Source organism: Ziziphus jujuba, chromosome 7, assembly GCF_031755915.1.
Source record: "Ziziphus jujuba cultivar Dongzao chromosome 7, ASM3175591v1".
In the NCBI taxonomy this organism is placed as follows: Eukaryota; Viridiplantae; Streptophyta; class Magnoliopsida; order Rosales; family Rhamnaceae; genus Ziziphus; species Ziziphus jujuba.
In genome coordinates this window covers 9,102,175-9,340,173 of record NC_083385.1, presented here as the reverse complement: position 1 = coordinate 9,340,173, position 237,999 = coordinate 9,102,175, and the positions used below count along the sequence as shown (strand labels likewise).

General features: G+C 34.8%; 40 protein-coding genes, 1 non-coding gene and 1 pseudogene across 61 annotated transcripts; 21 read left to right on the top strand and 21 right to left on the bottom strand.

Moving 5' to 3' along the window:
• The first annotated feature begins 11,378 nt into the window (after nt 1–11,378).
• LOC107424434 (26S proteasome non-ATPase regulatory subunit 4 homolog) lies at nt 11,379–14,933 on the top strand. Of its 2 annotated transcripts, none has more exons than XR_001582027.4 (10): nt 11,379–11,540; nt 11,681–11,794; nt 12,254–12,359; nt 12,674–12,788; nt 12,880–13,089; nt 13,187–13,499; nt 13,728–13,851; nt 14,129–14,236; nt 14,342–14,410; nt 14,680–14,933. XR_001582027.4 is itself a non-coding variant. In XM_016034242.4 (10 exons), the coding sequence occupies exons 1-10, from the start codon at nt 11,529–11,531 to the stop codon at nt 14,731–14,733; spliced, it is 1,221 nt and encodes a 406-aa protein (XP_015889728.2). In that variant the 5' UTR covers nt 11,379–11,528; the 3' UTR covers nt 14,734–14,933. The 2 variants fall into 2 exon arrangements, 1 of the variants encoding a protein (XP_015889728.2); XM_016034242.4 differs by having other exon boundaries at nt 14,129–14,232.
• A 1,557-nt stretch (nt 14,934–16,490) lies between these two features.
• LOC107424421 (alpha-mannosidase-like) lies at nt 16,491–23,394 on the top strand (annotated as a pseudogene).
• A 1,453-nt stretch (nt 23,395–24,847) lies between these two features.
• On the top strand, nt 24,848–32,845 carry LOC107424470 (alpha-mannosidase). Its single transcript, XM_016034287.4, has 29 exons — nt 24,848–25,657; nt 25,789–25,872; nt 26,141–26,229; nt 26,342–26,516; nt 26,701–26,820; nt 26,908–26,991; nt 27,084–27,155; nt 27,253–27,366; nt 27,492–27,592; nt 27,692–27,785; nt 28,030–28,197; nt 28,307–28,399; nt 28,569–28,634; nt 28,717–28,773; nt 28,862–29,081; nt 29,232–29,368; nt 29,694–29,759; nt 29,854–29,913; nt 30,034–30,105; nt 30,365–30,412; nt 30,510–30,629; nt 30,883–30,948; nt 31,071–31,183; nt 31,284–31,368; nt 31,600–31,710; nt 31,788–31,883; nt 31,954–32,001; nt 32,380–32,448; nt 32,562–32,845. Exons 1-29 carry the CDS (start codon nt 25,412–25,414, stop codon nt 32,748–32,750), a joined length of 3,063 nt encoding a protein of 1,020 aa, XP_015889773.2. The 5' UTR covers nt 24,848–25,411; the 3' UTR covers nt 32,751–32,845.
• A 349-nt stretch (nt 32,846–33,194) lies between these two features.
• On the top strand, nt 33,195–36,713 carry LOC107424438 (protein EARLY-RESPONSIVE TO DEHYDRATION 7, chloroplastic). The gene is made up of 4 exons (XM_016034248.4): nt 33,195–34,440; nt 34,803–34,969; nt 35,807–35,891; nt 36,290–36,713. The coding sequence occupies exons 1-4, from the start codon at nt 33,494–33,496 to the stop codon at nt 36,477–36,479; spliced, it is 1,389 nt and encodes a 462-aa protein (XP_015889734.2). The 5' UTR covers nt 33,195–33,493; the 3' UTR covers nt 36,480–36,713.
• A 3,479-nt stretch (nt 36,714–40,192) lies between these two features.
• On the top strand, nt 40,193–46,670 carry LOC107424418 (histidine kinase 1). Of its 2 annotated transcripts, none has more exons than XM_016034223.4 (13): nt 40,193–40,678; nt 41,204–41,446; nt 41,536–42,336; nt 42,541–42,788; nt 42,949–43,108; nt 43,468–43,594; nt 43,682–43,771; nt 43,852–44,046; nt 44,154–44,223; nt 44,326–44,368; nt 44,531–44,671; nt 44,838–46,022; nt 46,137–46,670. In XM_016034223.4, the coding sequence occupies exons 1-13, from the start codon at nt 40,427–40,429 to the stop codon at nt 46,377–46,379; spliced, it is 3,798 nt and encodes a 1,265-aa protein (XP_015889709.3). In that variant the 5' UTR covers nt 40,193–40,426; the 3' UTR covers nt 46,380–46,670. The 2 variants fall into 2 exon arrangements, with proteins under 2 accessions (XP_015889709.3, XP_015889710.3); XM_016034224.4 differs by having other exon boundaries at nt 40,199–40,678; nt 41,539–42,336.
• Nucleotides 46,671–47,234: 564 nt separating this feature from the next.
• Nucleotides 47,235–49,639, top strand: LOC107424431 (proteasome subunit alpha type-7). Its single transcript, XM_016034239.4, has 3 exons — nt 47,235–47,558; nt 48,432–48,846; nt 49,256–49,639. Exons 1-3 carry the CDS (start codon nt 47,386–47,388, stop codon nt 49,415–49,417), a joined length of 750 nt encoding a protein of 249 aa, XP_015889725.2. The 5' UTR covers nt 47,235–47,385; the 3' UTR covers nt 49,418–49,639.
• Nucleotides 49,640–50,256: 617 nt separating this feature from the next.
• On the bottom strand, nt 50,257–50,330 carry TRNAI-AAU (transfer RNA isoleucine (anticodon AAU)). Its single transcript has one exon. It is a non-coding gene; the product is annotated as a tRNA-Ile (tRNA).
• Nucleotides 50,312–52,492, top strand: LOC107405608 (uncharacterized). The gene is made up of 3 exons (XM_048479387.2): nt 50,312–50,452; nt 51,766–51,879; nt 52,120–52,492. Exons 1-3 carry the CDS (start codon nt 50,435–50,437, stop codon nt 52,246–52,248), a joined length of 261 nt encoding a protein of 86 aa, XP_048335344.1. The 5' UTR covers nt 50,312–50,434; the 3' UTR covers nt 52,249–52,492.
• Nucleotides 52,493–53,354: 862 nt separating this feature from the next.
• LOC107424450 (protein POLLENLESS 3-LIKE 2) lies at nt 53,355–55,650 on the top strand. The gene is made up of 4 exons (XM_016034262.4): nt 53,355–53,713; nt 53,819–54,031; nt 54,149–54,304; nt 54,391–55,650. The coding sequence occupies exons 1-4, from the start codon at nt 53,546–53,548 to the stop codon at nt 55,363–55,365; spliced, it is 1,512 nt and encodes a 503-aa protein (XP_015889748.3). The 5' UTR covers nt 53,355–53,545; the 3' UTR covers nt 55,366–55,650.
• LOC107424422 (L-ascorbate peroxidase 3-like) lies at nt 55,622–58,255 on the bottom strand. Of its 2 annotated transcripts, none has more exons than XM_048479364.2 (9): nt 57,901–58,250; nt 57,600–57,724; nt 57,429–57,478; nt 57,060–57,125; nt 56,882–56,930; nt 56,527–56,609; nt 56,324–56,403; nt 56,118–56,220; nt 55,622–56,029 (listed from the first exon to the last, which is right to left on the bottom strand). In XM_048479364.2, the coding sequence occupies exons 1-9, from the start codon at nt 58,011–58,013 to the stop codon at nt 55,835–55,837; spliced, it is 864 nt and encodes a 287-aa protein (XP_048335321.2). In that variant the 5' UTR covers nt 58,014–58,250; the 3' UTR covers nt 55,622–55,834. The 2 variants fall into 2 exon arrangements, with proteins under 2 accessions (XP_048335321.2, XP_060675058.1); XM_060819075.1 differs by having other exon boundaries at nt 55,834–56,007; nt 57,901–58,255.
• Nucleotides 58,256–58,637: 382 nt separating this feature from the next.
• On the bottom strand, nt 58,638–61,841 carry LOC107405610 (L-ascorbate peroxidase 3-like). The gene is made up of 9 exons (XM_016012679.4): nt 61,491–61,841; nt 60,939–61,063; nt 60,524–60,573; nt 60,084–60,149; nt 59,960–60,008; nt 59,587–59,669; nt 59,416–59,495; nt 59,212–59,314; nt 58,638–59,045 (listed from the first exon to the last, which is right to left on the bottom strand). The coding sequence occupies exons 1-9, from the start codon at nt 61,601–61,603 to the stop codon at nt 58,851–58,853; spliced, it is 864 nt and encodes a 287-aa protein (XP_015868165.3). The 5' UTR covers nt 61,604–61,841; the 3' UTR covers nt 58,638–58,850.
• Nucleotides 61,842–63,962: 2,121 nt separating this feature from the next.
• On the top strand, nt 63,963–68,075 carry LOC107406901 (protein ALTERED PHOSPHATE STARVATION RESPONSE 1). Its single transcript, XM_016014121.4, has 4 exons — nt 63,963–65,131; nt 65,329–65,540; nt 65,812–66,035; nt 66,980–68,075. The coding sequence occupies exons 1-4, from the start codon at nt 64,441–64,443 to the stop codon at nt 67,758–67,760; spliced, it is 1,908 nt and encodes a 635-aa protein (XP_015869607.3). The 5' UTR covers nt 63,963–64,440; the 3' UTR covers nt 67,761–68,075.
• Nucleotides 68,076–68,532: 457 nt separating this feature from the next.
• Nucleotides 68,533–70,956, bottom strand: LOC112490193 (L10-interacting MYB domain-containing protein-like). Of its 2 annotated transcripts, XM_025069731.3 has the most exons (4): nt 70,649–70,956; nt 69,351–69,707; nt 68,916–69,270; nt 68,533–68,834 (listed from the first exon to the last, which is right to left on the bottom strand). In XM_025069731.3, exons 2-4 carry the CDS (start codon nt 69,705–69,707, stop codon nt 68,725–68,727), a joined length of 822 nt encoding a protein of 273 aa, XP_024925499.3. In that variant the 5' UTR covers nt 70,649–70,956; the 3' UTR covers nt 68,533–68,724. The 2 variants fall into 2 exon arrangements, with proteins under 2 accessions (XP_024925499.3, XP_024925497.3); XM_025069729.3 differs by having other exon boundaries at nt 68,533–69,270; nt 70,649–70,954.
• A 419-nt stretch (nt 70,957–71,375) lies between these two features.
• Nucleotides 71,376–76,544, bottom strand: LOC107407170 (cell cycle checkpoint protein RAD17). Of its 2 annotated transcripts, none has more exons than XM_025069727.3 (12): nt 75,973–76,544; nt 75,511–75,568; nt 75,199–75,284; nt 75,071–75,118; nt 74,451–74,507; nt 73,960–74,062; nt 73,144–73,454; nt 72,693–73,056; nt 72,429–72,554; nt 72,059–72,257; nt 71,911–71,971; nt 71,376–71,769 (listed from the first exon to the last, which is right to left on the bottom strand). In XM_025069727.3, the coding sequence occupies exons 1-12, from the start codon at nt 76,162–76,164 to the stop codon at nt 71,548–71,550; spliced, it is 1,827 nt and encodes a 608-aa protein (XP_024925495.3). In that variant the 5' UTR covers nt 76,165–76,544; the 3' UTR covers nt 71,376–71,547. The 2 variants fall into 2 exon arrangements, with proteins under 2 accessions (XP_024925495.3, XP_024925496.3); XM_025069728.3 differs by having other exon boundaries at nt 72,693–73,047; nt 75,973–76,543.
• A 224-nt stretch (nt 76,545–76,768) lies between these two features.
• Nucleotides 76,769–79,463, top strand: LOC107424467 (3-dehydroquinate synthase, chloroplastic). Its single transcript, XM_016034283.3, has 8 exons — nt 76,769–77,293; nt 77,560–77,710; nt 77,800–77,967; nt 78,060–78,286; nt 78,442–78,565; nt 78,751–78,813; nt 78,904–79,047; nt 79,130–79,463. Exons 1-8 carry the CDS (start codon nt 76,929–76,931, stop codon nt 79,259–79,261), a joined length of 1,374 nt encoding a protein of 457 aa, XP_015889769.1. The 5' UTR covers nt 76,769–76,928; the 3' UTR covers nt 79,262–79,463.
• A 211-nt stretch (nt 79,464–79,674) lies between these two features.
• Nucleotides 79,675–86,177, bottom strand: LOC107405613 (beta-galactosidase 13). The gene is made up of 20 exons (XM_016012685.4): nt 85,226–86,177; nt 84,668–85,089; nt 84,288–84,383; nt 84,074–84,186; nt 83,921–83,987; nt 83,731–83,823; nt 83,457–83,600; nt 83,231–83,325; nt 82,999–83,104; nt 82,816–82,900; nt 82,519–82,637; nt 82,215–82,379; nt 81,922–82,103; nt 81,679–81,788; nt 81,417–81,526; nt 81,174–81,281; nt 80,837–80,941; nt 80,585–80,730; nt 80,124–80,469; nt 79,675–80,021 (listed from the first exon to the last, which is right to left on the bottom strand). Exons 2-20 carry the CDS (start codon nt 84,857–84,859, stop codon nt 79,896–79,898), a joined length of 2,508 nt encoding a protein of 835 aa, XP_015868171.2. The 5' UTR covers nt 84,860–85,089; nt 85,226–86,177; the 3' UTR covers nt 79,675–79,895.
• Nucleotides 86,178–86,312: 135 nt separating this feature from the next.
• On the top strand, nt 86,313–89,431 carry LOC107424469 (rac-like GTP-binding protein RHO1). Of its 4 annotated transcripts, none has more exons than XM_016034286.4 (9): nt 86,313–86,453; nt 86,743–86,800; nt 86,889–86,993; nt 87,977–88,064; nt 88,152–88,261; nt 88,400–88,463; nt 88,751–88,815; nt 88,905–88,970; nt 89,066–89,431. In XM_016034286.4, exons 3-9 carry the CDS (start codon nt 86,895–86,897, stop codon nt 89,165–89,167), a joined length of 594 nt encoding a protein of 197 aa, XP_015889772.1. In that variant the 5' UTR covers nt 86,313–86,453; nt 86,743–86,800; nt 86,889–86,894; the 3' UTR covers nt 89,168–89,431. The 4 variants fall into 4 exon arrangements, with proteins under 4 accessions (XP_015889772.1, XP_015889771.1, XP_024932097.1 ...); XM_016034285.4 differs by having other exon boundaries at nt 86,880–86,993; XM_025076329.3 differs by lacking the exon at nt 86,313–86,453 and having other exon boundaries at nt 86,489–86,800; nt 86,880–86,993.
• An 828-nt stretch (nt 89,432–90,259) lies between these two features.
• LOC107424474 (vacuolar protein sorting-associated protein 35A) lies at nt 90,260–97,458 on the bottom strand. The gene is made up of 21 exons (XM_016034293.4): nt 97,220–97,458; nt 96,970–97,066; nt 96,702–96,825; nt 96,086–96,271; nt 95,834–95,921; nt 95,585–95,641; nt 95,387–95,476; nt 95,158–95,280; nt 94,701–94,835; nt 93,943–94,059; nt 93,514–93,753; nt 93,369–93,434; nt 93,086–93,175; nt 92,550–92,639; nt 92,320–92,409; nt 91,964–92,032; nt 91,777–91,857; nt 91,520–91,627; nt 91,287–91,390; nt 90,875–90,988; nt 90,260–90,761 (listed from the first exon to the last, which is right to left on the bottom strand). The coding sequence occupies exons 1-21, from the start codon at nt 97,310–97,312 to the stop codon at nt 90,551–90,553; spliced, it is 2,373 nt and encodes a 790-aa protein (XP_015889779.3). The 5' UTR covers nt 97,313–97,458; the 3' UTR covers nt 90,260–90,550.
• A 636-nt stretch (nt 97,459–98,094) lies between these two features.
• On the bottom strand, nt 98,095–99,112 carry LOC107424458 (heavy metal-associated isoprenylated plant protein 27). Its single transcript, XM_016034271.4, has 2 exons — nt 98,792–99,112; nt 98,095–98,662 (listed from the first exon to the last, which is right to left on the bottom strand). The coding sequence occupies exons 1-2, from the start codon at nt 98,870–98,872 to the stop codon at nt 98,276–98,278; spliced, it is 468 nt and encodes a 155-aa protein (XP_015889757.2). The 5' UTR covers nt 98,873–99,112; the 3' UTR covers nt 98,095–98,275.
• Nucleotides 99,113–103,667: 4,555 nt separating this feature from the next.
• On the top strand, nt 103,668–107,021 carry LOC107424449 (GDSL esterase/lipase EXL3-like). The gene is made up of 5 exons (XM_016034261.4): nt 103,668–104,089; nt 105,119–105,249; nt 105,379–105,612; nt 106,353–106,608; nt 106,694–107,021. The coding sequence occupies exons 1-5, from the start codon at nt 103,774–103,776 to the stop codon at nt 106,873–106,875; spliced, it is 1,119 nt and encodes a 372-aa protein (XP_015889747.3). The 5' UTR covers nt 103,668–103,773; the 3' UTR covers nt 106,876–107,021.
• Nucleotides 107,022–108,970: 1,949 nt separating this feature from the next.
• On the top strand, nt 108,971–112,437 carry LOC107424424 (GDSL esterase/lipase EXL3-like). Its single transcript, XM_048479734.2, has 5 exons — nt 108,971–109,408; nt 109,655–109,785; nt 109,945–110,178; nt 111,355–111,610; nt 112,062–112,437. The coding sequence occupies exons 1-5, from the start codon at nt 109,135–109,137 to the stop codon at nt 112,253–112,255; spliced, it is 1,089 nt and encodes a 362-aa protein (XP_048335691.2). The 5' UTR covers nt 108,971–109,134; the 3' UTR covers nt 112,256–112,437.
• A 3,216-nt stretch (nt 112,438–115,653) lies between these two features.
• LOC125423732 (putative pentatricopeptide repeat-containing protein At4g17915) lies at nt 115,654–116,702 on the bottom strand. The gene is made up of 3 exons (XM_048478861.2): nt 116,446–116,702; nt 116,230–116,361; nt 115,654–116,125 (listed from the first exon to the last, which is right to left on the bottom strand). The coding sequence occupies exons 1-3, from the start codon at nt 116,700–116,702 to the stop codon at nt 115,654–115,656; spliced, it is 861 nt and encodes a 286-aa protein (XP_048334818.2).
• A 12,174-nt stretch (nt 116,703–128,876) lies between these two features.
• Nucleotides 128,877–132,530, bottom strand: LOC107424453 (F-box protein At4g35930). Its single transcript, XM_016034265.4, has 6 exons — nt 131,969–132,530; nt 131,698–131,745; nt 131,114–131,554; nt 129,618–129,692; nt 129,430–129,539; nt 128,877–129,350 (listed from the first exon to the last, which is right to left on the bottom strand). The coding sequence occupies exons 3-6, from the start codon at nt 131,456–131,458 to the stop codon at nt 129,089–129,091; spliced, it is 792 nt and encodes a 263-aa protein (XP_015889751.1). The 5' UTR covers nt 131,459–131,554; nt 131,698–131,745; nt 131,969–132,530; the 3' UTR covers nt 128,877–129,088.
• A 6,282-nt stretch (nt 132,531–138,812) lies between these two features.
• Nucleotides 138,813–144,612, top strand: LOC107424435 (protein MID1-COMPLEMENTING ACTIVITY 1). Of its 2 annotated transcripts, none has more exons than XM_016034244.4 (8): nt 138,813–139,226; nt 139,671–140,381; nt 141,223–141,641; nt 141,978–142,087; nt 142,714–142,785; nt 143,614–143,720; nt 144,075–144,168; nt 144,266–144,612. In XM_016034244.4, the coding sequence occupies exons 2-8, from the start codon at nt 139,971–139,973 to the stop codon at nt 144,316–144,318; spliced, it is 1,266 nt and encodes a 421-aa protein (XP_015889730.1). In that variant the 5' UTR covers nt 138,813–139,226; nt 139,671–139,970; the 3' UTR covers nt 144,319–144,612. The 2 variants fall into 2 exon arrangements, with proteins under 2 accessions (XP_015889730.1, XP_015889731.1); XM_016034245.4 differs by having other exon boundaries at nt 138,814–139,226; nt 142,023–142,087.
• A 7,338-nt stretch (nt 144,613–151,950) lies between these two features.
• LOC107424461 (SKP1-like protein 1A) lies at nt 151,951–153,335 on the top strand. Its single transcript, XM_016034274.4, has 2 exons — nt 151,951–152,349; nt 152,980–153,335. The coding sequence occupies exons 1-2, from the start codon at nt 152,056–152,058 to the stop codon at nt 153,151–153,153; spliced, it is 468 nt and encodes a 155-aa protein (XP_015889760.3). The 5' UTR covers nt 151,951–152,055; the 3' UTR covers nt 153,154–153,335.
• Nucleotides 153,336–153,674: 339 nt separating this feature from the next.
• LOC107424460 (pentatricopeptide repeat-containing protein At3g51320) lies at nt 153,675–155,873 on the bottom strand. The gene has a single exon (XM_016034273.4). The coding sequence runs from the start codon at nt 155,867–155,869 to the stop codon at nt 154,121–154,123; it is 1,749 nt and encodes a 582-aa protein (XP_015889759.3). The 5' UTR covers nt 155,870–155,873; the 3' UTR covers nt 153,675–154,120.
• A 208-nt stretch (nt 155,874–156,081) lies between these two features.
• Nucleotides 156,082–157,773, top strand: LOC107424463 (uncharacterized). Of its 5 annotated transcripts, none has more exons than XM_016034276.4 (4): nt 156,082–156,318; nt 156,424–156,478; nt 156,915–157,040; nt 157,595–157,773. In XM_016034276.4, exons 1-3 carry the CDS (start codon nt 156,095–156,097, stop codon nt 157,011–157,013), a joined length of 378 nt encoding a protein of 125 aa, XP_015889762.4. In that variant the 5' UTR covers nt 156,082–156,094; the 3' UTR covers nt 157,014–157,040; nt 157,595–157,773. The 5 variants fall into 5 exon arrangements, with proteins under 5 accessions (XP_015889762.4, XP_015889763.4, XP_048335370.2 ...); XM_016034277.4 differs by having other exon boundaries at nt 157,565–157,773; XM_048479413.2 differs by having other exon boundaries at nt 157,528–157,773.
• Nucleotides 157,774–160,267: 2,494 nt separating this feature from the next.
• On the bottom strand, nt 160,268–162,744 carry LOC107424454 (protein FD). Of its 2 annotated transcripts, none has more exons than XM_048479411.2 (3): nt 161,847–162,744; nt 161,627–161,704; nt 160,268–161,532 (listed from the first exon to the last, which is right to left on the bottom strand). In XM_048479411.2, exons 1-3 carry the CDS (start codon nt 162,512–162,514, stop codon nt 161,454–161,456), a joined length of 825 nt encoding a protein of 274 aa, XP_048335368.1. In that variant the 5' UTR covers nt 162,515–162,744; the 3' UTR covers nt 160,268–161,453. The 2 variants fall into 2 exon arrangements, with proteins under 2 accessions (XP_048335368.1, XP_048335367.2); XM_048479410.2 differs by having other exon boundaries at nt 160,268–161,525; nt 161,847–162,742.
• A 4,990-nt stretch (nt 162,745–167,734) lies between these two features.
• LOC107424468 (la-related protein 1C) lies at nt 167,735–172,888 on the bottom strand. Its single transcript, XM_016034284.4, has 6 exons — nt 171,953–172,888; nt 170,885–171,383; nt 170,672–170,816; nt 170,457–170,547; nt 168,951–169,022; nt 167,735–168,815 (listed from the first exon to the last, which is right to left on the bottom strand). Exons 1-6 carry the CDS (start codon nt 172,511–172,513, stop codon nt 168,606–168,608), a joined length of 1,578 nt encoding a protein of 525 aa, XP_015889770.2. The 5' UTR covers nt 172,514–172,888; the 3' UTR covers nt 167,735–168,605.
• Nucleotides 172,889–175,052: 2,164 nt separating this feature from the next.
• On the top strand, nt 175,053–176,858 carry LOC107424436 (aquaporin PIP2-7). Its single transcript, XM_016034246.4, has 4 exons — nt 175,053–175,664; nt 175,768–176,063; nt 176,169–176,309; nt 176,439–176,858. Exons 1-4 carry the CDS (start codon nt 175,373–175,375, stop codon nt 176,553–176,555), a joined length of 846 nt encoding a protein of 281 aa, XP_015889732.2. The 5' UTR covers nt 175,053–175,372; the 3' UTR covers nt 176,556–176,858.
• A 1,353-nt stretch (nt 176,859–178,211) lies between these two features.
• On the bottom strand, nt 178,212–180,858 carry LOC107424443 (uncharacterized). The gene is made up of 5 exons (XM_016034253.4): nt 180,585–180,858; nt 179,811–179,926; nt 179,205–179,262; nt 178,998–179,075; nt 178,212–178,696 (listed from the first exon to the last, which is right to left on the bottom strand). Exons 1-5 carry the CDS (start codon nt 180,778–180,780, stop codon nt 178,503–178,505), a joined length of 642 nt encoding a protein of 213 aa, XP_015889739.1. The 5' UTR covers nt 180,781–180,858; the 3' UTR covers nt 178,212–178,502.
• A 361-nt stretch (nt 180,859–181,219) lies between these two features.
• On the top strand, nt 181,220–183,238 carry LOC107424440 (uncharacterized). 3 transcript variants are annotated; one of them, XM_016034251.4, is made up of 7 exons: nt 181,220–181,418; nt 181,505–181,609; nt 181,790–181,876; nt 182,076–182,126; nt 182,334–182,427; nt 182,510–182,594; nt 182,721–182,985. In XM_016034251.4, exons 1-7 carry the CDS (start codon nt 181,305–181,307, stop codon nt 182,752–182,754), a joined length of 570 nt encoding a protein of 189 aa, XP_015889737.3. In that variant the 5' UTR covers nt 181,220–181,304; the 3' UTR covers nt 182,755–182,985. The 3 variants fall into 3 exon arrangements, with proteins under 3 accessions (XP_015889737.3, XP_048335053.2, XP_015889736.3); XM_048479096.2 differs by having other exon boundaries at nt 182,709–182,863; XM_016034250.4 differs by having other exon boundaries at nt 181,221–181,418; nt 182,729–183,238.
• A 315-nt stretch (nt 183,239–183,553) lies between these two features.
• LOC107424439 (peroxidase 64) lies at nt 183,554–184,989 on the bottom strand. The gene is made up of 3 exons (XM_016034249.4): nt 184,712–184,989; nt 184,427–184,615; nt 183,554–184,287 (listed from the first exon to the last, which is right to left on the bottom strand). Exons 1-3 carry the CDS (start codon nt 184,916–184,918, stop codon nt 183,730–183,732), a joined length of 954 nt encoding a protein of 317 aa, XP_015889735.1. The 5' UTR covers nt 184,919–184,989; the 3' UTR covers nt 183,554–183,729.
• A 1,569-nt stretch (nt 184,990–186,558) lies between these two features.
• On the top strand, nt 186,559–190,793 carry LOC107424428 (pre-rRNA-processing protein ESF1). Its single transcript, XM_016034233.4, has 7 exons — nt 186,559–187,233; nt 187,375–187,449; nt 187,646–187,869; nt 188,096–188,258; nt 188,464–188,592; nt 189,171–189,886; nt 190,172–190,793. Exons 1-7 carry the CDS (start codon nt 186,682–186,684, stop codon nt 190,485–190,487), a joined length of 2,175 nt encoding a protein of 724 aa, XP_015889719.3. The 5' UTR covers nt 186,559–186,681; the 3' UTR covers nt 190,488–190,793.
• A 431-nt stretch (nt 190,794–191,224) lies between these two features.
• Nucleotides 191,225–195,068, bottom strand: LOC107424433 (aspartyl protease family protein 1). Of its 2 annotated transcripts, XM_016034241.4 has the most exons (10): nt 194,612–195,063; nt 194,360–194,498; nt 193,518–193,750; nt 193,132–193,356; nt 192,877–193,012; nt 192,689–192,762; nt 192,490–192,589; nt 192,359–192,416; nt 191,745–191,816; nt 191,225–191,630 (listed from the first exon to the last, which is right to left on the bottom strand). In XM_016034241.4, the coding sequence occupies exons 1-10, from the start codon at nt 194,926–194,928 to the stop codon at nt 191,413–191,415; spliced, it is 1,572 nt and encodes a 523-aa protein (XP_015889727.2). In that variant the 5' UTR covers nt 194,929–195,063; the 3' UTR covers nt 191,225–191,412. The 2 variants fall into 2 exon arrangements, with proteins under 2 accessions (XP_015889727.2, XP_048334943.1); XM_048478986.2 differs by lacking the exons at nt 192,689–192,762; nt 192,877–193,012 and having other exon boundaries at nt 194,612–195,068.
• Nucleotides 195,069–198,073: 3,005 nt separating this feature from the next.
• Nucleotides 198,074–202,053, bottom strand: LOC107424430 (aspartyl protease family protein 1). 2 transcript variants are annotated; one of them, XM_016034237.4, is made up of 10 exons: nt 201,517–202,052; nt 201,222–201,357; nt 200,367–200,602; nt 200,011–200,235; nt 199,756–199,891; nt 199,555–199,628; nt 199,379–199,478; nt 199,236–199,293; nt 198,856–198,927; nt 198,074–198,766 (listed from the first exon to the last, which is right to left on the bottom strand). In XM_016034237.4, the coding sequence occupies exons 1-10, from the start codon at nt 201,816–201,818 to the stop codon at nt 198,552–198,554; spliced, it is 1,554 nt and encodes a 517-aa protein (XP_015889723.3). In that variant the 5' UTR covers nt 201,819–202,052; the 3' UTR covers nt 198,074–198,551. The 2 variants fall into 2 exon arrangements, with proteins under 2 accessions (XP_015889723.3, XP_015889724.3); XM_016034238.4 differs by having other exon boundaries at nt 198,646–198,785; nt 201,517–202,053.
• A 669-nt stretch (nt 202,054–202,722) lies between these two features.
• On the bottom strand, nt 202,723–204,505 carry LOC107424456 (uncharacterized). The gene is made up of 3 exons (XM_016034269.4): nt 203,460–204,505; nt 203,278–203,329; nt 202,723–203,156 (listed from the first exon to the last, which is right to left on the bottom strand). Exons 1-3 carry the CDS (start codon nt 203,618–203,620, stop codon nt 202,965–202,967), a joined length of 405 nt encoding a protein of 134 aa, XP_015889755.1. The 5' UTR covers nt 203,621–204,505; the 3' UTR covers nt 202,723–202,964.
• Nucleotides 204,506–204,642: 137 nt separating this feature from the next.
• Nucleotides 204,643–207,625, bottom strand: LOC107424465 (CSC1-like protein At4g35870). Its single transcript, XM_016034281.4, has one exon. It carries the CDS (start codon nt 207,278–207,280, stop codon nt 204,824–204,826), a length of 2,457 nt encoding a protein of 818 aa, XP_015889767.3. The 5' UTR covers nt 207,281–207,625; the 3' UTR covers nt 204,643–204,823.
• Nucleotides 207,626–214,285: 6,660 nt separating this feature from the next.
• LOC107424472 (probable protein phosphatase 2C 46) lies at nt 214,286–217,842 on the top strand. 2 transcript variants are annotated; one of them, XM_016034289.4, is made up of 5 exons: nt 214,286–214,636; nt 215,061–215,471; nt 215,687–216,054; nt 217,007–217,243; nt 217,339–217,842. In XM_016034289.4, the coding sequence occupies exons 2-5, from the start codon at nt 215,153–215,155 to the stop codon at nt 217,606–217,608; spliced, it is 1,194 nt and encodes a 397-aa protein (XP_015889775.2). In that variant the 5' UTR covers nt 214,286–214,636; nt 215,061–215,152; the 3' UTR covers nt 217,609–217,842. The 2 variants fall into 2 exon arrangements, with proteins under 2 accessions (XP_015889775.2, XP_015889774.2); XM_016034288.4 differs by having other exon boundaries at nt 215,041–215,471.
• A 1,608-nt stretch (nt 217,843–219,450) lies between these two features.
• On the top strand, nt 219,451–223,305 carry LOC107424473 (protein ALTERED PHOSPHATE STARVATION RESPONSE 1). Of its 2 annotated transcripts, none has more exons than XM_016034292.4 (4): nt 219,451–221,059; nt 221,328–221,560; nt 221,969–222,192; nt 222,289–223,305. In XM_016034292.4, exons 1-4 carry the CDS (start codon nt 220,096–220,098, stop codon nt 223,106–223,108), a joined length of 2,241 nt encoding a protein of 746 aa, XP_015889778.3. In that variant the 5' UTR covers nt 219,451–220,095; the 3' UTR covers nt 223,109–223,305. The 2 variants fall into 2 exon arrangements, with proteins under 2 accessions (XP_015889778.3, XP_015889776.3); XM_016034290.4 differs by having other exon boundaries at nt 219,452–221,059; nt 221,316–221,560.
• A 155-nt stretch (nt 223,306–223,460) lies between these two features.
• LOC107424457 (probable serine/threonine-protein kinase PBL10) lies at nt 223,461–225,942 on the bottom strand. The gene is made up of 6 exons (XM_016034270.4): nt 225,546–225,942; nt 225,126–225,332; nt 224,932–225,000; nt 224,754–224,822; nt 224,264–224,649; nt 223,461–224,144 (listed from the first exon to the last, which is right to left on the bottom strand). The coding sequence occupies exons 1-6, from the start codon at nt 225,766–225,768 to the stop codon at nt 223,671–223,673; spliced, it is 1,428 nt and encodes a 475-aa protein (XP_015889756.3). The 5' UTR covers nt 225,769–225,942; the 3' UTR covers nt 223,461–223,670.
• A 3,704-nt stretch (nt 225,943–229,646) lies between these two features.
• LOC107424444 (NEP1-interacting protein 1) lies at nt 229,647–231,666 on the bottom strand. The gene is made up of 5 exons (XM_016034254.4): nt 231,326–231,666; nt 230,587–230,765; nt 230,402–230,485; nt 230,126–230,293; nt 229,647–230,004 (listed from the first exon to the last, which is right to left on the bottom strand). The coding sequence occupies exons 1-5, from the start codon at nt 231,477–231,479 to the stop codon at nt 229,882–229,884; spliced, it is 708 nt and encodes a 235-aa protein (XP_015889740.3). The 5' UTR covers nt 231,480–231,666; the 3' UTR covers nt 229,647–229,881.
• Nucleotides 231,667–237,999: the final 6,333 nt, after the last annotated feature.

The window sequence follows — 237,999 nt, the reverse complement described above, 5'->3', positions numbered from 1 at the left end:
TTTTATTTTTTTTCATTTTTGTGTAGTTTAAAAGTGGTTTAAGAAATATATATATTTTCCATGTTCTGGTTACCGAAACTATACAACAAGACCTTCATTACCGCTCCCCAAATCAGTACAAATTTTTCTTTTTGGTTTGATGAAAGTCAGTTCGAAATTATTATTATTATTATTATTTTGGTAAATTAACCATTCAAAAGGAAAGTTAGATATTGATAAGAATCAAGAAGGAAGAAGGAAACACTCACGTGAGTTGCATTAAGGAAATAGCGAGATCGTTTACGGCAGCTGACGGCACCAGAGAAGAGTTACCGCTCTTGAAACACTTTGCGTTGAAGAAGTAGAGGGATCGTTTACGATTGCTGACGGCGCCAGAAAATAATTACCAGTCCATATGGTGTCTGCTCAGTGCGTCAGAGATTGTATATCTGATTATTTATTTTCACTACGAAAGAAAAACAACGTTAAAATATTTTCCAAGAAAAAAAAAAAGGCTCAAAGCAAGAAAAATTAATTATAATAAACGCAAAAGCTAAATCATCGAGGAAATATATATATTTAAAAAAAAAAAAAAAAGAAACAAAATAACTTCTCCATGGAGACCAAGGAGGAGCATAAATATTTATGTAATATATAAACACGTGTCACATACCGTACAACTGTAATATGGATCGGCAATTAAGTTATTCTGCAGAGTTCCTTACAGCTTTAAAGAAAGTGCAGATACGCGTGACTTTGCCAGGGTGAATAAAAATTAAGAGCTTCTCTTCTCTCCGTTGGTGGATATTTTCTTCTTCGGTCTGGCATTTTGGGGCTTTAATAATTATTTATGGTTCTCTGAAAATCTGAGCAAGTGGTTTTGGGTCATTGTCCTTTTGAGATTTAGAATCTCTATCTTTTAAGCATGAATCAGAAATTGAAGTTCCTGCAAGGCGGCTTCCATGGCAGTGAAGCAGAGGTCGTTTTCTACTTTTCTTCAGAGAACTAATTGTTTTTTGGGCTGGGAATCATTGGCGTTGAGACTACAGATGAGGAATATGAATCGCACAATGCGGTAGAAACTAGAGAGAGTAGTTTGCCAAAAGGGAATGGGGTTAGTTGGAAAAGGATTGCGGACTGGGAAAGAGAAGTAAGTGATAGTAGATCAAAAGTGTGGTAAACTATAAGATCGATATATGTTTGCGCTAGCTGGATTCAATTGGCAAAAGTAGGGATTGCAGCCTCTTATATGTAATATTCAATCAAACTGGTGTATATGTATTCCCAATTTCTCATACATCCTAAAATTTACTTTCATTTTTCAGATTGTGGTTTTCATGTTTTTTTCTTTCTTTCTTTTTTTTTTTTTTTGGGTGAATTCAGATTGTGGGTTGATCTATGTCCGGGTTTAGAAGTTAATGAAGTAAATGTGTTTATAAAAGTTTTCTTTTTGGTGAATGAATGCATCTATAAGGAAATTCTCACTTTTTTTTTTCTTTGTTCTTTTTTCTTTTCTTCATCCTTGATTTATAATCGATAGCTGGGCATTGACTTTGACCTTTAACATTTACAATGTAGAGACTGGGTGTGCATTTCAACTGAAAAACAAAAGAATCACTTAACCAAAACATGAAAGTAAATGATGATGAAGGACGCGCTGATGGAACAATCCAATTCAATCTAGTTGGGGATCCATTATAGGAAGCACAAAAGTTGGTTCTTTGGGCATTTCAATTATGACTTTTTTGGATTCGGCAAATAGAAATAGCATGTCATAATGGGACTTGCAGGTGGCAAATGGCTGATACGTAAAACTTGTAAAAGAAGGCCTTTGGTACATATTTGAAAGACTGGCCTCATAACTGTAAAAGACTACGATTTTAAAGGTTTGTGAAGTGGTCTAATTCTCAATTTTTTACATGTGTGATCTGCACCAAATTATTCTAGTAGTCTGGGGATGTTGCTTTTGTTAGAGTTGGGCCTAGGCCCACAAGTGTGAATGATTTGGGTTTTTGGTTGTTGAATTTTCTTATAATAATTTTTATTTAAATTAAATAATACTTTTTTGATAATAGTAGGAGAGAGTTTTACGGGAGAATAACTCTTTGGTGAGAGTTTGAAGGTTGCACGTACTGCAACGTTCTTTTCAATTTTTTTTTTTGGAAGGATATACAGAAAAAAAAAAAAAGATGTGGTAAAGTGAAGGTACACAGAGAGTTCGAAGAGAAAAGCTTCAGAGATGCTGAATCTGAAAGCTTTTGCAGCCGTTGTATCCTGGGAAACATTCGCTATAAAACTCCTGTACCGGTGGGCGTAAAACATCTTAAGGACACTGTGGTATCACACAGGCCTTGATCAACTTTTCTAGAAGGTAGATCAATTTCAAAGACCTACAGGTTCTAAAATGCTTTATTTATTTTGTATTTATTTTTATTTATTTTGTATTAAATTGTCCACATGTATTTACATATATTCATCTATGATATTTTCCTAACAATCTTAAGACGTTTTAATAATTTTTATATATGTAAATATAATGTGGAAATTTAAGTTGTTTATTATGTTATTGTTTGCTGTGTATATATTGCATTTTTATGCTTATATATATATATATATATTGATTAAATATTTTCATGTGTGTTTCACTGTTGCAACAAGAGAAAAAAAAAATTATTAAACCCGTGCGTATAAAAATTTATGGGTAATTATTAATTTTTTGTTTTTGATAAAAAATCTTTCCAAAATTGAATTGCCCATAAATTTTTAAACCTTTTGGTGTATTTTTGGTAATTTGTTTGGCCACTGGAAGAGTGGAAAAGAGAAGGAAAATTGTTGCTGGGTCGTATGACTCGTTTACCAGAGAAATCGAGTCAAAACGACCAAATTGAAGGTTGAAGAAGAAAAGAAATAGGGTCTGGGCTGTATCTGAAAGGCTGGGCCGGTTTTTCTAATTTTATTGGGTCAGGCCTAGTTCTAAAGCCCAGACTAGGTTAGAACAGGCTACTGTTTAACCCAGGACCCAGGCCCGATTGAGATCAAGGCCCAAGAGAACGGGTCCAATGGCAAATGGGCTTGCCACGTGTAGCCATAGCAATGAGCCACGTGCCGCCCAACGGGTGGAACACGTGTCGACCTGACACAGATGACATGTGTCTCCTTCTCGGACGGCTACGTTTCATGCTCTGGACAGTCCACGTGTCGACCTGCTACAGGTGACACGTGTCTGTCTCTAGTATCGACACGTGTCATAAATAGATGCCAACAAGGTCGCCACGTGGCATATCTCGCTACGTCAGCGGTCTGATGACGTGGCGTGGTGCCACATCAACACTGTGATTATGTGGCGGTTACCACGTCAGCGGCATGATGACATGGCAGTGTGCCACGTTAGCCCTGGTTGCCACGTGGCAACAGCAATGCAGCCGTTGATGCCACGTCAGCATGGCAACACGTGGCATGAACAGTACCTATGAATAGTATTTTTGGGTGTATACAGTAATTTTTTGTGGTGTATTCAGAAACCCTAAAAATCACTTTTTTGTGTGTTTTCCTTATGGAAATTGCTTATAATTAGTTTGTTATAATTAGTTTGTTAATATAGAAAATAACAACTAATTGATTTCTGTTTTGTGATATTACAGAAATGGCAAGTGGAGACAACAGGACTGTCCCTACTCAGACTTCTGGAATTCAGATGCCTCCTTCTGCTAGTCATGCAGAGAAACCTGAGAAGTTTAATGGAGCAAACTTCAAAAGATGGCATCAGAAGATGCTATTTTATTTGACCACTCTGGGACTTGCGTGGTACTTGACTGAATATGCGCCACCCAGTAATGAAGAGAGTGATAAGGAGACTCTCATGGCGGTGAATGCATGGAATAATTCTAATTACTTATGTCGGAATTATGTCTTGAATGGCCTGTCTGATGGCCTGTATAGTGTATACTGTGGCACGAAATCAGCAAAGGAGCTGTGGGAAACACTGGATCGAAAGTATAAGACCGAGAATGCGGGTTCAGGAAAGTTTATTACAGGCCGATTCTTGGATTACATGATGGTGGATGCAGAGCCAATAATGAATCAAGTACATGAGTTGTAAGTGCTGATTCAGGAAATACTTGCTGAAGGGATGATAATGAATGAAGCATTGCAAGTGGCTTGCATGATTAAGAAACTACCTCCGAGTTGGAGTGACTTCAAGAATTATCTGAAGCACAAGAAAAATGAGATGGATATGGAGGCTCTTATTAGCAAGCTTCGCATAGAAGATGACAACAGGAAGTCTGATAAGAGAACTTCGAAGGCCGTGTTGAAGGCTAATGTTGTGGAGCATGGTCAGGGCTCCAAGAATAAGAAGCAAATTGGAAAAGCTTCTAAGCTGGGGCCAAAAGGAGGAATCTCCAAGAAGGCCAAATTTCAAGGCAGGTGCTTCAACTGTGACAAGATGGGTCACAGAGCTACTGAATGTAGGCTGCCAAAAAGAAAGAAGAACCAGGCACAAGTGATGGAGGACATCACTAAAGAGGTTGACGACATTGACCTAAGTGCTGTGATATCTGAGGTGAACTTGGTGGGATCTAATCTTAGAGAGTGGTGGATAGATACTGGTGCGACCCGCCACGTGTGTTCGGATAGGAGTATGTTCACTTCCTTCGAACCAAAGAAGAATGGGGAGAAGCTGTTTATGGGTAACTCTGCTACCTCAGAAATCCAAGATGAGGGCAAAGTAATCCTGAAGATGACGTAGGAAAAAGAGCTGACTCTGAATAATGTATTGTAAATTCCAGATATTCGCAAGAATCTGGTATCTGGATCGCTGCTGAGCAAACATGATTTTCATTTAGTGTTTGAGTCAGATAAGGTTATTTTGTCTAAATTTGGGATGTTTGTGGGAAAGGACTATGTAGTCAATGGTTTATTTAAACTAAATGTAATGATTGTAAAGCCTAAAGAAATGAATAAAGCTAGTAGTTCTTCTGTTTACTTGCTTGAGTCTTCCATTTTATGGCATGGTAGACTAGGACATGTTAATTTTAATGCTCTGCGGAGATTAATTAACTTAAATCATATTCCCACATTTAAAATTGATTCCAATCATAAGTGTGAAACTTGTGTGGAAGCAGAATTAACAAGGTCATCATATCAAACAATTGATAGAAATAATGAACCTTTAGATTTAATACATAGTGATATATGTGATTTAAAATTCGCACCGACTAGAGGTGGTAATAAGTATTTTATCACCTTTATTGATGATAGCACGAAATACTGCTATGTATATTTGCTTAAAAGCAAGGATGAGGCTATAGAGAAATTTATTCTCTATAAAATGGAAGTTGAGAATCAACTCAACAGGAAAGTTAAAGTGATCAGAAGTGATTGTGGTGGAGAGTATGTAACTCCTTTCGGAGAGTATTGTGCTCAACATGGCATAATACATGAAGTTACTCCACCATATTCGCCACAATCAAATGGTGTGGCTGAACGGAAAAATAGAACCTTGAAAGAAATGATGAATGCAATGTTGATAAGTTCTGGAGTATCTCAGAACTTGTGGGGGGAAGCCATTTTGTCTGCAAATGACCTTTTAAATAAGGTGTCTCGGAAAGATAAGGTAAAGACACCCTATGAAGTATGGAAGGGAAGACAACCCTCCTACAAATATTTACGAGTGTGGGGGTGTCTAGCTAAAGTAGTTGTACCTACACCTAAGAAGGTGAAGATAGGTCCCAAAACTGTTGATTGCATCTTCATAGGATATGCACAGAATAGTAGTGCATATCGGTTTCTTGTGTATAGGTCAAAAATTTCTGATATACACAAGAACACAATAATGGAATCGAGAAATGCATCATTTTTCGAACACATTTTTCCATATAAAGTGAAAGAAGGACCGAGTATGTTTAAACGGACTTATGATACTATGGATGATGATAATAATGATAGTGATCAAGAACAAGAAACTGAGGTTGAGCTTAGACGTAGCAAGAGAGTAAGAACGGAAAATTCCTACGATCCGGATTTTCTTACTTATATGCTAGAAAGTGAACCTCAAAGCTTCCAAGAGGCCATAAATTCTCCTGAAGGGAATTTATGGAAAGAAGCGGTTAAAAGTGAAATTGATTCCATCCTGCAGAATCACACTTGGGAGTTGGTAGATCTTCCTCCAGGTTGTAAACCTTTGGGTTACAAATAGATTTTTAAAAGGAAGATGAAAGCAGATGGAATAATAGATAAATACAAGGTAAGGCTTGTAATTAAGGGATACAAGCAAAAAGAAGGCCTTGATTATTTTGACACTTATTCTCCAGTCACGAGGATAAATTCCATAAGGATGGTACTGGCAATCGCAGCATGGCGGGATCTTACAGTACATCAAATGGATGTGAAAACAGACTTTTTGAATGGAGATCTAGAGGAAGAGATCTACATGGAGCAACCTGAGGGTTTTACTGCTCCAGGACAAGAAAGGAAAGTCTGTAGATTGATAAAGTCCTTATATGGACTTAAATAAGCTCCAAAGCAATGTCATCAAAAATTTGATAATGCCATGCTAAAAGATGGGTTCAAAATAAATGAATGTGATAAGTGTATCTATGTAAAAGATATAGAGAATGGATATGTTATTCTATGTTTGTATGTAGATGACATACTCATAGTAGGTAGTGACGACAATATGGTCCGAACTACAAAAGCCATGTTAAATTCTAAATTTGACATGAAAGATATGGGGCTTGCAGATGTGATTTTAGGTATGAAAATCACGAAAACTTCGAATAGAATCATTCTTAGTCAAACTCATTATGTAGATAAAATACTGGCTAAGTTTAGTAATAATGATACTAGTATAGCCAGAACACCCATAGATATGAGTTTACACTTATCCAAAAATAAAGGAGAAGGGGTATCTCAAGTAGAATATGCTAGGGTGATTGGAAGTCTGATGTACTTGATGAGTTGTACCAGACCAGACTTAGCCTACCCAATAAGTAGACTAAGTAGATACATGAGTAATCTAAATGAAGATCATTGGAAAAGGATCGTTAGAGTACTAAGATATCTACGATATACTCGTAAATACGGACTGCACTATACAAGATATCCTGCTGTATTAGAAGGATACAGTGATGCAAATTGGATATCAGATATAAAGGATTCAAAATCCACTAGTGGCTATGTATTCACATTAGCAGGTGCAGCTGTGACATGGAAGTTCTCGAAACAAACTATGATAGCTCGATCCACTATGGAATCCGAGTTTATTGCTCTAGATAAATGTGGTGAAGAGGCAGAATGGCTACGCCAATTTTTAGAAGACATTCCGAGGTGGCCTAAACCTGTGCCAGCAATAAGTTTACATTGTGATAGTCAATTTGCGATTGGCAGGGCACAGAATATTATATATAATGGAAAGTCTAGACATATTCGTCGTAGACACAATTCCATTAGACAATTAATCTCAACTAGAGTTATCTCAATAGACTATGTAAAGTCAAAAGACAACATTTTGGATCCGCTAACCAAAGGGTTAAATAGTGAACTAGTTGAGAAGTCATCGAGGGGAATGGGATTGAAGCCCGTGAATAAAATCAATACGATGGAAACCCAACCTAGTTGACTAGAGATCCCAAGATCTAGGTTCAATGGGACAACTCAATTGTAAAGACTAGTATGGATCACTGTGGGGGGTTAATCTTCTGCCCATTTCTATGATGAAACAGTGATAAAAAGAGGTTAAGCATAAAAGTATGCTTTTAATGATTCCTATAAGTGTGTGTTTAGTAATCTATGCATAGGTATGCTGATTATATAAGAAATAGGAATCATCTATGTGAGAGAGAAGAGTGGCCGCTTCAAAGGAGAATTGTTTAGGGCACAATTCTTTAGAAACTCTCGCAGAATCAGGGAGGTGTTCAGGGCCAAAATGAACACAACAGTGAGAACTAAAGTGTATCAGGAAGGAATCATGTGTGGGCTATGTTGTCACTTACACAAAAGACGAAATGGTTCAAAGATATCGCTTCTACCATAAGTCAGTAAAGAAAATGTAGTCTCTCAAGGGAAGGTTCAAAGGGTAACATCTACCTATCCTATGTAGGTTCCGACTGTAAAGCTTTACCACTAGAGTCATGTTTGTATTTTTAAATCAAATCATTCATGTGGGGGATTGTTAGAGTTGGTCCTAGGCCCACAAGTGTGAATGATTTGGATTTTCGGTTGTTGAGTTTTGTTATAATAATTTTTATTTAAATCAAATAATATTTTTTTGATAATAGTGGGAGAGAGTTTTACAGGAGACTAACTCCTTGGTGAGAGTTTGAAGGTTGCACGTACTGCAACGTTCTTTTCAATTTTTCTTTTGGAAGGATATACAGAAAAAAAAAAAAAAAAAGGTGTGGTAAAGTGAAGGTACACAGAGAGTTCGAAGAGAAAAGCTTCAAAGGTGCTGAATCTGAAAACTTTTGCAGCCGTTGTATCCTGGGAGACGTTCGCTACAAAACTCCTGCACCGGTGGGCGTAAAACGTTTTAAGGACACTGTGGTATCACACAGGCCTCGGTCAACATTTCTAGAAAGTAGATCAATTTCAAAAACCTACAGGTTTTAAAATGCTTTATTTATTTTGTATTTATTTTTATTTATTTTGTATTAAATTGTCCACTTGTATTTACATACATTCATCTATGATATTTTCCTAACAGCTTTTACAATGAGGATGTGGTACAATCTTTATGCGTGATACCCTTTAATATCTGCTCTTATCTTGCAAATATTACCTAAATCGTATGCATATACTCTACGGAATGAATTTGAAGCATATACTCAATTTTACCACCATGTGTAGATCTTGGACCGGATAATATAATTTGTTGTGCACTATTGCTTGGGGTTGGAGCTTCAAGTGTTCTTTTGCTGGGTAGTGATGGGTGGGGGTTAAAGCTAATGGAATGGATAGACTACTAGTTTCTCCATTTTCTGACAAAGTTATAAATCGTAATATGTGCAATGATTTTATCTTATTTCTTCCTTACTTCATGTTTTGGTCAGTACTAGTTATCTTCACTTCTCTCTGCTTTTTCGAGGAACTTCTTTCTGCTGGAGGTTCTAATGCACCAAGAACAGGTACTTATTAATGCTTCTCAAACCCCATATGCACTCTGGAATCTAAAAGATTGGCTTTTACCTTAACGGTAAAAGTAATATTTTATTTGCTTAGTTACATTTTTGCTGTATGAGTAATTAGCACTTCTGATCTTGTATGCAGGGGCCACTGGTAGAATAACTCCCAAAGCGGGTCAATTCACTCTTTTGATCTCATATGCAGGGGAGCCAATTTCTCTTTGTACTTTTTGTTTAAAAAATTTTTTGCTTTCTATTTTCTATAGTTATTATTATTTTCATGTTACATTTTTCCCTTATGGCTTTCTTTTCCTTTTATCTAATTGTATGTCTCTTTCTATTTCCTTTTTGTTTGAACAATTCTTGAATATTATTAGCACTTATACAGGAGAGATACTGCAGCAGCGGCAATAATTGAATCTCAAGTATGCAGACATATGTTTCCCATATCATTTTTTTTTTTAAGTATCGTGACTTTGACATATGGATATTGGCTTGGAAGTTTTGGTTAAGAAAAGCTTTCTTATTAAAAATTTGTATGTCATTCCTATTGTTTGACTTTGCATGGATATGCGTACCAATCATCATGTAGAATGAATCTGTAATCTTGTAATATTTTATCAGTAGTTCCCTATGCTTATCCATTTCTTTGGTGTTTAGATTAGCAAGCAAAGAATCGGTTTTCTCATTTTCGTAGTGTTAAGTATTTGTATATAAATTTGAAGCCTTTAATTCAGGAAGCAGAAGGGACAGATGCGAACTTGTAGTAGATGAATTTTTTAAGAACTTTGTTTTACCTGTAGACTGACCATCCTCAATCTCTCCACAGTTTTTAGAGCTATAGCGTATTACGCTAAGCCAATAGCATATTAAGATCCCAATAATTCTGTTTAGTTTCTGTTTGTTCTTAACTTATTTATCCTTATTTAGTTATAATTCTTAAAGAGAAAATTGCTGTTGATGACACTTTCTGATGTAATATCAGGTTTGGGCAGCAGCCTATCAAAGTACACTGGGCATGTATTATATTTATTGCAGGGCATGTATGTGGCAGACCTAAGCAGCCAATGAACCTGCCTGAGAAGTGTGCTGCTAGTAAGAGTAGAACTCCCTTTTATGCCTAGCTGTCATCAATATTGTTCTGCTCTTGCCTTTTGGAGAATTTCTAAATATTATACTTTTTTTTTTTTAATATACTTCTGATATTCAATATTTTTTGAATATCTTATGGGAATGTTGGGATTTACATTTTGAATATTTCAACAATATTCTTCTTTGTACTAGCTGCTTATTGTATTACCGAAAAAAGCTGCTTATCTTAAATCATTTATTGTACTTATTAATCAAGTTATTAAAATTATCGATATAATATATAATTAATAAAAATTAACTTTTAAAAAAAGAAAAATATTCAAAATAAAAAATAATAAACAAAGGGGGAAAAAAAAAAAAAAAAGGAATGAAGGAAAGGAAAGAAACAGAAAGAGGGAACTTGGAGAGGGGAGATTAGGAGAATATGTTGTGTCATTTGTAAGCCAGTGGCAACAAAATATTGTGACTAATGGATTTTCAAAAGTGGGAATATTAAATTATTAGCACACATGTAATTGTGATGCTTATTCATGATGTTTTTATTGTGACAATTTGTTTCCAGTGGGAAATTCGAGAGCTTTTATGTTTCATTGACGATCGCTGATAGTGTTCCAAAAGTAACGTTAATGCTACTAATTGATCGTAAAATACTTTAAAGTAGGCTATGCATTATAAATTATTTCAGTTAAAGCTCAACTGTTATAATTTTGGTTTTAAGCTGGGCGTAATTTTTTCAGTTTTAATTTTTGATTTTCATGTCAGACGTGCATAGTTATTTGTATACCATAATTTATGTATATTTTCAATCTTACTTTTTAATTTTTAAATTTAATTATATTTTTGAATTATTTTTTATTTCAAATTTTATAGTTTTTACTAAAGCTTAATTTATTTTTGATCCATATTGAAATGAAAATTAAATTTAAAAACCGAATAAAGTAAGGAACAAGAATTAACCAATATTCGAATCCACAATTCCTAATGTACATATATAAAATAATAATAATAAAATAAAATAAAAATGGAATAAAGCTATTTATCAAAATAATCGTACATTACCCTTTTTTTTTTTTTTTTGAACATTAATCGCACATTACTTGAGTTTTACGAAATGAAAATTGCTATACTAAGTGCAACGTGGCACCAGATCATTGGATTTGGTATTGCACTAAAGCTATTGAGGATGCACCAGAACTATCTCTTCTTATTGGTAGGAGCCCCTGCGCAAGTAAACTAAACCAGAAACCTCAGCTCTCTCTCTCTCTCTCTCTCTCCCGCTTTCCTTGTATTTCTTTCTTTCTTTCTTTCTGGATCCTTCTGTGTTTTCGATCTTCAACCATGGTTCTCGAGGTACTATCCGAATTTCCATTTACTAATCGTCCAATGAAGATTCCGAATTTCCATTTACTACCTATTCTTTTTTTTTTTTTTTTTTTCTAAATCTTAGGGTTTTATTTTTCGGCTAATATGGATTCGCTTTTTATTTGCAGGCTACAATGATCTGTGTTGATAATTCAGAATGGATGCGAAATGGTGATTATTCGCCCTCTAGATTTCAAGCTCAGGCCGATGCTGTTAATCTTATTTGTGGAGCTAAGACACAGGTCCGATATCTTAATCTTTTACTTTACTATTTTTTTTCTTTCCCTTGGCTGATTGAACTTAGGGCAAACCTCTTCGACTGTATAGCGAAATTTCATTAATTAAAGGATATGGCTAGCGAAGTGAATTAATTACCAGTACCATCAAGAATCTCTCAATAATAAATTCTAATCATAAACAAAATTAATAATAGTAACACCCAAATGAAAATTTCGCTAATTAAAAGATATAGCTATCAAAGTGAATTACCAATACCATCAAGAATCTCTTAATAATAAATTCTAAGCATAACAAAATTTAATAATAGCAACACCCAAATGAATTCTCAATTGTATATATATAATATAATAAAAAGATGCCAACTAAATCATCCAAATTAATGAATGATTGAAAAAGAATAGGTTGAGTTTCGTTCTCTTATTGAGATATTTGGGAATGAGTGGATTTGGTTTCATCTGCAGTCTAATCCGGAGAATACAGTTGGAGTTCTGACAATGGCTGGGAAAGGTGTCCGTGTTTTGGTCACTCCTACCAGTGATCTTGGAAAGATCCTGGCATGTATGCATGGTTAGTTCTTCTTCTTGTTATGATTATTAGGTTTTATTTCTACTTTTCTTACAGTTGCATCACATAGCTTAGACATGCCGGTAAACACTGGTTCATTTGTATAGTGGTTATCTTTTTAAAGTTAGAGAAATCTTTTCCAAGTTAGAAGCTGAAGTAACATCTTGATAAGTCCATATAGCATAGGGCTCGATTTTCTGTCCTTATATTTTTCACTGCTTGGGGATTCTGTATATGGTTTTCGGTTATCATAATGTTTTTTTTTATTATATTTATATTTTTATGACCCTCAAATATTTTTTTAAAAAATGTTTTAGGTTTAGAAATTGGTGGTGACATGAACCTGGCAGCTGGTATCCAGGTGGCTCAGTTGGCTCTCAAGCATCGCCAAAATAAGAAGCAGCAACAAAGAATTATTGTCTTTGTTGGAAGGTACTTGATGTTGGAGACCATGTGTCTTTCTTTTTGTTATATTTATTTCCCATCCTTAAAAAATTCATTGTTTCACATTTTGGATTTCCAGTCCAATTAAACATGATAAGAAGGCGCTGGAGATGATTGGAAGGAAGTTGAAAAAGAACAGTGTAGCACTTGATATTGTTGACTTTGGCGAAGAAGATGATGGTAAACCTGAGAAGCTAGAGGCACTTCTTGCTGCCGTGAACAATAATGACACCAGCCACATTGTCCATGTTCCACCTGGTCCAAGTGCTCTTTCTGATGTACTCATAAGGTTGATGGTTATGTTTTTCTTCCACAGCTTCAATTTGATGTTTAAAGTATTGCGATTTTATTACTTAAGAGTAAAATGTTTTTGTCTTCTGTGGCAGTACACCTGTCTTCACTGGGGATGGGGAAGGTGGAAGTGGTTTTGCTGCAGCAGCCGCAGCAGCTGCAGCTGGTGGTGTCTCTGGCTTTGATTTTGGTGTAGATCCCAACCTCGATCCTGAGCTGGCCCTTGCTCTCAGGGTTTCCATGGAAGAGGAGAGGGCCAGACAGGAAGCAGCTGCTAAAAAGGCTGCCGAGGAGGCTTCTAAACAGGAAAAAGGAGGGGAACAGGCATCCAGCTCACAGGATGCAACTATGACTGAGCGTGCCACTGTTGCAACTTCTGAAGCTGAAAATAAGACGAATGATTCAGCGGTAGTTTCTTTTGTCCTTTCAAGCAGTAATGTTGCTAGCTTTTATGTTTGTTCGAGCACTTGATTTATTAGTAAAACTCTTACACTTTTGGTAATAAGATTTCTTGTATAATTGATACTTTTGTTAAACTTTTCCTGTTGATATTGTGACTGAACTATTTGCTCTCTTGATATGTTCTTTAATTTATCTTTTATGTTTACATGTTAGCTGACCTTAAATTTGTTACAGGATGATGATAATGCACTGCTACAGCAGGCTCTTGCTATGTCAATGGATCAACCTGCCTCCGGCCATGATGCGCGAGACACAGATATGTCAGATGCAGCTGGAGATGATCCAGAATTGGCTCTAGGTGAGTCAATGTTCAGTTGTATCACCCTTTTTTCTTTTTCCCCTGTCATGTTTCATAGGGATGGTGAATTACGTTAATCATTATGTTATATCTAAAGCAAGAATTCAATTCATCTTATTTCATAATAATATTGTACTTCAAATTGTCTGTTCTTATTTATTGTGCTAAATTTTCTCTGATTTAATCATTCTACGAAAGGAAATATTTAGATGCTGTCCAAATGCAAGTGATTGTTTTTATCTGCATATTGCCCTAAATTTTACTCTGGTGCGTGCAGCACTTCAATTGTCTGTACAAGAAGGTAATAAAGACCCAACAAGCCAGACTGATATGAGTAAACTGCTGGCTGATCAGAATTTTGTGTCTAACATACTTGCCTCGGTATGTAAGTCCCAAAATGTAATTTATTGTTTTTTATTTTCTCTCTTTTCAGCAGAGTAAATGAAACAATAAGTAATTTCCTTGAGCTTATATTCAAATGCTTTTGCAGCTTCCAGGGGTTGATCCAAATGATCCTTCAGTTAAAGATTTGCTTGCTTCCATGCAAAGCCAGTCAGAGGTGCATTTTTTGAAACTTCTAGTAGAATAGGATAAACATAAAGCTCAATAAAATTGGTCATAGGTCTTATATACTAGAGTTCTTTTGTTTGATTTCGCTTGTTAACTTTGTGGAATAGTGGGTGGTGTCATGTATTTAAATCGGTATGGGGGGCTTGAAATACATATAATTTGTCTTCATAAGATGTGTATAATTTTGTAATGACATTAATTCATGTTGTTGACTATAGTCTGCATTGGTTTCTAATTACCTCATTTACGATTTTTTAGCCTGAACAGAAGAAGAAGGATGATGACAATGCACCTAACGAGGACGGGAAGTGAACTTGAATCTAGAGTTGTTTTAGAAGTCAAAAAGCTCTCCATTGTTTGCACCGTTATTTGTGTTGGAAAGGGCTATCAGTCGAGCAAAGTGTGCAACATTGAAATGTAACTCTACATTGTTTCAACATTAATACATCTTTACCTTACTGAGAATTATGCATTTGATTCTATTTTTATTTTATTTTATTTTATTTTATTTATCCCTTATTGTTTTTAAAATGGGCTATAAAATGAATGCTTAGTTCTCTTGTTCGTTATGAATTTTTTTCATATGGTACTTTTCTATGGTAAGGATTATGCATCTAATTTACCGATTCACCACGTTGTGCTTAAAAGTTGCTAATATTTTCGTGAATCTGCAGTATTTAATGTTGGCATCTATGATTCTATCCTTCTATCCAAGTCCATAGATACGACCAACTTATGTATATATTTTTTAATTCTCTTAGAAAAGGAAAGCCTTTAACTTGGGAGGCCTTTTACTTAATGTTCACGTGCGGTTTCTAACATAATGGCCCAAGTCAAGTCTACGGCGTATCGCTACCCGACTTAAGCAATCGAATAAAAGCCTAAGCTATCCTTAAAACTGTTTTGAAGCAGCAGATTTGTCCTCACGGTCTGGTTGTTGGTATACCAGTTTTTGATTTTTTTTGTTTTTTGGTAGTAATTTTCAGTATACCAGTTGGTAAATGAAAACTCCATGCATTCTGATTCCTTGCGGATAGAGGCTGTGTACGTGCTAAGGTACATGGTACGAGCAATAATTACAATATTCCATGTATCAGTGGCAGAGCTTTTAAAGTTGGGTTCATTTGCTCACTATGAGAATAAGGTAACTGAGAAAATTTTTATCCCAAAAAAAAAATAGGTAATTTAGAAAATTCAATATTATAATGGACGAGCATAATATATATTTATATATATTCTTTCTCTTTCTTTTCTGACTAAACGTCGACATGATTCTATTCTAGTTTTTCGATATGCATTTTTTCAACGATGGTGGTTAATTAACACTAAGAAGAAGTGAGAAAACTTATAGGTGATGTATATGACAATAATTTATTTTAAATAACGGAACACATGCCGTTTATTTTGTGACATCTATATGTTTTTAAAATTTTTGGCCATGTGTGATAATTAATTGTTAGAGATTTACGTGATAAATGAATAACTGGGTGGCAACATTTTCTTCTAACACGTTCCACGATATTCATAAAACATTTCTTCCATATTTTATGAGAATTCATTATCTTATTATTAATAAAATAAAACAAACTAAATCTAATGCCTTGGACTCTTAATAAGTACATCATAATTTACATAACTAAGAAAAATCCATTATCTTGGACTCTAAATGTGTTACAAATTAGAAACATTTAAGTACATCGCCCTAGAACAGGAATGACAAAGATAAAGTGAGAGGGTACAAGGAGTCAATGACAGTATTATAAGGCCAAAAAGGATAGTTTTAGGCATGGTTTTCATCAAAATCAGTCTTGTCTACTTTTCTGTTCGGTAAAGAATCTTTTACTTTAACGTTTTTGGGAAAGGTGAAATGAATACAATTATACAAACACCCCCACGCAATTATTACCAAAAAAGGCAAAAACACCACCCCCTCCACCAAACATTGAACGAAAAAAGAAAATAAGACCCACCCCCTAAACATTGAACCAAAAAAGAGAAAAACATATTTACCCCAAAAAAAAAAAAAAAAAAAAGAAAAGAAAAAAGAAAGATAGAAAAACACCCCCACTAAACATTGACCCAAAAAAAAAAAAAAAAAAAATCCACTGAACTATCTCTCATTTTTCATGTTTACCAAACCCACTGGATTTTTCCAACGATGGTGGCTGACACAAAGTGAGAAAACTCAAGAACAAGTGAGAAAGCTTGTCGATGATGTCCAATTGGAATTCATGTAGGGATCATGTGCAACCAAATTTTAAATAGTATAATCTGTATATGATTGCACCAGCCATATATACATATAGATATTTTCATTTGTGAGCTTTTGACTGCAGAAATGGTGGCTGGTGCATGCATGACGAAGCAACATGCCATTATGTGGACATGATTGACCAAACAACTTTAGGTCATCGTGCCATAAAAGGGCAGTTCAATAAGGTTCCACGTGCTGGTTGGCAAATTGATCCATTTGGACACTCTGCTGTGCAAGCTTACCTCCTTGGAGCTGAGGTACTAACTTGAGTTTTCACTATTACTTTTCTTTCTTTGCTTTTGTCAATCTTTGATAACATTGACTTTTCATTTACAATATCATTATGAACAGTATACATTTTTAGTTTTACAATTTGGTTCCCTCAATCCACTTGTGTAATTCTGTGTTAAAGGCTGACACATTTCTTTCTTGCTATTTTATTCCAGCTTGGGTTTGATTCTGTACATTTTGCACGGATTGATTATCAGGACAGAGCAAAGCTCAGGGGAGATAAATCACTTGAAGTTATATGGCGTGGTTGCAAGACTTTTGGTTCTGCATCTCAGGTTTCAAATTGTAATTCCTGGTATGACAGTTTCTCTTTAAAGATGACATTCTGTGCCACCATCATACACTATGTGGACCCTTTTTGCAGATTTTTACCAATGCCTTTCCTGTTGACTGTAGTCCTCCAGAAGGTTTCCATTTTGAAGTGTTTGATGACTTCGTTCCAGCCAGGTTCAATGTTCAACAGGAATTACTTTTTTGGCAAAATCATTTTATGTTCTTGCTGAGTGTATTAATAATCTTTTCATTGACAAAATTGTGGGATAATCCTCTTCTTTTTGACTATAATGTTGAAGAACGGGTCAATGATTTTATTAAGGCTGCTCTGACACAAGTAAATCCTTATCTCCCATGATTTTTATTACATTGTCTCTACGGGCAAATGTTACCAGTACAAACCACATCATGTGGACAATGGGTGATGATTTAAATTATCAATATGCTGAGTCGTGGTTTAAACAAATGGACAAATTGATTCACTATGTTAATAAGGTAGATTGAACTCAAAAAATCTTTTTTTATTTTCTTTGCTTCAATTAGAGGAGCCTTAATCATGTCCAACTTCAAAACAGAATGTATGTATTCTTCTCAGGATGGTCGAGTCAATGCCTTGTATTCTACGCCATCTTTATACACTGATGCTAAACATGCAGCAAATGAGACATGGCCACTGAAAACTAATGATTACTTTCCGTGAGCATCACTTGTTTTCTTTTTCCCCATTTTGTTGCTTAAGAAGGTACCGTTGAATAAAATCTAACGTCTACATGCTTTTGTGATGATTGCTGACAGGTATGCAGATGATGCAAATGCTTACTGGACTGGATTTTTCACCAGTCGCCCAGGTCTGAAGCGCTATGTTCGGCTGTTGAGTGGATATTATGTGGCATGCGATTAGAATTGCTCTGTTCTGTTGTATATATTATACTGAGTAAAGATGAGATGGAAAGAAGACCTTTTTTTTTTTTTTTTATTTCCTTTCTTTCCTTTGGTAAGACAAAGGAAGAAATTTTTATGAGCAAGTAGGTAGAATATTACTGATTTAGAAATTATATTGGCTTCTTTCCATCATCAAGTGGGTAGTTATTATGGACATTAATAGAATTCTAACCAGATAACAATTTTTTTTGGGTGCAAAAAATAGGCAGCACGACAACTTGAATTCCTGGTTGGGAAAAGATCCACTGGTCCCACCACATATCGGCTGGGGGATGCTCTAGGGACTGCACAGCACCATGATGCTGTCAGTGGTACTTCTAGACAACATACAACAAATGACTATGCAAAACGCCTGGCAAATCGGTGCCTCTGAGGTACGTTGCTAGTATGACTTTTAAGTTTGTTGCTTACTGAGTTTTGTGTCTGTCTGATAGCAAATTACTTCTTCAGAAATCTAATATAGTTTAATGACTTTTTATAGGCAGAAGTTGTGGTTAATTCTGCTTTGTCATGCCTGACTAAAAAGGATACATCAGGATCTCAATGTCAGGTGCAAGACTCAGCATTTAGACAGGTGATACTCAATGCGGTTCTTTTGTGTTCCATCATTTTAGGATTTTTTTTTTTTTTATCCAAATATTTTCCTAAATTTCAACCATCTTCAATCAGTAATAATAAAGTTGCATTTTCTTGTCTAATGCTGCTAATTTTGCTTCCTCTTCATTTTGCCCTCCTCCTCTCTTTTTGAACAGTGTCAATTACTTAATATCAGTTTCTGCCTACCAACAGAGGAAAATATTCCACAAGGGAAAAGCTTGGTAAGATTTCATTTCTTTCTTTATATTGTTGTGAATAGTATGTCGAATTTCTTGTTCATTCTTTTCTACTGGTTATCTACAGGTTGTAGTGGCTTATAACCCTCTTGGATGGAATCGTACTGACATCATCAGGATATCGGTTCTATATGATCTATGTCACAATCTCCTCCAGGTTAGCGATGCCAATCTTGTTGTTAAAGATTCTTCAGGTAATCCCATTGAGGCACAATATGTACGTCTGGATAATGTTACAATTAACTTGAGAAATTTCTATACAGAAGTCCACATGGGACAGTCACCAGAAGAAGTCCCTAGTATTGGCTTCACTTTCAAGTGTCTGTGCCACCACTTGGTTGGAACACATACTTCATTTCTCAGGGAGCTGGAAAAGGTAGATACTTACTTGCTTTTCTCCTTCAATAATTGAATTTACCTTTACTTGTTTTAATGCTCTACCTTTGAATGTCCTTCTATGCACCAAAATTTAGTTACCATGATGCCCAGTTTAATATTTCCTCCAAATTGTTTCAGTGAATCGAAGGTTTCGTTATCTCCCCAAGAAGGACAATCAACAGAATAAGACCATTGAAATTGGACCTGGAAATCTGAAGTTGTCCTTTTCTTCTACTTCAGGACAGCTGAAAAGAATTTTTAACTCTTAAAACAAGGGTAAATTGTTTCACATCAGTTGGACTGTATCTGCAAAATTATCTTTAAAGCAGTGGTTTTACTATAAATGCAGGCAACTGATCCAGTGATAAACTATTTTTGACATTTATGTTAAAGTTTTAGTTAAAGATATCTGGGAGGTGAATTAAAAATAATTTTCTTTCCAGACAAACCAACCGCTAATCCTTTTTTTAGAGATTGTTTCACTGAAATAAGAGGAAAAAGAAACAATATTGTTAAACTGAAATGAAGAATTAAAGCTTTTTCTTGCTTGTCTCCCATCTTATTTATCAAGAATAGTCCGAGGACGTGATAACCTTTACTTGATTATTGAATATTAACAGGTTGATGTACCCATACAGCAAAGCTATCTATGGTATGGAGATGATAAAGATGGACAGGTATCTACGCACCTCTGCTGCTACATTTTGAGTACTGAAAAACTAAGTTCTTTGTCATTACAATGCCTTTCTGTGCTTCAAATGATCTTTCTTGCAGCCTTCTGGTGCATATATTTTCCGGCCTAATGGCACTACTCCAACTTTTGTTTCAAGATCAGTAAGCCTTTCCTTACATATTTAAATGTCCTTGATGAATTTTTAAACCTCTCATAACATTTTGTTGTTCTTCTTCCATGTCTCTTCATGAAGCTGACTAAATTTCTACATATCTATAGGTGCCACTGAAGGTAGTTCGTGGATCACTGCTTGATGAGGTTCACCAACAGTTTGGTCCTTGGATCTATCAGGTGATTGACATATTTTTGAGCATAATATAGTAAAGGCATATCTTAATATGGAAGATGTTGAACAGAATTCTTTAAAAATGATAAAATTAATTGACAGAGAAACAAGTTTTGGACCACTGCATATAATTATTTATTATATAAGTGGAAGGTCTTGAAGTATAAAAGAACCCAACATGGATAGTTATTAATGTTTACCTTTTTGTTTATATCATAATCCATCTTTGGTTGGCTAATCTCTAGTTTATGTTCTTGTATTAGGTTAGTAGACTTTACAAAGACAAAGAGCATGCTGAAGTCGAATTTACTGTGAGTGATACAACCTGGCTCATTTTTTTTTTTTTTTTTTTAATCAAGGAAACAATTTACCGAACTCAAATTGAGTAGTTGTGTTCTGACAAAATTTTTATTTTGAAGATTGGTCCGATTCCCACAGATGAGTGTTGGAAAAGAGGTTATCACACGACTGACAACAAATTTGGCCACCGACAAGGTGTTTTACACTGATTCCAATGGAAGAGATTTTCTGAAACGGGTAGGTTTTTCATAACAAATTTCATTAAATGTATATATATATATATATATAACTCTAAACTCAATGAGAAAATGCTATTTGTTTTAGTTTCAACCATGTATTGTTTTGAAAAGAGATTGATTCTCTGTTATACAGATTATGCAAGAAAATACTACTTCAAATCTATTTGCATGAGAATCGTACACCTCACTGAACTAAAATGTTTGGCTTTCCATTTCATGGATTCAAAGATCCTAGTTTATGGTGGTGCAATATTGAAATCTACCGTTATGGCTTGCAGGTTCGGAACTACAGAGAAGACTGGAACCTTAATGTTACTCAACCTGTAGCAGGAAACTATTATCCAGTAATATAGTGTTGCATTACTTAAAATGATTGAGAAATTACTGATTTAATTCAATGCTGTAACAATGGTTTTAGTCACTTCTAGAAATTAATTGTTTGATTACTTGCTTGTCCTTTTCTTTTCCAGCTTAATCTTGGAATTTTCACTGCGGAAAAGAAATTTGAACTCCTAGTCCTGGTTGATCGTGCTAGTGGAGGAGCTAGCAATAAAGATGGAGAGCTAGAGCTAATGCTTCATAGGTTCACTTTTCATATAGTTGAATTTTCAGCATTCATGTCAAATATTTGATTTCTTATGCGGGTGGCATGTGTAAAATATTTGCCCTTTTTGATGCTCCAGGCGCTTGCTTTTAGATGACTTTCGAGGAGTGGCAGAAGCCCTTAATGAAACTGTTTGAGCTAGTGGTTCATGTGAAGGACTAACTGTATGACTTTACATAACAAAAAAGAAATTTCTCTTCAAATAATGTAACTTTTCGCCCTATACATGTAGACTTTTGATGAAATGTTTTCTTCAAAGGCTAATCAGTCTTGCAGGTTCTGAATTGAGTTAAGATGTGATGCCTTGTTTTAATATAAAGTGCTTCGTCTACATGTTAATGTCACTTTTGTATCTTACTTTTATAATCTATGTTCAGATTCGAGGCAATTACCATGTGAGCATCAACCAGCTGGGTGCTGGGGCACGCTGGCGCCGTACAACTGGCCAAGAGATATATTCACCACTTGGTCTAGCTTTTTGGCATGAAGTATGCATGTCTTTGATCATAAATACATATTAATGTTGGTTTTTCTAGTGCTTAATTTGATAATATAATTTTATCATTCAGATATTGGAGGATTGGACAGCATCTCGTTTGACAAAAGCATCTACAATTGATCCAAATTACAGCTTGCCTCTCAATGTTGCTTTGATTACTCTTCAGGTTACTTTGTTAAGCCACTATATGGTAAATTTAGTGTTTACTCTCTATATATCTGTCTCCCATCCTTGTTTTTTGCAGGAGTTGGATGATGGAAGTGTGCTTCTCCGTCTGGCACATCTATACGAGGTAAGAATAGTGTGTGAGTTCTCTTCTTTATATTTATATTCAAATGAGCTTAATTTATATATGACACTACGCGGTTAACAAATCAATTTGTTGACAATCCGCTTAATTATATGGACGTTAAAGAGTTAAAAATGCTAATTATTTGGAAATAAAAATGTAGTTGAGCTGCAACTTTTCCAATATATATGAGAAGGTTGAGGATGAGAAGAATTGCTAACAAAGACACTCAGTTGAATGTTGAAATTTTTGGTTTCCTCTATTTACCACAAATTCTCTGACAACTAAGTTGATAAAGTAATATTTATTTCCACATAGTTAATATAGTTTACGTACCCTTATTCATTAGTCTGAATGTAATAGGCGGGTGAAGATCCTGAATATTCAACGTTGAGTAAAGTGGAACTGAAGAAGCTATTTACTGGGAAAACGGTATGTGTTTAAATTTTAAGGCCATTACAGCTTCTGTATAAATTATATTTATGTTTGTTAGATTAGAAACGGCTTCTTCGTATAATGCTTTTATATTGAAATCTCAGATAAAGGAGGTAACTGAAATGCGCTTGTCAGCAAACCAAGAGAAGTCAAAGATAAAGCGTTTGACACGGAAAGTAGAGGGCGACAATAGAACCTGAACCTGTTGGAGGCGGCCTTGTTAATAATTCAACTCTTGTAGTAGAGCTTGGTCCTTTGGAAATACGCACTTTCTTACTGAAATTTTAGCCAGTTTTATCCATAACTTTCATAGGAGTTAATAAAATATTTTTATGAATAACCATATGGATCCAGTCAAATACTTTGACTGGGATTTTTTGTTTAAAATTGTTTTTCCGGGCTTAATTTATTTTATATTATGCGAACTTGCGTACTATATAATGTCAGAAAGACATTTCTCTCTCCATATTTGTATTACTCAATTTCTTTCTGTTCCAAACAACTTTCACAGCCCATTTAAGTAGATAAAATAAACAGAACAAAAATATAGTTGGAGCGAAAGCAAAGACCTTGGCATTCTCATTAATTGTATGTGAGTAGTTTGGTAGGACTTTTTGATTCGGTACTGAACTGTATGTGATAAATAAGATAAATAGTTTATAAATTAATGAATATATATATTTCTCTATCTCTCTTTTTGTCTATTCAGTTTATCTGCTACGTTTTTGTTTTTATGTGGATTGCATGATTTTGCACAATTGACTGATGGGTGTTTGATTTCATTTCCCAATTATAAATTTTCAACATTTTACTTTTATTATTATTATTTTTATCCCCTCAAAATATATAATTAAAAAAAAAAATTTGGCTGTGTTGGACTGGCGCTGCATTTAATAGCTGTTTCCAACCGCCGTATTTTATTTTTTTATTTGTGCGGAGAGGGTCTAAATGATAAAGCCTGCAAGAGTTAAAGATTGCCGTGGGATTATGGAATCATCATTTAAAAAAAACTTGTCTTTTTGACAAAATAATTCTTGTCTTCTTATAAATGATGTGGTTAAGACTCTGGCAACTTAAAAAGCGCATAATAAAGAAAGTCAACAAAATAATATTTCCAGGGAAGAAAATGGAAAAGCATCTAAGGAAAAAAGTGGAAAATCCAGCAAGAAACTATAGCACGTGGACAAATCTGGGAAAAAATCGTCCTAACAAAGAATTAATTAAATTCTTTTTGCGGGCTCTACAACTTTATCCTATTATTCACCTTTTTTAACCTTTATCGACTTTGTTCTAACACATTAAACCATATTCATCAAAATATTCCATATTTTACGTTTCAATATCATTGATTGTCTTACTAAAAATAAAATTAACAAAATCCAATGTCTTGGACTCTTAATAAACGAATGATCGTTTATATGGTAACAAAGAGAAAATCCAATACCATGTACTCTTAATAAATGTATTACAAATTACACATTTTTAAGTAGATCACCCCAGGCCACGAAGAAAGAGACAGAGACAATGACAAAGGTAAGGATAGAAAGTGTACAATGACAGTAGTAAAACGGAGGGCTTCAAGCATGGTTTTCATCAAATCAGTCTTCGTCTACTTTCTGTTGGGTAAAGAATCTTGTAATCTAACTTTTTTTTTTCCTTATTATTATTATTATTATTTTTGGAAAGGGGAAACGAATACAATTATACGTACTCCTCCAACCGTCTCTCGTCGTCCATGCACACTAAAATTCCACAGATAAGACAATTTTTTTTTTTCTCTTTAATTGTTTTAATAATTTTTTTTTTCTTTGTTTTAAGTGTGCAATGGTAGCTGTGAAGGTAAGAAAACCCAATTATTGACTCATTACGCAGTTAAAAAAATAAAAATAAAAATAAACCAAAACTTTTTTCACTCTAAACATACAGTATTACAGCCTGTCTATATTATTTCCACTTTAGTGGTCCAAATGCAGTCAGCGTCATACCCAACAAATCCAAATAAAAGCCGAAAAGACTATCCTTTTATCATCTGAAGCAGCACATATTTTCCTCAATTTCAGTGACTAAAACTCAAACCACAATCCCACGTGATATCATCGACACAGTGACTAGAGAAAAATCCGAAGCACTGTCCCTCACGCCGACACCGACACCCGTTTTTCTCGCCGTTAGATCAGCCTCTCCTTATCTAGAAACGCACATCGAAAGGTCAGTAAGTCGAGCTCAAGTAGACGCGGCTGTATCTGAATTACCCCAGCTTTCCTACCTCCTTTGGAATTTTCATTAATTAAAAACCAGCTCTGGCTCTCAGATAACGCCGTTCAAAATTTTCACATGCGAATTTTAGGTGCGTTGAAAAGTCTTAGAATGAAGACAGCGAAACAACAACCTGTGCAGACATTGGACTGCCAACCCTCAATAAATACCATGATCTGTTGCTTTTGGGTTCGGCCGGCTAGCCACTGGCTGAGGAGAAAACGAGGCTTGGTTTTGTCCCTTTCCGACAAAGAAAGGAAAAAAAAGAAAAAAAGAATATGGAAAACGTAGATTTGCTCTCGATTGTTGGTATTATAAGAATCGACCAGTACAAAAGTTCCAAACGTTGCATAGGCATTTGAGTGTTTGGAAAGGAATATGTTTAGAGGTTTTGGAATGGGAAACTTGGGTGGTCTAGCCTCCTCTGATATACCGCTTGTGCTTGTTTTTGTTGTGCTTTATTTGTCTAATGGAGTAGTTAATGGAGCTTATATGAAGTACGACACTGGGAGTGGTGTCGTTGAAGGCAAATTGAATGTTCATTTGGTTGCGCATTCTCATGACGACGTCGGTTGGTTGAAGACGATTGATCAATACTATGTTGGATCAAACAACAGCATTCAGGTACTTTACAATATTCTACTTTACTACCAGTAAATATACTAATTGATTTCGATTTGAAAAAGCTAAGGTTGACTTTTCTTAATTAGTTGGTTAGTTTGATTTCGATTTTTATTTTTTATTTTTTGGTGCAGGGTGCTTGTGTTGAAAATGTGCTGGACTCAGTTGTGGAATCGTTGCTTCGTGATCCCAATAGGAAGTTTGTATTTGCTGAGATGGTAATTAAACCAAATGGAATTGTTAAATTGTCTGTATTTTGATTTTGTTCATAAGGCCTAAAACAGAAAAAAAGTTACTGTTTGATCAATTTGTTTGCACGCAAATTTTACTTGCTTTGGATGTATAACTAAAATATTTGCGATTTTATGAGATAAGAAAGATCAAAAGTTAAATTCAAGAATAAAATGGGCATACATATATATATATATATACACATTGTTATATTATTTTTCTTTCTTTTCTAACTACACTTGATATGAGTGACAGGCATTTTTCCAACGATGGTGGCTAACACAGAGTGAGGAAATTCAAGAACAAGTGAGAAAACTTGTAGATGATGGCCGATTGGAATTCATGTAGGGATCATATGCAACCAATTTTAAAAAGTATAATCTATATATGTTTGCATCAATCATATATATATATATATAGATATAGATATACTCATTTGTGAGCTTTTGAGTGCAGAAATGGTGGCTGGTGCATGCATGACGAAGCAACATGCCACTATGTAGACATGATTGACCAAACGACTTTAGGTCATCGTGCCATAAAAGAGCAGTTCAATAAGGTTCCTCGTGCTGGTTGGCAAATTGATCCATTTGGACACTCTGCTGTGCAAGCTTACCTCCTTGGGGCTGAGGTACCAACTTCTTGAGTCAGCTGACTATTCTTTTCTATGCTTTTGTCAATCATTGGTAACAATGAGTTGACTTCTCATTTTCGATATCATGAGGATTGTTTTTAGTTTTACAATATTGGTTTCAACTGTGTAATTCTGTGCTAAAAGCTGACACATTTTCCATCTTGCAATTTTTTTTTTGCAGCTAGGGTTTGAATCTGTACATTTTGCACGGATTGATTATCAGGACAGAGCAAAGCGCAAGGAAGATAAATCACTTGAAGTTATATGGCGTGGTTCCAAGACTTTTGGTTCTTCATCTCAGGTTTTGAATTGTAATTCCTGGAATGACAGTTTCTCTTTAAAGATGACATCCTGTGCCACCATCATATAATATGGACCCTTTTTGCAGATTTTTACCAATGCCTTTCCTGTTCACTACAGTCCTCCAAAAGGTTTCCATTTTGAAGTGTCTGAAGATTTTGTCCCAGTCCAGGTTCAATGTTCAACAGGAATCACTATTTTTGCGAAGGCATTTGATGTTCTTGCTAAGTATATCATATAATCTTTTCAATGTCCAAAATGCAGGATAACCCTCTTCTTTTTGACTATAATGTTGAAGTACGGGTCAATGATTTTATTAAGGCTGCTCTTACACAAGTAAGTTCTTATCTCCCCTGACTTTAATTACATTGTTTTACTCTTTAAAAATAGATCTCAGGTATGTGATATGTGCTTGAGTTATGTTTCTCTCCAGGCAAACGTGACCAGGACAAACCACATCATGTGGACGATGGGTGATGATTTCCAATATCAATATGCTGAGTCATGGTTTAAACAAATGGACAAATTGATTCACTATGTTAAGAAGGTAGAATGAACTCCAAAAATCATTTTTTTTTTCTTTTTTATTTCCCTTGTTTTATTTATAGGAGCTTTAATTGGTGTTCCATTTCAAAACAGAATGTATGTGTTAAGCTTTGTTAAACTTCTCAGGATGGTCGAGTCAATGCCTTGTATTCTACGCCATCTTTATACACCGATGCTAAACATGCAGCAAATGAGACATGGCCACTGAAAACCGATGATTACTTTCCGTGAGCATCAATTGTTTTCTTTTTCCCCATTTTGTTGATAAACCAGATATTGTTGACTAAAATCTAATGCTTACATGCTTTTGTGATGATTGCTGACAGGTATGCAGATGGTGCAAATGCTTACTGGACCGGATTTTTCACTAGTCGCCCAGGTTTGAAGGGCTATGTTCGGAAGTTGAGTGGATATTATGTGGTATGTGTTTAGAAATGTTCTCCTGTTGAAATTATACCAAGTAAAAATGAGATAGAAAAAAGCCTTTTTTTTCTTTTTTTTCTTTGGATAAGACAAGGAAGAAATTTTATGAGCAAGTAGGTAGTTTACCTGTTTAGAAGTTATATTGGCTTCTTTCCATCGTCAAGTAGGTATTATAAGCATTACTAGAATTTAAGCAGATAACGATTTTTTTTTTTTTTTTTTTTTGGGGGGGAAAAAATAGGCAGCAAGACAACTTGAATTCCTCGTTGGGAAAAGATCCACTGGTCCCACCACATATGGGCTGGGAGATGCTTTGGGGATTGCACAGCACCATGATGCTGTCACTGGTACAGCTAAACAGCATACAACAAATGACTATGCAAAGCGCCTGGCAATCGGTGCCTCTGAGGTACGCAGCTAGTGTGACTATTAAGTTTGTTCCCTACTGAGTTTTCTGCTTGTCTCAGTGCTAAATTTGTCCTCAGAAATCTAATATAGTTTGATGACACTTATCGTAGGCAGAAATTATGGTAAATTCTGCTTTGTCATGCCTGACTAAGAAGAATACATCAGGATCTCAATGTGAGCTGAAAGACTCAGTATTTAGACAGGTGATCCTCATTGTGGTTCCTTTGTGTTCCATCATTTTAGGATTTTTACATCAAAGTCTTTTCGTCAATTAGACCATCTTCAATTAAGAATAATAAACTTGCATATTCTTGTCTAATGCTTGCTATTTTTTGCTTCCTTTTCTTTTTGTCCTCCTCCTCTATTAAACAGTGTCAATTACTTAATATCAGTTTCTGCCCACCAACGGAGGAAGATATTCCACAAGGGAAAAGCTTGGTAAGCTTTCAAGTCTTTATGTATTTTGTTGTGAATAGTATGTTGACTTTCTTGTTCATTCTTATCTATTGGTTATTTACAGGTTGTAGTGGTTTATAACCCTCTTGGATGGAATCGTACTGACATTGTCAAGATACCGGTGAGTATGTTATTTCATTTTCTCAGATATCTTTTTCCTTATATATGCAGCCTATACAATATGATCTAAGTCAATCTCCGGCCTCCAGGTTACTGATGCCAATCTTATTGTTGAAGATTCTTTGGGCAATTCCATTGAGGCACAATATGCAAGTCTGGACAATGTTACAATAAACTTGAGAAATTACTATACAGAAGCCTACTTGGGCCAGTCACCAAAAGAAGTCCCTAAGTATTGGCTTCACTTTCAAGTATCTGTGCCACCACTTGGTTGGAACACATACTTCATTTCTAAGGCAGCTGGAAAAGGTAGATATTTACTTGCTTTTCTCCTTCTGAGTCTTACAATTATTGAATTTATCTATACTTATTTTAATGCTCTACCTTTGAATGTCCTTATATGCATCAAAATTTAGTTTCAATGAAGCCCAGTTTCATAGTTGCTCCAAATTGTTTCAGGGAATAATAGAAGGTATGGCTATTTCTCTGAGGACAATCCACAGAATGACACCATTGAAATTGGACCCGGAAATCTGAAATTGTCCTATTCTTCCACTTCAGGACAACTGAAACGGATTTATAACTCTAAAACGGGGGTAAGTTGTTTCAAATCTGTTGGACATTAGCTACAAAATATCTTCTAAAGCAATGATTTTACTATAAATGCAGGCAAGTGGTCCAGTGACACATTATTTTTGACATTTGTATTAAAATTTTAATTAAAGATATCTAGGAGGTGAATTATAAATAATTTTCTTTCTAGAAACACCAATCACTAATTAATTTTTAGAGACTGTTTAACTAAAATGAGAGGAAAAGGAAAGATAAAGGATAAAGTTTTTCTTTCTTGTCTTCCTATCTTAATTATCAAGAATATTCCAAGGCTGAAATAACCTTTATTTGATTATTGAATATTAACAGGTTGATGTACCTATACAGCAAAGCTATCTGTGGTATGGTTCAAGCGATGGTGGTGAGGATGGACAGGTATACATGCAACTCTGCTGCTACATTTTGATTACCGCAAAACGGAGTACTTAGTTACAATGCCTTTCTGCACTTGAAATGATCTTTGTTGCAGGCTTCTGGTGCATATATTTTCCGGCCTAACGGCGCTCTTCCAACTGTTGTTTCGAGATCAGTAAGCGTTTCCTTTTTACATATTTTAATGTCTTTGATGAATTTTTAACTTCTCATTACATATTTTTGTTCTGCTGCCATATCTCTTCACTAAGCTGACTAAATTTCTAAATATCTATAGGTGCCATTGAAGGTCATTCGTGGATCACTGCTTGATGAGGTTCACCAACAGTTCAGTCCGTGGATCTATCAGGTACTCAACATATTTGTGAGCATCATATGTAAAGGCATATCTTAATGTGGAAGATGTTGAACAGAGTTTTTTAAAAATGATAAAATTAAATAACAACGAAACAAAATTATAGGACTACTGCGTATTCTTGTTTATTTTATGACTGGAAGGTCTTGAAGTATAAAAGAACCCTACATGAGTAGTTGTTAATATTTACCTTTTGGTTTATATCATATTCCATCTTTGGTTTGCTAATCTTTAGTCTATGTTTTTTTGTTAGGTTACTAGACTCTACAAAGACAAAGAGCATGCTGAAGTTGAATTTACTGTGAGTGATATTGCCTGTCACTTTTGTTCTAATCAAGGAAACTGTTTTCTAAAACTAAAATTGAGTAGTTGTATTTCTGACAATTTTTATTTGGAAGATTGGTCCAATTCCGACAAATGATAGTGTTGGAAAAGAGGTCATCACACAACTGACAGCAAATTTGGCCACTGACAAGGTGTTCTACACTGATTCCAATGGAAGAGATTTTCTGAAACGGGTAAGTTTCTCATAACAAACTTTCAGTAATCGTTTTATATATATATATATATATATATGAGAAAACATTCTATTAGTTTTACTTTCAACCATATAGTTTCAAACAGGCAGTGATGCTCTGATATACAAATGATGCAAGAAAATATTACTTCAAATCTATTTGTATGAGAATCATACACCTTACTGAACTAAAAAGTGTTGCCTTCCTAGTTTATGGTGGTGCAATATTGAAATCTAGTGTTACGGTCTTGCAGGTTCGAAACTACAGAGAAGACTGGAACCTGACTGTTACTCAACCTGAAGCAGGAAACTATTATCCAGTAATTTTTCAAACTGTAGCCAAATGAACCATATATAGCATTGCATTACCTAAAAGTGATTGAGAATATACTTCTAGAATTTAATTGTTTGATTACCTGGTTGTCCTTTTTTTTTTCCCCAGCTTAATCTTGGAATTTTCACTGCGGATAAGAAATCTGAACTCTCGGTCCTGGTTGATCGTGCTACTGGAGGAGCTAGCATTAAAGATGGAGAACTAGAGCTAATGCTTCACAGGTTCAATTTTCGTACAATCCAATTTTCAGCATTCAGTTCAAATATTTGATTTCTTTCTTATGTGGGCGTGTGTAAACTATTTCCCTTTTTGATGTGCCAGGCGTTTGCTTGTTGATGATTCTCGAGGAGTGGGAGAAGCCCTTGATGAATCTGTTTGTGTCAACGGTACATGTGAAGGACTAACGGTATGACTTACATAACAATATATATATATATATATATTTTTTTTTTTATCTTCAAGTGATACACTTTTCTTTCCCCAATACATGTAGACAATGGGTGGAATGCTTTCTTAATGATAGTCAGTCTTACAGGTTCTGCATTGAGTCAAGATACAATTTCTTGTCTTAACTTAAAATGCTTCATCTATACATGTTAATGTCCATTCTGTATCTTACTTTATAAACTATGTCCAGGTTCGAGGAAATTACTATGTGAGCATCAACCAGCTGGGGGCTGGGGCACGCTGGCGCCGAACAACTGGCCAAGAGATATATTCACCGCTTGTTTTAGCTTTCTCACATGAAGTATGTCTTTGACCAATCATACATATTAATGTGGCTTGTTCTAATACTTAATCTGATAATATAATTTGATCACTCAGAAATTGGAGGATTGGACAGCATCTCGTTCGACAAAAGCATCTACCATTGATCCAAATTACAGCTTGCCTCCCAATGTTGCTGTTATTACTCTTCAGGTGACATTCTATATGGTAAATTCAGTGCTCCATACCCTCTATATGTCTCTCTCACCCTTGTTTTTTGCAGGACTTGGATGATGGAAGTGTGCTCCTCCGACTGGCACATCTATACGAGGTAAGAAGATGGTGTGTGTATAGTGCTCCTCTTTATATTTGTATTCAAATGGACTTAATTTCTATATCAAACTAAACAATCAATAAAACACTTTTTGAAAATCTGGTTAATTATATGGATGTTAGAAAATTAGAAAAGCTACTTATTTGGAAATAAAAAAGTAACATGAGCTCAATTTTTCCAATATATATGAGAAAGTTAAGCACTGTAATAAGAATTGCTAACTAAGACACTCTATTCAATGTTGAATTTCTCAAACTAGAATTTGGTTTCCTATGTTTAACACATATTCTCTGATATGATAAAAGTATTATAATTTTTTACACATAGCTAAATATAGTTTGCATACGCTTATTCATTGGTCTGTGAATACAATAGGCGGGTGAAGATCCTGAATATTCAACATTGAGTCAAGTGGAACTGAAGAAGCTGTTTACTGGCAAAACGGTATGTGGAATTGAAGGACATTGGAGCTTCTGTATGGATTAGATTTATGTTAATTTTTTAAAAAATATAATAGAAACTGTTTCTTCATATGATCTTTTATATTGAAATCTCAGATAAAGGAGGTAACCGAAATGAGCTTGTCAGCAAACCAAGAGAAGTCAGAGATAAAGCGTTTGACATGGAAAGTAGAAGGTGACAATGGAGTAGAACCTGAACCAGTTAGAGGTGGCCCTGTTAATAATTCAACTCTTGTAGTAGAGCTTGGTCCTATGGAGATACGCACTTTCTTACTGAAATTTTAGTCAATAATTGTATGTAAACTTCTAATAAGAGTCTCTAAAGACTCAATAAAACATTTTAATAATAAATATGATCCAATCAAATAATTTGACTGCAACTTTGTCTCTTTTTTTTTTTTAATATATATTTCGTGAACTTGCACAGAATACGAGGTTAGAAAGACATTTCTATCTCCATATTTCTATTATATTATATTACTCTATTTATGTTTCAAACAACTTTTACTCAATTTTTGTTCCAAACAACTTTCACAACCCCCACTTGGGTAGATATAAGTGTTAACTATATAAACGAAACAAAAATACAGTTTGAGCAAACAGCAAAAACATTGGTGTATATATATATATATATATATTCGGACTGAACAATGGTAAATAATATATATATATAAACCATGATAAATAAGATAAATATTTCAATAAATTAATATTATCCTCTTTTTTCTTGAATTTGGATTTTCCTCAAAAATCGGTTTCACCGGTATTAGCGCGGGAAGGTCCCGAGACAGTTAGACGGGCATTTTTAAAAATAACTGTCATCTAGCTTCCGGTAATCCCACGCCAAACTTGCAGTCTCGCCACGTCACCATCTCCGAGAAGTTGAAACCCCCAGCCGCCAAATGCCTTCTTCTCCTTCATTTCTAAGGAACCCTAATCGCCATTATTACTCTCTCTCTCTCTCTCTCTCTCTTTCTCTCTCTCTCTCTTATTTCTCTCTCTACAACAGCGACAAAAAGTAAATTAAAATGGCTTCCCAAAACCCTGCTGGTAACAGAAGATCCATGTACCCGGATGTGATCCAGACCAACCCTGATGCTCCAACAGTCGGCCTCTCAAACCCTAACCCCTCATCGTCCTCCTCCTCCAATCTCTATCCTTCCATCGACATGAAAGACCTTGTCGAGAATCTATTCCCTGAAAGCCCTCCTGAAGCTGAATCCTATTTCGCCTCTGCTCCTCCAGAAGCCACCGAGGAGATCATCATCAGAATCCCTGGCGCCATTCTCAACCTCATCGATAAGCATTACAGCGTCGAGCTCGCCTCCGGCGATTTCACCATTGTACGTCTCCGTCAGGGCGACAATGTCGTTGCTATTCTCGCTCGCGTCGCCGATGAGATCCAATGGCCGCTTGCTAAGGACGAAGCCGCAGTGAAACTCGACAACTCGCATTACTTCTTCTCCCTCCGTACACCGAAGGAACGCGGTCCGGAATCGGATTCGAGCGATGATGAAGAACAAGAGGGGCAAAGTGGGAGCGGAAATGATTCAGATAATTTGCTGAATTACGGGTTGACGATCGCATCGAAAGGGCAAGAGGGTTTGGTAAAAGAGTTGGATGGGATATTGCAGGCGTATAGCAGCTATTCCGTACACAAGGTGACGGAGAAGGCATTGCAAGCGTCAATGGCGCTGCAAACGTCGCCGGCCGATTTGAAATCGGAGAAGAAGAAAGAGATGATGGAAGAGCGAAGTGCGGCATACTGGACCACTTTGGCTCCCAATGTAGAGGATTACAGCGGCACCGCAGCCAAATTGATCGCTGCGGGTTCAGGGCAGCTGATCAGGGGGATTTTGTGGTGTGGCGATGTGACAGTGGAGCGGTTGAGATGGGGCAATGAGGTTATGAAAAAGAGATTGAATCCACAATCGAATGCGGAGATCAGTCCCGAAACCTTGAAGAGGATTAAAAGGTACAGATGGCCTGGAAGTCTGTTCTCTCAGTTTCTTTAGTACTCATTTCTCATCTTTAAAGTATCAGCATTTAAGTAGTTTGATTTGTATCCGTTTTTCTTTTTATTCTGATGCATTAATGATCAATTCCGTTATGTATATGAATCAAAATGTACACGAAGTTATGAATGATTAATTTTGTACGACCATCTTTGAATGTTTTACTTGTATCTAGCAAATATGTAGCTGCAAGTGATACCCAGACATGTTTTACTGTTGCAGTTAATTTGTCTACTTAGTTATCTGTTATCTTTTTGTTTCTATGTAGATTGCATGATTATGTACAATTGCATTACATATTCTAGCTTGACAATTTGTGCAGGGTTAAGAGGGTAACCAAAATGACAGAGAAAGTAGCAACTGGTGTCCTTTCTGGGGTGGTAAAAGTAACTGGATTTTTTACAGGTTCAGTGGCAAATTCGAAAGTGGGAAAGAAGTTTTTTGGCCGTCTGCCTGGGGAAATTGTACTTGCATCCCTTGATGGATTTAGTAAGTTGATCATCTCAAGCCCTTGAATTTTCTATCCTCATTTAATTAACAAATAAATGTTATGTTTAAAGTTGCATTGAATGTGCCTATCCATCTTACTTCTTTAATGTTGTCTGCTTTGAAGGTAAGATACTAGTAAAATAATTGTACGGTATAGAATATTCATGGTGAAAAATAGATTTTTGGAGGAAGTCAAAATATACGTGGCAGTTCAGTTTAATTGGGAGGTGAGATAAGATTTTGATAAAGTTGATTACAGTAAGGTGCATTGACAATTAACTTCGTTTGCTCTCTCGTAACCTATTTAGTTGAATTTTTCGTGTTGATCATTTTAGGAAAGGGTGAGATTTATTTCAATCTCCTTACGACTCAGGCCAAGATATTTTGCCTAAAAAGCAAAAAATCATATTATTATTTGGATGCTTTGATATGTTGTTTCTCTGTTCCAAAATGCACATAAGTTAGATTCTGTCTATGATTTTATGCATATTAGCGAAATGCTTTCTACATCATGACTAATGCAGATTGAAATCCAATAATGCATCTCCGATGATTTTTTTTCTATATTAATTTTCAATGTCCCGAATTTAGTTTCAGGCTTTCAGTCTTTGGTAATTTCTAGTACTCGTATGGCCTAGATAGTAGAACATGAGTTTTGCTGTGGTACTTGGTGATTAAACACGTCTACTTAGATCTTTTAAAAATAATTTAGTTAGCATTCTTCCCTACATAATGTTCTTAAGAGTGTGCTCTACATGTATATGTTTCTATGCCCATTGAATAGTTTTTTATGGTTTGTTTTATTGTTATGTTCATATTTTATTTTTTTGTGAATAGGCAAGGTCTGCGACGCCGTTGAAGTAGCTGGGAAAAATGTCATGTCAACATCATCCAATGTGACGACTGAACTAGTCTCTCATAGGTAAAGCTGCACCAGCATCAAGAAGCAAGTGTAAAATAACAATGGAAGTAACCCTTGTCTTTTGTTGGTTCTGGGCTAGGGAAGAACTTCAACCAGGACAGTGAATAAATTTTAGGCTAAGCGCATATAGAATTACATTGAAGAAGTAAAATGAACACATAAACTAACATAGAGATATGGTCTGGGAATAATCGACAGTAATGATACAATCAAATGGCAAGCAATTAAATTTTGGGCGTGCTTGTATCCATGCTGTGGAAATGTTGGCAACTATATAATTCATAGCTTCTGCCCAACCTATATTTGTCTTTGTCTTAAATGTAGTGTTAGAACAAACTAGTGGTATGTTGCACATTTCCTTTCTAAAAGAGTGAATTTGGAGGATGTTTATCCTGCAGGTATGGGGAAGAAGCTGGCAAGGCAACGAATGAAGGCCTTGGTGCTGCTGGACATGCTATAGGGACAGCATGGGCTGCGTTTAAGATTCGTAAGGCACTCAATCCAAAAAGTGTTCTTAAACCTACTACCTTAGCCAAATCTGCTGCTAAAGCTGCAGCTGCTGAGATGAAAGCTAAAAATTCCAAGTAATTTATGAAAGGAATTAAAACAACAGGTGGGATCTGAGCCTCATCCACCTTACTTTTCTCCAAAAGTTATATGTAAAATTAAACCCATTTTCCTATCTTTTTTTGGTCAAACCCATTTTCCTCTCTTGAAAAGGAAACTGTAAGCTCTCTCTTCCTGTTATATCTAGGTGGAAATTTTACATTTGTGTATGTGTATTCTTGTATTTATGTAAAATAGGTCCATTTATTTCTTTGATCCCTGCAATTGCTAATATGTGCTTCATACTTTTATATACAAGTTTGTTTCTAATCTCTGAAATAGTACCCATTTTCCTCAACGGGTTTATAAAAAGTGATGAACATGAAATAATAGCCTATAAACATTTAATAATTCCTTGCAGATAGTTAATCTTTTTCTCCTGTGACATTAGATAAACATCATTCTCTTCCTTATGAGATTTTTATCACCTATATTGCCATTGCTTTTTAGGTAGGATTGTGTTAGATATATATATATATATATATAGATATATTAGTAAATGGTATGATTATATGTTTCGTAGCATAAGGAACACCAACTTTTGTCACTGCATGTTTTGAAAATAGACCATCACCGAACAATTAGAGCTTTATTCCTTCTGCTTGTACCGACCACAAAAATATCCATTCCAGGCCATCAAATGGCAACTCTGGCTGCTCCAATATGGCTTAGCCATGGCTTTGACTGGAGCCCACTTTCCTCTCAAGCTTTGTTCATCGTTTGGTTGACATTATTTTTTGGGTACTGGGTCCCCCTTTATCAAAGGCCATGTCAGTGGCCGATAAATTAAATAAACCCATTAGTGGAAACGGTGGGCCCAAGAGCTCCCAAAGTTTGCCATGCGTTCATCACTTTTGTCTTTTATCATGCGTCACCTTATCATACCATAACATGCCATACATACATGCATGATACAAATACATATATATATACACGTACAATACCCCTTATGGTTAAAATATTAACAATTATGCATTTTTCTGTGTACATTATTGGAGCACCAAGAGGAGAGATACAAATGTGATGTGTTGGTTCCGTTAATTCTAAGCCACATGCTTTTCATTGTCATTTGGGGGACCTTTTCGATTCCAATAACGAATCAACTGCTCCTCTAGTGTAATCTTACTAATGATCAAATTCTTCATGCCTGTAGACTCTTCTTTATTATTCATCAAATATGTGTATAATATATATATATATATATATTGATATAATAAGGGAATTAGATAGATTACGAGAAACAGTCGTTTATTATAAAAAAAATTATTTATTATAAAAATTATACAGATGATTATAAATGTTAATTTTTACTATTTGATTATTTGGTGGTTGTGGATATATTTTTTTTTTATTTATAATTTTTCATTATAAGTTTTTTATTATATCATTTATATATACACACACACCCATATAGACTATTCCTTTTTGTAAAGCTATTGCCTTGTTGATTCTTTGTCTGATTCCGTAACGAGTTTTCTGCACGATTGCGTACTTTTGTTTTTATTTTTATTTTTTTCACTGTGATGAATTTTTAACTAAATTCAGAGATTCTTGTAATCCATTTAGATCAAATTTTGTCCTGTAACTGGCATCAATAATCGTACCGAAGATTTTCCTTGTTCTTCTCAAATCAGAAAAAGTTAGGTAATTGGCATGCATAAATGTGTCTAAGATATTTTTTTCTACTAAACCCTAGGAAATAGACCGCTTTAAGCCTTTAGAAAAGAAAAGAGAATCTCCTAACCCAAAACCCCTTTTTCCCAAACAAATTGATAAACAAATAAACAAAAAGATTCTGACCAAAGTTTCTCAAATTTCTGGTTACCGAATTTTACATTAAAAAATTATCTTCCTGCTGGATGCCAATAGATTGATCAGCTAGTAACAATTTGGTCATCCACCTAACCAATCATCGTTCTTTCTTTACTTTGCTTGCTGGAAATCAACAACGTGAAACAAATTTAAAGAAACTAAAAAATGTGAAAAACCATCAAACTCCAAGTTGGAAGAAAGAAAGAGGCAGTGCCACTACCTACTTCCTAAGTGATAAGAAAGAAAAAATAGGATGGTGGTTATACAGATATGTTATCCTATAGACAAGGCAAATAGAAGTGGAACGGAGACAAAGTGCTATTGGCACCAAAGCCTTTTGTAAACACTTTAAAAGGTAAATAAAAACCATAAACCTTTAAATTCCTAGTACAAATATAGTGGTTGTTACATAAGCCTCTGGTTTTGGGAAGATGGATTAGTGAGGTGGATCACAAATAGTTTGTTCTAGAGGATGGATTTTGCGTCAAGCAAAGATAGTGCACGCTCATACTTTAGTGTTTTAAAGCCCTCCACTTTACAATTAATCTTTATCATCAATGGGTGGTTATCACCTAGCTACCCCCACTAGCCCCAATCATAAAATTTCCGACATTTAACAATTCTACTTAGCCCTCTTCTTTGCTTTTTCATCCTCATCTATATATGTGCCTTTTTACTTCAATATCTTTTACTCTTTTTTTTATTATTATTTTTATTTTTTGGTGTGTGCGCGTGTGTGTGTGTGTGTGTTCGGGATTAGGATTTAGGATGTTGGTGTTTTGACTGTGTGGAAAATTCTATGGACTAGATTCCATATAAATATGAGTGGCTAATTTGACAAATGCTTTCTTGCATGCCAACCAGCCACATGCATATATGTATAATTTTCCGTCACATAGCCAGCCTACAATAAGCTTCCATTATCATGTTGGAAGCCTGAATTTGAAAAAAATTATTGTCTCATATTTCTTATACTTTTACTGTTTCATTAAATAAATCGTCTTCTATAAAACTTCATTAACAATTGGGTTTTGGAACATCGGTGATTCATACTTAAAAAACAATTGGCTTTTGTCCTTGCCACATAGTCTTTTTTGTTTTCTTTATCCTTGGTTTTGGTTAATTACTTTGCTTTAGCTTAGGGCTTTGCCTTTGACTCTTGAAGCACGGTGGCAAACAGGTTCAAATCCATATCATTTTCCACCCAGCCGACACGTGTAAGCGAAGGAAGATCATAACATGGTAACACCACCGAAAGAAGCTTCTAAAAAATCTCAAAATGGGATGCTTCAGAAAATGGTCACTATTGTCTCATAATTGTGGACTAACTGAACTATTCCTGACCCTCAAGAAGTTTCAATCACTTAGAAAATAAACGTGTTGCACAAATTGATGGGAAGTATAAGATTGTGTTGTGCCCTTCACAAATTTGCTTTTCCTCTGCGGATCAAGTCTGTTCTTTTGTTTTTTTGTGCATGTAGTTGACTGGACTCCACAAACTATATGGTTCCTCATGATCTTATCATCTAGACCAAATTGCAAAATCTGGAAGACTAAGGGCTAAAAGATTCTTAAAGAGATTAAATCACATATAGGTTAGAATAATATTTCTAGCACATAAAGAATTCTTTTGAAGCAGTGAAAAGTGAGACTTTTTTAAATCTTCACTGATCCACTGCATGGTATCGCATGTTATACAGGCCAAAAATTCTTTTAAATCTTCACTGATCCACTGCATGGTATAGCATGTTATACAGGTCAAAAATTGACTGTAGAGAAAGGTTAAGAAGGTTTTACTTTTATGATGGGCCTGAAAATATTTTCAACCAAGGTCAGAAATGACTTCAACGGTCGAATTTGGTTTAGTGGAAAATGGAAAAGGTGGGAGATGTGTCAACGATGCTGTGGGTAAGGAATAAAACACCACAGCCACTTACTGAAATTGCAAGCAGATGTACCTCTTGCCCCCAAAAAGTGGGAAATGACACAAGAACCAATATATATTATAAACACCCTACTCTTTCTCTCTCTTTCTTTCCATATCTCTCTCTCTCTCTGAGACACATACATATACAACAAGTTCTTGGTGATGCATACTTTATAGTTTCAGAATAATTATGGCAGAAAAGGTAGAGGAAACTCCTTCTGAAAGTTCTGAATGTTCTCAAACTCGGAGCACACCAATGGCTACTCCTTTAAGAAAGGTGTTTGACAGAATTTCTGGTTTTGCTACCTCTTGGAGAAGGAACACAGCTCCCCACGGCAGGAGAATTTTTCATAGGGATGTTGAACGTGAAGAGTTCCAGTATGCAAATACTTATTGCCTATCTTCATACTACAGCGTTTTTGTAGCTCGGCTCGCCATCATGGTTGGTTAAATTTTTCATTTTTAATTAATCTCAGTTTTGTTAGAAGTTCTATTATAAATATTGTTCAGAAGTTCGTTCAACTTATTTATATAAGATTCAGCATATTCATATTATAGTTGATAGTAATCTAGAGTAGGACATGGAAAGGAGAAAAGTTCGAGATTGAATAAACCCAGCAGTCTAGTTTCAAAACAAAAATCTTTTAGAGGTTCTTAAGCTTAACTGGTCCGAGTTGACTGAAATTATAAGGTCACCATTTGTCCTAGCTGCATGAGATACCAATGATTCTATATTTGTCCTTGACCTTTCCAAATATTTCTAAACCTTCATCAGTCCCTTGTTTACATTTTGTCAGAGGAGGATTTGTTAGTTTCTCCTTTTGACTTCATGATAAGGAATTTATTCCTCTTAGTTATTCAAAGGGGTTTGCTATCAAGTAAAATCAGTTTCCATGTGTACTATCTCCCAGAAAGTCACAATCCTATTTGATTTTGTTAACAGTCTTATATAATTGGTCTTATGCAGGTCATGCTAGCAATTTTAATTGGGCTGCTAACCATTCTGACATGGCATTTTACAAGGATCTATACTGCTAAATCCCTTAACAGCTTGGCATATGACCTTCGATACGAACTTCTTCAACGTCCCATTTTAAGGATGTGGAACATCTTGAATTCAACTTCTGAAATAACAACAGCTCAGGTTAAGCTTTCGGAGTATGTTATCAGAAGGTACAACAAGCCCACAACTCAAGCAGAACAAGTTGAGGTTGGTTCTTAAGTCTTCTTTTTTTTTTTTTTCACCAAACCATGTCATTGTTTGCAAGTACTTTTTCTTCATTAACTTTCTACTCTTAGCAGCTTTATCAATCAATGAAAGATGTAACATGGGCACTCTTTGCTAGTCGGAAAGCTCTCAATGCAATTACTATCAATTACAGAAATGGTTTTGTCCAGGCATTTCATAGAGATCACAGGAGTAACAATACATTCTATATTTACTCTGATATTGTGAACTATTCAATCAGTGCCACTGGGAGTTATGATACTAATCTACTGTCATCACAACAAGGGTGGAATGACCAGAACATACATGGCAACATCTCTGCAATTTGGTATCGTGAACCGCTAGATCCGATCAGCGGTGAGAAAATAGGAAAAGCAACTAAAATCCCACCGGACGATCTAATAAACATTGCAGGCCTTTCAGAAGTACCAGATGGGGTAGCTACATGGCATGTGGCGGTGAGCAAATCCATGGATTCACCTTTGCTTTCGGCTGCACTGCCGGTTATGGATGCTTCCAATAAAAGTATAGTAGCTGTAGTGGGTGTCACAACAGCGCTATATAGTGTAGGCCAGCTGATGAAAGAACTTGTGGAGTTTCATAGTGGGCATATCTATTTGACCTCTCGTGCAGGTTACTTGCTTGCTACTTCCACAAATGCTCCTCTCTTAATAAATACATCAAAAGGACCTGAGCTTATGATGGCTAATAATTCTGAGGATCGTATAATAAGGATGGGAGCTGAGTGGTTGCAGAAAACCTATGGCAATAATTTTCCTCCTATTCATGAGGTTCATGTTGAGAAGGCCAAGCTAGGTCACCAGCAATACTACATCGACTCGTTTTTTCTAGATTTAAAGAGGCTTCCTCTGGTAATATTTGATCTGTTCAGTCTTTCCACTGTATTTCACTTTTACTTTCTATGTTTACTGCAACTTGTATGGTAGGCCTCAGATTCCACAATTATTTTGAACAAGGACAGAGAATTCATTGAATGATAAAAATTTAATCGAAAAGGAAATCCTACTTTACTTTCCTTCCATGTAAGAAACTAAAATGAGTTACATGCTATGCAGGTGGGTGTGATCATCATTCCAAGAAAATATATAATGGGGAAGGTAGATGAGAGAGCCTTCAAAACATTGATCATACTGATATCTGCATCCTTATGTATCTTAGTGATCGGATGTATTTGCATTTTCATTCTGACAAATGGAGTATCGAAGGAAATGAAACTAAGAGCAGAGCTCATAAGTCATCTTGATGCAAGAAGAAGGGCAGAGGCATCTAGCAACTACAAAAGCCAATTTCTGGCAAATATGAGGTGGGCATTTAAACTTGTTTTCTCATGATTTGAAAGAAACTGTATCTTTTTTGCATGCTATGCAACTTTTTAGGTCAGATTTTTATCTTAGACTTAAAATAATGGCTCGGTCACTATCCCAAACTGTGCTAACCAAATGGATGACTTTGTGGCCCCGCAGTCATGAATTAAGGACACCGATGGCTGCAGTCATAGGGTTGCTGGACATTCTTATATGTGATGACTGCCTCACAAATGAACAGTATGCTACAGTCACCCAGATTAGAAAATGCTCAACAGCTCTACTTCGACTCCTCAACAACATATTGGATCTGAGCAAGGTAAGCTATACAGAAAAGCTGATGATGTTTCATCAGCTTTTCCTTACCCATGAACAAAATATGATTGCCTTCTGCTGTCATGAAACACAAGATGTTAATAAAGTAACAAATTGCCATTATACCATTGGTATATGAGACCAGACGGTAAGAAAGAAATTAAACCAGCAATACATAACTGTATCTTGATCGGATAACCTGTTGCTTTCTTCTGATCTTTATTCAAGAAAAAGGCGTACATGAATTCATCAATATTTGTTTGCTCCTTCTGTGAAAAAATATTGTGAAATTTTCAATAAAAAGTCTCTTGGTGCCTACAATTTATTCCGTAGACTGAAGTTCTGACCAAAAATATTGTATAGGTTGAATCTGGAAAGCTGGTGTTAGAAGAAACTGAATTTGACTTGGGAAGAGAGCTTGAGGGGCTTGTTGATATGTTCTCTGTGCAGTGCATCAACCACAATGTGGAGACTGTCTTAGATCTCTCAGGTATAACATTAATTTCCACATGGGGAGCTAATTAATTTCATTTTATTTTTGTTTATGAACTTTGATGCCAATCAATATAAATTTCAGATGATATGCCAAAATTAGTCCGAGGAGACTCTGCAAGAGTTGTTCAAGTATTTGCAAATCTAATCAGCAATTCGATCAAGTTCACAACATGTAAGTTATACTCTTGTATTGCTGATTTTGATAATAAAGTTATATATGTTTCATAACTAATTGTTGCAAATCTTTTTCAGCTGGTCATATTATAATTAGAGGATGGTCTCAGAACATGAACACATTTAGCAATACTGAGAAGTTCACTCTTGATCAAAAGAAATCATGGTGTGCACATAAGATGAAGTTGAGACATCAAGGAAACCATACACAGAAGACCCCTAAGAAAGATAACAAAATGATTCTTTGGTTTGAAGTTGATGATACAGGCTGTGGTATGAATCTTGAGACAGTCTAAAAGCATAAGAAGAAATCCATTCTTTTTCTCATAAAACTTCTTTTCAGGATAACTAAATATCCTTTTCTTCCTCTTATATTGCAGGGATTGATCCAAGCAAATGGGAGTCAGTATTCGAAAGCTTTGAGCAAGCAGATCCCTCAACAACTAGAACGTACATAATTTAAACCTCTTTCAGTCCACAGTTGAGTGATGAATTTGTCAATTGGAAATTCCCAACTAATAGATAGAGCTCTCTCTGTGTTTCTATTTTCAGGCATGGTGGGACTGGTCTTGGACTCTGTATTGTGCGAACTCTGGTGAGTTTAATTCTATTCAACTATGTAAAATCATCACTCATGACAAAACAAATAAAAATGGAACTAGAAATTCATATTGGTGAGGAGAAGGAGAAGGGAGAGACTGGTTGAAATATTTCCTGCTTCATTTCCTTCAATTTATGTTTATACTGGTGATGACAGGTTCATAAGATGGGTGGAGAAATCAAGGTTGTAAAGAAGACTGGACCGGGAACTCTTATGCAACTATATATGGTTCTAAATACGCCAGTCGGTAGCACAGAACATCATTGCCAAGTAGATTTTGCAAAGCATGGTGTAGTGGTAAGCAAAATTTCTTTTTCTTAACTAGTTTCATAATTTTAGTTGAGATAAAAAAAAAATCTATACTCGGATGAGCTTGTTCTGCCGTTATTCACAAATGAAATAACCATTATATATGTATGACACCATCAAAAGGAGTGCTAATGGTTTAAAAATGCGAATACAGGTGCTGCTTGCACTGCATGGCAACATGGGAAGATTGATTATGTCACAGTGGTTGCGGAAAAATGGTGTCCTCACTTTGCAAGCATCTGAATGGAATGAACTGACACAAATTCTTCGCCAACTATTTCAAGCCAGAAACTCAGCCCCAAACAAAGGCTTTGACTTGCAGTATGTAAGTGAACCTTTGAGAACTGAGTTACAAAACATAAATGAAATGAGGAACCCATCTTTTGTCATGGTTGTGGACGTCGGACTACTTGACTTGAGCACTGATATATGGAAGGAACAGCTAAACTTCCTTGACAAATACTCTGGGAAGGCAAAGTTTGCTTGGATGCTAAACCATGATACCTCCAATGCTGTAAAAATGGAGCTCCGCAGAAAAGGCCATGCATTGATGGTTAATAAACCGCTATACAAGGCAAAGATGATCCATATTCTGGAGGCTGTCATAAAAGAGAGAAATCTCGAACTGCAGAGGAGAAGTTTGAATGCGAGAAGTACAGCAAAAGAAGGTGATTTGCATGAATGCCTTGAAATCGATTCCTCTCAGTTTGACACTGCCAGCTCTGATGATTCTGATATGGCTGAAATTAGTAGCTCTAAATCAACAAGTGCATCTCCACATGGAGAAAAACAAAGTGAAAGTTTGGCAAATCCTTGTTCTTCCAAATACCGGACAGTGAACAACTGCTTAGTTGAATTGGTTCAACAATTTCCAAAAGAAAATAAGTTGAGGGAAAAGGATACACAAGAGATTGTGCCTAACATACATAACACGGAAGATAAGGAATCTGAGCTGCACTATACCAGAGAAATATCCATTTCGACAGAACCAGAATCCAAAAATCCCGGATATGAAGAACAACATACGAGCAGCTGTTCTAAAGAGCAAGGAAGATTATATTCAAGTAAAGCTGTGAATGCACAGAAATCTCTCGAGGGCCTACGGATACTCCTCGCAGAAGATACGCCAGTCCTTCAGAGAGTTGCAACCATAATGCTGGAGAAAATGGGGGCTACAGTAACCGCTGTTGGTGATGGATTGCAAGCAGTAGACGCTCTGAATTGCCTGTTTAACTCAGAAGAGAGCCGAGAAGAGTTGTATGAGAAAGATGCATATTCCAGTTCACAGAAAGAAAATTGGGACCGACCTTCATTTGACTTGATCCTGATGGATTGTCAGGTAAGTAGTCGAGGAGAAAAAGAAATTGTTTACATTAAACATGTTTACTAGTATGCCATTTTTCATAAGGATTTTTAGTTCACAGTGGTAAAGTTGTATATTTTTTCTTCCCAGATGCCAAAAATGGATGGTTATGAGGCAACAAAAGCAATAAGGAAATCAGAAGAAGGAAGCGGTTTACACATTCCCATTGTGGCGTTAACAGCTCATGCAATGTCATCGGACGAAGCCAAATGCTTGGAGGTGGGCATGGATGCTTATCTAACAAAGCCGATTGATTACAAGCTCATGGTCTCCACCATTCTTTCACTCACTAAAACAACACAGCAACAACAACAACAACAACCAACAGCCTAACTCTTGACGTTTTGCAAAATTAAGGCTACTAAATAAAATAATTGCCTTAAGCGGCCATCAGACCTAATATTTATACGAATAATTATATTATCTTATATATATTATATAGTAATCCTAGTTTTTGGAGAGTGCAACTTTTTTGTTTTTTACCTTTTTTTTTTTTTTTTAAATACGGAGAGTACAACTTAATGTGTACATTTTCGTATCCAATTTTCCTGTAAATTTTGTAAATCAAAGGTTGACATGCCCCACTAAATAAAAGCAGAATCAGAATATCTACTTGCTCCTAAATTTGCTGACTTTGCTGTTTGTTTCACGAAACTTATTTAATCTATATATATATCATAGTTTAGATTAGAAAAATAATGTCCATCTATATTGGACAATCACATGCAAATTGGGAGCACTATATTGCTTTATCAATCCGTATGAATAAGAGTAGTCCAATTCGACGGTCCAATTTGTAAGATCTGTAAGTTAATAAGACATTTCAATTGGGTATCCTGGTGATATATGATGGTGGGTATTATATTTTTATTCTTAAAAAAAAAAAAATTAAAAAGCAAAAAATCGATGTGAGTTAATCCAAAGCAAAAACAATTACCGCATTGAGTTATAAACAATTATATGTTAAAATTTGGGAATATGTTCAAAGAAAAAAAATAATAATTCGTTAAAACCAATAATTATTATGTTCTCAAAAAATGGCAACAATATGAAGTGACTACAGTAACTAGGTGTTATCGACGCGGCATTATTTCATTCGTTATTTGGAGAAATTACCCAAAAGCCCTGCTTCACCAGATCCAAATTCCCCCCCGTCAAAAAGTCATAATTTTAATTTTTATTATATTTTGGCAAAGGAAAGACAGAGTTGGCTTGGGGGACAATTAAACTCCCAAAAAGAAACATACAAATCGAAAGAGTTGAGTTTGAGCAGCGACCGGCACGAAAGACAGACTACACACACAGATCAAAGGAGAAAGAGTAAGAGAAAAGCTCAAAGATGGCAAGGTACGACAGGGCTATAACGGTATTTTCACCGGACGGCCATCTCTTCCAAGTCGAATACGCGTTAGAAGCCGTGCGGAAGGGTAACGCCGCCGTCGGCGTCCGCGGCACGGACACCATCGTCCTCGGCGTCGAGAAGAAGTCCGCCACCAAGCTTCAAGACTCCAGGTACTCTCTTTCTCTTCCTCAACAAAATCTAATGTGTTTTCTTTCTTCGATTAATCTAGGAGGACGGAGAATTGGAAGTTCGGCTTAGGGTTTTGTGTGACCTTGATTTTTTGCTCTAGATTTTTGTTTCACTGTATTTGCATATTGATATCTGTTTGATTTGATTTCGTGGCCTTCAAATTTTTTCCTTAGTTGTTTTCTGATATAGCTCTTGTTTGTGTGTCTGATTTATAGTAAAGTTCACTCCTATTGGCACGCTACTGAGAAATGTGCGTCTAGGTTTAGTTACTTTTGATGCATAATTGGGCCCAACGTATTTTAGGATCTTTTTGCTATTGAAAAAGAAGCCTGGTAGAGAGTTCCTAATGGAGTTGTCTGCTTTGGGATCTTGCTTTTCCATTAGAATTTATGTGGTGCAAGTTGGCCTCTTGATGAGTGATCTTTTGTAAATAGAAACTGAGAGGTGACAATCTTTGAAGATTGGGTGTCATGACAAACAAGTTGTATGAGGCACATCTGAGATGCTACTCTAAAAATTAAACAAAAAATACTTCTTAACGGATTTCAAATTTTTGGAGTGCCCATATCTACGAAATATTAGTTATCCTAATCAAAAGTTCCATTTCAAAATCTATTTTTGTTTTGTTCGAGTGCTTGCGTGTACGCGCACATGATTGGGGTCTTTTTCTATTTTGGAGGAAGGGTAAATTGTATCTTCTGTCCATGGAGAACCGTCATTGAGCAATATCATCTGTTAAAATTAACTTTTCTAGGATGCATTCTGGGTTATAAATTTGCTTATGCTGCCTATTATGTTTCGTGCATTTTCTCATAGTTGTCCTGTGTTGACTTTTCTGTATTTTTTTTGTGCAGAACGGTAAGGAAGATTGTGAACCTGGACGATCACATTGCATTAGCTTGTGCTGGGCTCAAAGCAGATGCTCGCGTCTTGATAAACAAGGCCAGGATTGAATGTCAAAGCCATAGGCTGACAGTTGAGGATCCAGTAACTGTCGAGTATATAACACGCTATATTGCTGGCCTTCAGCAAAAGTACACACAAAGTGGTGGTGTTAGACCATTTGGCCTTTCAACTTTGATTATTGGCTTTGATCCATACACAAATGCACCTGCACTATATCAGACAGATCCTTCTGGAACATTTTCAGCATGGAAAGCTAATGCAACTGGGAGAAACTCTAATTCAATAAGGGAGTTTCTGGAGAAGAACTACAAAGAGACTTCTGGACAAGAAACCATAAAGCTTGCAATTCGTGCTTTACTTGAGGTACGGCATTTTTTTTTTCATGTTCTTCTGTTTGTTGCTTATGTTCTTTTATAATATTCTATGAACTTGTTATGGTATAACATTAGAATGCTACAACTGCTAACTTTTAAGAACTAAAACTTAATAATTTTGCATGAATACCTGAGGAATGAACAACTATATATATCTGTTGTTTTAGCTGGAAGTGCTTGCTGAAAAAACAACGATATAGCTCAGGCTAAATACTGAAGTGACCTCTGGCATCAAATTTTAGATGTTTATTTGTGAGGAATATGTTCTTACTAGGGATGAGTATGCATTGGCCTTATGGTAATGCTGTCCCAATGCTGGTACACTGTTCTGCATCTTTTGATATCATATTCTCTGAAAAGCATATTTGACTTTTCAATGGGGTATATTTTAATTTTAGGTTGTAGAGAGTGGGGGCAAGAACATAGAAGTTGCTGCAATGACAAAGGAGCATGGCCTGCGACAGCTTGAAGAAGCTGAAATCGATGCTATTGTTGCTGAGATTGAAGCAGAGAAAGCTGCTGCTGAAGCTGCGAAGAAGGCCCCTCCAAAGGAGACATAATCCTGTTTCCTACTATCGTTTGCTAGTTTATTTTTCTTGTACTTGTTACCTTCTTCTTGCGTTCTTTCAGAGTCTTAATTTGCACAATCTGTGGCTTAAAATGATAATTACCTTCGGCATTTTGTGTGCTATTTGGGAATACTATAGTTATGAGCTTTGACACTCAGTAGTCATTATTCAGCTTGTGTCTGCATATGGGTATGAAATGATTTTATTTGGAAAGTTCCTGATTGCTAGAAGCTTTCACAATAATCTCTAATTTTTTTGAACTATTCGTTTAGAAAATTTGATCGGTCTGTTTGACTGAGCCCTCTTGAAATTGATGCTTCACCTATTCTTCTTGAACATAGATGGGGTGTAAATTTTACATCATCTTTTTTTATGGCAACATGTATATAGAATCGAAACTAAAATTGATGATTTAGTGCTTGAGAAGCATTTCCATTAACTAATAAAAGTTATATTGAGACGTGCTAGAAATTCAAATTGAATTTACTAGAATATCATTTGAAGAGTAAAAGGACAAACGAAGTTCAAAAAATAAAACGATTAAAATATAAATTGAGATTTTATCATACCATATTGAACACTGGAAAACAATATTTGAAAGTCTAGACAAATATCTAACCTATAGAAAATGTTAAAACGATGGTTTAGATATGAAGATTTGCAAATATAATTAATGTTTTTAAAAACTTTTAGTGCTTGAGAAGCATTTCCATTAAGTAATATATTGAGAGGTTTCAGAAATTCAGATTTAATTTACTAGAATATTTTTCTAGAAATAAAAGGACAAACGGAAGTTAAAAACAAAAAAATAAAATAATAGAAATACAAATTGGCCCATGCAGGTCTCGAACCTGCGACCTTCGCGTTATTAGCACGACGCTCTAACCAACTGAGCTAATAGGCCACGTGCAATCGTGTTCTCTTTTCCTATGTCAGCATCTTACGAGTATTTTTTGGTCATTTAAAGGTTCTAATTCCCAATTTGAGAAGTAGAACGCGGTTTCAGTCATGAAGGAAGATTACGAGGTGCGTCATCTGAAACCCTAAATGTCTTCTTTTTTTTTTTTTTTTTTTGGCTTTTCGTTTTCTCTTTTTTAAGTTGGTATTTCTTATAAAAAATTCGTCTTTGTGTTAGCAACTAATTCCACCTCCCAAGCATAAGCCTTTTGTTGCTGATTTACTTTAATTTTGAACCCAGTAATCTAATCTTTGCCATACCTCCTGATTATGTAGCTTAGGATTGGAAATTATGAATTCAATTATGCAATTCAACCAAGTTATCATCTTTTTTGGGCAATTCAGTTATGGCGCTGTACTTCACCGTTTGATTTTACTTGTTAATTGTTTTCCTTTCTCTCCCTGTCTCTCTCTTTTAATTGGGTGTTTTCTGTAGATTTAAAAAAAAAAAAAATAGTTATATTTCATTGAAGGTTTTCAAGTTTCCGGCTGTTTCCTAGATTTATAGTTTTCGTGGATTACAAAGTTGTAGGAACGTTATCTGTGGTTTTTGTGTCGAATTCTGAATGGAATTTTTACCTTTGCTTCCCTGGTTGGGGAATTAAGGGTTCGTTTTATTTTTATTTTATTTATTTATTTTTTTGAAGGTTTGTTTGATTCTTTGAATGAACGAGGTATATGAAATTATATGTATGCTTATACATGGTTTCTTTATTACTATTTTTTTTTTTTTTTTTTTTTTTTTTTTTTGTTTTTACCTCATTCTTCTGGAAACCAAACACGTAGTGCACTCTGTAGTCATGAATGATATGAGATTATTATTTTTCTCCAATATGCTTAAAAGGAATTAGATTTTAACAGTCATGTTTAGCAGTATAAGGATATCAAAAATTTTTGGGCATAGAATCCAAAAGTCATTTTTTTTTGGGTACTCTGTATGATTTTGGGAATTGTGTATCATGTGGATGTCTAGCTAATATCCAGTATATCTCATTTTGCTTTCTTCTATTGTTTTTTGCTTCTAACTGTCACCATTGCACTAATTGGCTAGAAAACAATTTTTTTGTGGGGGTGGGGTGGGGTGTGGTGTGTGGTGGGGGTGTATAATGCAGTGATATCATAGAGCGTTTGAGTCTCTGTCACCTTGCATATCTCTTCTCCTTTGCCAGTTGGAATAGGGACTTTCGCAATAATGAACCTCTGGTATCTTAACAAGTTTGAACAACTTAAATACGGTGGTGGGCTTCAGAAATAAGAAAAAAGTGCAATTTTGGTTTCATGTGGTTTTCTATTTACATGGTTATTGGTGCTAAGAATCTAATGAGCTGCATTTTCAACTGTTGAGATAGTTAAGCCCCTCACGGTTGGCTTTCATTTTTCAGATCGAAGAGAAAAAGCAAGCTGCTGCTGATGTACTGTTTCAGTACTCGAAATTTGTAATGGCATGCATTGGAAATCAAGTTCGACCCTGTGACTTGAGGTTGCATCTAATGAAGGTAAAGTAGGAGATTTTGATTTTGGATGTATGTGCTTTTTACAAATATTTTTTTTTTTTTTTTTCTTTTTTTTGGGTAGAATTCTTTCAAATATATTATGTTAATGAATATGGGTTCCTATGTCATATATAGTTCATTTGATTTCTTTCCAAGTCCATAATAGAGTTTGTGACTCTTGGCCGTATATTGCCATGTTTTTGATATTTTCTTGTGGATGTTTGTTGTTTTGATTTTTTTCAGGAGATTTCGGGATTGCCAACTTCACTGAAAAAGGAATCCCAGACAGTAGCGTCTCCTGATGCAATGGGTGAATCATCAAGCTCCGGTACAGCTAGACTTGATAAAGCAGACAGTTTCCGGGCACTATAGTTTGTATCATTGGCAGAAAGAAAAAATGAGGCATTAAATAGTATTTCTATATAAGTAAAAATAGTGTATTGTTTACAATTTTTTTTTTTTTTTTTTTTTGGGCTTTGCCTTTATAGTGTATTGGATGTATTGGCTTGACTAAGGTAGCAAGGTCCTTGTTTCTTTTTACACTTTCTTTAAATGTGTGTCAATTGTCGTCATTTATTTATTTAGATATGAAGGAAAGTCACCACTTTTTCTTTTATGAACAAATGAATAATGCAATGTTTGAAGCATTTGATCAGTTGAAATTGAACAAAAATTCTAAAGAACTTTTATAGTTTGCAGAAGAAATGGCTCTGAAAGATAAGAAATGAAGAAAACAACAGTCCTAGGAAGGAAAACAAAACTACAATTGACATTGAAATATTTGAAGTTGGGCAAATTGTATGACACAAAATTTGTTTGCCCATTGAAGCCAATATGAATAAGAGTTGAAATACTAGTTACGAATAAGCGTAAACACGGTATACCTTTTTAATATCCCAACTCTGTCAAAGCTAACATGAAGGCTTGTTTTAAAAACCCACATATTTTTGTTTTGTTTGACCCCTATATAATCCAACACAATTATGTTGTTTTTTTTCTTTTTTTTTTTTAAACATAATTTTGATCTTTTATTTTTGTTCAGGCTCTCACTTTGGTTGAAGTTTGCAATTTATTTCATAAAACTTTAAAAAAAGAAAAAAAAAATCAAAGTGACTTTATAAATGGTATTTTTATTAGAAAAAGAAAAGCCTTTGATGATTCACCCAAAATATATATATATATATAAAATAAAAAAAAACATTTAAAGGTATTTTTATTTAAAAAAAATCCCTGGGAGAAGAAAATATGTCTCTTTTTTCCGCCTTAATTTGTTTTTCTAGACTTCCTTAAATTTTGGGGTTTTAGTTCATTTTGTCAAAATTCAGGGGAAATAAGCAAAACTCTAGACACGTGCAGATACGCAAATCTCATATTTTTCGGTACGTTTAGAAGACTCCCAACGGCTAGTTCGTAGAACGGTAACTTCTAACGGTCGAAAATTCAAATATCTTTTATTCTCCTATTGCGCTTCTAAAATCCAAGCCGCTCTTCATTCCTCTTCTGTCCCCTTTCATCACTCTCTCTCATCTCTTTCCACTCTTTCTTCTTCATCGTCTTGGGTTCTAATTCTCTCTCGGGGACTTCGTTTCCATATATATATATATATATATATATTTATCTTCTTCATCCAAAAGCTTCGCTCGCTGCAAATACACAAAATCCCCAAAGGATGTTGCAAGATATGTGGAACGCCCCGCCTGGTTTTAGACCCACCAAATCGGCTCCTACTTCACCAGCCAAGCCTCTCGGAGTTTCAAGAACTCGCTCCGAGTCCTTCCATGTCACCCACAAAGTCCCAGTAGGCGATACTCCTTATGTCAGAGCCAAGAATGTCCAGGCAAGCTTTCTGGGTCTTTTCAATTCTGGTTGAGGAAATTACTAGTTTTTTGCTTTGATTTTGTTCTCATTTCCGGGTTATCTTTTAAAATTTCTTTTTGATCAGTTGGTGGATAAGGATCCAGAGAAGGCGGTTCCTTTGTTCTGGGCTGCCATTAATGCTGGGGATAGAGTGGATAGTGCTCTCAAGGACATGGCCATCGTGATGAAGCAACAGAATCGGGCTGAAGAAGCCATTGAAGCCATTAAATCGCTAAGACATCGGTGTTCAGATCAAGCCCAAGAATCACTTGATAACATTCTTTTGGATCTTTACAAGGTAATTTCATTCAAAGCTTATATCTAGCGATTTAGGCTTCAACATTTTATTTTTCAAATTTAAATCTTTTGTTCTTATTTGGCTAATTAATCATTCTGGGTAAAATTTTTCCTACAGAGATGTGGTAGATTAGATGACCAGATAGCACTTTTGAGGCACAAATTGTACTTAATTCAACAAGGCCTGGCTTTCAATGGAAAGCGAACCAAGACTGCCAGATCCCAGGGAAAGAAATTCCAGGTCTCTGTGGAGCAAGAAGCGACTAGATTACTGGTAAGAAAAATTCAGTTTGCTTCAGAAAAATTCAGAGTATTTTAAATTCTGATTACTGAGAAGTTCAATTCTATATTTGATTACAGGGAAACTTGGGGTGGGCATTGATGCAGCAGAACAACTACATCGAAGCCGAAGATGCGTATCGGCGGGCACTAACCATCGCACCAGACAATAACAAGATGTGCAATCTTGGTATCTGTTTGATGAAACAAGGAAGAATCACCGAGGCCAAAGAGAATCTGCGCCGTGTTAAACCCGCAGTTGCTGACGGACCAAGAGGCACAGATTCTCATCTCAAAGCCTACGAAAGAGCACAGCAGATGCTCAAGGACCTTGAATCCGAATTGCTGAATAAGGGAGGGGACAGAGTGGAACAAAGCAGGCTTTTCGATGCCTTCCTAGGCTCTTCATCCATTTGGCAACCTCAGCCCTGCAAGGACCATGCCAGTTTCCCTCCAACAGAATCAACAAAAACCACCCAACAACAAGATGATTTTGCAGACGAGAATATCAATTCCAATTTATTAGTGGCAAACCAGATGGTTGTTGTTCCTCAGCAGAAGAGTGTTGTGAAGCAAGTTCCTCCACTTGCGGCAAACTCACTGAACATTGCTGCTCAGCCATTTTACTCAACAAAATACATGAAAGATCCAGTGGCACAAGCCCCACCAGGGAATCAATTCCCGGAGACCCTTAAGAGAACAAGGTCCGGAAATGAAGCGAGTTCGATGAGACTAATCGATGTGGGAGAGAAGACGGCGACGGCGACGGCGACGGCGATGGTGATGGCAAAGCCTGTTGTGGGATCAGGAAATCCAGAGAATAGTAAGGCCAGAAGGCTTTCTTTTGTGAGTGAAGAAACAGGGGACAACAACAAGAAGCTCACAGATTTGTTGCCTGATAACAAGGACTTTGAAGATGCAATAATTGCTGCTGTTCTTGGTTCATCAGCAAATGAAATCAAGAACAACAACACCTCAGGAATCATTCAGGGGAAGATTGAAAAGAGGCTCAAGGTTTTCCAAGATATTACTCTCTCACTCAGTCCAAGGGCCTGACTCTAATTATTCTTTTATTGCTTTTTTATTTTTTTTAACTAATTTAATTTCAACAAGTTCTGTAGCTTTTGTTAGGGTGGGGAGATAAACTTGTTCTCCTCTGAGTCTGCTTCTCTAAAGAGCATTAAGTGTATTCAATTAATTGTAGAAGTTCCTACGTGTAGAGATGTAGTAGCAGAACCGGCTTAATTTAATTTTCTTTATGACCTATTAGGCCAGAAAGAGAAAAAGAAAAAAAAAAAATTAGGCCCCTGAATAAAATAAAATTAATTAATGTATTTTATATTTTGTCTAGTTTATTTACATTTTCATAAATAAATAAATATATACATATATATATATATATATATATATATATATATATATATAACAAATGAAGAATGCAATATTTGAATTATCCCAACTGTTGGATTATTTAGTTACATTGTTTCAGTAAAGACTTTTGACTTATTTGTTTGAAATTTTGAATTTAAACATGGGGAGCCCTAGTATCCCAAATGTAATCTGATCCTATGGATAAAGCTGTGACAAGTAAGGCAAAACCAATGGCAATGACAACTCCTCTTAGTGTAGTCCTCTTTGAAGCAGAGGAAGGTGGTGTGAAGCCTAATTCTGATAGCTTCTTGTGTGATGCTGCATAATCTGTGAAAAATACATCTTCATCCTGCCATAATAATAATGCAAAGCAAAAATGGTTTTAAGTAAATTCAATTCCTCCAATTTAATTTCCAAAACTGGTTTGGCAATTCTACCTTTGCATATTGTTCAACATAGATTCGGAACTTAGGATCCTCAATTAGAGCTTTGTCAGTAGGAAGTTTCAACAGTCCCTTTGTTTCCCCTTTCAACAGTTCCCTATTCACAATAACTATATTGTCAATTGTTATACATATAATTAAGTTGTTTTTCTTTTTAAATAGTTAACTCTGAAGCAGTGATGAATTTTCTAATTTCTCACTTGAAATACGAGTTGTCGAACTTCAAAGGCTCTTTTGTCCATGGACCATCGAAGCCTGATCTATCCTTATGTGCCCTTCCCTATAGAATTAAAACGATAAATATAATATATATATATATATATATATTAATATTATATGTCGGATACAATAGTATATAACTTAATCCAATTTTAATATTTGAAGGGGGGAAAAATAATGTAACCAATGTATGGCCTCCAGACAGCGCCACAATGTCCCTGTCAGATAGTCCCATGCGATAGAATACATTCCTTAAATGTGATGGACCTGAGCAAAACAAATTAAAAGCATATAAATTTGTCATTACTAAATCTCTATATGTATATTCTCCTCCACTCTTGAAGTTACGTGGGTTTGCACCTTATAACTTTACATTCACAGTGAATTAATTCACTTTTTCCGACAAGGTGTTATGGTCAGGTAGCTTTTCATTCACTCTTTTTTGTCTAGGCATATATATACATATATCATATATATATACTCAATTACAAAGGAAGATTTTATATAAATCAGCTATTAGAAAACCAATTGTGAGATACCTTGTTCAGCATCTGGAAGACGTCCTTCATCTGGAGATGCATCTGAATCCTGGTGGAGAGACCAATAGATTTATTAAGAGGGCAATAAATTAATAATTAATTAAATTATTTCTAAAGGGATTTAATAAAGCATATATATATATATATATATATATATATATATATATATATATTATACCTTTCTACCTGGAACAAAGTCAATAGATGGACCCCCAGTGACCTCGACTGCCACAATTCCAGCGAGCTGAAAATTACAAATTTTGAAATTGAGTCAGCCGCTGTATATTTAAATTAAAAATATTAATTTCCAATCTGATTTTATATTAAATATTAATAAAAAATACTTCTAATTCATTTTGGCATTTTGCTTAAATATATATATATATATATATATATATGAGAATAAAGATTTTTTAAGGCTGAAGCTTATCTATCTATACATTTCATTTATTAGGTGAAGAAGATGCTATTAATGAAATTAGCATTTAACTGACTAATGAAAAGAACATATAATATTTTTGAAAAAAAATAAAAAAAAAATAATTACCTGGTAAAGGTCTGCGTACGTAATTTTTGGATGTTTAGCTTTCACTTCTTCTGAAAATACATAAAGCGATAAAATACCTATCAATTTTTAACTCAGAATCTACAATCATTTTATTATGTCTTCATTTGATTAATATTAGTGGTATAACCAGACTGAGTAACAAAAGCTCACCACATAAATCAACAGCGATTTTCAAACCATTGTTTGCGCTTTGATTTAACTCTTCTACGTTCCTGATGGAGCCATTTGGCCCTCCTGTTTTTGCTTTAGCATCGTATGTTCCAGCATCATGCCACCTGCCGCATGGCGCAATGTTATATAAATTTAATTAAAGTTTACGTTAATTTGGTTATGTACTCATGTTGCCATGCTTAAAATTTTCATTTTCCTTTGTTTTCCCGAATTTTCTAGGCACCCAAACAAACAAGCAAAAACAAAGAATGAAAAAGTTAGAAGGGTTAGATTGTTTTACGCTAGGCGAAGCATGATAGGAGCACATTGCTTGCTGGAGATGAGAGCACGGAGGTCGCGGCGAGCCTTTTCGATTTCCTTTAGGTACTCTGCGTCCACTACTGGTGCCGCCATGAAAGCAGGTTAACCGACCAGAAATTATTTGTTCTCAAGAAAGAATAGCAATGCATTGAATGGAGTAAAAATGTTTTGCTGGGATTTATAATTGCAAGGGAAAATTTAAAAAGAAGAGAATCAGAACAAAAGAAGGATTGCAGTAAAGTTTTTCGCAAGCCTACCCATGAAGAAAAGGAATCTTACTTTTATGTTGAATGGAACAAAGGCTTCTTGCTAGAATATTGTTTTATATCTCCTGTCGAAATTGGCTCTTAAGAAGGAATAGATATATTTTTTGGGCAATAAAGAAGGAATGGTGTTGGGTTTTTTTGAAGTTTTTATTTTTTTATTTTTAATTATTTTTAAGGGTGGGATGGGACGATGCCAAGGTCACTGCCAGAAAGCCATTTGGGCTGTCCAAGGAACATTAAGTACTGTTTTTCACATAAATGATTTTACCTTTTCACGTAAAAATGCTTTACGATACGCGTATTTTCATAGAAACCATTTCCATTCAAATATTTTGAAACTAAAACCAAAAACCCATCAAGGCCCAAAATTGTCATGGGCCACAGAAATCCAGTACTAGAGGCCTAGAGCTGAATTCAGGCTAGCCACAGATTTGAGAATTCTGCACATGTATTTTTATAACAATATGGCTGCACCTGCATTTATTCCGAATTAATGGATGGAGGCCTTAAATGTATCTTTTTATGTCCTCGTACAATCCGTAACATCAAGAATTTTAAAGCAATCTACTGCAAATTCCGACATATTTGTTCGGTTGGTGGGAATATGTTTCTATCATGAATAATATCTAATTAATATGCTATTGCTAATCAAGAAACGTCCTATTCAGTTGGCTTTTCTGCGACCTTCATAGATGTAGCTCAGTATCACCACAGCCGCAGCAACAGCAACTCCCACTGCACTTTGTGCCAATATTATCCCAGATTTTGTGACATCCTTGACACGAGAAGGTGGAGTGAAGCCCAGCTCCGATAGTTTTTTGTGCGAAACCGCATAGTCATTAAAGAAAGCATCCTCATCCTGCATTAATTAGATATAATTAGAGATAAAGAAAAATGACAAACAAAAGCTCTCAAGTAATAATTATGTCTTATCAATTATATATGTACAACAAGAGCATGTCATGGAAGAAGGGTCATGTCTTAGTTTCAATTATTGTCAACAAATATCTACAAACTTGAATCACCTTGGCATATAGCTCTACATAGTTTCTGAACACGGGATCCTCCAATAAAGCTATGTCCGTCGGAAGTTTCAACAGTCCCTCTGATTCTCCTTCTAGTAATTCCCTGATTACAGCATTAGAATGATGAATATGTTTGTATTTATTCTAATCAAACTCAAAACTTAGGAATCTCATGATATATCTGAGTTTCAAATGATTTCGTACACGAAGTATGAATTGTCGAATTTCAAAGGCTCCCGTGTCCAAGGGCCATCAAAGCCTGATCTTTCAGGATGTGCCTTTCCCTAAAGATTAAAAAAAAGGACTGAATTATATACATATGTGTTATACCATGAATACAGCATATTTCACATATGTGCAGGTCTGAAGAAATACCAAAGTGTGGCCACCCGACAATGCCACAATATCTTTGTCAGACAAACCCATACGGTAAAAGATGTCTTTTAGATGAGATACCCCTGCACGAAAATTGAAGAAATTTAAGCATTTACATAAAACTAAGAAATTGAGAATAGACAACTTGGAATTATGACATTTGCGCATCGTTTATCGTTGACGACTGAGGAAGTGGATAAATAAAATAGTGGCATGCTGTAGATGATGACTCATAAAAGGGTTACAAAGATTGATCAGGTGGTCCTTTTAGAGATTATCGTTGTGTAGATTCATAACTTGATTATATCCACTACAAAATAATATAAATTAACAGTCTGTTGAAACAACTATAAGTCGGTTAACATTGATAAACCTTGTTTAGCATCCGGAAGACGTCCTTCTTCAGGAGATTCCACTGAATCCTGATTCAAATATATTAGAAGTTACCAAAAGGGAACCATTGTTTTGAACTTAATTACAAACTCATATTAATATACCTTTCTTCCGGGAACAAACTCAATGGTCGGGCCTCCAGTTACCTCAACTGCAACAACTCCAGCAAGCTAAAAGTACCAAAAAAAAAAAAAAAAAAAAGGAAAAAAGAAAAAGAAAAAATGCAAGTAAATGAATGAGTAATCTGACTTTGACATATCAACTCATCTAATATTTGAGCATATAATAAGGTTGCGGACCAATTGATTCTCCCCGACTATGGAAATATGCTTTTAATTGTAAAATTCAATGTTATGAAATGCATTTTGCATCATGTTGCTTTCAATCCATCAGGCATCAGCATATTTAAATGCTACACAAGATCAATTAATAAAGAGATTTATCCATCTTTTTATGTCAATGACTTGCATGTCAATCAACACCATAGATAAAAGCTAGCTAGAGATAAAGTAAGGGAGTTATATCTATATCTAACTGTCATCACCTGGAACAAGTCAGCATATGTAATATTTGGATGCTTGGCCTTCACTTCCTCTGATATCATAACACAACCAAAAACATTTAGAAAAAATCAATGATTATTAATTGCACCATGGTGACTAAGTGACAAAGTAATTTATAGGAAAAAAGAACCAACAAAAACAATTAAATTTTCAAATCAAATCACATGGATTGAAATACTTGGCCATGAAGGACGCAAGACATATATGTAATTAAAAATTCTTATAGCTCCTTAGATCCCAGTTACAAGACTAAACCCCCAAAAAATCTAACAATTAATTTTATCACATATTATAGCAACTTTGTATAGCCCTTTTACTCTAAAAACAATTTCCAGAAAAAAAAAAATGAATAAAAAAATTGGTTAAGGTAAAGATTTACAATAAAATTAGGCTCACCGCAAAAACTAAGCGCAATTCTCAAACCGTTATTTGCACTATGGTTCAACTCTTCCTCATTCCTGATGGAGCCATCAGGGCCTCCTGTCTTTGTCTTAGCATCATAAGTTCCAGCATCGTGCCACCTGCCAAATTAATTTTTGCCAATTCTTGAAGAACACTTCACCACGAATATGAAACAAATAACAGAGACATAAACAAAACCTCCAGTGTTCATACATGTTTACGTTGAATTCTTAGATATAGCCTATGCTAACTACTAATCTAAACAATTAACTACAAAATAACAAGATTTATACATTCAAAATTAAATCAAGCAAATCAGCAAACTGTTAACTCAATCTAATAGAGAAAAATAAAATTCATAGACTAAATTAAAGCATGAGCTATAGCTCTTTTTGAAAAAAAAAAAAAAAAATTAGATAAACAAAGCGAGACAAAATATCAAAATCAAAATTTCATTTTCTTATCTAAATTTGCTGAGCTTTCTCAATAACCAAACGCGTTGAAAAATGAAAACAAATTCCAAGAAAAGGAAAAACAAGAACTTACGCCAAACGAAGCATGATAGGAGCGCAATTCCTGCTTGAGATAAGCGCACGAAGTTCTCGACGGGCTTTCTCTATCTCCTTCAAGTAAACTGAGTCGACAACCGGTCCTGCCATGTTAGCAAACTCGAACTTTCTCAGTAAAGAAAAACGAAGAAGCTAGCAACAAAGTTAAGCAATAGACTGAAATTTTGCTCCGATTATATATATATATATATATATAAGAGGCTTATGATAAAGAATCCAGGCGAAGGGAAATTTTGGAGGTTTTGGTTTTATGCTATTGAACAAGGAAACGTTTCTCTTGCAGTGAACAGACGGGAACAGAAGCTTGACCGGTTTTCTATTTCCAAGGTATTATAGTTTTATTTATTTATTTTGACATTATATCCATTTTTTGAATACGGGTGTTCATGGAGCTACCTCGATACAGCGCGTGGAATTCACTCTGTTAGAGGATGATGATAAGGTCCTTCAATCGAAGCTACTATTGGAACGTGATTAGGAATGCTTTGAGAGCGAGTGTGATAAGAAGCTTCCTTATCTTTCTTGGGCTTCGGACCTTCTATTTGTTCATAATTCATTGAACGGATTTAACGAACTGCATTCGTCATCCAAGAATTATCGTTAGACCTGGCCCGCAGTTTAATGGGCTAGTAGGCCCCAATGATGGTTTCAATAGCCCAATCAATTTCAAATGGGCCAGCGGACCCCAAGACATTAACCATTAAGAAGATTGTACGGAATGGTATGCGGTAATGAAGAAGGTGCATTAGTTTTATCTCATAGGCAGAGAAAGTTATTTGAGGCAAGGAAATTTTTTTTTTTTAATCCTTTATTTAAAAAATGTATATCAATTAAACAATAATCATAAAGATTTTGATACCATCTCATATAACTGTTGATTATTTTTATTTTACAGTTGTTTTTAATCTATTATCTATTATAAAAAATTGTTTTGGGTGTTAACCATTTGTTTGTTGGTAGACAGACACGTGTTCTATGTGCCAAAAAAACATAAAAAAAGCAAATTACAAATTTTATTAATTGGGAATTTTGAGGCATAAATTATGAGAATACTTCAATACATAATGTGTGCAAATGAATAATAACAAAACTGGGGATTTAAGTTAAAGTAAGAAACTGCAAGAGGCATGCAAAAAGGTTTCGTTAGGCATGTGGGTTCAGCTCCATAGTTTGCCACACCACCTTCAGACCCTCTTAAGACAGACAAATTTGAATAGAAAATTGTACCATTGCATATATATATATAATATATATTTTTTTTTCTTTTTTAATGTGTCAGCCTCTAGTCTACGTATGAGCTCAGAAGATGAAAGCTTGGTGAAATTAACGTACGTACCTATCAATTAGGTGTTTCTGTCAGAGTTGGAACGATAGCTTCTTCAACTTCAAGTTGATAGATTTGAAGCTTTATAGGAATACAACCATTTTTTGTTCCTTTCATTTTGGCTCTTTTTTTTTTTTTCTTTTTATATATATATATATATTTATATATATAATGCACGAGCAAAATAAGCTGAATCAATCATCAAATATCTCTTACTTTTTTTTTTTTTTTTTTGGCTGAATGACCAAATATCTCTTACTTATTTCATACTCTTGCACACTATTCATTTTTATCCATTAAAAAAGGCAAGCAAAAATAGAATAAAAATCTCATTAATTTTCTATCTATAACACGTTAAGTTTTTAGTCTTAAAAGTACGAAATTAAGTGGTAAGTAGGTAGGATCTTCATTTTTATTTGATATGACGGGGCACTGTGACTGTCATATTTCTTGAGTTAAGGACTGTGATATAGTTGCAGAGAAGGTGGACCAAAATTTTCATTTTAGATATTTAAGGTATCAACCTGGTATTCTCTCTGGTTTCCAACATGTGACATATCATAAACTATATCTCTTACGTTTGAATATCTAGATTGGCCCAATGAAATTATGGGAATAGAATATACTATATACTAATTTTATTGTTTTTTTTTTAACGCTGTATGTATAATGTATGTCCCATATAAAAAATTAATACTAAAAAAATTCAAACACACATGTATTCACTGCTTTACAGCCTCACGGTTCCCGAAGATAAGCAAAGCAATTAGGGATATTAATTATGTTAAACAATGCAAACACCGTTTTTGTTTTGATTTTGCCTCGTAACTGGTTGAGCAATTAATTTTATAACCAATTCTATATAAAAGCTTCACATTCCCCATTTGCCCTTTATTTTCTTTTTCTTTTGTAATTTCCAAACCATAACAAGAAAATGTCCGTTGAAATCTTGAACTAGTATGAAGTTGGAAAATAAGAAATGCATGTAGTTTCAAAAATGTCCATATGTCCCCACCAATGTGGATTTTGGATGCGTGGAAAAGGAAAAATATCCGAGGGTATTTTTGTCATTAAATGTTTTAAAATATAAACAATACTGAAACAGTGGCTCTCTGCCCAAAGCTCATTGTCTCTGCCACATCTCAAACCTCTCCTTTGTTGCTCCACCACCACATTCACAGAAAGAGAAAGAGAGAGAGAGAGAGAATTGAGATCGAAGAAGGAAAATCTTATTATTATTATTATTTTTTTACCAACCCCGAAGATTTTACGAGGAGAACGTGGCGGAAACAGTGTAATTGAACCCGGTAAACAGTTACAGAGCCAAAAAGAAGCTGCTTTGTTGTGTTAAAATCTGTATTGGCAGTGTAACTTTTAGACCCACCAACATGGAAGACCCGCCATTGATGAAAGCTTCGAAATCTGCTTAAAGCAACAGTTCTTTTACCAAAGCAAACCCAAAACAGAGAAAGAAATAAAGAAAAAAGAAAAAAAAAAAAAAACAGATCTTTCGATTTTCAAAAGCATTTTCTCTGCTTTTGGCTTGCAAAATCAAGACGCACCGCTGGTGATCAAACTGTGAGAGAGAGAGAGAGAGAGCAAGATGGGTTGCTGTTACTCTAGGATTGAGAGAGAAGAGACAGTGTCTAGGTGCAAATCAAGACAGAGATACATGAAACAGCTTGTGAAGGCAAGGCAAGCTTTATCTGCAGCTCACAGCATGTACCTGCATTCGCTTCGAAGTACTGGCTCTGCTCTGCTTCAATTCGCTAATGCCGAAACCAATCTCCATCACCACCACCACCACAAACACCATCTCCCGCCGGTCCTCCCCTCTCCGGCGCCGCAAACCCCGCCGCCTCCTCCACCTCCTCCGGCCCCATTGAGCCCCAGCTCCGACACGTGGACTTCGGTCACGGCCTCCTCCCCTGCTCTTCCGCCTCCGCCGCCGCCGCCTCCGTCGTCTTCCGCTTGGGATTTCTGGGACCCATTTGTGCCTTCTTCTTCCAGGTCGGTGACGGAGGAGGAATGGGAGGCCACCACCACCGCATCGGAGGCCGTGGTCACCGTCACCGGTGCGGCCAGTACGGCAGCACCACCTTCGGTGGTCAGTGGATTTTCCAAGGAAAGTTCGAGCGAGCTTGCTATGGTGGTTTCGAGGAACAGTAGCAAAGATCTGGTTGAGATTATCAAGGAGCTTCATGAGTATTTGCTCAAGGCTGCTGATGCTGGTGCTCAGATGTCTTCGCTCTTGGAAGTTCCGAGTGTTGGTTTTTCTTGTCAGAGTAAAGGGGGTAACATTTTCTTTTGCTTCTTTCTAATTTTCATCTTTTTTGTATTTGTTACCATCTCTGTTTGGTTTCAGAGAAATACTTATTGATAAAATTCTTATTTTTTATGAAATTAAGGCATCTACATTTTTTTTTATGGATCATGTAATGTATTAAAGACTGAGATTTTTCATTTTTTTTTTTTTAAAATTTTATTTCAGATAAAGTTTACAACCATGGATGGAGTTCGAGTCCATCTGCTCTGTGGACATGGGGATCGAGTAGCCCCAAGTTGAACGGATATGGAAAAATGGGGGATGAATTGGTCAAAAGTAATTTAGGGAGTGGGGTTGGAAATATTATCAATAGCAGCCATTGTTCCACTGTGGAGAGGCTTTATGCTTGGGAAAAGAAATTGTATGAGGAAGTGAAGGTAAAGGTTTTTCCAAATTCCATAGCTTCTTTTATAGACAGTCTCTCTTTTGTGGGTCTCTCATTCTCTTTTTGGGGCTTCTGTTTTAGTTTTTGCAATCTCAAAAGAAAACTAGAAATATTCTATTCAATACTATATATATATATATATATATTTGTTTTTCCAAATTTTCACTTGGGTAATTTTTCTCTGGTCCTTGGACTGAGAACAATGCATAAGCTTTGGAAGTTTAAACATCAATTTATAACTTATTTTTGGGTTTGGTTCTTAGGCTGCTGAGACCATAAAGGTAGAGCATGAGAAAAAAGTGACAACTTTGAAGAAGCTACAGATGAAGAGGGCGGACTATATGAAAACTGAGAAAACAAAGAAAGAAGTGGAAAAATGTGAGTCACAAATGATGGTTGCTTCGCAAGCCATTGAAACAACATCTATGGAAATCATCAAACTGAGGGAGACCGAGCTATACCCTCAGCTTGTTGAGCTTGTTAAAGGGTTAGTGCTTCTTCTTCTTCTTTTTCTTTTTTTTTTTCTTTTTTTTTTTTTTTTCTGGGGGGTTTTAATCTTGTGCCATGTATAACGCTTTTCTGTGCAAAAGTAGCGCATGCAGCCAACAGCTTGTGGACCTTCTTTTAACATGAATTTCTTATAACACTTCCAAGTACAGGAACCAAGGAGCACCAAAAGTGGATAAACTATTATTATACTTTTGATAACTTTCAATCACTTTTATGATCTGAAACTAGAGGAAAAAGACATAATTAGGTACTAAACAGTACGTTTCAACTCTATAGTATGGGTTTTAAGCCAAAAAAAACCTCCGTCGAATGGGTAAAACCATTTCAAACGCTTCACCCACCATTAAGGATAGCTCTTCTTTATGATTAATGGCCATATATATGTATGTATGTGTGTATCATATATGCACATACGGTTTTATTAGACTGAAGTCAACTCAATATTTGGAGTCAGAAGATACGTCGGTGCGAAGCAGAAATTTGCTTTTGGCCACTTTATCTCTTTGTCTGTTTTTTATTCCCCTTATTTACATTTCTTGCTAAGATGTGTACGGCTATATGACAGGGTCAAATAAAATCCTTTGACCCCGGGAAACTTGGTTCTCTTGCTGTCTTCTTTGGTATTTTGAGTGTCATCGGAGGGACAGTTGCCTTGCTATGATTACAAGATGATGCTAAGACAAGAACTAAAAAATAGATAGTTGAATTTGTAATATTCTTGATTTCATCATTTATTTTCACTTTCAGAGGGGAGACTACATTAAAAAATTATCGTCACTCTCAAATCAAGATTAAGAGTCATCAAATAAGTTTGACTTTTAAGAGGCATATTGACTATTTACAATCAATGTTTGACTTACTTTTTTTTTTTTTTTTTGGTTGTAAGGTGGATCGTTCTAATGCTTTTCTTATGGTTTACAGATTGATGTGTATGTGGAGAAGCATGTATGAGTGCCACCAGGTTCAGAAGCATATTGTTCAGCAACTCAAATACCTCAACATTATCCCATCTGCCGAACCTACTTCCGAGATTCACAGGCAATCAACTCTTCAGCTTGAGCTTGAAGTCCAACAATGGCACATGTCCTTCTGCAATTTAGTTAAGGCCCAACGTGACTATATCCAGTCCCTCACTGGCTGGCTCCATCTTAGCCTATTCCAATTTAGCAGAAACCCACTATCAAGAACTGGTCAAGAATCAAAGATTTACTCGCTATGTGAAGAATGGAAGCTCACAGTTGATCGTATTCCAGATAAAGTAGCATCTGATGGAATCAAGAGCTTCTTGACTGTGATACATGCCATTGTTGTTCAACAAGCTGATGAAAATAAACAGAAGAAGAAGTCAGAATCGGTATTTAAAGATCTTGAGAAGAAAGTGGTGTTGCTTAGATCACTCGAATGCAAGTATGGTCCATATTCGATGCCTGATTCCTCTGGATCATCAGGAAAGAACCCGGTTGCAGAGAAGAGAGTGAAAGTGGAAATTCTGAGAGCAAAAGCAGAGGAGGAGAAAACGAAGCATGAAAAATCAGTGTGTGTGACAAGAGCAAAGACACTAAATAACTTGCAGATGGGGTTGCCTCATGTTTTCGAGGCCATGGTTGGATTTTCTAGTGTGTGTATGCATGCTTACGAGGCGGTATACAACCAATCAAAAGGTGCTGATCAGGAGCATGATGTGAAAAGGATACTACCTTGAGAAAAAAGAAATTTAGGTGTTTTAGGAAGAAACAAGTTGTTTTCTTTTTGTGTATAGACATGTGGATTGTTGCCAGCAAGATTTTCACCTCTTCAGCATCATTTTGACACAATTTTAAGATGCAAAACAGACTGAGGGATGCGGCCTCTGGCAAATTGTGTTACTAATGGAAGTTTACTTGGAAATGGCGCAATTGGTTTGGTACAAAGTGTTACAGAGTAGTTTGAAATATGATTCAGAGCTTGGAACTTCGAGTTATTTTTCATAACTTGTTTGGTTTTGTCATAGGAAAATATGTGAATTCTCTTTTAACCATGTTTGAATGCTTGTTCTATCTTCGTCTCTTCATTTTTCTTCATTGTTTTTTCAGGGAAGTGGTTGGAGAAGTGGGGGTAGAGAGGATTTAGTAGACTATCCTATTTCTATCAACTTCATCAATGTTAAAAACCGCAATTATTCGAAGCTAATGAAACTAAATTCATGTTCTCCCAAAAGATGGTTTGTCATCCACAAAGCTTCGCGGATCCAATAATCTAGTTTTTAAAATTGTGATTTTCCCTTCGGAAAGAGGGCTAAGAGGACTTTATTTATTTAGTTGTTTAGTTTTTTATGAAGAGGCTGTAAAAATCACATATTGCGTATTTTAAAAACTTTGCCGGCGTTCACTGTACGGACTTCTTGGGTAGCAGCCTTTTCTCACCAAAAACCCTGAAACATACACAATGCCCAACATAGAACTCGATATTCGGCAAACTAGAAGTTACTGGACATATGCCCAACATAAACTATGCCACTTGATATTCACAATAAGTCAATTAGAAGTTGAATTACGACTGTGCTACTGGACATATTACAAGTCAATATGTACCCACCATAACTACACTACTAGATATTCACAAGTCAATATGTACTGCCATGATGCCATCCTCACAGAGACAAAAGAAAGTAACATTTCCTCATCTACCTAAGGTCTTTGATGTGCCATACACTTGCCACGCAACCAATTCAAGCGCTTCTCAACTTTGAGGGACAGGAAAGTCTCTCTTGAAATGGGTTTGCTGAACAGATCAAGAGCTGCAAAATAGAGTTGCTGATCAACACCTAGCATGTCATCCAATTCTTTGATGCATTTAGTAATAGAATATCTGGCATTACATTGCTGTATAGCAGCTGTTCGTAGCTTTGATGCAGCTGCCATCTCCAATATAGCTCCGGCAATGACATCATCAATTCCTTTGCGCCCTCTTTTACGGATACCAGTTATACTAGGTGTGGTAGGCTGACTTATGCCTTGATCATCCACATTTTCAACTTCTTCAGAATCTGATGAGGACTCTTGGGGCAAGCACAAGGGTTTTGGCTGTGGTGGACTAGGGTTTGAAGGAGACCCTCTTTCGAGTTCAGCTGATGGTTCATGTTTCCCATTTGCTAGTGGTTCTGAAAATATAATGCACAGCTCTTTGTAAATTGGGCAGCCCGTGGATTTTAAAGTCTCCGCATCAGGTTGTCCCTGCTTAGAGAAGATTCTCCCACATAAAGCAGCTGTAGAATTTTGTTGTACAAGATGCAACAGATGATGAAGGAACATACCCTGGCATATTCAGTCCATGCATCATCACTGGCTATAAGAGTTCCTGTGGATTCATCCCAAGTGAAGTCACTTTGATCAAGAAGTGACTTTACGGTAATATATTGCCTCCTCAAGACTGCATAACGGTTCTTCAATTGCTCCTTGTCCCATTTCAGACCGCTTTTCTTGTAGAATTCATCACACATATACTTCCATGCTTTTTTACCAAATGAATTGTTCTGTCTGTTCCCTATGTGAACTTGGTCAACCATCAAGTCTGCAAGTATTTTTGTAAGCGATGCTGTCCATCTAGCCCTGGTCTGTTGCTCCTGATGCTGAGGTGGTTGTCTCCTAGACCGAGTAACTCGGTTTTCCATCTACAATTACACAGAGCCTATGTAAAGAAAAAATATATATATTCAAATGAAATAACATTCACAAAGACCAGTTGTTGTTTATTCTGATAACTGCTAAAAACTTAACATCATGAAGTCATTCAAAGGGTGGAAGTCTATATTCCATAATAGGTTCAAAGTTCAAGCTTTATATAAGCCAAACTAAAAAGAAAAAGGTGAAACTTATAAATTAATGACATATCTTATGATTTTTCAAGTAGCCCGCTATTACTTTAACCAAACCCGCCACAACTTGTACAAAATTACATCAACAATGACCACGAGAATGTTCAAATATCAACTATATCACCGTGAGAATGTTAAAACATCATATCAAAGGCTAATGTTTCCTGTCTCGATGTCCAACACAAATATGGAATTGACACAAGCCATTAGTAAAATTCATAACCTAGTTAAAAGCACATTTCCTTTTTCTCACTCATTTTTGGGGTTAGATTATGGTATGTCTGAATTCTGCTTACGTGTTAAATCTTCAAAGTTCAAAGGGATAAATTTGTACAAAGCTCCTAATAAGTTGCTGGGAAAAAACCTTGAAACCACATAAATTCATGACTTACCAAGTATTTGCCATAAGATTTTTTTACAACTCCTAAATCCACAGTAAATAAACAGCATGCTGAGTAATAATAGTAGAGAGTAGGAAAAAATACCCACAAAAACTTCGGAAAAAATGACTTCCTTAGGTGGGTGTAGCTTCATTTATTCTTTCACAATATATAAAAGAATTGGCCACACATAAAAGAGGTGAAAACCCAAAAAAATTCTCCACAGAGACAAAAATAAGGCTGATCCAAACTCTATTTTTAACGAAAAATTTGCTTCCAAAATTATTCATAACCCCCAAGTTGAATTCTGCATAAATTTATGAAGAAGAAGCAGAGACACAGAGAAATCGGATTTACCTCTTAGAACCCCCAACTCTTTGTCGAAGATTGGACCTTTCAGACTTCTGAGCTCGCTATTTGCTTATAGAATACACCAACCAAATATTGAAAGATAAAACAAAAGCAAATGACCATTTACATTATGCAACCGCTCATTCCTGCAATTTTAAGTTTACGAAAGAGCTCAGCTAGGGTCCAAACGACGAAAATGAAGGAACTTTCATGTCTATCATTTTTGGTAGAGGAGGTGTCCGTAGACATTAACAGTCCCACTATTTACCTTTTAGTATTTTTATTTTTTTCCTACCCTTTTTTTTTTTTGCGCTGCAACTATTCTGTGTTCTCCAACATATTTTATTTTAGTTTATTTAAATTGCTATTTGCGGTTAAACTGCTAGTACACTGCCTCACCAGGAAAACAATATGTTGTCACTAGTATTTTAATCTTTTATTCCAGAATTAATAATAATTTTTTTATTCACCTAATAGATATATTAAACAATATTTAAAAATAGATAAGATATTTTACTCTTTTTATTTTAGTTTTCATTGTCCTTTTCTTTTCAGATACCTGTTTTTCTTTTTTCTTTTTTTTTTAAAAAAAATTTGTAATAATAATAATAATAATAATAATTTCTAAAGAAAAATAGACTCCCGCAGTCTAACCATAACAAAGCCTTTTTTTTTTTTTTTTTTTTTCTGACATACATTGAATTAAGGAATTGAGAAATTGCTAACACGGATATTGATCGAAGACTTTATGAAACAAAGCCCTGGGAATTCTATCACACCACTTCTTCAAAGGCTATAACGATGGAAATAAACTATTTTGCATATTTTACAAAGAAAAAAATTATATATACTTTACAGAAGAGGAAGGTCAATCTAACGCCGAAGTGCTTCTAAGTACTCACTATTCACCAATCTTCTATTTCGTCATCTGAGAAGCTTTCCTGCTCATCCAAATTCATCATGTCAATAATTTCCTCTTCTTTCCCGTTTCCTTCGCAAGTTTCACGACCACCAGCTGCCCCGAATCCAAGCCATTTGATGAGAGGAGTGTAATCAATAGCTATAGCTGTCGCATCTGATGAACTTAATCCTTTAGATAAATCATATCTCCGTTTCACCATCTCTTTCTGCAGTAACACAGAACAACACACAGCACAACACAGAAAGAGTCACACAAGAAGCTTGAAAAGGTTAAAAAAAAAATAAAAAATAAAAAATAAAAAAAAGGAGGATGTCCACAGAATGTGAAATGGGCATTTTAGATATACCTTATTGCTCAGCGATGATTGCTCAATCTGCCAAAGCTTTGGTCGCCTAATAGCATGCCACCTGCAGACTCCGAAGAATTGCTGATTCAACTCAAAAGTTCTGTAGTTTGTTGCCTTTAAGGTAGGATTAGTGAAGCATAGAGCGTACCTGGGAGGCAATGGATGAAAATTTCCAAATAGCACCCCACGAACTGCAACTGAAGCGGCAGCTGATTGTAGAACATTCTCTACCTCATTATGTCTAGCAAGCATTCCACGAAAAGTAGCAAGAAGCAAGTCAGCATCACCTAAATATGAAGCCACAGTCCACGCATCATTGATTGCCTCATCGCTCAGGAAATCTTGAACTGCACAAAATTATGCAAGAGTTGGAAAGCAGAAGCATTTGGTATGAAGGAATCTAACAGTACCAGAAGTAGCTAACATTTCACCCCCTAGGTGTTGTTTGTGCATGTAAGAGAGAGAAAGCAACTGCAACTATTGTTCTAGATGTGACAATTTGAAGGTTAAAGAGTCACCATTTTCATGAAGAAAATCAGCAATTGGCCTAGCTTGTCCGTGAGCTTGACAGAGAATCTTTTCTGGAGCTTCCATTTTTAATGGTAATCTAGACAATTCCTTGCGTACAAAAAATTCATCTCCATCTACAAGATGGGAACACCAACTCAGATTTGAAGATCTTGTGTTGCATGTTATACAGCAGTATAAGTCCAAACCACGAAGCAGAAATAATTGAAATACAATAGAACTCAAGGTTGCATACTACTTCCATCATAACCTACCTAATTCCATGGTATTTTCAATCTCTCTTTTGTTATGCAGAAACTTTCCCAGGGCATGAAATAGAGAAAGTGTCTCATCTCTTCCAAAGTGTAAAGAAATTCCAGAGTCCACAATATTGACCTCATCAGGCTTCCCGTTAAAGAGTGTCGGAAAAGGACTGGATAAAGATAATGAACGCATGAGACTTGGCTTCAGGCAGAAGAACTGTAAAGATGTAATTGCCTGTCTGATGTCACCTCCACTAGATTTTGCTATGAGATCAATCTGTTCAGCAGGCACATTATGCTGCTCTTGTCTGCATATCTTAGATAGTATCTTCTTAATAGAATTATGCGTAATAGGATTGAAAGCAACCTGGGGATTCTAAATTAGTATGAATGAGCATTTAGGGATAACAAATATTTTATAATAAAGAAATAGAATCCGGTAATATTTCTTCAAGAAAATAACCTTACAAGCCCCAGCACTTTCAAGAGACAACTGGAGTTCCTCCAAATATAAATTTGTGTGGTCTGCAGAATCAGCTTCGCCATAATTTGTGAATAATATAGCAGTAGGTATTTGAGTTGAACGAACAAGAATATATAAACAATTTTTAAGTCTTCCCAATGCAACTCTACCATTTGTTACAGGAAGATCATCAATTAAGAGTATCATTGATGATTTTGCATCTTTGTCAATGAACGCTGGAATCATTCCATATTTACTTACTCTCTCAACAAAATTTTCAAACTCATCCAACTTTGACCTGTAGTGTATCCCTGACAGTAGATCAAAATGTGCAAGAAATAGGACGATCAGCATTATACTATGTCAAACTTCAAACAATCCATAGACATATAATAATCCTAAATTTAAAGTATAATTTGTCCCTTATATCAAGTTTAAGTTTTATTTGCAAAAATATCTATCAGACAGAGGTTTCAACATATGTGTTGTTCGGATTAAATGCGTGTGATCAAAACTAAGCAGCATTCATTTATTTAACTTTATCACTTAAAGATTCCTCTCTCTCTCTCTCTCTCTCTAGATATATATATATATATATATATACATCCTACTTCCTCCTCTTCTTCAAATGCTCAGCAAAGTAACAGTTATTGATTGCAACAGTGGCTGGCTATTGTTCGAAGAATCCCTAAGAACTAAAAATGTCTCCAATCTGCCCCAAGAAATCAGTCCAATCTTAGCCTAAAAAAATAATAATAATAAATAAATAAAAGAATTCTGTCCAAGTTATCATTCAAACAAATTTCCTTGAAATACCTGTAGTTGAATTGTGTAGATGTTCTTGCCAAAGTATAGGCGTAGGAGTGTTCCATTCACTCAATGTAGCTCCAAGACGAGATGCTATTACATGAATAGTTGCCTACAAGATGAGAAGAGACAAAGTTGAATGTCCACTGGGTAACCTTAAAGTTTGAGTTAAGCATTAACATTACTAAACTGTAAATTGAGTCTAACATAACTATCAATAAATCCCCCTGTCTTCCATAAATTGTTATATTAGCAAACTTCAATCAAGAAGCGAATTGCAAAAAATGCAGTTATAACAGAGAAAAAACCAAGCAAGCCATAAGCCCATTTATCAACTTCTTATACAAGTTTGCTTCAGTCTATAATTTATCTTTGGTTTTTGAAGAAGATGAGACAAAACATGGGCTTGACCGTTTGAGAAACTATTAAGTTAATCAACCTTGGTCCATACCAGAAACAGCATACGAGCATTGATAGACAATAAAAACATGATCACATACAGATTTTCCAACTCCAGCTGGCCCAGTGACAACAAGTACATGACTGCTAAATTTATCCTGCAAATTTTCAAAAATAAAAAGATGAGCTCTGCAAGAATGAATTTTAAGAACAAACAAAAGGGAGACCAAATCACTCCTGGATCAGTTTATTTAACATGGTGCTTCACAAAGTATACCACAATAGTTATGAATCTACTAGATTTCAGGTAAGAGATTGAAAATTAATCAAGGGTAAGAAATATTTACATTTTTTCTCAATCAGGGAACAAGTGATTACAAGAGTGCAAAAATTAAATGTTTTGCTTGGCATTGTTAGTTGGAAAAAGTTATATGATAGATTGTTATGGAATTTGAAACAAAGTTATATGCATCTAAGTACTGACTTTAGGCTTTTATCACTTTGTAACATATATATAAGTGAGAACTCCGGCACAAATAATCTCTGATCAAAAGACAAGTGATCTTCAGGTTAATATAATTCTCTACTTTATGAAATCAGATACGTGGCAAGTTGGCTTCTGAAGCAGATAAACGGATTTTGAGAACACAAACTCTTCTCGTACTTTAAAGAGTAATGAAGTCAAAGAAACACATAAAAGCTTTCATAGCTTTGCAAATACCTTTGAAGATTTCAATCTTTCTTCAAACCATAATTTAACTTCTTCAACCTGCATTTTCAACCACAAAATAAAATGATAAATATGTGGACCCATTTGGATATTGGCTGTGCTAAACCAATTTATTTAACCTTCTTTTTGTTAACAGCAAGCTCATCTAGGAAACGAGGTTTGTATTTATCCACCCATAATTCTTTCTTGTTGCTTCTTCCAGAACCTGATTCACATTTCCAATTTCATTCAGCTCCATGATGCCAAAGATACTAACGAGACCAGATAAAAATATTTATTTTTTTAATTTTTTTAACTGCCAGTAAATCGATTAATGCTCAAAGGAAACAGTAAACAAACTCCAAACCAAGAAATTGAGCCTAAAACAATTGAAAGCAATTTATGCAGTAGATTGAAAAATGTAAACACGGAAACTGAAACTAGGGGCATACCGGTGGCTAACTTGCACCCGCTAAGCCCTTCATCAAGATCCTCGCAAAAGAATCTGATCTGCGTTAAAATTAAATTGAATATGAATTAGCAGGGAAAAGAAAAATACAGGCAATGTGAGAAGCAAAATTTATTAAATTTGAACCTATTCAAATTTTCCATCACAAATGAACATCAGAGAAAGAAATAACCTATTCAAAACTTTTCAAAGAATATTCAGATTTTAAGGTTCAATTTAAATTTTTTTTTAAAAAAAAAAAAAAAAAAAAAAACCCAACCTCCAGCAGACGAAGCCAAAAACGACCAGTCTGCCCGGGCTTTTAATTTTTCTCCGAACCAAAAACACATTCGAAATTAAATTCGTATTCATTCACTCTATTAGTATTATCGTTCATACAACAAAGTGATTTAATTACCTTCAACATCGACATAAAGAAAGCTAGAACAAGAAATACTCAAATTACCTCGTCCCAGTTACAGGATTCTTTAGACAAGCTCGATGTGGAACCTGGCCCGCGTGCCTTCTTCGATCGTTTAGGGTTTGCACGAGGAACCGTCGAGCTCGATTTCGACTTTGAATATCTATGATTCGAGCTCAAGGAGCGCTCACCTTCGTCGTCCGATGACAAAACAACCAAAGTGTTCCTCTTCCCCATCAAGACTCACACTCTAAAAGAAAAACCCTAATTTTCTAGGGCCTTGAAGTTACAGGCCGAGTTCGAAAGCAGTCCAGCATAGTTTGAGATAAATGGTTGAAAACCTTGCGCAACAACTAGGTGTTTCGAACTCTTCCAGAAATGGCGCGTCTCAGAGTATTCAATGCAACAGCGAGAACAGAGATTGAAATGATAAATAAATCAGAATCTATTGAAATGGAGATTTTCAGTGGGCTGGAGAGTTTTATATATAAAACCGATGAAGATTTCGCGGGTTCGAAAATTCGCGGGATTTCGCTTTTGTTAAAACGAGAGAGTGGCGAAGCGTAGGAGAGAAGCTAGCGACGAGAGAAATTTTGGCGTGCGTATGCAGAGGTTTGCAGTCGCTTTTTTGAACCGTTGAATCTTTAATCTGGGCCAGCAGCATTATGGATGCCAAAAGCCCATTAAGTAATCTGAATCTGAATCTGAATCTGGGCCTAAGGTCCAATTTAGCATAACCCGGATAAAAACGTCGTCGTTTGCTTAACCTCGATTTTGGAACCACATATTGCTTTAGTCCTTTAAAGCGAACCCACTGGCGGTCCGTTATGTGGCGTCGTTTGCCACTTACCAACCCCACCTAACCACCAAGCCTCGGCCTCTTGCCGCTTCTTCTTTCTTCATCTTCAACAAACACGCATTATGTTATTCTACCTCACCAACCATTTTATACTCCTCTCTGTCTCTCCACCGGACTCTGACCCGAGTCCAAGCCCATTACCATGGCTTCCACGACGAACCCTCTCTATGCTTCTCTCTCCGCCAAACCTTCCCTCCCCAAACCCAATAACAACAGCTCGTCGGACTTGTTTGTTAGGGTCCAGAACGTTAACGCCGTCTCTCTCCGGTCTTCTTTTGTTTCTCGTACCACTGCTGTTGAGTTGATTGGTGGAGGGAATTCGGTGTTGAGCGCCACCCGAATGGGCTCCAGGTCGATGATATGTGCGAGCTCGGCGCAGGTGGTGGATCAATCTCCAAGTAAAACGGATTCTAAAGTTCCTACCATTGTGGAGGTGGATTTGGGTAGCCGCAGCTATCCGATTTATATTGGATCCGGTCTTCTTGATCAACCCGAGCTTCTTCAAAGGTTTCTACTATTTTTCAATTATGCTTTTAAAGTTTCCCTCTTTTTTGTTTTTTTTGTTTTTCCGATTGACTCTGATTAAGAGCTGTCCACAAGCACAATTGTTTGATGGGCTAACGTAGATTGTGAAAGATACTTGCTTTGGTATTCTCAGCTATCAATGATAATGCCTTATTGCATAAGTGAACTTTTTTTTTTTTCCCCCTTGTTGTTGGGGTGTACTATATTCTTGGATTGTGTGGTTCTTATTCTTCGTTGCTCGTTCGTAGGCATGTCCATGGAAAGAGGGTTCTCGTAGTGACTAATAACACAATCGCACCATTATACTTGGATAAAGTTGTTGATGCTTTGACAAGAGGAAACCCAAATGTTTCAGTCGATAGTGTGATTTTACCAGATGGAGAGAAGTATAAGGATATGGTAGGTATCTAAAGGTTTGGCTTAACGTTTGTCTTTGAGGTGGTACTGCTGGAGTTATATTACGAGTAACCATGTGCTTGGATTGATAGGACACCCTTATGAAAGTATTTGATAAGGCTATTGAGTCGCGTCTAGACCGGCGATCTACATTTGTTGCCCTTGGAGGTGGTGTAATTGGTGACATGTGTGGCTATGCTGCTGCGTCTTTCCTTCGTGGAGTAAACTTTATTCAGATTCCGACAACTGTCATGGCGCAGGTTTGTCACTGTTCAAAATTTCTTGCATCTTTTTACTTTTATATCATACACTTAGTATCCTTTTTTTTCTCTTGTTTTTGTTTGCATTTCAGGTGGATTCTTCTGTTGGGGGAAAGACTGGGATAAACCACCGCCTTGGGAAAAACTTGATTGGTGCATTTTATCAACCTCAATGTGTCCTTATAGACACAGATACGTTAAACACATTGCCAGACAGGGAATTGGCATCAGGGCTTGCTGAGGTCATAAAGTATGGGCTCATTAGGGATGCAGAGTTTTTTGAGTGGCAGGAGAAGAACCTGAAGTCATTATTGGCAAGGTATAAATGAGAACCAAATGATTTTCAGATCCTGCACGTTGATATGTTGCATGTTCTTCATGATTTATGAAACATTTCAAAATTGAAAAAGCTATTTTGAGTAATGAAACCTATAAGTATCTCATGCATTAGTATATTTGGATGGTCCATTGCAGGGATCCAAGTGCACTGGCTTATGCTATTAAGCGCTCATGTGAAAACAAGGCTGAGGTTGTGTCCTTGGACGAGAAGGAAAGTGGATTGAGGGCAACACTGAATCTTGGTCATACCTTTGGTCATGTAAGTAATATATCTCTGCAGTTTGGTATATTGTTTTTATTGTCCATAACTTGGACTTTGCAATTTGCCATATATATTGCATATACAATGCAGGTTAGATTTCATTGTTCCTCACAATAAATTCAGCTTATATATTTAACTTTTAATGATTAAATCCTTACTATGATGGTGGCATATCATTTCAGGCAATAGAAACTGGGTTTGGTTATGGGCAGTGGCTCCATGGAGAGGCTGTTGCAGCGGGCATGGTAACCATCATTGCCTTTGCATTTTTCTCTCCTCTTACTGCACTCTTAATGTGAGAACTATGTTAAAGGAACTTAAGTGTCAAAATTCAGGTTATGGCGGTTGACCTGTCATATCGCCTTGGCTGGATCGATGATTCAATTGTGAAGCGAGTTCATCAGATTCTACGAGAAGCTAAGTTACCTACAGCCCCTCCTGAAACCATGACTGTGGAGATGTTCAAGTCTGTTATGGCGGTGAGAGAGTTAGGCTGCCTTGTTATTAAAGCTTATTTGCTTGTTTGCCTCCCAATGCATCTAAATTCTTTTGCCATGACAGGTTGATAAGAAAGTAGCTGATGGACTTCTGAGGCTCATCCTTCTGAAAGGTCCTCTGGGTAATTGTGTTTTTACCGGTGAGTATGATAAAAAAGCCCTGGATGAAACACTCCATGCATTTTGTAAGTCCTGATCCAATTTCTTACTAAATTATACCAGATATGTGCGACTTTTATACCTGTATAACGTATTAATTTTCCAAGCCAGCATTTTTTTTTCTCATGTATTGTATGCCTTCTTTCTTAGTTTCTTATATTTATCTTATAGGCAAGAGCCTTTATCAAGTTGTAATCTGGAATTATGGCATGATAAATAAATCCCTGTTTGAGCGATCATATCTGTTTCTATCTATCACCCTGTTTTCGTTTTTTTAGTGTAATTCTCACGCAGATAATGTAAATGTGTTGTTGGGTTTAAAAACATTGTAATACTATTCATCCTGTCCAATCTGCATCCAAGATGCCCTACCTATATGCATGAAGGGGACACAATCAGCAGGGACCTGTAAATAATTGAAGATGGACTTGTTGAAATTTGACAGACAGATGAAAGAACTTTCCATTTTATTCCTATTACGAAATGTTAATATTGCTTCAGAAAGAAAAACAAAAACAAAGACAAAAAATTTTCCCTGTATGCTTAAATGGCTTATGAGGCCGGACCAACTTCTGGGGAACTTTGGCTCTATTCTACATGTTAAAGTAACTACAGTAATTTTTACAGTCCCTCGTTCAAATCCAAAAAAGAACTATTAAGATTCTTTTATTCTAATTCGAATTCCCACATTGGACCTGAATAGCTAGAGTTTTGAAGATGCCTGGACAAATATCACCGTCCTTATTGAAGATCTTCTCATCCATTGGCACAGCGCACCTTGTCTTCCCCACGCAATACTGTTCAAACAAAACAATCAATTGACATCAAAACACAGTGAATCCAACACATAAGAGTATCTATTATCTAAATTTTAGAGAGAGAGAGAGAGAGAGAGAGACCGTTTGGACGAGTTTCTGGCTGAAGGGTGAAGAGCAATTTCCGCGACTAAAATGTCCACAAAAACCAGAAGGATTGCCATAGCTTGCAAACTGAACCTGAACAATCCGTTTGTTGGCCGGGCACCTTAAGAAGGCTCTTGGTTTAGCATCACCTGCAATGTTTTGAATTTTACCGTCTTCTCTCTTCCATGAATTCACATTTGGTGGGTGGTTTTCCGTTATGAAGCTGCAGATTGTATCCCTATTTGCAGTTAAGATCTCAATACCATCTGGGTTTCCTCCTATTTCCTCCAATAAAACCACAAGGTTTGCTGTTGGCTTCAAGAAGGCTCTTGGGATATGGTATCTGATGAGAAAAATGGGCAATTGAAAATTTATCAATTCCATTATTACCACCAAATCATATGTTTATGGTGAGACCAAGTATATATATTAAAAATGGTTCAAAATCTTATACTTACTGTGATTGGGAAGGCACTCCAAGAGGAGAAAGATAAGATGACCAGTAACGACCAATACTTTTCCCATTGATCCAAGCCATGCCTTTGGACATTGTTCGCAGATCTATAGCAACTGGGTCATCTCCTTCAGGAGCATCAAAATAAGCCTGGAATAAAATGTCTGTATCCATTAATAAACTTGAGCAAATATTTCCTGCCTACAAATTTAGTTTTTTAAAATTTGGGAAGCAAATATTTGTTTCAATACAGCACCTTGTACCATGTAAGTGGGGGCCCTAGTCCCTTAGCTTTGAACCATTCTACCCTGTGAGAACCACCCTGATTGAACACATGGAGTTTCTCACCATCCAATCCTACCTGCAGATTGTCCATGATAAGTTTCTAATATGGAAAGTACTAGCATTTTCTGCAGTAATGCCCTTAAATTCTTCCCAATTTTACATTTAAGTCCGTAAATTATATTTCTTTTGCATCATAACTTCTGGATTTTACGAACAATATAATCATAGTTCCCCAGCCAATCGAACCTAGTCCAGCTTTTCACATGCAAAAAATAAAAATAAAAATAAAAATCCTGAAATAATAGTACCTTATGCCACCATCCATTTTTTGACATATCAACGGTTCCACTGTTGAGGCCTTTGATTGTCACTGTTTGAACTCCGGCAAACCTGCGCTCCAGATAGGTTCCACTGTCCTATTATTGGTAAATGGGGCAAGTGAGAAATATGGCATAAAGTCTTGTCCCTATGCTACCATATAAATATAATGAAATGCCACTAAAATATATATTAATTAAAAAACAATTGGAATATTTGAGCTCATTAGTTACTGGAAATCCAACTGTTGCACCCAGAAGGGAGAGCTGGTTGAGTCCTGTCTTCAAGTTAATCGGTTTCACAAACATAAAGGCTTTTTCTGTTTTGCTTCCATGTGCTGATCCTGCAAACCAGTTCCTAAATCAGTAAAAGTAATAAATGCCATATATTATGAGATAGCTTCACCAGAATCCTTTTTTGGACCATGACTAGAAGTTTCAAAATTTTTGCTTCACCATATGTTTACAAAGAGCTAGAGTTAAGAAGAAGCACTACCCACATACTGTCCATTGACGAAGGCATGCATCAAATGACCAAGATTTGTAACTTGAAGCACTGGCAGAACGTCCTTCCTGAAGGGTAAATCAAAGGGACCCAACTCGAAGCTGATAATTAAAACACACCATATATGTTTATTTGAACAGAACAACAAAGTTGCATGGTACCACAAATTCAATTCATAAAAAAGGAATAGTAGCATAGATTTACTTCATAAAAAGGAACTTAGGGCTTGGTTACCTTGTGGTATACCATAAATAGTCTGTTGTATCTTTCGTTGTGCCCATGAGTTCTAATGGGATCTCTGATTTGAGAGTAGCGTTGTCAGGACCGGGAATAGCCTCTTGAGACATTTCCCATTGTAAGTTGTTGTTAGCTATCATTGATTTCACGTAGTTTCTTGAACTATGTTGTGCAACAACCTGATTTTTTCCCATAATTAAGCAATTATTTTTTTATATTTTCATTTGTCTTCCAATGATGAACTTTGTAGCCACATTAATTAACGTTAATAATTAGATGTGGGATCTTACTGTTTGAGTATTATAGACAACAGTCTTGCAATCCGGCAGGATACTTATTGAATGTTGGGGAAGGTAATATTTGGTATCCCTGAATGTGATTATTTCAGGTACAGTATTGTTGTTGCACAAGAATGCAGCGCAAATATTTGTTCCTTGTTTTTCGTAGATTCTTGCCTGCAAGAAGATAACACCTTAGATTTCCTTATAGACATTAACTTTCATTTCTGTTTTGAGCATAAGAATAGATGGTATAGCTATATGACAATTTAAAAGTAACCTTTTTTTCATTATATTTTATATTCTGGTGACTCACCTCTAAACCTTCCCCAAACGTTTCGACAGAGGGATTTCCCTTAAACAGTGCTTTCTTACACAATTTCAAAGCAGCATGCAAATCTCGTAGGTGACCCCATTTTGGTTCCTTAAGCAAACCTGAAAAGAGATCCAAAACAACTCCAATGAAAAATATGACATTTTGGTAGCTCTTGCATTAGGTTTTATAGATAAAAGGAAGTTTTTGCTTCTAATATCTACTAATTTTACTCTAAAAATAGTATATTGATTTCAAAGGACATAAATTCTATATGAATAAAGATTTAACGAGCCTAACCATATTCATCAAGAGGAGCTTCATCGTAGTATCGAGTTGTAACAAACGAGGAAGTTGTTCTACCGAAATTGGTCCCTCCATAATACTATTGACACAGAAATAAGAATAATGTTGCACCTTTTATCAGGAAACGGAGAAATATTAATGCTGAAAGAAGAAAACAACTTAGTTTGAACAGTATACCATATAGTAGTTTGCTAGAGTGCCATTTTTAGAGAAGAAACGAGCAACAGAGAATGCTAAATCTTCAGCTTGCCTTTGAGAAGGAGGATCACCAAATACCCTGTACCTGTAAAAAGTAATCCAATTGAAAAATCATTTAAGCTTTTAGGTTTTTTAGTGACAGAATTTGGCTAATAACAATATTCTCCTTGTTACCCTTCAATTATTTACATCACTAAACACTAATACTCACTGAGCTGTCCAATTCTCTGTCCACAAAGTAGGCTTATATGGTCTATTTGGTCCCGTGAATGTATCGCCACAGTTCCTCCCATTGCATGTGTTAATCTGCATTCAATCAACTAGTTCAGCCAACTTCAAACTTCAAAGACGACAGATAAATAAAATAAAAAAACAAACAAACACAAACTTCGAAGTTAAAAACATTGAATCAAAATTGATCTTAAAACTAAATCTACCACTGGATCAGGAGCATCCCTTTGCTTGCACATCACCCATGGAACTCCAGTTCCGAGCCCAACGGCCATGTTTCCAGCCCATTGGACATACCGGGTCCCTAGTTCCTTGTATGCAATTTCAACATTGTTGTACTCATTTTCAATCTGCACAAACCAACCAGCAAAAGGATCAGTAAACTAACTGGTCAAACATGATATGTAAACTAACTGGTCAAACATGATATATATATATATATATATTTTTTTTTTCTTTGTTATTAATGCAAAACTCAACCTGAGATAGAATGATAGGGCCACCTTGAGAAGCATACAAATTTGCATCCTTCATCATATTGACAATCATTTTGGTAAACTTTTTCATGTGGTACTGCAAATGAAAAATTCTAAGTTCTTTTGAGTCTGACATTTATTAGATAATATGCAAAAGTATTATAAGATGAAGATTGAAGAGTGTGGATCATCACCTTAAACGGTGGGTTATCTGATCGAAATGTAATGTTTGAAACCTCTCTTAACCAATAAGGAAATCCACTACAAAAATTGGAACAAAAATATGGCAAAGAAAGTTCTTCAAAGTGAGTGTTATAAAGCAAAAGAACTGAAAAACTATGCCGTACCCGTAATTCCATTCGGCCTCAATAAATGGCCCAACCCTTAGTGTTACATACATATTATGCTCACCAATCATCTTAATAAACTTCACCAAGTCATAATTTCCTTTAAAATTATACTGAAAACCAGGAAGAAAAAGGTAATTGGTTTGTCAGAACAGAAAGCACAAATCCAAGGTGAGAAATGAGAAGCAAGAAAAACAAATGCCAGATATTATACCTGGCCTTGAATCGGTTCATGAATGTTCCAAAATACATAAGTCTGGATCACATTCAATCCTCCTGCTTTAGCTTTCCGTATTATGTCCGGCCACATCTACACACAAAGTAAAGTCCACACCATGAATCTGCTTTTATGGTCAAGAAGTCCTTGTTCCATTTAAGACTTGCCTTGAGAATTTGAAAACAGAAAATTTAAGGGGAAAAAAAAAATTTCATTTCTAAGAATTCTATCAACCTAAACCAGAAAAGGAAAACCCAGGAAATATAGAGGATGGAGATTTAAAAGCATAAATTTGCTAGAAAAAGAATTGGCACCTGAACTTAACCATATTAGAAAATTAACCAGAAAAAGAATTATTTTGCTGCAAAGTTATGTACCTCAGGAGGACTCCTTGGATAATGAATAGAACCAGAAAAGAGAAGCTCTCTTTTACCATTGATGATCAAAGATCGGCCATCGTAAACCACACCCTTGTTTTGGAGTTTTCCGCCATTAACAACTTTCAAAAGCATCAATGAAGCAGCAAGTGTTATAAATAGCACTTGGTTCAGTGTCGATGTCACAGTCATGGTTTGAGAAAATTAACCCAGAATTTGATCCGAACCAACGTATCAAAAATCAGATTTGATCAGCTTTTGAAGACGAAAATCGGTATTCAATCAAAACCGGTTAAAAAGTGAGTTTGGTACAAGTTTTTTCATGAATGAGTTTGATACAAGTTGGTTCACCGATATGAGAGGCCAAAAAATACCCCAGAAAATCACTAATCTTTCATGTTAATTCTGCCATGAATTTTTATCTGGATACAAAAAATAAATAAATTAGAAGCCTTAGATTAAAATCTGTGAGCTTTTTTTATTTTTTCTTTATTATTATTTTTTTTTTTTGAAAAATAAAATCTGTAAGCTTTAATTATGTTATTTTTCTAGTATTACATTTGCTGATTGATAAGATGAATCTCTTGGCCCGTAGTACAGATTTCTGTTTCCGGGAAAAAAAAATAAATCCCATTAGATCTTCTTCTTCCTCTTACAGCCACTACTAAGATCTCCCTGATTCTCACAGTGAGAAAAAACACAGAAATCTCTGGCTGGATTTGGATTTTGACTTGGTCACTAACTGAAATTCGAAAATGGCGGGTTCTTACTCTCTCCACGTGACAAAAAGAAAATTAAAAAAAAAAAATCCAAAATGGTTTTGAATTTTCCTAAATAGGAAATATATCATGAAATCCAGCTGCATCAATTTCATAAAATCATAACAACAATAAATGTTTCTAAATTAGATTTTATTCTCAGTTAATATTAGAGGGAAGGGAATTAATGAATAAATCTTTTTTGGATTAACTTCTACTTAAATTGTATTCCAATTTAGGTTCCATAAAAATTCCAAGTTACCATTATGTTCCTCCTATTGTACACTCTATGCATAAAAACACCAACCAAAAATGGAATAATTTCTTGTAAATTAATTGGAAATGCAGCATAAGCTTATCCATAGGTTTGTGAATTAGATAAACGGGGTCCATCAAAGAGTGATTATAATGGCTGTATTATTGCAAAGGAAACATGAATGGATGTAATATACCTTTAAAGACAACTACTAGCTAACAACTCGTTTCCTTTTCTCCCTAATCTCTAATTTAACTTAATTGAGGTTTTTCAAAATTTTCCTTTCAAAAAAAAAAAACAGAAAAAGAAAAAGTTTTTCAAATTTCGGATTGAAATTATACTCCACCACCCCTATTAGTTAAAAGTATATCTAACCTTAGATGGATATAAATATTGTTATTATAATTTTTGGAAACAATAGATATGGTTATTTGCATGCAAAATTTAAACTTGGATATCGATAATGCAAACATAATTTAAATCATTATTTAAAAAAAAAAAGATAGCATCAAATAATTTTCAAAAGAAGCGTATAAAATAAATATATTTGATACGTGCAAGCAAAAATGGATACCCGACCCGTTTGAGAAATGGAGCGGAGCGAAGCTGCTCGCGAGTTACGCGCTAAAAAAAAGCAAAAAAGAAAATGAAGTTGAAAAATAAAAAAATAATTAAAAAAAATCGAAAGGGCAAATTGGGGGGTTGGGATTTGTTGGCGAAAATTGGTTCGCTCAACGAACGCTTCAACGGCATTATTTCCCGGCCAAAAAATGTTGGTTTTCTCTCTCATTCTTTGATCTTCCATCGCCAACCCCATTTTCCAAATCCATTTTCCCCCAAAAAAAAAAAAAAAAAACGACTAGGGCTTAAGGAATTTTCCTTTCTGTTTTCCTAAAAAAAAAATAAATAAATAAAAATTTTGTTTCTTCCTTCGCCTTCTCAATCTCTTCTTGTGCGCATTTTATGTTTTTTGTTTTGTTTTGTTTTGTTTCCACAATTTAGGGTTAGGGTTGGGGATTTGAATTTTTTTTTTTTCTCGTTCTGGTTTTGGATTCGCACAGATATGCGTAATTGAAGAACGAGGAGGAGGAAGGGGGAAGAAGAAGATCGGGTCCTCAGGTGAAGATCTGAGGCTTTGGTTTCTTTTTCTTTTTTTTCTTTTTTTCTTTTTTTGTTTAAAAAAAATTTTTTGGGAGAGGTTGAAAAGAGAAAGATGAGCGCGTCGAGGTTCATAAAGTGCGTCACTGTTGGTGATGGAGCTGTGGGCAAGACGTGTCTGCTAATCTCCTACACCAGCAATACCTTCCCCACCGTGAGTTTTTTTGCTTTCTTTCTTTTTGGGAAAAATAATTTGTAAATTAGGACTTCGTTTTCTTTTCTTTCTTCTTCTTTTTTTTATTATTATTTTTTGAATGTTTGAATTTTTGTCGAATTCATGGTTTCTAATAAGTTTTTTTTTGTTCACTGGAGAATTTGACGCTCTATGGATAGATTGCTTGAGTAAGAGATGTCATTTTAAAGCGTTTTCTTTTTTACCTTTGGATTTTATAGTTTTTGGAACCAAGTTGTGGGTTTGGGTTTCTACGATTTGCCTTTGGCTCAATGGCATTGGAGAGATTTTGATTGGCTTTTTTATCTGGTTATTTGCAAAACTAGACAATAAACAATAGAAAATTGTTGTTTTTGGTCGTCAATGCTTTCTTTTTCGATTTTTCTTTGAACCAGCATATGGAGGTCCGCCTTACATGCATAAATATCTGTTCCAAGCCCGAATTTTCGAAAACATTCCATATGTGTTATCTGATTTGGCGAATATAATAGGTTTCCTTTCCTGGTTTTATACTTAAATCAATAACCCTTTCTTTTTCTTTTTTTTTTTTTTCCTTTCTCTTTTTCATCTTTGGCTGGATGGGTTGTTATGTAGTTACATGTGGTTTTCTAACATGATTCTTTTTCAGAAATGCTTAGGAAAAGTAATCAAGATGTGGTTTAAAAATTTTCTTTGTTTAGCGCCCTGAAATGTAGTAATTGGTTTTTTTCAATTTGGATATGATTTTGGGAATCATGATACCGCTGCTTGTTGAGAAATTGTAGTATTTGATTCAAAGGTTGTAAGTTTGCTGCATAGCGATCTCGAATTCTCATTTTTCCCCAGTTTCTGAACTTTAAAACAATCTGCAGGCTTTATATTTTGATCCTTTTAAATTAACAGTGTTTCGAGTTATAGCTTTTGACGAGAAATTCTATTGTTTTTGTAACATTTTATAACTCCTGTTGTACTCTGATGGTAAACAGGATTATGTCCCAACTGTTTTTGACAATTTCAGTGCAAATGTGGTTGTCAATGGGAGTACTGTCAACCTGGGGTTGTGGGATACTGCCGGTAATTATGCATGTACTTTTCTTTTGTTTAATGGTGATGTTCTGTAGATCATTTCTTCTAGGTCTGAATTTGTTTCCTGCTGAACAGGACAGGAGGATTATAATAGGTTAAGACCATTGAGTTATCGAGGGGCAGATGTTTTCATATTGGCATTTTCTCTTATTAGCAAAGCCAGCTATGAAAATGTTTCCAAGAAGGTGTGAGTTTATTTTTATATGAGGTTCTGTTATTTTCTATTTTGAGGAAAAAGTCTCCATTTGCTATTGGTGATTAAATGATTGGGATATGTAAGTTTTTACAATTAATATAGTGCTGATATCTCCTTTAATTTCCAGTGGATTCCAGAATTGAAGCATTATGCACCAGGCGTCCCCATTATTCTTGTTGGAACAAAGCTTGGTAATTTCCTCTTTCTAATACGGTTTCCATTCTTCCTAATTTAATATCCTATTTATTTGCTGTCTTCTATGGCATCCTATATTTGCTTGGTTCTTGGTCTTTTTGTTATTAGTATTATTATCATCATCAACAATGGTGATGTTTTGTAGATTATTATTGTCTGCTAAATACCGGATTGTTTAGTTAATAGACTGACTAAGCATGACCTTTGACAACTTTATCTAATAAGAAGAATTCTTTATTTTTTTATTTTTTATATATTTATTTATTTTTTTCATAATAAGCAGATCTTCGGGATGATAAGCAGTTCTTCATAGACCATCCTGGTGCTGTGCCAATTACCACAGCTCAGGTAGTGGATTACCGATTCACAAGTTCTAATGGGTTACTAAAGTTCATATTTTCTTTATTTTTGTTATTGACCTTTTACCCACCTTCAAGGGAGAGGAGCTCAGGAAGCTTATTGGATCACCTGCTTATATTGAGTGCAGTTCAAAAACACAACAGGTAATATACATTTGGTTTATTAGCTGAACAATCTTGTGAACTTTTATGGGATGACATTGGTAGTTTTCCCTTGATTTGTCAATTACTATATGCAGAATGTGAAGGCAGTCTTCGATGCAGCCATTAGGGTTGTCCTTCAACCGCCAAAGCAGAAGAAAAAGAAAAGCAAAGCACAAAAGGCCTGCTCCATATTGTGATTGGAAATAGGTGTAAAGAGACAGACAGCCCTCCCCGATATTGGAATTGTTGTGATCCCCTATTGTTGAGATGCATGGTTGCCGACCTTTTCTTAACTCCCGGTTTTGATTTGTTTTATGTATTAATAGACTGGAATATCCCAGTTAGGAAAACAACCTTGCTTTTTATGGACACAGTTTATATTTATTACTTTGTATTGTGCTTAAAGGCTTGGCAATGTGCTTTGCTTTTCTTTGATAATTATATATTTCTGATTTGACTCATTGTAATATGTTGTCGAGTTGTGAAAGGACCAACTAAAGATAGAGAAAAGGCTAAGACTGTGTTTGACTTGTGGAACAAAAAAAAAAAAGGATAATCTCTTTACTTTCAGTATGTTTTTTACTTGGTTGCAAAATTGACATTTTGGCATCTGTACGAATATGTTTTGACTTGTGGAACACAAGCTGGAATGAGACGGGGATGGCGATGAAATGCACTGATCCAATAAAATTCACCTCTTTTTCCATGTATTCTTCTAAAGGTAAAATTTGGTTAGTCCATGGGAGTAGCTCTTACCTATGAGATAGTCAATAGCACAGGAGAAAAAAAAGAAAACAACTAAAACTTGGAACATCCCAGTGGTGCAGGAAGGTCTCGACCGTGTGGCAAACTAATTGATGAGAGATTTTTGCCCTCGTGGTTTCTACAGTAGAATTTGTTTATTTAATTAAGTAATATGTATAAATTACTTAATCATACAGAAAGTATAATGTGTAAATTGGGTATGCACCATGGTGCCTACGGCGCAAAACAAAGTAACGAAAGTGTAATGCGTAAATTGGGTATTTCGCATGGCGCTTAGGCTTTTGTTCACAAAACAGGTTGGTTCTTATTAACTTAGAAATAAAAGAACACACGAGACAAAAATGCGTTTTTTCTATTTAGTTTCCTATTCAAAATTACAATTCGACATTTGAAAATGTCTACAAAGAATATATCGATCCTCGCTAAGAAATAATCATTTATAGAAATTTCAACTTCAAAAAATTAATTACCATCTTCTCAAAATTTCATTACATATTTAAAAATAACATTAACACCTTACGGTCTAAGTTAAACTTACGAGTGATTTTATAATTAAAATTTATCAATTTTTTCCACAATTATTCTTATTAAGAAAATGTAAAAGACATTTCTATAAAATTGTAACCGAATCCAACCTAAAACAAAAATTACTCCACAATGAACATAGCATTTTCTGATGTTGAGCCCTTCTTTTCGCGGGGCCCATAGAAATGGGCCTTAACCGGGCAAAGGTAGAGAAATCAGTTCACAATTTCCAAATCAAATTAAAGTTGTGCCCTTCTACATAGAAACCCCTCTCCTCTTCCTCTAGCCAGTTAGGCTTTGATAGGCTCATATTTCTCACCCACCGCACCACCTTTCTGCTTCTGAAATTGGATGTACCGCAATGTGCTGGCAAAGAAAGCATTTGTAGCTGGGTCTGGTGTAGTAGAGTCGCTTTGCATTTCAGTTGTAATCAATTCGATCAAGCTTTGGATTGAAGAACTTGTAATCTGTGCGTTCCCTTTTTCGAAGAAATAAAGGTACCTAAACAAACAATATATGGTAAGGCTGTTTATGCTTCATGATTCAAACTTAAACAAAAGACTTAAAATAAAAGCGACAAGAGTCATATGCATGATCAGAGGAGTAACTATTACTTGTTCAATATCTCGACGAAGAGTGTCACTGAACCAGTGCTACCTCTTGTTGCACTGGACATTTGCTGAGCAGCATTTGCAATTCTTAAAGCACGCTTTAGGCAAATGAGGACCCTGGTTTTAAAAAAATATTAATAATAATAAATAAACAAATAGCAAAGCTAATTCTATCTTTCACCATTTTCATAAACTGAGCTTTAAGTGGCAAGAAATTTTTAAGAGACAGGGCGATTGGGGAGAAGGGGAAAAAATATTTGCTCCTTTTTCTAAAATTTATTCAAGAATGAAACATAGATAAGCAAGTACTACCAGCAAAATCATATATTCCTAAAAGGAGGGCAAGAACATGAAGCATATAGCCACATCCAAAAGTAAATATTTTGAGGAACTTCAGAAATCAGATGCAGCTCACCTCTCTCCATCCTTCAAATTTTCTTGATCACAAACCCAGAACAGATGTGAGCAAGCATAAACAGCTCTGCACTGGTCAGGCTTCTTTAAAAGCTTCGCAGAATACTGCTCAAAATAAAAGGATTATTGATACTCAGAAGAAACAGACTTGGCTCCAGTTATCCAACAAAACAAGGATAGAGAAATAGAGAGCATTCTAAAGCACCATAAACAATGAAATTATTAAATAGTTACCCCCGTGGCCTTGTGAGTTAACGTATCCCTATTCTCAACACCAAAGACTTGCATCCTCTGGAGAGTCCCAATTATCAAATGTATTGCAGTCACCTGTGCCTTTGAATCCTATTACAGCAAACACATAAAGAAAACAAGTAAAAGAAAAAAATTAGAGTTTCATTATAATCTTAAGAGAAAAGGTTGAAAAGGAAAAAAAAATATATATATATATATATATAACAGGATAACTCTGCTGAGGTTACAAATAAACTTACTGAAATTTCTTCTTCATACAGAATATACGCTTGGGTGAAAAATTCATATGCAACAGGTTCTAATTCGCAGTCATTTGCAGCCTTCAGTATGAAAAAAATAAATAAATAAAAATAAAAAAGAAGAAGAAGTTAACAATAAGATTGAATATTTAGTTCACATGTCAATAGACAAACATTTTCTAGGTACCTCAGCACATTGCAGATACAAACGCAAGGCCAATTCTGGTGCTGGAACATTTGATAGAGCCTCAATGGTCTGAAACAAAGAAAACAGTAGTAGTTACCAAATATGAGATGAAAGAATAAGCCACCGCATAAAGAATAATACAATATCTGAAAATACTTTCCTGCACAAGCACAGCAAAATGCTAAATTAAAGAGGGATATATATCTCTTTTTCTAAGCAGTAGGATGAAAATAATAAATCCAAGAAGATTATTCAGCATTTCATAATATCAACAGTCAGTACCATGCATCCACCAGGAAAAAAGAAAGAGAAAAGAAACAATGATAAAGCTCACAATCCTTTCGATGGAAAACTACCTGATTTAAAAGCTGAAATATTTTCTTTGGTGTAGTTGATTCCTCATCTCCAAACGGATTTTCTTCCTGGCCTTGCAATTGCCTAACCAACTGTATATCACATGGTGTTAGTATGCGATGCAATTTCTCTATAAAATCCTCTTACGGATTCTAACATTTTCCATAAGTTTTTACAACTTATTCGACACAAAACAGTCACCAACACTGTTCAAGCAACCAGAGAGAGTTACCTTAAGAGAAGAGAAAACAAGTGGAGGAACAGTAAAAATTAGACGCTTTGATCCTCCAGTCAATATGTGCTTCCTCACTGTAGATATAATCTGCAAACCAGTGGAAAGGTTAAAAGGTTCTCAAACTCATCCATGTAGGTCATTCATGGAAGAAGGCAATATACACATGATAGCCAGGCAGAAAGTTGCAGTTTAAAACCTCAAGATAATGATACATGAAAGTTCATGCTAAAAACTAATTAGGGTACTCTGAATTCCAAGGTAACATTCATTGTCTTTTAATGGAGATTAACTGAAGAAAATAAGGTGTTTTACTTGCTACAGAAGCTTCAACCCATATTTATATAAAATGATACCTAACACAAATGCAATCAAACCTAGGCTCATGTAATTTCTAACCAAGCAGACATACACCCATTAATATTTTATCCTCCATTTACAAACAATACTATCCCTTTCCTTTAAAAGCTCAAAATAATCACCTGAAAATTAATAACAAGAGTGAAACAAATGAAACACATTTATAAATCAGATACCTTAAACATTTCTTCTAGATCATCATTATAAAGCATCTGGATAAGTCGTGCAACAGAATTCTGCTCCTCCTTGAAATCATCTTCATCGATCTACCATAGAGAGAGATAAAATAAATTGAGACTTATATACATATACTATAATCAAGTATGAAACAAGAATAATATGGTTAGTGGGAAGAAGAAAAGAAGGTACCTTTTGAAAGTTAAAAATAAATGCTTAACGAAGAAAGTGGTTTATGATTAGTAAAATATGTAAAACCGGTAAAAATATAAAATAAATCACCTCATCATCAAAAGTTCCATCCAAATCCTTGATAAGCCCTTTTATCAATTCAAATAAGGCTTCGACCTATAGGAAAGATACATAACCCACAGTATTACGAAGCAACTATGAAAGGAAAAATGAAAAAGAACAGATAATTGAATACCTTGTCAATAGTTGAAATTTGAGTTCTATTTTTCATAATGCTTTGAATTATCACAGTTGCCATGACTTTATTCGTTGCATTATCAAGGAATTCCATAACACGGGGATAATTTGAAAGCTTTAATGCAGTAACAATATCATTATATTTCTCAAGGGGAGCACTTAAGAGTGCAACAATCTGCTTTGTTGCCTTGTTATCTTCAATCTTCCCTTTGCCAGAGAGTTTCTTGACACATGCTCCCTGATTAAAAGAATGGATACAAGGAAGTAAAAAATACTCAATCGATAAACATATACAGTATAGCTCATCGAAAATATATAGTCCGTTAATGTCAATGGGCAAATCCATGGATGTTGATCTACAAGCAAAAATGATGAGGGCAAACAATAAAACATGCAAATGTGAAAGCAGTGTGGAGAGGAGATATACCAATACTTGGTCGGCATAATCAAGTCGGTCCGGGTGGACATGGAGAGTAAATTTAAGAAGAGAAGAATATAAAGTTACAACTCCCATTATAGGCATGTCTGGTTGTGCTTCTATCACCTGCATCACCAGATATGTATTACATGTCCAATCAGTGATAGATTAAACACATACCCTAATCACAGAGAAAAACTGAATATATATATATATATATGCAAATAGGAAAAGGTCAAAAAATAAAATAAAATAAAATAAAGGGGGAAAGGGTAAATTAAGGAAATCACGTAATTGAAAATTTATGCCCCCAAAGCTACAAAACAAAATAGAAAATTTCACATGACTCCCCATGATTAGTTTAAGAAAAAGGAAAAGACAGTTAATGCATAAAATTAGCTCTTTATAGCAAAAGGAAAAGACAGTTAATGCATAAAATTAGCTCTTTACAGCATCACATACTTGAAAGAGTAAAAATGTCATAAGAAAGAAAAACAAGATGCAAATTCAGACAGCAAAGCAGATAAATGCACGACAGCCAATAATATATTCCAAAACCAATTCAGCACATCCAAAGGAATCGAAAATACTAGACTATGCATTCAAGCTTAACTCAAATCCCAAAAAAAGGATGAGCATCATTAGACATTATCAGTCAGATTGAAACTGAAAGTGGTAGCAGAAGTAAAACAATAATAATAACATACCAGAGCCTTCTTTTGCAAGGTTCAGAAATTTAGGGCTCTTTAAAGCTATCAAGATTTTACCTTCCCAATGGCATTACTCAATTTGGAAAAAGCTTCCACTTGCAAGAACTCAGGTAAAACTTCTGAACTTGAAGCAGCATAATTTGCAAGCCTTTCCATTAACTGGGATAGCACTGTCTTGATGTCAACAGATGGCTGAGAAACATGAATATAAGGTTAAGAACTTCAAAAGTAAATGAAAATAAAAGGAGTACATGGTAAGACAAATCCGCTTGTTTATATAATTAAGGTCCCTACTACCTACTTATATGTGTTGGCATTACATGATCAACAAAAAAAACCACAAAGGGCACATATTTAAACTAAAAAATGATGGCATTAACTTGTAAATTAACCAATCAGGTATCATGTTACAGCAATCCGACAATGCTGGACCATAAACATAAATCTCCAACCGATCAAATACATACCTAACCCCTTCTTTTTTTTCCTTTTTGTTGTGGGGGTAAAAATCTACCTGAAGTTGGGGGCATGCACCCAACAACACGTCAAGTGTTTGCAAGTGATACTCATCAGGAAAGACTTGAATTATGCAATCCATCAAATAGAATTGAGCAAGCTCATCTTTACAGTTAACAACCTGTCATTGAGATAATTTGTCCATCATTTGACATTAGCAAGCACAAGTCTATAGTATAATCTTCTATAATTATATGCATGTAAATGATAAAAATTAACAGACCAACCTGCTCCAGGACCCTGGGAAGCACTGAATCTTTGTACATATCCAGATCAACACCCTCTATCTGACCAAGGACATGGAGGTTCTTCCCAACCTAATAAAAAATAAATGGGACAACATAGAAGCCTTCTGTAAGTGTACACCCAATATGTACACAATATATTCCAGCGAAATCAACCAGCTAGCAGTTACTGATATTTACAAGATCACGCAGCTCGCTCCTCTCTTTCTCCCGTTTCTCCTTTTCCCGGGCAGGTCCCTGCAGACCAGAAAGCCCGACAGCAATCCTCAACTCAGGATCAGCTAAGAGTATGAATGATGCACAAGCACTACAACACCTGCATGACCAGAAATCATGCCCTCATGATGAACTTTTACCTTCAAGACATGCAAGCATTGTGGTACCCATGCATGTACAAACATGAGAGCATTCCATTATGTATTAACCAACCTGATATTGCATGCGAACCCAAAGTTTGTTCATTTCTGTGAAATTCTGAAGAACAAACTCCACAGCATCCACAACAGTGTCAGCATCCCTGTAAAATTTGAATAAACTGTCAACAAAATGGGGTTGCTCCAATCTCACACACATCAGTGCACATCAAGTAGTTAAATGCATTAGCATCTTAATCTTATTGCTAGGAAACAAGTCATATAGATATTTGGATTTTGGAACAAAATGACTATTTAATCTCCTTACCCTTCATACTCAGAACCTATGTCAGGTAATTTATCCCTGCTGACTTGGGAGAGGTAGCTTCTTAAGAAGAGCCCACGTACAGGATGCTGAATGCCACGGCACATTTCCACAAGATCTTTAAGAACATCTTTTGCAGGAGCCTCCTTAGATTTGATGTAAACAGATCCCACCGTACAGAGGAGATATCTGATGGAAATCACACAATGTATAAGTGCTGAAAAGCCAATGCTGGAAGTTATAATGGATGTAATCCCGAAATCTCAGACGTGAACAACCATCAAGTACCTAGAATGCATAAATCAAATACTTTTCCAAGCTCATCATCTTAGAAATAAACAAAAAGGCAAGTCTAGATGAGAGAGCAGGTAAGAGAGTACTGGGTAAGAAGGGGACCAGCGTTGACTACAACATTCAGCAAATATATAATAAATGCTGTTTTTCTAAATTTCCTTACCCTACTTCCATTGCTTAATTTAACGGAAGAATATGTACCACTAGCGCCTTACCAGAATAAAATACGATATGTAATACACAGTAGCTCAGTAACCTCTCAAAATAAACAAGTGGATTTCAAAAAGTATCATGTCTCATGGTATAAAAAGCTGCTGTCACTTACAATCTTGGTAATATGTTACCAGCGTGCTGCACAAGTTCATAGAGATCAATAACAGAGCAACCACGACGAGTCTCTTCCTTGAAGAACATCTCCAACTTCCTCAATTCGTCAAATGCCCGCATGTCTGAAGGACCAAGAAAAATCAGAAATCATAATCTAAACCAATTCCACAGTTCCAACCATTAAAAAAAAAAAAAAAAAAAAGAATTGTCTCAATTTCACAGTTTATAAGACCAGATCGTTAACAAAATTTAGCTCGGGAACTCACAGAGTTCATAGTATTTGTGAGGAGAAAGCTTCGAAGTTCGAAGCTCGGAGAGCATCTGAGCAGAATATTTGAGGGCGTCTCGGAGATTGTTGGAATCCTAATACAATACGACGATTTACACAAACAAATGCGAAATACAAGAAAAAATAAATGAATAAATATATCCGGTTCCTCTACAAACGAGAATTAGGGTTCATGTTTCGAATTTTAACAATGGAGGTTGAAACTTGTGAAATTCGAAAGAGTTTACCAGAGCTCGATGCATGTAGAAGGCGTTCTGTTGGAGACCAGCAATCCCGGCGGCGAGCCATTTCTCTTCGTCCTCGGCACCGTTGGCGATCATCGTTGTCGTTTGGGATGTAGAAGGTTGCGGTTGACTCACTCTCTTGTTCGGCCTCAACCACCCGTCAGTCCGTGTCTATTTTGGATCCAAAGTTGGAAGCGATGACTACCACTATGAGATTTTCGTCCGTGTGCCTTTAAAATTGGATCCCAACACGGTCTCGATGGCTCCGCTCCGCTTACAAATGTATCATACAACTGTTAACTGTTGGCTTAATGGGCCTAATGGGCTTTTGTTTTGTAATGCTGACCTCGAACAATAGTTGGGCTTCATAGCCCATGATGTTGACATATTCCTCGGCTTTTTTTTTTTTTTTTTTTTTAATAACATATTGCTTTGGCATACACGATAGCGCAATGGACGAATAAAATATTTTGTTTTTTTTTTTAATTTAATTAAACTTGTAGATAATGATGTTAACTGAAAAATAATAAACAACCACACGTTCAATGTTTAGAAGTACCTATTTACCTTAAAAAAATAAAGCATATAATTTAGAAGTCCTTGCATTTTTTTTTTTTTTTACTAGGTGGTTTTTTACTTCTGATTAATTTAATTCTATTTTTTTTCTCCCGACACTTGAGAAAGAAGAAAAAAGAAGTTGGGAACTACTTATTTTTTTGAGTTTATTGAATAATGTACATGGCAAAGACCTATACCATATGGCATATACTATAAACAAATTAAATATTTATATTTATATTCATATTCTTTTAATGAATCATATATTGCCTTCTCAAAAAATATTAAAAAAGTGATTAAAAAAATAAAAATCTACATGATAAAGTAACAAACCCACAATATATATTGGCAAAGATTTTTAAAAACCCACGATGATTTTTTTTTTTTTTTTTCCTCTTAGCATTTTCGATTTGGTTACATACAAACATTCTAAAATTTATACAGTAACAAAAACTCAAGTTTCCTAAAATAAGCATGCACACTCTACAGCGATATGTAGGGTCACATAACCACGCAAGCATTGGGGTTCTCATCACTGAAAGCCGTGGTGGTCTTCACCTCGAAAGAGCTGGCACGTGCAAAAGATGAAGCCTCCGGATCTTCCAGTACATTCCGCACGTATCCAGGTGGGGCCTTCTTATCGTACGCCCCAGGAGCGTAAGGGTGCTCAACGACGTCGTATGGTACGTACGGCCAGAGATCGGCCATCTTTCCCGTTCGATGCCTGACACGATGCAACACCTTGTTGGGGTCGACATATCCAATGACGGTGAGTTTGTTCAGTTTCGGGTCCACCTCCACCTGCGTAACTCCTTTCATGCCTTCAACAGCTTTCTTCACCCTTCTCTCGCAACCTTCGCAATCCATTTTCACTTTTATCTCCACCGTCTAAATACAAATAAAACATAAAAATTAAAAAAAAAAAATACAAAAACAAAAGCAAGCCTAAATTGAAAAACAAATAAATCAATTTATGTGTTTTTTTTTTTTGGGGGGGGGAAGGTGGCAGTGTGGTACCTGTAGTTCTCTGTTTTTCTTGAGTTTAGTGTGACTACGAGACCAAGCACAGAGATCCGAGACATAACTCCCAAAGCCCATTAATGTAAGAGGCAAAATACGGTAGTTCAATTACAAAAGCAGAGAAATAATGTTTATATTTCTACACAAGAAACAGATAAAGCCGCAAAAACCTAATAATCATGCGTGTAGTAGTTACAGGTTGACACGCATCTGTATCAAAAACGTGGATGAGCTTAGGAATATACACCTCATACGTCCACTCACATTTGCTGGTCTGGGTTCATGGCAATGGCTGAGGGAAGAGAATTGATTAGTCTCCAAAGAAGCAAAAATGTGGTTTGGGGCTGTTGATTAATGATTAGTGCATGTTTAAGGAAGACAGAAATATATAGAAGGGGGTCGGGTTCACTTTTTACTGTTATAGATCTGAGTCTCTGAATCAGCTGGATTGTTCTAGTAGTTGCTAGTTTTGTTGCCGCATATATATGTTGATTACCCAAATATATATATATATATATATATATGAGGATTATCAAGCAATTAGAGAGATTAATTAACGAATAACATTTTTTTGGGTGAAATAATTAACGAGTGACTTAGCAAACCATCGATGGGACACTTCAAAGTAATTTGTTCGTGGTTATACAAAGCAGGAAATGTGACAGACTAGATTGGGGCCAAATGTTGAATGCCCTTTTTTTTCTTTTTTTGCTTCAGCCCAGTTTCCTGACTGAAGCACGCCTTTTCGTCTTATTTATTTTTCTTGGTATTTTTTAATATTTTTGAACTGCCAAGGAAGATGTACGGGTTAGACTTTGTACAATTTATTAGAGGTTGGTAGCAAGCCATCTAACGTGTTTCAGTTGAATTGAATGAATTCTTATATGTTCACGTTATGAATTGAGCCAACCATAATTTGGCAAATATAACATACATATATATATATATATATATATATATATATATCTGAAGGGGGAATACATCAACCTTTTCTTATATATGATTTTAAGTCCATGGAAAGAGTTGATAAAGCGAATATCCAGGAAACAATTTGCTCAGATCAAACATTTATGCGGTTATTGGACACACAAAAATCAAAATTATGATAGCAAGCCCATCCAGCTTTCTAGTACTGGAGTTAGGTTTTGAAAGCAGCTATTTTTTATCAGTCGAGGCCTACCAGCTCCCAACAAATACCATATATATCTTCCACGTTATCAATGTTGGAACGTTTATAAATGTAGATATATGCTGCATTTTCTGAAGCCTTAATTTCACTGTGTATATATTTTAGAAAGTGAACTATTGTAGTTATGTAAATTGATTATAACATTAACTATTTTTCTAATATTGCTCATGAGCTGGCAAGCCTTTAAGTCCCTGTTTATTTATTTATTTATTTATTTATTTTGACAAAAATATGGGTATTCACATTCACGATTATTATCTAATAAAACTGTCTCAATAAAAAGTGCTAGCTTTAATTGATGTATGTGTGTATGATTGATTGGATATTATTGATATAATATTATCAGCAAACAAGTTAGGTAACATGACCTGGTTATGCATTCAATATATATACAGTGTGGTCCATTACTTGGTGGTTGTTCCAAATTAATGAAAGAAAGTGTGCTTTGGATGAATAAAAAATACATGCTTAATTTTCATTTGTGAATTTTATTTTATTTTTTTAATCATTTACGATAATTTTATCTTTCATCCTGATGTCTTGATTCTAACTATAAAGTGAGTGATTTTCAACTAGCTTACAATAATTTTCAATTGTGGTTCTAAGTTGAACTTATTCATGATTTGTTTCTTATATATATATATATATATACATGAGAAAAAGAGTTATTAGTTTTCATTTTCATATATTGACATGCATAATTAAATTCAAAATTCATGAATACAAAACAAACATAATTGTTACTAAAAAAACGGTTGCTTAAAATCAACAGTGATCGCTGTTGCTGGCAGCCGGGACGCTTGACAAATTGCTTAACTAGTTAATAAAGTAGATATACGGAAAAAAAAAAAGTACAGCTAGCAAGAGACTCAAATATTTTAGAAAACTAAAAAGCATGCAGTTGGGAATTTTTTATGCATATATGATATTGACATGGCCTGAGAAAATGCATGACTGACAATTGATTAAAAATCTCATTGAAGTATAAATATCTTTGATGCACTTGTTGACTAATAGTTTCTGAGATGTCGACAATTTATTTTCTATCTAGAATTCTGTTTCAAATTCTAGTTAATTTCTTAGTAGTAAGAATATATATATTTATATATATATCATAATTTTCAAATAAAAAAAAAAAAAAGGACATATACATCATACATCAAGATCCAGCTAATCAAGCGGGCGTGGAAGGGTCAGCTTCCCAAAAGAGGAATAATAATTAGTTAATTACAACCTTATGAATTTTCATGTATATGTATTTTGCACAATTGAAGTAAATAGGTTTATGTAAACGAATGTCTGTATTTGGAAAATTGACAAATCTAATGCAATAAATAATGGACAATGATTTTAAACGCTAGAGAATAACTTGAGGAAATCGTGATTTAATTCCAACTATATATTTTTATAAAAAAAAAAAATTACAACTATATATTTAAAGTTTTATTTGTATAGAAAAAACAAGAAAAATTAGAGCTAGCTATTTTGATGATTACGATGTATATGGTATACAATACGTGTAAATGAGGAAGGTAATTTACCGGTCCTTTTTATAATATTTACAAAAGATAAAATAATTAGAAGCATTTGTATCTGTACGATTTTTTTTTTCTCAGAAAAAAAAATCCATTTTTCATATTAAAAAAGAAATATATACTTCTTGTTTACAAAAATAATTCAATACTCATTTAAAATCATATGTATAGTACAGATGCCGCCGTGTTGTAAGGTGGTTCACAAATAAACATGTAATATAAATTCAGTACTACAAATTTTTTTATGGGGCTAATTAATTTAAGTAAATATTGAATATGTTTTCATGCTCTAATAAAAACCTCATTTGAACATTTTACAAAGCCAAATTTGGCTTCTTGTTTTGATTTCTTTGCAACTCCACATTTATATAAGAGTTTTATTTGCTATTTGTGGCCAATTAAATTCCCACGTGAATTATGCAGGGTACATGATAGATCATGGTTTTTATAAATGTTCATAAATATATATAAATATATATATATATATACACACACATATATTTATTTATTAGCCAAAAAAATGTGTAGATATAATTGGATTTTCAGAAAGCGAAAACGACAAAATTATACATTATCCTCCTGGATTTCATCACCCCAAAAGCTGCAAGACCCAAAATCATGTGTGTGTGAGAGAGAGAGAGAGAGAGAGAGATGCAATATGTGCCAAAGAAGTACATTAATTTTTTTTTGTGACGGACAGTTCGGAAGATGTACCTACTTAATTTCTGTTTGAATTTAGATGGCAATATTGATTATACGGTCGTGATGCCAACTAAGAATTCGTTCTATTTACCTCAAATATATATGACTTTTGTTTGTGCTTCATAATAAGATAAATTTCACGTGAATGTTTATTAAGATAAATTTGTATATATACTAGCGAAATAAATAAAACCTCGATTCAAAAATCGAAACCGTTATTAGAAAAGCCCTCAATCAAAAAAGAAAAAGAAAAAGAAAAAAGAAACCTCAAAATTAAAGCGAAAAAACTTTATATGAACACAATGAATAAATCACACACACTCTTCTCTTATAGTTTCAAATTTTTTTCATTTATTATAAACCCTTTGTTTTCTGAAAAATTGCACATATTCCTTCTGTAGTTAATTTTCTTTCACTTTTTCACACTTCTTTAAGTCAAACTTTGAAATTGGTAGTGAACAAGCTTTAATTTTTTTTATAATAACACGAAAATTCTCAATAAAATGTTAAAGTAAAATAATTAATGGGATTTGAATTTTCCATTAAGTCAACATATACAAATAAACAAAATTAAATATTATTTTGTCAAAATATGGCATTATATGGTTTATTTTAATTTTTTTTACAAGTAAATTTGTTTATTAAATAACTTCTAAAGAGAATTTAATCATTATTTTTTTACCTTTTATATTCTACTTTGAAGATCTTTTTGTCATTATAAAAAAACTAAATAGTGCTGACTATCATATTTCAAAGTTTGATTAAAGGAAGGAGAGTTTTTTTAAAGAAAACTATAACTACAAAAATAGCATGTCAATTTTTAAAATATGAAAAATATATAATAATAATAATAAGAAGAAGAAGAAGAAGAAGGAGAAGCTTGAAACGAGCGAGTCACACATAATCAATTTTATAAATTCAATGTCGTTTTGAAAAAGGCGGTATATAGTATATATCATGACCGCCAAAAGCCTTAATTGTCGGACTTCATTATTTTTCAATTATAATACTCTTGGTGCAATACAGGAGGGTAGAGATACTGTTTATAACTTTCAATTTTAATTTTTTTTATTTGATCTTTAGGTGAACAAATACTAATTTTTTAAGAAATATAATTAATTAATTTGAGCATTTGTCAATTGTCAAACTTTTTTTTTAAAAAATTTTTGAAGAAAAACGATTACTGTCAAATAACTAATACAGGCCTAGCATATATTTAATCTCTGAATTTCACTTTGACATTGGTTGGCTAGGGAAAACAATATTAATTATATAATTTGTTTGTTTTTGGAGACAATACTATTATGGGCATTAATCCCCTAAAGACGATCGTTTTCAATCAATAGTCTCATCCATTATAAGTAAATAAGAGGCATATCACATTGAATTAATGAACGGACCATTGATATTTATTTAACAACTACCGGAATAAAAGAACTAGTCTTGAACCCGATAAATATCCAATAACACCTCCTAAATCAATTGTAACTTAAAGCCTCTTACTTATACCCTTCTCTCCCTTTTTCCCTGTATATTTGCAGAAAAGCAGCTTAATGGATACAATCATGAAGCTTTTCTCTCCACAGTACTCTGTTCCTGCTTCTGCTTCGTTTACGGTCATGAGGCTTTTCTTTGTTATGACTGTAGTCATTGATGGCGGTGGTGCTATACCGCCATTATTTCCGACTAATGATACAACAATTCCTGCAGTGATTGTGTTCGGAGATTCAATCGTGGATGCTGGAAACAACAACAATCTTACAACTATAGCTCCAGTCAAATGCAATTTCCCACCTTATGGGAGGGACTTCATCGGAGGAAAGCCTACTGGAAGGTTTAGCAATGGAAGAGTCCCCTCGGACATGGTTGGTAAGTATACATGATAACCTAGCTAATTTTTTAATACTGTTAATTTGCTTTTATGGGTTATGGTTCTAATTAATATTACTTACCAGTACTAGCTACTTTATTAAATTATTTATTAAATATATACGTGTAACTATTTAATTGGTTAACTTATCAATATAAAACAAATATATATAAGTTTTTTTGAAAGGACAAATGTATTTAAATAAAAACTAATCAATAGTAATAACAGGTGTATACTTAGTAGATAATTTGATGGATTCTCTAATATTATTCTTAAAATCACTATTTTTATTTTTCTATGATAATTAATTAAGATTCCTTAGTGTTTTTTTTTTCTTTTTTTTTTTTGAGTAATTGTAATTTTGTATTTTGATTTTTAGAATTTTGTAATTTAGAAGTTTAACTTTCAAAAGTATCGTTTTAAATTTTTAATTTAATTTGATTACATATTTGTTCAATTTTTAAATTTCGCCAAACAAATTGGTAACAATTTTATTTGCATAGCTATTTTATTCACATTGATCAACATCCTAATATATATATTTTTTCATAAACTCTGCTGTAAGTTGTTAGATAGTATTTAGCCAATTTATATGACCAAATTAAGGATTAAACTAATTTATAACAAATTAAAAAAATTAAATGTCTAAATTCTACTTTTAAATGTTGAAAAACTAAATTGTAAAGTATTACAAGTAAAAAATGCCAAAGTCTAATTATATGTTTTAATCTTATGATCAGCCATCTTAATCAATTAATTAAAACATTTATGATGGATAATGACTGATCTTAATAATATAAAATATAATATAAATGATAGCTGGTTTTTCGTCGTATCCAGAAAATCGGAGGTAGATTGAAATATTAATGAAAATGATAATATCATTCAACAGGAGATTGTCCACCATTCATTTTCAGTTACTTTGAAAATTCAAAGCGACAATAAATATATTTAATTAAATGATGTGTATCTGTTACATGACAAAGCTTCTTGAAAAGAAAAAATAATAGTAATAATAATAATTTCAGCCGAAGCTTTTAATGTGAAGAAGATAGTGCCTGCTTATCTAGATCCTAATGTGCAGCTCGAAGACCTCCTTACCGGAGTCACTTTTGCCTCCGGGGGAGCAGGATATGATCCTCAGACTTCTAATCTTGTGGTATGTATAATGTACGGATATAAATTATATTTTAACATATTAACTTATATATACGATTAAGTAATCAAATTCGTTTTTTTTTTTTTTTTTTATTCATTAATTCTCTTGCATTTATATGTACATATACAGTCTGTGATATCACTAACGGATCAGCTAAAACTATTCAAAGAGTACAAGAACAAGTTAACAGCAGCAGTTGGGGAAGAAAGAACGGCGAATATAATCTCCAAAAGCGTTTACTTCGTGTGCTTTGGGAGCAACGACATTGTAAATACTTACTTTTCTAATCCCTCAACCCAACTTCACTATGACGTCCCAGCCTACGCTGATTTGTTGGTTAAAAATGCTGCAACATTTTTACAGGTACATATACACATATCCAAATTATAATCTATGCTTTAGAATCCATTATGCATATATAGAAGCAATATTCTCTTTCAATATAAGATAAAAACAGATTAACATATTAAATATTGAAAATAACATATTAATTAATGAATTAAATACTACAATACCTTGCTATGTTCTCCATGAATCAAAACAAACTATATATATTTTCCCCTTATGCTGGTATTCATGAGCTTACTTTAAATAGCAAAAAGAGAAAACGGGACAGGAACGAAGGGTATGACTGAATGAATTACTAGTGGTAGATTAAATTTGTCCTTTTCCTTTTGCTGGCATTGAGGAAGACTAAAATTTCTCTAACCATTGCCTTTTCTTTTTAAAAGCCAATTTAACAGGCTGCAACCTTCACTAATGTATACGGAAGTAGCTAGCTATGGTAATTAATTAACCATTTTATGTACAACCAATTCAGGACGTAATGCAAATTAGTTCATTAAAAAAAATATGGATTGATCGTATGATTCATTTACACTTTCTTTTTTTTTTTAAATTAGTGCTTGATTGTGTCAAATGATTGACATATAAATTAAATAGTAAGAAAAAGATGATTTAAAGAAATATAATAACTCTTTATTTTCTGAATATATGTAGTATCATTCATATATATATATATATATAAATTCATATGGGTATGTACAAAATAAAATATAATAAAAGAAAAATAAACTAATTATGGGGAAGTAAGCACTGCGCAGGAACTTTATGGAGAAGGAGCAAGAAGGATAGGAGTTCTAAGTTTACCACCACTAGGCTGTGTGCCATCACAGAGAACAGTACGTGGAGGCATTCAGAGAAATTGTTGGGAGCCTCTGAACCAAGCATCTACAGTAGTCAACACCAAGATCTCCTCCAAACTTAATTCCTTGAATAAAAATTTCCCGGAAGCTACGTTTCTCTACCTTGATATCTATAACCCATTGCTTTCCCTCATTCAATATCCTGCAAAATATGGTAAGCCAAAAAAATATATATATATATATAATAATAATAATAATGATAATAATGAATATTAATTAAATGGGTTGGTCTAATTTAGGATTTGAAGTGGCAACATTGGGATGCTGTGGAACAGGAATTATAGAGGTGAGCGTGCTGTGCAACTCTTATGCCAAAAACACATGCAAAGATGCCTCCAGATACGTTTTCTGGGACAGTTTTCATCCTTCGGAAAAGGCTTATGACACACTTGTTCATATTGTTCTCAACAATCCAAATTGACAAATTCTTCTACTTATTTATTTCTCTATACAAATGATTGATTACCCCTACTTTGCTTGCAATGTTAGTTCTTCCATGCACTATTACATAATGCCATACTTTAATTGTCGAAATTATAGATCTCTGTTGCGGAAATTTCTGTGTTATTGGCAATTTGCCAGGTTCAATTCCTATACCAGTTCCACTATCGCGTAATAAATTCCAAATTAAATGAATAAGCTTATTTTGGTACCAAAAGTGGGGAAATGTTATATTATTTATCAAATGTGATCCAGCTATAGGCTTGAGAAAATAGTATGATTAATAGAGAGCACTGGCTGATGAAAATGAAGCTAGCAAAATACAGTTGGGAATTATTGATATATTTCCCAACTATATAATGAGAAAATGAACGAGATTGATCGATATTATTAACAATCCCAATATCAATTAATAGACTACTGGAATCAAGATGACCATTCTTATAAATATTAACTAAACACAGAGATATGCTTATGATCGTAAACATGTTTTCTAGCTGCCATCCAAATCAATTATATTCTCTTACTAGTACTTACCTCATCAAATGCTTCCTATAATGTTTTACAAAATAACAAAAGAAAAAAAAAAGAAAAAGAAAATGCAAAATCAGTTTTCAGTGATTTTATTATCGAAAATTACTTAAAATTCACCAATTAGATAACTTTTAAAAAATCACTTCTTAAAGTGAAAATGATTAGTTGAAATGGGTCCTGAAAGGTCCTAAGTAGCTAACGAGAAAAAGGCTCTTTCTTTTTTCGCCAAAAAGAAAAAGGCTACTTTTATGACTATTTTCCATTTTGATTTCATGTGGTGGCACCGCACATTTTCCACACATGAGCTATAACTGAAAAAAAAAAAAAATCAAAAAAAAAAAAAATTGCCGCGGTGGTTCACCAAAAATATGTGGTATCTTATTGAAACAAGCTACAAATACGAGGCTAGAGTTTGGTTTTTATTTTTGGTAAGGCTAGATATGGTTTAAATACGTTTTTCTGCTCAAAAGCCTAACTTGGACTTTTCATATTCTAAAAAAGCCAATTTGTCCCTCTTTGTTGCTCTCTCTCGCAGAAGTCCACCTTATAAGTGTGTGCGTGGTATGTCTGTGCATATCCACCTTGTATATTAGTCAAGCTAATAAATTAATTGGCCACCTGCATTCAGTAGGGTAGCTTTTTTATGGATACAGGATCTAGGTTTACTAACAAAAAAAGATGTTAAAACCCAAATTCATGTCTTGCAGTAGATGCATGTGCAAATAATTAATAACCTTAGTACGTAGGACATTTATTTTGCGGGTGGCGGTTCAATATATCTGCATTGCCTTTTTTTTTTATTTAAATTTCAATTCACAAATAATAAAATCTAAAATCTACTATTTTTATATGTTTTAGGTTGATATCCTTTTCTCATCAATTCCAAACTACCAAACATATTCCCACTTCAAATTTGCTTTTTCCTTTTTTGTCCTCAAATAAATGGGAAGGAAAGAGAAATTTGGAAAACTAAGAGGAATTTATTGTCTGTCTATATATTATAATATGCGTATAAATAATATGTACTTGTGACAAACTTATTCTCTCATTCATACCGTTTAGTGTCAAACACCACTGCAATGACTTGTGACAAATTTTATTTTGGCACGGTTCAATGAATTTAGTAATTAAAAATTTCTACATTTAGCGACAGATTGTATATATAACTATTATGTTGTTGTGAATCCTTCAATAAATTAACAATCTACTATAAGGCAATAATATATAGTTCTATCGCATAATTAATGGGGTTAAAAAACTTTATGCGTTATATTTAATAATCACTTTCCAATGTCAAATTTCATAAAGAGTGGTGCTATTTTAACTATCAAAAAGCTAGTATCTGTCTGTTAGCCAAAAAAATAAAAAAAAGCTAGTGTCTGTCTACTATATAGCACGTATGTATTTCAGTACCATATACGTAAAATAATCGATAGATATTTACTCATCTCTATATATTATCTTCAACATAAAAGTATAACAGGCTTTAATTGATCAACCAAAATGAATCAAATATTGGATCTCTATTATACCACTACCACACGTATATACATGTATATGCAATAAAATGAACGAAGATCAATACCTAACAACTACCAGTAAACGCTAGTTTCTTGCCCAATAAATAACCTACATTTTTCCAAAGTACTTCCTACACTTAATTTGAAGATCAAGCTAGCTAAAATATAGAAGTTCTGGATATACAATGAAGCTAATTTTCAGCCCACAATCTCTTCTTGCTTATTCATTGTTCATCCTCATACTAGCCATAGGTGGTGATTATTCTATTTCTGTCCCACTTCCTTCAAATCAAACAGTCCCTGCAGTCATTGTGTTCGGAGATTCAATCGTGGATCCTGGTAACAACAACAATATTAAGACCATCGTCAAATGTAATTTCCCACCTTATGGGAGGGACTTCACTGCAGGACAACCTACTGGAAGGTTTGGCAATGGAAGAGTTGCCTCAGACGTTGCCGGTTCGTATATTGTATAGTCCTTACAAATTAAGCCACAGTAGCTTGATTTTATTGTATTGAAAGATTTTATGATATTCAGTTTTAATTTATGTTCATTAAGAATCATAAGGTCAATAAAAGGCTGCGTATATATAATTATAATAATCATTAGGTCAATTTTAATTTATGTTCATTAATAATCATAAGGTTCAAATTTTATTTTTTTTTTCATGCAAGCTTTTTGAAAATATATATTTTTTTTTTCAGCTGAAATTTTTAATGTGAAGAAGATATTGCCTGCTTATCTAGATCCAAATCTGCAGCTTCAAGATCTTGTTAGCGGAGTAAGTTTTGCCTCGGGAGGTGCTGGATATGATCCTCTCACTTCTGAACTAGTGGTATGTTTAGCTTCCTTGTACATATATATATATATATATATATATGCATATATTACATATTGGATAATTATCAAATTGGGATATTCTGATTTTGTAAAATCATAACTAAATCAACACTAATTATATATTCATGCATATATATGCATTAAATATGTGCAGTCTGTGATATCACTGTCGGATCAGCTAGATTTGTTTAGAGAGTATAAGGGCAAGTTAAAGGAAGCAATTGGGGAAGACAAAGCGGAGAGTATAATATCCAAAAGTGTATACTTTGTGTGTGTAGGGAGCGACGACATTGCAAATACTTACTTTTCTACTCCATTAAGGAAACCCCACTACGACATACAATCCTATACGGATCTCATGCTTAATTCAGCTACAACATTCTTCCAGGTACATTATTGAACACCAAAAATAAAAACTTTATCACAAATATGAAATATTCCTTATATGTGTGTATATATATATATATATATATATATCTAGCAGTGTGCTATTAATTAAACTTGTGATCATGCATGAAATTAAGATTTGGTTTGAAATTATTTGCGACGTATGCATATATCCCCATATATATATATATATATATAAAGAATAAGGAATAGCGCACACAGTACTTTCTCTCTCCCACACTCACACACACACACACACACACACACACACACATATATATATATATATATATATAGAAATTTGCAGGTTCTTTTGTGAAATATTGCTTATAAAGTGCTTATTTATTGGATTGTTGTATCAAAGGAAAATGATTGACTTGAAGGTTTATTGACTCATAAATCTTGTGTTTTCCTTGACGGACAAATCAAATGTCTATATCTTTCCTCACCTAACTTTTTTTTCTTTTTTTTTTTTGAAAAATCCTCACCTAACTTACCACTACTTCATATCAAAGCCTCTTAAAAAACGTCACAACCTATAAATAATATATCTACCATATTGTCCATAGCGGCTTTAATTTTAATCTATATACTTTCTATATATGCTGTGTAACTGATTAATCTTCATTCCTTTTTGGAATAAAAAATATAAATTAATTAACTAATTAATTATGCTTATGAACTACTATTTAATTGTGTCAAATAGTCGTTCTGTTTGGCAGAATTTTTTTTCCCTTAAAAACTCTACTGAAAGGTTAAAAGCTCTTTTATTAAAAAATAAAAATATTTGTTAAAAGTCTATAAGTACTTATTGATAAAAAAAAATAAATTTTTTTTAGCGATTTTAGAGAAGCCCAAATTTTGAGCTTTTCTAAAAAAATTCTTTTCTTTTACCTTATATGAAAATTTAATAAACTTTAATTCAGTTTAATGAGCATTTAATGCAGTTTTTTTATTTACAATTAAATATTTATTAGCTTTTTAATAAAAGTTCTTTTTCAAAAAGATTTATTATATAAAGCTCTATAGACAAACTCTATTTTCATCAGCTATACCAAATGGACCCCTATATATAAATATCAAATTTAGTTAATTTGACTATAGTAAATAAAGTAATTAAATGAATGAATTAATTAATTAATAAATGATTTTAATTAGTACACTCATGAAAAAGCAGGAACTTTATGGGGAGGGAGCAAGAAGGATTGGAGTAGTAAGTGTGCCAGCAATAGGGTGTGTGCCATCGCAGAGAACACTGAGTGGTGACATAGAGAGAGGGTGTTCAGATTCCGCAAACCAAGCAGCAATCCTCTTCAACTCCAAGCTCTCTTCACAAATAGCTTCCATCAATAACAAATTTCCAGAAGCAAGGCTTGTTTACCTTGATTTCTATAACCCATTACTTTTCCTAATTCGAGATCCTGCAAGTTATGGTAAAATTATTTATCTATTTCCGTGTGCATATATATATATATATATATAAAGCTGTTGCTGTTACTGTTACTGAAATCAGGCACCACATGATGGACAGCACTCATTTACATTCATCGAATCTATATAATATACGTATTTGATGACAGTTATCCCCATCAAATGATGGACAATTTTGCTTACAATAGCATTTATGTATATATATATATATATATATATGTACATAAAACATAAATCATCTATTTTATTTTACCCAAAAAAAAAAAAATCATCTATTTTATTTGATCGGATATTTATAGCTTTTATTGAACATTTAACATCCTATCCTATCATTAGTAATAGGCATTAAGCCGGTCATATAGAAGTCGGCCATGGAGCAATATAGATAATTTATTGGTATATAATAAAAATTAATTATTTAAATTGAAATAGTATGATTATTATTAATATCAGGATTTGAAGAGGCAACAAAGGGATGCTGTGGAACAGGAAATTTAGAGGTGAGCATTCTATGCAACCCTTATACTATAAATAGTTGCAGCGATGCTTCTAAATACATATTCTGGGACAGCTACCATCCCTCAGAGAAGGCTTATGTATTACTTGTTAATCGTGTACTCGACAACAAAATTGATAAATTCTTTTAAATCATTCATCTGTGTTTCTCTATATATATTTTCCATTATATATATATATATACTTATCACCCCTATTGGAATCTTATGTGGTTGACCGGCCGGTTCTTGTAACTATGATAAAAGATTACCTCAAACGACGTATGAAATTATAGTTATATGATTGCAATATATTGTTATTTATTATTTTTCTGATTTAAGTACACTGTACACCTCCTATTAGGAGTAGAAAACATGCATATTCTCGATCACTCATTGCATACAAATTTTTTTTTTTTTTGTGGTAATTTTAAATCAGACCTTTAGAATTATGGCGTTCAAAGTGGTAAGAATAAAAATAAAAATAAAAATAAAAAAAATAATTTTATGCTATATTGGTGGCTTGTTTTAAAATCACTGAACAAAAAGTTATGTACACGTAGGTCCAAAAGTCAAAGAAAGATGACCAAGCCCAAATGCGCTCTCAAAACCTTCAAAAATAATTTTGATTAACCATCAGCCACATGTATCATCTAGTGGCCCAGAATTAAATCTACAAACCTTCTCAATTAGTCATATATATATATATATATACATGGATATAAAAAAATGTAAAACCGGCATTAAGTTGACTCATGCAGGTCTCGCAGAGTTTAGTCAAACAGTGTTTTGAATGTTATGTTTCATAAATTGGCTTCAAAAACTCTTGAAAAAAGAGCTAGCAAATTATCACGCTACTCTAGCTAAGAATTCAATTAATCATAAACCTCTGAAAACCAATCAAAATTAAAATCCAACTCAATTCAATTAATCATACACCTCTCGAACCAATTGAACTCTCTAGCTGTGAATTCAATTAATGATCTGTTCAAAATATATAAATAAATTCAATTAATCATAAAGCTCTTAAAGCTAGCTCACGTTTTAGCTAGCTACCATATATACATATATATATATATATATGTACATGTGTTACGGGGAGGCAAATCAATAACTTTTTCAGCGAAGACACATAACCGATTTAATTAATCAACAAAGAAGCAGAATTGTGCATTAAACAAGAAAATCTCTCCATTTGCTTGGAATGGATTCTAATGATTGGATAGAAGAGTATTTTATGGAAAAGACGGAAAAGAAAGAAGCAACAATGTTGGACTTATTAGACCATGATCGATTTACAAAATTCTTGGAAAAAGATTACTCCTTTTTCTCACCTTGGAATCCAAAAACTACCAACAATCACATTCAACAAGCGTCCCAACATTAACGCATGCTCTTTGAAGCTAGCTAGTTCTTTTTTCTTCAGCACTGAAGCAGTAAGTTATTAAAGCTTTTTTGTTTTTATTTTTAATTTTAATTTTTTGTTTTTATATTTATATAAACAAATTTATATATTTTTACATATTAAGGTATCAATATAAATTGGCTTCACAAAAGGAAACTACTATAAAATATACTCCTCAAAAAAAAAGAAATTTTATTTATACTGAAACTATTAAGGAAAGTGTCTTGAACCCAAGTCTAATTGGAATAAAACTCTCTGGGTTCAACGTTACTATAAAACCCGCCAGTCTCTTTGACAATATGTATTACGCAGGAGAGACAGATTAAACCAAAAGTTTCAAATTCTCAAATTCTCAGTTTTTAATTGTTTGAGGAAGAATGAATTGCCGGCATCATGAATTAGTTTATGGAAAAGAAGCAATGGCTGCTTATCAAAAAGAAGCAATGGCTAAGTATCAAAAAGAAGTAGAATCGGTGAAGTATGATAAACTTACGAAATTCTTAGAGAAAGATTACTCCTTTATGTCACCTTGGAATCGAAACGTCCCTACCAATCATCAGAATGAAAAACAACCGCAGCGCATGATATTTCAACCTGGTTCTTTCTTTTTTTTTCTTTTTTTTTGGTAATTTTGGTTCTTTCTTTGGTTTTTGTAATTTTGTTTTTTTTATTTTTAGCTTTTTTGTGTTTATATTTATATAAATATGTACTTATTTTTATATTAAAATAAAACACCGTCTTTATTTTTACTTTGTATTGTATATATATAGTTTCCCAACATGAAGCCTGACGATATTCAAAGTCCTGCAAAGACACCTGCAGCAGAAGATGTATGTTTGAACGCATTTATCAATCCCATTTGTTTTCATCGCTCTTCTTACTAATTACAAGATTTTGTTTATAATCTTTTATTTCTGTTTTTTTCTTAATTTTAGTTAATATGTTGTTTTTTTGGTCAAATCCAAATATTTCAATTAACTTAATTAGTCTTTTAATATGTTCGTATAAACCAGCTAATATAAATTAGGTTTCCCTGAGGGTTCTTGTTTTACCCTATGCTTTTTTTTTCTTTTTTTCTTTTTTTCTTTCTTTCTTTCTTTCTTTCTTTCTTAGAGGATGTAAATATATGTGTTTAATTTAGAGTTTAATCCTTTTATTAGGCATCAAAAGTGAGGAAAAATTCAGATCACCATGTCAGGAGCCAAGAGAGATGACTATTTACAAAGAGGAATACGCTTTTATTGACCATAAATAGTCAAATTTATAGCTTAATGTTATTGACATTAATTTTTTTTGGATGTTTGAAATGTTATTTTAGTTTATCCTAATGATAAAGTGCATTCTTCTTCAATTTAAATCAGTTGATAAAATATATATTACATAGTTGTAAATGAAACATTGAGAACTATATAATATTATACATGTATATACACATGTACACACCAAACGAGTGATTCATGGCGTTGATATTAGTATAAAAGTCTTCTATTTCAACATCCAATATTGGAATTACTGTTATTGTTATTATTTCATGTAGTATATTTCAATAATATAGAAGGATAAACGTCTGGCAACCTTATCAAGAGTACTTGTCTTTAAGGACTCCACAATGTTCTTAATGTCATGTCATTGTGGATAAATGAAATTAACCGGAGGGATCTCCGCCATTCTAATTGTAAAGGTGTAGATGAGCCAGATTAACTTCTCTTTCATGGTATTTCTTAGGGACTATTATTTTATATTGGGCTAAAAAAACAAGCTAATAATATCAAATCTTATAAATTCAGAAATGTGTGGTACGAAGACATAAATAAAAACAAAAAAGAAAAGAACTCTAAATGAGACCTTAATTCTTAAACCACATCATTAATGTAATATCCCAGGTAGGCGACAATCGGAATTTTGAGTGAAGCTTTTCTTACCCTGAATTACGAATGCCATCAAGGACAGCCTGTTCGGCACGCGTTAGTATTCTTAAGCCATCTTTAAAACAAGCTAAAATGAGCTTGGATGCACAAAAAAACCTTCTTTCCTTGCAAAGGTTTTGCACCAAGTTAGTATACGTAACAGAATCCTTCTTCTCCATCAATTCAAGCATAAGCATTGCCTGATCAATCTGACCATGTTTGCAAAACCAATCGATCAATCACTTGGAGGCTACCAAGTTCGAAGGAAAGCCACTCATTATCATTAAATATAAACATCGTAGAGCCATCACAATCTGACCGACGTTGCACATTTCATTGACCATAATTGCAAGTGCACATTGATCAAATCTCAAACCTGCTCTCTGTATCTCCTTTAACACCTCGTTGGCAGCTATGAAGTTACCCTTTTTAAAATACAGATGCAGTAAAATGTTATAAGACACTAAATCAATTTCAATGTCATCACTCATCATCTGCTCCTTAAAATGGTTTGCCTCTTCAGTCCTACCTGTCTTAACTGAACCACCAATGATCGTGCAATGTGCAATACCATCCAAGCTGAACCCTTTGCTCCTCATTTCTGAAATGATCTCAAGCGCTTGGTTATATTCATTTGACCTAATGCACAATTTCATCATTGTTTTGTATGTCGTGGCATTTGACTCATGCCCGAATTCCCCTGCAATCTGCCTGTGCTGCAAACCGCATTGATAAGATTATTGTATGTCGCCGTTTTGCATGATCCTTTGAACTCCTAAACAACCTAAGGGCATCGTCGACATGCGCATTTTTACATTTTACAGAAACCATTTATCATCATGTTGAATGTCTGCGGAGTAGGAGAAAGACCATGACCATCAATACGAAGCTTGAAAATCTCAGAGGCCATATCAGGACATCGCATTTGAAAGTTAAGATGCATCATCCTATTCCAGGACCGTAAATCTAGAGGAAGACCTTCTTCATGCGTATCTTCCAACAGATTTAGAAGTGTAACTAGTGATTTTTACTTGAAGGCCCAGGCTATCAAAGAGTTGTAAGTAATAGCATTTGGACTGATCCCAAATTCTTTCATTTCACGAAGAACGGAACAAGCTGCATCTAATCCGACAAACTGACAATAGCCATCAATCAAAGTATTGTAAGTTACCACATCTGGAAGTATCCCTAATCTTATACCATCGTCGATAAATGCTTCAACTTTCTCCAATTTCTTGGCCTTGCAAAAACATGCCACACACTTGTTCAAAAATCTAGTTGATACCATTTTACGCTTGTACCTATGATGCCTTACTGAGAAATACAGAACCTGCAATTGGGATTTGTTATATATATATATATATATATATATGTACATCATATTCTTAAGCTTTGCTAGAGCTCCAATTTGGCATACAGAAATCTCCATCCCACGTACTCTGCAAATTACAATATCAAATCACAAAAAATACATACCAGAAATTCTCATTGATCAACTTCCATTTTCATAAAAATGGATAACAAATTCACACGAACGGTTATATTTATTATACAATATATAATTCCGTTACTGGTACGTTCCCCAAATCAATACGAAAGAAAAACCCAAATTCATGCAACATGTTAGATATGGAGAAGAATAAAACACACTCACCTGGCTGTTGATTAATTAGTAAGACGAAAAGCCTACCTTCGATCTACATGTCCCTGAATTAAAAGAACCAAAAAAGAATTACAAAGAATTGTTTAATTCTCATATACATAATAATGTCAAAAGAGGTTGAATATATCAAAATTTAACCAAAAAGCCCAAATATTTACTAGAATTCATAAATTCCAAAGAGAAAAAAAGAACCTAAATTAAGAAGAAAGTGAGGTCAACCAGAGTCCATAAAGTAGCAAAAGGATAATATATATATATATATATACACGACTTTGTGAGATATGAAACTTCTTGAGAAAAGCCAAGTTTTCGAATCCAATATATATATATATATATATGGTAGTTCCATGAGGACCGGTGCACACTATAGAATTTATATATATATATATATATATATAAAGTAAAAGAAAAAAAATATAAGAATTTGTAAAGCCTTACCTGCGATAAATTTTGTTCGCTATCACAAATTGATGTGGAGATGGAATTGAAATGGTGGAGCCGAACTAGACCACTTCGTCTGTAGTTATCTTGCTTAGGTTTCAAAAACAATATATATGTACGTATTTATATCTGTGTATATATATATATATATATGTTTGTATAAAATAAATTATTATTGTCCATATAATTATGAAATACAAAACTAAGTAAAGCAATGTCAAAATTTTCAGTTATCAAAATTTTGATTAATAAATTTGACAAATATAGAATTATCCTCTCTACATTATATAATATATACTAGGCATTATCCTCTCTATATTATATAATATATACTAGGCATTGTAGTGCCGTGTGGTCTTTTTCACTTTTTCTAATTTATTTTTTTTAATATCTTTCCTAATTTTATAGGTAATTTAAACCTTTGATCAGTATATAAAATCAAAGTTTACGATTGACTAAAAAAAAGAGCATATACACACAATTTACAATCTGTTATTTGTAAGGGTAGTGATGGTTTCTTTGTTTTCTCTTGCAAATATAATAGTTAATTAACATATTAATGTACACCAAAAGTACATATCAATTATAATAAATCAAAATAAATATTTGAACTCTCAAATACAATCTCATTCTTTTTTTTATTTATTTTTTGGGTGAAAGTACAATCCCACTTAGACCTGGCAACATGTCGTGTTAAACAGTGTTTGTGTCAAATTGTGTCGTGTCATGTAAAATTTAGTTAACCCAAACACAATCCATTAAGCTTTCATATGAAAATAGATAAATCCGAACTCATTAGTTAAATTATCGTGTAACTAGTCACTCATTAGTTAAATTATCGTATAACTAGTCATCCGATCCATTAACCCATTAAGAATATCTACAAATTTGAAAAATAAATTTTAACTTAGTTTTCAAATAATAAAATGATGTTTTAGAAAAAAAATCTTGCAAAACACTTATTTCTTTTTATATATTTTTTTTAAATTAAACTAAAAAACAACAAATCAATACACGTTTAACAATAAATTAAATAATATTAATATTATAAAACTTATATAATTATAAAAATACTCCTTTTTAATGGGTTTATCGTGTATTATTGTATTTCACTCGTTAAAACCCGTTAATTTATTGGGTCTATTGAGTTACATTAATACGGATCCAATACGATATCGTCAACCTAAACCCGCAAATTATTTGCTGGTTTATGTCATGTGAAATTTTGCCAGACCTAATCTCACTTAATAAGTATGTCAAATAACTTTTCTATTTTTGTTCTCTTTTAAAATTTTAAAAATATTATTTATTACATTGTAATATATGATAGTTTAACTAACCATTCCAAAATATTAAAATACAACTAAATAATCCATCTAATTAGTATTTATCATTTCAACGGTAAATTCTCTCTATCAAAAAAATACTCCAGCATCTCAAATAAAGTGCACATTACAAATAATAGGCATACCCACATGTGAGATCCCACATCGGTTGGAAAGAGGAACGAAGCATACCTTAAAAGAAGGTGTGGATACCTTTTCCTTTAGACGCGTTTTGACAAAACTGTGCAGGCTGGGCCCAAAGCAGACAATATCTCATGCGGGTGGATTGGACTGTTACAATTGGTATCAGAGCCAGACTCGAATCGGTGTGCCAGTGAGGACGCTGGGCCTCAAGGGGCATGAATTATGAGATCCCACATCGGTTAAAAAAGAGAACGAAGCATGCCTTAAAAGAGGGTGTGGATACCTTTCTCTTGAGACCCATTTTGACAAAACTGTGTGGGCTGGGCCCAAAGCGGACAATATCTCATGCGGGTGGATTAGGCTGTTACACACATGTTGAAAAGTTAATGTAAATTCAACTCTATAGATTGTATAAATCCAAAACATCTTTAACATTGCTAATAACTTGCATACTTGGTTATTGATTCTTGACTCAAATAACAGGTTGATTGGCTTGGCCAAAAATCCACTACTTATCACTTACAAGATTATTGCAAAAGATTTTGATTCTATTATAACACCATGCATTGCCAAAATCAAAATAGACTTACAGGTTAAAAGATTAAAAAAAAAAATTTGAGGTAAACTAACAGGGTTACCATACATATACATATATATATATAGAGAGAGAGGTTATGTGGCATTCATTAAATGGTTGGCCAGACACTAAGACAGGTTTTGAAACAAGGGATCTGAGTCCCACTAGTGGGTTATCTTACCATATCACCGTACATAGGATGCATATACATTCCATTAAACACTTGATCATGTAATGATTCTGTACATTCCATCTTTTAATTTGGGTGGATTTTAATTTGTTTCTATATTTCTATTGGGGCGTTTGTCTTTCTTATGTATGGTTTATGCTCTATACTATATCGGTCCATATTTTGTAGTATGAATTCAATGTTTTATTTATGTATTCTAAGAAAATACATTGTACTGCAAAAATGTTTTATTTATCGACAAACAAAGAGAGGAGAAAAAATTGAAAGCAAAGATCAAAGAACAAGTATTGTGGTTTTAAGGTCTAACTAATTCCCTCAACATTTGCAAGAATATAGGAAGAAGATGGGGATCATATTTCAATCTAACGGATTTCCTCAACATTTGCAAGAACAATGGAAGCACATGGAGATAACATAATCCTACAGCAATTTCCATATATATAGACACAGGAAATTATTAAAGCTTTAGTTTCTAAACATATGAGTTCATGCAATTTGAGTTAATGGATGGAGAAGACACCAACATATAACATTTTTTATACGGAAAAATTCATTCACATTTGCATGTATATTAACCTCTCATCTATTACTATATGAGTTCATGTACTGAATAGAGAGTGGCATTAGTGGGATTCGAAACTAGGTTTCTAGTGACAGTTGTGGGATTCGAAACTAGATTTCTAGGATTTTGGGCTATGATATATTAGAATAACACTATCTCAAAATAGGTCAATTTTCTTGAAGACCATTTTTGATCCATACAAATGTCAACTTCTTAAATCGGTTTGTAGGCCATTTTTAGTTCTTACAAGTATCAACTTTCTTATAGGCCATTTTTTATCCTTACAAGTGTCAACTTTCTTGTAGGCCATTTTTTGGTCCTTACAAATGTCAACTAAAGTTGGCCATTTTTTATCCTTATAAATGTCAACTTCTTAAATGGGTGTCTTGTAGGCCATTTGGGTCAACTTTTAATCGAACCTAAATAGGTTTCAAATAGCTATCCGATAGGCATAGGTCATGCACCTTTGTGTTTATGTAATGGTTTATCTTATGGTATGAATTTCATAACACCAAATTCTACGATTAGCATCAAGGTCCTCCATCCATTCATTAAATCCCTTACCTAGCTCATTAGTGATCAATAATGCAGCTAAGATAGATACTCCTCCAATAGATTATTAAATATCTATCATATATATAATAAATATGCACTTTAAATTGATCAAATTTTATAGTTAGTATATGAAAGCAAATCAATCAGTCAACCCTATCAGTTTATCCAAAAAAGGAAAACGTTCTTCAAATTTCAAGCTCAAAATAATAAACACAAACAGTTTGCAAATGGAAACTACCAAATCTATTTTCTTCAGTACTGAAGCAGGCCCTTGACGATGCAGCAATGCTATTCACTCACAAAAAATGTAATAAAATTCTTGGAACGAATATCACTCATCCATTCCCAATCTTCAATTGTTAATGACTAAATAAAGGGTAAAATAAAATAATAATAATAGTTAAGTCCATTACTTACGGGAAATCTTTTGTTTTATTTATTTTCTTGTTTCAGATTAAAATTTGGTGAATAAATAGAACAATGATATATATATATATAAAAGATGAATCACCAGACAGAAACTGTCTCTCCATATTCTATAAAGGAAATGTTGCACAAACTTAGAGACCCTCAGTTGAACTTGTCGTCCAAAGCAAAAAGTCAATTCCATGAAGTACCTAAGATCTTGATTTCAGCACTTAAGAAATATGGTGGCAAAGATACAAAGATGGCTAGCATGTATTTCGATGATGCAATTGCGGCTTTGTCAATCAAAACCGGTCTCCCTTTGAATGACCGTGGACCTTTTCATTGCTACGATTCTTTTAGCAGTCGATTCAAATCGTGGTCCATGGCGAAGAGGTTGAAGCTGCACCAGATTGTGAAACTTACTGGGCACGTGAGGAAGGCAGTTGCAGTCAAGAGAGGGATCTCCATGGCAGAGGTGCGTGACGAGCTCTTTTCTGAGCTTTTTAAGTCACAGATGGAGCTAAAGATGGACGAGGATCTGGATAAAATCTTCTTTCCGACACAAAGAAAGTTCTTTGACAGCATGGACGAGGTTTGTTAGAAAATAGCATTGAGTTTAACTTATATAAATGTTTAGATCTGTTTGTTAAATTGCCTCTATGAAAATAACCTCATGAATTTTTTATTTACAATAAATGGCTGAAAAGGCAAACCTTAACAAGGACATCCATTATGATTGATGAACAGAAGAGTTATTGACTTTGTTTGGTAGTATTTGGAGAACATTCATGTTTTTTACCTAACTATCTTTGCAGAAACTAGTGCAACTATGTTTTTTTTTTTTTTTTCTCTTTCTATATGCAATCACATACATTAGAATCGAAAAAGGTGAAAGTCAGACCCTTACCAAGATGGAAACAAATTATTAGTAAGTTTCCAATACTGAATGAAAAAGACAAGTTGAATGTATACGTGAGGCAAGCATAAAGCTTTTTTACAGTTATGTTATTTTACCATATGTTGTTCATGAGGTAGTGCATGATCTTTATGTTGACGTTGAAGGGTAAGCATCTCTCTCTGTGTGTTTGCATTTATGTGTGTATGACTTGTAAAAAAGCATTAATAATTCATCTTTTTGAGTCTCTCTATCTCCATGAAAATGAGACCTTGAAGTTGGAACTATGTCAAACAATACAAAACAAAATGATCAACAAAATGAGCTATTGCTATCTCACTGTTACTTCAATTATAGCTCTTCCCCTTATGAAAGACCATATAAAAATCTTAATAATTCACCACATCCAACCAAATGGTTTTGACGATGTTAGTTTCTCTGCTATACAACTTTACCGTCCCAAGACGGTAGCCAATAATCAAGGAAGCTCTATCTTCTTCATCTGAACTGATTTTCTTTTCCCCCCCAAAGGAATTCATCTGAAGTGGTTGAACCCACAAAATTTCAGAAGAATGTTGAACGAGGTCTAGCTGAGAGCCTTGCAGGAGGACATGAAAGTTCTTCCTTGCATGTATAAATTTCACAAGGAATGCATTGATATGTGGTTCAGTGTAGGACATGAAAGTTTTGTTTTTTTTTTTAATTTTTTTGGTGAAATGAGGAAGGGAGGATGTTGATTCTTGCTTAGCGTAGACTCCGAGTATTTTTTTCTTAGTTACAAATATAACATACAAATGTTCTATACTTTGAGCTAGTGGTCCAAACTCAGCCAAGAACTACTGATTCAGAAATATTTGTCCTATGGCCATTTTAGAGTTCTTGTTGAACTATAATAATCATCAAAATTGATTTAGTATAGTAAGTGCTAGTGAAAACAGGAGCCAAAAAACAAGGGCCCACTCAATATTAATTTCTTAGAAATGCATGGCATTATGAATCTCTGGTTATTAAAAAAAATCATCTTCACTGAAGCATATAAGAAATTAGAGTAATATCTAGCTAGCTCAAAACTGCATGGATTTTAAAACCGTAAAAGTAACCAACTCTAATCTGGCCAATCACAAAAGACCATTCCCTACAAAAAATCATTTTACAAATAGCCACACACATAGAGTTATTCATCAACCAAGCCTTAGTGATGAAATTCACCAACAATAAATAAAGGTGCAGCATAATTAATAACGTTCTTGTAACACTAAAATCAAGAAATGAAAGAATCTATAAGATACAAGCAAATAAAAAATATATTATATACTCATTTGCATGCCCTTCAACATAAAAGAAAGAAAAAGCAATTCATAATTAAAAGACACAATACACTGGCACAAAAGGAACTTGGCATCTTAACATATATTTGATGGAGGCATAATTAGTCCTTCACAAATTCTTAATTAGAACATAAATAAAACAATGAACTCATAATAAAGAAATAAGGTCTGAAATTTTTTTTAAAAAAATAGATAAAATGAGAATATAATAAATATGGACCGGTATAAAGCACAAGAAAGACAAATAACCTATCCAACAGTGAGAGATCCCCAACAAATTAAGAGATAGAATGTACAAAATATAAATCACTTAAATGCAGCCATTTAATATCTAATTGGCAATTTGGCATCATATTTTCCCGAGAAAAAAATTAAATTAATAAACTAAAACAATGTTTTTTCTGCATATCCTCGCCAGGGAGTACAAAGTTAAAATTAAACAATAAATTACAATATCTAATAAAGAACTTTCAGAATAAACTCAAATAACTTGCACATTGCCAATTGCCAGCAACTTGGAACACCTACATATTTTACAATTTTTTTTTATTTTTTTAAAAAAGCAATTTACATTTAAGCACAAAAAGCCCCAAAAAGAAAGGGAATATATAGAACCAAGCTAAAACGTCAACATAAATTCAATTCCATATATATTGAATCCCAAAAAAGTCAAACAACTTGCACATTGCTATCCATGAATCCTTTAAAGGTTAGTCAGGAAAACATGATTCTTGACTCAAATAACTGGTTGATTGGCCTAAACTCCACGAGTTATAACTCAATTATGATATTATACCAACAAAAGCTTTTGACACTATCATATCATCATGCATAGCCATAGATGATTATGTCACTGATAGGCTCTTATTGTAACACTCTGTCCCAAACTACATCGGAATTCTTGCACGTTGACCGATGTTGACCGTTGACCAAGTGGGTCAAAAAGTTGACTTTCTGTTCCGGGTGAAATTTCTAGTTGACCGTGGTACCCTAGCGAAGTACACGATACCCCGAGTTCGTAGACTAGTAGCACATCCGAGTCGGAGTTACCGTTTAAAACTTATGGGTAAAACAAGTCGAGATCCAAACTGTCCAAAGATGTCGAAAGTTGACTTTTTATGGTTGTAGAATTTTATTTTGACTTTTGCATGGTTGTAAAATACTCATTGATACGAGTTCATACACTAGCGGCACGCTTAAATTGGACATCTGGTTAAAAAGTTATGGACATGCGAAGTTTTTCGAATACCGTAATATTTTAATATATTTGGCTTGAGTAAACAGTGTATGCCATGTGTCGTAATTTCAGCCAATCCCGTGAGTGAACAGTGTCACCCACGGGTGGCTTTTATTCCGGATAAAACACGTGAACCAGGAAAGGAGAGAGAAAGAGGGGAGGAGACAGAGAGAAAGAGAGAGCTAGAGAGAGAAACCGATCGGCCACTGCCGCTTAGCCGTTTTCCGACCATCCTTTCCTTACACGCACTACCCCACCTTGAAGCCCACCTGAAAATCGGCCGGTTGGCCAATCAAAAATCATGGCCAACCTACCGCCGATGCGCCCTGATCGAGACTTTTTCTGGCAGCAGCGTCGATTCCTTTAAACCCAGATTTCTCCCTATTTCGGCCTCCATTTGCCTCACCGCTGGTCTCGTTGAGTCATCCATTCCCTGATCTACCTTCCCACCAAAAATCACATCCAGTGGCCATCGGACGTGCCGCCGGCGGTGGCGGATTCCGGTGACCACTGCGGCTCATCGGAAAATTGACTTTTCGGCGAGTTTCCAGTTTCATCGCCCCTCCTTTCCCACTAATTCCGACCCTCTAAACCCAAATTCGGTGTCCCTTTTTCCCAGTTCTTAACGGATTGTGAGAATCATGGGTCTAAAATCTGAAAGCTTTCCGGCTAGATTTCAGCCACCTCGGGTCCGATCTCTGGGAAGTAAGACCAGATTTGTAATCCTCGTTACTCAAGCTTCGATTCAGTATATTGCTCATAAATTTTGATTGTCGTTTGTGTTTGCTCCCCGGGTAGCCATTTGGGAATTACCCAATTAAAATATTAAAATAATTAGTTTTGTGTATTGTGGATATTTTAGGGGCACATGTGGGTAGTGGAGTTGATCCTACAGAGGATCTCGACGTGCTTGAGGTGAGTAACCCACCTTTAAAACTATTTTGGAGTGATTAATTATATTTATGTTGTGTTAATTTAACATTTAGAAATATGCTCATGTGGTGGAATTTAAATATAATTGTGGTAAAAAATTTATTATATATATATATATATATATGCTTATTGATGCTAAATGAAAATTTGATTTATTAAGGAATTCTTGATTATTATTATTGTGAATTAATTGTATTTATTACGCATGAGCAAGGTGTTTTCATTTAATTAATTGTATTTGGATTTTAATATTAATTTTGGGCATGATTTGGTTTTAAATATTTCAAGAAAATTATTGGTTTAAGTTTGGTGGTTTCAAATCATATAATTATGCCCTTGGAATATTATTTGATTGATTTTATGATTTGGGGAAAAAATCATTTGTATATTATTATCGGTGGATTTATGCTGGAAATATTAAAGAAAAAATATAGGAATGTGAGTTTGAAAAATGGTATAATTCCCACAGTGAATTTTGGAAAAAATTGCTTATTTTAATAATAAAATTGGTTATTTATTTTAGACACACTCATACAGTACTGGTGTTCTATACTGTGTATGTGGATGAACGCGCAAGTTATAATGTCTCCCGTGAGTTGCCATCGGACCGAGGACAGGCAAGTTTTATATAGTGCACATAAGCCGACCCCCTCCATGGCCGGGTTGACGGTTTAAACAACGGTGCTGTCGGGACGCCAAAGCGACCGTATGCAAGTTTCTCTCTTTAACCTCCCGCCGGACGGTGCTCGGGATGCTGGGTATCGTAGGACATCACTGGTATATAGTGTAGTGTGTCAAGTATTAATTTTCAGATAGAAATTTCAAATCCTAAAGGTTTTAAAATCGTATTTAAATTAAATGTATTTAATTTGTTTTATCATTTATTTATAATTATTTAAATTATATCTTTGACATTGTTTATTTTGATTTATTAAATCAAATTTTATGAATTATATATTGAATTTTTCCTTTATGTTATATCTCTTTAATGCAAGTATCCTGAATTTATTTTATCATATTTCATTACATTTTATTCGTATTTTGATTATTTAATTATTTATTAAATTAATTATTCCTCGATTTTTGGGGTATAATGATTAGGTTTTGCGAAAATGTTTTAAAAGGGGAACCTTTCCAACGGAGTGAATGGTGAAGGTTTTGAGAGAAAATATTATTTTTAATTAATTATTATTTATTTACTTATTTATTCCTAATTAACCAAATGTACTATAATCATCGTTGCTTTATAATTGTACAGTAGATAGGATCACTCACTGAGATGATTAGCATTTCATATTTTTAAATTCTGTTTCCCTAGGTACAAGGATTGGTAGACGTTCTACCGGAGCGAGCTTAATCTTCGTTGCTGTCGTACTGCGAGGAGTTCTCTTTATTTTCATTTATTTCTATTGTAATTTTTCTTTCATGCTTGTTGTATAACTTCCATACTTAATGGTATTTTATGAAGCTTTGTATACTGTCTTGGACATTTATTTATTAATTATGCACTGATTTCCTATTATTAATTTGAAGTGCTGCAAATTTGTGGAATTAAATTGTAGTAATGTGAGAGGAATAAGGTGGTGTATATAAAAATGTGTTTTCTGCAGAAAAATTTTGATAAGTCCAACCCTTAGGGGAGGTTCTGCCGGATTTTCCATTGGAAGATCCGGTAAGATTTTCCTGGGATCAGAACTTGTTTAGGGTTCCGATGAGGAATTTTGAACGGGTCCTGACACTTATGCTATATGACACTTATGCTATATCACATACAAGACAAATTTAACACTATTTTGATGTGACTAAATGAACGTTGGTCATAATAAAACCTTTGTGACCAAATGTTGTTGGGTTTATCATATGTATTTTATTAGCTTTAACATTTTATTTGTAATTTTTAAAACAACTTTATTCTGTTTTTAGAAAAATATGCTTTGCGCTCTTCTCTCTTGTATCCTGTCGACCTCCCATGCATCATCAGCCATCTCATATACCGAAACTAAGCCAATCGTTTTGAATCAGAATGCATTCGATCGTTTGGAGCAGAGTAGAGATCCACAATCCTAACACAACTCCTATGGCGCTTTTTCTCTCTTTGCACAACGTTTGTTTGTTTGGATCAAAGTTCCTTATTATATATCGTTGAATTTCATTTCAATTTTGGTAAAATTTCCATATTGCTTGATCCTTGAATGACTTCATTTTTCAAGTATTTGTTTGCTTTTGATTTTGGAATCCTGATTAAATATTTGTTTTTCTAGTTGGTTTGCTTGATTTGATTATGGTATCACTGAATATTCGCTGTTAAATTATGCGCGATTAGTGTGCATAATTTGAATATTTCACTTGTAGGCTTCTAGAGGCCAATTCATGATTTCATCTCCTAAAAAGCAAAGCTAGTAGTCAAAATCTGGTAAAAAAATAACCTTACGTTAATTCCATATGAATTATGAACCCAAATTTGGTTTTAAAAAAAAAAAAAAAAAAAAAAAAAAGAACCAAAAATTTTTTTTATCATAATTATATATACTCAATTTTGATTCAAAACAAATTATAATTTAAATATATATTGATTATTTAAATACTTAATTTGAATATTATAAGCTCAATTCATCAAATTATAGCCCCCCCCCCCCCAAAAAAAAAAAAAAAAAAAAGAGGAATTCAAATACTACTGTAGTATTTGGCGTTTTAATACTAGAAGACTGCCATTTATAGGAATTCAAAAATGGAAACCCTTTTTTATTTTTTGGAAAACAAGATGAGAATTCAATCAACAACAAAAGCAATCATTTACATCAACCTGGAGTGAAGACCTTAACCATACAGGTTCATCCTCTATCCAGGATTGAAACTCATCCGAAGATGAAGCAAAACCGGCTAACTAATGCGCTACCCGACTCAATTTGTTAGGGGCAAAAAAATATTCAATAGAAACAAAACAGCCTAAAACCTGTTTAATATCCTCCACTAAGAAGACATTGACATCCAAATTAGGACTAAACCCAGCTAATATGTCATTATCTGAAAGATTAGAAACCCACAAATTGTAAAAATTTTAAGAAATTTTGAATTTCTACAAAATTTACTTATAAATTCGTATCAATGGATCAAAATGGTTTTGTTGAAGTTTTGAAGTGAATACACCGTTGGGCAAATATTGCTTACAGAAATTTCCTTAGCAGACCTTTTGCTACGAAGACAAATGGTAATTCTCTAAACATATATATAATAAATATACAAGTGACCAAATCGAAAGGTTTTATTACCGTTGCCATTATCGTAAATCCTACACCACCTAATTCATATCTGAAGTTCCATGTATCTAAACTGCCTCAACCCCCCAACAAAGCTACAAAATTGCATACATACTCCTTCCCTACCATATATACAAGCAGAACCATAGGAACAAGAGTTCAACGTAGTTTATTTTGGGCAACAGCTTGGCATAATTCCTCCTCATAGAATAGAACTCTATTGGAAGCCAAAGATTTATACAAGGGCTTCGGTAAAACAGAAGGCACCATACATCTCGAACGGAGAGCTGACTCCTGAAACAGAACAGCAGCTACTTGCCTCACCTCAGAGGCTTTGAGACGAGAGGGTGGTCGGGGACCTTGCCTTGGTGCTTTTGGGGTATGGGGACTAGGCATCCATATTCCCTTTCCATCTCCCTTGCTGCAAAAGATTATTTAGATACAATAAATCAACAAAAACAGATGAAAAGTTATGACATATGATAGGTCAAGAATCCCACCTTGGAAAGGGCCAATGCTCTGTAGGTCGGGGGGTCATTGTTCTCAACATCTCCTGCCGAGAGCGATCTGGTGTTGTATAATTAAAGTGGAATTGCCTTGCAAGCAAAACCTAATTCATGTAATAAAATTAGTTATAAACAAAGTAAAATGGTATTGCACACAGATTGAGAGGGTGAGGGAGACTTACAGCTTTCCTAACTCGCTGTGATACGTGGAAGACTGCCCTCAGTTGGTCATGGTGCAAGTGACAGAGTATTTTAACCTCAATTTACAAAATCAAAAAGAAATCAGCACCCACAAACAAATAGATACAATAAAAAATCAATAAATGTTGGACAGATAAGCAAATAATCAGAAAACATACATTACATATTAGAGGCAATAGGAACAAAATATGACTACAGTACAACAAATCCAGTATCCATTTAGAAGAATTTTTTTACAACAGCAACTTGTTTATAGATGGTAATTTACGAAGCAATGACCTAAATATTTCTAAACAGAAATTTCAAAATCATATTATTGGCCGCCAAACCTCTATACAGAAATTTCATAGATTGTCGTGCAATGAAATGGCAAAATTGAAAAATGGAACAGCTGCAATCAAAATTGAAAATTTGAAAAATTGTATTTGTTTCAAGTGCGGTTGCATTCCTGCCTCAAATACATCTGCAACTTAAATAATGCATCAGCACCTCAACTGCATATTAACATTTGTGTGTTTGTATGTTTCATTATATGCAGTTATGCACACTGAAAAATAAAATCAAATTACAATACTAGAATAGCAGTAAATAATGTTCACACACTCTCAGGCTTTATGCTGGCAACTAGTGATGCACCTAAATAACCAAAAAATTAATTGCAAATCAACAACCAAAGAGCACATAAATATTGCAAAATATGAGCATGGAGCCTTTTGCTATAAATTTGTTCCAAGTATTATAAGAAGTCTATTTCTGATTAACATCCAATAATTATAGAAATTGTCTTGTTCACACCTTCGCCCAACAACAAATTCATAAGTAAATTAGGAAGTATCAATATGATTACATGAGGGGTAGTTGAATATTGAAACATGTAATATAAAATTGTATTTGTTTCAAATATTATGAGAAGCTTCCTTGTGATTAACATCCAATAATAATAGAAGTTGTTTTGTTCACACCTTCACCCAGCAACAAATTCATAAGTTAATTAAGAAGCAGCAATATGATTACATGAAGAGTAGTTGAATATTAAAAGATGTCATATAAATCTTATACGGGGATTCTAAATTCAATCACTAGTTGCTGCTACCAATCGAAGCAAGCATTTTAAACCCTCAATCATTATGAGCTGCATAACCTTACCAACTCAAATGACTGACAAAATAATTCCCAATTAAATACTATATTGTTACATAAGCAGGGCCAAATCAAATAAAAGGACAACTAGGAAATAGATTTGACAAAGGGATGCAAAATGAAGATTTGAGCAAAGATTTAACAAAACTAAAAAGGAAAGAATCAAGTCCCAAGCGCCAAACATGATGACAGAGTAAATATACAGAATACAATAACACCTTCAAGTGAAGACCTACGCAGAACAATAAGATATGAGTTTGACAAACATTATTTATATAAAAGTATAAAATAATAATAAAGCAAAAGAGATAAATCCATAATGGCACATTCAGAATACCAGTAAATCCATCGGAAGAGACTCAAGCCGGGAGTCGGAATCACAATCTTCAACTCGAGGAGTCCTCGGTGTTCCTACAAAACTATTCTGTTTCACTAAATTCACTGGAGACAACATCAAAGGGCTTTTATCAATAATACTATCTTCTAGCACAGCATCATTATTAGCCTTCTTGGTATCAATCACAGCCACCCTCTTCCTACCCAGATCGGTGCATGACTTGGTGGCCGTGGACTTATTGTACCGAAGCTGAGCAAGAGCACCTGGCTTCAGATACTTGTTGCTAGAACCCCGTAATCGCTTTTTCTTTTTAGGATTTCTATCTTTAGGAGACACTTTTCCCATATTCTTCCCCTTTTTGAATGCACAAAACCTTTCTCTTAATTCATAGATGTATCTTCAAATTCTTATGGAAATAACTTAATCGAACTTTAATTAAACCTGTAAAACGCAAAATTTCGAGAAACCCATTCAGCAACGCAAAAAAAAAAAAAAAAAAAAAAAAAAAAGATTCTTAAGGACATGTTTGTATGTGATAGTTGCTAATTAAGTATGAAATTTAGTTAATAACGGGAAATTATTACATTGTTGGAGATCAGAAACGGCCCCAGATCGTCGTTCAATGCGTGGCTCTGATAAAAACGAACAGAAATAAAATTGATCACAAACCTTAACAACACCACACCCCGGAACCCATAAATCCCTAATTCGTAAGGAATCGACAAATCAAATAAGCTAATCGGCGCAATAAAAGTGGCCAGAAATGTAAACCAAATTATACCCGAAAAACAAGAGAAAAAAAAAAGTAATATTAAAACCCATAATCGAAATATGAGAAATCGGAGAAGTACGAACCTCAGAGTAACCGAGACTTTCCAGATGAAAATGAAAAAAACTTGGAAGTCAGCAGCAGCGAACTCGGAGACAGAGAGAGAGTTGGGAAAGAGAAAGAGAAAGAGAGACACGAAAGTGCTAGGGTTTGCTCTTTATTTGAAATTCACGAAATTGCCCGCCAAAATTCCCAGCAACAGTCGCTAAAAAAACAAAAAAAAAAAAACCGTAGAAAGTGATTGGCAAATTTACGGAGTGGTAAGCTTACGTGGTGACTTTCCATTGGCCAGAAAAATAACTGCAGCGAAAGTGGAACCTCGGATGCCTTTTATTGCTTAGGTCACAGGGCCACATCCGACGGCGCAGATTGCGTCGTCTCTAGATGGATACAATAGATTTGGTTTCTGATTTTTATTTTAATTTGAAAAATAAGATTTGGGAGGGAAACAGAACAACTACACATTCGAGAGGGAAATGGAAAACACCTCAAAGGACTACATTGCCCTTGCTCATTATTTCTAGGACTTATAAAAAGAATGTAAAACGAAGAGTTTTAATGGACAGTTTAGGAATCAGAGTTTATCTGGGTTGGTGTTTAGGTAACCTTGATATGTGTGCTGGAATGCTAGCGGAGAGCGCGCTCATCAGGCTTTTTCCATGAAGGATTCAATTCTGGAAAGTACAGATTATACCCTCCCTGGAATAAATGATCATGCGTTGAATGGCTTTTCTCTGATTTTCAATAAAGGGGTGTTATAGTCAATATGGTTTTGAATTTCGCATCACTTGCAAAGTTTTTTTGTTTTTTTTTTTTTTTTTTTTGAACAGATGAAATATGAAATAAATCCAAAAAAAAAAGACTATATCCAAAAATAAAAATGAAACCTAAGAAGATCAGCAAGATTCCAACTCCAGTGGGCCGGTCTAATAAGCAATCCAATGGGCCTTTTTGTTTGCTTACATACTCACCTGAACCCTCCAATAAACACCATGAAAATTTAAAATAATAATAATTAATAATTTAATCATACTAAAATTTTTGTTAATGAAATAGAAATAATCAATACTTACTAAAAAAAAAAAATCCAAGCCAAAAAAAAAAATACTTAACTAAAAAGAAGGTCAAAGTTTTATTTTGTTCTAAATACCCTTTTGGACTATTGTTTACTTTCAATTTCAATTTTTTCAATTGAGTACTTTAATTTTTATTTTGGTTTCAGCACAGGCTTCCATTTAAATTTTTCAATTGATATCTTTAATTTTAATCTTATTTCAATTTGGGCATTTTATATTTAACTTTTATGGTAGAAAATTTTGTTTTTAATATTTTGAGTGAATAATATTTTTGGATTTATAATAAAATTTTGGCTCAAGTTTTAAAATTTTATTGAAAGAAAAACTGAAATTAAAAATCTTGATTGAAAGAATTGAAAAAAGAGCCTAAATTTGAAATCAAAATGAAAATGAAGACACGCAGTTGAGAATTTTAAAACTTGAGGCATTCTCTTGAAATTAAAGGTAAATTAAAGGCCTAAAAGTATAGTTTACCCTTTTATTTTTATTTTTAACACGAAAGATAAGCAAGTTGTTTACTTTCTTCCTTTGTTTGTATAAAATTGTATGTTAAACTACGAAAAAAAAAAAAAAGACGTTGCTTGGTAAAAGAAAATAAAATACTGAAATTTTTAGTAAAAATTTATTGTGATCAACATTCATTGAAGTAAAAAAAAATAAAAAAATTAACAACACCAAAGGGCCTTGTTTCAAGCCAAGCATAATTTTTTTTTTCTTTCTTAAAAAAGTAATAATAATAATAAGACAAACATCAATAACATCATTAGCATATTGAAAGCACGAAAACAAAAAATTAAATTAGAATAAATTGTAAATACGCATTAATGAATATTATTTATATACAAGTACTTCGTAAATGAAAGACCTATTATTCTTTCTCGGGCCATAAATGAAATAAAATTGGACTAGCCCAACAGCCCATTTTAGAGAATTACAAAAATTTCCTTTGACTTTTTCTTCTTTTCCTCTCATTTTCTATCACCATTTTATTTTTTTTCTTTTCTATCTTCTTCAGCCCGCAGCAACCAATAGGAAGACTAGTGACAACCATTTTTTTTTTTCTTTAATCAGCCATTAGAAAGGAACAAAATACGATCCTTTTTAATGAGTCTAACTTAAAATCATGAGCGACTGCAATAGAATCAACATTTCTTTTTGCTTTTAACTATAACATTAATTCTATTCAAAAATGATAAAGATAATGAGGCGGAGGAAGACGATGATAATAATGATCAGGAGGAAAAGGAATTCAAATACTGGGCGTTGCTCAACAATAGTATGGTTCAATAGTCTTAGCCAAAAAAAAAAAAAGAAAAGAAAAAAAGGTTTAAAAATGGTTTTCAATTATCAGTTCGAAGTGGATACGAAAGAGAAACGTGAATAAAAATTTTAAAACAAAAAAAAAAAAAGGTTAAAATACTTAAAAGAAAATAAAAAAGGGGTTTTGGTAATTCTTAATATAAAAGCTGTGTAACAATAAATTTTTGCCCTGCCAAAAAATGCACTCTTTTCCTTTATCGGGAGGCATGTACAAGGGCCATCTCATTTGACCAGGCTAGATATTTAATGCTTTTTAACGATTGATATTTCATTTTTATGAGTTTATTGTTTGCTCATTTAAATTTGTAATCATGGAAAACGTAGTGCTTTGTGGAGTGGTATAATCAACGAAGCAGTGATTAAAGGCCTCCAACAAAAAAGAAAAGTCAAATCCGTACTAAATATGTTATCTCATATACATAATACATGAAAAGTTTTATTATTATTATTATTTTTTAATATTAAGATATAAATTTAAAATTCAAAATTATTATCAAATAAAATAATAATTTTATCACTCAACTATCTCTGCAAGAGGTAATTAAAAAATTATATATAAAAAAAATAAAAAAACAAACAAAATGTCTCTACAAGGATGAATGCACAACATTGAATTTGACATATTAATTTGGTGATATTTAAGAATTGTCAAGAGACATTATGGTTGTTAGGTCCATCAATTTCCATTTGGCAAGTTCTCGTTGTCCACCACTATATAGTATTGATCATATTTATTTTTTTTTTAAAAAAAGGGAAACAATCTTTAAGGGTACAATTAAAAAATAATTTAATACAAATCATTGAAACTCATGAAGTGTGATTCATCTCCTGTATACTTTAATCGAAAAGAACTATATCACAATCTAAAAACACCACTATGTTAAACCCATGAAGCGTGATTCATCTCCCACGTGCTTTAATCGAAAAGAATTACATCAATAATCTAAATTTCACCACTTTTTCTGATATGCTAGCGTGGCATAATTTTATTAAATTTAAATGTACCGTACCAATATATTTATCATTATCAAATATCGATTGGTAAAACCATTATGAAAGCTTGCTAGCTAGCCAGTTTCTTTCGTTCAACCACCACTTCCACTATTAAAAATTAGCAAATACCATAAAAAAGTAACAAAACAAAGTCACATTGGCAGCACTTGAAAGGCTGCTAACTTTAACAGCCACGCGTAAATCAGTTTCTATAAATTCCTTGTGTTTGTTTGTGTTTCATTCGTTGTTGCCACGGCTTTTATGTTTCTCCTAATTCGTCCCCTTTTTAATTTTGAAAAATATAAAATGAAGACCACCGACATATGTTCTTAAGTTGTCGAAAGCATTAATTCCGAATTATATAAAAACATACATATAATTTGTTTAATTTCTTCCCAACCTTGTATTTAAGCAATTTGTTTTCTAGCTTGACACAGACCCATTAAGTGGGTTTTACCAAACAGTCCTAGATTCTTAAACAAACTGCAAAAGCATCCTACGAAACTCACATGCATACCATTAAAACAATTATTTGGAAATAATCTGTACCTTTATCTGCAAGACAAGCTTAGAGTTTTGTCATTTTCCGTTACCCAATGAAAAAATATTATTTAAGATATATAAATTATATTGTTAAAAAAAAAAAGATCTATAAATTATAAACTAATACATAAATTAACTAGATTCTACCCCTTTTGTATCTTATATCAATATTGTATACTAATATACACCCGTGACATCATTATATATACTATAATTTAAAAGCCATGCAGTTATTTTCTAAATTGATGTATAAATTAAGCTTCTTTCTTAGATAAATTATCATTAAAGGATATTTCTTTCTTTTGTTCCTTTTTTTTTTTTTTTGTTTAAGGAACAAATTAAGGAGCATATGAAACTTTTCAGGTTATTATTTGAAAATTGCGCTGTTAAATATACACATATGTTCCATTACAAATTTAAAATATATACACATACAAATGATTCACCAAATATATATATATATATATACACAAATGTTTTATATGGGGGAAATATGTTGTCAAGTAATCAGTGACACAATAGTGGGGTGCGATGACAGGCATCACATCTCAATGAAACTCTCTTTTTTGGTTGAGATATAGCAGATCAAATAGCAAGATCAACTTTTTTCTTTTTCTTTTTCTTTTTATGTGTTTCCTCCACCTTACGTCAAATTGTCTCGTCTCTCGAATTGCTATGGTATCATTGGATTTGTTTATGGTAATAGCCACCAAGTGGTATTTATTTATTTATTCTGTTTAGTATTTATCCTTTTTAATCGTGGCCAGCAAACCATTCCAATATCTTCACCATTTATAATTTCTATATAGTTTTTTGTGAATTTAGGTTACTGTCCTGCTAAAGTACTTTCCGAGCATGTTCATGCAGAAAACATTTTCCTAAAAACATTTTCATATCGTCCTAAAAACATATTTTCATGACCAAGCAAGTTATAAATCTAGTACTGTGGTTTTTTTTTTTTTTTTAATTATTGAATAATACTGCTGTTTGAGTGTAATTATGTTTTATTTATTTATTTAGCACAGTTATATATACAAACATAAAAGGTGTTGGGTCACGAATGTTAAATTGCAACCAAGGATCCAAAAAGTTTGGTTCAGGGGTCGCTTTAGTTATGCCTGCCTAATTTATGTTTCTCTCATTTTAGTTATTTTTTCGTTGCTTATTTTAGCCATCAAATTGGCCAATTTGGAAGTGTACCAAAATCCGCAGTCGTTGCTTCATTATTATATTTTTCCATTTATAAATATAATTTCAATCTCAAACTCTAAAACTTTTTTTTTTTTTTCCCGGAACTCAAACTCTAATAATACCTATTATAAATACAATCACATACTGTTGTTATTATTATTTTTTTAAAGCGGGTTTTGAGTTTCCCTAACTCTAAACTGAACTTCAAGCACAGTTAGATAGTTAAAAAAAATTCGATCTATTTTTCAGATTTTACAATAATTAAACCCTTTTTTACAGTTTACCTCGGTTTGTTATAAAATAACCAAGTAATCTACACGAAATTTGATTTTTATCCGTATAATGTCTCATTTATTGTTTTATTTGGACATTATATAAAACTTTTTTATTTTTTTATTTGTTTTGCTAAGACGATAATGTAAAAATTGTTGGCACAAAAGGGATGGGGATGGGATAGCCGGATTGGGTTGAGCAGCAGTATGCGTTAGGGAGACATGGAGCTATCGGCGGTTGATAATGAAAAGCCATATGACACGTGGAACCCAAGTCATGTGCAAGTCTGTCAGAGTCGTACAATTTGCGGGCCCATTTGGCAGTTGATGGAGAATGGATGTTGAACTAATAGAATATGCGTCTTCCTGTTTGTAGTTGGCCTTTTTTCCCATTGACTCTTTTACCCTTTTCTCCTCTTTCCTATATATTCCTGATTCCTTGATATTTGAGCTTAATTAGGGGGTTTACCATGCCAGCTCAATTTCTTATGAGAAATTAATTTTTTATCTTTTTTTACGTTTATTTATGATAATTAGATCTAAAGAAAGACATTATACGTAATAAAAGCTCCCTTAAACATATACCAGATTTTTTCTGCGCAATAACTATTCTTTAATTTTCTTGAAAGCCACAACTAATTAAATGCAATGCTTGAAATGTCTCTCAAACATTTATTTGGTATGAGAGGCTGTTCTATGAATATTTGTTCAAATAAATAATTTCTTTATTCGTCACATCGAAGCATGTTTTGAATTAACATTTTTTTTAAAAAAAGACATCAATATCACAGAACAAACCATTTTTGCTTATAATAACAACAAAGTATAATTGTTCCTTTTTTTTTTTTTTTTTTTCCCTCCCTGTCCAATTATACATATTATACGCCCTCGCATCACAAGTAAGCGTTCAAGATATCAATATTAATTTAACAACCAACAAACTAACAAATAATTATTAAATGCATTACTTTTTTATTTTGCCAATCCAAAATGCGTAAGTTTGCTTTTGCAGTAAAAGCATAGTAAATTAATAAAGAGTAATCTGTCAATCTTCAAACTTTCCGCCATTTATGCTATTGCTTAGTTGAGCCCGTGAAATTGTTGCCCTTGGCCTCGGAAATTTTGGGGGTATATTTGAGGTGGTTGGTTTACTTTTTTGTGTGTACTCATGATGTGCTTTTTGCCTATTTTCTATAAGATAGGGGACAAGATGAAAATGATATAATGGGGAGGGCATGTGCCCATGGCCAAAAAGATATTACACCACCCTCAGCTTCCAAAGACTGCCAGCTGTGGCTCTTATTTATATTTATTTCTACGTAAACCCCCCCCCCCCCCCCCCCCAGAGAGTCAAGTCAACTCGTCCTGTCCGATACTGTGAATCCGCATACGATGGCAGTGTCGAAATATGAAGAGGGTAGTAGGGAGTTTCGAGTAATTATGGTTCCACCACTAAATCGTTATTTGTCTGGCGTGGAGTGTGCGTATGAGGGCCGAATGGAGAGAGAGAGAGAGTGTGTTGCTGGCTGCTAACAATGAACGGACAAATGACACCGAAACTGTGAGCTATAGAATATAGAGAGAGGTACATAGATAGAGAGAGAGAAAACAGAACGGGGCTGAAAGTGTGTGGGAGATTCAGAGAGGTTCTTTCTCTTTCTTCTTCTCCTGCTCGAAATCCATAGCTGAAAATAAAAGAATAAGAAACTCCGTTTGCGCAAAGCAATGTCTGTAATTCCCAAAATCCAATGCCTCTTCATCTTTCTCACGGACTTTGACGTTTCTTTCATGCAATAAATGAATTATTAAAATAATATTATTGCACTAAAAAAGAAAAGAGGAAACGGAGCCCCAAAATCCGAGCAGAGCTTTGACGGAGAAGATGGAAGGTCTATTTCTTTTCAAAATCCTTGCTAATTTTTCGCATTTTTTTTTTCTCTCCGAAGCTTTTTAATGCTTTTTTCAGCTTCCAAATTCAACTTAAGTGTTTTTTCTTAATTGATTTTTTTTCCTTGACCTCGTGATTCCTACGAAGACCGATTGGTTTGAAGGTGGCGTTAGCATTTGGTTGTAAAAGCTATCTAAATTTACTGGATTTGATATATAATCTACGATAGATATGTTATTTTTGTTCTTGATGAGTAAAGAAAACAGTATTTCTCTTTTTGCAGTCTCTTTTATTTTTCCGTTTCGTTATTTGCTTTTTTTTTTTTGGATTTTTTTCCCCTCTTGCCGTTGTAAAAGCAAGTCAAGAAGCGTAAAGGTTAATCCTCAAGATATCGTTATCTCATTTTCGTCGTTTTTATTTTATTTTATTTTATTTTTTGCTGCAGCTAAAATGCAGTTTGAAGTATTTCTTTTTCTCTGCTCCAAAATTTGAAGATCTCGAACGACAATGCAATTTCTAGAAGACTCTGATCGCAGAGCTCTGATCCGGCTTCAAACGGCAAATCTCCGACTTTCGCCGAAAATCGCTACCATTCCCCGAGTGATTTCGTTTATTCGATAAGTTTCAGCTCCGAGTGTATTAGGCAAAAGAGAGAGCAGAGTCAATGTCGTTTTGTTAGTTAATCAATTAGCACCAGATCGAAGCTTGAGTTTCTTTCTTTGGTCGATTTGACCGGGAAAAAAAAATGGCGTCTTCGTGGGAACATTTTGGGGAGATTGCGAATGTTGCTCAACTCACTGGCTTGGATGCCGTACGGCTCATCGGGATGATTGTGAAGGCTGCGACTACGGCAAGAATGCACAAGAAGAATTGCAGGCAATTCGCAACGCATCTTAAGCTGATTGGTAACTTGCTGGAGCAGCTCAAGATCTCGGAGCTTAAGAAGTACCCGGAGACGCGGGAGCCACTGGAGCAGCTCGAGGATGCTCTTAGGAGATCCTACATTTTGGTGAATAGCTGCCAGGACCGTAGCTATCTCTATTTGCTTGCAATGGGATGGAACATTGTGTACCAGTTCAGAAAGGCTCAAAATGAAATTGATAGATATTTGCGGCTTGTCCCTCTGATTACCCTTGTGGACAATGCTCGAGTCAGGGTATTGATTCTTCTCGTTCGTGGGTTGTTTCTGGATTTCTTCCTGTTCGTTTGCATATTGTTGTTCTGTTGCTCTGTGTGTGTGTGTGTGTGTGTGTGTGTGTGTGTGTATGTGTGTTTTAATAATTTAATCTATATCAGGTTTAAGGAATTCTTTATCCGGCTTGAAATCATGTGTGGAGCATTCTAGGCGCTTCTTTTTTGGTCCGGTTTTTGGTGACAATAAGCATTTTTTCTTTTGAAGGATTATTATCATTAAAGGTTTCAAAACAGTTGAAAATCTATACTACCAAACTATGCTTTTTGCTTTTGCTGGAAGTCTAATATACTCAATACTTTTTGTTGAATTATCAAATGTCAAAGTGATAAAGACAACTTACTGTGAGTTCCTGGACATCTAATTTACTCAAGGGTGGGTTTGGGTAAATTAAGTGAATGATCTGGCATTTCAATGTCAACATTTAGCAGGAAGCAATTCTGAAGTAGATTATGGTAGTCATGTATAGGGTTCTAATGTTAATTTGTTTGCTGATGACATGCAAAATCCCCACACTGGGTATTATACCTTGAATGGCAGTCTCTGGCATGTTGAAACAATGGATATCTGCTTTAACATTAAGTTTTAAGAAACAGTCTCTGGTTCTTTATTGAGTGAGCGTCTTTCTGCTGGCTGATGAGCTTCATCATGTGTTCTGCTATGAGGTTAGAATTAGAAATGTTCTCATGAGAAGGGGTGTCAGATTCGCGATATTTATCGCCAAGCGTTGTGATTCTCTAGTTTGTGCCTGTTCCAAAATGATAGTTGATTTGAAATGGTGTATCTTTCTTTTAAAATTTTTCAGGAGAGGCTTGAATATATTGAACGGGATCAGTGTGAGTACACATTGGATGAAGAGGATAGAAAAATGCAAGCTGCAATTTTGCAACCTGAACCCTTGAAAGATGACACTGCAGTCCTGAAGAAAACCCTTTCTTGTTCCTACCCAAATTTGCCCTTTAATGTAGCACTTAAGAAGGAAAATGAAAAGCTTCAACTTGAACTACAACGATCGCAAGCTCATTTAGATGTGGATCAATGTGAAGTAATTCAGCGTTTGATAGATGTTACAGAAGCTGCTTCTTCGAACTCTCCTCCAGAGAAGAATTCGTCTGAAAAAAGTCACAAGAAAGTGGAACGCAACTATTCAGATGCCAACAGTGAGACAGAGCACTCATATGATGATAACTATCATAAGAAAACTGATGCTCACACAACTTCCAGGTCAACTTTGTTTTGATTTAATAAATTAAGCAACCGTAATTTGTGTAATCTTTCTGTAAAAAGATGGTAATACTTTGTGTTAATTTCAATTGCACATTTTTAAGATATCCTTGAACAATGATAATCTATCCTTTCCATTTAGAATCCTTATATGGAGATAGACTACTCTGATGTCATAAGCTGTTGTATTTTTTTTAATGCTGTCCATGAGCTTTTGCCAAGATGATTATTTGCATGATATATATTTTTTTCATACCTGCATTTTATATTGTTTTTCCGTAGTCGCACGGTGTGAAAAATTGGGCTTCTGTAAATCTGATTCATATTTGCCTGTAGAAATAATTCTTCGGTTTCTTCTGGACATGATTTGCTATCAAGCAGGGGTTCATATCGGCATGAAGAATGGCATACTGATCTACTCGGTTGTTGTTCAGAACCTTATCTGTGTAAGTCCTTGCTTGTTCAATGTATTTTCATTCTATTTATATACATATGCAGAAGCATCTGCTCTTTATTTATTTATTTTGGGTTATAAAACTACTTGTTCACAAAAGATGCATATGTCAGAAGGATTTGATTTGTAAGAGATTGACTTTTTCTATGGTGTATTTCAATTGAAATTTTTGGAGGAATTCCAAGATCAATGAATTGTATTTTACATCATTTGACTTCTATTTCTTCTAAAGGATATTTTTATCTAAAGGTGGTGGTTAAATGTTTCCTAAATGACCACTATGAACAGCTTTAAAGTTTGGTTAGCACGTGGCATTTAATGTGCATGAAATTGTGTCATTATTGGGCTTTTTTTTTTTTTTTTTTTTTTTTTATTTATAAATTTTTATAAAATCAAACATCTGAGGTCCTGTAGTGCTTGGAGAATGGCAGTTTTGGAAATAAGTGTTCATTCTTAAAAGTGCTCTTGAATATGATTAATAGAGTAGTGGTCAAACCAATACATCAGTAGGCACTGTATATGTTTAATCCTCTGTATCAAGTGTTTTAGACCAGTATACTCTCCAGTAATTTACTAAGGTTTTTTGCTTTGTATTGAACCATGTAATCCACATTGCAGGTATAAAAACGTTCTTTTATCCTTGTGGGACGTTTTCAAAGATTGCTACTGTGGCAACTAACAGGCACATGTGTAAGTTTACTTTCAACTGTGTTAAAATTTTTTGGATCATTTTGTGCTTTTACATATGAGAAGAAATTACAAACTAAATGATTTGGCTCATCTGTTCAATACATTTATTTTTTTTGTTTTGTAAACTTTGATACTCTAGATTGTAAGCTCTGTTTGTAGCTTATGTGAAGATCTTAATTATAAATGAAATGGTGTTTTAACTAGAAATATTGGTTTGTCTTTTATAATTTTCTCTTAGTGAGTAATGTGGTGATCAAATCACGTTAGGTCATATGTAGGTGATATTGCAAAAATTTTTGCATAATATTCGATTCTTTTAATACCCTAATAAGCAAGCCTTTCTCTCCCTGAGAATTTGAATGCATTTCTTCTAGAAGTAGAAAACAAGTGAAAAATTAGTTGATCTTCATTTTTAAGTTGAGGTTGTACTGTTGCCTGAGCTGTATTGATCTTGACCAGTCTCTGTATAATGCAGATGACTATATGATTGAGCAAATGGTGATATGGAAATGGCTACATGATATCAATTTAACAAATTGTGATTTTCCCATTGAGCTGAAAGATGCCTTAATTTTTCATATTCTAATGTTGAATGGTGGTTAATATTTCATGATAAAGTTTAGCTTATGGTGCCAAATTCACTAATAATCAACTTTAGTTTGGATTCAATATCCAGGCAAGGAATGCTCAGTGCTTTGAACTGTGTCAGCTACCTTTTTCTTCCATTTTATAAATTAAACCGCAGTCTCTCTACATGGTTGAAATATTTTACATGGATTTGCTATTTTTGGAAACTTACATGGAATAGTATGTTTCTGTCATGATCAGCTCCTGCTGAAGCATGTAACGAATTGATGGCGTATTCATTGATTTTGTCATGCTGTTGCTACACTTGCTGTATTAGGAGGAAACTTCGTAAGACATTGAACATCACGGTATGTTGTCTTTTCCCATGATTTGTTAATAAAATTGTGCTTTTGTGCCATAGTCCAAAAATACAAATGATAGGTCATTTCTGTTAACAAACACCCTCGTTAGATTTGTTAATAAAATTGTGCTTTTGTGCCATAGTCCAAAAATACAAATGATAGGTCATTTCTGTTAACAAACACCCTCGTTAGATTTGACAAACCACAAGCCGCACTATAATTTTCTGATGATTTTGATAAGTAGATTTCACTATGAAAAAGTGATACTAAAATCAAATGTTCCAATGAACATGGCGAGGGACGCCAGTTGGATAACTGGATTTGGCTATTTTGAGATTAATTCTTTTCTTTTAATAACAGGGAGGCTTTATAGATGATTTCCTTTCCCACTTTATGTGTTGCTGCTGTGCTCTTGTCCAAGAATGGCGAGAAGTTGAAATGCGTGGGATATATGGTATGCCCTTTCATGCCTTAAATTTTTTAAATAAACATGCATGAAGTTGAAATCTCCTTTCTCGGGCCACAATATCTGATATCCGATCAACTTTCAGGTCCTGAAAAGACGAAAACAAGCCCACCACCATCACAGTATATGGAATCTTGAGTCATAGATGAAGACGTTGTTCAGTATTGTGAGATACATATACCTTAAAGGCCATATATATAGGTTATGCTCTGTTGCTGAAGTTAAAAGAAAACATGTAATGTGAATTTATGTCTCATTAATTCTCTTTCTCATATGTAAAGTGGTTTTTGTTTTTAATATTTTAGATTCAGCATGTATCATAAATTTTTTATGATATAGTGTTGCTGGAGCTATTTGCTTCTTCTTTTCTTTTTGATAATTGTTTGACTTATTCGCTTCAGTTGTATATATATATATCATGATGTTTATCCACCAATAGACTGATATGTGGGTGCTTGAAAGTTCATTTATCGGGATTATTTTATGAGTAATGTTCTACCATTTTTTTGATTAAATGTTTGGTGAACAGTGAACCGAGTCCATCCTAGTCCTTGCAACGAATTTTAGTCTTTTGGAATTGTGGTTACTACCTATAAAATGCCCTTAAAAATTAAACTACCTCTAAAACCAACCACAATTCCGCTAGGACTCGTCAATATAGGCATGCCCTTAGTCATGTAACTTATGTTTTTTTTTTGGTAGAAGTAGAACCTTAGTCATGTAACATTCTTGCATTGATCAGGAACATTCTACCGGATTGCGAAATTGTGTGCACGGTTGTTAAATGATCATTAAAACGGTGCCGTATAGGATTGTGCTAAATTATTTGTTTAAAAAATAAATAAACAAATTTTAAAGAATTCTAACTAACATCTTAACTTCAGTTTATTTTTTAAAACCTATAAAACATATAGGGAAAAAAAAGAAAAAAAAAAAAAACAAGAGATAGCGAGAGAGAGAATACTACTTTATGATTTCACGCAGAATATCATCAAAACCTTTTTGAGTGAAAAAGATGTAAATCTTATTCAAGGTTAGTTCGCCTTTCAGAAAATGACGATCAAAATAATGGTTAGCTACTTGTGTTTTCTTTAAGAAAGTTGAACTCTATTTATTGTTTTGCTTAACTTGTTTGTATTTTTTATTATTTAAAAAGTATTTACGCTAAATTTAGTAACACTGAATAAATAAGTCATAAATAAAAAAAAATTGACTGCATATATATATATATATATATATATATATATATAGATATACGGTACGTCTACAATGCGGAAAGATCGCACTCTACCCATCCAGACCAAAAATGTAATTTTATTCTTGACCGTTCGATTAAATTCAACGGTGCAGATTAAAATCACAAATTTCCTCCTAAAAATTCGTTCCCACGTGATGAGAACATCTTCTACAGCCTTCCCTTTCCCTTCCTCTTCTGCTACCACCATTCCACCTTTCTTTATTTCCTCTTCTCCTCTATCTCTCTTTTTTTATTTTTTTTCCCCTTAAATAAAATTTGGGGGACGTCCCAGACCTTCCAAAACCCACCGGCCAGGCTTTTCTTGCTATTAGCCTCAAATCACTCCACACAGAAACTAGGATCCCTATACTATTATCAAATCGCTTTGCAGTCCTTCATCTCACCTCGTCATTTTCCAGTTACCAAATTTCAGAATATCGATTTATAAATAAAAATCAACAACCGGATCTCAATCAGTTCTTCAATCCTTCAATAATGGCAAAATGGACCAAATAACTCGTTCTTCAATGGAAAAGTAATGGAATATTTGGTCATGTATTTTACCCAAGAAAAATAAATAAAAATAAATATTTGGTCTTAGACCTTTACTGATCATGAGATTTAAGTTTTTTTTTTTTTTTTAATATAAAATCATACTTAATTCGCCCTTGCAAGAAGAAACTAACTTCCATAAGATGTTGGGTGGTTTTAGATTTCTAATTTTTTATTTAAGAGGAGAAAACATTATCTGCAAGACAATCTTTGGATTTGGTTCTCCGTCTGCTCAGCAACGTTGATTTTGCTTTAGAACCAAAAATGGAATAACAAAGCTTTTATTACTTGGAAAAATATAATACACATGTCATTTAAAGAATGCTGAGTTCTGAGTACTGAGTACTTCATACTCCAGGAATACTTGAAATTTTTCCCTCCCACATCCTTTCCTTCCCTTCCCTTTCTCTTTTCCTTTGCTTCCACCGTTCAACCTTTCTTCATTAGTCCATAGATATTTTATTACCTTCATTGATGTTTTTTCTCGTTATGGACATGTTGAGCTTATCCGTAAGAAGTTAGATTCTTTAGTTGCCTTTAAAGAGTTTAAGGTAAAGATGGAGCTTCAAAAGAATAAGAAGATAAAAGCTGTAAGGTCTGATAGAGGTGGTGAGTTTTATGGTAGATATGATGAGACTGGAAGGAACCCAGGGCCTTTTGCTATTTATTTGAGTGAGTGTGGCATTGATGCGCAATATACGATGCCTGGTACATCTCAGCTAGGGCTGGGCAAAACCCGACTCGGACCGACCAACCCGCCCGAACCGAACTATTTGGGTCGGGTTGGGTTGGTTTTTAACTGTTAAGCGGGTCGGTTCGGTTACATATGGATTGAACCCGTGGTTTTCGGTTCGGGTTACGGGTGGGTAAAAAATTTACCCAACCCAAACCGAACCGACCCATATCTCAAAATAGTAAAAATAAAAAAATTTGGGCCGAAATCCATCATGAGGTCCAAACTGGCCCAAGCCAAAAATAAAAAAAATTGGGCTGAAAGTGAAGCTCATCATAAGGCCCAAACCGGCCTAAACCAAAAATAAAAAAATTTGGGCCGAAGCCCATCAGAAAGCCCAACCCGGCCCAACCCGTGAACCCAACCCAAATCGAAAAATATTCATTCGGTTCGGTTCGGTTTGGGTTGAATGTAACGGTCGGTTCGGTTCGGTTTTGTACCCAACCCAAACCGAACCGGTCGGTTCGGTTTAAAAAAGTTCACAAAACCGAACCGAGCCCACCCCTAATCTCAGCAGAATGGCATAGCTGAGAGGAGAAATCGCACTTTGTTGGACATGGTGCGATCTATGTTGGCAAATTCTAGCTTGCCAGATTACTTGTGGGAAGAGACTTTAAGGACGGCTGCTTATATTTTGAATCAAGTTCCAAGTAAATCTGTTCCTAAAACTCCTTTTGAGTTGTGGTCAGGGAGAAAGCCTAATTTGTATCATTTTCGAATATGGGGTTGCAAAGCTGAAGTAAGGATTTATAATCCCCAAGTTAAGAAATTGGATCCTAAAACCATTAGTGGATATTTTTGTTGGCTATTGTATAGGATATAGGGGTTCAAGATTCTTTTGTCCTTCTCACACCACCAGGATCGTGGAATCAGACAGGACCATTTATTTTGAAGATGATTTTGGGTTTGATGTTAGTAATGGTCCAAAGGAATCTCAATTTAGAGAAGAAAGTGTTTTCATTCCCAGTATAGTTGTTCCTGATAGAGATATTGTTGATCCAGTAGTTGATGAATCAGTAGTTGATCAGAATGAACTCATTGTTGAAGAACAGGATATTCCAGCTATTGTAGATGCTGATGTGCCTTTGAGGAGGTCACAAAGGACTAGGAGATCAGCTATTCCTAATGACTATGAGGTTTACTTGCAGGAGCATGAGTTTGACATAAGTGATGATTCAGATCCAGTCACTTATGAGGAAGCCATAAGCAGTTCAAATTCAAATTTTTGATTGGATGCAATGGAAGATGAAATGAAATCTATGGCATCAAATGGAGTTTGGGATTTGGTTGAGTTACCAGAGGGTAGCAAGCCTATAGGGTGCAAATGGGTCTTTAAGACTAAAAAGGACTCCAATGGTCAAGTGGAGAGGTATAAGGCTAGACTTGTAGTTAAAGGGTTTAGCCAGAAGAAAGAAATTAATTATACAGAGACTTTCTCTCCTGTATCCACAAAGGATTCTTTTAGAATTATTATGGCGATTGTGGCGCATTATGACCTGGAGTTGCATCAGATGGATGTCAAGACTGCTTTTCTGAATGGTGATTTATATGAGGATGTATATATGGTTCAACCAGTTGGTTTCCAACAAACAGGGAATGGTAATTTGGTTTGTAAGCTTAAGAAATCTATTTATGGTCTTAAGCAAGCTTGAAGACAATGGTATCTTAAGTTTGATGAGGTTGTCACCAAAAATGGCTTTAAGGAAAATGTTGTTGATAGATGCATATATATGAAGGTCAGTGGGAGCAGTTTTATATTTCTGGTGTTGTATGTTGATGACATACTTTTGGCTACTAATAACACTGACCTATTAGCTGAAACAAAGCAGATGTTGTGCAACCATTTTGATATGAAAGATCTTGGTGAGGCTTCTTTTGTTTTGGGCATCAAGATTGTTCGAGATAGGACTAATTATGTGTTGCAATTATTTCAGAGAGCTTATATTGATAGAATTCTTAAGAGATTTGATATGCATAATTGTTCTCCTGGAAGTGTACCTGTTACGAAAGGTAAAAAGTTTTCTAAGGATCAGTATCCCAAGAATGATAGAGAAAGGATGGCAATGAAGAATGTTCGCTATTCTTCAGCAGTGGGTAGTTTGATGTATGCTCAAGTTTGTATACGGCCTGATATAGCTTTTGCTGTGGGTGTGCTTGGTAGATTTACATCATCAAACTTAAGATACCATTGCCTCGAAGCCTGCTTAAGACCATAAATAGATTTCTTAAGCTTACAAACCAAATTACCATTCCCTGTTTGTTGGAAACCAACTGGTTGAACCATATATACATCCTCATATAAATCACCATTAAGAAAAGCAGTCTTGACATCCATCTGATGCAACTCCAGGTCATAATGCGCCACAATCGCCATCATGATTCTAAAAGAATCCTTTGTGGATACAGGAGAGAAAGTCTCTGTATAATTAATTCCTTTCTTCTGGCTAAACCCTTTAGCTACAAGTCTAGCCTTATACCTTTCCACTTGACCATTGGAGTCCTTTTAGTCTTAAGAATTCATTTGCATCCTATAGACTTGCTATTCTCTGGTAACTCAATCAAATCTCAAACTCCATTTGATGCCATGGATTTTATTTCATCTTCCATTGCATCCAACCAAAAAAAAAAAAATTTGAGTTTGAACTGCTTATGGCCTTCTCATAAGTTACTGGATCTGAATCATTACTTATGTGAAACTCATGCTCCTGCAAGTAAACCTCATAGTCATCAGGAATAGCTGATCTCCTAGTCCTTTGTGACCTCTTCAAAGGCACATCAGCATCTACAATAGCTGGAATATCCTGCTTTTCAACAATGAGTTCATTTTGATTAACTACTGGTTCATCAACTACTGGATCAACAATATTTCTATCAGGAACAACTATACTGGGAATGAAAACACTTTCTTCTCTAAATTGAGATTCCTTTGGATCATTACTATCATCAAACCCAACATCTGCTTCCACCGTTCCACCTTTCTTCATTATCTCTTCTCCTCTGTCTTCTTTGTTTTTTTTTAAAAATAAAATCTGGCAGTGGATTGGATTTGGGATTGTGTCAAGGCGGTGGCCTGGTTTTGGGATCTTGGACGATGGGTTTCGGAAGGTCTAGGACGTTGCCAAGATTTTATTTAAGGAAAAAAAAAAAAAAGAGATAGATGAGACAGAGGAGAAGAGGAAATAAAGAAAGGTGGAATGGTGGTAGCAGAAGAAGAAAAGGGAAGGCTGTAGCAGATGTTCTCAGCACGTGAGAATGAATTTTTGAAAGGAAATTTGTGATTTTGATTTGCACCGTTGGTTTTAATCGAACGGTCAAGAGTAAAATCATGTTTTTGGCCCAGATGGACAGAGTGCGGTCTTCCCGCATTGTAGATGCACTGTAAAGATATATATATACATTCATTTAAAGAGACCGGCTACAATAAGGACCGTCCATATGCAATATATCAGGACCAAAAACATGTTGAAATTGGGAGCCTTTTGATTTGCTCATCTGTCACGAACGAGCCAGATTAAAGCTTTCTCACATGTGGATTTGTCTCCTCCTCTTTTTCTTTCTTCTTCTTTTTTCTCACATAGCCGTGACTTTTCTTCCTTCCACATACCCACAAGTTCAAATCCGCTTAGATCTCCTCCCTCTCTCTCTCTCTTTACCTCTCGCATTCTATTCTCTTACCCATCCAAAGAAATCTGCCTAGATGTCCTCTCTCTCTCTCTCTCTCTCTTTACCTCTCGCACTCTATTCTCTTACCCATCCAAAGAACGCAAAATATATATAGATACTCAAATTAGTTTATAAAAAATAAAAAATAAAATAAAAATAAGAAGAAAAAGAAGAAGAAATCAGGATTTTTTGGACTGAACTTCTATTTGGATACAGATTTTATTTTATGGCTTGTGTTTGGATATAAATTTGGTTTCAAGGTTTCAGGTTGAAAGTGAAGAGGAAAGGAGATGGAAAAAATTGTTATAAATAAAATAAAAATAAAAAGAAGAAGAAGAAGAAATCAGGATTTTTTGGACTGAACTTCTATTTGGATACAGATTTTATTTTATGGCTTGTGTTTGGATATAAATTTGGTTTCAAGGTTTCAGGTTGAAAGTGAAGAGGAAAGGAGATGGAAAGATTGTTATGGATTAATTAGTTGTAGAAGAAGAAAATTAAGGAGTTTCCAATTTTTTTTTTTTTTACCATCTAACGGCTGGAAGGGAAGGGAAGTGTGGGCAAGAGAAGAGTGGGCAAGAAGGGAAGGGAAGGGAAGTGTGGGCAAGAGAAGAGTGGGCAAGAGAAGAGGAGAAAGGAAGAGAAACCAGCGAATGGAAAGAAAGCTTTGTGTCACGGGGCTAAATTTTCCAACACTCACGTGCGGCACTTAGTACCTTCCCTTGCTAAGTAAGCCTTGCTTATAAGCTACCTTCCCATGCTAAGTAAGCCTTGCTCACAAGCTATCACAATGCGGAAGTTAAGAGTAAGAGAGTAGGAAGTAGGAGAGTTTGAGAGAGTAGGAAGTAGGAGAGTTTGAGAGAATGTGGAGAATACTTGTATTGCTTAGAATACTTGGATGTGTTACAAATGAGAGTCCAACCGGGCTTGGCACGTATCACAAAAATACAAGGTTCTAGATATGTACACATGTCACCTATCTAGTTAGGGTTCTAGATTATTCTAGGGTTATGTATAAGATATTTACATAGAGTATTCTAGAGAGATTCCAATCTACATTAGTCTAGGTTTCTCTTGAATCTTTTAGAATCTTCCGGGCTTCTCTTGAATCTTTATAAAGAGTGTAGAGTCTTTCAGTTAAACCTCAAGAATTTTATTCTTTTTGGACGGGACGTGACATTTGGGCAAAAATCCACACATGAGGAGGCTTTAACCTGGCTCGTTCATGACAAATGAGCAAATCCAAAGCTTCCAATTTCAACATATTTTTGGTCCTGATATATTGCATACGGCCGATCCTTATTGTAGTCAGACTTTTCATTTAAAACCGTAGAAATTATTAAAAACAATTATTATGTTTATTTTAGAAAAATAAAAACTCAAAAAAAGAAAAATGGAAGACAAAAGCTATTCCTATTTTTCACCTAAAAAAAAAAAAAAAGGGTTATTTCCTTATCCTATTCCACGTCCAAATCCCATTTCCACAGAGCCAAGCCTACCAGATCATTCTAGAAATATCTAATTCTTCTATAAATACCTAATTCTAGAATCCCCTTCGTATTTTTATTTTCTCAACTCTGAAAGCAACTTTTGGCGAGTTGAAAAAAAAAAAAAAAAAAAAAAAAAGAAGAAGAAGAAGAAATAAAAAGAAGTAAGGGAATTCTCTTGCTTCTCTGTCTCCGAAGAAACAATGGCATCAAAGAAGATCACCCTGAGGAGTTCGGACGGCGAGACTTTCGAGGTTGAGGAGGCTGTTGCTCTTCAATCGCAGACCATCAAGCACATGATCGAGGACGACTGCGTCGACAACGGTATTCCTATACCAAACGTCACCAGCAAGATTCTCGCCAAGGTTATCGAGTACTGCAACAAGCACGTCGTCGACTCTACCAAACTGGATGACCGCTCTTCCGATGACGAGCTCAAGAACTGGGACGCCGATTTCGTCAAGGTCGATCAGGCCACCCTCTTCGACCTCATTCTGGTGCGTTTCCCTTTCTTTTTTTCTTTTTTATCTGTTTTCTTTTGCGGATTTTCATGGTTTTTGTTTTGGGGTTTGGGTCTCTCTGTGATGTGATTTTGTTTTGCGATTGAAATTTATGTTGCGGATTGTGGATTTGATTTTAGTATGGTTAGGGTTGTCGTTACAAACTTTAGGGTTTCGAATTCAGTTATTTCTAGGGTTTTCGAATTGGGGGTTTTCCCCTAATGTTGATTTTGATAATATAATTGCTCGATTTTGTTATCAAGGCCTCTCAAAGTGGTTTTGCTTTATCTGTTAGGGATTCGAGTAGTCTTCCCTAAACAATATCTACTTAAGGGTTGTTTTTGTCATGAATTTTCCTTTCTTTTGTGCGCCGTCTGTATAGAAACTCTGGAGTCGTTGGCTCTGACTTGTTTCTTAGGTGTTCTTTTTTGAGGAATTTGTCGATTTCTGTTTGTGATTGGTTTATTGTTTTGGAAATTGGGGTGAAAATTGTTTTGGGTTTCGAATTTTGTTTATTGGTTTGTTGTGTTATCTGTAGAAATTGGGGTAAAAATTGTCAATACCCTTGGGATGATTTGTGACCACAGACTGATGTTTGGTTGTGTTTTTTTCTTCTATCTTGTACAGGCTGCAAACTACTTGAACATCAAGAGCCTACTGGACCTAACATGCCAAACTGTTGCAGACATGATCAAGGGAAAGACCCCAGAAGAGATCCGAAAGACATTCAACATCAAGAATGACTTTACCCCTGAGGAAGAGGAGGAGGTTCGCCGGGAGAACCAATGGGCTTTTGAATGATACTCTCTACTCAGTCCTGGTGCTTAAAAACGGCAAAGGCTTGAATATATTAGCTGTTTTACTTTTGAAAGTGGACAAATATTAATTTAGGTTTATTGCGGTGGATGTTTTGGTTTCAAGAAGTAATTCTTATGGCTTTTAATTATACTTGAATCAAATTGTGTCGATAACAATTTCTTTTACACTCTCTCTCTCAATTTCTTATTAGAAAAAGAGCTGAATAATTGTCAATCAAAATGTATCACTACGCACAAGACACAAACACAAAAAATAAAATAAAATAAAATAAAATGTTTTTAGGCATATATTCTAACTCATCCTTACGAGAACTGAATGTGAAGGCAGTGTGTTCACTGTAATGGTGGATAGCATAAACAAATACTTTTAATATACTCAAAAAAAGATTTAAGATTGCTTATTAATGATATTATCAGAGCCATCGACATCAAGTTAGAGCAGAATGACTAAATCATTTTTTAATCAATGGCAAAATGACCGCAACAATTTCGTAAGAAAAAAAATAAAGAAAATAAATATGATTACTACAATTATTTTTTTGAAATGAGTATTTCATGACCAATATGCAATCTGGAGAATGATCGATTGCAAAATTAATGTACGATTTAAATGATACTGCTATGCGTTGGGACAAAAGTGTATAACACAATGCTTGGGTTCAGAAGCAGTGGCTGCTGTAAACATGGCAAGCTTCAGTGTCAGACAGAGAATGGAGGGAGGGGACAATAGTTTTATCAAGTGGCACTCGCCTTCGGGCAACACTGATTATCCGTTACCAAATATCAGTGTTCTATCTCTCTGTCGATTACTCCAATCAGAATAAACTCTTAACAAGATATTTCAGCCAAGTCCGGTAATCAAACCACCATATTTTTGAACCTCAATGTGGGTGGATAAAGTCAACTAGATGTCTGTTCAGAGCTAGTATTCAACTACCTTAATTTCTTGATCAAATATTGGATTCTGCCATGCCCCCATGCCAATATTCCTCCACTCTTAAATCGTGGACAATGTCTTTCAAGTCTACAAGGTTGCATCCTGGCATTCTGCCCACTCTTTTCTCCTTTACCATCTGTTTTACCTTGGCAGCATCCTCCCACCGACCTGCCACAGCATACACATTCAGTAGCAATTGGTAGTAAGCATGGTTCTGAGGTTCCATATCAATGAGAGTGTTTGCTATTCGCTCCCCTAAAGAAACATCTCCTTGGAAGCGACATAAACCGAGTAAATTAGCCCACACCAGCGATTCCGGAGACATAAACATTGCATCTTGTGGCATGTTCCTAATGGTATCCTCTGCCTGCTGGATAAGCCCCAAACTAGCAAAAATATTAGCTATGCACCAATAATGTGCAAAATTGGGCTTTATTCCAAACACATTAACCATTTCATGAACGTAATCTCTGCCTTCGGCCAGCAGTTTTGCACGAGCACAGGCGCAGAGAACACCAATGAAAGTAATTTCATCAGGGAAAATTCCATCCAGAATTTCATCTGGTCTTAAACCCTTGGTAGATTTGGCTTCTCCATCCGATGACCTTGTTCTTCGCACTACTTTATTGTATAGCTTAATCCCATCTTCAGGATTACCATGAATGCAATGCCCCAAGATCATTGCATTCCAGCTAACCAAATTCTTCTCTGTCATGCTCTCAAACACTCTACAGGCCACATCCACTTTATGACATTTCCAATACATATTTATCAGAGCTGTGTCGAGAAATATGCTCGACTTAAAGAAGGACCTGATCAAATATCCATGAATTGATCTTCCTTCCTTTAATCTAGCTGACCGAGTGCAAGCAGTGAGTGCATTCACCATTGTGATATCATTGCCTTTTAAACCCGTCTTCACCATTTTTCTAAACAGCTTTAGCACACATCCGGGAATTCCACCTTTCAAATACCCACTCATTATAATATTCCAAGAGGCCAGATTTCTTTCAGGCATTGCGGCAAAAACTCTATGAGCAAAATCCAAATTACCAAATCTTGCATACCCATCAACAAGTGAATTCCAAGACACCAATTCCCGTATTGGCATTTGGTTGAACACCTTCAGAGCAAGAGTAACACTTCCACAACTACCATACATGTGAATCAAAGAGTTTTGAACCGGCGGCTCATGGTTAACTCCATTCTTTATAGCCTGCCCATGGCACTTCCGTCCAGATTCAACACAACCCATCTTCGCACAAGACCCAATTAACGGCGGAAAAGTGTGGCTATTGGGAGAAAACCCTCTTCTCAATAGTTCGAAGTAAAACACTACAGCATATTGCGGCGTGGAACTCACCGAGTAGGCCTTGATTACCGTATTAATGCAGAAAGTACCGGGATAATCTATATATCTGAAAATCGATATAGTATAATCGACATTGCCGAAGTCCCAGTAAAACTTGAGAAGCTTCCTGGCCAAAAAGGAGTCGAAATGACCTGCAGTAATCAAGTGGGCGTGGATTTGGCATACTTGGGTAATGCTCTGAGACGTGTCTAGAAGTGGAAGCCATTGATAGCGATTCAAGTTTATCAACGTTTTGAGATTTTCAAATTCTGAGGCAGTAGAAGAAGAAGAAGAATAATAATAACAAAACAGGGACGAAGAAATAGAGTGTCTGGAGGGGTGGTTCTTTGATGGATATGTGAAAATGGTATTCCTTAAGCTTAAGAGATCTCGCATAGAAAACCTTGCCATTCATTTGGAATACCGTCTCATTCGCATCCTTTCCAGATTGACGTTGTCATCGCCATTACAGCATATTACACATTACACTCACTTTTGCTCTCCCTCGCCGGTCCAGATTTCAGTTTCTTCAGCGCCTAGAGCTAGACTTTGGTCAGCTTGGAGTTGGACTTTGGTTGGCGACCAGGTTTCTTTTAACGAAAACGACCCCGTTTAAGACAGTCAAAGCCCTTACGCATGGTTTCACGTTCGCACGTGCGCGGTGTTTCCACCTCGTGTGAGGCAAACGAATCGTTTTGGCGAAGTATCGGAATTCCGGAAGCTGCGAGGAGATCAGTGGGAGAGCGGCAGAGAGGGCAAATGGTGAGGGTAAGCGCAAAGCTTCTGAAGGAAGCAGGGTCCGGGCTCAACAAGACTCTCTCTCAGATTCTCGTCTGTCCGGTATCTAAGCAACCCTTACGGTTTGTTCCTATCCAATGCCTAAAATACCCCTGATTGTTCATTTTGTATTTTTTTTTAATTTTTTTTTTAATTGCCTAAATTTTGTTTATTTTACGATCGGGTAGGTTCTGTGAGGAAACGAATTCTCTTATAAGTGATGCCATTGGAGTTTCCTTTCCCGTAAGTTCCAAATGCTCTAATTTTTTTATTTTTTTATTTTTTGGGTAACAGCAAAAACTTCTGGGATTTTCTGTTTGTGATTCCCTTAGACTTGAACAACTAGTTAACTGAATTATGTTATAAATTAGCAAAATTTCTGTCTAGAATCTATTTTTATTTGCTTGGAAATTGTGAGAAAATCTGTTGGCTATGAACCTATGAATCATACAGAGAACCTAGCATGCAGTAAGGCTAATTCAATTTCTGTAGAGGGATGGAGTTTTAAATTCATATGATATGATTACCCTTTTCCATTTCTACTTCAATTGTTGATATGCCCCTCTTGACTATTGCTGATCATGTTACTGAATGATCAACATTAGTGCCCCTACTGATAGATGTTGGTTTTGGTTTTTATATATGGTGTAAGTGTTTCTGTTGCTGTTATCTTTGACAGATAAAAGATGGAATCCCCTGTTTAGTGCCTCAGGATGGAAAAATATTAGACATTGAGGGCACTAACAATGCTGCGGAGTCACCAGGGAAAAAGGAGTAATATAGAGGAGGCAGTTCTTCTCCTGAGGTGTGTGAATTGAGAATGTTAATGATCATCAAATGAGTTAATTGCAATTTACGATATGCTTATTTCCTATTGATCGATTTTGCACATGCCAAATGGAAGATCGGAGTGATTTGACTCTAGAATGGTCATTTTAGTTTTGTGGAAAAATGTCTAAGAGGAATTTATATTCGAACTATTTATGAGTCAAAACTCTTTAACATATTTATAATGAAAGAGTTATTAGTCTCTCGGAGGTATCTTTACCAGTTTATCTGGTAAGAACATGTTTGAATTTTATGGAGGTTGCTGTGATTATGTACAAAACTTGTGCTCAAGCTTTCTTAGTTATGTACCTTTACCTAAAGGTTGATAGTGCTATTTAACTAGATATTTCTAATTTCACGCTAATCTCTTAAATGTGCATTTTGTTATACATGGTAATTTCGGTGAAGCGTTGTGCTAGGCAGGTTTCTTGGCGTTTTCATGTTTGTTATTTGCATGTTTCTAGGTGTATAAAGAATAGGTTCTTCTGTTTTCTGTGCCAGGGCTTTAAATGGCTTTTTCTTTGTCTTCAGTCTTGAAAGGAAGAGTTTCAAGATTTGCCCAATGAGGCTCACCCAATCAATGTTGAGGGTGGCATGTACCATGGATTGTGTTATAACACCAAAGTTTTACCAACTTGACAAGGAAGATCTCTGTACTTCATGTTTGAGTTCAATGTTTAGATTTTGAAATAAAATGTTAATCTTATATACCTTTCTGGCTTTTCAACCATATAAAATTGGATTACTGTGCTCAGATTCTGGTTTATGAAAACCCTTCTTTTCTGTACAAATACTAAACTTGAAATTAGCAATTTATTGAAATGTTTCCAAAGGATTAGAAGTGGAGGTAACTTTTACATTGGTTCAAACTCTTTATCCAAACATAATTTTCTATTCAATAAGATCACCTAGTAATGTCAAAACACTTTCTCTTTGGGTGATTCTAAAGGGAAGTGAGCTCTGCCAACTCCTTGTTTGAGATTGAAGTTGAACAAGATGTTTGGTGGTTGAATGAAAATATCTTTTAGCTGGTTGAGTATTATGAATGCGACACCTAAAAATGACATTGGATCCAAATCTTTCATGGGCTAGGAATTTCCCCACCAGTTTTTTGTTTTTTTTTAAATTTTTTTTACCTTCAAGCTAGTTAACCACTGGCCTTATGACCATGTTTATCCTAATTTTATGTCCATGTATTCTTAATCAAAGCAATAGGAAAAAAAAGGTCTAAATAATTAAATGGGTAGACCTTTGCTATCAAAGTTGGGTCAGAGTGATTAAGTAAATAACGCCTAAATTGTTTGATTAAAAACTTGAAACTTAATTAGACCCTTTTAAAATTATTAATTAAATAAGAAAAAAGATCAAAAGTAACACTCTGTTTAGGTGTAACCGCCAAGTCTTGGAAGCTTAAAATCGTCTCCCTCAATGTAACTATCCTTTCAAACCACGCAAAAAAAATGATCAACAAAATGACCCATTGCTATCGCACTGTTCTTTCAGCTATTACTCTTCCCTCTTATTAAAGACCCTATTGAAATCTTTAATAATTCACCACATCTAACCAAAATGGTGTTGAAGATGTTAGTCTCTCTGTTATACAACTTTATCATCCCAAGAAGGCAGCGAAGAATCAAGGAAGCTCCATCTCCTTCATGTGAAGTGATTGAATCCTCCAAAGCTCCGAAGAATGTTGAACAAGGTCTGGCCGAGAGCCTAGCGGGGTCAGACTTCGGCGAAGCTGAGCTGTGTTGTGTATGTTTGTCGAGATTAATGGAAGGAGAGGACATTAAAGTTCTTCCTTGCCTGCATAAGTTTCACAATGAATGCATTGATAGGTGGTTCAGTGCATGCCGGAAGACATGTCCAATGTGCCGGTTTTCGATGGAAGATGACAAGTCCTATGTAAAAGAAATTTTTACCGAGGAAATGATCATATACTTTTCTTCTTTCCACGTAGCTGGGTTCTAAGTTTTCGATCAATTTCTTCCTTCTACATAAATCGTTGCAGTTTGGATGTTGCTCAATGTAGCATTGGGGGAAGGGGAAAAAAAAAATCTTAAATCTTGACTAAAAGTATTAGAACCCAAAACAATATCCTTATAAAAGTTGTACATGAAAAAAAAAAAACAAATAGATGATAGCCCTTGCCCTTCTTGGTAGTTGAAGCCAAGCAATCCCAGAGAGGCAAGAGGGATAAAGAATCTTGATTCTTGGTTAGCTTAGACTCCAAGTATTATTTCCTTTCTTTGAAATACAATGCACAATGTTCTATGTTTCATATACTGGTCCAAACTCAGCCAAGAAGTATATATTTTCAAATATTTGAACGATTTCAGGGCCATTTGAGGATTTCTATTGAACTCTAATAATCGTCAAAGATCGTTTAGCACAGAATTGCCAGTGAAACTCGAAACTCTCTCAAAGTTTATGAATCTGTGTGATCTACATACCCACAAATAGTAAAGGACATTTATGTTGATTAGTCAGCAACACTGCAGGTGGTAAGAATCCGATCATGTCTTTTTTTCCTTTTTAGGCTGAAAAGGGGTTTTATAAACTAAAAAGGGAGGAATATACAAAGCCCAGACTCAGGAGCTCGCCTCTTGGATTCTCTCCTGAATCATACAATTTACAATTTACAAAAGAGGAGAAGATTTGGTATGGGGTGTCCAATCACAGTACTATGTGACTATATTCACAACACAAAAATTAGATTTACATAATTTAAATAACACCATGAGATTATTACTGATTATATTATATGTATTTTATTTGATTTCAATGGTCACATTTTTATCTTTGGAAAAACTTTCTTTTGAAAATGTTATATCTGATTCTGAAACGAAATTTGGTTCTCTGAATGACAGAAAAGAGAAGGTTGAAGGCGTGCACGCTTTGCAATTTTTTTGCAATAAAACCATAGGAATATGGGTGACAAAAGTTGGCACTCATCTGGGGACCCTAAAGAAAGTAGTTCTACCTTCCTGCAAGCTGTAAATCTAAAAGATAAAAACAGTTTTATAGCTCACGAAAAAATACACAAACATGTAACCTATCAGATTTTTTACTTTTTTATTTTTCTTACATATTCTAGCTCGCTATTAATGTACATGAAGTACATTTTTTATTTCTTTTAAAATTTTGCGAACAAACAGCTGCAATACTCATCTCTTATAAGCTAAAATCACCCATAAAAAGGACTAGAAAAATGAAATATGTACATTGTTAGAGAAAGAAAGTAAATGGATCTCCAAACTCTTTGAATCTCCCACCAAGTACGTATACTATTTATATTTTACTTTCGCAATCGTAATTTAACCGTAAAATGATACGGTAGTGACTTCTGACTTAGACAGAAGAAAGCCTAATATTTGAAGAAACAAGAACATTGCAAATCCATCAACCAAAAACTAAAGTAAAACTTAACTCGACATATGACCAATTGGAACTAAATTAAAGGTGTATAAAAACTGAGCCCACAAACACCCTTTAATTTCTCATTGTTTTGACCCACAAACAGCTTCAACCAGTAAAATATAATACAACCATTATATATATATATATATATATATAAAGCAGATGGTTGAAGTAAATAACAAGTTCACAAACATTATTAGTATTATGCTATAATGGTGTTGACCCACATTGAAGTCTTTTGGGAAGCAGGAAAACAAAAATCAAATACAAAGGCCCAATCAGATATACCCAACAAAAGGAAGCATCAATGGCTGTCATACTGAGGAGAAAGAAAAAGGTTAGCGTACGCAGTAGACGGCGTGATGGAGGAAGAAGATAAGGGATAAGAAGATGTGAAAGTGATAGCCAGTACTACTCAACAAAACAAAGAGAAGTGTTCCACCTTTTCTATAAGCTATGCAATTCTCTTGGACTTATTATGCGACTGGCCCTTTATTCACCAAAAGATATAATTGGTCCTTTACCCCTTATCTCGTCCTCAACCCCAACTTAACCCAAAACAAATTATTTCTTAACTAAGTAATAAAAAAGTTTCTACTTTTAATTTAAATAAGGGAAAAAAAAAATTGGGTTCGAAAAAGAGTCAACGAATGAAAGTCTCAAGGATTAAAAAAAAGGAAAAAAAAAAAAAAAGAAAAAAGAAAAAAGACAGCAACAAAATAAACAAACAAGACGCTCCAAAGAAATGGAAAAACACAATCTCTTTCATACAAAGATTGAGAGTCTTGGTCATGGTTCTACCTTAAAATCTTCGATTTATATTTAGATGCTTACCATTTATATATGGCATAAAGGAAAACCCATTTGCCACACAAGACATAGAAAGTAGAAACCACAATTAAATAACCAAGCTCCAAAGAGACTGCTTTTAACGAAGGCTCTCACTCTCTGTCTGTCTATCTGAGATTTCTTAAAATGGAGCCGTTGACGTTCGCTGTAGCGTTTTCTTTTTGGGAAGTTGAGCAGTCGCTGCTTGACAATACTGACGACTCATCCAAAAACAGAAAAATAAATAAATAAAATTGTAACATAGATTTAAAAAAAAGTAAAACATTCTTTGCCTGTTCATTTTAATATAAATACCTGTTCTTGCTGTCTTTTGAGTCTTGCATTCTCTTCCAGTAAATGTGCAACTTCAAGCTCCAACTCATTGGTATAAGCCTGCTCATAACCAAACCAAAAATTTATTTAAAAAAAAAAAAAAACAAAAACAAAAACAAAAACATTTTTCAGAAATTAAAAAAAGAAAAAGTCAAAGCAGTATTTCGTAAAACAGAGCAGCATTTATAATAATATATAATACAGTTTTGGACAGATGCATTCCTGCTTTCTAGCTCTTGATCGAGCAGCTGACTCACGGTTCTTGATCATACGCTTATGCCGGCGGTCACCGGAACCGGATTCCAATTCCGGGAACCTTTTTTTCCCAAAAGATGGAGAAGAGGCGGCCAAAGCCTCAAACGGACATGAAAAAGAAGAAACATTGCTGTTGTTGCTGTTGGCGTGTAAATTACAAGAATCAGACGTAGCAAGAGCAGGGTGGCCAGAGTTATCAAGAAAATGAAAGTGATCGGGACCGGAATTCAAGCTCAGAGCCGTGGCCGGAGGAGGCAGTGCAGTATAGAGGGTGGTTTCGTTGGTGGTGGCGGTGGAGACGTCGACGGTGGTTGTCGGTGGCGGTGGTGGTGGTTTATTGTTATTATTATTATTGGCAAATGGGCGTGCGAGGAAATCTTGGAGGATCATATTACGGAAGTCTGAGGATGAAGATGGGTGGTTGGGATTACCATTACTAGTATTGTAAAGCCTGATTGCTGGACCAGTTTCGGGAAGAGAACACAGATTGATGTCCTTCCAGACTTCTTCCATGGTTCTTTGCGGTGTCGGTCTAAGTGAAGAGAATAACGTGGGAGAGAGACACTTGTTGGTTTTGGAGTGGTGGGTTTTTTCACCACCCGTTGATGACAACATTGAGAGCCAAATTACAGACACAGAATTGAGAAACAAATAATGGGTTATGGTGGTGTTAAGAGTGGTGGTTTTCTGAGACTTTTTGTGAGAAGTGGGAATAATGACAAAATTACGAAACCATTACTTGAGCCGCTCCCAAACTGAAAGAGCAAGCCAGACCTGAGTCTTGGCCTGCGGAGCTGGTTTTTATCAACTATAAGTTATTATTATTATGATGACGATGATGATCAGAGTTTTGCAGGACTATATATTATATTATATTATATATGTACAGTTTTTTTTTGTTTTTTTTTTTTAAATGCATATGTACAGGTTGAATATGGATTTGGCCCACATCAGCCTTTGCATAATTTTTTTTGTTTTTTTTGATAAAATGCATTGCATAATGAAACCTTTGGTTTTATTCACCAAAATACTAACTTTTTTTATTTTTTTTGGCTGGAAACCAAAATATTAACCTTCAGTTTTGAACCTAGCGGTAAGAAATATTACTTTATCATTCTTATTTTCGTAAGATTTCTTTATTTCTTTATTATTATTATTATTATTATTATTATTTTTTGGGGACAAAGTAAAAGTTCACAAAAATTCAATACTATGCTACCTCATTGAAACTCCTCTAACGACAAATTTTTTTTTTGGTTAAAAGTTTTTTTTCCCAAATATAGACAGCAATAATACCCAAGCTGACGGGAAAACTACCACAATTCAATGCGTTCCAGATAATAAATAGATAAAGTCGACCAAAATAATAATAATAAATAAAGCTATAAAATTCTCATTTTATTTTGTTTTTTCTTATTGGCTGAATTTTTTATTTCCCCAAAATTAAAATAGATGGGCGTGTGGGTTTTTTTTTTTTTTTTTGTTTGAAATAAGGCGTGAGGGTCAATGAGACAAAGGTTTCTTTTCTCCATTATCATTTTCATCTCCAACAACATTAGTTTTCTTTTTTATCCAATTTACCCAAAAACAAAAAAAGAAAAAAAAGAAAAAAAGAAAAAAAGAAACAAACATTAGTCTTTACCCACACCGTCCGTGGAACGTGTATCGGAAATAAGATATTTTTGTACCTCCATTGCTTTTTTTTTTTTTTTAGTTCAACTTTTCTGCCAAAATGATACTAAATATAAATCATAATTTAACATGATTATGGCTTAAAACCTCAAATTATTAATCAAAATTAAATACCTTCGTAAAGTTCATAATTTATTTATTTATTTATACAAAATATAAAAAGAAAAATGTATAATAATACTTAGAAATATATATTGCTATTTTTATATGTGGTTACGTATTAATAATTCTAATCAATGCCCCATTCTTCTTCTCGATCAAGTAATCCTCGTACGTTTTTCCATTAGAAGCATATGCTCACCAGAAAATTTTGCTATTCATTCATAAGTCTTTTCTAGAAATAATTAAGATAAATTCCAAAAAAATAAATAAATAAAGATAATCTTCAACTGTTGGTGTAGACAATTAATGTCTGCAAAGCCTAATATGACTTATATCTACGCTGCCAAACTCCAAAGCTTCATAATTTGAATCGAATAAAGCTCCTTTAAGTTCGAGGCCTGAGCTGTGTGTCATTTTGTCCTGACAGTTACTTTATTCCAATAAGTGAAGTTCATCCATATAAGATGGGGGTCCAATAATATTGCCATCGTCATTGGAATTATTCACACTATATATATGCTCCTATAGACTATCTAATCAAAGGTACAATAATATCATCAAATGCCAAATTAGTATAAAAAATCCGAACAAACAGTGATAGAATTTGCAGCAAAAGATCAAGAGGCACATGTCATGAAGAGAGGGTGATGGACAAAGTTTAAGGAAAAGCCCAAGGGTTAGGCAAGTGTCAAGTAGAGGATATAATACGAGGAAACCATATATTATATGAACCTCAAATATTTTCAATATTTTACAAACTGCAATATATGTAATATAGAGATATGTACGATGTGGTTGCGTTTTATTGGCTTTTGCCCAACCTTTGTTTGTATGAATTTTTGTGCTGGTCCTATGTGCAGTTTCAGTATGAAGTGAAATGACACTGGTTCACTTGTTCCAAAAAACAGGAACACAAAATTTTGCCACACCAAGAAATTAAAAATACTCAAAACAAAAAGAAAAAAAAATTAAAAAGGAAAAAAAAAAAAAAAAGGGTCCGATTTGATTTGACTAGATTTATCAAGTTTAAATTTTAGATAACAAGGTATCAGTGTGTTAAAGCAGAGAGAAACAGATTGAGTCACAAACTGTCTATCTGTGCTGTGCTGGTAGGTTCCAGTGGAAAAAGAATGGGTATGCCGCCACTAAAGAAATACGTCAGTTTTTCTGAACCTTCAGAGATTCTCTCTTTCACTTTCTTTCTCAACCAAATCTCACTTATTCCACATACTATAAATGTTCCTAAATATTTAACAAACAACTCAAATGCCTCTCAGATTTCGACACCTGTATTGTCCATGGGATAGTTCGATGCTCATATGCTTCTCTCTCTCTCTCTCTCTGTATGACTCACTTGCTTTTCTTGGAGAAACCATCTCTTCCTTTCTGTGCCCTGGCTAGCTTAGGTTTCGAGAATTTTCTTTTCTTTGTTCTGCTTTATTGAGAATGAGATTCATATAAGAAGTGAAGCTATTTTTTTTTTTAATATATATTTTAGAAGATTAACATAATAACTACCTAGTACTAAAGTGTAAGATTCAACCAAAAAAAAAAAAAAGAAATAGTACTGAAAGTGTAAGGGAAAGTGTGAAATAGACCAGTCTTTAAATCAAAGTTCGTTTTCTTTGTAACTATTTCTTGATGTGGGTTTTCTCAGTCTCTACTGTTGCATTCTGTATACCCAATCAAAAAACATGTGGGGTACTTTAATTGTCCTAATTTTATTTATTTATTTTTTGTTTATTTTGTTTTAATGGAGGACACGGTAGGTTAATGCCCCTTTGACGTTTTAAAAGCCAACAATTTTTGCAAGTATAGAGCAAAACCTATATGTAGCAAAAAACCTGCATGGTTTTGAGCAATTTGTGATCTAGGTATTTTACCCGTAAAAAAGAACCTTGGCAAACTCATTATCCAACATGCTTCTATTAAAAGAAAAATTTTCTTTTCTTGGTTTTACATTTAAGTGAAGGTGGGATTTGGCTTACTTTATTCCAAACGTACTAAGAAAAATATAGAACAAGAAAAAAACACTAGCAAAACTCTTAAAAAAAAACACAGTGTGGTATGAAACCGTCTGTAAAAAAGAAAAAGAAAAGCAAATAGTAGGATATCTTTGAAACAGGCATGCGAAGTAGGTCAAGAGTAGAAGGATTGAGAGATTGATCGGCGTTTGACACAGACTCTAGTCTCTAGGCTTAAACAGCTGTAAGCTGTCCGTATTTCTCTGTCCAAACTCACCATCATATGGTACTCTCTGCCACTCCCCCAACCCCAAAATAAGCTATTCTCTCTCTCTCTACACCAGGCCCCACTGCTCTTCGTTTGGTCCATTACAGTTCTACCTCACACACCTCAGGTTCCACCTTAAATAAACACTGTTCATTTCTATACCCCCTCAAAGCCTATGCACAGAAGATATACCTAGTTAACCTACCCCACAATAAAAATAAACACAAAACCCATCTCTCTTTCCACTTCAATTTCTCCATTTATTATCTCGTTTTTATTCTTTTGCTAGAAATATGCATATTTGATTATAATCTACACATTTAAAGACGAACTATTTTTGTTTGAATTACGGATTTTTTGTTGTTTGTGGTGATGATAGAGAAGTGGGTGTGTTTGTTAAAATGGGAATTATGGGGAAAAAAGAAAAATAAAGTGTTGGTTTTGAAAGATGGAAAGAACCAAAATGTCATTTTCTATGTTTATGAACTAAAAAAGGTACAACACCAATCTCTCTCTCGACGGGGAGGTGTGGGGTTTGATTTGATCGAGACCTATCAAGCATCTATATGCATTGAGTTACCAGAGGAACAGAGAAAAAATGCTCAATCAGAATCCGATTCTTTATTATTATATTTATGCATGAAACTATTTTTGTCCGATTTATTTGGGGTTTTGACCCTTCGGTACAAACAGGGTAACAAATTTATAACCATGGGGTACTTATATATAACCAACCAAGTATCACTCTTTTCAAGGCAATCAAAAAGAGAGAGAAATAGGGCCATCAGGGCATTAGGTAGGTTCCGGAAACAGTAGAGACCAGAGGAAGGGCAACAAAAGCTCACAAAAACTCAATCCTCCAAAACAAAACAAGTTTTTGCCAATTCCGTGAGCTCCTTTGGCAAAACAACTAAATCCACGTAACAGTTGCATTTCCATGTTTTATCTCTTATCATCTTGTCGCAATTGATTTATGGCCTTGACTTTTTGTGCCAAATTTTGAGGCTTTCGTCTCAAATGTGGTAATCAAACCCTGCGCGTGTACGTGGCCTAGAAGCCCAACCCCATCTCACACAGCTTCCTCTGATGTGATGGCATTTGCAAACACGTGCCAAGTTTTGAATTTTAGTAGACTTAAACACGAATTGACGGGACCCACACAATGAGTCAACAGTCATTGTTTTTATCTCCTTTTTTTTCGTACACACACAAAAAAAAAATAATAATAATAATAATAAAATATCTTAGCTTGCACGCTTCAAAATTAAACTTATAAAATAAAAAAATGTTCCTTTTAAATTTGGTAAATAAAAAATTATAAAATGTAATAAATGCATCTAAAAGTATTATATTTTGAACAAAATATTTAATTTATTTTACATGAAAGTAAAAATTTTTAAAGAAAAATGAAAAATGCACCATATACAAGAGAAAATCTGGTATGAAACGGACCTGTACCACTCCAAATAGTTCAACATCAAGTGATAAAAGCAGGCCAGAGCGCAGCTAGGTCAGAGGGCCATGCATCCACAACAACCAACGAGGCATGCAACATCTCAGTAAAGACATTTTGATCCTACCAATCAACTCTTACCAGCAACAAACTCATATTGAACAATCTTTAGCAAAAACATTTATTAAAAGGAAAAGAAACCAATATTCAATTCTAACGGGAATCGCTGGAAGCTCAAAAATCAAAATACAAAAACTCTTAACTGGAATTAGAGGTTCACATTAAAAGCAATCAAATAACCATCCACACTATGATATAAAAAGATGATTCCACGCCATATTAAAAACTTAACAAAATGAAAAACGAAAAATAGAACATTGCAGGTATAAGTTCAAATGCGATGATCCGAAACAAAAGTAGAAAAGCTCCACAATTTAATGAAACATCAAATACCAACCAAATCCAGTTTGAACCTGGACAAATCAGGTTTGTTCCCCAGAGGACCACATTTATGCTGTAAAATCTTCAGTTTGAAGATAAAAGGTATACATATCAATGTAATTTTAATATATATATATATATATGGTAATAAAAGAGTAAAATCTAACAGAGAAACATCATCCTGCGCCATCATCAACCATAAGCAAATAGAGCAACCTAGTTGTAGCACAAGCTGCAGCATCCAGTAAAAGCCACCCTCCCTTTCATAAACAGGCAGACAACCCCACAAAGTGCATTTCTTCCATAGCTCTCACATATCACGTAGTTATCCTCCTAAATGAGAAGGAATTGGCCCCAAAGATTCTTAAAAACCAGCTGAGGGGCAGTAAGGGGATGAGACATCAAAAATTCCCCACATATGCAAGCACTAAACATGCCGCCATAGATTCAATGGAGCAAAAAGAAAGCACCCCACAAAATAAAAAAAATTAAAATAAAATACACGAATCCTATTAAACTCGTGCTACCGGAATTGGATTTAGTCATAAACTTTTTTATTTTTATTTTTTTTTCTCCCTTTTAGTCTTTTCTCCTGTTTCTTAATAGTAGTCTCTTTTTCCCCTTTCTAATCTGTCGTTCTATTTTTTCTTTAAAAAAAGCATGTTTCATCATGCCAAGGCAGTAGTATTATGACGAAAAGTAACAGATTCACTGTAGCCTAAATCGGCTCCCCCTCCTTCCCTCCATTTTCTCTTTTGAGGAATATGTGCATTAGAGCACATTACTTTAATTTCTTGCTGAAATAGAGTGATCGGCACCTGCTTGAACACTGCTATGGCTAGTATTCTTCTCCTCCAGTGCGATACTTTGGACATGAGTGGCCAGCATATCATGACTGGACTTTCCAGGGGTCTGTGGGCTTTGAACATTAGGAAACTGAACAGAAGGAGGCATTATCCATCTCATCCAATCATTGCGCCTCCTTACTTTGTCACCCTAACACACAAAACAAATGAAATTAGAAGAGCACAATAGTTCACGTGCTAATAGAATGTTGCTCAACATACAGGTAGAGTACATAGTTTACACACAAGGGAAATATTAAACATCATAACATGATTGCCAAGGTACCTGCACTTCCACAACATTAGACTTTCGTACAGCATCTAATATAATCTGGATACTCTCTGTCAAATTCATAACCTGGCCCCAAAAAAAAACCAATAAACATCAGTGGAAAAAGCTATAAAAACTGGCAGAAGCATGAAATAACCACATATCCACCATATGAGCATCCCTTGATTAGTTATTCTCAAAAGAGGACATATATAAAAAATTGCAGAGTTACCAAGAGATTAGAAATTTTACAAATTGCAGAAACAAGGTAGCACAAACACCAAAAGCAGTCAAATCCTAGTCAAAATTTACAACGAAGCATGATGTTTTTCTGATAATACATTGCAAAATTTAACCTATATACAATCAGAGTAGCAATTATTTCTTAACTCTATTCTACAGCATTATAACTGGAGATGATTAAAAGCTACAGAGATTTAAATTCTCAACTCTCATATCCTACTTCCGTGCATCAAGAGAACATAAATATGAAGGGGATTTAAAAACAAGACCAAGAAGTAAAAGCTTGTCTACTCTTCGCCATGAATTTGAAAGTTTGCAACAACGGGGGAAAGTGCTCAATAGGGAGCTGTAGGAGAGGTAGAATTAATTCAAGAAAAATTATGGAATTGAGGAAATATAAGCCAGATTCAATCCAAAGCTTGTCTCTCATATATTCAAATTTGTTTTCAAATATTGCTCAGCAACAACATAAACCTACAATCTAGCCTTACTTCATCCTCTACAACCTACGCCAAAGCTAAGGTAGAGGAGGTTAACAACCTATGGAACGAGGAAAACCCAATAGGTTAAAGCTCATGGAACTGCAGACAGTTGGATGCACAAATATCATACAAATGGGAAGTAGCTCGATTATAAAAAAGCAACCAGGGAAAATTGGACTCTGTAAGAGAACTATAAGGTTGACATTTAAAGACCAATTATAGGAAATTCAGAAATAAACTGCCCATGATTAGAGTAATAGCAATAACACAAAGGAAAGAAACAAAAAAAAAGAAAAAAGAAAAAAAAAAGGAGCTAATGAATAGTTGACAGTAAACAAAGTAATGACAACATAGTACCACCAAATAGGAAGATATAAAACATCGTAGAAGATAGTTTGAACATGTAAAACCCAACAGTATAGCCCATGGTTACAAAAAAATTATCAGGAAAGAAACCAAAAAATGAAGATATTAAGCTGGTTAAAAATATACATGGACTACAGAATTAACAGGAAACAAGACCCCAGATTGAGTTGAAGGATCTGCTTAGCAATTCCATGTGACTAAGCATACAATTTCTAACCTATTTATTGAATTAGTCATAGAATGAGTATCGTTCATTCTTATGGATTTGTATAACAGCATAGTTAAATAAGAACAAGATTAAAAACACTAATATAAAGTACAGACATTAAGGCCCTCCAAAAAAATAAATTAATTAAGTATAAAAAAGTTTGCTACAATCACAGAGGAGCATAACACTATAAATTCAAGACAATATTCTTAAACAACTCACTTTGTTGAAACCTGCAATTAATTTAATAGGAACCCAGCCTTGTTCATCCATGTTCTGACGCAGGTATATATCCTTAATTAAGTTCTCATTACTGCAAAACACAAAAAAGAGGTGCAATCCCAATCAACTATAACAAAAGAAAAGGATAAAAGGTGATGATGACTTGGAAAAGTCAATTATGATTACCTATGTTTAAAGCAACTAGAAAATAGTACCTGAAATAGTAATCTATCTGAGTAAGAATCTTAGAATGCAACTGAAGATCCGCAGGAGGAAAATACAAAGGTGCTATCGGTGGTACGAACTGCATTCTAAGTGATTCATGTGGTGGAGCCACATACAACAGTGGAGGTGGCAACTCTAGAATTCAATCAAGGAATTAGAAGAATCCATGTTCAATGCAAAACTTGAAAACAAAATCAGCTTACCTGTGATTGGCATCGGATAAGGCCGCACTGGTTGAGCAGGGATATAAGAGGTTGAACTACCAGGAGGTGCAGAATTCCTGAACCTTGAAGCACTTCTATGCATGTGGTCTCTGCCACTAAAATTTCTAGGGGTATTCCAGTCTTGATTTCCTCGGTCATGATCACGCCTGGTTCCATAATTGTGATGGTGAGAACCATCTCCACGTGGATGTGAGCCACCATTCCTCCTGAATGAATTTCGTTGCTGTGGATGATCACCACCACCATGTGTTTGTGGACCAAATCCACTCCTTTGTGTATTGTCCTTAGGAGATGGGTTATTTGGAGACATTTCAAAAGTGTGGCTGGCTGATGGTTGCTGCTGTGGGTTGCCACCATTAGATGGTGCATTTGCATTGTTTCGCTGCTTCATTGATCTGTGCCGTGTTGGTGCTGCATGATTTGTAGTTGAAGCAGAGTTTGATTGTTTCTGTGGTGGTGTGATTGTGGTTCCAGTTTCCTATAGGATACACGTTGAGTGATATTAATATATGCACCCATTAGATAAACCTCATAAACCCAGTTAGAAAATAGGTTAACAATATAAATTCAATTAACCACATCCCAATTATAAGTTCCAATATTCTGGTTCCTTTGCCTTCCATGATATTAAATCAGAACTCTCGGCCAAAAAAAATAATAAATAAATTGAAACGAAATCAATCAACTCTATGCATATCATATTAATCTAATCTGGGTGAAAAAATATTATTTTTCTCTGGTCTCCTGGAGAATCCCAATCAAATATTCAAATCCCTTTTCCATGTATGTTCCAACACTCCCACAAATCCGAAGGGAAGGTTTTTAACATTTTTTGTTTTCCTACACTGTCTCAGTTTCTCAGCAAACAACCAGCACACATCTAAACTACGCCCATTAGTTGCAGAGTGCTGAGGAAAGCAATATATCACAGCGGTTCTCAATATCACGCAAGCTTACTTGGAAAATTAGTATGTTTCATTCTATGACAAAACCTTGAAAAAAAACCATAAATGTTCTAAAGTTCTACCTAAAGTCAAGGGAACAAACCTGCGATACAGATACAGATACAGATACAGATACAGACGACGATCCATCTAATGAAACTTTAGACGATTCTGGAGACAATAATTTCGTAGAAGCCCTCGTGGATTCGGATAAAGGGGGCCAAGATACAGCGCCCATGACAGGCCCAATCTCAGCCGCTCCATTCGATGGTTTATTCCACGCAGGCCTCTTACCTGCATTACCGTTCGGCACACTACCATTATCAGAGCTCTCGCCCACCGACTCATCCACCTGAGTGGGCGAAGACGAAGCAGACGACATCGATGATGAGGATGAAGAAGAAGAAGAAGAAGAAGAAGCAGCGACAACAGGCTCAATCACAGCCGTCGATGGCGCAGCCGAAGGCAATGAGGCCGCGATCGGTTCCGATTCGCCCCGGACAATCTGGGTCCAAGGCGGCGTGCCAGACCTCGTGCCACGTCGCGATTTGGGGCTACCGACACCGTCTCCGGCGTGACGTGGCGAGCTCATGGCCATCGCGGCAGTCACAGCGGCGGCGGCGGTGGCGGAAGAATTGTTACTGACCGTATTACTCGCAGCCATATCAGAGACTTAAAAAAGAACAGAATTAGGGTTTTTCCTTACCGAGTCGACGAGTTGATCGACGAATGATAGGGGCAAAAACGGAATATGATGATCAAATTTTTTCTTTTTTTTTTTTTTTGGGGGGAAGAGAGTTAGATAAGAAGAATGATAAGCTTAGTTGAGGCTTTCTATTTTTCGAATAATGTGTGAATTAAAAAAGAAAAAATTGGTGTTCCAAAGATTCGGTGCGATCGGATCGCGGCGCGCAGTGCAACGAGCACAGACACAGAAAAAGCGCGAGCGCGAGCGAGCGAGAGAGAGGTGTAGAGGAGCGAGAGAGCTCTCTGATCTTTCTCTCTCCTTTTCTTTCTCTAAGTAATTTTTGGTTGCTTTGCGCTTTGGAATTCCTTGGGATACCCAGGTTTTAGGACTCGTTTAAAATTACGGAATTACCCTTACTATTTGGGACCGGAAATGTGAGAGATTGTACTCCGCCACCCGTACACTAAAATCTGATTGGACCTTAGAATTGCCCTACCCTAAAACCGTCCCCAACCAAGAGCCTCGGCTTTTACCTCTTTTTACTTTACCATTCCTTTTTCACTGTTCTACGTGGATTTTTAGATGTGGTCCAATTGAATTATGACAAATCATCATTTTTATTCAAAATTTGTTACATATATATATATAGAGAGAGAGAGAGAGAGAGAGAGAGAATAGAGAAAGTAATTTTTGCAGGAATTTCATTTTTTAAATGCATTTTATAAAATATTGGATATTGATTGCCCCATTATATTTTATATACTTTTCCATTTTTCAAATGTTTAGTTCGAAATCGACAACTCAGTGTTGGAAACACATATCCAAACTTTTAATAACTTCCTTAAATATAGAAAATTTTCCTTTCTTTTTTGGTTTAATGAGTTGTAAAATTATAGCATTTAGCTATTACAGGTACAACTAATTTTAGATGTATTTTTTTCTTACTCTTACCGTACCTTCTTTTCTCAATTATTACTTTCTCCTTTATTTTCCATTAATTTTTTTAATTATTGTTATTATTATATAATAAATTGATTCCCCTTATTTATTATATTTTTGAAATATACATCTTCAAAAGCACCATTAAATAGGCGTATAGTACACATATATAATGGTGACATTACCTATTCATTAAGCGTGAAAGTGAGAAAAGCAAATTTTTGTATGATTTGTCCCTTTTATGTTTTTAAAATTATTAACGCATATCATGTGGTTATATAAAATTATTACAGATTAAGAAACGAAAAAGCAGTTATATAGTAAACCATTTCGATTTTTTTTATTTATTATTTTTTTAAAACGGGAAGGCTTAAAAAGGATATAATATGATTTATATTAGCCTCTTCTTAATTTATTTTTTTGAAATAAAATGTGGAGAGTCATTATCCAAAAGGGATTTATAATAATTATAAAAAATGCTGAAATTTTTTAGAGTAATTTTTTTTTTAAAAAAACTTTTTGGTAAATAAGCAAATATTTTTTTTGATTCATTTTTAAGACCAAAGTGTGCTTTATTTTTGTCATTGTTGTTTGTGGGCTATGCCTGAGGCTAGACAGTGGAGTGGACTCACATATGACAAGGATTGGGTTTGGGTTCAAAACAATTTTGAGCGGGTTTGGAGCAATTTCGGCCTACATTGTAGATTTTAATAAAAATGGGCTTCAAATATTAACAGGCCCCTTTTTACTTAACCAAAGAGCCTCATACACTCGGAATGCTGAAATTTAATAACGCAAATCTCAGCGGAATCGCGTAACTTGCAAGGTAATATATATGCAGTCGAAAGCAGAATAACAAACATCGAAAACTAAATTTCATCCAAAAAAAAAAAAAAAAAGGAAAACTGCAAATATAAGCAAGCTTGATTTATTTATATATATATATATATATATTAAAAAAGCAAGCTTGATTTGATTATTAATTGGAAATAATCACACGTTAGTCCAAAAAAGTAGGCTACCACAATTTCCAATTTGGGCATCCCACGTAGTTGTCAATCACGAAAGCCTGTATTATTTTTCTAGTCCATTTTTGGCCACCATTGAAGTACGAGTGCTTAAGCCCACTGAAGCAGACATAGCATGATGGACAAACTCACAGTGAAGTTTTCATCAAAATGGTGCTTTTTATCTTTCGGTTTCCACAATGCATACACAACCTACATATGTTCAAGGAATTTGTTGCTCTGCTATATAGATTTGCAAGATGACATGTCATGAATTTGAAAGTGTTGTAGTTATTATTTTCAATTTTCCGGATGAGCAATTATTATTTATCGTTAATGGTAATCACTAATAATTATATAGAAGATGTATATCAACAAAAGCCGTCCACACCAACATAGAAATTTTTGGGTGAAATGGAAGTTTTGCAAGTTGCAGATTTGGAAAAAAAAAATATTCTCATTCGGTCAGGTCTTTGGTTGCAATAATCATGCATTGGGAAATATATATATTACATATAATATATACACACACACACATGAGAAAAATGGCCTTAACATGATACAAATTCTAGAAGAAGTAAATATAAATACATAGCAGAAAGATACGTAGCCAAACGCTATGGACTGGCGGGATTGCTTTCGATTGGACAGCGAGCTCACAACTTATGCCAACAGAGACATCACATGGTCAGGCTGTACAATATGCCCTACAATTCTTCCTCAACATGTCATTATTTACGTTATCTCCATTAATATATTCCTACTCAAACCCTCTTCCTAATCCATATAAATTATATCCATTCCCCTTCCCATTCTGTAACACTAACAAAGCATATTCAAGCACTATATCCTAGAAAGCTAGCTAGAGAGAAAAGTGATAAGAGAGAAAATGACCAAGGAAGTGGGTGAAGAAGGGCAACTTCCACAGCACCATGGGAAGGACTATGTAGACCCACCACCAGCTCCTCTGTTAGGCTTTGAAGAGTTAAAGCGCTGGTCTTTCTACAGAGCTCTGATAGCAGAGTTCGTAGCCACTCTTCTCTTTCTCTATGTCACCGTCGCTACGGTTATCGGTCACAAGAAGCAAACCGATTCATGCGATGGTGTTGGTCTTCTTGGTATCGCTTGGGCATTTGGCGGCATGATTTTCATCCTCGTCTACTGCACTGCCGGAATCTCTGGTAACATACAAAACGATAACATTATTTTCTTTCCTTTCGTTTTGTTTTTTTGTTTTTTTGTTTTTTTTTTTAATGAATATTTAATTTACTGGCTATGCACCAGGTGGTCACATTAACCCGGCCGTAACATTTGGGCTGCTCCTGGCGAGGAAGGTGTCGTTGTTGAGAGCCGTGGCGTACATGGCTGCGCAGTGTTTGGGAGCGATTAGCGGCGTGGGGTTAGTGAAGGCCTTCATGAAGCACTACTATAACACGCTTGGAGGTGGTGCCAATTCCGTCGCACCTGGTTTCTCAAAAGGCACGGCTTTGGGAGCTGAGATTATTGGCACTTTCGTGCTGGTTTACACCGTTTTCTCTGCCACTGACCCCAAGAGGAACGCACGTGACTCTCATGTTCCTGTATGTATACATATATACATATATATCAGGAAAGCTATATATTAAATGACAATTAAAGTACTTGCCAATCGGGTTTGACCAAGGTTTTTAATTTTTTTGGAATAGGTATTGGCTCCATTGCCAATCGGGTTTGCTGTTTTCATGGTGCATTTGGCTACGATCCCTATTACTGGCACTGGGATCAACCCCGCTCGGAGCTTTGGCGCTGCTGTGATCTATAACAACGAGAAAGCGTGGGACGATCAGGTACAATTAATACAATACTATATATATATATATATATATATTCCTTAGAACACCTAATTTACACGTATAGTTTACTGGGAGTTTAGTTTGATTAAAAATCGATGAGTTTTTTTTTAATGTGGTAAACAGTGGATTTTCTGGGTTGGACCGTTTATTGGAGCTCTGGCTGCGGCAGCATATCATCAATTTGTGGTGAGAGCATCAGCTAGAGGTTTGGGGTCGTTCCGCAGCAACCCCAGCAACTGATCGTTAATCAGGGTGTAAACTATCTTGATTTGAGTCTCATTATCGATCCAATTCTTTGGCTGTCAATGTTGTATTATTAAAACTTTGTGGTTCTAAGTAGTTCTATTGTGGGTCTGGATGGTGGTGTTGTAAAGTATCTCTCCTATGTTGAAAAACGAACCACATTCCTTTTAAGAATTACCATTTGGTTGTTGTGAAACTCAATTCTTCTATCACTTCCATGTGAAAAATGTGGTCTCACAATGTATGGCAGATTTGAATTGGAATCGTCCTTTTTAATTATGAATATATGGCTGTTCTTCTTATCTGCTGACCTTACAAGAGGACCCGTTATGGGGCTGTTTCTTCTTGCCTGCTGACCTTGCAAGAGGACCAATTAGCCATAGCAATTCAATGTGAATATAAGGCCGTTTCTTCTTGTCGGCTGACCTTGCAAGAGGACACATTAGCCACTGCAATTCAAAGGTTGTGCGTATTTGGCATGCATGTTTGAACTTAAAAGCAGAATGAGGAAAAATTTATAACTTAGATCAGAATGAGAATTGGGATGCATGCTTTCAAGAAAGGGCAGATGTATCCACACTAAAAAACATACTATCTGCATTACAATTTTAAAATTTTTTGGTATTACAACAATGCTTATGAATAAAATATCCTTAAATACAGAAAAAAAAAAAAAAAAATCGTTAGATACAAATACCAGTTCCCTTCTATCAGCGCTTTCAGTTAGGAAGCTTTTAGACATTGCCTTTTGCACTATACAAGCGAGACAAGTGCTGTGTGTTTTTTCTTCTCATCTACAGACGAGGGATTTACAACATGTCTCATAGGATTGGTAAGAAAGAATGAGGCTGGAATATCTGTTGATTAACGCAAGTGGACAATTTGGTTGGCAAGTAAAACTTCCAAAAGATTTAATGCATCAAAACTCAAAAGACTGGTGGTGTTCTTCAAGGACTCTGTTTTTCTTACACTAATAATTTGCTTAGTGGCAGACTACTTACCAACAATGGAAGTTGAAATTCTCTTTTGATTGTTTGTTTGGTTTTAGTACCGCAAAAATTTGAATATTTGCCAAGGTTTCTTGTTTGAGGTCTCCGTTTGTTGGATTTGCACTTTCGACGCTTTTGAGTGTTTACCAACGCATTCCAACTCCTACCAAATGGTTGGGAATTCTAATTAATCTACCAGCAGAGTCTTTTTTTTTTTTTCTTTTTTTTTTTTTTTTTGGTTTCCAACTGAGTTACACAGTTAATTTTTGGTTGGTTGTTAGGATGAATTAGAAGAAGAAGAAGAAGAAGAGAGTGGGCATGATGTAAAACGATTAGATTCTCCTCTTAGGAACCCTAATCCCCAAACATAGATTCTGAAAACCTGGGAACAAAAAAATATTTTATTTTATTTTCTTATTTCATTGAAGGGTATTAAAAAAAATATGGGTTGTAATGTACGTAGATTAAGGTAAAACAGATACAAATTATTAGTATAGCTAAGCAAAAATGAATTTTAAAGTGGCTGTGCATAGAATATAATGTAACTGGCATGTTTTGTAATATGTATCGAACTCACCTTCAAGAAATTTTACATGTGCTTGTGGAAATGACAAGACTGTCCCGGTAAAATCAGAGTACAAACTCCAAATACACACGGTGGTCGTGATAACCAATTTGTCACTAGGAGGCTTATCCATTAAACATTCTGGCTTCCCCAGAATACAAATTAACCAGTTCACGAGATAAAAAATTATCCATTCCACCGCTGCCTTTTAACAGTCTCAAAATGACACTGCTAGCACTATACATAAAGCATTTCCAAACACAGCAATATATGGCTATGAGACACTTTTCATTGTTTCTCCCTGAATAATGATAGGATGATTGATTAGCACATGAGACGAAACTTGAATTTGCATTGCAAAGTAGTCATTGTGCCCGAAAAGACTACAGTTTACAATGGCAAAAGTATTACGGGGCAAGGAATGAACTCAGCAAGCAGGTTTGCATCCACATGCTTCGAATGAACTGCCTCCATGCTTATAATAACTAAATCCAAATTCAAGTCATCAGCAACCTCACCAATGATGGCTGTTGGCTTGTTCCCCTCCCCAAGTCGCTCTAACAATTTGAATTCCTGGAACCCACCTAAAATTCATATTTCAAGGGGTTAAAGATAATGTTCAAATGTTTCAAACGTATATAACTAATTACGTGATTATGTATGAGACAAAACTATATTATCAGATCATATTTAGGTTCCTTTCATGGTTCGTTGTGCTCTCTTCATATTTTCATTCACCTAAATGCATCTTATTATTGCCTAATTAACTTCCCTGTGCATTGAGTCTATGGGTGTTCTAGTTCATGCTTGCCTCCAATAAGAACATTGCTAAGTCAAAATAAAATTTTGCACAATTCAAAGAAGATTATAAGCGCATAACTAAACCTTCAGATAGATGCCAGCGGATGCTTGAGAGTTGGGTTTCATGCTCCGGCAATGAGTCTTTCTGCTTTTCATCAATAACTGCAAAGAACATTAAGTTCTATATTCCTTGAAACCTTGCTGTAAAAGGGCTTGGTAAAAAGGGTGCTACTGCTCAGTTTTCAACAGTAGCATATTGAGAATACTATGAATAAATGTCAGCGAACATACCCACAACGGTGATCTCAGCCCCATACTTCTTTGCCATAGCAGCGGCAGTTGCCACAGCCTGTTGAAAGTCAAATCCAAGGGGATCAAGTGCAAATAAAGCTAGGGGCTCATTTTAGTTATTTTGACAATTTAATTGGACAGAAGCAAATTTTGGCATTGGATAGCAACATTCTTATTGAATTTATTCTTAACCTTTTATTCCAACCCCCTAAGACTCTTTTCATAAAATACATGCCAGAGCCCCATAGTTAATCTCCAAGAAGTCAAAGAAGTGGTAATCTCAATACATGCACATTTTCCAACCAAAAAAATTATATATGTTGAAGCAAGGTTCGGTGTCTTCTGACAGATACACCTAAACTCTGGCAACTGTCCCACATATTTACAATGAAAATTAACAAAAGTAGAAGAAATAAGAGTTTGTGCCAAAAGGTGAACTTGAAGATGATAGATTACTATGAAGTGTTAAAAAAAAAAAAAAAAAAAAAAAAAGGAGTTACAAGCAAAATATTGCTTGTTACATGCTTTGATACGGGTTAACATAGAATATATGAATTATGTAATTGACAATATGAGTAAAAGTCAGTAGCCTTAAAGAAATGCCACCTGTCTTGTTCCCTCTGAAAGATAAGGATTGCGGTCGGTAATCGGCAGAAGTAGATGCTTGAAGTGAGTAAATGCATCAGCTAAACTGAGATTAGCTTCTTGAGGCTGAGCCTTTACTGATAAATATCAAAGTCAAAAACATTGCGTCAACAGCAATACTTGAAATGGAAGATACTGAAAATTGCAAAAACTCTTAATCATAATCTCTCTATAACAATATAGAGAAACAATAGATGGTAAGAGTTACCTTGAATAACCAGAAAACTTAAAATCAAACAAATTAGAAACTAAAAACCCAATCCATACATGAATAATTCAATTAAAAAGAACTAGACCTAAAGACTACCTGACAGTCCCAAAATTTTCAGGATCTATTTCATGCCCATAGGAATTAATAATTATTTAAGTTAATATATGAAATTTGATATATCTCCTTAGTTGCTTAATGTGTAAATATGTTTCCCACATTGTGTTTTCGGTTGCCTCATTGGGTAACAGCAATGGAAATTAAAGTATATACTAACCTTGTATGAAATTGAGGGGGGGAAAAAAACAGAACAAAAAATACATTTAATAGAATCTATATACAGAGCTTAAAAAAAAAAAAAAAAAAAAAGTAACGGGGCAAGTGAAATGAGGAACAATTTTTTGTTCTTCAACCTCGAAGTACAAAAAGGAGTAACTTTTGGCAAATAACGCTTTTGAAAAAAAAAAAAGAAGCGGTCTCAAAAGATAGAGCTACAGAAAAGCCAGGTAATAGAGCGAAGAAAATACCTTTATATTCCAATGGACTAAGCTTGGAAAATCTAGAGCGATTACGGGCTCTGGACCAGTGAGAAGCAGAAGAGAAAGCTAGAGAAAACAGAGACTCATGAGAAGAAGATGATGATAAAGATGACTCCAGAATGGAAGTCTTCGGGTGCCTTGAAGTCTCAAAAGGAACAGTCACTGGGCAGTGAACGAACGCCATTTTTAGGACTCCTAGCTCACTCGATAAGCGCAAAAAACGATGTCGATGATGAAGTTTGGAAAGATTAATAGGGTGGTTCGAGAAAGTGCAAGAGCAAAACGACATGGAAATCGATCGAGGTTAAAATGGGCGAAGTTAATGTTTGCATGGGTGCCACGTGTATAGAGGATAGCTTGCCGTTATAATTGTTTGTGGGCCATCTGCTATTATGGCGCGTTCGATTATGCTCTCAGATTATCACTTTTATATACTGACCGTCATTGTTTTTAACTTGAATCGAGACCGTCAGTTTTACCTTTCCCTTATCCCTTTATCAGGGAGAAAAAGGGCCGTAAGAAAAGACATCAAACTTTGCATATATGAACTGGGCCCCTTTTAAATTGGGCCCATCATTTTTAACGAAGAGTTGGGCCGTAAGTGTGGATACGAGGCCCTGAATTTCGTTTTCTCTCTGTACGCTGGCACTTCTTCTGACAAGGTTATTATTGCTGGCTCTTGCTCACCAGTGAACTGGCTGAGAAGACATGGAAGGCAATAGCTCCGGTGAACCGGCGGCCGACCAGCTTATGACGACGACAAGCCGTCATCAGTTTGGAGATGATCCAGACGAACCGGCCGTCGCCATCTCGGTTATCGAGGTAGGTACTCCTATGTCTACAAACTTTACAATTCTGTCGACCTTCATTTACAATTTTCTTCATTGCTATGGGTGTTGGTGATTCAGAACATGAAAGAAGAGTATGGTCTATTCGTGTGGCCCTGTAGCATAGTCCTCGCCGAGTATGTTTGGCAACAAAGGTTGCGTTTTTCTGGAGCTACTGTGGTTGAGGTAATGACTGAAATCCTTTTTCCCATTTTAGCTTTTCTCACTCACTGTGTTAATTCCTTATATGTGAATTTAGCCCTTTTAAAATTGTAAATTGTAATGATTGGGTTTGTTTTTGTTCCTTTGGATTAATCTATTTGTTAGGCTGGTTTATGTATTTTGTGTATGATTGTTAGCTTGCAGCTTGGTGCTGGGACTTCCTTGCCTGGCTTGGTGGCGGCCAAAGTGGGTGCACATGTCACTCTTACTGATGATGCCAATAAACTGGAGGTATTGCATATTCCTTTTTTGTTTTTTGTTTTTTTTTAACAAATTAGAGTCTTTTCTTTTTTTCTTCGTTATATCCAAATAGATTTTAATTTTAATTGAAATGGTTATAATTGAAGCTTATTTATTGTCTTTGTGATGTTTTTGTATCATATATAATTGTAGTATCTTACAGCCCATACCCATTCAATGTTTATTGCAGGTTTTGGACAACATGAGAAGAGTGTGTCACCTAAATAAGCTTCACTGTAATGTAAACCATCATTCTATTTTTTGTTTTGAGTGAGTTTATGTTACACCGTGTGCATGAAGAAAGGGTTTGTTTCTTTCACTAATTTTCCGGTTTACATACTGTTTGTGTCGAAAACAACCTAAAAAGAAGAATATACTTGCATCCATACACTTTAATACTGATATTGAGTTATGGAATATACTTGTAAGATTTGATTCTATCACGCAGATACTAGGACTGACGTGGGGAGTTTGGGATGCATCTATATTCACTTTATGCCCAAGAATAATTCTTGGGGCTGATGTATTGTATGACAATGACGGTGAGATCTTTTGCTATGCTTTTATCTATTGTTATCTATTGTTTAACTTGAGCTGAAATGTGAATCAATTTGTTTTGTTAAGCCTTTGATGATCTGTTTGCCACGGTCACTTTCCTGCTTCAAAATTCTCCTGGGTCAGTATTTATAACAACATACCATAATCGAAGGTAATTTTTGAGTTAGCTTCGGATTCCAATGTTAATATTAGCTCTCTGTATATCTTGCATATCATCGTTTGGGCATTTTAATAAGAATTATCTTTAAAAATAAAACTTTTAAAGAGTTCCTTAAAGACATGCAGTGGGCATCATCATATTGAATTCTTGATGGTGAAATGGGGATTAAAGTGCGTGAAGCTTCTTGATGGTTTGTCATTCATGCCACCGTGCAAGGTGTCTGGGCTAAGTGGCAACCTTCAACTGGCAGAGATATCTCTGAGTAATGAAGTGGCTGAGCCAACCGTTTCACATTAATATTTTGGCATTTCTGGTGATGCAGCCACTCATACCATATGAATATCCATGATTATTGTTTCTGCTACAAACTTCCTCCTCTCTAGGGAGCTGATGAGTAAGTTTTCTGAAGTCCACAGACATCTGCTGCTCATAATTGTGAAGCCATTTGTTGTTAAACACAAATGCCCGTTTCAGTAGTATGTAGCTGTACTTTTGTCGTCAATTGCAGATATGCATTTTTTTTCTTTTTTTCTTTTTTAAACTTCAAGTTTGTTATAGTTAAATGCTTGATGCTAAATCTAACTTTGGCTATTGTATTTTTTGCTAAAGAAAGCATAAACTAATTTGTTTGTGGAGATCTATATGCCTATTGGTTTTTTTTGTTACCATAAATGGAAAATCTGTATCAGTTAGTGGGGAGGACTGATGAGAGACACAAGCCATTAATGGACATATTTAACAACAAAAGCCATTAATGAATATTATCAGATGAATCAGTGTTTATGTCCTTCATAAATACAATTGTTAATGAGTACATATGCCATGTGTGCCTAGGGTGCCCAGGCTCCTCTAAGCCGATGAAACTGGAACGTGGAAGCCTTGTTTGTCTTTGGTTGTATAGGTATTGATTTCTGACCTTCGGGCCAAAAAATTCACGGAGGCTTTATGCATATAAAATATGAGCTTTATTACATTAAAGACCCTGTTCAAGATCTAAAACCAAACCGTACAAATACCTTAATCTTCTATCAAATCGCTCGCACAAAAGAAACATCCATTTAATGCATTACCCAGACCTTGTAGCTTGTTTAATTGTACTGGAAAAAAAATAAAAAATAAAAGACCCTCAATTTACTACCCTACAGTCTTTTCTAACTTCCTGTCCACCTGTGATGCTACTCATTTTAATCATGGAGCTTACAAAAGCCTTCGAGAAAGCTTCCTTTGAGCTAGAAAACTTGTAAACCAAAGCTTTAGTCTTCGGAAAATCAAGCAGAGATTTGTCTGAAGAAAACAGGCTCTTTCGTTGGATGATCAACCTGTAGTATGTGTTATCGAAAGTTGTTGAAGAAGGATCCATGGTTGTTCCAGCATTCTTTGCCTTATTGTTAGCTGGACAAACATTCTTTAAGGCTGCTGCAAGGGATGGATGCAAAGAGGGGTCAACATCGTGTGTGGCATTGAAGTTGTGGATTCTGTTCCTGAATGATGAACAATGGGCAAACCCCAGAGTGTGACCTCCTGAGAGAGCCACTAGATCATCCAAGGAAAGACCTCTCTGAGAGAAGCTCTGTTGCAGTTGAGATATGTTGAAAGTAGGAGCTGGCAACTGTACTGTTTCACTGGCCTTTGATGTTCTGCCATCTTTTCTTCCTTTAGGCACATCCCAACTTGGTCCTCCAGCCTGCAGATTTAGGATATATAATCAGAAACTGCAAATATTTCTTGCTCGACAGCATTATTTAAAAACCCGGTAGTGAATTTTTGTCAGTAAAAAGCTTTTTTTTTTTTAATTTATTTTTTATTTATTTTTTTTAGCTTACCAGCACAACAGCATCCCTTGCTGCTAAAGCCAATATATCAGCACAGGAAACCACACCAGGACAGATAGCCTCCACTGCTTTCTTTGCATTGTCAATGACATAGAAGGCATGCAAAGAAACATTAGGAGGTCCATCTTTTTCTGCTTTATTATTTCCCTTGGAATTTAACAGCACAGAAGCATCACATCCCTGAAGAAGAAAATGAAACAAAGATGTGGTGAATCAAATCCAAAGTATATAAATCCCAAAAAACAAATTTAATTGAGGCAGAAATCTATGATATACCCTTATGAAACAGTCATGGAAATGCATCCGAAGAAGAGCAGCCGGAACAGTTTTGTCTTTAGCCACGGCATTCTTGACAGCATATGTTACAATTGGCTCGACATCCGGGCATGTTTTGTGGTAATAATTCGAGCTTAGTCCATATCCTGCAGATAACACTGAAAATATGATAACTGATATCAAGAAAGCAACAGAATTGAATGCCATTTCTTGGAACTCTCTTTAGCTCTCCTTAACCTTTTGTTATTATAGGTGGACATGGAGCTAATCAGGATCATAATGGGTATTTATAGTAACATAAAGATTGCTAATGACTGAGATGTATATATGATGGTGGCCCCAGATGATGAATTAGTTCAGTAAAGATGCCCGTGAGGAAGTAGTAACATTGAAGCAAACTTTTTGATCATCATCGCTAGGAGACACTCATCAAATTTTTTTGTCTTTGCAAATTTAATGAAATTTTCTAACGAATCATGTGTTAGTCAGGACCTTTTTTTTTTTTTTTTTTAAATGAATTTTTTTATTCGCTAAACGATGGTCTGGAATGTTTTCAACCATCATGCACTTATTTATTTACATATAAACAAAAATGACAGAGCAAATGTTCTTCATAATATCATTGCAATAAAAGCTGTAGAATAAAGGCTTTACTTTTAATATGCAACATGTCAATTATTAAATGGCTCATGCGTCATAGACATCATGATACAAAATTACACTTGAAAAAGAAGATTCTGCGAAAGTTCTTGGCTGATGAATTATAATTCGATACAAAAAGTCTATTTATCCCAAGTACGCACACTTTTCCCATGTAACTACGTAAAAATTTAAAAAGAAAACCATTTTTTAGTTCCACTACTATTTTTTTAAAAAAACCGAAATGCATGTTTCATGCAAACTCGCCAAAAACCATTTGATTCTCTTACTGGTGACAAAAATAATGAGCCCCACAAAAAAGGCAAATTAGGAATGTGTGAATTATTTAGTTGGTTAAGGTTGAGGCATCAAAGTTTGTTATATGAGTGTGTAGTCAAATGCTTGTTCTTGAAGTCTAAAATTGTTGGATACAAAGGAGGACAAGACAGGTACTTTGAGATTATTAAAAGGAAAATATATATACATGGTTTGGTTGACTGTAAGTTGATCTTGTCGAGTTTTTAAGCCATGATTAGCCTACTTTAACGAACCACCATGCACCCACTTCAATTTTTTTTTTTTTTTTTTTCTTTTATCGTCCTTTGTGTGCATGGATTTTGTTTTAACAGCCTATTTTCTCTAATCTAATTAATAGTGAATTTGAACAGCTCATTAAGGATAAATTATAGATTTAGTGGATTTATATATTTTTTCTAATAACATCTTTGCCCCACCGCACCGACAGATATACCTCAAAAGGATAAACAAATAAATTACGAACTCTCAATTAAAGGATCAATGATTGATTATTGGCAATTTGTCATAAAGTTACAAAATATAAAAAGAAAGGTAAAAAGTAAAAGAAAAAGAATGAATTAAACTTTTGGTGGTACCATAAAAGTATTGGACTTTTGCAATGATTTCTTTTTTGTTTTTATTTATTTTTTCAAAGACACTTTTGCAATGATTTTTGAATATTTAATAACAACTTTTGATTCGATTATGGTACAGGTTAGTGGACTTAAAATGACATTAGGAAGTTAGCTTGGGCTTTTTTGGGCTTGAACTGACACTCTCAATATATTGGGCCTTATTCTAGTCAGGCTTTTGTCTCCCTTGTTAATGTTTAGACTGGGCTGGCTCCAGGCCCAAATTAGCTTAAGCCTCTCTATTGCCGCTGGCATCAGCACGTGAGAGACATTTTGTTAAACCCTAAGAAGAAACACGTGTGATGGTGTCCAACGGTTAAGCTCCATCTCCCTCCAGTTGAATACTGTCACCGTCTGACGCTAAAAGTGCTCGGAGGCCTAAGAGCTAGCCGTTAATCAGCCATGGCAAAAGATAAGAAGGAGAAGAAGAAGAAGAACAACAACAACAACAAGCCGAACAAAGAGTCAGGTCCCTCAACGACGGCGCTAAAGAGCAGTAAACATGAGGGAGACGGCGGCGGCAACAAGATCATCACCGACCCTCGGTTTGCGTCCGTACACTCAGACCCTCGTTTCCAGAAGGTTCCAATGCATAAATCGAAGGTCTCTATCGATTCTCGATTCAACCGCATGTTCACCGACAAGAGTTTCACTACATCGTCGGCGCCGGTGGACAAGCGAGGCAAGCGTAAGAAGGATAATTCGGAGAATTCTCTTCGCCATTACTATCGAATGGATGAAGATAGAGGCAAAGAAGAATCGGATGATGAGGAAGATAGTGAGAGTGAAGAATCGGAGAAACTCGGTCCGGAGGAATCGGATGCTGAGACTAGCGATGAGTCGGACGCGTCCGAAACGGAGGAAGAGGTGGAGATGGAGAGTGGTGAATCGGAGTATTCTAGTGCCACGGATGAAGATGAAGAGGAGGTGGTTTATGAGGATTACGAGTCTGAGGTATCTTATTATTTGAGCGCCAATTGATTGCATTTTGGACTTTTAGTTAGATTGCATTGGAAAGAAATTTCAATTATTACTTGAATTTGCAATGAAATTTTATATGTTTTTAAATTATTTATTGGATTGCCATTTGGACAGGAGGAGGATATACCTGAAATTGAAAAGGAGACGCACAGACTTGCTGTTCTTAACATGGATTGGAGATATGTGAAGGTAAGTATTTGAAGCAAAAGCTTAGATTTTGTTCAGAGAAAAAAAGTGTTAAGCTTCTCTGCTGTTATTGACATCAAATTTGATATCTACTAATTTTTCTTACGAATTTTTAGTAGTTATTTTGCGGCATTTATAAACTTTTGGTTTTAAGCTTGAGTGGTGATTCTGAGCTGACAGTTTCATTTTGTTACTTTAGGCTGTTGACTTGTTCATGATATTGAACTCCTTCCTGCCAAAAAATGGTCAAATTTTGTCTGTGGCTGTTTATCCGTCCGAGTTTGGACTTCAGCGTATGAAAGAGGAAGAAGCTCATGGTCCTGCCCTGTTTAATGATGAAAGTAAGAAAAATGATAATGAAGACACTGATGACGATGAGATCGATGAGGATAAATTACGTGCTTATGAGAAAAGCCGGCTAAGGTAATTCTTGGCTGACACTGTTTTGTAAATTGTTCATTTGTTCCTGTTCAGTGTTTGAACACCGCCTTGTGCAACAAATAGTGTTGTCACTGGTGTGATTATCATAGATATTTCTCTTATAGCAATTATGAAATCTTAAGACTCCTAGAAAAGGCGAATCAGTATTAAATTCTTTTGACTTTTCATTTTTTGTACGTATTCTTTTGTTATATATCTTCTTTCCCAGGTACTACTATGCTGTTGTGGAATGCGATTCAAGTGCCACAGCAGATTATCTTTACAAAGCTTGTGATGGTGTAGAGTTTGAGCGCTCGTCAAATGTGCTTGATTTGAGGTTTATCCCTGACTCCATGGAATTTAAACACCCACCTCGCGATGTTGCAACAGAGGTATATTTTTCTCCTTATTAAGTAGACCAGGGACAAGGAATACCATACCATGTGCCTGTGATTGCTTTTCATGCTTTTCTTTGTAAGTTAAATGAAAATTTTCATTAAGAGAGAGAGAAAAAAAAAAAAAAAAAGGAATATAAGACAACTTTTCTTGCAAATTTTAGCTGTTACAATATATGTTAAAAAGTTTAATTTTACCCAGGTACCTGCTAACTATAGCAGTAGAGAATTTCATACTCGAGCTCTACAACACAGTAAAATACATCTCTCCTGGGATGAGGATGAACCAGATCGTGCAAAGACATTGAAACGGAAATTTAATGCTGATCAGGTATGTGCTTTCTATTTAAGCTGTTAACAATACTGAATTTCTTACAATATAAAGTTAAAATGTTCCACAATTTTTTTCGTAATGACGATATCGACAAGTATTTGGTACTGTAATTGCTTTCTTAATTTCTATTTAATTAGCTTCTTTACTATATTTTGAATATTGGGGTATTATTATCTGCTAAAGTTGGACTTCTGTTTGTCTAATCTGTCAGTACATTGCTGAATTTCGTACATATTTTGGTTATATTTCAGTTTAGTGGGTTCAGCAATTAGAGGAAATGAGTACAAAAAAGCTGTTTGTTATATAGTTGTTGTATACCTTTCAAATGAATTTTCGGTGTCTAGCAAAACTCTATGGAAGTTTTATAATTTTTTATTCATTTTTTTTTTTAAATCCAAGGATGTCTGTAAGACGGTCATGACCACTGAAACAACAATAGGAATTGCAAAATTATTGAAATACTAACGTGTATAAAATGGAAAAATCATATGTACTTTTTGTACTTCCAAGTTATAGAAATGTAGAGCTTTGGATGTACTTTTTGGATCTATGCTGACTCTATTTGTTTTCAATAGCTAGCAGATTTGGAATTGCAACAGTTTTTGGCTTCTGATGAGAGTGAAAGTGATGATGATGAGGATGATAATGGTGCAGAGGATTATTCAGATAATAAGCATAAAAAGCTTGATATGTACCGTGCTTTAATCCAGTCTGGTGATGGTTCAGATGAGGATGGTGAGGAAGAAGGCCAAGATATGGAGGTCACTTTCAATACTGACTTAGAGGATTTAAGCAAGCGCATTCTAGAAAAGAAGGATAAGAAAGAAGAAACAGTTTGGGAGGCCTATCTTAGTAAAAGACGTGAGAAGAAGAAGGCTAGAAGGAACAAATCTAAGTACTCATCAGATGATGAAACTAGTGATGGTGATCAAGAGGCGACCGAAGAAGTGGATGACTTTTTTGTTGAAGAACCTTCAGTTAAAAGAAGTAAGAAGGAGTCTCAACTTCAAAATGATAAGAAGGGAGAAAAGCAAAGCCATGGTATAGAGGGGCAAGCAGAAGCAAGCATTCATGAGCTTGAATTACTACTCGCTGATGATAATGTAGCAGATAAAGGTCTTAAAGGTTATAATTTGAAACCTAAGAAGGTGAAGGGGAAAAAGGGGAAAAAAGTTAAAGAAACCATGGATGAGGACGAAATACCAACTGTTGATTATAATGATCCTCGGTTTTCAGCTCTCTTCACTTCGCCTCTCTTTGCTCTGGATCCCACAGATCCACAGTTCAAAAGGTGCCTCTCATGCACAGTATATCTACCCATTATTTATAACAAAGCATCATCATTCTGTTCCTAGAACAAAAAATGCTTTTCATTCGTACATCAGATAGCGAATGGCCTAGTATGTATGATTATTTATATAATTGTGTATTAGGTTGTTTATATGTTAATATATGATGATCTACCTACACGTTGAGTGTATTCATAAATCCTTAATCTTGCAAAATATTGCTCCTAGTGTTGCCCTGATATGCATTGTTTGGTTCATCTATTGACTCTATGAGTTGGGTATTGCAGGAGTGCGGCTTATGCTCGACAGTTAGCGATGAAACAGCAGATGGGTGAGCGAGAACCGACCGATAGGGAGCATATTAAGGTACCTGCAAAAGTGCAGGCTGAGAAAGACGAGCAAGTGAAATCAGATGATTTGCCGTTGAAGAAAGAGAAGTATGAATTGTCATCACTAGTTAAATCAGTTAAGATGAAATCGAAGCAAGTTAAATTACTCTCCGATGGTAACACTATAAAGAAAGGAAAGGAGAAAGTTGAGAAGGATGGGCTCGCAACTCTAGTTACATCAGCTAAGAAAAAGACCAGAGGTCATCAAAAGTGAAACCCACCTGGACATTTGTAGAGTTGTTTTTCCTGTCATCCAGGCAAGTTAGACTCGGATCAATCTTTGAAAGCAAGAGGTTGTCCAGATTTATCGTGGATTAAGGGGAACCTTTAGTTTGATCTCGGCTGTACGTTTTGTAATACGCAAAATTTTGATATCTTTAATATATATATATATATATATATATATATATATCTATATATTTTTTGGGGACATTCCGGCATTGAAAGGAATTAAGGAATTGTACAACTGAAAATTATATAGTGTTGCTATTTTGCTTTTTTATATGTATTTGTTTTTGTATTTTCGTTTTTATTTTATTTTTTTTAAGCTGTGAATTGTGTCCTCGAAACTGTTGTGCTTTCAGAATAAGGGAGCACCAATGCACGGTTGATGGCAATATTAACGGTTAATATTTAATCTGTATCTTTTGTAGTACATTAAGAAAATATTTCAGCTTCTTTAATTCTTTCAATCTCCTATGGCTTGAGGTTCCTTATTACCCACCCGGTAATCGAAACTAGTTACTCCCGTGGTGACATTTTAAAACAATCCGTTTCAGCCAAAATTATTAATAAATTATTTCATTTAAGTATAAAAATTATTAATATTCTTCTCATTCTCATTTTTATGTGAAATAATGAGAATTAAAATCCGTGATTCCATTACTAATCCCATACAGAGGAAATTGAAAATTTAAACTTTATCTTAAACCATAAAAATGTCTCATCATCTTTGGCTAAATAATCAAAATAATAAAATATATACAACCCCATGTCTTACATCAATGTTTTTCAAAAAATAGGAAGCAAAAGAAACTTCCAATTCGTTGTGTAGTATGACCTGAAAAAGAAATGCCTACCAAATGATACATATAAATATGATACAGGGGTCGAGAAACGCTCACCACAGAAAAGAAGGATCAAACAATGGCAAAAAGGGTAAGAACAACCAAAATTAGTACAAAAGTAAAAGAGTTGAACTTGAGTGAATGACTATTGGCTGGTGAACTAGGTGCTGGTATATGAGAATTGTTGCTACTCCCTGCTGTGGCTTCTGGATTAACATTAATACTGGGGGAAACAGCAGGAGATTCTGAAGGGTTGATTGGAAGAGTGTTGGTTTCCTCATTGTCATAACCTGCGGATAGCAGATAATAATTACCAGTTTAAGAAATCACAAAGAGAAAAAAAATAAAATAAATAAAATAAAATTTATTGAAATCCAACAGCAAATGGTTGAATCACAGCTTACAGTTAGACTCCTTCCAACCTAGCACCTTCTTCTCACGATCAAAAGTAACACGATAACCAGTCATGAAGTTCTCTGCATGAACATATTTTGACCACGTAAGCAACAATAATATCACATGTGCACTATTACCATCAACCCCCACTGTTCCTTGAAGAATCTATGGAATTCCTGGATTTTACGTGAAGGCAATATCTTAATAAACATTTTGGGTGTTTATGGTGCAAAAGTAAAATCTGATAAAGGATATTTTTGAAAAAAGCATGATCGTCCTTTTTCCAGTTGAACCCTCATTATAGTGGATTCTACAATCAGATTCTGTAATAATATAATGTTATCGGCAAAACTGAAAAACATTTCATGCAATCTGATCTGAATTCACTGTGGATCAGACACGAAGCATAGAAAAAATTATGCAGTCATTATTATGCGTATCTTTTATTGGAACTTCATAGTTTCTCGTTAACAAGGTTGCAGGCAGAGCAAATTGTTTAAAACTACTAAAAGAGACTCTTCATAAGAGCATTGATGATACAATGTCAGAATTTCAAAATGATACTAAAGCATGAAAACTGTTGCAAAATAAGCATAGGAAATTTCAGACAGAAGACACTCACGTCCAATGATATTCACATCTCCACTTTTGACAACAGCTAAACAAAACACTCGTACACCCTGGAGATCATAAAAACAAAAATTAACAAAACATGCAGGAGTACCATGTCATAATTTTTGGAGTAAGACTTACTTCGACAGTCATCAGCTCCAGTGGATTAATGACATAATATTGATCTCCACCTTTCATTGTGAGATTTAGTCGAGGATATTTAAAATTAGTTTGATTTGGACTGCACGTAAAACAAAGTCAGTACTTGTTAGTTTGACAAGTTATCGAAAAGGGAAAAAGAAAAAGAAGAAAAAGACAGTAATCTCTATCTATTACAGGCCTTAAGTCATAGCAATATTCAAAAGGGACATCGGAATTATTTGAATGCCGCTTTTCTTTTATCCTCATATTGAACTGCAAAATAACAAAAATTTCAAACCCTCAAATGATAATTTATGAAACTCTAAATAAAATAATATAACTAGTTATTTTAATAAAATAATATAACTAGTTATTTTAACTACTTACACTTTCGGTGATCTGTGTATATGCTGGGTCATTTAGATATGTATATGAGGTACCAGAGTCATAAATTGCATAGAACTCAAGATCAGCAGAATTTCCTCCCACAGTTATTTGTGTGATAGTAATGTTGTAAGATGGACTGGTAATAAGATCCCAAAGGAAAAAAGTTGAAGTAGCATGAAAGTTATTTCGAATGTAACCTATGAGACAAACTAAAATATGTCATCGGAATATGCATATTTAGTAGCAAACACTTACTGCAATTGCCTAAGATTGAATGGTGTTTGTCCTTGGTCCAAGCTGCCATTATCTCCAAATCTGATTCTCCCCAAACCATCAGGTCCGAAACACATAGAAAAGGAATTTGAAGCAAGCTTGTCTCTTGCTAAGATGCTAGGAACAGAGATATCCTCCATGCCAAGCCCAAAAAGACCATTGGGAGCGGCACCTTCCAAAAATGTACCAGTTTGAACTTTACCACAACTATTATAGAGTAATAAGATCAAAATCAGAATAAACCAACAAAAAAGTGATATCTATAGGAATAGCGTCAATATATATTGTTAAATGCAAAACTACCTAAGCAGTATGAATTTGGGCTACAAGCTGCATGGTTGATAGCAAATAAGTTAAGAATTACTTACCCAAAAGTAATCCGCGCTTCAACTTTTTCCTGTTTAGCATCATCAGTAGTTAAATGCAATACATCCTCTACCAAGATACCGGTAGACGAGGTGCCATTAGAAAGATACTGAACTTGATAAGGACATTCAGGAGCCTCTGTAGCACATCGTTGTGGGTTACACATGGTGCTATTGCAAGGAGTCTTTTGGCTTGTGGACGATGTATTAGGGCTGTAAATGTTGAAGTTTAGTACCTGTAAGTAAGGATATAGGATTATCAAGGAATTTTCAACAAAACCTTTCACATAACAACCATATACACTGACTATAATAATCTGTCCTCTGAACACTATGTTTTGAAATACTAGTTTTTATCAACCAAGTAAAGCTACACACAATTAGTAACTTGAATCTGTAGAGTGGGACTAGTTAAAATGACTATGTCCAACACCACAGAGCAAGTTTAAACCTTCTGAGCAAAAGATGTGCCTTTGGGTGTGCATATCACTATATATATATATATATACATGTTTACTTTTATTTTTACTGTTATTCACTTATTTGTTACATTTTCAGAAACTGAATCATTATATGAAACTCACAAGCTAAATTATAAGACAGGAAGATACACTTGATATTAATTGAGTAGTTAGTTATGCAAATATGAACTCCTCGTAATTAACACAAACCCATATCAAACAGAATAGAAACCACATATTGAATCATCAAATCCATCTTTTAACTATTGGATTGAAGTAAATAGCAACTCCCCAATTTAAAGAAGTAACATATCAAGTTAAATAACATCGAGTTTAGCAAAGTAAGATTCGAATTAGAAGACTCTATGTGAATCTAATACTTACATCATTATTTGAAAATTCAACGGAACGAACGCAAGCGTTAGTACAATCACATGGTAACCAGAATACATCGCTTCCGGTGTCTAAGGCCACAAGATACGATGAACTTGGCGTCCCCACAGAAACATTGGCATAGTGCAAACTGGGTTTCAAACAAAACCGCCAAATAATTCAACAATCAATCTAAAAACTATTTTTTTATCAAAAAATCGAAAACATTTAAAAACAAAATAAAAATAAAAATAAAAGTCATACTATCCGAAAGCGGGAATCCGGTAGGTCTCGTTCCCATAGTTGAAAATGAGCGGAGCCGTCTGATCAACATTGGTTTGGAGGTGACGGCGCTTGATCAAGTTGTCTCGGTGGGCCATAGCTGCATAGTATGCTAAGCTCCCTTTCTCCGGCAATTCATCAAAGCCGAGAATTCCCTTAACGGGATCGGAGAACCGGTGGTGGACATCAAACCCAAAAGTTCCAAAACCATAACAGCTTGAAGAGCCCCAAAACAATACTATCAACAGGTAACAAACAAAAGTAAAAGAATGACTAATAGTGTTACGAGCCGAAACCATGGCTCAGCAAATAAATTTTCCGGGAAAATGAAAGAAATTCTCAGGCAAAGAAGCTAAGGCACGGAAATGAAAATGGAATGTGAAAGAAAGATAATATATATACAAAGTGAAGAAGAGTTAGGATGTTTTGTGGCGACATTTGAGTGTCCCCGCTGTACTCGTAGACAGAGACAGAAAGAGAGAGAGAGAGAGAGAGAGGTATGGCTAGCTGGGAACGTTCGGTCAACACTTTCACCCCAAAAGTCAAATCCTTCTCTTTCTTTCTCTCTCGCGTTTCATTATGTGACGACGAAACCGCGGATGTAAGAATGGACCCGAGTTTGTTTTATTATTATATTCATTTTCTACTTAACAAAAAAAAAAATAGAAATTATTGTATTTGGGTACATTGTGCATTGTATACCAAATTTTTTTATTATTAAATAATGAAATTTAGGTAGCTGAATTTCCTTCCTTTTTTTTTATTTCTTTTTGCAATTTGTATTTAACGACCTTAGAGTTAACATTAATTAATCGTTTCATTGCTTTAGTCAGACAATATGAAAGAAATTTCCTATAATATTTTTTTAACTTTTGGTGCTTAAGTCAAACACAAATCCATTATGCCTCATGAAAAATTTTACATATTTCCAGGAATCCATACATTTAATTTCTAATATATTCGATTTTATTTTAATGGGAAAAAAAAGAATAATAAGATTTAAATAAACAAAAAAAGAAAAAAAAAAGAAAAAAAAAGAAAAGAAGATTTATAGAAGAGAGTAGAAAAAAGATAAAATTAGAGGAGGTGATGACGTGGACAAAAATACATGGGTAAAGAAGGAAGTTGGACGGTTGGTGTGGAAAGGCGTAAAAAGCCGTTGACATCTAAGCACAGCATCTGATTATTGACACCTCAATCTTGGAATTAATTACGCCACCACTTGTCCAACATCTCTACCTTTGACACCAAAATCGCCCTTCTCAATGGGACCCATTCACCCCGCCGTTCGCCTTCGCTTAGCTACCACTCCATTGATTGACAAATAAACTCCTCTAATTATGCAATCACACAATATTTATTTTCGAATATATATTTTTATATATAAATATTCATAATTTCCAAATATTATTCATTTTTAGTTGTCCTCTAAAATTAAAATTAATATAATTTAAAAAATAATCGATTTTTTTTTAAATTCTGATATTCGTTATTTAATAATTTTTAAATAATTTATCTATTTATGTTTACAAGACAATATTATTTTAATATATATAAAAAACTACTATATAATTGCTTATTAAAATTTTTTTAAAAAAATTTAATACCTATAATATTACTTTTAAAAAAAAAAATTTATCAAGTATTTTTATACATTCAAATTATATAATTATACTTCCTTAAGGAACGAGTAGCATCCACGTAGCATATTGGTTTGATACTGAAGTAGCGTGGGTTGCACGATCCTAGTTTGTTGGCCAAGTTAGATTTTTGTTTTAAACCATGACGGTGAGGTGAGAGGAAATGAAAGACAAAGTTTCATCGGCTAACGCCGCTTCGATTTTCAACGATTGGCAACGTTCAAAGTCAATAAAAGCTAAGAAAAAAGTTTTGTACAAAGAGGCTTTCGACCTTACCTAATTTCACTGTAATACCATGAAATAATGAAAAGGACTTTCCACCAATTTATCAAAAAAAAAGGAAAAAAGAAAAGGACTTTCCACAGTCATTTTTAATTCCCTTGTTGTCTTTTTCTTTAAATTTCTTTTCGTATGAGAAAGAAAAACAAATATTAAATCATTCATTTTTTATTTTTTTTTGGGGGGGAAAAAAGGGTATAATTTGGAGAAGTTAGGTAATATCCAGTCAAACTTAGCTAATAATTTCAAGTTTTTATTGCATACTGTAAACTATATTTAAGTGTTTTAGTTGAATATTTCCAACTCCAAGTTCAGCGCCAACACTAAGCCAATATTACAAGGTCAGGACTCAGGACAACCTCTATTTTATTTTATTTATTTATTTTTTGGGACTCAGGACAACCTCTAATTGTCAACTATTGTTTGGAGATTTAGATCCAAAATAGGCTAGAAATAATTTGACAGTACCTATAACGTAAACTCAGATGTGACTAGTAACTATGACGGGTTCCAATCTCTCTCCAACTAGGCTTTTTTTTTTTTTTTTTTTTTGGGTAAATGCTCCTATGACCTTGACCTCGTGATTGGAGGCCAAAATTATGCCCACGATCGTACACAAACAAGAAGATTCCAAGAAGTGCTCAAATTGCTCTTTTTTTTATGGTGATATTACTACAATAGACAGCTTTGTCATGGTTACTATAAAAATGCGTGGACTTGTTCAAGTGCGACTAGCCAATTGGCAGTTGTATAATAAATGCCTAACTCCCAAAGTAGACAAATTCTTCCAGTGATACTAGGTTAATGACAAATTTTTAAAGTTTTACATGTCATATTTTTTTCTTTTATAAACTGTAATAAACATCTCTATTTAATTTTAATTTACTAAAATATTCTTGATCTTCCTACATTCTTCTTTCTTTTCAATTAAGATTTCGAATTTTTTCAAAATATCATATATCAATCTGCAATCGTTACTATAAAAAAAACAGCCATTGGTTTGCTGTGATGGTCCATGATAAGCCCTTGGCTAATGCTGGCAATTGCTGCTGGCCTTTGTTTCATTTTTTTTTTTTTTTAATATATACATATATGTATTAAAAGAAAAATATCAGCGGCCACCGCAGCAATCCTGTTGTCCTAAAGGTTTTCCATGGATCTCACAGCGGTGTCAGCGATCGCCCACCAGCTGGGGCTACTGGCCATGTTGAAAACAACACCATCTCATAGATATTAAAAAATACACCATCTCATAGTTTATTTTTATTTATTATTTATAAAAATGTTTATTTAAAAAAAAAAAACTCAATGTTAAATGTTAAATAAAAATCATTTTTAATTGATATGGCAAGTTTAACACTTGGCATTAAATAATTTGGTGTTGTACCAGCAGTTTCATAGAAGATTTTTTCTTCCCAAAATAAAATAAATAAATAAGATAATCCATTAATTGTCGATATATGCGTGACCTGGTGGGCTGGAATTAAATATTAAAAAAAAGGGGACCTTTTGCGCAAGACAGACATCCATGATAATGTGCTAATTGCACTTATTTCTTAATTTATTTATCTTTTCTCTAGTAAGGGAAGGGGAGATGAACGAAACAGAAAGGTATGAATTCTCATCACCCTAGAACAAAGAGAATAATACAAGAGGAACAGCAACTTTTTTTTTTTTTTGGATGGAACAGTTAGTTCTTTGGTCATTGAGTAAAACGTAAACAATATCTATGTTACACGAACAGAAGCTAAATCTAATCTAAGCAGCATTGGTACAGAGGCTTAGTGTGAGGTGCATGTAAATAACTGAACATAAGGGGTCAGTATTACCTGGCAAACTGATGCTCCGAAGAACATAGTTCATCCAAGATTTCCTCTCAGTTTGGTGTAACGTGGGAACTGAGCAAGGTTGATTTACCACCACTACATGGTAAAAGGATGTGACCTAATATTTAATTACCTGATCTAATTGCAACGGGCCTGAAGATGTTGGCCGTGAAAAAGCTATAATAACAGAATAAGTATACTGAGAAATCTGAAGCAACTCAGAAGAGAGGTGTAGCAATGATATGATGGTGATGCATTTGAAGCCTGCTTTTTGACTGTCGGCTTTGTTGATTTCGGGGTAGAATAGTTATCCAGTCCAGCTGCAATAGCAGGTGGCACAGTGGTGGAGTTGGGTTTTCGCAAGGAATTTCTAGTATCATCAATGTCATAACCTGAATTAGGTTGCCAAGCCTTTGATCGATCAGTAAGATGGTTATCTGTAAATTGAAATCAAATGTGCAAAAGTGAAAGTAACACCTACAATCAAACTTCTTCCAGCCCAAGACTAATTTCTCTCTATCAAATACAATGCGGTAGCCAGTCATAAAGTTCTCTGTAGATAAGTCAATAATAGATGGATAAGTAAATGCAAAACCTACTATTAATTTCATGAAACAAGTATATTAATCGTTGTTTTCCAGTAGGTGAACTACCATAATTACTTTTAAAAAAAAAAAAAAAAAAAAACATAAGGACTCAATATACATGAACATGAGTTCTTTGTTAGTCAGATCTCAAGCATTGGCAATTAAGAAAATAAATCCACGCATCTTAGATTACATAAATGTCAATTATTAGAGCAGCTGTACCCACTTAACTGGTGAAGTGTGAACTGCATCAAACATAATATTTAATACTTACGTCCAATTATATTCAGTCCAGCACTCTTGACAACAGCTAGGCAATATATAAGTTCGCTCTGCAAGTTATTAGCAGGAATGATACCGAATTATTTGCAGGTAAAAACAATAAGTTAACAAAAAAAATAAAGAACAAAACATTACCTGAGAGGAGATGATAATGATGGGATCATATACTGGATATTGGCTTCCACCTTTCATGGCTAAACTCAAGCTAGGTAGCAAACTAGTATTTGCATCTGGACTGCCCAACATAAAGGAGGCTTTTAGATTTTAGAGTAGAAACTAAAAGGAAATAAGGATGAGAAGTGATATGTAACCTCATATCATAACAATATTCAAATGGGATCCTTGAATCACGAGGATGACGTCTATCTTGAGTCTGTGAATGGAACTGCAAAAGAACAAAAATTCATTATTTTGAGTATGATGTCATCACAGGTGTATGTATCCATGTGTGTACATATGGAGAGAAAGAAAGACAGAGGCAAAACAATGTATTTCATAAATCAAGTGCTTACACTTTTTGTAAGTTCTGTATAAGTAGGGTCAACCAAGTATGTGAAAGAGGTCCCAGAGTCAAAAAGAGCTGTTACTTCCACATCCAAGAGCCTTGTCCCAACTCGAATTTGAGTAACAGTGATGTTATAGGTTGGACTGCAACAGGTAAACAACATAAAATAGATAAAATCAAAACCTCTGATCGACTTATAGCCCATGTATTACTCCAACTTCCTAATCAATCAGCACTAAGCATATGAGAAATTACCACTTACTGTAATGGGTTTAAATTAAATGGGGTCTCTTCCTGATCAGCACAGCCCTTGTCACCAAAACTGATTCGTCCAATTCCATCATCTCCAAAACACATGGAAAAAGAATCTGCAATGAACCCTTCCCTGGATAAAATGCTAGGTACTGATATCTTCTCCATTCCAAGCCCAAATAAACCATTGGGAGCAGCAACATCCAGGAATGAACCGCTTTGGACCTGTCCACAACTGCATAATTGATGTTGAATCGTCATCTAGAGATATTAACATCTCAGAAAAGACAACCATATTATAAAATCACTCTGACTAAAAGGCTGGTGCTCAAATAAGTTGTTATATCAGCTACCTAGATAACTCACCCAAATGTGACATTTGCCTCCATAGGATCCTTATGATTGTCGTCTGTTTCCAAGTGCAGAACATCCTCTATCAATATCCCAGAAGTAGAAGTTTCAGATGAGACATAAGAGACCATGTAAGGGCAATTGCTAAACGTTCCAAGGCATCTATTATGGTGTGAACACAAACTATTGTTGCAAGAGACCTTTTTGCTGGTCGATGACCCTTTAGGGTCATATACATTAAGATGAAAATCCTGCCACAAAATCACATCTATTTAAATCAATACAGTAGATGCACAGATAGAAACATCAAAACATGGATATATTTTAAAAATTACTTATGTCCCTTCGCAACCACTGTAACAAGACCTTAGAGCGTTTCTATGAAGTTTCTAACGTCATTTTCTACACAGAAAGAACATTTCGAATAGCAGCACTTTCAAAGAACTAATTTGGTCAATCCAGAAATTTGAATTCTCATCCCAACAGTAGGAGCAGATAAGTGCATACAGAAGGCAGAGTTTGCATTTAATTTCAAGCTTCTACATACCCAATCATAGGATCGGTTTAATACTTCAATACTTAAGACCAAATTCTTCGATTCGTAAGCCAGGAAAGATGACAAGCTTTACTTTTAAATGCACAATACATCTTAGACTGAGCCATAAGTTAACTTAATGCCACTTTCGCATGTTCGTGACAAAACACCTAAAGATAATCTCTTTCTTGAAACCGTGATCAATATTTCTTTCAAACAAAACAATCTTCCTGTCCTATAACTTCGTAAAAAACATTATTACGTTTCAGAAACAAGAAAGGAAGACTCAAAAGCTTCGAAATTGGCAATAAATGAACAATGAGCAAGGAGCATACAGAGGCATAAGTTGTTCCCTCAGTAGGCGCACATTGACTGCAGTCACAGGGCACCCAAAACAGGTCACTTCCGGTATCCAGCGCCACCATAAACTTCACTCCCGGCGTACCCAATTTTACCGTTGTGTAATGCAGACTACATTTTGATTATCGAAGAAATTTAGGAATCAAATCAAACAATTCAACCCTAATTCCAAGAATTTCCAAAGAAATTAAATTCAAATCTAAAAGGCTTTGGTATTATCAAAAATTACGTGGGGAAAAAAAAAAAAAAAAAAAAAAAAAAACCACATACAATCCCAGTGAGCTCATCTTAAAGGTAGCATTCCCGTCAGAGAAAACGAGTGGCACATCAGTTTCGGACAACTTACGGCCACGGAGGAGGCGATCGCGGTTGGCCAATTCGGCGTAGAACTCGAAAGTTCCCTTCTTCGGCATGTTGTCGGCCGGAGAAAGTTTTCCGGCGGCCTCTGACCACCTCTTGACGGGTTCGGAGAAGCGGTGATGCATCTTGAAGCTGAAGATGAGGCCATGGCAACTCCGAAAGCCAAAAATCGAAATCAAGAAGACAACGAAAATTTTCCAGAAAGAAAACATTCTTCTCTCTCTCTAACACATTCCGAGCAGAATTTCTAGAGGGATTCGCGTCGGAAAAGAGAATCGAAAAATCGAAACCCTAGATCTTGGAAGCAGTGGATCCCAATTTGGGTGATCTTTGGAAACCGTGCTAGTGGACAGTGCCACTGCAAGCGGAACTGTGGACTTGGAGGCTCTTGGAGGGGGAGTTCTGGGGGCATGTGGAAATGGGTCCCACCTTTGCTCTTTCTTTAACGGTTTAGGAAGTTAGAAAAAAAGGCGGGTTTGTATTTATTTATTTTTATTTTTATTTATTTGGGGTGGGGGGAGTTCTGGGGGCACGTGAAAAAACAAGGGCGTTTTAGGGTCTTGCCAGCCTAGAAATTTTTGTAAAGCCATATGGTCTGACAGCTCTGCGAATCCAATGCGGGTTTGAATTTCATTGCCCACTCAAAGATTTAATTCTTTGTTCTCCAATCTTCAATTTCAGCTTAAAAAAAAGAAAAAGAAAAAACAATTGCTTTCAAAACAATGTAACTCAAATGATTTTTCATGGGGAGATTTTATGAATTTAAATATCAACTATGTGACATTGTTTTACAGTACAGTAAAAACATCATTATTTCCGAAGATACTAAACAACATAATACTTCTTATAATTCTATAGTGTGTGTTTTTTTTTTTTTTTTTAAAACACCTAATCTTTCTCTTTACCACATTTGAGGATCATTCAGCTAATGGTAAAACTATGAATTCAATTATTTAATTAATCAGAGATACGAAGAAGAGAGTTAGGAACATCGGCTTTTGTCAATAATAATGTTTCTCTAGCACCAACAATGCTGATAGTGGCCTGTGGGGGGTATGACCCAGAAGAAGTCCTTTTTCCAACAGCTTCTCCGCCACTTGGACCAAAATGAATGTACAAAAGACAAATATCCATCAATTGGAATACCCCACACATTAATTTGATAAATAGTAGCCCTTTCTTGTCACAGCTTCCCAATAATAATAAAATATGTACAAAGATAAAATCTGAATCCATTACTTTCATCATATATACAATTTAAATCTCTTTTTTTTTTTTATAAAAAAAAAGGAAAATGGTATTTTCCCGGTACAAGGAGTCTCATTTTCAGGAACACTATCATTTGCTTTCAACAAGCTTCAAATTGCAGAGGCAGAGGTGAAGCCGAATTTATCGGAGAGCTTGGTTCTCGAAAATGGCGAAAGATGTTCCATTTGATTCATAAATTGGACGTCATGAACCAATGGATTATCTGTTCTTCCTGGTGGAGATCCTGAGTAACATGCTGGCGGTGAGCACCAGTTGCATATACATTCCCTTCCTTCACTATTCTGCGCCCAAAAACATATATATATATATATATATATATTCATATGACCAAAACAATTAGGATTTCTACAAAACCATCACATAAAAGCGTATATACTAAACGTGGGGTGTTAAATTTTAAACCTTTTCAGTGATAATATTCAAAATCCCATTTCTTCCATCAGTGTTTGCTTGGCTGCCGATTTCCAAAAAAAAAAAAAAAAATTTGAATTCCATAATCATTGGGATGCAATGCCTGAAGAAAAAGAAAAATCTGTACATAAAAAAAATAAAAAAATAAAAAAACAAACAAAAGAATATGAAACCTGTGTTTGGTGCATCTAAGAGGCTTGAGGAATTCAGGTATGGCGGGTCCAAGTCGGCGGGGCTTTGGGCAGAGAGGCTGAAGGAAATTGGTACCAGAATTAAGCCTGTCTACCCCAGAATCAGAATCAACAAGATTGCTTTTCACTGCTAAATGATGCATATTTTTTTTCCCCCTAGTTTTTCTTAACTTCCTTTTAAAATTGAAGAAGAAAAGAAAGAAAAACGATTACTTGTGACTTTACCATTCAACTCTTCTATTTATTTATCCCACATTGAAAATGTGACTAATAAAAGATTAGCCACACGTTTAAGATAGAAAGAGCTGAGGAATCACTAACAAGTGGAACCACATTGGAATGTAGACCCTGTTCAAGTGAGGGGAAGAGAAGCATTTTGCTTGGCCAAGAGTGGATATAGGTAGAGTCTTGACTAGTTGGCTTTTATTTCCTAATGTTTCTCTGTTACTCATCGGGCCTAAAATTCTTTTTCTTTTCCTTTATTTATTTATTTATGTATTTATTTATTTTATTTATTTATTATTTTTTTTGGGTTTTTGTTTTTGTAATCTTGAGGTCTACAATTCATTTGGTTCGAGTATGTTTTACCAATCCCATTACTTTAACCATTTACCAAAAAAAAAAATCCCATTACTTTAACCGTTTGTTTACCATTTTCTTATACAAACTAGAGTGTTTGATTATTCAATTATTGTTGACCACATGGGGCATTTCTAGGACCTGTAAGGCTTTTTGCCTAGGCCTCACCAAAATATAAATTCCTCATTTTGTAAATATGCATTTGAAGTAGAATTAAGGCATTTTGAATTTTCCTCTCACACTGTATAGATTTTTTTATTTTATAATATTAAAGATAATAAAATAATGCCACAGGAGAATATAAAATATACGTCTCTATATATATTTAATATATTCTGTCATTCTTTCAACCTAACAGAGAAAAGCCAATAGCAGTACTACACCTAAAGATTTAAATGAAAAAAGTTTAGCTTGCGCATAAACAAGCCAAATTGCAATCAATGCAGTAGTTTCAGACAAACAGGCACACAGAGTAAAAGAAAAAGAAAATTCAAATAAGGCCAATCTCTAATCAAATTGCCAACTAAGTTAGACCACAAATTGCCAACTAAGTTAGACCACAATCTAGTAAGAAAATCTTGAAATCTATAGGAAAAAGAAAAGAGGGATTAAATGTCATAAATACGTATAGAATTACATATGAACATGGCGAAAGAATTTTCATTTTCTTATCTGTTTGGGTTTTTCAAATAAGGCGAAGAAGAGAAGTACAAACTGCAGACGTGACAATTCAACTAACTGGTAAATAATGAGGTAAAAAGCCCAAATCATGTGTTAGAAGTATCCCACTCAAACTTCGGCTGTGAATAGATCTCATAATCAATGGGGCCATCAACAACGCTGTCAACAGTTTGTATGCCTTGCAAAAGAGCTGGTTGGAAACCATCACTATGAGAAGGCAGCAGTTTATACATTACTAATACCCCAAGTGTAAAAATAGCTTGCAGCTTCGTCGAGTCTCCTTGGACCGAAAAGAACAAGAGCATGAAAACCAAGAACAAATCAACACAGAACCTCATGATACACAATACTGTATCCATCAACTTCCCATCATTGCCTGCAGGAAAGCCCCTGACTCTATAGACAAAAAGAAAGTTGTACTTATCAACCACATACCTATATCCAAAATAAACTGCACCAACAGGGACCACAAGCGGAGCAAACGAAGAATAAATCATGGTGAGGGCAAATATTGTCAAATTAAATGCATAATATTGAGCAAAATCAAATGTCTGCTTGGGAGCCGTTGATGTTCTGTTGACTGTATTGTCTACTTGTCCCCGAAGTTCTATTCCATTCTGTCTAGGAGAACCATAAGGATCATCAGGCATCAGTGGCATCTGTAGATTATTTATTTCCTGACTTTCTAATTGGTATTGTTCACTTTGTTCAGGGACCAGTTGCAGCATGTCATTCTTCCGAAATTTTTGCATCTTCTTTTTTATCCAAGGGATTGGAGCCAATAGATCATAAGATATTCCTAAAAATGTACTAGTGATGAGAAATGCTAGAGATGAAAGGCATGACCTCGACAAAAATGATCCACTCATGTACTGCTCAATCCTCTTGCAATCTTCTCCGTCCAAATAGCACCGCCCCATTCGCAGGATTGTACTCTCTAAGGATGACTCAACCAAAGCCTTAAGCAGGATGAGGTTTACAAGGAAGAAACAAACCATCTTCAGGAGTGCAGCTCTTTGCTCGCCAGACACTGTAAGATGTCGCTCAAATTTGGAAAGATAGGAAAGAGCTGATGGGATTACTATATACATACTCACGAATACAATAACATTGGGTAGGAACTGAAAAATAATGCTTGCAATCCAACTTGAACTCTGCACCCAAGCTAACCATGACTGAGCATGATCCATGGCTTCAGCATTTATAATCCTCCCAGCACTCTTCACAGCACTGATAACAGCAAGAGGAGAACTAAAGAACAGAAGCATCAAGAGTAAGCATGTGTTCACAGCCACTCTCCGCAATTTCAGCGAGAGCTTCGAAGATCCTAAGTGATTCCAGTAAATGTCAGTAGCCAAGGGTGCTCGCTCAACTTTCCATTGGTTCCTATGTAGCCGCAATTCCATGAGAGAAAAGAATTTTCCAACCCGCCTCTTCTTCTCATTTTGGAAATCTTGAACAGCTTTATTGGCTGTGTAGATGTCCTTAAACACCACAAATGCAACTCCAGCACCCAGTGCGCGGCCTTCTTTGAAAGCTGCCAGTTCAGTCCCCAATTCAGCTCTCTTCTCCTGCAATCTTCTTAACCGTTCTTCATCAGTATAACCCAAAGTAGCCATGATCTGACCCCACAAAAATTCTAGTTTCTTCCACAAATAACGCATCCTCTCACAGAAACCCTCCCAAGAGTTCCATACGTTTGCATAATCTTCACTTTCATCCGGCAAGAGCCGAGAGTCAATCCGTGCCACTAACCACGAGATTTCATCCCTAACCGTCACCAATTCAGTTGCTAAATCATCTAATGCACACAAATCCATTGGCACAATAACTCTAAAAACCTTGCCAGGGTACCTATGCTGAAAATACTCTTGCAAAACTACCTTCTCGGCACCTAGTGTTTTGGGTATACCCTGCACCATTATAGTAAAAATTGCTGTAGAATTCGCACTTGGGTCACTTAGATTTCCATTCCCATCCCTAAACCTAGTAATTCTCAGACGCTCTTCAATGGCATAAATCCCAAAATGCACCAAAACAACCACCACCACTACAAAAATAAAATGTACCCAAAGTAAAGCCGAACCTTTCTCGATGTGATTTATCGTCGTCTTCGAGAATTGGTCGGACAATACAGCAGTCCCGGCATAGAGATTAAGAGGAAGTATCACAAATATCGATAAGACTCCCACGGACAATAGCACTGCACAGCTACCACCTTCGATCAATAGAAACTGCGCGGCGTCGGCGCCGCAGTGGCACGCAATCTCGCGGCCAGTGGCATGCCACACGGCGAGAAGCTTGGTGAGTAGCGCAGCAGGGCCGGGCATGCGCCGATGGTCGCTGCGTAGCTTCACGAAGACGAAGATGAAGACGCAGAAGAACGCGCCAATCGCCGATATGTTGATCAGATACTGTATGTTTCCGTACCACGCATCGAAGCTTTCATCGCCACCGTCGCTGGACGGAGGCGGAGATAGAGTGTCGTTCATGGAGGAGAATGGGGATACAGCTTCTGGTGAGCGAAGCTGAGGCAAGTCCATGAGAGATTGGGGAAAACCTAGGGCTCGAAAAACCAAACTTTGGAGTTTCTTAGGTGGGATTTAGGGTACTTGGGCTCCAATTCAAAAGGTTTCTTCTTCATGTGGAAAGCACAAAATTTGGAATTGGAAGACAAATTAGGGTTAGGGTCACACAGAAGAAATTGGTGGTGTTCAAGGATATAAAGGGAAAGAGATTATTGTTTGAGTTTCCGAAATTTAAAAAAAAAAAAAAAAAAAAAAAAAATTCCTATTCCCGTTCTTTTTTGGTTTGTTTGGTTGCTGGGAAATCGGGAACGGAATTTGGTGTTTTAGTTTTGCAGGGAATAGGAATGGAACAACATAGAGAAAAACAAACGAAGATGCGGTTGTTTTATTTAATTAATTAATCTCTGGAAGAAAGTAATTATTATGAATATTCCCCATCTTATCGAGAATCTTTTCATTTGCGCCCCTACTATCAATAACTTGTTTGGCAAGGTAAGAGTATTATTTCGTATCACAGTAGACTGTTAGTCCCGATTCTGGTAAAGAAAATGTATAATTTATAATAAACTTTTCGTGTTGGTGATGTCCCGCCCGGTGGTCCAAGCAAATAACAAATATGACTTTTAAGCAAATATTTTTTTTTTTTGTTTAATAAAACTTTTAGGCTAAGTATTGTAGGAAAAAAAAAAAACAAAAAAGAAATAGAGGCAGAATCATTGGACCTCCTTTCACAATCCAACGCTCCTTGGACCGTGCTAAGTTTGCTGGTCACTAGTCCAATGATAAAGAGGATCAAAATTTGCACCTTCAAGTTTTGCTCCATGGTTCAGAGCAAAAAAAAAAAAAAAAAAAAAAAAACCAAGTTTTGCTCCATGGTTATTTTGTTCTTTTTATGTTCCATAATAATATTTAAGAGCATATATTATGAAATATGAATCAAACGGTTGCTTAATTTTTCATACTATCATGACATCGTCAGTGGAAGTAATATTAAAAAATTTACTTTGCAAATATATTGCAAAGACTCATATGCGGACTTTTATATAATATAATATGTATATATATACTTCAGAATTTATCTTTTAAAATCTATTTTTATTTTATTTTTGAAAATATAATGATATGGACAAACAAAATAGAATCAAAATCAATTAATCTATTTTGTTTTACTTACTAATCTTTTAAAAATAAATTATATTTTGATACTAAAAATCTAATATGGAAATAACAAACCTTCAAAAGTAAATATTTAAATTTTTAATAAAATTATATGGTTCCATTTTTAATCTTCACCTCAACATACATGTCTTTCAAAATAAAAGTGGAAAATAATTTTCAAGAGAACATTATGTTTTGGATATTTTGAATATAAAATGTAATTTGACAAGTAAATTTTGAGTTAATCATGATGGCATCATTAAAATTTTCAAAAAGATTGAGTTGTTGAAATGTCAACCACCGTATCACAAAGCAAGATTGCATTATGAGAAGTTGCAGGACTATATAATTACATAGCCGAGTGGTTTATGCATTGATAAAGAAAAATAAAAGTAGAATTTTGCACTTGACCATTTCCTTCCAGCAATTACTTACCCCTTTCTTGACAATTATGCACAACGGGGATTATATAATTTTTCATCTGAAAGTTCACATTTGGATGCCATAATTGAAGACAACTCACATACACTTGTCATCTCTCCTTGTAAGCCGTTGGTGATATGTGAATGCATCTCCAGATTCTGACCCCTTTTTGATTTTTTAAATATACCGCGTGTGTTTTTATATTCATGGAGGAATTGTCAATTAATCTTATTTGTTATTTTCATTGTGATTAATTAATAATATTAATTCAAAAATCATCATATCACCTGTCACTATTATGAGTAAAAACATATAAGCATAACAATACCCATATGTTAAACTTTAAACACCATGTGAATCATTCTTGAGAAAAAAAAAATATATACATATATATATATATATATTATATTAGTTTCAACTTTCAATGAATTTGAAACATTATGCATATTTTTTCCAACAAAACTCCAAGCTATAATCCTTGAAAGCGACGAAATCGCTTTATTTGCGATCTACAATTATTGGCTCCCAATTTTGCTAGTCTTTAAACCTCCGGTCTTTGTCAATATCAATTTTTCAATCACTCTCTGAAATGACTTCGTTAGTTGCAATTTTAGTCATACCTATGGACTAGTTCATTTGTAAATAAGCAGCTGGAAGATCGTTACGTATCAAAATTTATTAGATGCTTTTCCTTCAAAAAAGACTATTAAATTGGCTACTCTATTTGTTACCACATCAAGCAAAGTGACAATGCCAATTTTAGCCATAAAAAACATCCTTCGAAGTTTGAGAAAGAGGGTACGAATCACTTCAATGAAAGCCAATCTTTAGTGCTTGTCTGGTCCATATTTCTTTTCTTCAACTGAGAGCCCCCACATTTTTTCTTCTTCTTCTTTTTTCATTAATTGAATGCAAATAGTAAACTTTGGAAATCATAATAAAAGCGGTAAACTAGTAGTTTTATCTTCTTCTTTTTTTCTCTCTTTTGCAATTATGTTGGTCATGTTTATAGATGTAGTCCGCCACTAGTAAAGACCACTAAAAAAAATACCTTTACGTATTACAAGCTGTTACCATTTTACCATGTTGAAGAACTTTTGGAGCTAGATCTAGGTAGACTCTTACATGAGGAAGACCAAGATAAAGTTGATGAGGTGGACTGGCTACGTGTAATAGACCGAATAAACTTAAGAGTTCTGCACCCCAACTTCATGAATACCCCCAAAAAAAGAAATGTAAATATGATTGCAATTGCAATTTGGCTAGTCTTTAAACTCTTTTCCATTGTTTCATTTTTTCCGAAAGCCATAATTAAAAGTGTCCTCGACACCTGCACAATCAATTTCTTTAGAAGTTTCCATGATTTTTCGATATTTCATATGATTCTCATTTTTTCTCGGTCAGGCCCGGGTTAAGACATAGGCCACTAAGGCATATCCCTAGGCCCCATTTTATTGGGGCCCCAAAAAATACTTTTCTTTTAAATTATAAATATATACACACATCTATATTTATTAAATAAAAAATACATTAATATATATGTATATACAGATATTTATTAAATAAAATATGAATATTAATTTATTTTGAAAATATAAAAAATTGACATTATTAAAATTTTAAATTATCTTTAATTGATCAGTTATTGCTAATTATCCTTGAAAAATAATATTATTCAAGTCTAATTAAAAATTTTTGTATTTTATTTTTAAAATTAATTAGATTGTAACCATAAAAAAATATATTATATATTAAATAGCCTTCTTGTTTATGTAGTTTTTTTTTCTTGCCCACTTCTTTTTTTTTTTTTTCTCATCTTTCATATTTGTTTAATTTTTAATACTCAACCTACATAATATGCAATTCTAACCTTGAGGGCCCCAAAATATTAGGTAAGTTCATAGGTTTTTATTTATTTTAATGAATTTTCAATCATTCTCCTAATATATGTATATATATATTATTTTATTTGAATTCATGGTATGCCATTTCAACTATATAATTGCTTGTGTTATTTATTCACTTTAAAATATGTTTGAACAGTTTATACAATATATGAAAATAGTTTTAATTTTTTATATAACGCAGAAAAATCAAAATTGCTTGGTGATGATTTTCTAAAAGAAAAATGTTTAGATCTTCAAAACTTTTTAAAACATGATATGCTATATCATATTGATGGTTTAGATTTATTTTCAGAATGAAAAGTTTTGAAAGAAATAATAAATTCAGAATTAAAAATAACACTTTAGATACTAAACCATATAATAAAATTAAATTATTTTCCTAATGCATATATAACTTATAGAATACTACTTTTATTTGCGTTCAATAATGTCTCAAGAAAAATTAAATAATTTAGAAATTTTATCAATTGAGAAAGATTTATTATCGAATCTTGAATATAAAAATTTAATTAGTAACTTTACATATGAAAATAATAAAAATTTAAATTTTAGATAAAAAATCTATTTTTCAAAAACTAATATTAAAAAAAAACAATTAGGGCCCAAGAATTTTTTTTTTTTTTTTGCCTAGAGCCTCAAAATGGTTGAGACGGTCCTGTTCTCGGCCAACAATTCCTACTTCCAAAAGTATTTCCTTCTATATTTCTCCAACACATCCTTCACTTTCTTTTTTTTAAATTTCTTTCATAATATTTTTTAATGTTTCGCTTTTGCTAAACCAAGAATGGAACAAAATACCCCATGACCCTGATGGCATGATGTACATGTACTTCTCTGGTCGCATAAACTTCAACATCATGCCTAAAATTTTCTTAAAAACAACCAAAAAAATACAAAAAAATGTTATCAAAAACAAATTGACTAATAATAAACCAGATACAAAGATTTTGAGGAAGATTTCTTCTTATCTTGAAGTTTGTTGAAATGTTGGTGAACTGTTATTGAAACTTCTAACAAGATCGAAGATATGTACAAGGTACTACCGTACTAGTAAAGACATCCTGCTCTAACTTTTTGTAATGGTTTCAAAATTGCGATGCCTAAATCTTCTTACATAATTTACTAAATCTTCTTACATACATATATATATATATATATATATATTGTAGTATTTCTTCTACACTCAAATTTATATCCAAATTTCTTCTAAAAGCAAAAACCCACCTTATCCCTATTTCATTTTCTTCTTTTTTTTTTTTTTTTTTTTCAAGAGCCGGTTTGTGAAATATCATCGATGCCGAGTCTCCGACACGATATTTTTCTTTTCAATTTATGTATTAAATTAAAAATTTTAATAGTGCACTTGAGAATTTGCAAATTTGAGAGACATAATTTGGTGGCTATGAATGTGAGCTCGAACAATTATAAGGGTTGTTGATTAATCCATTGACTGACTGCCACGTACTAATTCTACCATATCGGTTCAAAACGACGTTGCAGTATGTGGCACCATATGACGTTGTTTAAACCTTGTAATTATCATGCATTAGGATCAGCAGTTCGCAAAGAAACAAGTGCACAACCATCTCAATTTCTATTTATTAAAAAGTCCATTTCTCTCATTTTCTAATTACGTTACAGTATTGTTATACTTATGCAGGTAAAATAACTCTTAAAAAAAAAAAAAAAGACACATATCCAAAAGCATATGGATGATGTATTATGCTTTGAATTTAAAGGCTATTGTACTTTTTTACTTTCACATTAGCCATCTAGGAGTACTTTAATTCATTTAAAATACTCTTTTTTATTTATTTTTTGCGAATAAAGTCATTTAAAATACTTAAAAATGTGAAAGAGGGTCTTAACTTATACACTAGGGAAAAAGATACAAAATCTTATGTAAGGTCGGTGGAGTTGAATATTGCCCACGCATTTATTTATGAAGTACCTCCTAATGCGACTTCTAAGTCGTAGGCACATATTTTCGTGAATTATATGACCTTTCGGGTACTTTGCATTTCTTTTTCCAAATTTTCTTAATTTTTGTTGGATAATAAATCATATTTTTGTCTTTTACACATTGTTTTTTTTTTTTTTTTTTGGGTTAAAAAACTCATTTACCCTAGAGCTAAACTTTGAAAAACACGTCCATCATATTATATACTTTTCTTAAAACATTTTATAAAAGTGAAATAGGGATACTTGTTATTTGTTAATGTACTAAATTCAGCTAAAATTTTGCAAACGTAATTAGATCATGATGTTCGGAGAATTTCCTGTTGTTTGGATAAAAAAGACTAAACGTAAACCGTTTTGCCAAGCAGCTGGGTTAACCTAGAACGTGACACTGGGATGTGTTGTATACATGGATCGAGTAAATATCTTCTTGCTTTTTGGGGACAAAATGATAGAAAACGATTGCAATGTTTTCCCAAATAGCCCATAAATCTTTTGCCACGTGCTCATGATTATGTTTGGACATCTGTCGTCTCTCCTCTATACAATGGACACCTATGCACTGAAAGTCACAGAGAGAAACATCTCTGGGATGGATATTTGGTATTAGGTGTTTGCCCATGACCGTCATACTCCAACAACACGCAAAATATACGTTTTGTTCAATCAAATTAAAATGAAATAAATAATAATAATAATAATTTTAAATATTCAAAGATTACGAGGGCATATTAGTGAATATATCAGATAGTATAAATAAAATCAAAAGCTCTTAATTCACAAAGATAAAAGATAACATCATGTATTTTCATTGCATTAAATGGTCTCTGTTTTCAGCCCCAACCCAAATTAAAATGGTGGGCATTAATATTGACTTGTTCAATTTTTATCCAAATGAACCAGATTATTGTCAAACAAAGAGTACGTGTAATTTGATCAAAGATTTTAATTTTCAAATGCATCTTAAACAAAAAGGGACTGGTCCAGAATATGGACCCTTTTTTTCAGTCACATATATATTTCAAATATTAAAATTTATATTTCATAATTATTTATGCTTGCACTAGTAATTATCTATTCATCATGATCATTTTCTTTCCTTTTTTTTTTTTGTAAACAGAAATAACTATATAAAGTTCAACATATATAATAGATAGAAGCATAAATCTATATAGGGTGTTTATTTATCAAGGTCATTATTTTGCTTAATACTAATAAGAAGAAAAGTAGTTACATGCTAGGGGGGGAAAATGGATAAAGTGTATTTATTTTATTTTATTTTCCATCTTGTGGCTTGGAAAAACCTGAAAATAGTGGGAAAAACGTACATGGATGTAGGAAAAACTAATTGACCGAACGTATACTGCACTGCTAGAAATAATAATAAGAAATAAATAAAAAGAAAAGAAAAAGGGAGTTTCAAGTAAATAAATTATTTTATTTAATATTTTTATCTTTTTGCAGAAAAGAAATGAATTTATTATTCTTCCTCTTTCTATCTACTTTCTCTTTCTTTGGTTTTATGTGGAGCCCATGGCTGCCTATATGCATTGCTGGCTTTCAGCCATCGCTTTGTTCGTTTTCTTTTATAGGTGTTTGTCTGCTGAGAAAGACGAGAGAGAGAGATTTTCAGTTCGTTCAATCACACTGATTGAGAGCTCTTTGTTTAATTATCCATATCTTCATCGTCTTCTACCTTATATATTTACCCACAAACTATAAAACCCATAGAAAGAAACAGTATAGGAAAAAGAGGATGAAACCCATGTCCGAAAACCCTATAGCCAATTGCTTTGATTTGATGGATCTATAGATCTAACGCTTTCATATCCACATGTATTGCTTTGTTTCATTTAGATCTCCATCATTTTCATCTGGTATTATTCAGTAGCTGACCTCAACTGATCAAAAACCTAATTAGACTGTGAGTTGAATTTTTCCCCTCTTTGTTCACGTTTGTTTTTTTATTAGTACTTTACAATTTTATATGTTTGATGTTTTTTTTTTTTTTTGCTTTGATTCCTCTCTTGGTCTTTCAACTTGTTATTGGGTATCTAAAATTACTGAATTTTGGGTTTGTGACTGGATAGTTTTTTAGGTTGTGGTGTCAAATGTAAAGGTAGTTCACTTTCATTTCCTGGTGCTTAAATTTAACATTTTTACGCTGAAAAAGATATGGGTTTTGGGTTTCAGGCCATCGTTGTTTTTAATTTCAATGAGATTGTTAACTGAAGTCCGCAAGAAAACATGCTTTATTTGGTCAAGTAGAAGATCAAATTTCATTAGCTAGGTCGTTTCGTTCCTAATTATGTTTTTTTTTTTTTTTAGTATATTCTTGATTGTGCCAGGGTAGGAGGCTGGTGAAGTATTTTGTTGGAGTGGTTTTCTACATCCATTTTGGATGTGGAGGAATTGAAGGCTGGCCCGGGTGAAATGAGGGATGTTATCAAGGTTGATGAACTTTCTGAGGGCCTGCTGGCTGCCGTCCTCGGACCGATATGTCCACTCGGGTTCGGATGCAGTGGGCCGGCAAGATGGATTACTCTGGTACAAGGACACCGGGCAGCACTTGAATGGTGAATTTTCAATGGCTGTTGTTCAGGCCAACAATTTGCTTGAGGATCAGAGCCAGATTGAATCAGGTCCATTGAGCTCGCTTGAGTCTGGCCCATATGGCACTTTTGTTGGAGTATATGATGGTCACGGTGGTCCTGAGACCTCACGTTACATTAATGATCACCTATTCCAGCATCTCAAGAGTAAGTAACGGAACCCCAAATTTGACTTCTTAGCCATGTCTAATTTAGTAAATTGATGATATCTAACTAACAATGTTTTCTCTTAGGATTTGTTGTCTCATAGTCTGTGAGTTATTTCGGGGTTATTGTTATTATTTATTTTTCAATGATTATATCTTCCCGTTGGATATTAAGTAATTGCTGCTGATGATTCAGTTAATATTGGTTTGTCTCAGGGTTTGCTTCCGAGCAACAGTCCATGTCAGTTGATGTGATTAGGAAAGCATACCAAGCCACAGAAGAAGGGTTTCTGTCCCTTGTTACAAAACAGTGGCCCATGAAGCCCCAAATTGCTGCCGTTGGATCTTGCTGCCTGGTTGGTGTGATATGTGGTGGTACCCTTTACATTGCCAACCTTGGTGATTCCCGTGCTGTGCTGGGTAGAGCTGTGAAGGCAACTGGGGAGGTTCTTGCCATCCAGTTGTCATCAGAGCACAATGTTGGCATAGAATCTGTAAGACGGGAGATGTTTTCTTTGCACCCAGATGACTCACATATTGTTGTTTTAAAGCATAATGTATGGCGTGTCAAGGGCTTGATACAGGTGACAATATATGTTTTATTTTATTTTTGTTTTATGTCTGCCATTATTTCTTTATGTTATTTATGAAAGGTTGACTTTCTGAATGCCCAAATCTAAATCTTTTTCGTGATATTAAAGAATGCAAATAACTTTGTTTAGTAGATGTCCTTTTGTATTATCCCAGGTCACTTTTTTTTTTTTTTTTCTTTTTCTTTTTTTTTTCATACATTTAAACGACATATATATGATGTAAATGATATGCATAACAAATAGAGCTGCATGTGCCATTTGTAGTGTATATCACATATCAGTTAGTTTGGGGTGGCTTAATCTATGTTGTTCTGTGATGCAACGAGGTACATTTTTCATGTTTGTATGGCTCATAGTTAGATTGAGCCCTATATTTGAATAAACAAGTCTTGATTGTTGTACTTTTCTTCAATGACTGTTCTGCATATCCGTCATTTCAAATAATGCCGCTTGCTTAGAGCATGTAACCTATTTTCCTTTTTTCACAGCTGTTGGAATAATTGAGAGAGGAATAGCAATGTCCAAAGCAGTAATGATTGGATTAAATAAGCATTAGAAGGTATCATGAGGATTTAAAAGTGAATTTCTATAGAAATTTGCTTTTATGGGATCTAAGAGAGAATATCATGTGGAAAGATGATGACAAATGAGTGGAACACTCGAGCACCTTTCTGAAGTTATGGATTATAAAGAAAAACTGTAGTGATAAAATGCTGGTACTTAACAGTAAAAAATTCACTTATAATGTGGCACCTCTTATTGGGAGTCATGTTTTAATGCATTTCTAATCTCCTTTGATTGGTCAGGTTGACAAAGTTTGTGTCTGTCTAACCTATGATGCTGCTACGTTGTTTCCTTGATGTACATTGTAATGCATTCTTGCATGTCAAATATACCTTCTTCTTTCCCCCATTTCAATCCAGTATGTACTTCTTATTTGCAGATTTCTAGATCTATTGGTGATGTATATCTAAAAAAGGCCGAATTCAACAGAGAGCCTTTGTATGCTAGGTTTCGTCTTCGTGAACCTTTTAAGAGGCCTATTTTGAGCTCTGAACCATCAATATCTGCACATGAAATTCAACCTCATGATCAATTTCTTATATTTGCCTCGGATGGGCTGTGGGAGCACCTCAGTAACCAGGATGCAGTTGATATAGTTCAAAACCATCCACGCAGCGTAAGATATTAGATCCTTAGTACCTAATACCTGTTCTTTTTCCTAATTTACCAACTTAAAAAGTTAAAGAAAAGAGAATTTGACTTTGCTTGCAGGGGAGTGCTCGGAGGCTAGTGAAAGCTGCCTTACAGGAAGCAGCCAAGAAAAGAGAAATGAGGTACTCGGATTTAAAGAAAATAGACCGAGGTGTCCGCCGGCATTTCCACGACGACATTACAGTTATAGTCGTATTTCTGGACTCAAATCTTGTGAGCAGAGCCAGTTCAGTGAAAGGCCCTACTTTGTCTCTGAGAGGTGGTGGTTTTAATCTTCCTGCAAAAACTCTTGCCCCCTGTACTACAACACCCATGGAAGTGAATACTTGATGATGAAGCCCCGGGGGCATAGTGCTGTTGTACTTAGTATTTCCTTCTTTAAAACTTCAGTGGCCTCAAATAGCTTGTACATCCAAAGAGTTATAAAAGAGAAGATGCAGCAAATTGATTTTTAACTGTACAATGTAACCGGGGCCTGCTCAACTTTGTTTGGTGGTGTTGGGCCTTTTAAAATGATAGTGTTTTTATATCAATAATATTTAATTATTTTATGTCAGCAATAAATTCTAATTAACCTTTTTTTTTTTTTTTTTTTTTGGCCCTTTTGCATCGAGTGCGGTAGGAATGTTTAGTTTGAAAAAGCATGTTGAAGATCATAGATATATATATATATATATATTTATAATTTTTATCAAAAAATAATAAACTGAAGAATGCAAAGATGAACTAATCCACTTTTTTTATTTTATTAAATAAATGATGAACTAATCCACTTAGCATTTTGGATTAGCATTGCCTTAAAATTTTAGGTAGGATTAAAGTTTGATAAATGTTAGGTCTATGGGGGATAGATTTCCGAGAGAGAGTTGAGCAGCTTTTCCCCACCTTGTCAGTGCGAGTCTGCTAGAGCATATTCACTACATCCCATGAGACCCCACTCTTATCACTTCCACTGCATTTTAAGAAACGCTTCCACTCTCAATTTCCCTATTTGTTATCAAACTCTTATGCTAAGTTGTCTGTCTGTGGTTCTATAAACCTTGGATTTCCAATTTACATTATCAACTAAACCAAACTAATCAATAAATTTTTTGCTACCATTATCGATTCTACTTACTCATAAATTTATCACTACATTAGAAGAATCCCAAAACCATGTTTAGCCAGTATTTGATAAATAATAATATTTAGGTAAAATTTAACTTTTTAATGGACGGTTCTGAATTTGCAGTTTGGTCTATGCTCACACAAAACTCCCACATTGTCCGCACTATATGAATGGTCTTCTCAAGGGAGGCAAACCATGTGCCGACTCCAAGAGAACATCATAATATTGGCCTATTTTGGAACGTGTGTAGCAGCAATCCATGTACATTTTCACGTAACAAATTCATCTCTTTTATACTATAATTTTTAAAATAAATACTATTATTTCCTTCATTACGCTTCTATTTTTTTCATTGTTATTACACTTTTTTCCTTGACTTTGATTGGAAATTTTATGAAATCTAAATCACCCAGAAAACTAAAATATCCTCATTTTTCTTATATTTTATTTTATTTTATTTTATTATTTTTTTTTTTTGGGGTACTGGGGATTGACAAACATTTCACACTTTTTTGATAATTTGGGAGCAAAGTTCAATGGGATGAAAGTGGTTGGTAATATTATATACTCAAAAAAAAAAAAAAGAAATAAAAAAAAAACTATTTTTTGAGGGACCCAAAAATCTATGTCCATATCTCTCAAGAAGGACTAGATGGTAGACCCTACATCCTTACTATCGTTGTTGACATAGATTTGACTCCCCACTAACTTTTTTTGTAAAATAAAGACCGATCAACGGCTGTTATTAAAAGTAAGCAAACAATGAGCCATTCTAGAATCTAATCAAACGGTGAGACATAGGTAGGTAAGATTCATTGTCTCAGCGGACGTCAAGATTCCCGAGAAAAACCAATGGGTAATTCTGACTTTACATTAAAACCAGGGGTTCACTAAATCTGTAGTTGATTTATGTTCCACACCATTATTATAATATCATATTTTTTTTTGCTACAATTATTATAATATCATTCAATGTTCATTGAGCGCGTGGAGTTCGTGTTCACAAATTGGTATTATTAGCCATGCCCATGCACAGAAAACCAGTGAGTTGGACACTGCTTAGGCGCGTCAAAAGAACCATCATCTTGCGAAGAACAACTAAGCAAGAAAAAAACATCCTCACTCTCTCTCTGTCTCTCTCGCTCTGCGGCTGAATTGGGTAATGTGAGGTTTTGACTCCTATTTACTCCTAAGTCCTACCAAATGTCCCTAAAATATCTCATTCGTTTTTCTATAAATGGCAGGTGAGTAAGTGGGTTTTTCTTTGGCTTTTGCTCTTTCTGTGCATCTTTTTCTCTTCTCAGGAGTTTTAGGACTACTAAGCAAAAGCAAAATGAGGCTTTGAAAGAAGAAAAAAGAATGGAAAATAGTATTAGCTAGCTAGCTTCAGTTTTGTCCTATCATTTTCTGACAAAGTCACCTCCTTTTCTTGCTTTCTTCCCTAAAAACCTCTGTTAAAATACCAAACCCACCTCCATTTTTCCAAGCCAGAATGGACTTCTCTGGTTCATCAGTTGGATAATCCATGATATGATATGATATGATAGGGTAAGATTCTCCACAGCTTTTGCAAGACCCACTTTTTTCTGCTGCCAAAGCCGGCATTTTTAAGTGTATCTCAACCTCTGTTTTACACTGGACCAAAATCCCTTTTTTATTTTGTTGATTAACTAGTACTCTTTAAAGGTTTAGAGGAAAAAAGAGAGAGAATGGGCTGTGTTGCATCCAAGAAAACTGAAGAGGACGACGTGGTTATGTTATGTAAAGAGAGAAAACGCCTTCTGAAAATGGCGGTAGAGAGGAGGTATGCGCTAGCAGATGCACAGTGTAAGTACAATCACTCGCTTTACTCTGTAGCCGCTGCTATAAGACTGTTTGTTGCTCGGTATTCCTCTCCAGCTTCTCCATTTCTCATCACTTTCCCCTCTACTACCTCTACTGAGGCCACAGAGTCCTTCGTCTCTAACCCCTTGTTCCTCCATCAGAGACCATCCGAACCCACCCACGAAACCATTTCTTGCGCATTCTCTGATTCTGCAGTCGCTGTTGAAACTTCTGGGGTAGACGGAGAAAAACAAGGACAACAAAACCCAGAATTCAAGGAAGAAGTAAAGGACGCTGAGGAGGAGGATAGTGATTATACTGAGTCTGAGGAAGATGAAATTGAAAGTGAAGAAAAACCGGTCTGTGAGCATTTTTATGATGAAATGGCTCCAGTAATGAAATCACCACAGAGAGATTTTGGGTGGGATTTCTTTTATCCTTTTGGTGGGGTAAGGACAGAGGTGGTGAATGGGTTTGGTCAGAACTGCGATGAGGATTTGAGGATGGTGAGAGAGGCAGAAGGGATACCAGATTTGGAAGAGGTTGGAGAAAAATTAACAAGTGAGGAAAAGGTTATGGATGTTAATGATGGCAATGTGGGTCATAAGGAAGTTGGTGGGTTTGAGGCTGTGACAAAAGGGGAAATTGTCAATGAGAACCAAGAGGAGCAAAAGGGCTTGAAGGTGGTTGATACACCCATGAACGGTAGAGATTCTAGAGAACTACTGGAAGCATTGAAGGATGTTGGGGACCACTTCATTAGGGCCTATGATTCTGGTTTGGAAGTTTCTAGGATGCTAGAGACTAAAATGGCTGAAGCGCAATCTGCTCTGGATCAGGAAATTAAAGGTATGTTATTCTCTGAATGCTGTTTGTAATTCGGTCTTGATTTTGAAATTTTAGTCTTGCATATGATTTTCATGCTCTAATGAAAAAAAGTATATGAAAATTCTTATGAAAAATATTATTTAGTATAGAGCTTTAAACTAGTAATCACTTTCTAGACAAATGAGGAATAAAGGAACTAACTTTGCTTTTTAGAATTGTTTAATTCTATCTATGTTGCAAATTGCAATTACTTGTTTTCTTTCATTTATTCATGAAGTTGGGGGTGCAGAGAACTCAAATAAGCTCATTCGGTCTATTACACGTAGCCGATCCACCTCATCAACATTATCTTGGTCTTCCTCATGTAAGAGTCTCCTTACATCTAGCTCCAAAAGTTCTTCAACGTGGACAGAGTTGAAGGATGATTTATTTGATGACTATGGAGGAATGGAATCTGGGAGCCACGCACTGACACTAGGAAGGCTATATGCTTGGGAGAAGAAACTCTATGAGGAAGTGAAGGTAGAAATTTTGGGCTTTGCTAATTTTTTCATGTTTCTTCTACTGTCTAGACTAATTTTTCATATTATTGTTTAAATTCTTGAAACCTGTAGCAGGCAGTACTTGGAATAGAACGTTCAGTTATTCTCTTGGTAGAGTGGTATTGATTATTTACTTACTAGTGAATTGATCATATTGCCATTGGAAATCTATTCTAAATGAGGTTATTTCTCGCAAGTAGTTCCCTACTTAGGCGGCTATGAAATCCAGGTTTCCAAAGGAGACAAAAACGTGATAGTATTGGTGTAGTGCTATAAATAATGTTTGCATCGCCCTCTTTCAATTTTTAGCTTTAGACTTTACATTCCCTCGATCTATCATTTTTAAGTAGAGATGTCTTGAATTATTTATTGAATTTCTCTCTTTCAGGCTGGAGAAGAAACAAGGAAAATTTATGTGCAAAAATGCTCCCAATTGAGAAATAAGGACGCGAGAGGAGAAGGCATCGGCAATGGGGACAAGACCCAAGCTGAAGTTACAGACTTGTATACCAGTATTTTGATTGCCATAAGAAGTGCTGACTCAATCTCCCAAAGAATCCAAAAACTGCGAGATGAAGAGTTGCAGCCACAAATTGTTGAGCTTCTCCATGGGTAAAAAAATATATGGCAGAAAATTAGTTGTATCAGAATGAAAATTCTATCATTTTGATCTTACTTATGTTGCTATCTTTGCCTTTGCTTGTGCAGCCTGATGAGAAACTGGCAGATAATGTTGGAATCACATGAAGCTCAAAACCGAATCATGTTTGAAGTGAATTCATTCAACTGTCCTACTTATGGGAAATTCTGCAATGATTTGCACCGTCTTGCTACACTTCAACTTGAGGCAGAACTTCAAAATTGGCATGCTTGCTTTGTTGCATATGTTTCTTCACAAAAAGCGTACATTGAAGCTCTTAAAGGTTGGCTATCCAAGTTTGTTACACCAGAAACTGAATTCTACTTGAAGGGCAGGTCTTTACTCCCATCATGTAGAATCAATGCGCCACCATTACTTGTATTATGTCATGACTGGTTGGTTTGCTTGGATAAGCTGCCAGATAAGACAGTTACTTATGCCATGAAAAGCTTTAATAAGGATGTGAGAGCTTTGTTGGTTCAACAGGGGGAGGAACAGCAACAGAAGAGGAAGGTTGATGGACTTGCCATACAACTTGACGGGAAAGTTCTGGCATTCCAAAGGGTAGAGAGAAAAGTTCTTTCGAAAAAGCTTTCTGATCAGGAGACAGAGATGCATGTGCGGAGTAGGATTGAGTACTTGACTGAGAGGAAGGATCAATTGGAAATGTTTAGAAAGAGGCTTGACATGGAGAAGGTGAAGCATCAGAGTTGCATGCAAGAGACACAGCGTATTGCTGTAAGTGGATTTCAGACAGGCTTTTCTTCACTTTTTGAGTCATTGACCGAGTTCTCAAAGGCTACTCTAAAGATGTATGCTGACCTTGTAACGGACCGTAAAACATCAATAGTAGATGAAAAAGGTACCAACCCACCATTGAAAGGATGAACTTGAAGCCCTCAAGTTTGAATAAAGACAGATGAAAATAGATTCTAGAAAAGGGTTTTCGGGATATTGGGTGATCCTATGTGCTTGCTGAAATGCTATTATTTAAATAGCAGGGTTTAAAATGTAAAGTTGTTTCAAATTCTTTCTTACTAGTATAGTGCTTATTAATGCAATGGTATGGACATTACTTAAGAGAACCCTTGGCTAAAAGATCCAACGTGAATGGGAAATTTTCAAATAAACAAATGGAAAGCAGTGGCAATAAATAGTATTTCCACAGTGTATCATCCGTAATACACTCCTTTTGTACCTTTCTCTCTTCTGTTCCTACTCATTACAAGGATAACTAATTAATACAGAATTACATTCCTGGATTCATATGAACGAAAACAAGCGCCATCAAGTATTTGCATCAACCGTATACTAGTCTCAATACACATTGTCTCTAAGCCTGCCTCCATAAACAAACAGGGACATAAAATTTAAAATACGGTATTGGAATCATTCCTAACACGGAAAAAAAAAAAAATACAAGTAGAAAAAGAAGGAAGAGGCGTATTTTTTAATGCATATATGATGTGCTTAGTGGTTCTTCTTCTATACTCTTTTCCTCGCATATGTCATTCAAATTGTTCTTATCAATCTCAATACTAATGCTATTATTCTCCAGGCATCTCAAGCTTGTACTCTGGAAGGACAGGCTATCCATCTCTACATGAAACCTCTGAAATCCAATGCCATTTATGCTCACAAAGCTTTGAGAGCAATCACAGTCCACCGACGCCCTACGAGATGCACCAGCTGATATTCGAGAATCTGAGGAAAGGCGCTTGTTAATGAAGTTTTCTGCCGAAAACAGGGAAGCTTCTAGTTCTTGCCAAACCTGGGTCATTGTAGGGCGATGTTTTGGTGTTTTCACAACACATCTCAGGCCAAGTTGCCCCATTTTTAGCATCATCTCGATGTTGCATGGTTCTGATAGCAGATTAGCATCTAGAATTTCCTCAACTCGACCTCGTTCTAAACTAGGCCTTGCCTGCATGTTGTACAAAGAAATGACAAAATTTATTCAAATTTAAGCCGAGTAAATGGAAACAGTTTATCAATGCAAGAAAATGTAACATTGTGTAAGTAAACTGTTAAGAGTTTTTTTACCCATTCTATGACATGATAATTAGAATGAATTCTATGCGTTTCAATTGCAGGCCTGGCAGTAACAAGTTGCAGAAGTATAACACCAAAGCTGTAGACATCACTGAATGGGGTTAAGTGGAAGCTAGAACAATAGGCAGGATCAAGGTATCCTGGAGTTCCTTTCACTTGGCTACTAACATGTGATTGATCTCCAGTGGGCCCGGATTTAACCAGTCCAAAATCTGATACTTTGGCTTCAAACCCATCTCCTACTAAGATGTTACTTGGCTTTATGTCACGGTGGATTATACTTGGTCTGATCCCTTCATGCAAATGAGCAATACCTTTTGCTGCTCCAATGGCAATGACTACTCTTTGCCTCCAACTGATATTCCTCCCTCTTCTTCCTACGAAGTAATTGAAACAGAAATTTATAGGGAACATTTCTTTTTAGAAAGGAGTCAACCTAGCATAAACATCTTAAGGAAGGCTTTCAAGTTGCTCAACATACCCGTTATGTACTCGAGCAGAGAACCATTTGGTACATATTCATAAACCAACATTTTTGACCCTTCTGCTCCTGTCCATGGCATAAAAAGAAATAATCCCATGCGAAAAAGAGGTTAAAATTAGAAAAGAATGCATAACTGGATTTTCCAAGTAATGGTTCTTGGATGATTTGTACATACCAGGTTCTTCACAAAATCCCACCAAGCCAACGAGGTTTCTGTGTCTTACTTTTGAAAGTAGTTTCACTTCTGCTCAAGGAAATGCTACAAATAAATCAAATTAATACATGACACAGTTAAAATTAAAAAATTTAAATCTTTTCTTCTTACTGTGGAACACATTCCCACAGGCTTTCTTGTGGAAAAAGGCTTACCATTTCTAAATTCTTCAAGACTCTGGTATGCGTCGTTGTGGGCTCTTTTAATTGCTAGTGTCCCTTCAACATCAAAGGTCCCTTTGTATACATTCCCAAAAGCACCAGACCCTAACAGGCACTCCTGATTGAAGTTCTTGGTTGCCTTAATTAGCTCCTCCAGCTGAAAACGCCTTAGCATTGTGACTTTCTCGTCTTTCAAGCTACCTAGTTGTTTTTTAACACCAACCAAGAGCCAATATTAGTTAAATATATCACACACACAATACCGTTCCTGTTTTCATATATACATGCTTTTCAATTTATTATAATCCATTAAAAGGTACATTCTGATTTTTTCATGCATGTTGGGAACTTGGTGGGCAGTGAGAACAGACACATTGCAACATCTAAATGCTTTTCATCAACATCCTCACTCACCTTTTCCCTTCCGCTGTGAGTTCCTTCTGAGAAGAGGTATGAGCTTCCTCCTGCAAAGGAAGTATAAAGAGGCACACACCAAGACAGTCAAAATGCAAATAACAAATCCTCCCCAAAGATGCGTAGTACCATCATGACCATGATGACCAGCAGACCCAGATGGTGGGTTTTCTAATATCCCTGGTGGTGGTGAAGCCCCTTCCACATTGTATCTACTGGCCATTATTTCACCCAAGAAATGTCCCAAATGCAGCAACTTATTACTTGTGGCCAAACTTATTTTCTTGTTTTACGTTTTTTCACAATTGGCTTTTCACACATATTTTTCCTCCTCAGAAAGACACTGAAACTAGAGAAAAATTGAAACTAGTTGGAAGGTATCAAAGAGGAACGATTGCAAGGATTCAGAAGTAGATGTAATTCAAAAAATTAATAATAATAATAATTTCAATTGCCGGCAATATATATGCACATTGAATATATATCAGTCTACGTATGCTTCCCAAGAGTCATGCACCTTCCAACTCACTCATGACTCCGTCTAAGCCTGAGACGGCATATAGGCCAAAATAGCATGTTTATATATATATATATATATATATATACACCTTCCTATACCTATAATTTATGTTGTGCACTTGTGGATTTTCTTTACCTAGGAGGCATGGAATTCATATTTTTCTTAAGCTTAAAAAGTGACACCTTCCCACAATAAGGCAACAGAGTTTGTAAGTTATATGATATCACCGGTTATCAGATCAGGGAATCATCTTTTGGATGGAGAATAATGAAACAAGATTCCTAGTTATAAAATAATGATGCCCTACCAAAACAATAAAACAATATTTATGATGCAAGTAAATAGTGTAAATGACAAGCTTGGGGGAATCTTAGCTGCTTGGCAAATAGTACCCATTTTGAATTGTTTCAATGTCATTAATTACCAAGACAAAGTGGATTGTGATGGACAGGTAAAGTTTTGTGAGTTTAATATTTGTGATTAATATCATAAAAATGGGTCCAATGACATTATATAACGTCTTTTCTTGTCATTGTTTCTTTGTATAGCTACTTGTGATAAATATCACAACTAAATGGGTCCAATTAACATAAAGTATACCTTAATTTTGGTGGTTTTAGACAGTATTTCATGGACTTTTATGGCGTTCAAGATTCTCTAATGAAAATTTTTTTTTCTGTTGTATACCCGTCCTAAAGAAATAAAAAATTAATCAAATATAAATAAATAAAATGATCATATGCATGCTCTGACCTGTTATATTTATGTCTAAGATATACAAAAATGCATCGAGAAACTAATATGCAAATAAATCAAAAATATTATCAGATTATATATGCTTTTTCCATATTTTAAAAAATCTCCAAAAACAACAAGAAGTTTTTATCATCCTTAAATGGGTCGATGCATATGGCAAACTGAATTGGTCAAATTAATATTATCTTTTTGTTCAGATTAATATATTCAAAATTCTAGAAATTTGCTTTAATTAATGTAAAAGATGGCGTCATACAAATGAGAAATTTGAGCTTCAACATATCTTTAAGTCTAGTCTTCCAGTATTGATATTTACTTGGACGCTTCGTCATAATCACATGAACCTTTGACTCATTGAAAGCCTAAGGGACGATTCAAAAAGCCAAAATCCAAGTTGATTAGAAGCATGTGAGAGGATCACATGAATAATGTCCACATTTTCGCAAAAGGAAGGGGATATATGTAGTTAGAGAGCTCAATCACCGTCCTGATATAAATGAACTTCATCGATCTGAATTATGTGCACATATGGTCAAGTTAGGATTTAAGAATTATCTTTATATGTACAGCTAACTAATACCAACCAGAAAAATAAAATTTCAGTTTGTGTGAAAATTAAGCAGTGGGTGATTAATTGGTCCAGCTTGACTCAAGTTAGGATTTAAGAATTATCTTTATATGTAAAGTTACCTAATACCAGCCAGAAAAATAAAATTTCACTTTGTGTGAAAATTCAGTACTGGGTGATTAATTGGTCAAGCTTGATTTGAATTAACTTAAAGTATGATAGATGTAAAATTGGCACGTAGAAACAGAAGAAAAAATCGCATGCGAAAAGGACAAAATAGAAAACAAAAACGATTTATGTGTAAAAAAAAAAAAAATATATATATATATATATATATGATAGAAAAATTAAAAGCTACATCATGCTTGTAATTAAAGAATTATTAAATATATTAACTTAATCAATGAATTGGTATCAAACTCTTTGTTCCCTAACTGGAATTGGTAAAAAGTTACAGTCTGCTAGCTCTATACAAGATGTTATTTGTACTGGTGTATAAAGGAGAAAAATGTACAAAATTACAAAATTATGAAACAAAAATAGAACTCTATAAATACAAAATTACCCAGTTTTGCCAACCTTTTTTTTTTTTTTTTGGGTGAAAACCCAGTTTTGCAAACTCACCGTCTTACTCACAACTCAGTACGAATTTTTATTTATTATTTCTTTTCGCTTTTGTTTGATAATAAGCTTTTGGTTTCAGCTACCTAAATAATTTTTTATTTATTTTTAAAATAAGCTTTCACAAACGAACTGCCAAATACATACAGTAAAAGGCAAGCACTAACAGCCAAACCGGCAAACATCATCAAAGGCAAACAAAATTTTACCGCTGTGACAAAATCTTTCTGAATCTGTGGCTAACCTAATGACCAGGTAGTACGAATTAATGAATTAATGATATAAGAATATGGTATTTATATTATTTTTGTTATACTTAGCCTTCACCGGCACCCACCATGTATTCCCCGCTAGCTGCCTTGTAACTTCGTTAGAGCTGGCGTTACTCCACAATGGTGATTATGGGTGTCGATGACTTGGACCTCTAACCAATGCAAACAAATTTTTAAAAAACTAACTTTATCTAATAGTAGAACTATAATATTTCTTAATCTGAAGGGTGGCAATATATACCATAAGAATTTCTAGCTTGAACTGTAGTGCAGAGTCTGCATTTAAGAATAAAATATTGTATTTGTTTATGTATTTTGCTTTGCCTGTTTCTTTAGCCATCTAGCTAGAATCAGACTTTGGAATCTGGTTTATAAGTTGTCGTTGAAACTCAAATAAATTAAAATTAAAAAAAAAATAATTAAAAAAAAATGCTTTATCGATATAAAATTTAATTCTAATACACCTTCTATAAGTTTTTAAGTTTTTGAGATTTATGGTTGTAGATTATGGTTTAATACGATACCAACGATGGTGGATTGTAATTCAAAAATAATTAGTACCCTTTTATCCTGCTTATTAGTACTCTCCTAAATGTGCTTATTTCTGAATGAACAAGTCGCAGATAGGAATCTGATAGAGGTCGAGCATTTCATAGAACATGATCCATTGTTCTTACCTACCGATAGAATGCCAAATTGGGCAACATTCATTTCGCTTAAAAAAATAAATAAACAAATAAAAATTGTGCAGCATTCATATCAAATATCTCAATTGTTTGGGACCCAACTCGTCCCAATTGTTTTCCACCAAAATAATAACAGTAATAAATAAATAAAAACAGTCCCAATTGTTCATGCACATATACAACAAGAACAACAAGATCGTAGACTCGTAGTCCAAAGCAATATCATGATGAGAAAAAATACTCGTGGTCTGGCTAGAGAAGGAATATGGATGAACCACTACCATTTTAGCTTAATAACTTGTCTTCACAGGGTTTCGTTGAATTTATTAAGATATTTTCATGCGTTAAAGCTACTTTTCATATGGTGGTTGAAATATTTACTTCACTACAAAACAAAAAGAAGACAAAATAATAAACAAATAAATATAAGCATTGGATCCCAATATGGCTCAAAAAGCAGACGTTCAAGAATCAAGATCAACATATGAGGATCCAAGAATTTGGAAAGTACTTAATATTGAGATTCTTAAATACACCCAGCATTTTGTTATATTATTGAAATCATAAGAATAAAAAATAAAAGTATGAACCTAAACTATTACACACGACGCCTGTCTTAGTATTGTTTTTCTTCTTGCATTAGCAGCTATAGCTTTAATTTCGTTATCAATGGGAAAGTACAAGAATAAGAGATTTCTTATTGTATCCACAGAATCAATTAAAACCATAACTCAAAATTTTTTATACATGGACTTCTGACGTAGCAAGATGGAGATCAACTGAAGCAGCCACATATCAAAAGTTTATACTGAAACAGTAGAAAAAGCCCTAAAATTTGTATAAACAATAGAGGAAAAAAAACAAACAAAAAAATAGAAATTTTTTCTGATTTTCTAATTTACAGAAACAAGCTTCACAAATCTCTTCTGCATAAAGGGCAAGAACCATGCCTAAGAAGCCACTTATCTATGCAAGGTAGGTGAAACATGTGATTGCAATGAGGCAAGCTTCTTACAGTCTCTCCAAGCTGAAAGTCCTGCATATGTGTAAATTTTACTATGTCAATCACACACACAAAAGCTTTCAAAACCAACATGCATTTCTGGTTGCAATCAGAAAAATCAGATATCAAAGGGACAAATATAATGGCTTTTTACCTGAAGGCAGACTGAACAAGAGACTTTCTCGCCTGAAGCATCAACATTGTTTTTGCTAGTAATTTTGATCTTTGGAATCCTTTCAACTGAATCTCCAGGTAATCCTTTGGCACCACCGGTGTCGAAGATGTTGGTGACCTCGTCGAAACTTGTCTCAACAGCACCCATCTGGTTTAGCAGATCCAAAAATGAAAATCAGAAAATGAACATGCCTTTCTGGCTGTTATTGTCTCCAACAGGCTAAATCAACAACTAGCATTTTCATAGAAGAATTACCTGACTTTGCACTGCACTTAACATGGCCGGACCAATCCGCTCGCGAACTAGTCTACCACTCAAAAGGCTTGCAATGACATCAATCTGCACAACATATAGGAAAACATGAATTTGATAGCAAATTCAAAAGATAAAAATCACTAAGCACAGTCCAAAAGGATGCATTGCAAAGCTTAATTTCTCACCAAGTACAAAAGACATCCAATTCCAGATTCATCGGATTGCCAAAGAACAAGGGAAGATTCAAAAACTTCAATGGAGAAAACAGCTCCAGATATTGCTCCAACAGCAGCACCTCTAACAAATCCACTCTCGGTCTCTTGGCCTATCAAAGCTCCGGTCATAGCTCCTAACAAGGTACCCACTGCCAACAAATAGGAAATTTCATTTAACAACAATCCCGGGAGACAAACAGTTAGTTCTTAACATTGATTGCACATCTAATCTCAAATTTCTAAAGATCTAGGTTGATGTTGAAGATGGTAAGGGAAAAAAAAAACAAAAAAAAAAAAAAATCACAAACCCCCTTTTGTGTATATATAATAAGAAAACTATCCAACTTTCATCACAATCTAAATTCAACAATTATGGCATATACCCATTAATCATTTTCCCTTAAGCTATAATGTTTGAATATATTCAATTCGATTGCGATAGATATAGATAATGCTATCTATCATGATGAGGGAGGATTTTACAATTCAAGCGCCAAAAACCCAGTTCGTTGGGGAAAAAAACAGAGATCAACAGAAACAGATCGAGGAATCAATAGCCATCAAACCGAGCAAGACAAAAACTTCCATCAAAGAACGACAATGAAGAAAACAGTAAAAATTACATAAAAATAAAACAGTTATTTTAAGGAATCGAAAAAAAAAAAAAAAAAAAAAGTAAACAAAGAGACCAAAAAAAAAAAACACGAACCTACTGCAAAGAAGAAGGTGAAGATCGCAGAGAAGATGTTCCCAAGGATTGCGGAGACCGCAAAATTACAAATTTCTTTGACCCTTTCAACAAAATTCCCAAACGAAGAAGAAGAAGAAGAAGAAAAACGAGTTGGGTGTGAAATGAAATCCATTCTTTCGGTCTGAGAAAGGTACGGACTCGAATGCGTTGTAGCTGGGTGTTATTGATCTTAAAGTATGGGTTTAAAGTAGTGTATATATATATATATGTATATTAATAAACAATAACAAAATAAATATTTTGTCCCTTACTAGACAAAATAAATATTATGTCATATAAATATAAATATTAAATAAATATTTAAAGCCAAAGGGCATGTAAACTTAGTCCTTAAGGAGAAAGATAGAAGGAAACCAGATCAACCAACCAACTCGCATTTAAAGCTTCTTTTTTTTTTTTTTTCCTCTCGTTGATACAAAAGTAGAAAACACATACACACTCTCTCTCTCTATCTGTTTTTCTTCCTTTAGAGCTATATTTCTTCCAATGAATTAAAGGAAAATAATAAAAAATAAAATCAATAATTTTTCGTTTTCAAAGGCACGAGGGAGATGAGAAGCTTCTGTTGAAAATTAATTGGACGTGTTGTCTGAAAAAAGTGTTGAAATTTGTCCACAAAAATGGTTTGGTTGCCATTTGAACTTTGAATAAAAATAATTTTATATTTTTTTTCTTCAGTCACTCGTTTTCCCAAAAAAGGAGACATTGTCGATGAGATGGCTTTTGGAAGCCTTTACATCCAACCGGGTACAAGTGGTACGACCTTAGATTTTCTCTAATTATGAGCATCGATTTTTCTTATTTTTTTACTTTATTATTCAGCTTCCAAAAAAAAAAAAAAAAATGCCTATATTTGCATGGAAGGTGGAGATGCATTAATTTAATTTTGCTTGGACCCCCATGCTCTGAAACTTTTTTGTATTTTTTTTTCCTGGACATTTAACATGGAAAAGGTTAAATACTTTTACATGGGGTTCGATTACTTAATTATATATCCAGCATTCTATTTTTTGATTTTTTTGTTTGATGGAGTGGTAAGAAAATTAACAATCGAACCAGATAAATACATATTGTGCAGTTTGTATAATCTCAAATATGGGTTGTAATGAAATTAAATAAGGGAAATTATATGCCAAAAAATCCCTCCCTCCCTTACAGATCAATATAATAATTAGTAGAAGACCACAAGAATAACAAATAGTAGGTATTAGTGTTGAATTAAATTAATATTTGTGGACTTGGCATAATCAATTACTCACTTATAGGGCCTATTTATGCCATTAATGGGACTGGCTTATTTTATTATTTTGTAGTAGGGCCCTTGGTCACACACTCTCTATAAGACTCTAGTTGGCCCATTGGACTGGAGGACCAACTCTCTTTATAAGCCCAATGACTTATCCATATTTTTCCTAGTATAATTATATTATCAAATTATTATTATTTTAAGTGTGTCAAAATTAATGGATAAGTCTGACTTGCAGAGACTATTTAAAGGTCTAGGGCAAGCAAACAATGATGCCATACGGTATTTTGATATTAGGGTTTTCAGAGATCTGAGAGTGGTTTGAGAGTAGTGTGTCCATAGGCACTACTTTACATTGTTTTCTATTTTGCAGGATTAAAGATCTAATTTATCAATGGCTGCGTTTGGAGGTTAGTAAATTATGACTTATGGAATTTATTATGTATATTTAGATCCATAAAAAAATCCAACATGTCCATAACGAGAGTAATCGTCAATGAAGGTAATAAAATATCTATAACCACCCAAAGCAATTGGTGTAAAAGGTCCACATATGTCAGTGTGGATTAACTCCAAAACATCTCCACACCTAGCTAACTTATCCTTTCTTACCTTGGCAGTTAACTTCCCTTTCACACATTCAACACAAGTCAACAGATCAGAGAAATCAAGATTAGGAAGTATCCCATCCTTCACTAACCTTTCCATTCTGTGCCTAGAAATATGTCCCAAACGTTTATGCCATAACATTGAGGAATTGTCATTAACTCTTGGGCGTTTGGAAGCAACAATAGAATTAACAGAGAAATTGAGACCATTATTAAATAAATCAAGCTTATATAAATTGCCACATAAAGTTCCAAAACCAACAACTTTACCATCCTTAAATAATTCAACTTTGTTATTTCCAAACAAAAAACTATAACCTTGACTATCCAAAACAGAAATAGATAACAAGTTTCTTCTTATTGAAGGTACATAAGAAACTTCTTGCAACTCCAAAGCATAAGAAACTTCTTGCAACTCCAAAGTTTATCTGCATTATGTGTACCAATGTAATGTATATTGGCATAGTGGATGGGATGTTTTATATTTGCTTATTTCATGAAATTGCCAATATATTATTTTCTCCCATTTATTAACCAGGGTCTATGCGGGTAATTAAGCTACCCTGTCGGTAGTTTTAGTTGCTTTGTATGACGCCTGGAATGGCAGTGGAAGTTAATTAAATGCCATGTATTGCAGGTTCTGAGTTGCCCTGTCGGTGATTCAGTTCAATGCATTTGATTGTGGTTATTTGGTTGACTGTCCCTGGCCCGCGTAAGGGTATCTTTAGTGCTACAAAGACCCTAAGCGATATTTGTGTTTGTTTTGTGTTGAAGGGCTGGAAAATAGTAATTGAATTGTCTTAAATTTTTAAATGTCTTGTTGTTTACTATTTTTACAGCTAGTAGCACCCCAAATCTTATGCCTATGACTGCCATGATGAAATTGGATGGGACAAATTATCAGAAATGGAAGAAAACCTTAGTTATGAATTTGACCTTCATGAAATTGGATTTGGCTTTGGAGATAGATCCACCAGAGATTCCGACTGATGAAAGTACTGTAGCAGCTAAGAAACTTTATGAGGATTGGAAGCACTCTAATAAGTGCTGTATGATGATGATGGAGAATTACATGGATGAGGCCATATATGCTAGTATTCCTAAAGTGGATACTGCAAAGGGACTTCTTGAGGAGATAGGAAAGAAGTTTATCAAGTTTGATATGAATGAGAAGCATCATTATTTGGACCTATTGAACAATACCAAGTATGATGGTATTAAAGGAGTAAGGGACCATATTATGCTACTTTCCTCCTATTATAATAAGCTGAAGGATCTTAAGATGGATATTGGAGACGAGTTCTTGACCTATTCTATAATGAGGAGTCTTCCATCACAGTTTGATAATATAAGGTCGAGTTTGAATACTAAGAAAGAAGGTTGTAGTTTGGAGGAATTGACTACTATCCTTGTCAAGGAAGAGGACGATATTAAATTAAGTAAGTCTAGGTCTGTTGCTATGGTTTCACATCAGGTAGATAAGTCCAAGAAGTTTTTCCAAAAGAAGGGACATGGATTCAAGCCAGGACAAGGTTTCAAGCCTGGGCAGGGTTTTAACCCCAATAGGAAGAAGTTTTCTGGTATGAAGCCTAAAGGACCTAGGGATGGTGGTTTTCAGATTAGAGAAAGGAAAGAGTACTTCAATGGAAGGTGTGGATACTGCAATAAAGTTGGGCACAAGAAGATAGACTGTTGGACCTTAAAGGGAAAGCAAGAGAAGAAAGGTAATATTTTAATGATTGAGACCAATATTATTGATGTGCCTATGAATTCTTGGTGGTTAGATACTGGAGCTACAATTCATGTTACTAATTCATTGCAGGGGATGATAAGCCGAAGGGGCCCAACCAATCTTGAGCAGCATGTTTATATGGGAGATAGCTCAAGAGTGAAGGTGGACATTGTGGGAACAATCAAGTTGAAGCTTTCCACTGGATATGCTTTAGAGTTGCAAGAAGTTTCTTATGTACCTTCAATAAGAAGAAACTTGTTATCTATTTCTGTTTTGGATAGTCAAGGTTATAGTTTTTTGTTTGGAAATAACAAAGTTGAATTATTTAAGGATGGTAAAGTTGTTGGTTTTGGAACTTTATGTGGCAATTTATATAAGCTTGATTTATTTAATAATGGTCTCAATTTCTCTGTTAATTCTATTGTTGCTTCCAAACGCCCAAGAGTTAATGACAATTCCTCAATGTTATGGCATAAACGTTTGGGACATATTTCTAGGCACAGAATGGAAAGGTTAGTGAAGGATGAGATACTTCCTAATCTTGATTTCTCTGATCTGTTGACTTGTGTTGAATGTGTGAAAGGGAAGTTAACTGCCAAGGTAAGAAAGGATAAGTTAGCTAGGTGTGGAGATGTTTTGGAGTTAATCCACACTGACATATGTGGACCTTTTACACCAATTGCTTTGGGTGGTTATAGATATTTTATTACCTTCATTGACGATTACTCTCGTTATGGACATGTTGAGCTTATTCGTGAGAAGTCAGATTCTTTAGTTGCCTTTAAAGAGTTTAAGGTAAAGATGGAGCTTCAAAAGAATAAGAAAATAAAAGCTGTAAGGTCTGATAGAGGTGGTGAGTTTTATGGTAGGTATGATGAAACTGGAAGGAACCCAGGGCCTTTCGCTATTTATTTGCATGAGTGTGGCATAGATGCGCAATATACGATGCCTGGTACACCTCAGCAAAATGGCATAGCTGAGAGAAGGAATAGAACTTTGTTGGATATGGTGCGGTCTATGTTGGCAAATTCTAGGTTGCCAGATTATTTGTGGGGAGAGGCTTTAAGGACGGCAGCTTATATTTTGAATCAAGTTCCAAGTAAGTCCGTTCCTAAGACACCTTTTGAGTTGTGGTCAGGAAGAAAGCCTAATTTGCATCATTTTCGAATATGGGGTTGCAAAGCTGAAGTAAGGATTTATAATCCCCAAATTAAGAAGTTGGATCCTAAAACCATTAGTGGATATTTTGTTGGCTATTGTATAGGATCTAGGGGTTCAAGATTCTTTTGTCCTTCTCACACCACCAGGATCGTGGAATCAGACAGGGCCATTTATTTTGAAGATGATTTTGGGTTTGATGATAGTAATGGTCCAAGGGAATCTCAATTTAGAGAAGAAAGTGTTTTCATTCCCAGTATAGTTGTTCCTGATAGAGATATTGTTGATCCAGTAGTTGATGAACCAGTAGTTGGTCAGAATGAAATCATTGTTGAAGAGCAAGATATTCCAGCTATTGCAGATGCTAATGTACCCTTGAGGAGGTCACAAAGGACTAGGAGATCAGCTATTCCTGATGACTATGAGGTTTACTTGCAGGAGCATGAGTTTGACATAAGTGATGATTCAGATCCAGTCACTTATGAGGAAGCCATAAGCAGTTCAAATTCAAATTTTTGGTTGGATGCAATGGAAGATGAAATGAAATCCATGGCATCAAATGGAGTATGGGATTTGGTTGAGTTACCAGAGGGTAGCAAGCCTATTGGGTGCAAATGGGTCTTTAAGACTAAAAAGGACTCCAATGGTCAAGTGGAGAGGTATAAGGCTAGACTTGTAGCTAAAGGGTTTAGCCAGAAGGAAGGAATTGATTATACAGAGACTTTCTCTCCTGTATCCACAAAGGATTCTTTTAGAATTATTATGGCGATTGTGGCGCATTATGACTTGGAGTTGCATCAGATGGATGTCAGAACTGCTTTTCTGAATGGTGATTTATATGAGGATGTATATATGGTTCAACCAGTTGGTTTCCAACAAACGGGGAATGGTAATTTGGTTTGTAAGCTTAAGAAATCTATTTATGGTCTTAAGCAAGCTTCAAGACAATGGTATCTTAAGTTTGATGAGGTTGTCATCCAAAATGGCTTTAAGGAGAATGTTGTTGATAGATGCATATATATGAAGGTCAGTGGGAGCAGTTTTATTTTTCTGGTGTTGTATGTTGATGACATACTTTTGGCTACTAATGACACTGACCTATTAGCTGAGACAAAGCAGATGTTGTGCAACTATTTTGATATGAAAGATCTTGGTGAGGCTTCTTTTATTTTGGGCATCAAGATTGTTCGAGATAGGACTAATTATGTAGTGCAATTGTCTCAGAGAGCTTATATTGATAGAATTCTTAAGAGATTTGATATGCATAATTGTTCTCCTGGAAGTGTACCGGTTACGAAAGGTGAAAAGTTTTCTAAGGATCAGTGCCCCAAGAATGATAGAGAAAGGATGGCAATGAAGAATGTTCGCTATTCTTCAGCAGTAGGTAGTTTGATGTATGCTCAAGTTTGTACACGGCCTGATATAGCCTTTGCTGTGGGTGTGCTTGGTAGATTTATGAGCAATCCTGGTCCTATTCATTACCAAGCAGTTAAGAAGGTCTTTAGGTATCTTCAGGGTACTAAAGATCATATGTTGACATATCGTCGCACCAACTCTCTTGAAGTAGTGGGTTATAGTGATGCAGACTATAAAGGTTGTGTGGATGATAAGAAATCTACCACTGGTTATATATTTATCATGGCAGGAGGTGCTGTGTCTTGGCGGAGTGCCAAGCAGTCAGTGACAGCATCCTCGACTATGGAGGCAGAATATGTGGCGTGTTATGAGGCTACCCGTCATGCAGTTTGGCTACGGAATTTTATCCGTGATTTAGGAGTGGTTGACTCCATTGAGAGGCCTATTATGATGTATTGTGATAATACTGCAGCGGTGTCTTTCTCCAATAATTTAAAAGGTACTCCTGGTGCGAAGTACATTGATGTGAAAT

What these genes read in the sequence shown, in the direction of transcription:
- LOC107424434 (XM_016034242.4), top strand. An exon ending in TTTGTGGAGCTAAGACACAG is followed by an intron (nt 11,795 to 12,253) that starts GTCCGATATCTT and finishes TTTCATCTGCAG; the next exon opens with TCTAATCCGGAGAATACAGT. An exon ending in TGATCCAGAATTGGCTCTAG is followed by an intron (nt 13,852 to 14,128) that starts GTGAGTCAATGT and finishes TGGTGCGTGCAG; the next exon opens with CACTTCAATTGTCTGTACAA.
- LOC107424470 (XM_016034287.4), top strand. Translation starts at nt 25,412, where the DNA reads ATGTTTAGAGGTTTTGGAATGGGAAACTTGGGTGGTCTAGCCTCCTCT. An exon ending in TTCTAAGGCAGCTGGAAAAG is followed by an intron (nt 29,082 to 29,231) that starts GTAGATATTTAC and finishes AAATTGTTTCAG; the next exon opens with GGAATAATAGAAGGTATGGC. An exon ending in GACTGGCACATCTATACGAG is followed by an intron (nt 32,002 to 32,379) that starts GTAAGAAGATGG and finishes TGAATACAATAG; the next exon opens with GCGGGTGAAGATCCTGAATA.
- LOC107424438 (XM_016034248.4), top strand. Translation starts at nt 33,494, where the DNA reads ATGGCTTCCCAAAACCCTGCTGGTAACAGAAGATCCATGTACCCGGAT. An exon ending in TGCATCCCTTGATGGATTTA is followed by an intron (nt 34,970 to 35,806) that starts GTAAGTTGATCA and finishes TTTTGTGAATAG; the next exon opens with GCAAGGTCTGCGACGCCGTT. An exon ending in ACTGAACTAGTCTCTCATAG is followed by an intron (nt 35,892 to 36,289) that starts GTAAAGCTGCAC and finishes TTTATCCTGCAG; the next exon opens with GTATGGGGAAGAAGCTGGCA.
- LOC107424418 (XM_016034223.4), top strand. Translation starts at nt 40,427, where the DNA reads ATGGCAGAAAAGGTAGAGGAAACTCCTTCTGAAAGTTCTGAATGTTCT. An exon ending in CTCAAGCAGAACAAGTTGAG is followed by an intron (nt 41,447 to 41,535) that starts GTTGGTTCTTAA and finishes TTCTACTCTTAG; the next exon opens with CAGCTTTATCAATCAATGAA. An exon ending in ACATATTGGATCTGAGCAAG is followed by an intron (nt 43,109 to 43,467) that starts GTAAGCTATACA and finishes AATATTGTATAG; the next exon opens with GTTGAATCTGGAAAGCTGGT.
- LOC107424431 (XM_016034239.4), top strand. Translation starts at nt 47,386, where the DNA reads ATGGCAAGGTACGACAGGGCTATAACGGTATTTTCACCGGACGGCCAT. An exon ending in ACCAAGCTTCAAGACTCCAG is followed by an intron (nt 47,559 to 48,431) that starts GTACTCTCTTTC and finishes TTTTTTGTGCAG; the next exon opens with AACGGTAAGGAAGATTGTGA. An exon ending in CAATTCGTGCTTTACTTGAG is followed by an intron (nt 48,847 to 49,255) that starts GTACGGCATTTT and finishes TTTTAATTTTAG; the next exon opens with GTTGTAGAGAGTGGGGGCAA.
- LOC107405608 (XM_048479387.2), top strand. An exon ending in TGAGGTTGCATCTAATGAAG is followed by an intron (nt 51,880 to 52,119) that starts GTAAAGTAGGAG and finishes GATTTTTTTCAG; the next exon opens with GAGATTTCGGGATTGCCAAC.
- LOC107424450 (XM_016034262.4), top strand. Translation starts at nt 53,546, where the DNA reads ATGTTGCAAGATATGTGGAACGCCCCGCCTGGTTTTAGACCCACCAAA. An exon ending in TTCTTTTGGATCTTTACAAG is followed by an intron (nt 54,032 to 54,148) that starts GTAATTTCATTC and finishes TTTTTCCTACAG; the next exon opens with AGATGTGGTAGATTAGATGA. An exon ending in AAGAAGCGACTAGATTACTG is followed by an intron (nt 54,305 to 54,390) that starts GTAAGAAAAATT and finishes ATTTGATTACAG; the next exon opens with GGAAACTTGGGGTGGGCATT.
- LOC107424422 (XM_048479364.2), bottom strand. Translation starts at nt 58,013, where the DNA reads ATGGCGGCACCAGTAGTGGACGCAGAGTACCTAAAGGAAATCGAAAAG. An exon ending in CCTATCATGCTTCGCCTAGC is followed by an intron (nt 57,725 to 57,900) that starts GTAAAACAATCT and finishes GCCATGCGGCAG; the next exon opens with GTGGCATGATGCTGGAACAT. An exon ending in TGTCTGGAGGCCATACATTG is followed by an intron (nt 56,404 to 56,526) that starts GTTACATTATTT and finishes TTAATTCTATAG; the next exon opens with GGAAGGGCACATAAGGATAG.
- LOC107405610 (XM_016012679.4), bottom strand. Translation starts at nt 61,603, where the DNA reads ATGGCAGGACCGGTTGTCGACTCAGTTTACTTGAAGGAGATAGAGAAA. An exon ending in TCTTCCGGATGCTAAACAAG is followed by an intron (nt 59,670 to 59,959) that starts GTTTATCAATGT and finishes ATTTTCGTGCAG; the next exon opens with GGGTATCTCATCTAAAAGAC. An exon ending in TTCGACAATTCATACTTCGT is followed by an intron (nt 59,315 to 59,415) that starts GTACGAAATCAT and finishes TGCTGTAATCAG; the next exon opens with GGAATTACTAGAAGGAGAAT.
- LOC107406901 (XM_016014121.4), top strand. Translation starts at nt 64,441, where the DNA reads ATGGGTTGCTGTTACTCTAGGATTGAGAGAGAAGAGACAGTGTCTAGG. An exon ending in AATTGTATGAGGAAGTGAAG is followed by an intron (nt 65,541 to 65,811) that starts GTAAAGGTTTTT and finishes TTTGGTTCTTAG; the next exon opens with GCTGCTGAGACCATAAAGGT. An exon ending in CTTGTTGAGCTTGTTAAAGG is followed by an intron (nt 66,036 to 66,979) that starts GTTAGTGCTTCT and finishes TATGGTTTACAG; the next exon opens with ATTGATGTGTATGTGGAGAA.
- LOC112490193 (XM_025069729.3), bottom strand. Translation starts at nt 69,707, where the DNA reads ATGGAAAACCGAGTTACTCGGTCTAGGAGACAACCACCTCAGCATCAG. An exon ending in CATGGACTGAATATGCCAGG is followed by an intron (nt 69,271 to 69,350) that starts GTATGTTCCTTC and finishes TTCTCTAAGCAG; the next exon opens with GGACAACCTGATGCGGAGAC.
- LOC107407170 (XM_025069727.3), bottom strand. Translation starts at nt 76,164, where the DNA reads ATGGGGAAGAGGAACACTTTGGTTGTTTTGTCATCGGACGACGAAGGT. An exon ending in TCTACACAATTCAACTACAG is followed by an intron (nt 73,455 to 73,959) that starts GTATTTCAAGGA and finishes ATCTACTGTCAG; the next exon opens with GGATACACTACAGGTCAAAG. An exon ending in TGAAAATACCATGGAATTAG is followed by an intron (nt 72,555 to 72,692) that starts GTAGGTTATGAT and finishes CCCATCTTGTAG; the next exon opens with ATGGAGATGAATTTTTTGTA.
- LOC107424467 (XM_016034283.3), top strand. Translation starts at nt 76,929, where the DNA reads ATGGCTTCCACGACGAACCCTCTCTATGCTTCTCTCTCCGCCAAACCT. An exon ending in CAACCCGAGCTTCTTCAAAG is followed by an intron (nt 77,294 to 77,559) that starts GTTTCTACTATT and finishes GCTCGTTCGTAG; the next exon opens with GCATGTCCATGGAAAGAGGG. An exon ending in CTGAAGTCATTATTGGCAAG is followed by an intron (nt 78,287 to 78,441) that starts GTATAAATGAGA and finishes GGTCCATTGCAG; the next exon opens with GGATCCAAGTGCACTGGCTT.
- LOC107405613 (XM_016012685.4), bottom strand. Translation starts at nt 84,859, where the DNA reads ATGACTGTGACATCGACACTGAACCAAGTGCTATTTATAACACTTGCT. An exon ending in AAAATGGATGGTGGCATAAG is followed by an intron (nt 80,942 to 81,173) that starts GTACTATTATTT and finishes GACAATCTGCAG; the next exon opens with GTAGGATTGGATGGTGAGAA. An exon ending in CCCCACTTACATGGTACAAG is followed by an intron (nt 80,731 to 80,836) that starts GTGCTGTATTGA and finishes ATTTTATTCCAG; the next exon opens with GCTTATTTTGATGCTCCTGA.
- LOC107424469 (XM_016034286.4), top strand. Translation starts at nt 86,895, where the DNA reads ATGAGCGCGTCGAGGTTCATAAAGTGCGTCACTGTTGGTGATGGAGCT. An exon ending in ATGAAAATGTTTCCAAGAAG is followed by an intron (nt 88,262 to 88,399) that starts GTGTGAGTTTAT and finishes TTTAATTTCCAG; the next exon opens with TGGATTCCAGAATTGAAGCA. An exon ending in GCAGTTCAAAAACACAACAG is followed by an intron (nt 88,971 to 89,065) that starts GTAATATACATT and finishes TACTATATGCAG; the next exon opens with AATGTGAAGGCAGTCTTCGA.
- LOC107424474 (XM_016034293.4), bottom strand. Translation starts at nt 97,312, where the DNA reads ATGATCGCCAACGGTGCCGAGGACGAAGAGAAATGGCTCGCCGCCGGG. An exon ending in TGTATCTGCAATGTGCTGAG is followed by an intron (nt 91,858 to 91,963) that starts GTACCTAGAAAA and finishes TTCATACTGAAG; the next exon opens with GCTGCAAATGACTGCGAATT. An exon ending in TTCGTCGAGATATTGAACAA is followed by an intron (nt 90,762 to 90,874) that starts GTAATAGTTACT and finishes TTGTTTGTTTAG; the next exon opens with GTACCTTTATTTCTTCGAAA.
- LOC107424458 (XM_016034271.4), bottom strand. Translation starts at nt 98,872, where the DNA reads ATGGGCTTTGGGAGTTATGTCTCGGATCTCTGTGCTTGGTCTCGTAGT. An exon ending in AGAAAAACAGAGAACTACAG is followed by an intron (nt 98,663 to 98,791) that starts GTACCACACTGC and finishes ATTTGTATTTAG; the next exon opens with ACGGTGGAGATAAAAGTGAA.
- LOC107424449 (XM_016034261.4), top strand. Translation starts at nt 103,774, where the DNA reads ATGGATACAATCATGAAGCTTTTCTCTCCACAGTACTCTGTTCCTGCT. An exon ending in CTCAGACTTCTAATCTTGTG is followed by an intron (nt 105,250 to 105,378) that starts GTATGTATAATG and finishes GTACATATACAG; the next exon opens with TCTGTGATATCACTAACGGA. An exon ending in ATGCTGCAACATTTTTACAG is followed by an intron (nt 105,613 to 106,352) that starts GTACATATACAC and finishes AGCACTGCGCAG; the next exon opens with GAACTTTATGGAGAAGGAGC.
- LOC107424424 (XM_048479734.2), top strand. Translation starts at nt 109,135, where the DNA reads ATGAAGCTAATTTTCAGCCCACAATCTCTTCTTGCTTATTCATTGTTC. An exon ending in CAGCTACAACATTCTTCCAG is followed by an intron (nt 110,179 to 111,354) that starts GTACATTATTGA and finishes ATGAAAAAGCAG; the next exon opens with GAACTTTATGGGGAGGGAGC. An exon ending in TCGAGATCCTGCAAGTTATG is followed by an intron (nt 111,611 to 112,061) that starts GTAAAATTATTT and finishes TATTAATATCAG; the next exon opens with GATTTGAAGAGGCAACAAAG.
- LOC125423732 (XM_048478861.2), bottom strand. Translation starts at nt 116,702, where the DNA reads ATGGTATCAACTAGATTTTTGAACAAGTGTGTGGCATGTTTTTGCAAG. An exon ending in TTGATAGCCTGGGCCTTCAA is followed by an intron (nt 116,362 to 116,445) that starts GTAAAAATCACT and finishes GTCCTGGAATAG; the next exon opens with GATGATGCATCTTAACTTTC. An exon ending in ATAAATGGTTTCTGTAAAAT is followed by an intron (nt 116,126 to 116,229) that starts GTAAAAATGCGC and finishes TTTGCAGCACAG; the next exon opens with GCAGATTGCAGGGGAATTCG.
- LOC107424453 (XM_016034265.4), bottom strand. Translation starts at nt 131,458, where the DNA reads ATGGGAAAAGTGTCTCCTAAAGATAGAAATCCTAAAAAGAAAAAGCGA. An exon ending in CTCTTCCGATGGATTTACTG is followed by an intron (nt 129,693 to 131,113) that starts GTATTCTGAATG and finishes TTGTAAATTGAG; the next exon opens with GTTAAAATACTCTGTCACTT. An exon ending in CACAGCGAGTTAGGAAAGCT is followed by an intron (nt 129,540 to 129,617) that starts GTAAGTCTCCCT and finishes TACATGAATTAG; the next exon opens with GTTTTGCTTGCAAGGCAATT.
- LOC107424435 (XM_016034244.4), top strand. Translation starts at nt 139,971, where the DNA reads ATGGCGTCTTCGTGGGAACATTTTGGGGAGATTGCGAATGTTGCTCAA. An exon ending in TGGACAATGCTCGAGTCAGG is followed by an intron (nt 140,382 to 141,222) that starts GTATTGATTCTT and finishes AAAATTTTTCAG; the next exon opens with GAGAGGCTTGAATATATTGA. An exon ending in GGCAACTAACAGGCACATGT is followed by an intron (nt 142,786 to 143,613) that starts GTAAGTTTACTT and finishes TGTCATGATCAG; the next exon opens with CTCCTGCTGAAGCATGTAAC.
- LOC107424461 (XM_016034274.4), top strand. Translation starts at nt 152,056, where the DNA reads ATGGCATCAAAGAAGATCACCCTGAGGAGTTCGGACGGCGAGACTTTC. An exon ending in CCCTCTTCGACCTCATTCTG is followed by an intron (nt 152,350 to 152,979) that starts GTGCGTTTCCCT and finishes TATCTTGTACAG; the next exon opens with GCTGCAAACTACTTGAACAT.
- LOC107424460 (XM_016034273.4), bottom strand. Translation starts at nt 155,869, where the DNA reads ATGGCAAGGTTTTCTATGCGAGATCTCTTAAGCTTAAGGAATACCATT.
- LOC107424463 (XM_016034276.4), top strand. Translation starts at nt 156,095, where the DNA reads ATGGTTTCACGTTCGCACGTGCGCGGTGTTTCCACCTCGTGTGAGGCA. An exon ending in GTATCTAAGCAACCCTTACG is followed by an intron (nt 156,319 to 156,423) that starts GTTTGTTCCTAT and finishes ACGATCGGGTAG; the next exon opens with GTTCTGTGAGGAAACGAATT. An exon ending in CCATTGGAGTTTCCTTTCCC is followed by an intron (nt 156,479 to 156,914) that starts GTAAGTTCCAAA and finishes TATCTTTGACAG; the next exon opens with ATAAAAGATGGAATCCCCTG.
- LOC107424454 (XM_048479410.2), bottom strand. Translation starts at nt 162,514, where the DNA reads ATGTTGTCATCAACGGGTGGTGAAAAAACCCACCACTCCAAAACCAAC. An exon ending in GAATGCATCTGTCCAAAACT is followed by an intron (nt 161,705 to 161,846) that starts GTATTATATATT and finishes GGTTATGAGCAG; the next exon opens with GCTTATACCAATGAGTTGGA. An exon ending in TCAAAAGACAGCAAGAACAG is followed by an intron (nt 161,526 to 161,626) that starts GTATTTATATTA and finishes ATGAGTCGTCAG; the next exon opens with TATTGTCAAGCAGCGACTGC.
- LOC107424468 (XM_016034284.4), bottom strand. Translation starts at nt 172,513, where the DNA reads ATGGCTGCGAGTAATACGGTCAGTAACAATTCTTCCGCCACCGCCGCC. An exon ending in TATCTGTATCTGTATCGCAG is followed by an intron (nt 171,384 to 171,952) that starts GTTTGTTCCCTT and finishes TGTATCCTATAG; the next exon opens with GAAACTGGAACCACAATCAC. An exon ending in CTAATGTTGTGGAAGTGCAG is followed by an intron (nt 168,816 to 168,950) that starts GTACCTTGGCAA and finishes TTTGTGTGTTAG; the next exon opens with GGTGACAAAGTAAGGAGGCG.
- LOC107424436 (XM_016034246.4), top strand. Translation starts at nt 175,373, where the DNA reads ATGACCAAGGAAGTGGGTGAAGAAGGGCAACTTCCACAGCACCATGGG. An exon ending in CTGCACTGCCGGAATCTCTG is followed by an intron (nt 175,665 to 175,767) that starts GTAACATACAAA and finishes GCTATGCACCAG; the next exon opens with GTGGTCACATTAACCCGGCC. An exon ending in AGAAAGCGTGGGACGATCAG is followed by an intron (nt 176,310 to 176,438) that starts GTACAATTAATA and finishes TGTGGTAAACAG; the next exon opens with TGGATTTTCTGGGTTGGACC.
- LOC107424443 (XM_016034253.4), bottom strand. Translation starts at nt 180,780, where the DNA reads ATGGCGTTCGTTCACTGCCCAGTGACTGTTCCTTTTGAGACTTCAAGG. An exon ending in TTTCAGAGGGAACAAGACAG is followed by an intron (nt 179,263 to 179,810) that starts GTGGCATTTCTT and finishes GACTTTCAACAG; the next exon opens with GCTGTGGCAACTGCCGCTGC. An exon ending in GGCTGAGATCACCGTTGTGG is followed by an intron (nt 179,076 to 179,204) that starts GTATGTTCGCTG and finishes TGTTCTTTGCAG; the next exon opens with TTATTGATGAAAAGCAGAAA.
- LOC107424440 (XM_016034250.4), top strand. Translation starts at nt 181,305, where the DNA reads ATGGAAGGCAATAGCTCCGGTGAACCGGCGGCCGACCAGCTTATGACG. An exon ending in CTGGAGCTACTGTGGTTGAG is followed by an intron (nt 181,610 to 181,789) that starts GTAATGACTGAA and finishes GTTAGCTTGCAG; the next exon opens with CTTGGTGCTGGGACTTCCTT. An exon ending in ATGATGCCAATAAACTGGAG is followed by an intron (nt 181,877 to 182,075) that starts GTATTGCATATT and finishes TGTTTATTGCAG; the next exon opens with GTTTTGGACAACATGAGAAG.
- LOC107424439 (XM_016034249.4), bottom strand. Translation starts at nt 184,918, where the DNA reads ATGGCATTCAATTCTGTTGCTTTCTTGATATCAGTTATCATATTTTCA. An exon ending in TCCATGACTGTTTCATAAGG is followed by an intron (nt 184,616 to 184,711) that starts GTATATCATAGA and finishes TTTCTTCTTCAG; the next exon opens with GGATGTGATGCTTCTGTGCT. An exon ending in CAAGGGATGCTGTTGTGCTG is followed by an intron (nt 184,288 to 184,426) that starts GTAAGCTAAAAA and finishes CTAAATCTGCAG; the next exon opens with GCTGGAGGACCAAGTTGGGA.
- LOC107424428 (XM_016034233.4), top strand. Translation starts at nt 186,682, where the DNA reads ATGGCAAAAGATAAGAAGGAGAAGAAGAAGAAGAACAACAACAACAAC. An exon ending in TATGAGAAAAGCCGGCTAAG is followed by an intron (nt 187,870 to 188,095) that starts GTAATTCTTGGC and finishes CTTCTTTCCCAG; the next exon opens with GTACTACTATGCTGTTGTGG. An exon ending in GGAAATTTAATGCTGATCAG is followed by an intron (nt 188,593 to 189,170) that starts GTATGTGCTTTC and finishes TGTTTTCAATAG; the next exon opens with CTAGCAGATTTGGAATTGCA.
- LOC107424433 (XM_016034241.4), bottom strand. Translation starts at nt 194,928, where the DNA reads ATGGTTTCGGCTCGTAACACTATTAGTCATTCTTTTACTTTTGTTTGT. An exon ending in CGGATTCCCGCTTTCGGATA is followed by an intron (nt 194,499 to 194,611) that starts GTATGACTTTTA and finishes TTTGAAACCCAG; the next exon opens with TTTGCACTATGCCAATGTTT. An exon ending in ATACACAGATCACCGAAAGT is followed by an intron (nt 192,763 to 192,876) that starts GTAAGTAGTTAA and finishes GTTATTTTGCAG; the next exon opens with TTCAATATGAGGATAAAAGA.
- LOC107424430 (XM_016034237.4), bottom strand. Translation starts at nt 201,818, where the DNA reads ATGTTTTCTTTCTGGAAAATTTTCGTTGTCTTCTTGATTTCGATTTTT. An exon ending in GAGGCAAATGTCACATTTGG is followed by an intron (nt 200,236 to 200,366) that starts GTGAGTTATCTA and finishes TCAATTATGCAG; the next exon opens with TTGTGGACAGGTCCAAAGCG. An exon ending in TCATTATCATCTCCTCTCAG is followed by an intron (nt 199,294 to 199,378) that starts GTAATGTTTTGT and finishes AATAACTTGCAG; the next exon opens with AGCGAACTTATATATTGCCT.
- LOC107424456 (XM_016034269.4), bottom strand. Translation starts at nt 203,620, where the DNA reads ATGCATCATTTAGCAGTGAAAAGCAATCTTGTTGATTCTGATTCTGGG. An exon ending in CTTAGATGCACCAAACACAG is followed by an intron (nt 203,330 to 203,459) that starts GTTTCATATTCT and finishes GGAAATCGGCAG; the next exon opens with CCAAGCAAACACTGATGGAA. An exon ending in TGAATATTATCACTGAAAAG is followed by an intron (nt 203,157 to 203,277) that starts GTTTAAAATTTA and finishes TTTTGGGCGCAG; the next exon opens with AATAGTGAAGGAAGGGAATG.
- LOC107424465 (XM_016034281.4), bottom strand. Translation starts at nt 207,280, where the DNA reads ATGGACTTGCCTCAGCTTCGCTCACCAGAAGCTGTATCCCCATTCTCC.
- LOC107424472 (XM_016034289.4), top strand. Translation starts at nt 215,153, where the DNA reads ATGTTATCAAGGTTGATGAACTTTCTGAGGGCCTGCTGGCTGCCGTCC. An exon ending in CCTATTCCAGCATCTCAAGA is followed by an intron (nt 215,472 to 215,686) that starts GTAAGTAACGGA and finishes GGTTTGTCTCAG; the next exon opens with GGTTTGCTTCCGAGCAACAG. An exon ending in GTGTCAAGGGCTTGATACAG is followed by an intron (nt 216,055 to 217,006) that starts GTGACAATATAT and finishes TCTTATTTGCAG; the next exon opens with ATTTCTAGATCTATTGGTGA.
- LOC107424473 (XM_016034290.4), top strand. Translation starts at nt 220,096, where the DNA reads ATGGGCTGTGTTGCATCCAAGAAAACTGAAGAGGACGACGTGGTTATG. An exon ending in TCTGGATCAGGAAATTAAAG is followed by an intron (nt 221,060 to 221,315) that starts GTATGTTATTCT and finishes TTATTCATGAAG; the next exon opens with TTGGGGGTGCAGAGAACTCA. An exon ending in AACTCTATGAGGAAGTGAAG is followed by an intron (nt 221,561 to 221,968) that starts GTAGAAATTTTG and finishes TCTCTCTTTCAG; the next exon opens with GCTGGAGAAGAAACAAGGAA.
- LOC107424457 (XM_016034270.4), bottom strand. Translation starts at nt 225,768, where the DNA reads ATGGCCAGTAGATACAATGTGGAAGGGGCTTCACCACCACCAGGGATA. An exon ending in TCTTGAAGAATTTAGAAATG is followed by an intron (nt 225,001 to 225,125) that starts GTAAGCCTTTTT and finishes TTCCTTGAGCAG; the next exon opens with AAGTGAAACTACTTTCAAAA. An exon ending in TCTGCTCGAGTACATAACGG is followed by an intron (nt 224,650 to 224,753) that starts GTATGTTGAGCA and finishes ATTACTTCGTAG; the next exon opens with GAAGAAGAGGGAGGAATATC.
- LOC107424444 (XM_016034254.4), bottom strand. Translation starts at nt 231,479, where the DNA reads ATGGATTTCATTTCACACCCAACTCGTTTTTCTTCTTCTTCTTCTTCT. An exon ending in TAAGTGCAGTGCAAAGTCAG is followed by an intron (nt 230,294 to 230,401) that starts GTAATTCTTCTA and finishes CTGCTAAACCAG; the next exon opens with ATGGGTGCTGTTGAGACAAG. An exon ending in CTTGTTCAGTCTGCCTTCAG is followed by an intron (nt 230,005 to 230,125) that starts GTAAAAAGCCAT and finishes ACACATATGCAG; the next exon opens with GACTTTCAGCTTGGAGAGAC.